Here is a 288,358-nt window from a genome sequence, read left to right as displayed (position 1 = left end):
AGACTTGGGGGCTGAATGGCTTACTCCTGCTCCTATTTCCTATGCTCCTAATTCAATGCGATCAATTGCCTATCTGCTTGCTGACATCACTGCTGCTGCATGCCAAGAGATGGACAGCTTTCTTTGAGCTCATTGGTGAGCACCCTTGCTTCAAGCAGGCAATCTAATTTGGACATGTTTTCATCGTTACTTTCTCCTAGGAGCCATCCTTTTACTCTTCCTACTGCATCTAATTATGTTCTGGAATCAATATTAGCTGGGACCTTCCAAGCAGGCAGTCATTCTACTGTCCCGTTCTGTGTTGGTGGTCACATATCAGTTGCAAATTATTACCAGTAGTTGAGGGATCTGGAATGAGGGGAGATAGTGACAAGATTAAATTCAAGAGATTTAACTCAGGAATCAGGAGCAACTTTATTATACAGAGGGCTCTGATGTTGTGGAATGCACTTGTGGAATAGTGATTGAAGTGTCGGGAGTATATTTGATAGGTGGTTGAAGGAAGGAGGGATAATAGATAGAGGAACGGGGGACACTTGAGGGTTAGGGTAGTGCTTGTGTGGAGGCGAAACATAAAACCAGATTCCTGTCTTTTAAACTCTGTGTAATTCTGCAATAAAATTAAAGCCTTTATAATAAATAAAGGGCGTTGCCTTGAGCAGACACCCTAATGTTCATATGTAATCAATGCCAGAAATACACTGTCCCAAAATGTTTGGTTGCTGATCAGTATTGAAAATAATGAAGTTATTATCCCTACTGAAAACATATCCTTAGCCTCCTTGACACGTCCATGTATAGCAATCTGTCTGACATTTCATCAGTCACTTTGTTTGCCTTGGAAGGACTCCTTTATATAGCATTCAGCTCTGTGGTAAATTGCAGAGCTACCAGCAGTGCCTTATGGATGCTTGAATACTTCATTAGGGAGATGGCAGAGCTAATTCACAGGCTCCCCGCATCTAGCCTCTCAGATATTTCTCGACAATTGGGCTGACAACAGCATTTCCGATGAAAGCAGAATACTGTGTATGCTGGAAATTGGAAATAAAAACAGAAAATACTGGAAAAACACGACAAGTCTGGCAGCATCTGTGGGGAGGGAAACCGAGTTAACGTTTCGAGTCCGTACCACTCTTCTTCGGAGCTCTGAAGCTCAAAATGGTGTGACTCCCATTTAAAGGCCAACTAAGCGAGCCATGAATCTAGTGAATCAACTCCTTTTACCTGTCATTTTGCAGCGGCGAGTTAAAATGGCTTAAATACGGACCACACGCTCCTCTTGAAATTGTTACCGCCTCATGCACGGCTAACACAGGAAGGCATTTTAGCATCAATGGTGAATGTCAGGCTTACATCCCTGCGAAAACACATTGGAATGAGTTGCTGCATTTTAGAAGTTTATTGGCAACTAGCGGATTTCCCATGACTTTGCTCTTAGTAAACCAACTAGGACCCAAGCAAATATCCCTCAGAGCATGAACGGTGCTGAGTGTAGGGCCGGGACAAGCTGCAGCTTCGGAAGGATTTGAAGCTCTATCTAGTGGTAGAAGTCTGCAGCTGCAGATGTGACTGTGTGTCACAGAATGGTAATGCCTAAATAAGGAGCGTGCACCAGGCACAGCAAAAGATGGAACAGGAGCTGGAAACTGGCAGGCTGCCTGTTCGGCCATTTTTGGATGGAAGTTTCAAATTTCCAACTTTAGAAGCAAGTTGATGATGCTGTCAGTTAACAGTAATAAAGCTCATCAGCAGGAGTCAATTAGTTGATCTGTGGCCCCCATTCCAATTTGCACTTCAAGTCCTTGTAGCCCAGCCACGTGTAGCATTAAAGAGAGAAGGGCTTCACCAGACAGAGCACAGCTAACTGTTGTGACGTCTGGGAAGCAGAAAGAAAACTGCTCAGGAAAATCTTACTCCTTTCAGTTAAGGAGATCTCTTGTGTACCGGGCAAGTAACTAGACATAAATGAAAGAGCCTGTGAACCCGAAACAAAGACAGGAGAGGCTGCTGCAGTTCTGACGAATGGTTATAACCAAGATGTGATTTCTTTCCCCCCATCATTTCAGATGCTGACTGACCTTTTGAGTTTTTCCAGCATCTTCTGTCCTGTTTCAAATAACTAAGCCATGGAGGGAGAGGTGCCATTGAAGTAATTTGAGTGAGCTATTGCATTGCATACCATAGATTGTGCATACTGCAGCACAAGTATTGCTGGTGTTGGAAGCCATGGATATTGAGTGCACAGGCAGGAGAATGCTGACCAAGCAGATAGCTGCCTCCTGGATGACATTGAACTTCTGGAGTTTGGTTGCTTCTGCACTCATCTGGTTAAGTGGTTTGTACTCCAACATACTCCTTGCTATGAATCACCGAGTGTTTGAGATTATGGTGCTCATCATTGGGATGCAGGCATTCATTGAAAACATGGACACGTTCACCTAAGGGATGAATATGATAAAGATGACCTCAACTCTGAGGTGAATGGTTCCTTTCTGCTCAGTCTTTGTTTCACCTCTGACTGTAAAATTGTCCATGTGAAGATGTTGATCCAATGTCTTCAATTTGAAGGTGACTCACTCGACCTACAACTCTTGTCAGTTTGGGCTGTGGGCTGAGAATATCATTGATCCATCATTGCCCTCTTCAATCCGTCTTCTCTCGTAGACTATAACTCTCTTTCAGCTCTGTGACTGCTCTGGCGCTGTGTGGAGATACCAATGGCTCTGTCCTAATGCCGGCAATGGGAACAATGGAGAAGGTTGGCAGCATTCTCCGGCACAATGTATGATGCAGTGATGCTCTGAAATCCTGGTTTCTCTGAAGAAAAGAGTGGATGAACATCGCTAAATTGCTACACATCTGGCATGTCTCAGTCAGAAGTTGTGTTCATGTATGAATTCAAAATTTACTGCACATTTCCTTCCCTAAAGGACATTAGTGAACCAGGTGGGTTTTTATGACAATCCAGGAGTTTTGTAGTCACCTTGACTGATGCTAACTGTGCTTTTAAGTTCTAGATTTATTTAACTAAATTAATTTAAGTTCCCAGGTGCTGTGGTGGGACTGGCCTCAAGATCATTAGTACAGGCCCCAGAATACTAGGCCAGGAACATCAGCACTGTATTACAGTCCTCCTAAGTATGGTACGTCCAATGCCACTTTGCTAGTCATGGCCAAAGTGAATTCAGTTTGAGGTCAATCTCCTCCCAGGCAATGGCAGCCGACTGGGTGAGGATCAGCCGGCTTGTAGATCACTGCCGCATTATCCAGATTGTGGATTCACTGCTATGACATGTTGGAAACCACATTAAATTCAGGAACAGCAGGAGAAAGATGCAGGAAAAGTTAGGCATTCCTTGGATGCAGGACACTGTTACATGTGAACATGCGAATTAGTAGCAGGAGTAGGCCACTCGGCCCCTTGAGCCTGCTCTGCCATTCAATGAGATCACGGCTGATCTGACTGCAACCTCAACTCCACATTCCTACCTCACATGTGGATATTCAAGCCTCGAGCAGAATATCTCCTTCTTTGGTCAATCTGTTGTCAGATTACACTCCTGTGAGACACCTTGGAAAGTTAAACACATTACATAAATTGAGGTTGTTGTGATAGACACTGGTCATTCAAGCTCCTGCCCTGCATTCCATGGCAACCATCAACAGAAAAAGGTAAACAGAAAGCTCATTGATGAGTGACCAGCAGCAATTTAATATGACTGCACACTGGGGCTCACAGTTTGATCTTAAAAGCGTTGCATTCACCCATTCACATTCACTCATGGCCTTGGGCTCAAACACAGTATTGTGGTCACCCCCGTTGTCACTGGCAGTGCCATCTATGTGGCCACCAAATTTCAGTAGGCAACACAACTAACCCCTTCCCTAGTGAAGGCTATAGTCCTCAAACATTCCCAGGTAAGTCTGCTGGGATCTGCACATCTGACTGCATAGATAATGGCCGCAGGCAATTCACAAACAAATCTGCATTACATCACTCTGTTCATCTTTTTCTTCCAATACCCATTTCCATGTTCAGAATTTAGTTCACAGCAGTCAAAAACACAGCTTTAAGAACTCAGTGCCTGAAATGCCACATTATGGAGCTATGTTGGTATATTATTTACGTGAGCTAAGTACATAGCGCCTTCCTGGCGAGATGCTCAGAAATTCCCACAAGTCTCATTATTTAAATGTCATATTTAATGTTAAACTCTTGCACATTCTGTTGTAAGAGCAGTTTAGACTGGTTTAAAAGATCAGCTGTAAACACCCAATTTCAGCAGGGATCAGGCAAATCACAACAGCGGGAATGATCCCAACACATAAAATACTTGCCTTAATCCCTCATCTGGAAGATGGCAAAGACAGTTAGATCTGAAGGCTCGGATTCCACAGAAGAACTGGCTTCCTAACTCTATAAATTCTTTTGTGATTTCTGTTTGTGGTTTCTGTAAGCTCAGAAGAGTGGGCGGGAAGAATAGAAAACACTACGTTGATTAATTCTGCTCAGCCTCCTTCTGTTAGCCTCAGAGAATTATCAATAACTGCATTAACAGATTTGCCATTCAACATTATTGCCTCTCTGATGATGGCTCTCCCTCTATTTTGCGTCAGCAGTCATGACAGTATACCCTCAACTTATACCCTCAACACCAGTTGTTCAATGGAGAAATTTCGCAGCCAATCAGAATTTAAAATAACAAGCTTTAATCAAGCTTACAGAAAACTTATTAAAACCCTGCTGTACTCTTGCTACCAGCGACACAAAGCAAGGGAGATGATTTACTCTGCACACTGGAAATATAATGATTAAAATTGTCAAACTGCTGGTACAAGCTCTACGATTCCATAACATGCAGAAAATAATTATATAATTATAATAATTAATAATGAATAACTATATAACATGTCAAAACCAGATCATGCCTAAAAGTACATTTATGATTTTAAAACAACTAGTGCAGAGAAAATCTCCCCCACTCCCCGCTAATTTTGTTAATCAGTGTTTGTGGTGTGGGCTTTGCTCTGTGTTGGGACTATAGTGACTATAAGGAGCAATGCTGACGCAAGATTCACAATTACATTATCACTCAGAGAAGAGTGACATAACACTCAGTGTGCCAAATCTAGAATGGATTTAAGATGCACAGCTGTTAAATGTGCTCACAGTTGTTAAATGTACTTCTTTCATTCCTTTGTTTAATATAAATTTAATAATATTTGTGGATATTGCTGCTAAGAAATGTCCAGTGCCAGATCTTCCTAGTTAAAGAAAGACTTGCATTTATACAGAATCTTTCATGACCTCAGGGCATTCCGAAGCACTTTGCAGAAAATTACATATTTTTTGAAGTGTAGACGATGCTGTCATATCGGATATCAGCAGCCAATTTGCTCACAGCAACACTGACAAACAACAATGTGAAAATGACCCAGATAATCTGTTAGTGATAAATATTGGCTAAACCACCAGGGATAACTCCCCTGTTGTTCTTCAAAATAGTGCCAAAGGATCTTTTACATCTACCTGAGAAAGCAGCCAGGGTCTCAGTTTAACATCTCAGTTGAGAGGTGGCAGCACTCCTCAATACTGCACTTGGGGGTACCAGCCTAGATTTTCCACATTGGAGTGGGACTTGAAAGCACATCATCTGACCCAGAGGCTGGAGTGCTACTGACTGAGCTAAGCTGACAATAGATAGGTGAACTATGTCAAACATTTGCGCCACACAAGTGCCAGGTTATGACCATCTCCAACAAGGGAGAGATCTAACCATCTCCCCTTGACATTCCACAGCATTACCACCGCTGAACCTCCCACCATCAATATCCTGGGGGTTACCTTTGGCTAGAAACTTAATTGGACTAGCCATATAAATACTGTAGCTACAAGAGCAGGTCAGAAACTGGGAATCCTCTGGCGAATAACTCACCCCTTGGCTCCCCAAAGCCTGTCCGCCATTTACAAGGCACAAGTCATGGAATATTCTCCACTTGCCTGAATGAGTGCATCTCCGACAACACTCAGAAGCTCGATACATCCAGGACAAAGCAATCCACTTGATTGTCAACCCATTCAGCATCTTAAACATTCAGCCCTCCACCACCAGCACACAATGGCAGCAGTGTGTACCATCTATAACTTGCCAAGGATCCTTCGACAGCACCTTCCAAACACACAACCTCCACCATCTAGAAGGACAAGCAGTGGACGTATGAGAACACCACCTGCAAATTCCCCTTCAAGCCACAAACGCCCTGGATTGGAAATATATCGCCATCCCTTCACTGTCACTGGGTCAAAATCCTGAAACTCCCTTCAGAACAGCACCATTTAGTGTGTACACACATTGGACTGCAGTGTGTCAAGAAGATATCTCACCACCACCTTCTCAAGGGCAATTAGGGATGGGCAATAAATGCTGGTCTAGCCAGTGACGCCCATATCCCAAGGACAAATAAAAAAAATGCAGAATAAAACTCCCTCAATCTGCCTCAATAATATCCTTTAACCACATACTTAGGAGGATCTCTGTGACTCAGGTCTTATGTTTCTAGAGACTTTACTCATTTCTTGCTCTATTTGTGCTGTGTCCACTAGGCTTTGATTACACCAGACTTCTTTTACACAAGATTCTTTGGAGGTAAATGAAACCTCCATTCCAGCAGTTTGAGTTGGCTTTGAGCTGGGGGACGGAACAGCTGTCTGCTAACCTATAGTGCTACACAAATCCCCTTGTATTCCCTTCTTAAATGTACCATGTCTCTTTAAAAATAATTCCCCCATTCCAACCTATGGAAATTTGCTTGAAGTGTAAATGATAAGGATACTAGAGAACAGAAAAATACTTGATTATTTTTGAAATAAAGGTAAAACTGGCACTACAGTATCGATTACCCAACCTCAGTTGCCCGGAGGGTATTGAAAGTCAACTACACAGTGTGGAACTGGAGTTACATGTAAGCCAGAGCAGGTCTGGGTAGTAATTACTCCCTGAAGGACATTATAGTGAATCACTTGAATCCAGCAATAATCCAACAGTTTTCATGGTCATTTTCCCAGTGATAGCTCACAAATCACCAGGTTTATTGCATTCACTTGCTCATGGTAGGTTTATGAACTCGAACACACTGAGTTGCTAGTCCAGCAACATAACCACCAAGCTACCATACCCTGTTTTTTCGGGTTGAATTTTTGACTTTGCTGCACCAAAGGAAATCTTTCCCCAATATTCCCTTGTGTTTTATGCACTCTTAAATCCTTTTTTTCAAATTAATTAATGTTTATGTTTCATACGGACTCTTCTTGAGCATAAATCACAGATATAAACATAAAAGAAGATTAAAATTCAGTAAATAAACATTATCTGTATTGCACTGTATCATTTTGCTCTGGGCTTTTATGGTTTGCATTATCAAGAAGGACATTGTATTCCTAAGTGACACTGCTATTGATAGCATGACTGGCAGCAGCCAAAATATTTGTGTAGGAGATAGAGCAGACAGGGACTCATCTCTATAATCCCAGGCATGCCGTCTGCCAGTGGGGCTTTATAATGAACTGCAACTATTTTGCTGGAAGCATCTATCAGTAATTTGTCTGTACCTGCATGCCTGGTGCCTTGGAGAGTCTGGGATTAGCATTTAGTTTATCAACGGGTACCTCAGACATTGGAGACTGCAGTCTTAGCTGCAGCTTTCCGAATGGCAGTTGGCCTTAGATCTATTATCACTTGGACAGCAGACTGGTAGGAGATTTCGCATTAAAAATTGCCAAAATACAATGACAGAGATTGAAATGTTCCAAAGTATTATATTTCACAGTTGCATACAGAATATATAATTTACAGGAGCCATCACAAAGTCGAATCATCTCCTAAAACAAACAAGTGCTTTTTCTCCCCAAACAGCTTTAAGCTCCAGCATATTGGAAGAAACAGTAGCGGCAAGCTCATAACATATTGACTTATGAGGCGCAGGAATTTTTTTATGAATAAAAACTTGGAAACTGCATAGATGATCAAATTTCTAATGGTAATTCTTGCTTATTTATGGAGGTTTATATTTATTCAAGTTGTATATATTGGCAAATTCATTAATGGTGCAGCAAATGTTCTGCCTGTCCACATACTGGGCATTGATATCAGGAAATTGCACCTTGCCAACACATGATTTTATGGCCTATCGTTCTGAAAGGTGGCGTATTTAAGTTTAAATGTTTCAGGGCAGGATTGTAAAGACATGAGCCAGCCAACAATGGGGAAAGTGGTGCTTCAGGGAGCAAAAAGGATTGAAGAGAAGTTGGGGGGAAGTTGATGAGCGGGAATTTAGAGCAGATTGCTCAGTGCCAATAACAGTATGGATCCCATTCTTCTCCCCTGCCCCTCTCCCCAACAGGCTGGAAGACTTTACCCTGTGCCAACATTGCCAGATTTCAACATTCCAACTATTGCCAGACCACTGGGGACCTCCAGTGCATTAAAATGCTCAGCTTTACTGGTTCCTATTAGACCCGCTCCCTGATTTCATCACACTTCCAAAAACCCAACAACTTCTCTCAAGGCTAATAATCCTCTGGATGAATTCCAAGTGCTCCCTGATCCCAGAGCCACCTCAACAGTCCCAGATCCCGAGACTTCCCTCTCTAATACTTCCCTGTTCGCATGGTTCCATTTCGAAAGATCTGTCCAGTTGTCCAAAAATCTTCTTTTCCAGCATTGCTGAGAACACTGAGAGCACCACCACCATCTCCCCCATCCAGGGTTGCCAACCCTCCAGGATTGGCCTGGGGTCTCCAGGAATTGAAGATCAATCTCCAGGACACTGCTGTGTGCAACCCTGGAGAAAAATCATCAGGACGTTAAAAAAAGGTTTATTTTTTGTCATTTTCTTTGAGCATTTCTCTTGACCAGTTATAAAAATATTGAAAATGGGGGGAAAAGGGCAGTTTAGCTGACAGTCAAACATCATCTAATTGGCTAATGAGTCTTTTTGCATTCCAATTGGCGTAGGCAGGCAGTGTGTCTCAAGGATGGATGTGTTGACTAATGGCTGGAGCGGGGTGGGGGGGGGGGCAAGTCATGTGATGAAATCTCCAAGAATACATTTAATCACAGTTGGCAACCCTACACTCACTGGCTGAGAAATGTAATCTCAATGCCGCCAGGCTCTGGACCCTACCTGAGTACCCAAGTTCCATGGCAGTATTCTGTGCAGATAAATCAATATCCTGATAATACTACTTGAAGAAGCACCTCATTGTTATAAAACCTCTGATTCACCAGGACTAATGCCAGGGGAATCTGCTATTATAAAAAATGGTTAAAATTCCTGACCTTATGCCCTGGGATCATATGTCATCAGATCAGAGTGAAATAGCAATTAATTGGAGCTGAGGGGATAGGAGATGTGTGGGTCAAAAGTGGGATCAACAGACAGTTAATTATCAAGAATGATCTGAAGAAGAGACATACGGATTCGAAGCATTATCTCTGTCTCTCTTTCCACAGATGCTGTCAGACCTGCTGAGTTTTTCCAGCATTTTTTGTTCTCGTTTCAGATTTCCAGCATCCACAGTATTTTGCCTTTATTAATTATTAATGGAATCTGCTATGTAGTGTGAAAGTGACGAATCTCAAATGGAGTGTCAGGAAAAACTAATGGCAAATAGGAGAAGATGAACAAAGGGAGTCACTCAAAACGTTGTTGAAAATATTTTCATCTGCCATTTTGTCCTTCAGCCTCCCAGCAACAGACTTAAAGAAAGGACATGCATTTATGTTGTGCCTCTGGGCATCCCCAAGTTCCTCACAGCCATTGAGGTAGTTTAGAAGTGTAGTCACTGTTGTAAAGCAGGCCAGTTTGCTCATTGAAAAGTTCAGCAAATGACAATTTGATAAATAACTAGTCAATCTGTTTTAGTATGTTGGTTGGAGGATAAATGGTAACCATGTCACTGGGATCCTGCTTTTTTATGAATAGTGTTATGGGTTCTATTCATTCTACCTTGAATAAACAGACAAGGCATTGGTTTAATGCCTCATCCAAAATATAATACCTTAGATTTTCTGAGGAACATAAACAAGGTCACAGTCCTGTTGGGCTGAATGACCTGTTTCTGTGCTGAAAATTCCATGAATATTTCCCAATTTTGGGCACAGCATTCCAGTGCATAGTACTGGTGAATGGGAAATTATCCATTACAGCAGATCCCTGTTCATTTTCACAATGATAATTTTAAAATGACAATGTGATAAATAACTAGTCAAAATAACTAAAACAAAAACAAAAATACCTGGAAAAACTCAGCAGGTCTGGCAGCATTTGCGGAGAGGAACACAGTTAACTTTTCGAGTCCACATGACTCTTCAACAGAACTAAGGAAAAATAGAAAAGAGGTAAAATATAAGCTAGTTTAAGTGGGGGTGGGACAGGTAGAGCTGGATAGAGGGCCAGTGATAGGTGGAGATAACCAAAAGAAGTCAAAATAACTAGTTGATCTGTTTTAGTATGTTGGCTGAGGTGTAAATGTTAACCATGTTACTGGGAACCTGCTTTTTTCTGGGTTACATTCTGCTCTCACTGGCAAAAGCGTGAAGGCAATTGCTGCCAAATGCTTTGAACCTGCCCCATTTCCTTGGATAGGGCTGATCTTTCACACAGTGTGAGCTCTTGGGGGATCATTGCCACAAAAAAGGAGCCCATTGATGACAAGTTGGAAGGTTCTAATGGTGCTTCACTGACATCGCCACTGCAGCATCTGAAGAGATGTTCAGACATTTCAAAGGAGTGGCAGCTCCTTCATGCACACTCAGGGACTCGACACCACCAAACATTACTCTTGAGGTGGCTGCTGTGGGGAAGATACAGTCACCCACCTCTTTCTGGAATGTACCTTTCCAAAGCAGGTCTGGAACAATAAGCAGTGGTTTTTGTCATGGTTCATCCTGAGCAGCTCCATTACGCAGGACTCTGTGCTCCATGGGCTGTTCCCAGGGACCGAGATAAACACCTACTGCTGCTGGAAGAACATCAACTCGATGAAAGACACTTTTCGGTATGCCCAAAACTTGTTGGTCTTCCAGAGCAAAGAACTGTCCGTCATGTTGCAGACTGGCACATTCCAAGGTCCAGGACAACGTACTGAGGGATGCACTAAAGCATGGGGCAGCCACCACAAAGGCTCAGTGGGGAAAGGCCACTGTCTAAGGCCTTCCCATCGCACTGTACTGAGGGGCTAGAAACCAAGTATAATCCCTCAGGCTGTACATTTGACATGGAATGTATATTGCAAACATAACCTGTAATTGGAAGCGTAGTGAGGCGCCTCAGAGTGCCACTTATTGAAAGAATTTGAATTGTATTGCATTTTATGTAATGTCAAATTTGAACTGTTATGTAATGCACATGTACAAATTTTATGAATAGAGTATATTTTTGGGGGAAAAAATTAAAAGGAATGGAAGACCCCAGAAGCGAAATAGGGGATTTTATGTTTAGGTCTTGACCACGGCCAAGGCTTAAATAGATTAGCCGTTGGGGCCATTACAGAGGGTGAGGAGCCCCCTACTAAACTCTCTCCTTGTCCACACAGAGACCTCGTTCTTGCTGCTACTACCCCAGGGACAACCTGCAGCTGCCGGTCCCTGAGCTTCACAGAGGCGGCAATGGTGAAAAGGGAAATTGAGCAGGTTGCTGGGCCCTGCATTGTGACCAAGGTTTAGATGTTGGAAGGTGAAACAGGGTTGGCTGATGGGGCCAAGGGGAGGGAAAGTGATGTTGGGTTGGTAATGTTTTCATTAGCCTCAACCTGTTTTCTGCCATTATCCTGCTCGTTAGAGCTGGGACAGCGATGGAGTATCCAGCTCTTTATATATATATATATTTTTATATTCATTTGTGGGGTGTGGGCATCGCTGGCTAGGTCAGCATTTATTCCCCATCCCTAATTGCTCTTGAGAAGGTGGTGGCGAGCTGCCTTCTTCAACGCTACAGTCCATGTGGTGTAGGTACACCCACAGTGCTGTTAGGGAGGCAGTTCCAGGATCTTGACCCAGCGACAGTGAAGGAACAGCGATATATTTCCAAGTCAGGATGATGTGTGGCTTGAAGGAGAACTTACAGGTGATGGTGTTCTCATCCATCTGCTGCCCTTGTCCGTCTAGATGGTAGTGGTCGTGAGTTTGGAAGGTGCTGTCTAAGGACCCTTGGTGAGGTTCTGCAGTGCATCTTGTAGATGGTACACACTGCTGCCACTGTGCATCAGTGGTGGAGGGAGTGAAGGTTTGTGGATGTGGTACCAATCAAGTGGGCGACTTTGTCCGGGATGGTCTCAAGCTTCTTGAGTGTTGTTGGAGCTGCACTCATCCGGGCAAGTGGGGAGTATTCCCTGTATAGCTTGTTAAATCAATTCCGCTATGGAATGGGAATCCAGCTTTGGTAAAGGCAATTGATTTAAAGGGCCCAGTTGCTATTTTAAGAAGATCTATATAAAGCTTATTTCTCAGCTAATCATGAACATTTTGCGATCTATGTTCGCTGCTGTTGACTGCTTTACTTTCTAACATTGTGCCTTGTGCAGTCAGTCTCCCACCTTCTCCCCCCACCCTGTCCAATTTCAAATGAGCCCTACACTGGAAACACTCATGTGTCTTTGAATTTTGGGAGGAGAGGTGGAGGAGCAGCAGGCTACAGAGGCTAGATTGGTTCACAGCCCCCCGCGAACCTGCCCACTGGTGCCTCCACAGCAGAATACAGGAACCAGGGCACCCCCACCTCCTGCTGAAGCAGCAACATTGCTCACAGACACTTCACATAGGAAGCCACCAAGCAGCTGTTTCCACCTGGCCTACAGCCACTTCCACCACAGGGGTCACAGCACATCACAAGCACCTGAACTTTTATGCTGTAGGGGGATTCCAGACTGCCAGCACTGAAGGCATCAATGATGCCAGTCAACTGTACATAAGTCACACGACAGATAGCTTGCTTGCATCGTCTCCTCTATCATCTACTCCATCATCTACTCCTTTGTGGGCAGCAGAAGACGGAACTGCAAAATGGTGGGGTTCCTAAAAGTCAAAAGAGCCATACAATTCTTTCACCCCGACTATCAAACAAACACTTTCCTAATCAACCCCACCATCTTCACCAACAGGAAACAGTTCTACTCTCTCCATGTCCAGCTCATTTACAAGCAATTGCCTCCTAAAGCAGAAGGCTTTCTCTCATAAGAATTGCCAAAGAGATTTCAGGCAAAGGAAGGTTTGGGCAGAGTGAGACAAAAACAAGGGAGTTACTGACTAATACATGACTGTGAGAATTGAGTTAGGATCAGGTATAAACAACAGTAACGTGCACTTATGTAGTAGCACTTTAATGTAGGAAAACATCCCAAGTTGCTTAACAGGAGCATTATCAAAAGAATTTGACACTGTGCTACATAAAGAGATATTAAGAGAGATAACCAAAAGCTTGATCAAAATCTTTCCAGGAGGCGTGAGAAAGGCAGAGAAATTTAGGGTGCGACTTCCAGAGCTTAAGAACCCAGACAGCTGAACGCACTGCCACCAAGGGTAGCATGATAGATATTGAAGAGCTCACAAGAGGTCAAAATTGGAGGAGCATAGTGACCTTGAAGGATTGTAGAGCTGAAGTAGGTAATAGAGATAAGGAAGGACAAGACTATGAGGGATTTGAGCATGAGAATTCCATATTCAAGGCATTTGTTGAACCGGGAGCCAGTGCATGTCAGTGTAGGTTGATGTAGCTTTTGTGTCAGGTGCCTACGGAACTCCCCCTTTTATCTTGCTTTATCATGATAGGTACCAGAGTTAGAATTTCAGAGGATGATTTTGGCTGCCAGCTCTCCCAAGAATCCAGTCCAGATTCACCTGCATTTCTGGTGCACGTGTACAGTTTAGGTGATTCTGGAAAGGGAGAGGATCCCAAGAATGCATTGCAAGGAGTTAATCAGTTACATGTGAGAGACTGGTTATACTGGAAGGTCAGTAAAGGAACTGAGTAATCTTGAGCTTTTCTTAAACAGATTATGAGGTCATTCTGTGGGGGGGTTGCTTCTTCTGCATTGTTCCCTCACAGGATGCCGAGATCAGTGTTCCCACTGCTAATCAATACCTGATGCTGGGCCAGACGGTAGCTTTCCCTAGTGCATTTGTTGAGGTTTCACCTCCACCAGGGAACATCAGTTAAAGAAGTAATCACATTTCTAGCACCAAGGAGGAAATGGAGAAAGTGCAGGGACTCAAAGAAACTGTCTCTGAACTCAAACATAAACACAATAAGAGTCAGATGCAGGCAAGAAGTTCTAGAAGCCAAAGGTATGTCAACCATCCATGTTGTTGGGGTCTTCAAGGATCATTCTTAAGAGACTGTGGGATGTAATGGTAATGTTACTGGGCCAGTAATCTAGAGGCCTAGGCTAATGCTCTGAGGATATGGGTTCAAATCCCACCATGGCAGCTGGTGAAATTTAAATTTAATTAATAAACCTGGAATATAAAACTAGTCTCATTCCTCTTCATGAGTTCTCTGCCCAAAGGAAGGTCTGACCCCATTGCCACAATCTCCTCTAGGGCAGGGCAAGCAGTCAGGCCTCAAATCCACTCCAGCTAGAACAGGGATCAAATCCTGTGCTTTTGGCACCAATCTGATCAACACCAGTCATCCAGCCAACTGAACCAACCTGGGCCTCGAGAGTCCGAGTTGCTGTGGTAACATACGCTTTTCCATGCATATTGTATCCTGGAGCTATGGATAGGGATGGTAGAAGCTCCAATTCTTCCCATCACATGGCTGACCAGGAATCTCTCCCAATCTTACCACCTGCCACTAGGTATGTTGAAAGGATTTACAAATTGGCTTCATTATGATAGCACCTTCCTTTGGCCTTCAAGTCCTGGAATGGGATTGAACTTGGAGCTTCTGGCTCAGAGGCAGGGACGTTACCCACTGCGCCACAAGACCTCCCCTAGTCTAATGAATAGTGATCAATTACAACCATCATCAGTTGGTGTAAAAACACAACTGGTTCGGGAAGGAAATCTGCCATCCTTACCTGGTCTGGACTACATGTGGCTCCAGGCCCACAGCAATGTGGAGGCCTCTTAACTGCCCTCTGAAAGGCCTAGCAAGCCTTTCAGTTGAAGGGATTAGGAATGGGCAATAAATGCTAGCCTCGCCATCCCATCCCACGAAAGAATAAAAGAAATATCTACCAGGAAACTTGACAGGAAGGAAGAGTTAAATGTGCTTTGTTTCTCCAGGATTAGGATAACTGATAGAAAGTGTGGGTAGAGAGAGAATCAAAACGGATACCTAAAGGAGCGATGGTTGCTTTTTATGTGTAATTAATGGAAAGAAGGTCTGAGATCATGAAATATAGGCATAAAAATGATCCATCTCTTTAAAGAGCATGGTTCTGATCAAAGCTCATTAACCTGAACGTTAACTCTGTTTCTCCCTCGACAGATGCTGTCAGACCTGCTGAGTATTTCCAGCATTTTTATTTGGTATTTACCTTAATTTTTCAGGTCTTTTACTGAAGGTGAAGGGTGAAGGATGCTGCTGACCAAGCAAGGAGAATTGTAGATTTCAATATATGTTGCAAAGCTAGACAAAGATAATAAAGGTACTGTCCAAGGACAACTGAAGCCAGATCTTTGGAGGAGCAGACTTTTCAATAACAATGGACTTCACCTGAGCAATGGGTTGATGTGAAACGGGTTTGCTGCAAATTTCTTTAAAACAATTGGAACAAGTGACAAAATTTGCATTCTAGAAAGTAAGTATGAGCGGGGTTTTACTTGTAGCGGAGGTTCCCACCCTGGCGCTGAAAAAGTTGCCATAAAACTCGCACCTGATGCCACTTAATGCTTCAGGGGGCGTTAATTAGCTGGAGGTGAGCTTTCCTCACCGACCCACCCCATCCCCACCCTCCAAGGTACTCTCGCCTCTGTGAGCTGCCGGCCAATCTGATTAGCCAGCAGTTCTCAGGTTCCAGCAGCGCCACTGGGAGTGGAGGCTATTGCTGGGACTGCACCCAGTCCCCAAAGGAGAGGAGCCAGGAGCTGGATGACAGATAAGTTGGAGGGGGGGTGGGGGTAGGATTTCTTGGTTGGGCCAGTTTAGGAGGCCCCCGGGGTTGGGGAGATGAATGTGATGGCTGGGGTGCACAGAGTAGCGGGGGAGGGAACACCGAGGTAGAGGGATGGAAGAGACCTTGATCAGAAAAGGGGACCTGTGCAGGAGGACCCCCTGCGCCCCACCCAGCTCGTCTTTGCCGCTCAAATCCTATGCAGGCACTGTTGGGCTTCCCACCCATTGCCAACTTTCTCCTGCTGGCCAAAAATTTGTGACTGGGTGGGAAGTGGCACATAAGTGGGGTGGGTGGGCTTCTTTAGGCCTCACCCGCCACCTGTTAAATTGTGGCTAGATTGGGGTAGACAGCAGGAAAGGCATCCATGGAACCTTACAGCCTTCCCCCTTCACCTGTAAACCTGCAGGAGACGGTAAAACTCTGCCCAAATGAGTCTGGCCACAAATATTGTCAGTTCAAGCTGCAGGGACTTACCTGTTCAACACAAAAACAGAATTACCTGGAAAAACTCAGCAGGTCTGGCAGCATCGGCGGAGAAGAAAAGAGTTGACGTTTCGAGTCCTCATGACCCTTCAACAGAACTTGAGTTCGAGTCCAAGAAAGAGTTGAAATATAAGCTGGTTTAAGGTGTGTGGGGGGTGCGGAGAGAGAGAGAGAAGTGGAGGGGGTTGGGCTGGATTCTTACCTGTTCACTTGGATCCACCGCAAAATTTTAGGACAAAAAGTCACATTGAATTATCTGGGGGTTTTGTTAAGTGCTTCTATAAAAAATGCTGAGAACATTAGGAATTAACTGACAGAAAATAAACGGCAGCTGAAAATCCTTGTGCAGATGGTCTTCATGGAAACATGCTCAGGCTGGGTAAGGTAAAGTGATAGAGGGTGGTTCTCTTCATTAGGAAAAAACTAAGAGCAGTGGAGCAAGAGGGCATTGGAAGCCCGAGAGTATTAAAAGGGAAACACTCCAGTACCAACCGGCATTGAGCAGAATTTTCAACATCCTTTCCGTCTGCATTATAGACCATCGAATCAAAAGAAGCAAATTCTGCAGCTGTTGAAGCAAGTCACTGAGGTAGCCAATGAAGGGAAGGCAATTTCAATTATCCAATTATATGGTAAATAATTGGGCAACAGGCACAAGAGAAGTGAAAGTGCCCCCGCCCAAGAAGCACTCGTTGCTGCACAGAATGATTGCTTCACAATTTAACATGTGTGTGGACTCGTACTGCAGAGGAGAACATCTTAGCCTTAATGAGTCATAATTAACAGGCGGCTGAGGGGCCATAGGGCTGGGTGCCTCACTGAGATGCACCAAGCTAATGTAAGTTTTGAAATGTGAGGCTGGAGAAAGTTCATTTTCATGAGGCTGGGTTTAGGGAAATGAAGAGCGATTCCCATTAATAGCTTGGTGAGGACTATTGTACCTTGCAAAATCGAGGGATGGTGTGGTGGTAATGTGGCTGGACTAGTAATCCAAATGCTCAGGCTAATGCTTTGGGGACATGAGTTCAAATTCCACCACGGCAGCTGGTGAAATTCAAATTCAATTAATAAATCTGGAATGAAAAGCTAGTCTCAGTAACTGTGACCATTATATCTGTCATCGATTGTTGTAAAAACTCATCTGGTTCACTAAGGCCATTTAGGGAGGGAAATCTGCCACCACGGCAGAACAGACCCAGCAGATGTGGTGGCACACTAGTGTGCAGCTGGGTGGGAGTTGACCTGGGAGTCCACAATATTAAGTCTAGATCCCATGAAATCTCATGGCATCAAGTCAAACATTGGCAAGGAAACCTCCTACTGATTACTGCCTACTGTGACCCTACACTGTCCCCCCCAACACCTCAGTTGATGAATCAGTGCTCCTCCAAGTTGAACACCACCGCAGAAGAAGCACTGAGGGTGGCAAGGAATGTACTCTGGGTGGGAGACAAGATGGCTCACTAAGTGCTAAAGGACATAAGCTGCTAGGCTGGGTCTGCGGCAGGCGGTGAGGTAACCAACAAGAGTTGACCTCATCCTCACCAACCTACCTGCCGCAGATGCATCTGTCCATGACAGCATCGGTAGGAGTTCTTGTGGAGACGAAGTCCTGTCTTCACATTGAAGTTGTGTGGAATTATCACCGAGCTAAATGGGATAGATTTCAAACAGGTCTAGCAACTCAAAACTGGGCACCTATGAAACACTGTGGGCCATCATAAGCAGCAGAATTGTATCTAACCATAATCTCCTGGCCCAGCAAAGCCCCTGCTCTACCATTAACATCAAGTCAGGAGATCAACCCTGGTTCAATGAAGAGTGCAGGAGGGCATGCCAGGAGCAGCACCAGACATACCTAAAAATGAGTGTCAACCTGGTGAAGCTGCAACACAGGACTATTTGCACACCAAACAGCAGCAGCAGCATGCAATAAACAGAGCTAAGCAACCCCACAACCAACAGATAAGATCTAAGCTCTGCAGTCCTGCCACATCCAGTCGTGAATGTTGGTGGACCACTGGGGAAGGAGTTTCCACAAATATTCCTATCCTCAATGAGCAGGTCAGTGTAAAGACATCAGCCAGAAGTGCTGAATGGATGATCCATCTTGGCCTCCTTCTGAGGACCCCAGCATCAGTTTTGCCAGTCTTCAGCCAATTCGATTCACTCCATGTTATATCAAGAAATGGCTGAAGGCACAGGAAACTGCAAAGGCTATGGGCCCTGACAATATTCTGGCAATAGTAATGAAGACTTGTGCTCCAGAACTAGCCACGTCCCTAGCCAAACTGTTCCAGTTCAGCTACAACACTGGTATCTACCCAGCAATGTGGAAAATCACCCAGGTATGTCCTGTACACAAAAAGCAGGACAAATCCAACCTGGCCAATTACAGCCCCATCAGACTACTCTCAATCATCAGCACAGTGATGGAAGGTGTCACCAACAGTGCTATCTAGCAGCACGTACTCAGCAATAACCTGCTCACTGACACTCAGTTTGGGTTCTGCCAGGGCCACTCAGCTTCTGACTTCAATACAGCCCTAGTCCAAACATGGACAAAAGAGCTGAACTCAAGAGATGAGATGAGAGTGACTGCCCTTGACATCAAGGCAGCATTTGACCAAATGTGGCTTCAAGGAGCCCTAGCAAAACTGGAGTCAATGGGAATCAGGGGGGAAACTCTCCATTGGTTGGAGGTTAATCATCTCAGTCCTAGGACTGGGTAGTGTCCTCGGTCCAACCATCTTCAGTTGCTTCATCAATGACCATCACCCCTTTGGAAGATCAGAAGTGGGGATGTTCGCTGATGATTGCACAATGTTTATCACCATTCACGACTCCTCAGATACTGAAGCAATCTGTGTCCAAATGCAGCAAGACCTGGACAATATCCAGGTTTGGGCTGCAAAGTGGCAAGTAACATTCATGCCACACAAGTACCAGGCAATGACCATCTCCAACAAGAGAGAATCCAACCATCTCTCCTTGATATTCAACAGCATTACCATTGCTGAATACCCCGCTATCAACATCTTGGGGGTTACCATTGACCAGAAGCTGAACTGGACCAACCATATAAATACTGTGGCAACAAGAGCAGGTCAGAGGCTAGGAATCCTGCTGAGAGTAACTCACCTCCTGACTCCTCAAAGCCTGTCCACCATCTGCAAGGCACATGTCAGGAGTGTGATGGAATACTTTCCACTTGCCTGGATGAGTGCAGCCCCAATGTGTTTCAAGAAGTTCGACAACATCCAGGACAAGGCAGCTTGTTTGATTGGCACCCCATTCACCATCTTAAACATTTACTCCCTCACCACCAATGCACAACGGCAGCAGTGTGTACAATCTGCAAGATACAGTGCAGAAACTCACCAAGGCTCCTTCGACAGCACCTTCCAAACCCGCGACCTCTACCAACTAGAAGAACAAGGGCAACAGACATATGGAAATACCACTAACTGCAAGTTCCCATTCTGACTTCCTGACTTGGAAATATATCGCCTTTCCTTCACTGTCGTTGGGTCAAAATCCTGGAACTCCCTCCTTGACAGCACTGTGCGTGTACCTACACCAACGTGGACTGCAGCGGTTCAAGAAGGCAGTTCACCACCACCTTCTCAAGGGCAATTAGAAATAGGCAATAAATGCTGGCCCAGCCAGCGATGTCCACTTCCCATGAAAGAATTTTTAAAAAATTTTGTGAAGCTTTATCTATCCCTAGGAGGAGGAGGAAGCTACAATGGCTTAATGGGGGCCAAGTCAATTTGCACTCAGATAGTTGACAAAATGACTAATAGGCCTGGAAATCCTCGATCTCCGGCGACCAATATTTTCTTGAAGTTATATCAGGAGGTAGAGAATGTCCTGCAGAATTTCCTGACCCACAATCTATTAGGAACTCCACATGACTTCAGAGAACATAGGTCATGATTAGCAAGCTTCGTCTAGTTTCTGAAGAGGTTATGGAACCACAGCTGTCATCTTCTTGGATTTGCTGCAAGCTTTCAATAAAGTGCCACATGAGGGCCCCCCACCTCAACATGGACATTATGACTCTATTGAAGGTGAGGTGTTACATATTTAAGGTCTGATGCCTCTGAGGCGTGACACTTCTGAAGGGTGCGATTGTGCGGATGAGCTAAATACAAGACTTTTAATTATATAGATTTAACTCATAAGTAATGTGCTAAGAGAAAATGTAACCCTGCAGAGTTGACTGCCATGGCAACCATAATGTGATAAAATGCCAAAGTGGCTTAATGATAAGCTTAAAAAGAGATTACTCTTACACGTACGGGATTAAAAAGATTTTAGAAGCATTTCCAGAGTGCAGACAGTGTGATACACCAGACTCTACTTAATAGTGCTTTTATCGAGATTTGTTCTTATTTCTTTATGCTTGGAGAGGAATTCTTAAGTATCAGTCTCCTGGTCGGATTGTATATGAATAGAGCTTCAAAGATTAGACAAAATGGAAAGACAGCTAGGGGAGGAAAAGGGAGAAACAGGAAAATAAAGGGAGGGAGGAAGAAATCAGGAAGGAAAGAATTGAACTTGATTTTACCAATCAGCTGGTTTTAATGTTAATGGAGGCCAAAGGGCTAAGTTCAAAGCACTATAATTAGTTATCCCTGATTAATTCTGATTGATTGTGCTTATTTCTCCATTCTTTGAGCACACAAGTTTCTGTTCTGTTCCTGAGTGAGTCATAGCAGAATATGGCGACAAAAGGAAGCTGTATAGTTGACATGGAAAAATGCAGCACAATTGAATCTTGATAAATGTGGTTCAAGTTTGTCCAAGAATGTTATGCTTGGATAGGACTGTGTAAAATTAAGGTAAAATTAGCCAATTATGGAATATTTGTACTATGGCCCATTGAATCTTTCATCCAGCAATTAAATGTAAAAACAAAAAAAATCCTGTGCAGAAATGAATATTTTGCACAAATGATGCTGTCTTCAGCTGTATTTTTACATTGGAACAGCTGCATTGAACAATGAAATGAAATATTGGCAACACAAGTGCCTGGAATAAAATATGTGTTATTCTTAGAATCAAAATTCTGTAATGTGGGAATGGAAAGATATTTGGAACCTGAAGAAACAAAACTGGATCAATGGTTTATTAATTTGAAGTGGACGATATACAACTACAATCTGTGAAAAGCTATGTCCTTGTATTCCTTTCTGTAGTATCTGGGGGTGATTCTTTTCCCAGGTGCTGCAGGAAGAAGAAAGGGACAGAGACCCAATAGGTCAGGTTTCCTTCAGGGTGCCTGGGGATTTCTGGGGGCATCCCTGGGCAGGGAAACCGGACTCTACACCTACTGTAGCTACCAGGTGAGGGCAGCCATTAGAATGCGGCAGGAAGGAGAATTCCTTGTTCCATTACACCTCATTTTCCTCTTCATGTGATCAAACTACTTGTAGAGATTTTTTTTCTTTCATGGGGCGTGGGCATCGCTGGCTAGGCCAGCATTTATTGCCCATCCCTTGAGAAGGTGGTGGGAAGCTGCCTTCTTGAACTGCTGCAGTCCATGGGTGGTGCACCCACAGCGCTGTTAGGGAGGGAGTTCCAGGATTCTGACCCAGCGACAGTGAAGGAACGGCAATATGATTCCAAGTCAGGATGGTGAGTGGCTTGAAGGGAAAATTACAGGTGGTGGTGTTCCCATCTATCTGCTACACAGGTGGTAGAGGTCGCAGGTTTAGAAGATGCTGTCGAAGGAGCCTTGGTGAGTTGCTGCAATACACTTTATAGATGGTACACACAGCTGCCACTATGCTTCAGTGGCGGAGGGAGTGGATGTTGAAGGTGGTGGATGGGGTGCCAAACAAATGGGCTGCTTTGTCCTGGATGGTTTCGAGCTTCTCGAGTACTTTTGCGGCTGCACTCATCCAGGCAAGTGGAGAATATTCCATCACACTGCTGACTTGTGACTTGTAGATGGCAGACAGGCTTTGGGGAATCAGGAGGTGAGTTACTGTTTGCAGTAACTCTGACCTTCTAATATTAACCTGTTAATCCTTTGTACCCTCAGTTACAAAGCATAGGATGTCCTGGGGGTTAGATTGACTAACCCTGACAATGGGTGATTCAGCCGCTCCAATGCACTGTGTTGCAAGCAGCACATTAAATCAATGCTCTCTGCTGCTCTGAATTGTGTTTTACGTACAGCCAGCACAGCCTGTGATGTGTACTGGCTGCATGCATCAGCAGGGGGTCCAATATGACGAGTGGCTATTGCCACTTAAAGACCTTATGAGGAAACAGACCGATCAGGCAAGAAGCTGAGGAGAAGGAGCTTGAGGAAGAGGGTGAGCAGGAGGAAATGGAAGTGCAACAGCAAGCGGATGAAAACCACAAGAAAAGGAAGCCACAATGTACACAGCCCCTTTCTGTCCGGCCTCAAATAATTCATGAGAAATATCAAGAACCTCAGCCACAGCTTCCCATTGATCAACAGCCCCACTACCCCACACCTTTCACGAACAAGCTCTTAGTCCTCATTCTGACAACACCAACATCAGTAAATTCACATTCCAATCTGATTTTATAAATTAATCATTAAATAACATATACAAAAATAAACTTATTAACCATGTGAATTCCTTTAGCTGCTCTCCCCAGTGCTCTTACAAGGTACTTCCCTAGTGATTCCAGTATGGCTGGTGGAAGGTTGCTGAAGGAGATTGTGGATGACCTTAGAGGCTGACTTTGAGCAGCTGTGAGCCTGGCTTCAGGTTGCACTATCTTGGCATGGGCAGCATGTATGGGTTGGCACTGGCAAGGCTTCAGGGATGGAAGCAGGAACGTTATCATCCTGAGCAAGGTCAGAAGGCTTCATTGAACTCCATGAAGCTACTGTCTGCCACTCTCTTGGGGCAGTGCCTGGCTGTCTTGCCTAGGAAACCCTTTTAAACAGCCACAATGGCAGGAATCTGAGCTTCCAAGTCATCCGTCTAAGCTTCCATTACAGCACCCAGACCATTGATGGGAGCTGTATGTGGTGTAGTGGAAGCTGTTTTAACTGGAATGCAAGCTGTGATATCAGGCATCAGGTCCTGCATCATGATGGGTTCTGCAGGTGTCCTGATGGAGGTGACTTCCATGTAGCATAACCCATCGAAATCCTCACCTTTTAAAGGGGAAATGCACTGGGATTGCAAGGTGATGGGAGTTTTTTTGAAAAATTACACTCAGGAATGGCTGAACATGCAAGATTGTGAGCACTGAGGTTTTTGACAATGCAGTTGAGGTCTTTATGCAAGAAAAGTAGTGGCAGATGACATGTGGCGAGGTTGTGCAGCATGCTCACACCATCAAAACGCTTCACATCCACTCAACTGAGTTCAAGAGGGTTTCTCCAGAGTGGTCCAGGCAGCAGAAGCATTACTTGAGGACAACAATGGTGTGCTCTATAATGTTCCTTGCAGCAGCATGGCTCTCACTGAAGGCCTGCTGTACATTTATGCATTGTTTCCAGACCGGAGTCAGCAGCCATGAGTTGAGTGGATAAACCTCATCACCCAGTAGCCAGCCTTTGATTAGCTATGATAGGTCAAACAGAGGGGGCACAGAGGACTGCCAAATATTGTCACTATCACCAGGTGAACTGGCATGTTCTGCTGTGGTGGTTTGAGATCACCTGGATGTTGATGCAATGGAATATTTTATAATTCAGATATGCCAAAATGTTAGTGGTGATTTGTGGCATTGATGAAGCCCTGTAGTTTTGAGAACCCAGCAAAGGTTATAAATACTGGTTCTTCTCTAGTTGCACATCCTTTCTCTAGGGGCAGTAACATACATGTTCCACTAGTAAATAAGGCATCATGACCTGTCCCTACCCAACCAACTTCATGGGCCTTCCATACCATCAGCTTCATCCCTACCTCCTTCAAGATAAGGTGTCACCTTATTCTCAAACATTGACATTTATTCTCTCCAACCTCTCCTTCTGTCCCCACCGCAAACTAATCATATTCAAAAATGACAACTTGTGTAATTGTTGCCATGGCTTTCTGTCTCTCTTCGTTGTCCCTGACACCTTGGCCTCTTTCAACTCTTTCAACAGCATTGAGCACTCTGTGTAGCTTCAGCCATTCACTGCTGCCGTCCAGCTCCATGGTACTTTTAAAAAATTCATTCACGGGATGTGGGCATCGCTGGCTGAGCCAGCATTTATTGCCCATCCCTAATTGCCCTTGAGAAGGTGATAGTGAGTTGCCTCCTTGAACCATTGCAGTCCATGTGGTGTGGGTACACCCACAGTGCTGTTAGGAAGGGAGTTCCAGGATTTTGACCCAGTGACAGTGAAGGAACTGCGATATATTTCCAAGTCAGGATGGTGAGTGACTTCAAGGGGAACTTCAAAGGGGTTGGTGTTCCCATCTATCTACTGCCCTTATCCTTCTAGATGGTACTGGTCGTGGGTTTGGAAGGTCCTGTCGAAGGAGTCTTGGTGAATTCCTGCAGTGCATCATGTAGATGGTACATACACACTGCTGCTACTGTGCATCAGTGGTGGAAGGAGTGAATGTTTGTGGATGTGGTTCCAATCAAGTGGGCTGCTTTGTCCTGGATGGTGTCAAGCTTCTTAAGCTACACTCATCCAGGCTAGTGGGGAGTATTCCATCACACTCCTGACTTGTGCCTTGTAGATGACGGACAGGCTTTGGGGAGTCAGGAGGTGGGTCATTTGTTGCACGATTCCTAGCCTCTGATCTGCTCTTGTAGACACAGTATTCATATGGCTAGTCCAGTTCAGTGTCTGCTTAATGGTAACCTCCCGGATGTTGATAGTGGGGGATTCAGTGATGGTAATGTCATTGAATATCAAGGGCTGATGATTGGATTCTCTCTTGTTGGAGGTGGTCATTGCCTGACACTTGTGTGGCATCAATGTTACTTACCACTTGTCGGCTCAAGCCTGGAGATTGTCCAGGTCTTACTGCATTTGGACATGGACTGCTTCAGTATCTGAGGAGTCGCGAATGATGCTGAACGTTGTGCAATCATCAGCGAATATCGCCACTTCTGATTTTAAATGGAAGGAAGGTCATTGATGAAGCAGCTGAAGATGCCCAGGGCCGAGGACACTACCCTGAGGAACTCCTGTGGTGATGTCCTGGAGCTGATATGACAGACCTCCAACAACCACAATCACCTTACTTTGTGCTGGGTATGACTACTTCCTCTGGGTTCTGTTTGACTCCACTGGTTTCTCCTCTGCCCATGTGGTCAGCTTCAGTGTAACTTGGGGTTCCATCATGACAATATCATGCAGAAGCAATCACCTTCCTCATGTCTTTTACTCTCTCTGCCTAGACTCATCCACTACGGATGGGATGCTAATGAATGTGCACAGTATGGACTTGTGCCAATTAACTTTGCTGAGAGGTTCCTGTCAGTTTACTGATTATGTTAATTGCAAATGTGTGACAGTGTTAATCTTTCACAAGTTCCCAGCCCCATTTCTAACTGTTGTGGAATGTTTGTGGAGATGCTGAAAAACATGCGTTAGTCTAATTGGAATGGTTACTGCCAGTTTAATTGCTCATTAAGAGAGCGCACCAAATTACAGGCTTCCTGTGTTACAAGTGTGATTCATTCCTATGATCCATATGCATTGTGATTTGTGATTGAATCATCACCCCTGTGCTCGGTGACATTCACTGGCTTCCAGGCTACCAACATCTCAATTTTAAAATTCTCACTTCATGTTCAAAGCTCTCCACCTCACCATTCTTTATCTCTGTAACCTTCTCGAGCGCTACAGCCCTCTGTGATGTCTGCATTCCTCTAACTCTTGCCTTTTCATCCCACTTCCTTCGCCCGTCATTGGTGACCATGCATTCAACATACCTAGGCCCTAAGCTCTGGAATTCGCTCCCTCAGCCTCTCTGCCTCTCTACATCCCTCTCCTACATTAAGATTCCCCCTTAAAACTTACCTCTTTGGCCAGGCTTTTGGCCTTCTGTCACCTTCTTCAGCTCAGTGGGTCAGGAGTTGGGGTGGGGGTGGGGGCAATGGGCAGGGGTTTGGCTGATTACACTTTGCAAATCACTATGGGACATTTTATTGGAATAAATCGCCACATAAATGCAAGTTGCAATTGTAGATGTTAGGCAACTACAAAACTGTGCCATCTCCTTCAGAAAAATCTGTCGACAGGCTTCTATATATGGAGAGCACTGCTAGTTGGCATCAAAGTAGTTAAGGCTATCTGTCTTTAAGGTTCCAGCTTCTTCCAGGCTAGCCTAGTGGGCACCTGCAGAATCAGCCAAAATGCTCGAAATAGATGTATTGCCATCATCTCTGAACCTACTGAGTAGCAACAGCAATGTGACATCTTCAAGTACAACAGATGTTACCCAGGCGGCTAGCTGTGGCCTTCCCAGCCCCAATACATAATGAAGTAGTATCGTGAGTAAAGGTTTGGTTAGAGATCTTGGCAAAGAATGATTTCCATTTATATAGCGCTTATCATGACCACTGGTCATGTCAAAGTTCTCTATAGCCAATGAAGTACTTTTGAAACATTGGCCAGAATTGTCCGGCCCTGCCATGGCAGGACCCACCACGGGGGATGCAGTAGGCCAGGCAAAAACCATTGAACCTTAGCAGGACTGTAAAATCCTGGCAGCAGGAAGGCTAGAAAATCCATAGTCATTGTTGTAATGCAAGAAACACAGAAGCCAATTTTGCACACAGCAAGCTCCCACAAACAGCATTGAGATAATGACTAGAAAATCTGTTTTTGTGATGTTGTTTGAAGGATAAGTATTGGCAAGGGCACTGGGGTTAGTCAGTAGGTGGCTTACTTGTTGCACAATTCCTAGCCTCTGATCTGCTCTTGTAGACACAGTATTCTTATGGCTAGTCCAGTTCAGTGTCTGCTTAATGGTAACCTCCAGGATGTTGATAGTGGGGGATTCAGTGATGGTGATGCCATTGAACATCAAGGGGTGATGATTGGATTCTCTCTTGTTGGATACGGTCATTGCCTGACACTTGTGTAGCACCAATGTTACTTGCCACTTGCTGGCCCAAGACTGGATGTTGTCCAGGTCTTGCTGCATTTGGACATGGACTGCTTCAGTATCTGAGGAGTCGCGAATGATGCTGAACATTGTGCAATCATCAGCGAATATCGCCACTTCTGATCTTATAATGGAAGGAAGGTCATTGATGAAGCAGCTGAAGATGGTTGGGCTGAGGACACTACCCTGAGGAACTCCTGCGGTGATGTCCTGGAGCTGATATGACTGACCTCCAACAACCACAATCACCTTACTTTGTGCTGGGTATGACTACTCCCTCTGGGTAGCTTGGCCTAAATAGCCAAGTGGTTATGGTACTGGGTTTGTAACCCTAAGATCAAGAGTTCAAATCTCACAATGGCAAACTATGAAACAATGTAACTTCATCTGAATAGGAACAGATGGAAATGTGTTTGTACTCGAAAGAGTTACTCCCTCTGGGTTCTGTTTGTCGCCACTGGTTTCTCCTCTGCCCATGTGGTCAGCTTCAATGTAACTTGGGGTTCCATCATGACAATATCATGCAGAAGCAATCACCTTCCTCATGTCTTTTACTCTCTCTGCCTGGACTCATCCACTATGGATGGGATGCTAATGAATGTGCACAGTATGGACTTGTGCCAATTAACTTTGCTGAGAGGTTCCTGTCAGTTTACTGATTATGTTAATTGCAAATGTGTGACAGTATTAATCTTTCACAAGTTCCCAGCCCCATTTCTAACTTGTGGAATATTTGTGGAGATGCTGAAAAACATGCGTTAGTCTAATTGGAATGGTTACTGCCAGTTTAATTGCTCATTAAGAGAGCGCACCAAATTACAGGCTTCCTGTGTTACAAGTGTGATTCATTCCTATGATCCATATGCATTGTGATTTGTGATTGAATCATCACCCCTGTGCTCGGTGACATTCACTGGCTTCCAGGCTACCAACATCTCAATTTTAAAATTCTCACTTCATGTTCAAAGCTCTCCACCTCACCTTTCTTTATCTTTGTAACCTTCTCGAACGCTACAGCCCTCTGTGATGTCTGCATTCCTCTAACTCTTGCCTTTTCATCCCACTTCCTTCGCCCGTCATTGGTGACCATGCATTCAACATACCTAGGCCCTAAGCTCTGGAATTCGCTCCCTCAGCCTCTCTGCCTCTCTACATCCCTCTCCTACATTAAGATTCCCCCTTAAAACTTACCTCTTTGGCCAGGCTTTTGGCCTTCTGTCACCTTCTTCAGCTCAGTGGGTCAGGAGTTGGGGTGGGGGTGGGGGCAATGGGCAGGGGTTTGGCTGATTACACTTTGCAAATCACCATGGGACATTTTATTGGAATAAATCGCCACATAAATGCAAGTTGCAATTGTAGATGTTAGGCAACTACAAAACTGTGCCATCTCCTTCAGAAAAATCTGTCGACAGGCTTCTATATATGGAGAGCACTGCTAGTTGGCATCAAAGTAGTTAAGGCTATCTGTCTTTAAGGTTCCAGCTTCTTCCAGGCTAGCCTAGTGGGCACCTGCAGAATCAGCCAAAATGCTCGAAATAGATGTATCGCCATCATCTCTGAACCTACTGAGTAGCAACAGCAATGTGACATCTTCAAGTACAACAGATGTTACCCAGGCGGCTAGCTGTGGCCTTCCCAGCCCCAATACATAATGAAGTAGTATCGTGAGTAAAGGTTTGGTTAGAGATCTTGGCAAAGAATGATTTCCATTTATATAGCGCTTATCATGACCACTGGTCATGTCAAAGTTCTCTATAGCCAATGAAGTACTTTTGAAACATTGGCCAGAATTGTCCGGCCCTGCCATGGCAGGACCCACCACGGGGGATGCAGTAGGCCAGGCAAAAACCATTGAACCTTAGCAGGACCGTAAAATCCTAGCAGCGGGAAGGCTAGAAAATCCATAGTCATTGTTGTAATGCAAGAAACACAGAAGCCAATTTTGCACACAGCAAGCTCCCACAAACAGCATTGAGATAATGACTAGAAAATCTGTTTTTGTGATGTTGTTTGAAGGATAAGTATTGGTGAGGGCACTGGGGATAACTCCTCTGCTCTTCTTCGGTATAGTGCCTTGTGATCCGTTACATCCAGCAGAGTAGACAGACTGTTGAGCATCCCATCTGAAAGACAGTGCCTCTAACAGTGCAGTGCTCCTACAAAACTACACTGGAGTGTCAGGCTTGATTTTTATGCTGGAATAGGACTTGAATCCAAAAGCCTGTGATTCAGAGGTGAAAGCATTACCATCTGAGTACCACTGACACCAATTAACAGGCCAGGAAAACATCATTTTAGGTTAACAAAACTGAGGGTCACAGATTGTGAGCTAGATCTGCCAACTGATAGCTTAACCGTCCAAGAACAGGTTTCTTTCAAAGGTTGGCTTCCTCGGAAATGAAGATATTTATAGGGTCATGGAAAAATAGGAGAACAGCATATTCAAAAATATATACAAGGGGTTATATGCTTGACTACACAAAAATATAAAATTCCCTCTCACTAAATTATTCTTTGAGCACAGCCTCTATGTGCATTCTCATGAGCTATCCAGCAGTTTCCTTGGTTACACAACAGAAGAGTCATTGACAGATATTTAGCCTATTCTATTAAGGAATACTGACAAAGTATTTGTTAAAAAAAAACAGTTAATCTCATTCAATCAGTTGGCATCACAATAAATTTATGAAACATTAGTCATCCAGTATGTGTCACAATTACTACAAGGTCCTGAGCCTGGATCTGTTATGTCTTCCTGGATGGACCAGCAGGCTGGTGTAATAATAATGTGTACATTGCGGAGTGAGTCATTCTGATTTTGCTTCCTGAAAAGTTCCAACCTGCTTAGAGGGAACAATGAAATTCCTGCTGGAGAATAGGGGCGATCTAAACTGATCATCGTCCAAATTGAAGTTTTTCCCTATTGAGAAAGTTGTTGCATGTTTGCAGTTTGAATGCTCTAATTTAATCAACCTTATCAAATTCTAGAAACCCTATCAGCTCACCAACCTCCCACAGTGGGACTTCTTAACAACACAATTTCTGGTGAATAAAATAGAGACTCCTACCAAGGTGAGTAAGGATGTATCACAACCAAGTGTTTACATGAGGATAAAGATCTGGGAGGCAAGATGTGAGGAAGTTATGAGTGTTTTCAGTACCTGCAAATGTCATTTACTCCTACAAAGCACAAACCAGCTGTAGCTGTTTCTCCTCAGCCACCTCAAACTGCCTCATATCAATAGAATTGTGAGGACACTACATGGTATTGGGCATCAATAAGTTTTACTAACCTTTATATTGACGTTTGGATGTGTTCATCACTAACCTTAAACAATGATCGTAAATAGATATCCTACCAGCTTTATGTGACTTCGCACTTCCCAAAAGAAATGTAGCTTTAGGATTTCTTTGATATGGGGGTAGAATATAGGTGATCAGGAAATGGATGGCCAGCCTAGGGAGTACACAGCAATGGGGAGTGGAGAAAGGCACAGGCACATGGGGCATGTGGGAGTATGAAGGAAGAGTAAAGGAAGGTGAAGGTGTAAGCCACTATTAATGTTCTTCCTTTCAGCAGTTTTAGAAAAGAGCTTCCCCAGCTTGCTACTCAATGATGCAACATAACCTGAGGAAGATACCTAAATTAATAATCCTCTAGCTTAGACAAAACATGCAGTGACCAATGAGAGATAGACTTGCACTTGGGGAAAATATTTTGAAATTCCAAATCTACAGCAAAATCCATCAGCATTTTCAGGTCTAGACGACTCAGATACTCAAACCTTTAAGACTTTATGTTGCTTGCTCTAGTACCCACCTTCATGACTCTGATGTGTTCTGCCAGTTCCCATCTGGTCTGGCAAACTACAAGGTGTGAGAAATGTAAAGAATGTCAGATGACTCACTCAGTTATAATTATCCCTCTTATAACAGTGGATCACTTAGTAGCACTCTTGCCTCTGAATCAGAAGGTTATGGGTTCAAGTCCTGCTCTAGGACTTTATCTCATCCAGCTCTCTCTTTTAGATGAGATGTTAAATTGAGGCACCATTGGCCCTCTCGGGCGGAGATGAAAGATTCTATGGCACTATTTTGCAAAGGAGTTCTTCCCATTGTCCTGACCAGTACTTATCCCTCAATCAAAATCACTAAACAACTCTGGTCATTATCATTTTGTTGATTGTGGGAACTTGCTGTGTGCAAATTGGCTATCGCTTGCCCACATTATAACAGTGACTACATTTCAGTAGTATTTCATTCAATTTAATGTGCTTTGGGACATCCTTGTGGAACCCGCTATATAAACGCGTCTTTACTTTCTTTTTTAACAGTCATAGAAATATGCATAAACTGGACCAGTTGAGGGAGACTGCTTTTATTAGAGAAAGAAGAAGGAAAACATTGTAGCCTAAGGATATCTGGTATACAGGTGTAACATAAAGAGACACATGACCTGAGTAGAGTCTGTTGTGGACTGGACAGAGACCTGTGTAAAAGCAAGCATGGAGTTAGCTCATAGCAAAGGCTATACCCTGTATATATGTATATAGTTATATGTTATCAGTAAACAGTTAATATTCAACTATACAAGCCTTAGAACCTCTTTGTGAGACCTACTGAACAGACATACATTAAAAATGTTTTAAAAAGAGATAAGAAATTTGTTTTTAGCACAAAGACAATAATGATAAGGAATAACAACTTGCTTTGATGTGGCATCTTATCACATTCTCAGGATATCTCTAACTGTTTCAAGACCAATAGACCGTTTTTTCTCTCTGCTGTTGTTATGACAACCAGTTTGCACAGAGTGAAATGGTTCAAACAGTAAATGAGGAAAATAAAAGGCTAACCTGCCCTATTGTGGTGATTAAATGGGAATGTTGGGACAAGATGCTGATCTTCTCGCTGTTCTTCAAGTAGTGCTGTAGGATATTGTGCACAGTTTTGGTTGCCATACTGCGACTAAGAGATGGCTTGGAAAAGGGAAAACAAACTCGTGTCTAAATCATCTGAAGTACAGGCAAAAATTGACAAACTAGATTGTTTACTCTGGAGAAGGAACGGTTCTGGGGTATTATTGACAAAGTCAAGATTCTTGATGAAATGATTGAATTGAAACCCCAAAATATTTCTAGATTGTCAGGGACTCTAGAATGAAGATGGTACAGGAGTTCAAGCTAAGAGGGGTAAAGTTTCACCGACAGCTTAGTGTTAGGTGCTTTACGCACAGGCTGGCACAAGTTTGGGTCAGATTACCTAGCAAAGCAGTAAAGCAGGCTTGAGGGAGAATCATACAGCAATTTTCAGGAATGAGCAATTGGTTGGTAAAAACAACCAGATGGGATCACGAGTCTATTCATCTTATCCATGAGCAACATATCCACAACTCTGAGCAAAACATTTTTTTTCCCTAGTCCTTGCTGTTGTTTGACAATTTCATAATTATTTTTCCCCATTTCTGTGATTGTTTTTTATGAGTGAAAAGATTATATAACAATCTGCCTGAAGAATCCAACACTAATCTTTGTTATTTAAGATCCATGCAGGATAGTTTCCGTGGAATGCTATGAATCATTCCCAATGCTATTTATAATGAACCCTGACAGCATCTAAAACCTCCACAGCAGATCTGACAAACTATACCTGAGGATAGAATTGAAACCTCCAGTCAAAATAATCAAAAAAAAGACCCAAGTTGTTTGAAAATAGCTGTGTGTTGATAGTATAACTGTCACCAGTGTCTAGGCAGCTGCACATTTGCCTCGATCTGAAAATATATTACCTGAAAGGGCACTGAAGCAGATTCAATAGTGACTTTCGAAAGGGAATTGGATATTTATTTGAAGTGGAGGAAATTGCAGGGCTATGGGGAAAGAGAAGGGGAGTTGGGCTAATGGATAGCTTTCAAAGAGCCAGCACAGACACAAGGGCCTGAATGGCCTCCTTCTGTGCTGTAAGACTCTATGTCCAGTGGAACTCAGACTCTGTGTATCTGGGTGTAGAACTTGAGCCAAATGAGTAAGGCATCTAGAAAGTGAAGCTTTGCTGAGAGAATGTAAGGTAGTAAGTTTAGCCTAAGTGAGAGTTGCATTGAAGTTAACTGGAGGCTGTTTTGAGAACTGTACTAATTGGTTTCTCTCTTAACATGAAGTTTAGGGGCTAGGCAGGAAAGTGGAGTTGAGGCCACAGTCAGACCAACCAAGATCTTATCAAGTGGTGGAGCAGGCTCAAGCAGTCAAATGGCCTACTCCTGCTCCTAATTCAATATACTGCAGACTTAATGTTTTTTTTCTACACGCTTTCATGGGTTGTGGGCATCATTGACAAGGTCAAAATTTGTTGCCCACCCCTAACTGCCCTCGAATTGAGTGGCTTGTTATGCCATGTCAGATGGCAGTTAAGAGTCAACCATATTTCTGTGAATCTGGAGTCACATGTAGGTCAGACCCAGTTATGATGGCAGATTTCCTTCCATAAAGGGCATTAATGAACCACTTAAGTATTTACAGCAATCGATTCATGGATTTGAACCTGTGAGCCCCACCAGCATTAGCCTGGGTCTCTGGATTACTTTTGGAAGAAGTGGAGGAGGAGGAACAGTCGATACTTATTGAAGCCAGCAAAATGAACCATGAGGTGCCATCCTCAAAGATCAACTTAGCAGCACGCCAAGGGCGGTGGAGCCACATTTCAAGCCACAGCTGACCACTGCTGTCAGTGCAAATCTCAGCCCTATGTTACTTAATGGCTGCCGGCCCTCTTGAGGCAGATGGCATCTGCCTTCCTGCTGGCCCAGAGCCTGAACAGACTGATCACTGTGGTTGCGGTTATCTAGATGCACCAGGGGCTGTAAAACAATGCAATGGCATCTGAACACACGCCACCAACCAGGGTACATTGGCTCCTTTTCATGCGGCATTTATTGCTCTTTCTGTATTATTCAATTTGAAACATTTTGCCCTCAGGCTATATGCCTGACATGGAATGTACGTTGCAAATATCACAAGTATTACAATTGTATTGAGGCACCTCAGAGCGGTACATGCTGTATGGAGACAAGCTGAATTTTATTACACTTTCTCTAATTTTCATGCTGAAATGTTTTGTATTGTACATTTATATATCTTTTGAATAAAGTATATTTTTGGGATGAAAAAAATTACACAAAGAGAGGGCATGTTGTGATTAGGGTGCAGGGAACTGATGTTATTGTCAGTCAGACATTCGCATCTCTTGGAGATGCCTGCTATCCCATCATTCTTTTGGGAAGTCAATACTCCATCTGTACCAACTGTCTGCTACTGAGAGCTATGTTCTCCTCTGCCCGTAAACACAAGTGTGCAACGCCAACAAGTGGGCACAGTGCATTTCTCACGTTGTCTGGCATGCCCCTAGCCCCTTTATGTGATCTTCTTGGTCCACTCACAGCGCTGATTCCTGTCGCTGTCTGTAATTGTGCCAGGTGGCAAAAGGAAACTCTTGGCAACTGGTACAAAGGAGAACTTAAGAGACAACTACTGAAAACAAAATGGCTAAAATATATCTAACTTTATATTGCTGTGACCTTTCCATGACCTCCTAGTGTTTCCCATTGCCATGGCAACCATCTAGATAGGCATTTCTAACAATGGGCACACCAGAATTGAAATGCAGGCCTAACATACCTAAATACAAATTAAAATAAATTGCAGCCAGTCTGATCTTACCCACTAGAAAGTACATTGGGAAAGCATATTCCCAATGTTCCCCTTCCCTCTACTGGTAACCGAGGGAGTGAGGGATGGAAATCCTAAATTCCTTACTTGTGTACAAAAAGATCCAATTCTATGGAGACCTAATTGCTCTGGCAGAAGGCCAGAAGTGTCAGTCAGTATCAGACAGATCCGCTGTCATCCTTCTCCTCAGTCTTGGCAGCATTGTCAGTGTTGGCGCCTCGACAAGAGCTCTCAGATCCTTCGGAGCCCCACTCTGTCTGGCTGCTAGACTGTTGGAGCATCATGTGCAGAGCCAGGTATCGAGACGGCGAGTGGAATTCGATTAAATTGGAGTCAGACACTTAACAGTGCCATCCATACTCTGCTGCTCCAGTTCCAATGCACATCTCGCTTCACATCAAAGCACATTTCAGCGAAGCCAGGTGACAGCAACATAACAGCAGCTGATATTTCATTGTACATTTGACTGTGAGTTCACCGGGAGGAGGAACCCCACACTCAACCCTGCTGCTTCACATCAACCACAACCTGTGCAGGATAAAATCCTTTTCAATTTTTAACCTAAAAAAAATACAATAGTACAGGCATGCTGCCAAACCAGGCATGGTCCAGAAATCCAGGCTCCATTTCACCAGATTCTCCCACTCAAGTTGCACTGCGCAAGAGTTTCCGGCCAGCCTTTTAGACTTGCTGGAGCTTCAATTTAAACGGCAACGTGAACGTCAAAGCGATGCAAATAGTTTCCTCTGGGATTTCAGGTTTTCTCAGGCTGAAATATGCAGCGCTTTCCGCTCATGCACGAACTATGGGTCAGTGAGGGCCAGTGGTGGGTCAATCTCAGTTGTGTTTCTCGCTGCTGCTGTGCAACATGGAAATTGTTCGTCCAGGGTTGAGTTCCTCGAAAGTCTAAGGAGGCGAAGAAGATACAAGGAGGGATGTGAGGCAGCTTCGCTTGTTCCAGAATCTTCTCCAGGGGCCCAGTGGCTGATGTGCAGTTTGCAGGTCTGACTCTGCCAACAATTGCAGGCACCAGGGGCAGCGTCGCTGGTGTCAACGGAAGTCGCCTTGGCACTCAGCTTTCATGCCCGTAGCTCTACATCACTGCACCGGGGCAGGCCATGTGGGAGTTGCCCACCGGCTGGTACCCAGGGACCCATTTCTGCAGACGGACGTGAAATGATCTCAGTTTGGCAAAAGGGCAACACCAGACCTGGCGGCAAAACTGTGTGAAAGCCCAGCTAACCATACTGTCAGACCGCCTCTCAGATGATCCCCAGATACCAGGCTGCCATGTTTTCGGTGGTGCTGTGTCAAAGTGTTGGATCGATGGCAGCATTGCCTTGTGAGCGGCACCTGCCAAGTTGCCACTAACCATTTTTTTCAGAGCTTCGTCCGATAGCTGGCAGTGACTGCGAGGAACTGTCATCTCAGGACGTGGGATCAGCAAAAAAGGCAGGTGCAGTGTTGTGCCATCTTGCTGAATAGCCCTTGTGGTTACCACATAGCATAGGGTCAGGCATGCATGGCATTCATGGTCACTCATGGCCTGAAGCTTTGCTGTAACAACTTGTGGACGTGCTGTAAGACTAATGGAGGGAGAAGGTAGTGGTGGAATGGTACAGGGGCAACCTTCCTTATGCAGAACTATCTCAATGGCAGCATCTCAATCAAAGAGAGGGTTAGGTTCTGGTCTGTTTCATCAGTTGTTTGTAGGTTCATCAGGGTTGATTTTTAAGCCCCCATCCATCTCCACTCCCCCCCCCAACCATCCCCAAGTGGGCAGATGCTATAAAGGCTCAATGACATAATTGGCAGTGCCACACAGTTTTACCAATTCCACTTGCCCACACCCCCATATATTTGGGTATTCCCCGCAGAAAGCACTGAGCTCATACTGGGGATCAGCCATTTCAGTCCAAGGTAATGTCGGACTCCCAGCCCTTCTCCTGCTCATTGCTGCTCCGCCCCATTCAATGCTTTGACATCATTCCTGTTAAACTTAAGTTGGGGAACAGATGTGAAAAATCATTCTGGCCTCCTATCCTTTTTAACTTCCAAGTGTGTCTCTGCTTGGAATGGTAAAGTGTCCTGGAGAAACAGTGGAGACTAAAACCCTGGAATCCTTTCAGAAAAATTGGTTGGCGAGGAGGGCAAACTGTAGATTATCTCTGGATGGATGAATTCAGGTGGGAACGATTGGCCTTCCTCATTGAGAATTGTGCTGTGACTTTGCATCTAGGGCCATTACTTTAAGATGGCTGAGCCTTTAGGAAGGTTGTCTTCACTGTTCTTTCGTAGTGAATCCTAGATACTTGTGTGTTTACGATTTCCGTACCAGTAGCAAAATGTGGGGCCAATTTTCCTGACACTTGCCCCCAAAGAAAATCCTTTCTCTTTTACATTGCCTTGGCTCTTTTGGGGCTTCTGCCAGAGGGCCAAACTGGGCCCAAGTACTTACTAAAATGAGTTGGCAGCGGGCATTCCCAATCCAACTGCTTCACATTCCTTTAGATTGACCAGCTAAGTGCCCAGGCACAGGAATCCTGACAATTATAGCAGTAGGCCTTCCTTCAATTAAGTCCTCTGATCAGAGGGTTGGTGGCGGTGCAGGGGGGCAGGGGGGCCACGAGCCTTTCTGCAAGGCCAGAAGAAAGATAGATGTGAGTGTTTTGAAAGGACATCTCCAACAACAGCTCCAACATCAGTGGCTGAGCCATGGCGGACTGGTTTCCTGCCCAATTTCCTGGCACAAGACCCTGCCACATTACAGGCTGGCCCACGAAATTCCAGCACAGTTCACCCCTTGCAGGAGAGCACACTTCAGTCATACTATCCAGCATACAGCCAGAGGAGAGCAAGGAAAATCAGTCATGAAATCTTCTCCTTATGAAAAAGTGTTAAGTAAACCCCTTATTTGTTCCAGTTTGGTTTGTAGTTTCTGTTAAACTGTTCCTGTAGCTAAGCACTTCCATTCATACATTTTGACATCCTAACACCAGACAAAGAAGTCCATATTTCTGTGATAATGTTTAAGAATGTAATGAATGCGGGCATCAGTTTATTCGGTTAGATGGAGAGAGATTAACTGTGATCATGTCGTAAAGTGAAAGACAGATGTGATTTGTTAAAAGGGTACAACTGCTGGTCTTTTGAACTTCTGCAAGAACAAAAAAAAGCCAAATCCTGTAACTTTCTCAGGAGGCACCAACTTGTCAATCAGCAAGAGGATTAGAAGGAAAATCCACTAAACTCACAAACATTTACAGGGATTATCCTTCAGCACCATTTTTCACTTTCCGTCATGGAATTTCCTCACGATCTCGCTAATCTAAGCTTTCTTTCAATCAAAAGGCGCTAAAATTGTTCAGGCGTGGAACCAAGAAAAACTGGGTAAATATTTGACTCAGAGGAAGATACAGGAGTATGGGGTGAGTGCATTGGCTTTAGATTACACAGGCAAAGAACCGAGGATCAGATGGTGCACATGTCCATAGATCCCTGAAGGCAGCAGCACAGGTAGATAAGGTGGTCAAGAAGGCATATGGGATACTTGCCTTTATTAGCTGAGGCACTGAGTATAAGAGCAGGGAGGTTATGCTCGAGCTGCATAAAATGCTTGTTAGGCCACAGCTGGAGTACTGTGTGCAGTTCTGGTCGCCACACTATAGGAAGGATGTGATTGCACTGGAGAGGGTGTAGAGGAGATTCACCAGGATGTTGCTTGGACTGGAGCATTTCAGCTATGAAGAGAGACTGGATAGGCTAAGGTTGTTTTACTTAGAGCAGAGAAGGCTGAGGGGGGACCTGATAGAGGTATACAAAATTATGAGGGACATAGATAGGGTAGAAAGTAAGGAACTTTTCCTCTTAGCGGAGGTGTCAATAACCAGGGGCATCGGTTTAAGGTAAGGGGCAAGAGGTTTAGAGGGGATTTGAGAAAAATTGTTTTCACCCAGAGGGTGGTTGGAATCTGAAACACACTGCCTGAAGGGGTGGTAGAGGCAGGAATCCTTACAACATTTAAGAAGTATTTAGATGAGCACTTGAAACGCCATAATATACAAGGCTATGGGCCAGGTGCTGGAAGATGGGATGAGAAAAGATAGGTGCTTGATGGCCAGCATGGACACAATGGGCCAAAGGACCTGTTTCTAGGCTGTATAACTCACTCAATAACAGACATAGACACAATGGGCTGAATGATCTGTTGTTTGAGTGTCAGTTTTTACAAGTCAGCCCTGAGTTTAATTCTGGGTCAGTTTGAGGAGAGTTTTGGTTTCAGTTTAAAATTCACACTGCAGCCAAAGTAAACAACACTCCCAGGATATTTAAACCCTCAGGCCTCATTATAATTTCATTGATGGGCTTCACGTCGCATTGGCTGACTCAATAGGAAACCGCTCCTTTCGAGGTGCAATTTTAGGACTCGGATACAGTGCAGGAAGTGCTTCAATGACCTGAGCGGAGTAGTAAGGTTAAGCACCGCTCTTCATCTATTGCCCTCTCACTCTCCAGATCAAATGTAAGGAGCTGATCAGCATCTTTCTTCAGCACACTCAACAATTCCCTACCCTTCCTCACTTGCTGCAGCACTCAAAAGAGGAAAGAATTGGGCCACCTCTCACTCTTATTCCTAATGCCTTTTAAGTGCTGCCTTCACATCATCATCCATCCAGCGTAAAGAAGCAAAGACGTATACCTAGGATGAGTTGAAAACGTCTAGCTGAGGTGTGTAAGGCAAACACTTCAAAGAGGAGCAATCTGTAAACTCTGAAATGCCTTGGTAAACCTCTAATCACAAATGCACAGAGGTATTAACGATCCAAATTCCTTTGGAGTGAAACTTTAAATAATTCTTATGCTCATGTCAATAAGTTGCTGAGGCCAATCCCGTGAGGTTTTACTTCCTTTCTGCTCAGTTAAAATAGCATCATGGTCCCCATGACATCATGGTTTGAATATGTACGTGAGGCACCCGTGGGTGTGTTTTTCTGATCTCAGTCAGCGGCACAGTTAAAATGCCGCTCAGAATGATTGCAGCAACAATGGCTTGATCTTAATGTTCTGCAAGTTAATCTCAGTAAATTGACTCCTGCAATTTTAATCCTAACCATCCTGTTACCACCTGGTGGAAGGAATAAAAATTGGAGTTACAATGTTGAAACCAAGAATGTAGGTGTACCCAGAGCAGGGTATGGAGCAATTAGAGATAATGTGGCAGGTGGTGGTAGGTGTGGTGGTGGCAGTGATATTAGCAAAGCTTTCTTTTTAACCTGGTGGCCAGGTTATATTTGGTGCCTATCTCTACTTACCTTGAGAAAGTGTGCGAGTAGCCTTCTTTGTGCTGATTGGCTCGTCATATCCATTTGAAGTTCAATTCACATAGTGTGAGCCACAGGAACACATCCAATAACCCGATGTGGCAGAGGTGAATTTAAAAAAGGATTTAATTTGATCAATTTACAGGCTATCTCAGGCCACCAGAGCTGGGTATTACAAGTGACTGCAAGATACTGCATGAATCTTGCATCTTATAATAGCTGATGCACTCAGGGATGGAACACTGCCCAGATCTTCCTGCCAACTGGCACTAGTTTGAACCATCCACAACAATACTGAAAGGATGAGTTTGTGTCTCCATCCAGATTTTTCGTAGAACGTGAAATCAGGATGTCTGAACAGATCAGGTTGCTCCTACCCTCCAACCCCAAGAGAATCCTTTGCATCTGTTGATCTGCACAACTTTACCATAAGACAAGGGGAAGTTAAGCAGCGGAAATACTCAGAAGATGAACCCCATCCCTGTATGCAGAGGAGGAAGAAGGGGGGTGATGAGGAAAGGAGAAGTGGCACTAGCTGATGCACTATCACGCTGACTGGAGCAGAAAGGATTTATCGGCCAGAGTTCTGAAAAATAACAACCTTATGTCTCACCGTGAACAATCTTATAGCCATTTACCTCATACTCATCACTAATGTCCCTGCATGTTGCCCTCAATACTAAAGGTTATAGGTTTTATTTGGGCAAAAAATTATCACCAAATGTTCCAAGGACGTTACAATAGTTTCTTTTTCTATAGCACTTTTGTGTCCCTGTATCATTGTTTAGGTGCTTGACCTTGAAGATTGTGGAGGGTGAGGTGGCCAGTTCCTAATCTCAAAGTGTCAGTTCAATGGAAAGACCTAGAGCAGTGTTGCTGCCCAATGGGGTCTCTGGGACTCACTCTCGGCGAATGCCCTGTTTTGTCATCATTGTCAGCAGTTCCACCTATGCACTGAGTGGCTGCTGCCAATCAAATAGATCACTTCTGCAGAACTCTGGGGCGAGGGACTAGCTGGAAGGGTCAAATGGGCCATCATCACCTTGTCAAAGCCAATGCCCTGACCAATCAATAATTTATATTTCTTTTTAAACTGGGGACTAATGAATAATGTATTTAATGGCTGGAGGTATGAGACTTTGTTATAAAGACAAATTGCTGTATTGCTGTTGCTCTATTGTGTTGCTGTAGGGGGTTTTTATGTCGAACCGTTGAGCTGCTTGTTATGCCAGGGATTACAAATTAGCGGTGGTTGAAAACATTGCCCCAGCCTCGCTTCTCAGAGTGTGGAATTACAACCAGCTTCTTGTTCGTGATCCCCTTCGAAATCTGAGAAGCGTTTCCTCTACCCTATAGCAATGACTTCCTTATCTTGTTACAGTGCTGGCCTGAAAATAGCTGGAAGAATACTGCTGACTTTATTGTACAGTCTGGCATTTGAAATATCAGGCAAAAAAGGAAAAACAGCTCTGAACATGGAAAGCATTCTGTGGGCAGGTGAATGGCCAGTACAGCACCAGACCCTAGCTATGCCTGTCTCTTTATGGGGTATGTGGAACATTCCTTGTTCCAGTCCTACTCCGGCACCCACCCACAACTCTTTCTCCAGTAATTGATGATTAGTTTGGTGCTGCTTCATGCTCTTGTTGGGACCTGGAAAAATTTATTAATTTTGCTTCCAATCTCCATGCCCTCCATCATTTTCACGTGGTCCATCTCTGACACTTCCCTTCCCTTCCTTGACCTCTCTGTCTCAATTTCTGGTGATAGACTGTCCACCAATATCCATTACAAGCCTACCAACTCCCACAGCTACCTTGACTACAGCTCCTCACACCCCGCTTCCTGTAAGGACTCCATCCCATTCTCTCGGTTCTTTCGCCTCCGTCGCATCTGTTCTGATGATGCTACCTTCAAAAACAGTTTCTCTGACATTTCCTCCTTCTTCCTTAACCGAGGTTTTCCACCCATGGTAGTTGACAGGGCCCTCAACTGTGTCCGGCCCATCTCCTGCGCATCCACCCTCATGCCTTCTCCTCCCTCCCAGAAACATGATAGGGTCCCCCTTGTCCTCACTTATCACCTCACCAGCCTCTGCATTCAAAGGATCATCCTTTGCCATTTCCGCCAACTCCAGCATGATGCCACCACCAAACACATCTTCCCTTCACCCCCCAGCGGCATTCCGTAGGGATCGTTCCTTCTGTGACACCCTGGTCCACTCCTCCATCACCCCCTAATCCTCAACCCCCACCTATGGCACCTCACCATGCAAACGCAAAATATGCAACACCTGCCCCTTCCCTTCCTCTCTCCTCACCATCCAAGGGCCCAAACACTCCCTTCAAGTGAAGCAGCATTTCACTTGCATTCCCTCAACAGTCTACTGCATTCGTTGCTCCCAATGTGGTTTCCTCTACATTGGAGAGACCAAATGCAGACTGGGCGACTGCTTTGCAGAACACCTTCGGTCTGTCCGCAAGAATAACCCAGATCTCCCTGTCACTTGCCATTTTAACACTCCACCCTGCTCTCTTGCCCACATTTCTGTCCTTGGCTTGCTGCATTGTTTCAGTGAAGCTCAACGCAAACTGGAGGAACAGCACCTCATCTTCCGACTAGGCACTTTACAGCCTTCCGGACTGAATATTGAGATCAACAACTTTAGGTCTTGAACTCCCTCCTCCATCCCCACCCCCTTTCCATTTCTTCCCCCTCCCTTTTGTTTTTTCCAATAATTTATATAGATTTTTCTTTTCCCACCTATTTTCATTATTTTTAAATGTATTCCATCCATGGTTTATTTCACCCCACCCCCACTAGAGCTACCTTGCTCGTCCTGCTCTCCAATCTTAATTAGCTTATTCTTTTAGATAATATCACCACCTTCAACACCTCTTTGTTCTTTTGTCTGTGACATCTGTTGATTAAAAACAAAAAACTGCGGATGCTGGAAATCCAAAACAAAAACAGAATTACCTGGAAAAACTCAGCAGGTCTGGCAGCATCGGCGGAGAAGAAAAGAGTTGACGTTTCGAGTCCTCATGACCCTTCCACAGACCCTTCTTTTGGTTTTCTGCTCCTATCACTGCTTGCTTGTCCCAACAAACCACCCCCCTCCCCCCCCGACTCCCCCTTAAACCAGCTTATATTTCACCCCTTTCCTATTTCTACTTAGTTCTGTTGAAGAGTCATGAGGACTTGAAACGTCAACTTTGTTCTTCTCTGCCGATGCTGCCAGACCTGCTGAGTTTTTCCAGGAATTTCTGTTTTTGTTTTGGATTTCCAGCATCCGCAGTTTTTTGTTTCTATCAGCACCAGACCTTCTGTTTGGTAAATGCTAAGTGGACATGAAGCTACATCTGATGGGTTCAAAGAGATAACATTGGAATAGCAGGGTAGGCTATTCACACCCTTCAATCTGTTCCGCCATTTGATTTGATCATGGCTGATCTTTATCTTAACTTCGCCTGCACGGAAGTGGTTCCATAATCTTTGCTGCCCTTTTATAACAAAAATCTATTGATCACAGTTTTGAAATTTTCAATTGACTCCCTGCCCCAACAGCGTTTTTTTGCAGAAGAGAGTTCCAGATTTCCACTATCCTCTGTGTGGGATGAAGTGATTCCTGATGTCACCCGGGAGAAGCCTAGCTTTAATTTTAAAGTTATGGCCCCTTTGTTCTGGACTCACAAGAGGAGATAGTTTCTCTCCATCTAAGTTTGTTCAGTTTGGCATTCCAGGGCACCAAATCCAAAGGACAACATTTATGGCAGGTAGTAAGCAGGTTGAACCACCATGAACATTACCTGTGGAGCATAAAACCAGATGGAGATGAAGATGGCAAACAAAGGAATCTAAAGAGGAAACAGTATCTAACTATAGCATCCATCTCATGGAAGGCCCATAAGTTGCTTGTATCCATGTTTACCTATTCCACCTCACCCATCCCAAACCCTCACGTGACCTTACATCCCATTCTTTGCATTTCATGAATATCCAATGTGCAGGATGCACACCATTCAAGAATCAAAAACTTTGTCACTTTCACATCTTTTAAGGCCATAAGACATTTTAGAGAAGCCTAAGTTGGATCGTGTCACAGTCACTTCACACACCTAGGTGAGCATGCAGGTTGACCACATTTCTATCAGACCTCTCCAGAGAACTTTACTGCTCTACAATCAGATGCTGCAGTGAGGGCCCAGTGACAACCTGGAGAGTGGCCACCCTCGTCCACTTCCAGGTGACATGCTCAAAGGCATTGTGGCATCTTCTTTGGAGCTGCTCCCATGTCATGATGGATCTAACCACTCCCCCTCCCCACCCCCACATCAGATCCAGCAAGAAATACCCCTGCCGAATCCTCTGGAAATCCTCAGGAGGACAAGAGAAATTCAGCTGGGTTTGTTACACATTACAGTGAAATTTTACTGGGTGCTGGTAAAAGGGGTTTAACAAAATCCTCTCAAAATCAGCAGGCCTTCACACAATCTCCTTTAGATACTTCTGGTGGAAGATTGGTGGAACCCAACAGAAAAACCAGTAGGATCCATACCCTGGATGCTGAATCTTCATCTCTGAAGCTATCTGTGATAAGTTATGGGCATATTTTTACTTCAGCCATTTTCTTCTCATCCTGCCTTAACTGACCAGAGCATTTTTTCCTGTTGTTTCCCTGCATTTAAAGACTTAAGCTATGAACTAACAATTGCGATACAATTTGTATTTCCAGTCTTGTTCAATCAAGCACTTAACTTTTCTTAACTTTCCATCTTTCACTCAATTAGTTTCTCAAGATGTGAGTCAAAGGCTCTTTATAACTTCCTTTAACCTTCTGACCCATCGGCGAACCTTTGGGTGGGTGGGATGGGAACTTAAATACCTTCCATATTACCCAGGAAATCCCACTTAAGGGGACATGACCATTAGTGACGAAGCATGATGATATTTTTAATCACATGCATCCTTTCCCAAGGTGTTATCCAACTGAATGTCCAGAGGTCAGCAATTTGAATTGCCAGATTGTAATTATTTTGACAAAATGCAGGTCCCCGATTCCACTTTATGCTCCTATTCAGTTTGTTAGTTTCCAAGAAAGACCGGTCTCTAAATTCAATGCATATCCTGGGTTTGCCTTATGTAATTAATCTTTTCTATCCAAGGACTGCGGTCCATTAGTAAGTCTGATGTTCTGAAGGTATGAGGAAAATCTTTTCAAGCTGGTAACAGTTATAAATGAAAAAATCAGACAATACTAAGCTGTATGAATCTTTCTCTATGTTTAGCATTTACCAACATGCAAACACCAAGGTTTTCTTTAGTTTCCCCTCTTGGTGAAGAAGGTAACTGATACCTATCCAAACATGTCAAGCAATGCTACTGAAAACAGTCTAAGCTATCCGTAAGTATATGATCAATTAGAGAGCTCCTCTGGACAACAGGCTAATGTCATGTCATTGATGAAACTCAGAAAGGGAACAGAAAGTAGGGCTACTAAGAAATAGATAAATGACGAAAAGTGCCAACGTGAGAAATGAGACTGAGCTTCAGTGAATCGCAGAATCATAGAACTGTTACGGTGCAGAAGGAGGCCATTCAGCTCATTGTGTAGCCAGCCATCGAATGTAACCAGCCATATACCTAGTCAGCCTAAAATAATACAGTTGCGACAGATTAAAGACTCATTTTAATTCTTCACTCCGACTGCTGCAGTCAGTCAGTTCTCAAACTCGTAAACTTTCTTCAGGCAAGATACAGAAATTGGCCATCTTCAAAAGAAGGCCCAAGAGTTCTGAAACATGGAGGTTACTCATCACAATGCCAAAACTCTCACCCTATTTGAAGAGTGTATTTCACCTGGCCCAATGCCTGTGAATGTGTAGCATACCCAAGAATTAGGCTGTTGATATTAAAATCAGTCGATTTTAGCTACTTTAATCAATCACTCCACATGATTCAGAAGGCAATAAAATAGTGCCACATTGAATTTTAACAGAGGCATTAACTGCAAAATGAAAATTGTTCATCAATAATAGGACAGCAAATTAAAGCACTAACCCAGCATATATTCTAACAGTGATGATTAAGCTTAGCTAGCTTCTCCATAATCATGGGCTGTTAAATAACTTCCAATACTTTTAAATAATTCATAATTCTGTTAAATTTAAAGGGAGGGGGCTAAACAAAACAGAAGCACAGGAGGGCCAATGTTCTTGTTCTCTCCCCCACACCTCCCCTGACAACTCCTCCATCCCTGAAGCCAGGGCATCCAGGCAAGCAATGCACATTTGAATGTGCTCCATTTGCAATAACCCAGACTTGTCTGTACTTCAGAGTTCAGGAAACCAGCCTATCTTGGCACGTCACTGCCACAGGCCGGATCCCAGGAAGAGTGTTGCGCCCGGAGAGGGTGGTGGTAGGGGCAGTGGGAATACAACAGTTGCCAAAGGAATGGCTGTCTGCCATCATGACCTTCTCACTTTTTGAATTGAATGCTTTGGTTCTGGCCCTGATGCATTTATTATCTGTCCAACTCCATTCCAGATAGTCTAAGCCTTTGGCTATTTCTTTAAAATTTGAAATCCTTTACTCAGCTATTTTTGCTGCCTCACCTTCTTAATGCCCCTTTTGTTTAAATTTTCCAGATGAAAAGTCTGCCAGATTAGACTAGGCCAATCTTGGACGGGAAAATTTAGCGCCAGTAACATCTGCTACTGGCACTTGGAATGTTAACACCTCATTAAGCACAAGGACCTTCCAAAAAAAGAACAGATTTAGTTCTGAAGAAGAGTCATACGGACTCAAAACGTTAATTCTGTCTTTCTCTCCACAGATGCTGTCAGATCTGTTGAGTTTTTCCAGTAATTTTTGATTTTGTTACAAATTTAGGTGAGTAGCTCAGTCATTGGCATTCAACATACCAAAGAGCAATTTTGGTATGATCTAACCTGGTCTGGTCACTATCTAATGAGGTCAGTACCCCCTTCCAAGGCCTAGTACTATCTAACCAGGTCTGATGCTATTTAGCCACGTCCAGTACTGCATAACAAGGTCCAGCACTGCCCACTGAGCTCTGGTAACATTGTAACCTGGTCTAGAGCTATCCAAAAAGGTCTTGTGAGACCTAAGGGTCTGATGCTACTTAGCTAGGTCTAGTATTACCTATGATAAAACCAACCTAACCAGCCTAACCTAACCTACTATCTAACCAGCTCTGGTGCTGTCCAGTGAGGTCTGGTGCTATCTAGTGAAATTGGATATTATGTACTCAGCTCTGATGCTATCTGACCACAATATGAGAAAAATTCTTGTCTCAATGTTACTTAATGCAATGCTTCAAATTAACTAAAGTAACAATGCCATGTCAAATCCAACATTTGGATTTAATTTCATGTTTCAACTTGATTCTGGGGAGTTAAGCCTCTGACGCTTCATTAATATTCAGCCAGCAATAAAAGATTGATGTCTTTGCATAGCTTTACACCTCCTAAAACAGGCTTAGTCCTGTCTGGTATCAACGTTGTGTGAAAGGCCTCGACTGTATCATGTTACTAAATGTTTTTATGTGACAGCACGAGTTCCATTCTGTCTCGTATCTGCTTATTATAAAAATATTATTTAGAGCCTGGAAGTTGTTCTCTATGGGCTTTTCAAAGCTTCTGGGGCAATTTATTCCCTCTGGTTTATCATGTTTTTGTTGTTTTCAGTCTGCAGGTAGAACTGTTAGAAAGTTCTTCAATACAATGGATCGGACAAGGACATTGGAATCCTAAGTGCACTATGGGCTGCAGATAGGAGCCAGTTAGGAAATGACAATAGCACCAGGAGGCAAAGCTTTTTCAACAAATTACAAACTGTGAAGAGCCAATGGATAAGAATTTCCATGGTGGGTCCTCCCAGTTGTCCACTGTCATTGCAGCCACAAATTGGCAAAATAGCCTGAAGAAACCTCTGAACCGCCAGCACTGGCATGATGGGCTGAATGGCCTCCTTCCATGACATTTGATCACCGTGAAATGGCAGTTTTTAGCCGCATTCACGCCAGTTCTCTGGAGGTTCCACTGATCCCTTGCTGGAGTGATGACAGAACATCAAGAAAACGCCCACAGAAATTCCTGCAGAGCTTTATTTTGTTTTGTGGGTGACTTTGGCAATGCTGTAGTTATAATCCATCCCTAGGCACACAAAGATCTGTTGGATCTTGGAGAAGGCGGGATTTGGCTATAACATGGATGGTGGTTCAAGGAGATGGTAAACAGGGTTGTGTTTGGAGTGGGAGAGTGATTAAAGTAAAAAGACTCACCTGGATTGGTCTTTCCTGGCCCCCGGATCCAATTCCCATGAGGTTAACCAGGAGGGGAAGCCACAATTGCTTCCCTGCTCAAGCCCTTGGGTTAAAATGGCAGTTGTGCCACGGGAGCCTGATCTGTGTATTGGGAGTCCCATTGGTTTCTGGTCGGTGTCCTTCCTGCCTGTCCTGAAGAACAGGTAAAAATAGATGCCAATGGGAGTTGCAGGGTTCATCGAAAGGTGAGATCCCAGGTGATTGTAACTGCCTGTCACATGGTTTCCAGCAGGAAGGTTAAATCTCTCCTCTAGTTTAAAAATTATTCTCATCTATGTAGAAGCTATTCTGCTTCTACAGAAGTGCTGTGTGTACTGATTGTTCTGATGTAACTGCGATGAGCTACTACGACGTGAGGTCTGGCAAGCCTCTCTGAGCGCCTATGTCAGTTGAAAGCAAATGCCACCTGATGCTTTCTGATCAAATCTCAGTTAGGATCCACCCGCTCCTTGAGGCTGAAACTGACAAGGTGCAAGCCAAAGTATTCATAGCATCGGGAGCTCAGCCAAGTGTGGAAAATAGAGATTCCAAATCCTACTCCTTCCAAAAGATCCACTTGCACCTGGTTAGTTGTCAGTGCATCTTAACGAAGATTGCAGGTTGACTGGGTCTTGAATCTTAACATGGCATTTGGTCTCCTCACTCACTAGGCTGAAGAGACATCCTACATGATTCAGAAGCCGTTAGGGGACACTATCCCTAAACCAATGCAACAGAAACAACAACTTGCATTTATTTGGTACCTTTAAGCATAGAAAAACCTTCCAATGTGCTTCACAGATTGAAGCATATTAATAGAAAATGGACGTCAAGCTAAAGAGGAAGATATAGGATGAATGCCCAGAAGCCTTGGGTAGGGAGATAAGTTTTAAAGAGGGTCTCAAAGGCCAAAATGGAGGTGGAGATTTGGAAAGGTGTAGGGTGGGAATCCCAGAGAATAGCGTCTCGATGGTTGGAGGTATGGCTGCCAATGCTGGGGAGATGGGAGGTGGGTATGCAAAGAGACCAGAGCTAAAGGAAGGGGTTGACAGGCTGGAGGATGTTACAGAGATATGAGGAGTGAGGACATGAAGGGATTTAAACACAGAGGGAGCTTCTTAAAGATTATAATGCATTTGACTAAAGACTTCAGTGATACGATTGACTCATATGTCATGCATTGTTTTACCCCCTAGAAAGAATTGCAACCAGAGCTCAGCCAAAGCCTTTCAATTATTTTTATTCATTCTTGGGATTAGTATTTATAGGCCGTTATAGGTTGCTCTGAGAAGATTGTTCAACTTTTAGAAATACTAGTGGTTTTATACAAACTGTGGTTTGCTCAGTCACTTCAGAGGGTAATCAAGAGTCAACTATACTGGTGTGGGCCTGGAGTCACATATAGGCCAGATGGGGTAAGGACACCGGTGTCAAATGAACATACAACATTGACAGATAGGAAAATACCAGCCAGATTGTACATCAAACCTGTCCCTCAGCTCATGGTGGCTGGAGCATCATGACTACACACTAACCCCCCCCAATACCATACCCTTCCTCCCTCACCCCCACCACAGCCATATAATCGCCTGACAGAGGAAAATAAACAGAGAAAAAAAATCCCAGGACCAATAAGAGAAAAAAGGAATTGGAAAATCTCCCTTCAGCCTTCTCAGGCAATTCCTCCCCAAAGGACATTAATGAATTACTGGGTTTTCATATTTCACCTTCCAATCTCCAGAAGAACATTTGGAACCTGCCCAGAGGTTCAAGTGGATGCAAATTTGACTGTTGTTGTCAACCATCAATCTCAAGACAGGCATGCTGGTTTCCCCCTTCACTTCTAGCTCCACCTCCCCATATTCTTGGAGACAAATTGCTGGCTTTTTGTTTCAAAATTGTGCTTTGTGGATTTGCTTTGTTGTGAAAGAAACAGATATCTCCCAAACCATACAAATATAATGCTGATATTAGAGGCATTTACATTGAGGGAAAATCCACTGTAACACCTTGACCTCTGCCTCCATGGTAAACACTCCCAGACCAGGAAGTACATCCTGACGAGCATGGATTTTGTAAGGTCTACCTTGAGCATTGCTGAGAAAAAGACATATGTTGTTGAAGCTTTTCGTCTGGTACTCATCAGGGCAATTCGCAAGAATACCATATGTAAAGGGAACAACAATTTATACTGCTTGAGAAGAGAGTGCTGATTGGTTGGCAAGTGCACTCTGATTGGTAGAGGTGTTGCCATGGAGGATGTACCAATTAACTGATGACTGACATCTACCTTCATCTTTTGTTGAAACACTGCTAAAAATACTGCCATTGAAGGCACAAGGCTTAATTTGCTGTGGGGGTTGAGGGGATTTGGTTCCTCAGAACATATTTATTTTTTGACCCTTTGTATATTTTTGGTTGTTTTGAAGCTTACAATTTACACAGATATTTCATTTAGATTGGAAAGATAATCAATTTCTCAATTTAATTTACCATTCCAAATTAATCATTTCCTGCATGTTTTAAATATTCTTTGTCCCAATTTCAGCAGATAATCAATTACTGTTGCGGAGATGGGGAGAGGAATTGGTTTTAAAATTGCTGATTGACAAATCAAGATTTTAACTCCAATCTCCTGGATCATACCAGTCAGGCAATTTCAAATTGTCCACATTCTCAACAAACATTATCATTGTCCCCTTCCTCATGTGGTGGCTGGACCTGGCAAGCAAGCTCCCCACAAATTTTGATATCAGAAGTAATGCATTCTGGTTCATCTGAAATATATATTTTACGGCTGACCTATTTATTAAGCCAAAACTATAGGAGACCTCACTGACATTGAACTTTTTGACAGATCAACCAGCTCAAAAGTCACCTCATCACTCACTTCTCCATCCAACTCCTCCAATCACCTACTCCACCGGTTCACAGAGATTTTAACTTTGCAGTACCCTACACAGAAAGGTTGAGATTGCCCTCTCAGCAGTGGTTCTCTGGCAGATTGCTCTACCATTATTGCTGAAACATGAATGGGGCTCACCCTGTGCACAAAGCATGTTCCTGGGAGTGTTCTGCACACCTAGGGGACCTGTCTGCAGACTCTTGGTGGCCTGACAAGGTGGGAATGCTGGACCCTCTAGACCCAGTGTCCAGAGATACTTTGCCTGTTCAATACCCCTCAGGTCTTTCCTCTTTCAGTTCAACCTAGCACTGATCTCCCGTATCCCCACTCAATATAAATTATACCATTTCTTCAGTTTGGAAAAGACCTAAGTAACAACTGCTGGAAGCCATAGAAAAATATTCCAGCAAATGAGCTACTGAATGGTAATGATACATCCTGTGACATTGGTACCCTCCACACACTCAAATTGCACAATTTTAATTCAGCTAACAGTGTCAGAGTTCTGGGCAATAATATGAAGTCGAAGCCCAGGCTTTTGATAGAGGTTGAGGCCTCAACTTTAATGAGACATTAAGCAACACAGAATACACTTAAATTGATACATTTAATCGCATTATTGTGAAATAGGTATTTTTGGAATTAAAGCCTTTTGTTATTTAACCTCTTATTTTGGACATTGGAAATTTCAGTTACAGAGAAAAAAAATTTTAGTCGACAATATTTTCAGGATAAATTTGAGTGATTTAAAGCAAGTGCCACCTAATGGCTTGAGCCTGCAACTATGTGCTAAAAAGCTTGACTGACTAGAAAGGTGTCAAAGATCGAGGGGGTGAAATTAATATATGCCAGTCACGCGAAACGGGCTCACATGAATCAGCCCCCATTTTACATCACCCGTAATTTCCTATTCCACTGGAGTGAATGAGCCTGTTCGGGTTGATCACAGAGGCTAATTTCACCCCAATGTGACCATTGGAATTCCAGCTATAGTGCCACCTATTGGAATCAAAGGGAATGGTTATATGAAAGTGTACCAGTTCAGTGTGGACATTTTATCATGACATTTGTGTAGGAATGTTTACATAGAATTTTTCAATGGAACCACGTTGACAATTTTATGGTGAAATAGAGAATTATTGTGGTGATATACTGTATTTAGGCTGTTGGACATAATTGAACTGTTTAAGAACTAATTGTGAGAAGTTATTCAGAACTATAAGTATGCAAGTAAAAAATAGGACAAACAGTGTAATTGGAAAGTTTTGTACAATTACAGAAGATCATGAATAAAGCAAATGGAAATTTAAAAATTGTGAAATATATAAAAGTATATTCAAATGAATTTATATATGTTTGTATAGTGCATATATATATATATGTGTGGAATAAATATATCTATTTATAATACATTACTAATCTTATGTCTGTATGCACGTCCATTATAAACTTCAATGTCAACAATTACAATGGAAAATGCTTATGTAAACTTGTCATGCAGTAATTATGCCCATTTGCTGTAGTGCCTGTCCCAGCTCATCAGCCTGTGCACAGAGAAATTCCTGCTCCCTAACCAATTCTGCTCCTCTCCATCATAAATTGTCATAGGTTTGCTAATTAACCATAAATAATTACTCAAAATTTCCTCCAGCAGGAACCCTATTATGCCAGTTTCTGGCTCCAGGAGTACTCCTTGTAAAAAATGAGCCTCAACCCAGACCTTAAATACCAATGATGTCAAGGGAATAAAACTGGGCGTTGAGGATTTGCTTTTCTGGGAGTTCCTACTTTGCTGGCTCAGAAGAGATGCGGCCTAACGCCTGACACTGCAGAGAGGTGAGTTGTACTGGCTGCCAGAACGGCTTTGGGTGGGGGGGGGGTTGCTCACCAGACGTGGGGTCTAGGTGAACATAAAGAACTTGCGTTTAAATAAAAAAGTGCATTTTTAGCACCTTTCATGATCTCAGAGTGTCCCAAGCAGTCAATTAAGAACTTTTAAAATGTAGAGTCATTGTAATGTCAGAAGCAGAGCAGCCAATTTGTGCACAACAAGCTCCCACAAACAGCAACCCAATAATAACCTGATAATCTGTCTTAGTGATGTTGGTTAAAGAATAAATATTGGCCAGGATGACAGGGAGAAAACTCAGGCTTTCCTTTGAAATCGTGTCATAGGATCCTTTACCTCCACCTGAGTGAACAGTCAGGGACTTGGTTTAACAGCTCATGAGAAGTGCTCTGAACTCTCAAGGACAGGTCCACTTTTGGGTCCCCTTACACAGAGGGTGAGGGGGAGCTGGACAAGGTCTGGCTGGGGTGGGGGGGGGGGGGGGGGGGTATTACCTTTGCGACCTTTGCACCCAAACATAGTGGGAAGGTGTTGGAAATCCAAAGCAGCATAAACCAGGCAGTGGCCAGGTACACCCTTAACAGCAGAGCCACTGCTGCAAAAGGTGCCCTGCTGCTGACACTCAGATTTAGCAGGGCCACTGTTAGATGCCACCCCAACAACTAGGAACACAGCCTGCAGGCCAATGATATAAATAAAATGTAAGTATTATATAATAGGATAGAATGCCTATCTTCAAAAAAGGGGCAGTATACTGTACATAGTCAACCTGTTCACAACCTAATCTTCTGTTCAATATGTAAACATGGATAACTGTGTCCCTCAGTGAGAACGGTTGCCCGTAACTCTCTCGGCGCAACATCACCCAAAATGCTTTTCTACGTTTTCACAAGTAACTGAGATTTATAATGTCCAAAATAAGGTTTTAAAGCAAGTTTTAAAAACCTGTATCCTATGATTAAAATTAACCACTGCATTGTCTTTTGTGTCTCATAATACTTTGATTAAAGTTTTGAGCTTCGAGGCCTCAGCCTGTCTCAAAACCCTGGGTTACAACAGTCTATTTTTACCTCACAAAAGTTAAGAGCTTTCTGTGTTGGTTGCAGAATTTCACAGTGTGCAATTAGTGGATCAACAGACACTGTTCCCTCATCCTGTAAGAATCTCGAGCGTGTCCTTTTTTTTCCAAAAACACTTTGAAAGAAACAGGATGTGGGAGTAGTGTGTGATTGTGTGGTAGTTGTGGGAGGTTGATGCTGCAATTGGAAGAAGTGGAGTGTGGTTACAGAATCTTTACATATTGGAGGTAGTTTTAGAAATGAGGGGGTTTTGGGAGAGGGGACTGCAGGGAGGGGGCATTAGAATACTATGCAGGGTGGGTAAATGGGGCTCCTTGATATGGACGCATTAGCAGGTAGGGAGGGGTGGAATTTGAGAGAGCTGAAAGCCAGAACAGAACACAAACAACCGAGGTGGGAATTAAGCACAAGCAGAGAGAGACTTAGGAACAAACAGAGAAGAGAACTTAAGAACAAAGAGAATTTAGAAGCAAACAGAAAGAGACTTAGAACTAACAGAGAAAGACTTAAAAACAATTAGAACAGGACCTAAAAATGCAAACAACAGAGATGGGCTTAAAAACTGAAGAGAAAGACTTAAAACACAAACAGGAGAACAAGATTTCCCTTTCCAGTCCCTGCCTCAATAACACCTCAGACAATGAATGCTTGTAATTCCGTTACAAATCCAGAAAAACAAAAAATGTGTTCAACGGCCTTCACACTCTGTACAGACGGAGACGTGGGGCAAGGCTGGCTCATAGCAGAACAAATTTTAAATGCTGTTCCCAGCTTGGCTCACTCGTGGTTGGGACCCTGGGCACAAGGCCAGCTCCTGTCCAGAGGAAAGAAAACGGAACCTCTGTTTCTAACTGGGAATTTGCAGGCAGGCTGTCTGGTGACTGAAGATAAAATTGGAGCCACTGTGCTTGGGGGCAAGGCCAGCACAAAGCTGACGATGAAATTTAAGTTGCATTTATAACTGTAACATCAGCACAAAGTCGTTCTACTCCCAATGTCACCGGAGCATTTGGGTGAAGCTGTTTTCCTTTCACATCAATGCTGTGCTACCACCTAAATGCAATTTGAATATGGCATCAGAGCCTAACCTGACACTGTGACAGAGTAGAGTGACATACACTGGAGGAATGAGTCTTAATCTGCATCACTTCAGATTCACTTCATGTCTAATCTACGCTCTGCAAGATCTCTGCTTTGGACCAATACTAAACTTGCTTATGGGATGTTAGTGCACCGTAACATACTACTCTTGGCCTATGCTGAAAACCTGATGGCAGAGCCATCTTGGAAAAAAATTGCTAATGTTGCTTCCAGTCTATTGCTGGAGGCCTAGGGGGGGGCAAGGCCAGCTCGGTTAAAGAAAATAAATTGAACCATTTACCCCAGCAGGCTGCTGGAAATCCTTATGGGCACGGATCAGCTCAACTGAGGAAAGATGTTTTAAACACAGTGCCTGATCCGGAACTTGCAGACAGGCCATTGAATGGATGAGGAAAGAATTTAAATGTTCAGAGCCAGACTTAATTAGTGCGCTAACGGGAGACAGAATGGAGCTGAGCGGTCACACGAGATAATGCAGCAAATCAAAGTGTGTAGAAGTACTGAGGTTGAATGTGAAGCCCCGATTTTGACATAATATAATCAAAGTAATGGGACAGATTTGGGTCAGATGCCCTTTCTACGCCCTGCCCGATTTTACTCTCCAGTCGCCATTCCCACTGGGCTCCCCGTGACAAGGTTGTGGCTCAGTAAGTGTGACAATAAGAGGCAGTGCACTCGACAAACTTCTAACATATTATTTAGTAAATGCTATGGGGCAATTCTCACACTGAGTCAGAGGACATGCTGCTTTATAGTTATGAGGTTTCTGTATGAGATTGAAACAATAGATTACTCTACGCCTCCCTCTAATTCATTGACTGGGCAGCTGACAGTCATTTCCAAAGCAAGAAACAGTTGCAGAGAAGCTAATGACAATTTACTGTAGAGGGAAGTGGCAGCAGTAACATTATTTCTAAATGAAACATCTGGGGCATACTACTTATAGCAATTGTTAATCCATTCACTGTTTCATTCCTTCACTGTCGCTGGGTCAAAATCCTGGAACTCCCTTCCTAACAGCACTGTGGGTGTACCTACACCACATAGACTGCAGCGGTTCAAGAAGGCAGCTTATCATCACCTTCACAAGGGCAATTAGGGATGGGCAATAAATGTTGGCTTAGCCAGCGACGCCCACATCCCATGAATCAACAAAAAAATTTATATAAAAATCATCACTTGCTTGAAATTAAAGCTTTGAGAATTCAATTGTTGCTTTCTAAGCACAGACACGCTTAAATATGGTGAGGGGACTATATCTTTTCTTTCTTTCAACTCCTGTTTATGTCCAGGAATACATGCTAGGAAACTGCAAGGTATACGTGTTCAGGATTAGAACTTACAGCACAGAAATAGGTTGTTCGACCTAACTGGTCTATATGCCAGTGGTTTATGTTCCACACAAACCTAAACACCTATCAAAATGTGAGGTAAAATTAACCAGCTGTTGAGGTCTTGAAGTAGCAAAAAGCTTGAATGAAGGTATTAAAAAGACAACTCAGTGGGGAATTATTATAGTGAATTATGCCATTTTCCAATTTTTCACAATTTTGTTTGATACCTTGTTGTGAACATTAATAATCTCAGCTAGAAAAACATGGTCGTTCTTTTCAGAAAACTTTCTGAGTGACTTGTGGGGCAAAGATAATATAGTGTCACCTAATAGTGTTATATGTAATAGAGTGGTAACTTTTAACAATGGAGCTCCCACTTGAGTACCATCGAGTGGCATTACAGGTAACAGTTCTAGGTTCATGTCACAATGGCGCTCCCATCGCAATTGTTTACATAGCGACATTTCAATGGGGTACACACAATGCACATGATTTCAAATCAGATATATATGGATAACTACATGTAATATATCGAAATCTTACTTCAAAAATGTTTGAAATTACACCAAAGTGTCACAAATCTAAATTTCGGAGGGAAATGTCAAGAATAAAATGTGTTTGCAACTCCACTTCCAAATCCAGGAATTTACCCCTTGTGTTCCCTCAGCTCTTTATGCATGGTTGCATGCCTCGCAGCTAATTTCAAATATCAATATCTCTCATTACTCAAGTCCTATTTAATCTAGACATTTGCTTTGCAAACCACAATTTGTTTCCAATGTGCAGTGGACTTTTTGTTCAAGTTCCTGTGTGTAATATCCGGTTTCTCTCCTCCATTCCCAGGTGCAGCTTTCCTTCTGTTTAGAGTTCTCATACCATTCTTAGCCGTGGTAATGAATCCAAAGGCTATACCAGCGACCTAGTGTCCACTGAAACATCTCAAAATTGCTCGGCAGTGATGAATTAAAATAAAGCCACAAGATACTATATCACTGAGCATTCAATAATGCAGAATCAACATTCCAATATTAAAATTGTATTTAATCAATAAAATTAATATTTTTGTTGTCATGAGGAGCTTTTTTAACACCGTTAGCAAGGCAATAAGAGCTTGAATGTGCATCTCTTGCTTAGCCCTTCTACTGTCATGTCTGAATGAAAGTTAGGTATGATCACTTTAGCATATTGCAGTCCAGTGTTGCAGATGAAAACTTGCCACTGAGGGTGGCATTTCGCATGTTTGTGAAGTAAAAGTTCTAACGAAATATGGGTTTCTTAAAGCTGATGGAAAGATTAGATGGGCAGGGTACAAAGGCAGCAGCTGTTGAAGGTAAAATCCCACCAGTTTTTCTTCACATCAACAGTTATACCAATAATTCCATCTCTGATTTGTTTTTTTTAAAAAAGGATTGAGATTCTAATAACGTTACAGTTGACATTAAAGTTAGTTTCTTCTTAACAGGATGCGACTTGCTATACACCAACAAGTATCCCCATAAAATCTGATCCACTCTGGATGGATATTGGTGCCCCAGCACTGTTGTCCACGAATATGGAGGTATATTGCCCAGCCTGAAAAACACAGAAAAATACATTAAGCTGAACTATGGTATAGTTTCTGTCAGCTGCAAGTAGAAGCAATCTCTATGAATAAATAAACCATTAATATTTGAATCACAAATTAAATAATGCAAACCTTAGTTAAGGGAAATTTTCAATCCAAATGAAGTTAACTGAGAGAAATTGAATGGTATTAGACCGCAGACGGCAGTGCAATCATGGCACATTTCCAACCATGGAGGCAATCCAGGTCCCGAGTTAATGCTTAAAAACCTCGACTGTACATTCAATAATTATCCTGGCAGTTGCATAACCTGCACACAACTTCTGTTGGTGATTGGCACAAAGGGGCAATGAGCCCTGGTTGAATATGGCACTTAGGGCGGAGCCTTCTGCTCTAAGGATATGGGTGTGAGTCAGAACCACTTCCAGGTCCTGATCCCACACTTGCTGTCAGAGTATACACTTGGGAGATCTCCCCGGAGGCTGCCAATTCAAAGGGGACCTCCGGTCTGCCATCCAATTAAGGATGGAGGGCAGGTCCTTCAGGCTGCATGCCCTCTTCCTTGGAAGGATGGCAGCACTATGGCAGAGGCACCACTGCTGTAGGATGGGGACCACGAGGGTGCCTCCATGTTGAAGTGCCCTGTGAAGAAGTATTAACTTTAATTAAATAAATGGTGGCCATAGCTGCCAGGTCACCGCTGTGGAGGGGAAACCTCTCCACAGAATGGCTGGCGGCCACAGCTCACTTATGGCTGCAGCTATGGTGGTCGAGTGGGGGCAGTGGGCTAGGTTAGGACCATGTGAGCCATGTGAGCCTTCCCAGCCAACTGCCAGCAAACCACCTTCAGAATTGCCCCTCAGTAGGGGGCCCATTTGCTGCTGGGAATATCCCAGTGACATCCCCAATCAATCCACAAATGGACATTTAATTAAGCAGATTGGGGACCCACCGTTGGGAGATGGGCAGCCTCTGCCAGTGCTGGCCCACCCCCAGGAAGATCACCTAGAAGTGGGAAGGCATCAGGGCCACTGATCCAATGACATATTTCTCAGAACTTCCTCCCTGTCCCACCTTTGAAGCCTCTCTGCCCCCCTGCCCCCCCACCACCCCCCTCCACCCCCCACCCACCCACCCAGGAGGATTCTGCCCTTGGCCTCAGAACAATCCATTTTCTTCCTCTTTAAGATAGTGATGGCACAAACAACTGCCTTGAAGACATTGGTCATAAAGTTCCCAGACGTTTTAGGTTCTATTTCTGTATCAATGTTCTCAAAGTTCCTGTACATTGACGTACTGAAAGCCCTCAACATTTCATATTGGGCATCAGAGATTGCCTGTCATCAGTGAATTCCTGAGCTCTTGTAAAGCCAGTAGACTTTTCTTAATGGTGCTTGGTGCATTGAAAAATAAATCACATTGCAGAATAAGGCATCAGTCACCAGCCTGCGTGGAAAATTGGCTCACACTGCAAATGTCTCTAGTGCTTGCCAGAAACAACTTGAAGGCATAGAAATTCAGGGTCATGGTGACTTGGACAGCCACTGGCACGCCAATAGTAAATTCGTTCTGGACGCCTTTATTTCCCAGATGGCATATCACTGGCGTGGACTTCCAGCCTAACCTCAGATTCTTAAGCACTGTTCCAGTAATTCCCGATTATACTCAATGTGGTAACACTAACATGCTCCTTATGGATTCAACACCATCACACTGACCAACCACTTGAGGCTAGCAATAGTTTTATAGTTGGATAAAAAATGCAACATAAAAAAGTACAGCACTCGCTAAATGACGTGCACCCTCCCCCAATACAGAACGCAAGAATGAGGAGCAACTGGAGGCCATTTGGCCCGTCCAGCCTGCTCCGCCGTTCGATAAGATCACGGCCGATCTGACTGTGGCCTTAGCTCCATTTGCCTGTCTGCCCCCCCCATAGCCCTCGACTGCCTCGTCGATCAAAAATCCTCCTAATTCAGCCTTGAATGTACTCAATGGCCCAGCCTCCACTACTCTCTTGGGAAGAGAATTCCACAGACTAACGACCCCCTTCTGATGAGAAAAAAAGATTTCTCTTCATCTCCCTCTTAAATGGGAGACTCCTAATTTATAAACTGAGGGCGTGATTTTCTGCGCACGCCTGACACCGGGAGTTTCCGGTCCCGCTGCAAGTCAATAGTCTTCTGGCTGGGGTCCCGCTAGCGACAGGGCCGGAAAATCCCGGTCCGAGGCTCCCAGTTCTAGACTCCCCCACAATGGGAAACATCCTCTCAGCATCCACCCTGTGTAGTCCCCTTAGGGCCTTATATATTTCAATATGACTCCTCTCATTCTTCGAAACTCCAATGGGTAGGCCCAACCTACTCAACCTCTCCTCATAAGATTACCCTTTCCATCCAGGAATCAGTGAACTTTCTCCAAACTGCTCCTAATGCAATAATATCCTTTATTAAGTAAGAAGGCCAAACTGTACCCAGTACCCCAAACTTTAACAACAGTATTCATCATTTCCAGGCTCATAGTTGAGTTTTACTCATGTATTTTCCATTTACCTACTGAGGAAAAGACTTGAAACTTCAACTGGACAGTTGTGTACATTAGCCAATGCTAGAACAAAGACATTTATGGGGGATCAAATTAAGGTTTTCAAAATTCTGACAGTTTTTGAGAGAGGGAGTAGTGAAAGATTGTTGAATTGGAAACACAAGAACATGGCAAAGACGGAAGATAAACAAAATGAGGTAGCTTTGCTCCTCAGTGCTGTTTTCAAGCAGGCAGCTGGCAGAATACCCAACAGTGGCAATGGGAGCTCAGTTACACTTGGAAACCAAGACCCCATTAACGCAGGGCTGTGAGTAGAACAAGTGTGCCAGGGCAGCTCATCAGCACCAGCCCACTGCAATATCAGGTAGTCTAACCAACCTCTAGGCCTGGACAAAGGTAGAATGTGACAGGTTGGGGGTAGGGGTGGGGGGGAGGGGGGATCCAGCTCAGCAGTGGCCCAAGTTATTTTTATGAAGTTTGGGGGGACGCTCCAGCTCCACACGGTCCCATCCAAAGTACTTAACTTTGGGCTCCTCTTTGGCTGGGCCACCAATGGAATCCTAAAATGGTTTTGGGATCACACTGCCCTCATAAGGCCTCAATTTTAATATCTAAATTAGCTGGGCCCTGGTTTCGGGTGCCTATTCAGAGAGCCTTGGCAACACAGCAATGGGGGGATTGGGGGTGGGGGGTGGGGGAGCGGTGGGTGTGGTGCTGGGTAGAGGAGCAAGGTGCTGAGTTCTTCCCTGTGATTTGCAGGGTGCTATCACCCCATTTCAGTTGGGCAGGGAGCCTCGAGACCTTCCCCACTGTTTTAACAGAGAAGGTGATCAAAGGGCTGGATGTTTTGCCACAAGTCACTACTGAAACAGAAACTAAAATGCGAACAAATACATATTTGAAAATGAACATAAACAGATAACAGCAATGAGCTAGGAAGCTGAATTCAAATGAAGGACTCCAGTTGGTGAGATAGCAACGATGCAGGCTCACTAGGCCGAATGGTCTCCTTGGTTGTTGTAATTTCTATCACTTGAGTCATCCATTCCTGACTCTCTCAAAGCTCGATTCTCTTCAGTAACATTGTAAGTGGTTGAAAATTTTTGCCGTGAAAATCTAACTCAAAAAAAGTCACCTGCCATCTTGTTTTCAAATTACTTGGGAAAATGAAGCATCTCAGTAAACCTGTCACATCATAAAGAAAGATGTGCTTGAAGTTGTACACTGAATCACACTGGTGCATGCAGGGTAATAGTGTGTACTGTCCATGCTCAAGCCGCTTTTTCCAAGATATTGCACACGGATGTATAACTCTCTTCAGCTCATGAGGACAGCTTTGGGGTCATATATCAACTTCAAGCCCAGGTGGTTGAAAAAGACCTTGAAGTAAAAAGGTGGACTCAAAGGTGGACTTAAATTACATTATTCTTGTCGATTATGTAAAAAAAGAGTTAAACTATAATCGCCAAAAATAAATCAGAACTGAAATTGCTGGAAATACACAACTTTGCCCATTAGCGTCTGCAAAGAGAAAAGACAAATTAATATTTCTGATATCAACTCTTCGCAAGATCTATTTTTTTTAATAAGCAAAGCTCATTTCTTTTTTTTTTTTACACGTGAGAAACCTTGGGCTGAATTTTTGTTCTGGGATGCGAAACAGGAGCCAGGACTGTTTTCAGAACTAGAACCCACTCCCGGGGCGGGGAAAACAGTGAGTCTGAGATTTCACCCCCCGCCCCCCCCTTCATTGGCCTGGAGGCGGGTTCCCAGTTAAGGTCGGCAGGTGGCCTCTCGGAGCTGGAGTGCCAATCAGAGGCCTTCCAGCTTCAGAGAAGCAGCCGGCTACAATGAATGGTAAGTAACTGAGAGGACACTTCAACAGGGTGGTGCCCTTTCAGCAACTTGTTAAAAATTGGGAGGGTGGAAGAGGTCAAAGTGAACCCCTCTACAAGACGGCCTTTAGCTGCACCTGCACCCAGACAAGCAGGCAGGGTGGGCCTGTAGGTCTGTCTGGAGCGCTGGGCCTCTGGCCTGCTGCTGGATGCCATGTGCAAGCAATTGTACTGCCTCCTGTCGCAAGAGGAAACTGGAGGCACACTGGAAAATCCTAGTTAACCTAAATTACCAACCATTAGACTCTTAATGCACCCAATAGGCTGCCTGCCTCACCTGGGTAGACGGCCTTGCTGGGCCTTGAACTTCGCTCCCTCAACATGGCTGGCGCCGAGAACTCTATCGGGAAACTGGCATGAAAACAAAATATTGTGGATGCTGGAAATCTGAAACAAAAACAGAAAATGCTGGAAAAACTCAGCAGGCCTAACAGCATCTGTGGAGAGAAAAACAGAATTAACGTTTCAAGTCATACAGACTTGAAACTTTCTCTGTTTTTCTCTCACACAGATGCTGTTAGACCTGCTGAGTTTTTCCAGCATTTACGGGAAACTGGCATGTTGCCTGGCACTGGTATTTTCAGGCACTGTTTGATTCCATTCTTCCATTCTCAATCTCAATGATGCCTAAAAATCCCACCCCTTATTTTGAGCATAAAATGGGGTGAGGGGGTTGGGGGGGAAATGCAGACAAAAGCAGATTCGTCCAAGGTAGTTTGCGCAATTTGATTGGCTAAGTATTTTTTGTACAAATGCGAACTTTTCTAGCACTGTCTGTTGTAGGTTTGTAATTAGTGATGGTAAAGTACAGCAGGGCAAAATAATAGCCAAAACATATAATGCAAATTATGACCTGACAGACATGGGGCAGGGGAGGGTGGGGGGGGCGGGGTGGCTGGTCACCACTTTATCCCTCATAACAATACACCAACCTCCCATGGGATTGTGCGTTTTGAGTGAAAGAATAATCATGGGGTCCCATGTTATATTGTGTGTTACGAGCATTCTGGATACACTTGAGTGAATAAGTCCAATTTATATTTTCATTACATGCTAATCTGTGATTTTTACTGGTGCTTTTGGAGATTTAAACACCTAGTCTAGAAAATCCATGGGGTGTTGGGAGGGGAGGGGCATGAGGTTCCCACCATAATCCTGGTGGGAGCCCAGTGGAAAGTGATGGAAATCTGGCAGCGCTGGTTCTCTCCTGTTTACAGGAATTTCTGACAGGCCAGGAACAGGGGCGGGGCCTCCACCCAGCTCTTGCACTGCAAATACAAATGAAGTAGAGTCGGGGGCAGGGATTCTCGTTGCTGGGATTCCGTAGTCTGTGGAAGGCCGTGATGTTGAGAGAGTTCAGGCTTACTGAGCCTCGGAAGAGGGAAACTGGGCCGCACTGTAAGTGACCCAGACTACTGAAGGAGACTGTACAGGCCCGTGGAGTGCAAGGGACATAGCTAGGCTCACCGTAATATAGGGATGGCGAGTGTTTCCCGATGAGAATCTATTTGCAAGTATGTTTTTTTTATGAAGGGGCATGGGGGAGAAAGAAGAGTTAAATAGTTTGGACTGCACCCATTTGCCAGTATCCTTGCTCACATAACTGCCAATGAATGGAACTGGAAACACAGAGTCTGGGTCACCAGACAGATTGAGGCAGGAGGTGTGGCATCTGCTGCAAAGACGCACAAACTGACATGCACCACAGCACCAGCACTGCCAGTGGCTGTTATAGTCTGCTTTTGTCTGAAATTTGTGCTCCCAAAACATCCTTTTGCAAAGGCCAAAATATATATACATTGAAAATAATAGCAGTCTTTGTAGTCTCTCCTAACACTTTCATCTCCATATAAAAACTACTCACCTTTAAGTGTTGGGGATCAAGATGTCGGAGAGTATGTGTTGAAATCGAGGGTTGCCTTAACCAAGTTGGCAAATCACAGGTAGCAAATTCTTGTGATTATGCAAAATTGCCAGGAAGTCTGGTGTGACTGCAATGCTATACTCTGGGAGTACTCGATAGATCTATTACAGGTGATGCAAAACAAACTACTGACTGACTGGAAAAACATGATGCTGTATGGATTATCCATACAGAATGGGAAACTAATCCCTATTCTATATGTGGCACAGAAGAGGTCCTTAGGAAACGATAAGGAATTCTAAGTAGATTCTAACTCTTTGGGCTGAATTTCGTGGGGTGGGAGGGTGCATATTGCTAGCCCCCGCATTGCAAAAAGCAGATGCCAGGTGACCGGCTTAAAAAAAAGCCTGCCCCAAATCGATAACACGCTCCCTAGAGTCGCCCGTAGGAGGGAGGAAGTCCTGCCTGTGACAGCTGCCGGCCAATCTGATTGGCCGTCAGCTCCAGTTGTCCTAGCAGTGCCAGAGTGGTGGGCACTGCTAGGACCTGCATCGAGATCCATGATTGAAGACAGCCATGGCGTCCGGACCCAGGCAAGTCTAGTATTTTGAAGGGGGAGGGGTCAGTGAGCCTGGGGCTGAGGGAGATGGGCGGGGTGGGCTTTGGGGGCCATGCGGGGATGAACAAAGGGAGGGGGTTAACATTGTTAGGGGGGGGTGCCCCAATGTGCACAGGGGACCCCCTAATGATGTGCCCCCCATTTCCTTCCTGCCTTTTGCACAAATTTAATAAAAGGCATTCTCACTCCTGCCCACCGGCTCATGCCAATTGTATTATGGGGTGGGCAGTGTAATATTCAGCTCAATTGCCCGTTAGTTATTTATTCAAAAATAGCAGGCAGGCTGTCAATCTCGATGCCTGCCCGCCTACTGACTGCTTCATGCAGACGGGAAGTCTTTAGGTTAGCCACTTGCCATATTTTACGTGCAGCTTCTCTGAAAACATAACAAAAACAAAAACAGAATTACCCGGAAAAACTCAGCAGGTCTGGCAGCATCGGCGGAGAAGAAAAGAGTTGATGTTTCGAGTCCTCATGACCCTTCGACAGAACTTGAGTTTGAGTCCAAGAAAGAGTTGAAATATAAGCTGGTTTAAGGTGTGTGTGTGGGGGGGGGAGAGAGACAGAGAGAGAGAGGTGGAGGGGGGGTGTGGTTGTAGGGACAAACAAGCAGTGATAGAAGCAGAAACATGCCTGGTGGGGGGGTGGGGGGAAGCATAAATCCAGCCCTTAATCTCACCCAAAGTAACTGGCAAATTTCATTAAGGACTGAAGCTCAATTACATTCACTCAAAGTTGTCCATATTTCAGGGCAAAACCCTTCAAGATGAAAATGGATCAGCCATTACATAGCAGCTAAGAGCTTCCAACTCAACAAAGGCTGGTTTACGGGGTTTAATTGTCAAGGTCAAAACCGCAACTATGATTTTGAATGTACCCTGATCATCTTATGAGTGACGGAATGTAGAAATCTGATCCAGACAATGTGCATTCACTTATTTACCAGCATTCTACGGGTCTTCAATTAATACAGACATGCTTCAAAATAATATTATGCCGACGTTTGATTTGTTGGTACTCGATTGGCAGATTCCTCAGGTATAACAAATCCATCACTGTGCATCTGCCAAAGAATCCACAGCTAAGCAGATGAAAGGTGAAATTTGATGTTGCAGCTGCAAATTCTTTGCTCTCCAGAGCTTCAAATCTTTTTAACCGATTTTTAAATTCAGACATATGAATGTACATCATTCGACCCCATATATCTGAGGCAGGTTAACCCTAGCACTGGTCTCATTTTGCAGCTTCCATTCCCTGCCCTCACAGTCTCCAAATACAAGATTCATCAGCATTCCAAACTCTTTTTCTTGATTGTTTTTGAGGCTTTTGTCACTTCCTAGTATGGGTCAGCCGAGATTGCTGTCTCCCTGGGCTAGCCATTCAAAAAAACAATTTTTAACCCAATCACACAATATTGAAATAAATCTGAACATAACAGCAATAGAGCCCTGCAAAATCCAGTTTCTGAAATTGCTTCATCGGTTTAATGTCGAGTCAGTGCAGCTAAAAAACAATCAATCATTGTGGATCTAAAAATGATGAGAGACCAGAAACAGTGAAGGAGCAAAGGGATATGGGTGTCCATATACACAAATCACTGAAAGCTAAAGATATAAAAAGTAATCAAATTCTAATGGAATATTGGCTTTTATTTCAAGAGGGCTGGAAATCAAAGAAGACAATTTATGCCTCAGTTGTAGAGCGTCTTGGTCAGATCCCATCTGGAATACTGTGCTTAGTTTTGGCCACCACACTTCAGGGAGGATTCTATTGGCCTTGGAGTGGTTGAAGTGCAGACTCCGAATTATAGCTGAGCTTAAGAGGGTTCAATGGTCGGGCTAGATTCCATAAGTTTGCTTTGTATTCCTTTGAGTTTCAAAGGGTGCTCTAATTGATGTGTTTGATCCTCTGGTGGGAGGATCCAGATCAAGAAAGCACCATCTTAAAGTGAGAGCTAGGGAATTAAGAGTGAAATTAGGAAGGACTTTTTCACACAAGGGTAGTGGAAGTGCGCCAGAATATTACCGTCGGAGTGTGGGGACGGGTCCGATATGCCGATGCGCAAAATGACAAGCGATGACATTGGGCGTGCGTCCCAGCATTATCTCACGTCATTTAGATATTTCGTTTGGCAGGCACACACCAGAGATGGCTGCGTGCCCACCAACTTGTCAATGGCCTACTGAGGCCATTAAAAACCAATGAAACTTATTAGCAACACTGCCCGAACAGCCTTAAGGAACGAGGTTTCCTGGAGGTTTAATTAAATAATTAAATAAATTTTGCAAGATGCACAAATGTGTCCCAGCTCAGGGGATATGGTTAAATAATTTTTTAGATCCTTTATTCAAGATTTTCACTAGCAACTTAATCTCCAAGGCAGCTCCAGGCCTCAGAGAGATTGCTGCGCTCTTTCACACGCATACGTGAAAGAGGGCAGGCCCTGGCTCTCCCCCCTCCCCCTGCCCACACGGGTAGCGCTGAGTGTTACCGGCGTGCGTCACGCTGGATGGGCCAATTAAGGCCCGCCCTCGTAAAATGGCAGCGCGATCACGGGCAGCAATCGGCTCTGCTCCCACCAGTGCACGTTCCTGCCCAGCCTACCCGAACATAGGTAAGATGCAGCTCCAGGAATTCTCTCCTCCGAAAGACTCTGGATAATGGGTCAATTTAAAATTTCAAAATCGAGATACCAAATTTTGATTAGGTGAAGGTATCACGGGATATGGATCAAAGGAGGGTAAATGGAGTTGAAGTACAGATTCAGCCATGATTTAAGTTCATGCTCAAGGGGCTGAATGGGATCTCATGTTCCTTTGCTTCATTTAAAAATAAACACGCAACAAAACATTTCTAATACTTCATTCTGCTTAATTATTCCACCAATCATTCAGCTTCTCCAATATATCTTTCTACCTTTGCTTTCTCATAACAATTTCATAAACATTGCTTTGTACAGGTTTTATTGAATTGTTGCCTTCCCTTTCCTAAGACTTCTAGGAACCATTCTTTACTCTGGAATTGGTAATCACATATATGCAACTATGTCAACAACAAGGTCGACTTTGGTCCCCACTAGGACATCCCTAATGAGCAGTAACACTAGCAGGGAATGGGGGTTTGAAAATCCTGGGCTGCAGTGCTTAATTTTTCACATCAAACTGGGTGTTATCATTGGTCTAGCCTAGTTGTCTGCAGTGTTTCATGGTTGAAGTAACTTGCCTGTTCTGCTTTAATAGTCAATAAACTCGTTTTTCTCCCCCTCAAGATTCACAGCTATCAAGAATATTTTGTTCCATTTGTCTGTTGTGAATTTGAACCTGGCTTCCAGGAGTGGAACCACAGGTTTGCAGCATCACCTCTTGCACGGATGATCTTATGTTACTGATGTGTACTGACCTGTAACTGAAGTAGCCCGTGCACATAGACTGTGAATATTTTGCTGTTGCTCTCCAGTCCAACTATGACTTCAAGGGAGCTGAAGGAAAGAACGTGAAAGATCACATCAATGTGCTATCAAAAGTAAGAAAATAGAATGATGCAATCTTTGGGCCCCCAATTATAACACCAATTGACTTAATAAATAAATAAATGCATTGTTATTGGAGTCTTGCTTGAGAATAACATATTTCCCATACGAGAGGGGATCTAAAGAAGGGGGAGAAATTTGGAAGGGAGGATAAATGGAAAGACTGTAAGAGAAAAAAAAGAGGGAACTCAACTGCGTAAAATATTATCTAATAGAAAATGCCAGTGTCTACAGACACAGTAAAGGTCAGATTCCTGTATAATTATATGTTCAGCAAAAGAAAAACAATAAAAGATCAATTCACATTTTTAATTAACTTTGCTTCAGGATTGTTCCTTACAAAATACAAAAACTAGGTCAGGCTCCTCTACCTGATTATCCTATAGGTAAGTGTGGAAAAAAACTAAGTGTTTTTGGATCCTTTTGCATTCTTTCTTGTTGGTCGCAGCAACCATTGGGCTAGAATGTTACTGTTAGCTATTTCTGAAGGCGGAAAAAAACAGACATCTTATGTTGGCTAACATGCGTAGGGTGACTGCTGCTTTTATAGCACTTGGATGGAGACCGATCTAACAGGTCATGTGCTTGGTACAGACCCATGAATTGAAACTATTCATTTCAAATAAAAGCATCTTGTCGGGCTGCCTACAGCTTCTCTCAGTTTGGCAGCTATACTTTTGTGGCAAAAGCCATTTTGAATCCTCTGAATAGTTGCCCAGCAAACTTAATTCAGGGAAGTACAGGCTTTTAATTCCTTTTGTTCTGAGATACCTTCAAAGGTGTCTATACTTTGACCAAATTGCAATCAAACAGCAAGCAGTCTGGCGTCATCATGGGTACATTAACAAGTCAGAGAGCTCTGTGCTAGCGATTTTTTTCTTCTTTCATGGGATGTGGGCGTTGCTGGCAAGGCCAGCATTTGTTGACCATCTCTAATTGCCTTTGAGCTGAGTGGCTTGCTAGACCATTTCCGAGTCAACCACATTGGCGTGGGTCTGGAGTCACACATAGGCCCAACCAGATAAGGACAGCGGATTTCCTTCCCTAAAGGACATTAGTGAACCAGATGGGTTTTTTTTACAACAATCGATGATAGCTGTTGTGGTCACCGTTACCGAGGCTAGTTTTATAATTCCAGATTTATTATCTGAATTTAAATTCCACCAGCTGCCAGGGTGGGGTTTGAACCGTGTTCCCAAAGCACTAGCTGGAGCCTCTGGATTACTAATCCAGTGACACTAACACTACGCCACCATCATCCGCCTCAGCCACCCCCCCCCCCCCCACCCCTCACCCCACCCCCAAGCCCCTCCCGAGGGGTCAGATTAATGATCACGGTTAATGGCAGAAAAATGGCTGACATTTTGAGAGCAGAGAAGTTGGGAATTATTATAAAGCTATCAGCAAGTATTCAGCACTGTTAATATCCTGATTAATGTTCAATAACTTATCCAGTATTCCATAGTGTGAGCAGCCCACTAGTAAAATGTTATTCTTTGGCCTACTGCAGAGGAAGAGAAGATCATGTGGCAGCACATGTTACATTTCAGACAGAGAGAGCAGTGTTAAACATGCAAAGAAAATGAAGGCAAGTAAAATAGTCTGTGGCAAGTGGCAAGGGAGAGATGAATTAAATAATTGCTTTTTGGGAAATTGTGGGTAAATTGGCTGTTGTGCTTCCCAACATCACAAGAGTGATAATACTTCAAAAGTACACCACATTGGCTGTGAAGTGCTTTGGGGTTTCCTGGGGGTCACGAAAGGTGCTTTATAAATATATAAACATAAGTTTCCCTTTCTTATTTCATTCTTTAAAAGCACAAGACAGAGCTAGCAGAATTTGAGGGATGAGTTAAAGAAGAGAGATAGCTCACACAAATTGTTAGTTTTTAAAAAAATTGAAAACAAGAGTGTGGGCATGGCACCAAGTCTGTCTTTCCTATAGGGAAGGGGAGGAGGAACAGAAGGAGACAGAGGGAACTTTGACATTCCATTACACTCTACATAATAATCTGAAAATATTTATATTTATTTATGAATTACTATGAATTTCTTATGAAGGCAAACTAGGTAGCCATTGTGTAGAAAATGAAATGCCACAGGAAGCAATTTTCCACTTCTGGTTCAACAAAGCAGCTAGGCTGAACATCGCAGCCAAAGAACAGCATCCTGAATTTTTGTGCAGGTGGAGAGATTCTCAGTTGTATCGAGAATGATCGAAAATGGCACTGAAGGCCCAATTTCAAAGGTCCTGCCCCCAAACCCCATCATTTTCACAAGTGTGGGAGAAGGGGGGAGCCTCGCACTTTGGAGGTGTGTGTTTCATGGAGGCAATTGCACATATAACACTACAGCTGCCTTCAGTCAGGTCTGATTTTAGCAAGGAGAGAGTGGACAATACAATTTATTCACATTAGGCCTGGTAGGTGAAAATATAAAGTTTGCAGTGTTATTTGGAGAGGAATGGTACCCTTTAGAGAGATTGGTAACCTTTTGGATATGTCCAGGACATCTTTAGGACAGGTAAGGAGCCCTTTGAGATTGTTAAGAGTAAACATGAATGTGCATAAAAAGTGGATAAACTCATTGGAATGGTCAAGCTGTCAAGGGAACTGTCAAAGGAGCTGTCAAGCTGTCAAGGTATTTAGATCTCCTGGCCTCTAAAGTAGTCTGCAGTTTTAAAAAAAATCAGTGCTTGCTATTTCACTCTGTTGACATGAACCTGAGGTTTATCATGATAGTTTGTGAAATCAGCTATGCAGTACTAATCCTATCATTATCACAGTGGGATGCCTGTCAGTTCACAGTTTGATTGACTGCTCCAAGTGCTTATAAAGTATTTGATGTGGGACTGTGAATACAATGCTTGCTGTCATAAGGGGTTAAGTAGTTGAAAGAATTTGAATATAGTTAATAGGTTATTATCAATGAGTGTTTTTTTAAATGGTGAATTTGTCAATAGACCCTTAGAACTTTATTTTATTTCCTCTCAGCATAGATCTTGAGGTCTGCCCATGGTGGATATTGAATGAGTAGGCATGGAGGATGTAAGGGCAAAGAGTGTTTTCTGGGGGCACATGGGTTGGCATGAGTTGGCACAGGAGCTATAAAAGGCCATGGGAGTGTGTGGAGAGGTTGGCATGGAGGGTATGAGGGGCCATAAGAATGGGTGGGGGGAGCATGAGGAGTATGTGGTGGGTAGGGATAAAGGGTTATTTTTGGGTGGGTTTTTTTTCAGCTGAGACAAAGTGCTGGATCAAAGAGGCCAGCCTTTTGCCCAGCCCACCTCCGAACCCAGCAATCCCTGTGCTGCCTCCGAAGAATTTCCCAGGGCGGTGGGCCCGACTCCCATTACACCCTGGGACCCCTCCCCCTGGGAATGAAACCAAAAATTCTGGGGCATCTTTTCAGAAGGTGGGTTTGCAAAACTGGAAATGCTCCTGATTCGGGAGCGAAAACTCAGACCAGCATGTTTAACATAATATAGCCTCACTACTCCAGGGGCATCAGCCATGGGGTAGAGCTCAAACTCACAGTCTCAAGGTTCAAAGGTGAGAAGGCTGAGCTAGCTGACGGGAAACCAGAGAAAGTAAGTTTGTTGCTTCCTATAACAAAATTGAAGGGCTTTTGGGTCTTATTTTGACTTGGCGGCTGTACTTTCAACTCCAGTCACAATGCCAAAGGATGTTGAAAAGCTAGCAGCAGTTGGCCTGTTGTACCAAGTTATACACAATACAAAGGTTTTGAATGTCTAAACAGCAGGGAGAAGACTATCTGCTTTAGAATAAAAGCAACCTGCGTGATTTGTTTGATTAGGTGTACAATAGCCCATTATTTTGGAATGTGTCAGTTGTTCAAGTCCAGGAAATCCCATTAACTGTTTTGGGAAATCTTAAAGAGTTGTAGCTGTTCAAATCTTGGAAGTTGGGTTCGGGGGCAGATTGGCCATATGACAAATCAACACATTTCCCATTTGGCCCTGGCAATAATCCAATAGCACTGTTTTTCCATCAGAGTCCCAAGCCCTTTCAGTGCAGCCATTTCGGCCCTGGTTAACAGCTTGGAATTTCTGAGGGAATAGCTTAAGCCAGAATGAGCTCCCATAATAGTAGAAAATATAAGGAAAGAAACAATGGGATAGTCATTCAACATTAGATGCCAATGTTGTATTGTTTTTCTGTTGAAACAGCCAAATAGAAGGACTCCATTGCACAATTTATAAATTTGCTTAACAATTTAAACTTAAAAAGAGGTCTGAAGTTGTGGCGTTTATCAAAAGTGGGCAAATTGATGGAACAATTCCTTATTTTGTGCCTATTAGCAATAATTTAATCTAGATATCAACAATAGTGAAGATGCTTTTAAAGGCAAGATTTTGGGCTCCGCTGGGAGAGTGATCCAAAGCTTGAAAGCTAAAGAAAATGTAGAGTAACAAGAGTAGAAAAGACCCAAAGTCAGAAGTTCTTACAAAGGAAGAAAATCTGTTTATTCAATGCATACGCTAACTCAATCTTTCAAAAGTTAAATTGGCACATCACCCACTGCGTTAAAAAGCGCACAAAGGAACTTGCTGTGGAAATATTAGCTAACAACTTGCCAGAGTAAATGAAACATTAGTGCCATAAAGGACATTGTATAAAGAGAGTTTTCCCACTTCAAATTCTATATTCCTTCTGTTAATTGTATATTAATTACATTTAATTGTATGTGGGCATTAATTGGGGATTCACTTGAGCCTTTATAAATAGACAGACTGAAACTGCATTTAGGTTTGGAGGTTTATGCTTGTAATCTGTAATTCTGTAAATGAACATAAGTGCGTAAAGATTGGACACTAGAACATAAGAAATAGGAGAAGTTAGGTCATACTGTCTCTTGAGTCTGCTCCGCCATTCAATATAATCAAAGCTGATCATTAGCCTTAACTCCACTTTCCACACAGCTCCCTATTTCCCTAGATTCTCTGAGAGATCAAAAATCTGTCTAACTCAGCCTTTAATATATTCAACAATAGAGCAAACTTCTGGGGTAGAGAATTCCAAAAGATTCACATCCCTTTTGAGTGAAGAAATTTCTCCTCATCTCAGTTCTAAATGGTCAGTCAGCCTCTTACCCTGAGACTGTGACCCCATGCTCTAAATTCCCTAGCCAAGGGCAACAACCTCTCAGTGTCTACCCTGTCAAGCCTCTTCAGAATCCTCAATGAGATCATCTTTTATTCTTCTCAACTCCAGAGATTATTTACACAGCCTCACATCATAGGATAATCCTCCAGTTTCTATCCTTCACTAACTGGCTTTCTGGAATAAAACAACTACAGCCTATTTTCTAACTTTCCATTAAAGTGATGGCTTTCAGGAGCTTCATTCATTTGTTCAGTCTGTACAGATATCTTGCCAAGAATTAAGAAGACATGTAAGCCAATAATCGGCAGAGTAAATTCAAGATTAATTTTGAGCGCTTACATATTCCGTTGGCAGAGGGACTCGATGCAAATGAGAACTCGCACGTTATCTCTTGGACGAAGTGGTCCTTTGCTCTTCATTTCACTGTGATCTGGGGTGGAGAGAATGAAAAGTCGGATGATAAAAGATCATTTTGAATTAGATACACTGTGCCATTGTTACTAGTAAGAAAATATAATGATTTCTGCTTCTTTTAACAAAATTGGAACAACCAGCTCAGTAGCTCAGTTTGAAGAAGATATTTCTTCCTCTTTTTCCATTTGTAAGCAAGCCATCACAATGTAAACAACATCCCTTGCTCGATCTAAACTCATGGTGGGAGACTATTATGGATCTACTGCAATTATCTTTCATTAACATTGTCTACCAGATTCTATGACACTGTCTCCATCTTGTAGACTTGCAGTCTGCTCCAAGATCTCTATCAGTGTTGCTCAATGTTAGGGGATAATGAAAGCAATGTGGGGGAGGGACTTGCGCTTTGATTTACTCTTTCCTTGAAGGAATTTGCCTTGTCTTTGCCGGATACCTGCTCTCAAGAGCCAGACAGCTGCAACTCTGAAGTAACTGGCTTGTGCATCATGCATTTATTCCTAATCCTGCTGAATTGCTCACTCTCTCTCAAATGTCAATCTAATTCATCCTTATCTTTTCCTACACTGTCTGCCTCCCTGGTTCTCCATTCCACATGCTCACCTCTGTGTCAGGTAATTAAATCTGCACTGTGTGTTGGGCAGGAAGATTTCTGACAGCCTCACGCTGTTCAGGGATACGATTGCCTATGTGCAGGACAGGGGTGTGGGCACCTGCCTCATCAGCCTGGATCAGGAGAAGGCCTTTGACAGAATATCGCACACCCACATGGTGGATGTGCTCTCCAAAATGGGGTTTGGGGAGGGAATTCGCAATTGGATCCAACTGCTCTACACTAACATCAGTAGTGCAGTCTCAATCAATGGGTGGGAATCAGATAGCTTTCCGATTAAATCTGGAGTCAGGCAGGGCTGCCCTCTCTCCCCTGCCCTGTTTGCGTGTTGCATAGATCCCTTTGCTGAGTCCATCAGGAAGGACTTGGGCATAAGAGGGGTGACATTCCCAGGCAACGGAGGCACTCAGGTCAAAGCCTCCCTGCACATGGACGATGTCACCACCTTCTGCTCGGATCCGCTGTCGGTGCGCAGACTGACCCATATCTGCGACCAGTTCGAACTGGCCTCGGGAGCCAAGGTAAATCGTGGGAAGAGCGAGGCCATGTTCTTTGGGAACTGGACTGACCGATCCTTTGTCCTCTTCACCGTCGGGGCTGACAGCCTGAAGGTGCTGGGGATATGGTTCGGAGGGACCGGGGTATGTGTTAGAAACTGGAAAGAGCAAGTGGCTATGGTGAAAAGAAAACTGGGCATGTGGAGGCGACGCTCCCTCTCCATTGCGGGTAAGAACCCGGTCATCAAGTGTGAGGCACTCTCGCTGTTGCTGGACGTGGCGCAGATCTGTCCCATTCCAGACTCCTGCGCGATGGCGATCACCTGAGCCATCTTTCACTTTATCTGGAGGTCGAAAATAGATCATGTCCGCAGGGACGCAATGTACAAGCCTCTAGATAGGGGGAAAATACGTGCCCAACATCACGCTCATACTGATGGCCACCTTTGTGTGCGGCTGCATCAAGCTGTGCGTAGACGCTCGGTTCGCAAACACCAAGTGTCACTACGTGCTGACGTTCTACCTGTCCCCAGTGTTGTGAAGGATGGGTCTGGCCACGATGCCGCGGAACGCTCCAAGTAGTTGGACCGTGCCGTACCACCTGTCCCTCGTGGGAAAATTTATGCAGAGAAACACCTTTGACCACAAGTCCATCAGGCAGTGGTCGGCACGTAACGTCTTAGAGGCCCTGCGGGGAAAGGAGAGGATCCTGTGGGATGGTTCCCCGAGCAGACTGTCAAAGTTATTTGGCAGAATGCCTCATTACCAGAACTTTCCAACAAGCACCAAGATGTAGCTTGGCTGGTGGTCAGAAAGGCCCTCCCCGTCAGATCCTTCCAACACGCCAGGAGTCTCAGCCCCTCTGCACGTTGCCCTCAAGGTGGCTGTGGTGGGGACGAGACCGTTGTTCACCTCTTTGTAGATTGTGCCTTTGCAAAGAAGGTCTGGAAAGAGATGCAATGGTTTCTGTCAAGGTTCATCCCGAGCAGTTCTGTGACACAGGACTCTGTGTTTTACGGGCTGTTCCCAGGGACACACACTGAGACAAACAACAACTGCAGCTGGAGGATCATCAACTCGGTGAAAGACGCTCTTTGGTTTGCCCAAAACTTGTTGGTCTTCCAGCGCAAAGAGTTGTCCCCGACCGAGTGTTGCAGACTGGCACATTCCAAGGTCCAGGACTACGTGCTGAGGGATGCACTAAAGCTTGGGGCAGCTGCCGCAAAGGCGCAATGGGGAAGGGTCGCTGTCTAAGACCTTTCTGCCACAGTGCACCGAGGGGCTGGGAACTGTTGAGAGTCCCTCGGGCTGTACAGCTCAAAATGAATGTATGCATTGAATACTAATTGTATTATAATTGTATTGAAGCACCTCAGAGTGCAACATGATGTATGTTGATAACTCCAAAACCATTGTCTGATTGTCTGCATTGACCGTATTGAAATGACTGTAATATTCATTGATTGTATTGATGCACCTTGTGATCCATGTGTAAAATTTGAATCTGATTGTACTTTTGTGATGGTGATTTTGAAATGTTTGGGAATGTTCTACAAGATATTTTATGAATAAAGTATATTTTTCAAAAAAAAAATCTAAACTGGTTTTGCACATTCCCTCTTCCGAGGTTTGAGCCAGTATTCGCTCATTCTAGAGTTTGAAGGTATCTGAAGCTTCAAGTTCTTTGTTCTTTTAAGAACCTGGAAAATTTCATCCGCTTTCCAGGGTCAAGACATTTGCATATGAACATACGAACAAAGAACAGGAGTAGGCCATTCGGCCCCTCGTGCCTTCTCCGTCATTAATAAGATCATGGCTGATCAGACAGTGACCCCAAATCTGCATCCCGCCTCCCCCGATAATCTATTACCCCCTTGCTTACCAAGAATCTATCCACCTCTGCCTTAAAAATATTCAAAGAATCTGCTTCCACCACCTTTTCAGGAAGAGAGTTCCAAAGACTCACGACCCTCAGGGAAAAAATTTAGCCTGATCTCTGTTTTCAATAGGCGACCCCTTATTTTTAAACAGTAAACCCTAGTTCTAGATTTTCCCACAAGAGGAAACGTCCTCTCCACATTCATCCCATCAAGACGCCTCAGGATCTTATGTGTTTTAATCAAATCACCTCTTATTCTTCTAAACTCCCACAGATACAAGCCTAGCCTGTCCAACCTTTCCTCATAAGACAACCCGTCCATTGCAATTATTAGTCTGATAAACCTTCTCTGAACTGCTTCCAACACATTTATATCCTTTCTTAAATAAGGTACACAGTACTCCAGATTTGTTCTCATTAGTCCTCTGTACAACTGAAGCATAACCTCCCTAACTTTTGTATTCAATTCTTCTTGCAATAAATGATAACATTCTATTAGCTTTTCTAATTACTTACTGTACCTGCATACTAGCCTTTTGTGATTCATGCACTAAGACACCCAGATTTCTCTGCATCTCAGAGCTCTGCAATCTCTTGCCATTTAGATAATATGCTACTCTTTTATTTTTCCTCCCAAAATGGACAATTTCACATTTTCCCATATTATACTCCATTTGCCAGATCTTTGCCCACTCACTTAACCTATCTGTTTCTTTTTGTAGATCGTCACAACTTACTTTCCTACCTATCTTTGTGTCATCAGTGGCAACCATCTCATCCATCCCTTCATCCAAGTCAATTATATAAACTGCAAACAGTTGAGGTCCCGGCACTGATCCCTGAGGCACACTACTCATTACATCTTGCCAACCTGAAAAAGTCCCATTTATGCCTATTCCCAGCTTCCTGTTAGCCGACCAATCTTCTATTCATGCCAATATGTTACCCCTTATACCATGAGCTTTTATTTTCCACAATAACCTTGATGTGGCACTTTATCAAAAGCCTTCTGGAAATCTAAGTACAGTACATCCACCAGTTCCCCTTTATCCACACCACATGTTACTTCCTCAAAAAAAACTCCAATAAGTTGGTTAAACATGATTTCCCTTTCACAAAATTATGCTGACTCTGCCTGATTACATTGAACTTATCCAAGTGCTTTGCTGTAGCTTCTTTAATAATAGCTTCTAACATTTTCCCTATGACAGATATGAAGCTAACTGATCTGTAGTTTTCCACTTTGTCTCCCTCCCTTTTTGAATAAGGAGTTGCATTTGCTATCATCCAATCTATTGGGACCTTCCCTGAATCTAGGAAGTTTCGGAAAATTAAAACCAATGTATCAACTATCTCACTAGCCACTTCTTTTAAGACCCTAGGATGAATTACATCAGGACCCAAGCACTTGTCAGTCCACAGTTCCAACAATTTGCTCAGTACCACTTCTCTGACGATTGTAATTTTCCTGAGTTCCTCCCTCCGTTCCATTTCCTGATTTATAACTACTTCTTGGATGTTACCTGTATCCTCTATAGTAAAGACTGATGCAAAATACCTGTTCAATTCATCTGCCATTTCCTTGTCTTCCATTATCAATTCTCCAGACTCTGGCTTTAACTGTGAGGAATTCACCATGAGGATCCCATTGCCAGTGGTCCCACCTCAAAGAACTTTAAAAAAAGCAATTGACAGAGCAATGCTTTGCACTTCAAACACTGACCCCTCAAAGACAAAGTAATAGGCGGTTGTTGTTTTATTTGAGTTCCCATAGCACAATGGTTCTGCCCCAAGTAGCCCATTCCATGTATTCATGGATAAACTTTAAACTGTCTGTGTATCTCCCTTCATATGATGCAATTCTAACATTTGCATGTTACTCCCAACCAAATGGGCTGGACAATCAGGCAGGCCCCTCGTCATATGGTTACAGCTCCTTTCACAACTATCTTTTTATTTTGTAGCGTATCCAATTTTTAATCCAATTTAGATGCTTACTACATCTTTTTCCCTTACGCACTAATTGTTTGTGTAATATGGCTTCAAAATCCTTCCTGAAATATTAGAAGCGCAGGATTAGTTTCCAGCAAGGCCCACAGTCCTCAGAGCATTCCAGTAAATTGTTAGGCAAGACCTCAATTTTTCTGGATGTTTCCTACCCTTTCTGTGCCAGGTTACTTCAACTCCTCATATTGTAAATCTCTCTCATTGATGAGTCCTAAATCTTAAAATTGTGAGTGTGTCTATGCTTGCCTCATGACCTAGCTAAGTTTTCAATAACACAGTCAGGTAAATGAACAGTAAGTGATGTTTAGTAATTATTTTAAGGGAATTAACTACCTTATTCTCCATCAGTTTTTGCAAGTGGTTGTGAAACATGTCAATGGATTTGAATTTGAAGATATTAAACAATTTTATTATTTCAAGAATTTCAAACTATTTGTCCTTTCAAACTGTCACTGAGTGGATTGCTTAACTTGGGAAAAACATGGAAAAATGGTTCAAAGGATTTTGAATCAGATAACTTGCTGATTTTCTCCCCATCAGTCAGCAGCCAGCAGAGATCCAGGGCTTTCTAAGAAGTTTATTGCAGTATTTCTCCATGTAGGCAATGAATAACAGTGTTCACGGGTTCAGATTATGTTAGGGCTGAGTGCAGAAGAAGCGTCTTTGACAAGACAGGAAAAGGTTCACGAGATGTCGACTTAAGGGCGATGAGGCCGACCCAAGCCGACTAGCTAGCAACAAAACTGAGAAAAGTAACATGTGGTCAATGTTTGTATCCATGCATAGAACTCACACTTGGCAGCTTGTCTTCCTTTAAAAATGGTTTTGATGCTTGTTGCATAAGGTTGTTAGTCTTTTACGTTTAGTGATTGAGGCATTTTAATGCTATACCAGCCCATGCCCTTTTCCAATGTGGCTTGGTTAAAGACAGGTGAGCAGGACAAAAAACAACAAATCTCCTGACAGCTGGGTGAGCTGATTCATGTGGCTCACTCATAATTGTTCCCAATCACAACGCTACCTGGATCATACAACCACTCCTTCCCAACTTAAATAGAAGAGAAACCTCACAGACGAACCAGCACCGTCCTTCTATTCCCACATCTTCACACCAAAACTTGCTTTCCCTGTGGCTCTACCTACTTACTTCACACCACGGTGTGGCCCAATTACGAACCTGCCATATATGGGGTGCCCTATAAGCTTGCTTCAGTTGCTATTCTCCCCCCACCCCAGTACGGCAGCATCATTCATTCTCTCCTTTGACTGAGTATTAATACTGCCAGCATCCAAATCACAACTTGCAGCAGGCATAATTGGATTTCAAGACTTATTACTGAGTCTTCAGAAGTTGTCCATGGGAAAATCCTGCTTGATTTTCCTTTCTGATTCAAAGACCTCCTGACTATCTTGTGGGGCATTCATTTAATATCCCTTTTAATATTACTGCTACCCTTTAGGTTCAGGCAACAATCCAACTCCCTCTCAGCTGCCTTCCTGTGGCCAGTAGAGTGCTCCCAATGTAATTTAGCCCCAACTAGATGATCAGGTGTGGAGAACACAGCCCACTTCAGGTACACAGGGTGCAGGTTTCTCCAACACAGCAGCTGAACAACATTCTTTTCCTCCTTTTTCAGTTCCCCTGCCTAAAGACAGGTCTGACCCACACTGCTGAAATCTCCACAATGGATAGAGCAAGGAGGCAGATCCCGAATCCACCCCAGCCAGAACGGAGATCGAGCCTCTTGCTGTTGGCCCCAATCTGATCCACATCTGTTGTCCAGCCGAGCGAGCTCCTTAGAAGTCCATAATGCTGGTCCCAGAGCTATGAGTAGTGATGGTAGAAGCTCCAATTTTCTTTCCATCACATGGTTGACCAGGAACCTCTCCCACTTTTTTATTGCCTGCCATTAGATTGGAAGGATTTGCAGGTTGATACTCGACCTGTTTAGCTACATTATGAATTCACCTTCCTTGGCTATCAAGTCCCGGTGTGGAACTTGAACCTGGAGCTTCTGGCTCAGAGATAGGGATGCTACCCACTGCCACAGGACCTCTGGTCTGGATAGCATTATCAGCGCTGGATATTCTGATCAAATCATACATTTCCTGGCCAAGTGTTCATCCCTTCATCCTCTCTTCTCTACACTAAATTAGCAGAATTTTGTCAGTCAGCAGCAATCTCAGGTTTTAATTCTTTTACCATACGGTCCAGCGTTGCATCAGTTTGTCTGAAGCTCTTCTTTGATAACACCATATGTACAATCAACAAAGAACCAGCTTGCTTATATAGAGCATCTTAGTGTCTTCAGAATTTCCCCAATCACTTCACAACCAAATAAATTACTCCTTGAAAAAGAGTCACTGCTGTTCTAATTTAAGGCATATATATTACTGTTTCCCTGTTAAACAAACACACATTATAAAATTGAGCTCAGAATGGGCACTAACCGATGTGTACATTGGCAGAAAACTGGTAGATGCCAGTTATTGGTGCTGTAAATCGCCCAGTTGACAGATTCATTCCAGATCCTCTCAAGAATGCACCTTTTGCAAGCGGCTGTAGGAAAACAAAACATCTTTTTGTAGGAATGATAAATGAAACCAATGCAAAAAAAAACCATTGCCCATAAATCACTGTAGATACTACTAAATAGCAACAAACACATTGGCACCTTCTAATGCCTGGTATTTTAACGAGACATCAACAGATTTATTTGAAAATAGTTCAGTGGCTCTATTGTGACAGGCTAAAGAATTTCATAAGAAATGAATAAGTGGTTTCTAATTTTGCAAACATTAATTTCTAGGCCGTGCCTTACTTTGGTATTTGCAGTTAAGCACAGACACATTTTTCTACCATCTGTTATCTCATCAAGATATAAAATTATTTTATTACGCCTGCAGATTTAATACTTACTTGATTTAAGATGAGCACAAAATAAATAATCTCAAAGTACACAACTGTGGTTGAAGAGCAGGACTAAAAGAATTCTAGCTGAGTCCTCTTTAGAAGTCTGCTGGGGCTGAACAACTTATAAATCATTCATGGCCTAAGTAATTTTAGGGACGATGGGGGCCAGAAGAGTGGGACACACATTGTCATTGTCACTTTTAAAACCTCTTGTCCCCTCCATCCTCCCCATTATCATTATCTTTACCAACCCACTTACAGAGCTTTCCGCAGGCTCCCTCCACCCAAGTATGAGCCTGTCCATACGTTCCCAACTTACAGTTAAAGATAAACTACCTTCTTCTTATAGTTAAACAAGGAGAGACAAGGGCTGGGGATACACAATTTCTGAACATATATTCCTGGTGTGTGCCAGGATCATAGAATGAACCATACGCTCTTCAGTGTAGTCGGATTGTCACCTTATACAGTGGGCGGAATCTTCTGGTCCTGCTAGCAGCGGGAAGCTTGGTGGACAGGGAGTGGGGGGTGGGGGGGGGGACTTAATTTGGAGTGAGGCAAAAAATCAGTTTCCTGACGGTGGGATGAACTTTGGCAATTACAATCTTGGGACTTTAAAGGCAGGCTCAAGGTGGGTCGCATTCCCCGATGAACAATGTTGGGAAACCCTTTTGCATGCATTAGCTAATCATGCATGCTCATCAAAAGGCCACCTTGCCAGAATTAAGCTCCCCCCCATCTCGCAGTCAGAAATTAGAAGTTTCACTTTTATCGCTGCACAAAAGCAGTGTGCACTTGGCAAAGTACATTTCTTCCATGAGTTGCTGCTGCATTGTCCTCTTACGGAAGTATCTGTAAATGCCAGCCTATGCTTGAGACCGGACAGTGGCAGTGAAAGTTACGTGGAGGATGAGCAAGGAAGGGAGAGAAGGTTAGCGGAAAAGGGTGGAGAAGAGGCCGGGCAAAGGGATAGGCAGGCTGTCCGGGTGCCCTTTAAAATATGGAGCCTGGACCTTTGACCCTCATGAGATAACGGCGAGGATGACAACTTCCTCCCTGCCCCCGCCATCAGAATCGGCAAGCTCCCCGTGGATGCATATTTAATGAGCTGAAAAGAGCAAGATTAGCACATGGTCAGCTGTTCTGCCCCACAGCGGAAATCATTCCCACAACCGAACTTAGACATCAGAACAGAAGATTCCAGCCAGTGTTTATTAGATAATACATTTCCAGTCAAAAAAAAATTACTTCATAAAATGCTCAGAAGTTAATCGCTTATGCAGTTTCAAATTTTTACCTAAGATATAATTGTCTTAAAACTCAAAAAAGCTTCTGAGGAAAGATTTTTCTTTAGCTTTTAATGGCAATAAAAAAATTATCACAGATGCTGCTGATCACCAATAATTCCAGTTTCTGAATAACTCATAATAGGAAAAAAGAACCTGTATTTGTTAATAAATACCAGACTTAGCTGGAAAAAAAAGGCTTCAAAAATGTAATCTCACAGCTTTTTGGATAAAGCAAAGGAATTCTCAATTCCTCACAGGATGAGGGAACAGACCCATCGAACTGTCCAATCAAAGGCGAGGGGATTCAGCAAACTGCACATGCTCAGAATGCATAGGCATGATCAAATGCTGTTGGTTGCTGAAAGTATCCAATTAGAGCCCAAGCTTTTGGAACAGGCTGAAGATTTCAAATCGGAATTTCATATTGGGTTAATAAAAGACACAAACGATGTTTCTCCCTGGAATGTTAAGGCTGTATTATCAGCACCTGTTGCCTTGAGAAGGTTGTGGTGAGCCGATGCCTTGACTCATTGCAGTCCCTGTGGGATTGCTGTTTTTACATTGATGTTCAGTAGGAAATCCAGCAACAATGAAGGTGCAACAGTGTGTCCCCATTCTGGGTAGTGTGTATATAATTCACCTTTGTAATTTCACAATTTTTTTGTTTCATTTAAAGTCTTCTTTTGCACAATAGAAATTTCTGTCACTGAGTCTAACATGGCAACAAAGTTTTTTTAAACCAAAAATCTTGAAAATGTAGTAAACAGTGGGAAGGATAGTGCTGTGGGGTATTGGATACTGTTTGGTAAGTTTTCATAATCTTAAATAGGTTAACTGTATGTATTTATTAATTCCAAGAACTATGTACATATACAGGGTAAAAGATTCAAACTAGGAGCTGTCTCCATGCTTGCTTGTGCACCTGGCTCTGTCCAATACACTGACCCCTAGGTGTGGGTCACGTGTTCTCTTACATCAGTGTGGACTCCGTCCCATGTTAACCCTATGTGTGCCAGGCCCTTATACTAGAGGTAGTAACAGACTTCAGGAGGACATGGACTGGTGAAGTGGGCAGACTTGGCAGATGAAGCTGAATGCAGAGAATTGTGAAGTGATACATTTTGGAAGAAATAAAAATAAGGGGCAGTATAAACTAAATTGTGTAATTTTAAAAGGGGTACAGGAACAGAGAGACCCAGGAGTTCACACACACAAATCTTTGACAATAGCAGATCAATAATAAGACTGTCAGAAAAGCATGCAGGATTCTTGGCTTTATAGGGGCATTGAGTACAAAAGTAAGGAAGCTATGATAAGCCATTACCAATCTGATGAGGCCTCATCTAGACTATTGTGTCCTCCTGTAGGCCCTTTAAGAAGGAAAACATGGCTTTGGAGAGAGAGTGCTGAAGAGATTTAGCAGAATGGTAGCTGGGATGAGGAACTTCAGTCATGTGGAGCAACTAGTGAAGCTGGGGTTGTTCTCCTTAGGGCAAAGAAGATTAAGGGGAGATTTGATAGAGGGGTTCAAAATTAGGAGGGGCTTTGATAGGATTGATAGGGAGAAATTAGTTCCACTGGCAGGTGAGTCATTAACCAAAGGGCACAGATTTCACATAATTGGCAAGAAAAAAATCCAGCAGGGAAATTAAATTCTTTTATGCAGCAATTTTTTTATGATCTGGAATGAACTGCCTGAAACGATGGTGGAAGCAGATTGAACACTAGCTTTAAAAAGGCAAAATGAAGAATTTGCAAACAATGAAATCATCCAGGTAGTGAAGGGGAGGAAAAGACTGCATTTTCTGGCTGCCTGTGAACTCCAATCAAATCAAAGGCATTTAGAGCACCTTCCAAAGAGGCCGTAAGAGAGAGGAAGGATGAACTACATAGACTGCAATTTCCTAGGAGTGGGAGCAATAGTTAACATTCACATCAAAATGGTGTTTGATGATACTTTTCCAGTGAAATAACAACCTTCAATAGTTTCTGAATTAAGTTTCAATTTGACGAAGTGGTTGCTCCAGTGAACTTTTACCTTGTTGCCTTCAGAATACCATCACTCCTTCTACTCCCACCCAATGGGGTCTCAATTTCAGCTTCATACTGAATTTAATTGAATTTTAACCCAATATCATTGAACTTTATTCCATTCCACTCTTTACTTTCATACTTTGTCCTATTTCTTAAGCCTAAGATTCCACCTTTAAAATCTGTGTACCTGAACTCCTAAGGCTCTGTTCACACAACTCCTTTTACCATTTCATGTATCTGTCCTCTCCTTACTCCTGCTCCCAAAATATACCATCTTATACTTTTATCCATTAAAATTTCTCTGGTATCTATTTGCTGCAATCAGTAACCAACCTATGACTTCCTGTAGGAGTTTACAATCCTTTGTACAATGAATCACTTATACAATCTTTTCGTATTTTGCAAATGTCATTAATATGTTCCCATACCCAAGTCCAGATCATTTATATATATATATCCTGAAGAGCAATGGCCCCATTACTGAATCTTGAAGTACACCACTGTTTACCCAAAAAATATCCATTTACAACTATTCTTTGTAACCAATTTCTTACCCACAGTCACATTCTATTTAATATTCTGTGCCTTAATTTTATTGAATAGCTCCTTATCAAATGCTTTTGAATATTCACATCCACGCCATCCTCTACACTTTCTTTAGCAATACTATTATATTATTATACTAATATTATGATCCAGAAGTAGCAATCTCTTGGGTTTCTGCCCTTACTAATCCTGCTTTACCAGTGCTCGTGGCATCTTTACTTTGCTCCAAGTTGGTCCAGAAGATGGAAATCTCGATACACCTCTCCTCAGTTCACTTTCAGTCTCCAACATGAGTTGCTACATTTATTTGCAATAATACTAACAAGTAAATCACACAGACAGCACAATTCTTTATATTAACTCAATTAAGGCACCAGGCCTTTTATGCTTGAGCTGTGAATGTAGAAAGTCGCTTTGCCCCACAATCCGCTACCCACGCCAGCGGTAGCCTTTGCTCCCGTTCCTAGGAGAATTTAATGTAGACTCGCCTCTATGTAATTAATCCTCCTCTCTTTTGTAACCTCTTTACGAGGTGCTTTAAATGCCTTTGATTTGCTTGTAGTTCACCGTGAATTCAATGCAGCTAGAAAATACTGCTTTCCCCTGCACTAGCAGGATAGTTTAATTGTCTTGGATAGTCTTGGTTCCAAAGTGAAGAATTCATGGAATGAATTGTTATTTATGTCTTCAAAATGAGGTCTTCCTGGCTCAGTTAACAATTGAACCAGCTTTGTAAACATCTGACAACCAGATGAACTGGGGTAGTCAGTCTGGTGGAGATTAACTCTACCTTAGCCTTGACTAGGTACAGAAAACAAGGGCATTTCCTGACCTTGTACCCATGGAAGAGAATCTCAACACCTTGGAGTGTACATGCTGTGGAATGTTTTCCAAATGCTTAAATTAGTGACTCAAAATTTTGTACACTTTAATTTTCAGCATGTGTTTTAATGAGCAAGGTAATCCACCAGGAGAGAAGGTACTTCAAGGACATTGTACGGGATTTTCTGACCCCACCCATCATCCAGTCCCGCTGAAAGTCAATGGACTTTTGGCTGGGCTGCCGAATCTCCCACAGTGGGTCCAGCCATGACCGGGCCGGAAAATCTCAGCCATTAGGTTCACAGAGAGGAGTGGCATCTCAGTGTTGTAAAGCTGCAGCCACCCACTGCTCAACTTTATGACAGTCAGGGAACACCAGCTGTGGCTCAATTGGTAGCACTCTCACCTTCAAGTCACAAGGTTCTGAATTCAAGTCCCACTGCCAGGCTTGAACACAAAAATTAAGGCCAATACTCTGATGCAGTACTGAGGGAATGCTGCACTGTTGGGTGTGTTGGCTTTTGGATGTGGTGGGTGCAAATGACCCCGTGGCACTATTTTGAAGAATGCAGAGGAGTTACCCCCACCGTCTTGGTCAATATTTATCCCTCAATTGACATCACAAAGAACAGATTAAGTGGTCATTATCACATTGCCGTTTGTGGGAGCTTGCTGTGCACCAAACTGGCTTCTGTATTTCCTACATTAAAACAGTGAATACACTTCAAAGGTACTCCATTGGCTCTAGCACTTTGAGACGTTTGGTGGTTGTGAAAGACACTATATAAATGCAAATCTTCCTTTTCTTTTTTAGCAGCAAGAGGAAGCAAGGTTTGAGGCACAAGAGGTAGAGACAATAGTAACTCAAAGTAGGCAAGCTCTGAAATTCTGATACCATCAAAATGGGACATAGCCCAGTGTCTGTGGTATTGTGTTTAGGAGTTTATGGATCTCTATTCTTCATCATATATTCTTTCAGGGAGAAGTTCAGCCATCACAGCTTTGGATACCAGCTCATTATCTACCAATCAAATGTGGGCTCATCCAAGGGGATAGAGATCATAGTGTACACAATGAATAAAATTTATTGAAAACAGTTGTTTGTTTGTTGGTATGTTTCTCAAGCTGCTGATAACACATTTTCCTGAATCAACTCATTTCTTCATGGCCAACGACTCCACAATTGGGTGCTCCAAGACCTGTTCCTCCTTCCCAAACAAGTCTTCAGAATTCTGATTATCTGCTCCATAACAATTCAAGATGGTCCAAGGGTCACATTAAATCTAGTCTACAAGGTTGACTTACATTCAAGAGAGGTGTCACTAACCTGGTCACCAATCCATTGTCACCTGTCAGCTAACCCTTTTGTTTTTTTTCATTAATTCAAGGGATGTGGGCTTCGTTGGCTAGGCCAGCATATATTGCCCATCCCTAAATGCCCTATAGTGCTTTGCTTACCAATGCGGCACTGGTTGATTGCTGAAGAACGAAGGAGTCATGCAGATTCTAGGTTGTAAGCACTCAAGTGAAAATCCTCTCCTGTTAATAAAACTGAGGGTTGACTGTTGCACCCTTAACAACACCTAGGGGAAATCCTGTTAACCTATAAATGGAGTGAAAATCCATTGACATTACCTGGAGAACAAATGTTTAAAAGGTTTTATCTTTATCTCTTTCCCTGACTGAAGCCTTGCAACACCCAGACTCTTCCAATATCTCCTTCTGCCTGCAAACACACACTCACCACCTGTACTACTTCTTCAGTTCTCTGCTTGAAGGCAGTCCAGCCTCAGTAATGCAATGCCTGCACAGGCAGGGCAAGGAGGCAACACTCCAATCCACCCCTTCTGAAACAGGGGTCAAACCCCATGCTGTTGGCACCAATTTGATCCACAACAGCCATCTAGCCAACTGCCACCCACCCCTTTGGTTCAGAGGCAGGGACACTACCCACTGCACCACAAGACCTCCTCAGCACCAGTTATTGCCTTCAGAAGTGGCACAAACTACACCCTGCTGTGACCCGGTTACAACTGGAATGTATTTCATGGCTCTGCTAACTGCTTTCACACGGAGGTTTTTATTTACAGCTACCACTCCCAGCGAGCACACGATCTAAAGCCGCTTAGCACATCTGCACAACTCTATTAAGGGCTACACACTAACTCATTCCCATTCTCTCTGCTGTTACTTTCAGCTTGCCCTGTAGGAAAGGAGCAGAGCCAATGGGAGTTGGGAATAACTTTCACTCGGCTGGGAAAAGCTGCCATGGGCATAATAAGCTGAGGGAAGACACAGAGGTGCAGGTGAAAGGCTACTTGTAGATAGGTGTTCGGTTATTTCTCTTATCCCTTCTCTCTTCTCAAACCATCACACACAGACAGCATGGAAACCTGCTGCTGCATTGTACCACCACCCATCTGCTACTGCTAACCCTCATGTTATTATGAGCTAACAATTGTCCATTAGCCCCTCATCAAGGTCCATTAGGCAACCCAGGCGAGAAAAATGCACAGGCTAAGGGGAGAGAAACCTCCCAAAAATGTACCATTACCCACACTGGCACTTGCAAATACCAGGACATAAATCTCACAGATAATGAGTTAGAGGAGTGCGCACTGAGTGACGTGCTGGTTATAAGTGAGCAGGATGCAGGTGTACAAGACAGCCCAGGAAACAGTTCATCAGAGGCCAAGCACACATCTCAGCTCTACTGAAGAGGACGTAGGTTTTAGATGTCCAGTTTTTAATAGAAAAATAATTTCTATGGGCCAGCAATTGGTAAATGCACAGCACAGGGAGCTTCTGCAACATGTTGGAGGTGATCTACTAGCAATTCACATGCAGTTCTATACATGATATCAATACCCTGCAGTCAACCTCCCTCAAAGGAAAACTATATTTGGGCCCTCCATGTAGTAACTCTGACACCAGTAGTGGTATCCCTAATGGATACTCTCATACTGGCACCATACAGGCTCTCGACTCCATTATCTCCGCGCCTGGGGACAGGCTGGGGGATTTATATGAAAAGGGGCTTCAGTACATCACAGGTCTCCTTGAGTCTGCTCTCTCACAGATCAATGGAAGTGCTGAGCCGCAGCCCTTTGGCAGTGGCAATAGTGTAACGGGAGTGCCACTCACTCAGGGCGACACATCTGCCCCTCAGCCAAGCCTGCCATGATGCCATAAAACCAACTATGGCAAGCTTCCCTGACAACAACCTTAAAGGAAGCATTGAATGTAAAGGAGGAAAAATCCTCTAACAAGTCTGGCCTATCAGCCTAATTCTAAAAATGTACAGTGCAAATGAGGTTTATCGAAATCATTATTGGCCAGTGAAGGTCATTGTAAATGTGTTTATTCTTGTTTGGTGAAGCTTGTAGTCTCCTTCTAAGCATCCAATTGGAGTGTTGGAAGAAAATTACACACTACTTTACAAGAATCATATTACATTACATGTGCATGGCATCAGAATGGTATAATTTTCTAGGCATTGTAATTGCTTTGACACATTTCTGTACTATTTACTAGCTGCTGGAGAGCAGCATGTCAACTCCTGGGGACAATAGAAGGCAGGTTTATACCAGACTTCCAGCAGATCTCATTACCTTGACCAACACAGTATAATTAACTTGAGTTGCCTTTCACAATGAAGTGCAATACGATCGAGTGAAACCCAGTTATTATCATACCATTTTATTTCATAATCCGCTCATTAACAACTTCAAGACATGAAAGCATTTAATACACATCACATCCTTAGAATGCACCTCGATTTAGATCACAAAAGTTCCTCTTTAATGTGACGATTTCACCAAGTGACAACAAGTTAGCCACAAGGCAAAGCTCATTACACCAAGAGCTAAATCCTTTCCCATGTAACAACGTGAAAGTCCTGTCATTAAATTCATTCATTGCCATGGGAATAGCTCAAACTATTGCCTTAATCCCTTAATTTCATCGCACCTCTATAAATTCAGCAAAAGTTCTACAAGCCTCTCTCAATTCCCTGTTATCTCTGCAGTAAATCTCTCCACTTCAAATTCTGTTTCAAATCTTTCCCCAATGTTTTCACAAAGCAAGCACAGCAAATTCAACTGGATAAAACTTTATGCAAATTTGTTGTACATTCAGTCCAATCCGTGGCAGATTTTTGAAAGCTTGCTGGGGTAGATCTTGACTTTTGCGATGGTGTAAATGGGGTGACAGCATCAAATGTTTAACATCTCTCTCCATTTTTATTTCTGTTGAGTGTAAAGCTGCACCTATGAGCCAGGCAGGTAATGATATTGTCTCTGTTGCCTAGTCACTCCAGGAGTGCTCCACTTTCAGCTGGGAATAAGTTTCAAAACAGAATCCAAATCTAATCTGCCTCAAACAACCAAAATTCAGTTGCTTGGCAAAGTTCAGTTCACCAATATAGCATTGCAGCTCGGTGTTGCTTAGTTTACAAGATTTCTGTATTTCCCCAATTTAAATACTCTTAACTCCTCATGTATATCTTCATATTTCTTGGTCCTTAGAATTTTATTTGCACTTTCTTGCTATGTAGCTCTTTGATTCCAGGTAGTATCTGAATAAAGGGCTTTAGATTTTCTTACCGTCTGGAAGTTCTGAAGCTCTAAGAGAGTCCTTTTGTCCACAATAACCATCCCCTTCAGTTTACAATGAAAAGCTTCTTCTACTCTTTTGTATGGATGGATGTCCTCAAATGGGAGAGAAGGTGGTGGACTCAAACTTGCATGGACCTCTGTCAACATGGTTGCCCGTCTCTCTGCTGCTTCTGAGAAAGGCAAGCAAAAATACTGAACAATGAATGTCCAACAAAATTACCTCAAAAAAACAGGATGGAGTTGTGGTTAAAGCATTGTTTGATCCTATTTGTTTGATCCATTATTGCACCTGGAAACATTTGGGCTGGAATTTTCACGCAAACGGAGAGGTTCTATGTCTTGCAAAGATGGTGGCCGATCCTCGAATCTGGAAGTCCTGCCCATAAACCTGGCACCTGCCATTTTTCCAGTTGGTGGGGCAGGGAGGGGGCGTTGGGGGGGGGGGTGGAGGTGCGGTGATCAGTGGGGATGGATTCTAAGTTGCACATCTGTGGTTCAGGGTGGGAAAGCTGTCAAAACAGCTGACAGGACATTCAAAACTCCTGCCCCTTAAATAGTTGAAAATACTGTCTGCAGCGCTTTTTAAGAAAAATCAGTGCTTGATATTTCACTTTGTCTCTTGGCATAAGCCTGAAGGTTACCATAAAAGGATTAGTACTGCATGACTGATTTCATAACCTATCATTATCATGTTGGGGTGCCTGTCAGTTCACAGTTGACTGATAGCTTCAAGTACTTGTAACATTTTTGAATTGGGACAAGAGGGCTTTTCTCTGTTTTATTCATTTTTTCAACAGTGCTGAAGCACTGAGGTCGGCCTCTTGTCCAGCCTGCCTTTGCACCTTGCAGCCTCCAAACTCTTTCTGGGGTTGCCATCCATGATTCCCATTTTCACCCAGTCCCCGCCTCCCCCAGACCTAAAATCCGGACTTTGGAGCAATTCTTCCTGGGTTGGGTTTGCTGAGCTGGGAATTGTCCTGACTCTCAGGCCATGGGATCCATCATAGGAACAGGAATAGGCCATTCAGCCCATCGAGCCTGCTCCGCCATTCAATTAGAACATGGTTGATCTTCTACCTCAATACCACTTTTCCATGTTATCTCCATATTCCTTAATGTCATTAGCCTCCAGAAATCTATCAACTTCTGTTTTGAACGTGCTCAATGATCGAGTTTCCACAGCCCTCTGGGAGTAGAGAATTCCAAAGATTCACCACCCTCTGAGTGAAGAAATTCCCTCTTATCTCAGTCTTAAGTGGCCCATCCCTTATCCTGAGATTATGTCCCCTGGGTTTAGACTCACCAGCCAGGGAAAACATCTTATCTATATCCACCCTGTCACACTCTGTAGGAATTTTCCAAGTTTCAATAAGGCCACCCTTCATTCTTCGAAACTCAAGGGAATACAGTCCTAGTCTCCCGAATGTCTCCTCATAAGACAATCCCGCCACCCCAGGGATTAGTCTGGTGAACCTCCGTTTCACTCCCTCTATGGCAAGTATATCCCTCCTTAGATTATGTAAATGTCTGTGTCATAAAGTGGCTTCTGGTGTTATCATATTATATATTGGGGTCACAAAGAACAGTAAGGGAAATTTAGCGATGCAATGAGCTAATTGCAAATGTACATGACCGGCACGGGCAGGTCATAAAATTGCTGAAGAGTCAAATGGACTCGAAACACTAACTCTGTCTTCCTTTCCACAGATGCTGTGGGAACTGCTGAGTTTTTCCAGCATTTTTTGTTTCTTTTGTTCCAGATTTCCAGCATCCGCAGTATTTTGTCTTTATCATAAAACGGCAGAACTGGATCTTGTTCCTGCACATCTCTGGAATCATGCTGGCTGGCATTTTACTATTGGGTTACATTGCCACCACTAGAATTCTCCAATTACAGCACAAATTCATTAGACACGCCAGAATTCTGATAAGGGTGAAATTCTTCTAACCTCTATCTCATATAGCCCAGGGAAATAACATCTTTGCTGTAACCAAGTAAAACCCTTACTTCCTGTTCTTCTGAAGTGAATTGTCTAAAAGGTGTGTTGACTTGTTTTGGGTGTGACAGACTAATTGATGTTTTTTTAAAAGAGGATTTGTGGGTTGCTTTTGATGCATTTCGTTCATTGATAAACAAAACAACTCAATCTTCCACCATTTCTTTTAATTGGGTGGAAAGCAGCTCCTGGCCTGTACAAAGTCGAATGGCCGACGCAATCAGTAATTATTGGGACTGGGGCTGCAGGGATGGTTGGGGAGAGGGCTGGTGGTGGGGGTGAAGCAGTGGGGAAAGCAATCCCGCAGGAGGGAGTGTATCTGGGGGAAGGGGACCTTAGCTTGCCTCGTGGGGTCCAAAGGAAAACGTAAGTGCATAAGAAATAGGAGCAGGAATAAACCATATGGCTTCTCGAGCTTGCTCCACCATTCAATACAATCATGGCTGCACCTCTCCCTCAATTCCACTTTCCCACACCCCCCACTCCCAATATCCCATTCACCCCCCCATATCCCATTCAACCCCCCCATATCCCACTCGCTACCCCCCTATATCCCACTCGCTACCCCCCCATATCCCACTCGCTACCCCCCCATATCCCACTCGCTACCCCCCCATATCCCACTCGCTACCCCCATATCCCACTGCCTACTCCCCCATATCCCACTCGCTCACCCCCATATCCCAATTGCAGCCCCCATATCCCACTCGCTCCCCCACCATTTCCAACTCACTCCCCCCCATATCCCACTTGCTCCCCCACATTTCCCACTCGCTCCCCCCACCATACCCCACTCCCCCCGCAATATCCCTTAATTCCCTGAGAGACAAAGCATCCGTTTAGCATTAAATATTTTCAACAATGGAGCATCCACAACCCTCTGAAGTAGATAATTCCAAAGATTCACAGCCATTTGAGTGAAGAAATTTGTTCTCATCTCAGCCCTAAGTGCTCTTATCCTGGAACTGTGTGCCCCTGTGTTCTAGATTCTGCATCCAGGGTGAACAACCTTTCAGTGTTTACTCTGTCAAACCCCTTTAGGATTATGTACGTTTCAATTAGGTTACCATTCACTCTAGAGAGCATAGGCTCAATTTACTCAGCCTCTCATCATCGGATAACCCCTTCAACCCAGGAACCAATCTAGTGAACCTTCACTCTACTGCCTCCAATACAAGTATGGAGCCCAAAACTGCGCACAGTACACCAAATGACATCTTAAAAAACCTCTGTAAAACTGTAGGAAGACATCCTTATTCTCATACTGCAATCCCTTGCAATAAAGGCCAACATGCCATTTGCCTTCCTAATTGCTTGCTGTATCTGCATGCTAACTTTCAGTGTTCCTTGTACGATACACCCAAGTCTCTCTGACCATCAATGTTTGGAAAAAACCAAGTACAACCCAGGCATTTGCATAACTAGTGAAAATATAGAATAACTAATGTGTGTGGAAATGTATAAAACGTAACTCAATATAGAATTTGTGAAACATTGTTTTATATTATATAAACAGGTCTGTTCATGGATTCCCCATCAAAAAATGGCTGGACCATAAATGTAAGGTTGAATCAAGGTGCAAACTAGTTACCCTCCATTTTCTAATCCCCCACTGGGACCAATCCACCCCAGATACCCCCAGGCCTAATTGAAATTTCAGGCTGAATGATTATCTTACATACACAAATCAAATGCCTCCTGAAGATCCATACACAAACATGCACATCCGTTACATTCCCTTTACCTTCAATTCAATTAGTTATTCACAAACTTCCTTTTACAAATCCATGCTGACTCTCTCCAATTATCTGATGCATTTAAAGCACTCGCTCTCTTCATCCAGTATGGACACAAGCTTAGCTCCAATCGAGGCATGGGTAACTCTCTTAGAATTGCCTTTGCTGAACTCAGTTTAATGTTTGCCACCCTCCTGAACTTTGGCACAATTCCTGCTTCCAGAGTTTTCTGAAAAGCTGGTGCCACGGGTCTCTTCTCCCAAACCTTCTTCCAAATCCCAGGATGCATACCATTCAGGTGCAGTGACTTTTCTACTTGTAGCCCCAGTAACCTCTCTACCTGCCCTTTCCTATTCAGGAAGGCAGGATCTTAGGAAGTTTTAAACAGCTGCCGCTTGGCTCCACTTAGTGACTTGTCTGAGAGGTGTTCTCACATTGTCAGCATCAAGAGCTTCATCAATATGAGGTTCTCATGGTCCAGCTGAGGAGCAGTATATGAACGCTGGCTGAGACTACGACTTGAATTTGGATGCTACCCTTCAGTATTAGGCGCACTAGGCCACTTTAAAAACCTTGCCGCATGTCACAGAGCAGCGGGACGTGGGTGCAAACCTATAATTCTTTGTGGCCAGGTTTTGTTTCTAGCTGCTGGGGTGCCAAGTATGAAACTTGTGGTTTCCTTTCGGATGGGAAGAATGAGTCACTCCAGCTGGGAGAACAATGTGCACACAGTAGAAAACAAAACAATATGCAGTAACTTGTTATTATGTATAGATTTCCTTCATAACATGAATGGAAAACAGAGTGAAGACTGTTCACCTAATATACTGATAATGCCACAATTACTAAAAGACACCAGCTTATTGTTCTGAAGAAGAGTAAGTCGACTCAAAATGTTAACTCTCTTTCTCCACAGATGCTACCAGGCCTGCTGAGTATTTCCTGCCCAGCCTGTCCCACGTGGGTTAAGGAAACAGTATAATGATTAAGGCTAGAGATTCCCTGACAAGCTATTGGATCAGTGTCCTGCAATGCTATATGCCACTGAACAACATAGGTCAGAAGGGGCCCGAGATTGACCCCTGACCCATGTTGTTAGTTAATTAGTAAGTTGCAGTGAGGCTGGAGGGATGGTCATTACAGTTGACTTGATGGATTTGGTATTGATAGAGGTATTCAAAATCCTGAAGGGTCTGTTCAGACAGCATAGGGAGAAACTTTTCCCATTGGTGTAAGGGTTGAGAACCTAGGGACAAAGATGTAAGCTGATTGGCAAAAGAAGCAATGGCAACATGAGGAAAAACAGTTTCACACAGCAAACAGTTAGGATCTGGAATGTACTGACTGAGACTGTGGCAGAGGCAGATTCAATCATGGTTTTCAAAGAGAATTGGATCATTATCAGAAAAGGCAATATTTGCAGAACTATGGGGAAAAGATGGGGGAGTGGCACTAGGTGAATTGCTCTTGCAGAGAGCCAGCACAGACATGATGGGCCAAACAGCCTCCTTCTGCACTGTAGTTACTCCATTCTATAAGAATGTGGATTTAAGAGCAGGAGTAGGCCACTCGGCCCTTCGAGCCTGCTCTGCTATTCGATAAGGTCATGGCTGATCTGGTTGTGGCCTCAACTCCACTTTCTTGTCTGACCACAACACCCCCCCGCCCCCCCCCCCCAACCACCACCAAAGCCCTTGACTCCCTTGTCTATCAAAAATCTATCTAACCCAGCCTTGACTTCTGTGTCCCTGAGGAGGAGAAACAAGCCAGGGTTTGCACTCCAGGTTATTGGCCTGTGACTCCTGTAGGGCGAAGGTAAGGGAAACTTCAAAAGTTTACCATTCAAATGAGCGGTTTTATGAGAATCTGAATTGGGACAATTCATCCTGTGCCATTCACAAAAATGATAAATTATGCAGCAGATATTCCAGAACTATTGATGTACCACATTATCAATGTGGACAATTGAAGCTGTCATTGATATCACATCAAAAGTATTTTTTATTCATACATGGGATGTAGACTGCGCTGAATAGGCCTACATTTATTGCCCATCCTTAATTGCCCTTGGTGGTGGTGAGTCCCCTTCTTGAACTGCAGCAGTCCATGTGTATTGGGTTTTCAAATCAGAGATCATGGTAACACTTTAAAACCGAGGCAAATGGAGTCAGTTTTAACCTGGTGGGTGGTGGGTGGCAGTTAAAAACAAGGTTACTTGCCCTCTCTGACCTCACCCCTTTCCTGCCATCTTAACCCGCTGCATTTGGCAAACTGATGAAGCACTCTCCTAAAATAGGCGGGAAGCCTCATGAATTTTGGCAACTTGAGGTCCAATTATTTCAATAGGGCCTCGATGGCATTTGAACGAGGGCCTGGGCAGGGAATTCACTGTGGCTTTCCAACATGGCTGAAGCAGGTCAGCAGCTGGTGGGAAGGATGAAGGGGCCAACCAACTAAGATCAAAAACTTTCCTTTGTGTGGCCAGGAAGATGTAGCCTCCTGCTTGCCCCTCACTCTGCCACTGCCATCCAGTTGGGCTCTTACCATCAATGCCCTCTCCTCACTACTGACCTGGAAGCTGGCAGGTGGCCAAGGGTCACTGGATCTCCTGCTGTTGATAGCCACTCTGCACTTCCAAGTGAAGTGGCCCAGTAGCAGATAAATGAGGCCCAGTGGTTAAAATCACAGTAGCCTCGTGCTGCTTCTGGCAGACAAGAAGCTAACATGCCAGTCCCGTATCTGACTGGAAAGATCAATAATGACAACGAGCAGCTCTAATTGGTTGTATCAAAAAAGAAGTGACAATTTAAGTCCCATTCCCTGACCCAGACTGCAATGGGGGCACAGAGATCGTAGAATCACCATGACTTTTAAATAAAGAGCAAGCTCTTGGCCCTCTACTCCTTTACAATACCACAATAGTTAAAGAAGGATCACAAACTAATGCAGATTCTTAAACCCCAACCCAGGCTTTAAATTTACATCCTGTATCTGTCATACAAGGGGGTAGAAATGAGCCATGGGGACAAACACATAGGTTGCATCCAATAGTCAGCTTCATTGACCCCACTAGAACTGGCCATTGGGCAGGAGGTTATAAAAGGAACTTCTGCCTCCACAGCTCTGTTGGCAATCCATGTTACAAGTACCCGTAATGGACATATTCACAACCTACCTCTTATCATATCTTTAAATTCACGTAGCAATATCTCTTGTGTGACCTCAGCTCCAGCAGGTCCAGGTGGTCCGGGGGGTCCTGGAGGTCCTGGCGGGCCAAAGAGGCTAGGCTTAGGAATAACGTAGAAAAACGTCATTGGACAATAATCCTGGCTTGGTGTGTATAGAACGTTCTTAATCAAGTCAAAAAACCAAAAGCAAAGTAACTGCTATGTTGGCTGTGGGGTAAGTTTAACCTAACTTGTTTTAGGGCTGGAAACTCACAGGATCAGGTAGAATGCTGGTTTTACAATATTACCCTCCAGCAACTTCAGTGGAGAGTAAAATAGGGCAGGGTATAAAAATCCAGCATGACAACCCAAACCACCAGTCTCCAGATGGGCAAATTAGGTTAAAATTGTTCCTGAACCAAATTAAAATTATCACTGAACATTCATCTTCATATTACGCAGTTTCTTTTTCACATCTTTACAATATTAGGAAGCTGTATGATGAATACATCTATAAAAGGAGCGAGTTCCTTTCCACAAATTCTGCAATTACTTTAAATCTATGTCTCCAGTTTTTTTTGACTCTTCTGTCAAAGTAAATAGGTCATCCCTATTTACTCTATCTAGACCCCTCATAATTTTACACACCCTTCAATTAAGTCACCCCTCAGCCTCCTTTGTTTCAAGGAAAACAACGCCAGCCAATCTAACCTTTCCTTATAGCTAAAATTTTCCAATCCTGGTAACATTCTTGCAAATCTCCTGTGCACCCTCTCCAGTATAATCACATCTTTCCTGTAATGTGGTGACCAGAACTCTACGCACTACTCAAGCTGTGATCTAACTAGTGTTGCATTGCTTCTCGTGAGGCATAAATTGCTGTTCCCTTTACATTTGGTATTCTTGTGAATTGTCCTGATGAGTGCAAGACAACAAGCTTCGACAACGTCTTTTTTCAGCAATACTCAAGTTCTGTACTACCCAACGATTAGTGTTGTGTACAGTTCTGGCAGTCCTTCCCTGCCCTTATAATCTATGCCTTGACTAATAAAGGAAAGCATGCCATTTGTCTTCTTAACCATCTTATCGACATACCCTGCTACCTTTAAGGATCTGTGGACGTACACTCCAAGGCCCTTCCTCCACACTACTCACAATCCTCCCAAATATTGTGTGTTCCTCTGTCTTGTTGGGCTTCTCAAAATTCATTACCTCACATTTTTCTGAATTCCATTTTCCACCAATCTGTCTAACTTATCAGACCTTCTGTATCTTCCTGTAGTCTAAAACTTTCCTCCTCACTGTCAACCACATGGCCAATTTTTGTACCATTGCAGACTTCTTTACCATGCCCCCTACATTTGAGTCTAAATCATTAATATAAACTACAAAAAGCCAGGGACCAAGTGAGCGCTGTAGAACCCCACAAGTGGTAGCGTGCAAGGCACAAAAACACCTGTCAACCATTACCTTTTGCTTCCTGCGATAGGTCAATTTTGCATCCAATTTGCTCTGCTCCATTGGACCCCAAGGGCTTTTACTTTTTTGACCAGCCTGCCAAGACAGACCTTGTCAAAAGCCTTACTAAAGTCCATGTAGAGCACATCCAGCCCACTGCCCTCACAGCACCCCTGGGTTACAGAGAGGGGGTTGGGGGGAAAGAAAGTCAGCCAGGGTTCTCACTCGTGTTGTCAAACCACCCCTGCTGAATCTTTGTGCATGCGGGCATGGGCATTTGTAGGATTGGGTTAAGCCATGATTCCCTGCCAACATTTACTGTCATAGCTCATACATATTGGGCAAGGTACCTGATGCCCATGGAACCATATCCCGGTATGGAGTCATGATCCGGGGAGGAGGAGAGTTGGAAGAAACAGGTGTAAAGACAAAAAAAAAATATGAAGATACCAATACTTTCTTCCGGTTGGCCTTGCATTTCTTGCTTTTCTTGACTCCATCTCGTTGTACAAATTTTATCCAGGATGAATGTGGATCCACTGGGCGATGCTCTCGACTTTCTGGGAGCTAGGAATAAACAAAAAAATTATCTCTCCAGACAGTAGAGTAGCCTGGATATGACAGTGCTCTGTCTGCCATTTCCTCAGCTGTTGCTGTATTGCTGTTTGATAAAAACAGCATCAAGTAATCACAACAGAAAGCTGGAAGCCACTGCTCCATATATTTTAACAATGTCACTCGATCATGGAAGATACTGTTCAGAAATTCCATGCATCTTTCAGTTTGCTACATTTTTATGCTTACTTGTCATTTCGTGTATTGTTCCCCTTTCATTCTCACCCCTCTCCCACAATGACGATTGTGGTCATCACCGAGGTATGGTTCTACAGGCGCTGACACACAATTGCTTCCTTAACCAACTGGTCATTCTTAATAATGAACTTAAACAGCAAGAGTCAACAAGCTACTTTTAAAAAATTCATTCATCGGATATTATCATCACTGTCCAGCCCACCCCTAATTGCCCTTGAGAAGGTGATGGTGAGCTGCTTTCTCGAACGCCAATGCATTCCATGTGGTGTAGGTACACCCACAGTGCTGTTAGGGAGGGTAGCTCTTCTGTAGTGGTTTGTTGCCACTGGTGGTTTACAAGGCCGTATCAGAAAGAAGTTAAAAGTCTACCACACTGCTGTGAGTCTTGAGGCCAGATGGCTAAGGACAGCAGATTGTCTTAGAAATCCATCTGGTTTACTAATGTACTTCAGGGAAGGCAATCAGCAGTTTCATGATCATCCAGCTTTTTAATTCCAGTTTTATTAATTCATTGAATTTAAATTCCCCCAGCTGCCATTGGAACTCAAGTCTCAAGAGCATTAGTCCAAGCCTCGGGATCACTAGTCCAGTAACATTACCACTGTGCTATCATCTGCTTTATTGGCCTCACCCCAATGTCCAATCAAAAACATTTCACAGCAGGGGTGACTGGATAGCAATCAGGACCAGATGCCCTCCCTTACAGGGGCCATGGCTAATTGCACTGCTCCTTAAGCAGCGGGATGTTCAAGGATGATTGCACAAGGCTCAGCACTGTTCCACACTCCTCAGATGCTGAAGCAGTCTGTGTCCAAATGCAGCATGACATGGACAATATTCAGATTTGGGCTGATAAGTGGCGAGTAACATTTGCGTCACACAGGTGCCAGACAATGACCATCTCCAACAAGAGAGAATCCAACCATCTCCCCTTGACAGTCAATGGCATTACCATTACTGAATCCCCTATTAACATCCTAGGGGTTACCATTGACCAGAAACTGAACTGGACCTGCCATATAAATTCTGTGGCTACAAGAGCAGGTCGGAGGCTGGGAATCTTGTGGAGTATAACTCACCTCCTGACTCCCCAAAGCTTGTCCATCATCGACAAGACACAAGTCAGGAGCGCGATGGAATACTCTCCACTTGCTACAACACTCAAGAAGCTTGACACCATCCAGGACAAAGCAGCCCACTTGAGTGGCACCCCATCCACAAATATTCACTCCCACCACCACCAACATACAGAGACAGCAGAGTGTACCATCTACAAGAAGCACGGCAGCAACTTACCGAGGTGCCTTAGTCAGCACCTTCCAAACCCACGACCTCTACCACCTAGAAGGACAAGGGAATCAGATGCATGGGAACAGCACCACCTGCAAGTTCTCCAAGCAACTCACCATCCTGACATGGAACTATATCAGCATTCCTTCATCGTCGGTGGGTCAAAATCCTGGAACTCCCTTCCTAACAGCACTGTGGGTGTTGCTACACCACATGGACTGCAGTGGTTAAAGAAGGCAGCTCACCACCACCTTCTCAAGTGCAATTAGGGATGGACAATAAATGCTGGCCTAGCCAGCGATGTCCACAGCCCATGAACAAATATAAAAAGGCCACACCTCAGCACAGGTTAATGACCTTCTTTTCTAACCCGGCATCATAGCTTCCAATCTATTTGTCTATTAAGCGTTCCTGGGACCGTAGTATCAAGAAATATTATGGAAGTTAAGGAAAGTTTATCACCTTTTACTTTGCCGCCTAAAGCAAACATTACTCTTATTTATTGTTGTTAAAGCTCTTGGGCTGGATTTTACGTTTCTCGCTGGGGTGAGGGAGGCAGAATGGGTGCTCCGCTTACTCCTGCCCCTGCCATTTCTGCTAGTTCAACAAAGCGTCCGATGGCCTATTCATGGTCGACTGGCAGGAAGGAGGTCAACTCGAGCCGCAAAGCGGGGTCTCTGCGCCCAATCGGCACGGTAGGCTGGGACATCATGTGGCAGAGGGGTAATGCTGGGAACAGGAAGTCAGTCACATCTAGGATTGTAAAGACCTCTTGTTCTCAGAATCAGTCTTCATTTTATATTGAAGGTTCAAAAAAAATTCTTAAAGTGTCATTGAAAACATACAGGCGCTGCCACCATCCCCAGCAGAATCAGCCGGTACAATCAATCATGGTCCCGGTGTCAGGCTTTTTCTACTGCCCTTGTGCCCCCTTGCTATAGCTGCAGTAAAAGACTCCCAAACTTTCCTTGTCAGACGCCCGAAAAATGCAGTGGGCAACAACAGATTGCGGACGATTGGACTGTTAATAGCTCGGTAGCTAATGATTTCAAAATGGCAGGCGGGCTGCCAATTTTGGCCCCTGCTCCCTTTACGCAATTTGGGAGTCTGATGTGATGACATAGTATTGCCAACATGGTGTCATCACGCCAAATTTTGCACAGGATGGGGTTTGGGGGTAAGTGCACCTGATTTGAGAACATAAAATCCAGCCCCTTGTGTGTGTTGCAAGTCAAGAGCACCAAAAAGCAGGTTTAACGATTAATAACACAGGTCTGGATTAGCAAATGCTGCAAGCACATTTGGGTCTCATTTTCCATCCATTAATGCTCTTTGTTAAAACATACTGTTAAAAATATTTTGCCAAGAGCAAAACATGTAATGCTTTAAAAGGATTACATGTTGTGGTTTCCTTCTCCAAAGGTCACAGGTTTTAAACTGCCATTTCATTTCTTGGTGGGGAGGGGGCGTGGAGGGTTGGGGGGTGAATATATTTATTGCTGAAGAGCTAAGCTTCTGTGCTCTTGTACACAGGGAGTCAAAATCAGGTGCACTCTTCAGGTGAATTGTGGTTGGGGATAATTATATCAGGTATTAATGTGTAAGTGGTCTGAAATAATAGATATTCACTCCTATCTTGAAACAGGACAATGTGTCCTTATTTTTATATATAAACTGAAGTGTGTTATTCATACTTATAAAACAAAGCTTGTGGCACTTTGGGGAGCAGAGTTGCTTTGGCCCCGAGGAGAATCACTACAGCACAAGCTAAGGAGCTGGGCGATGCAGAAGTGCCATGTCTGGCAGGATGCTGTAACTACAACATGACAAGTTTACATAAGTAGTTTCCTTTATAAATGGACCTTATGGCCAGGATTGTACAACCCCTCCACGGCGTGTTTCCCCACAGCGGATGTGGTGAGCCATTTAAATCTCCATTCAGTTTGGCAGGACCGTAATATCCCACCGGGTGGTCGAAGGACATAAAATCCTGGCCTATAAAGAAAAGCTGATAGGAAAGTGTGACAAAAACACAATGTGACAGCAAGAAGTAAGGCTTTCTGGAAAGCAAGTGCACATTGACATATGATTTTTAATATATTTTGAAACTTAAAGTTTAGTCACTGTGTATACGGATCAGGGCACTGGAATAATTTTTTTTTATTAATTCACAGGATGTGGGCTTCACTGGAGGGGCCAGCATTTATTTCCCATCCCTTGTTGCCCTTGAGATGGTGGTGGTAAGCTGCTTTCTTGAACTGCTCCAGTGCTGTTAGGAAGGGAGTTCCATGATTTTGACCCAGCGACAGTGAAGGAACGGCGATATATTTCCAAGTCAGGATGGTGAGTTAATTGGAGGGGATCGTCCAGATGGTGATGTTCCCATCTATCTGCTGCCCTTGTCCTTCTCGGTGGTAGCGGTTGTAGGTTTGGAAGGTGCTGTCTAAGGAGCCTGGGTGAATTCCTACAGTGCACCTTGTAGATGGTACTGCGGTACTGCTGCTACTGTGTGGAGGGAGTTAATGTTTGTGGATGTGGTGCCAATCAAGCGGGCTGCTTTGTCCTGGGTGGTGTCCAGCATCTTCAGTGTTGTGGGAGCTGCACTCATCCAAGCAATGGAGAGCATTCCATCACACTCCTGACTTGTGCCTTGTAGCTGGTGGACAGGCTTTGGGGAGTCAGGAGGTGAGTTACTCATTGCAAGATTCCTAGCCTCTGACCTACTCTTATAGCCACAGTATTTATATGGCTAGTCCAGTTCAGTTTCTGGTCAATGGTAACCCCCGGGATGTTGATAGTGGGGGATTCGGTGATGGTAATGCCATTGAACATCAAGGGGTGATGGTTGGATTCTCTCTTGTTAGAGATGGTCATTGCCTGACACTTGTGTGGCGCAAATGTTACTTGCCACTTGTCAGTCCAAGCCTGGATATTGTCCAGGTCTTACTGCATTTGGACATGGGACTGCTTCAGTATCTGAGGAATTCTGAATGGTGCTGAACATTGTGCAATCATCAGCGAACATCCCCACTTCTGACTTTATGTTGGAAGGAAGGTAATGTTGAAGCGCTGAAGATGGTTGAGCCTAGGATACTACCCTGAGGAACTCCTGCAGTGATGTCCTGGAGCTGATATGACTGACCTCCAACAACCACAACCATCTTCCTTTGTGCTGGGTATGACTCCAACCAGCAGGGAGCTTCCCCCCTGATTCCCACTGACTCCAGTTTTGCTAGGGCTCCTTGCTGCCATACTCAGTCAAATGCTGCCTTGAGGTCAAGGGCAGTCACTCTCACCTCACCTCGGGAGTTCAGCTCTTTTGTCCATGTTTGAACCAAGGCTGTAATGAGGTCAGGAGCTGAGTGGCCCTGGCGGAACCCAAACTGGGCATCAGGGAAAGGTTATTGCTAAGCAAGTCTGTCGCTTGATAGCACTGCTGATGACACTTTTCTTTACTTTACTGATGATTGAGAGTGAACTGATGGGACGGTAGTTGGCCGGGTTGGATTTGTCCTGCTTTTTGTGCATAGGACACACCTGAGCAATTTTCCACATAGCCGGGTAGATGTCACTGTTGTAGCTGTACTGGAACAGCTTGGCTAGGGCTGCGGCAAGTTCTGGAGCACAAGTCTTCAGTACTATTGCCTGAATATTGTCAGGGCCCATAGCCTTTGCAGTATCCAGTGCCTTCAGCTGTTTCTTGATATCACTTGGAGTGAATAGAATTGGCTGAAGACTAGCATCTGTGATGCTGGGGACCTCCGGAGGAGGCCGAGATGGATCATCCACTTGGCACTTCTGGCTGAAGATTGTTGCGAATGTTTCAGCCTTATCTTTTGCCATGCTGTGCTAGGCTCCTCCATTGTTGAGAATGGGGGTATTTGTGGAGCCTCCTTCTTCAGTGAGTTGTCCACCACCATTCATGACTGGATGTGGCAGGACTGCAGAGCTTAGATCTGATCTGTTGGTTGTGGGATTGCTTAGTCCTGTCTATCACTTGCTGTTTATGCTGTTTGGCACACAAGTAGTCCTGTGTTTTAGCTTCACCAGGTTGACACATCATTTTTAGGTATGCCTGGTGCTGCTCCTGGCATGCCTTCCTGCACTCTTCATTGAACCAGGGTTGATCCCCTGGTTTGATGGTAATGGTAGAGTGGGGGATATGCCGGGCCATGAGGAACAGATTGTTTGAGTGCAATTCTGCTGCTGCTGATGGCCCACAGCACCTCATGGATACCCAGTCTTGAGTTGTCAGATCTGTTCGAAATTGATCCCATATAGCACGGTGGTAGTGCCACACAACACAATGGAGGTTATCCTCAATGTGAAGGTGGGGACTTCATCTCCACAATGACTGTGCAGTGGTCACTCCTACCAATACTGTCATGGACAGATGCATCTGCAGGAGGCAGGTTGGTGAGGATGAGGTCAAGTATTTTTTTCCCTCTTGTTGGTTCCCTCATTGCCTGCCGCAGACCTAGTTTAGCAGCTATGTCATTTAGCACTCAGTAGTGGTGCTACCGAGCCACTCTTGGTGATGGACATTGAAGTCGCCCACCCTGAGTATATTCTGTGCCCTTGCCATCCTCAGTGCTTCCTCCAAGTGATGTGCAACATGGAGGAGCACTGATTCATCAGCTGAGGGAGGGCGGTACATGGTAATCAGCAGATTTCCTTGCCCGTGTTTGACCTGATGCCATAAGACTTCATGGGGTCCGGAGTCGATGCTGAGAACTCACAGGGCAACTCCCTCTCAATTTTACACCACTGTGCCTCTGCTGGATCTATCCTGCCTGTAGGAATAATGCTCTTCTTTGAATAGTGCCCTGGCATCTTTCACACTCACTGGGAGAGCAGTCTAATGTCTCACCCAATAGTATAGCACTCCCTTACTACCACACTGAAGTGTCAGCTTCAATCAGAATATCACTGTAACTAAATTAAACCTACATCTCAATTTAAGAGTCAAATTTAAACAGGCTTAATATTACCCTATTGTTGCCAGTTTAGTTCAATTTGGTACATACTATCTCATCTAGTTTCTAGACCCATTAGCCAAAAAACCTTAAACAACCAGTTTCCTTCATTCCTAAGGATGGTTTTTCTGTATGAGCAAAGAGTGGAAAATCAAATCTTGTTTTCAATGATCAGTTCCACCACACCAGGAGTGATCAGCTGGTTGAGATCGATAAGTTGACAGTGCACCAGTGTTTCACACATTCAGAAAAATCTTGGAACCCGGGGACTATTCATTAGATGCCACCCGATTATGTTTGCTGGCTGAACAATGAATCTGATGCGTAGCATCAGCGAACCTGAGTGTGGCTGTTTGAACTGCAATGACCCCTTGTAAATGTGGAGCTGGGAATTAATTGTTGAAAAATGTTCTCCAGGTAAGTGTGGGGAAAGAAGTGATAACAAGAAGGAAGACTTTTATAGACAGAACTGTATGCAGCTGCAAGATTTTAAGCAAGACATTGGCAAATGAGCCAATCCATCCTTGTTGGGAAACTACTATCCTCTAGATATTTTCCAGAGTATAATTTTTTTTTCATTTGCAGGGATAATGAATTAGGGAATACTTTTGCAAATAATATAACACAAATGGAATGAAAAGTGTTTTGATTAATTGATAGATATGCTATGGAATGTAGCCCGATAAGATTTTTAAAATTGTGACTAGAACAGTGTAGGTGGGAGAAGGGCAGAAAAGTCCAAATTCTGATTTTTGTACATAACCTGAGCCTATTCTCACTAGGAGCTTGAAGCTCAAGTCCACCAGCTATGTTGTTACCAGACCATCATGGGGTGGGTGATGGCACCTCAGGTGAAGAGGAAAAACTCACATGGGTCGTCTCACCCTGCAACAAGGGTGCCACCTGTTGGCTGACCATGGATTGACACTGGCGTCGGAAGTCATGAAGAAGTCTACGCCCCATTCTTCCACCCTCCGGGCTGGAGGAGGGGGTCTGGAGGGAAGAACCCTTGAGATGGAAAAAGGGAGAAAATAAATATAAAGAAAAATAAATTGAAAAATGAGAAAAAAAAATTGTCAGATGGCAGTACAAAGGGCCGATTTCATTTTCAAAACCAACATTCATTTCATATACATCTGCAATGCCCCAAAAGAATCACCATTCTGCTGCAAAGAAGACCTCATTTTAGGGTAGAGCAGCAAGGGTCCTGAAAATCTGCATGCAAGGCAGTGTAATGGCACATTATTTAGAATGGACAATGGGTGTGAAGGCTCAAAAAATTTGTGGAGTAGACCCATAATCTGCTGAGTCTCTGCTCTGTGTCCCTTGTGCCGAAAGTGGGGGCAGCGCTCCTTATACCCATCCCCTTCAGTCGCTACATTATGTATCAGAGTTCCCGCTAATTATGTGGCTGCTCCAAAGCCAATAGTATTTTGAAAGGCTTAGGTTATAAACTACCACACAACTTACCAAAAACAGTGTTTTGTAAAGTGGTCAAATGTAATGACACACTAGATTTACATTAGTTCCTGATTAAATTATCCTTCCTTGGACGAAAGAGTTGCAGCTGCTAAAGCACAATGTAAACTGCTCTGGAATTAAGGTCCTTGAATATTGGCTTTCAAATGGCAGTTTGTTGCTAACTGTCCGTCCTCTGACCCAGTGCCCTCTCGCTGGTGGCTTCAGATAAGCTGAATGTGACAGGCTCAGAAATGTTGTTCAACATTTAACAGAAACAAAGACAATACTAATACAACTCCAACTCAAAAGGAGCTGCAAACCCACAAGATGTTTGACATGAATTGAGTAGGAAGATCCCTTTCTCAAACTCCTGACAAAACAGCTAGAGTTTCCTTTCTAACCTTTCTGCATTCTTTGGAAATATCTGCCCTGCCGACATGGTTCCCTTTGGCAACAAAATCAACTCATTCACTTGTTGAAATGTCTATTTTTTAAAAATTTATTCCTGTGATGTGATTGCCAATCTTTAATTGCCCTTGAGTAGGTTGTGGTGAGCTGCCTTCTTGAACTGTTGCAATCCATGTGATGTAAGTGCACCCAGTTTCTGCAGCCATTTGGTACAACTGAGTGGCTTGCTGAGCCATCTTAGAGGGCAATTACGAGCCAACGAGATTGCTGTGGCTCTGAAGGTGGGGTATCCTCCCCCGCCATCTGAAGAGTCAGCGGGGAATGCATCCCCACCAATCAGAACAGCCCAAGAGCCATTTAACGCTCTTGAGGATCGTCAATTGGCTGGAGACAGGACTCCTGCTCCACACTCAGGCGGAGATCTCGCCTCAAGAGAGCTCTCAGCCAATCTGATTGGCTGGCAGCTCTATAGTCCCAGCAGTGTTAAGTGGTGGCAGCAGCCAGGACTGGGACTACAAACAGTCCCCAGATTCTAAGTCCCAGAGTCCAGGACGAGGGAAGTGCAGGAGGAGGGGGTGGGGGTCTCATGGTGAGGAAGGAAGGAAGGAAGGGCCTGTGGGAGGGCAGTGAGGAGAGAAGGTGGGGGGAGGGGGTAAGTACCTGCAGAGAGCAGACCTTTGGAGTTGGGGGGTGGGGCACCCAATGTGGACTCCCTCCTTCCTGCCTGTGGGCTGAGCAGGGTGACCTGCCGAAAATGCCCCCTGCCCTGAACTCCTCTCACCAGCCTCAAAATTGAAGCCAGGCAAGAAGCTGGTCTCCACTGGGGTGAGGGCGGGCAGGCTGCCCTACACCCCGCCTGCCCCATGTAAAATTGCAAATAGGTCAGGGACTGATAGGTTTGCGGTGGCAAGACCAACCGGGGAATTTTGCAGCCCTTTCCCCCACCCCGCCTGTAAACCCGCTGGTGAAGGACCCTAATGGAGGTCAGGCTAGATAAGGACAGCAGGATTCCTCTCCTGAGTGAGTGAGCCAGATGGCTTTTAAAAAAAAAACACAACCTGGTAGTTTCATGATCACTATTAATGAGACTAGCATTTTATTCTGAATTATTTGAATCTAAATTGCCCCAGCTGCCATGGTGGGATTTGAACCCAAGTCTCCACAGCATTAACCAGGCCTTTGGATTACAAGCTCAGTAGCATTACACTATGGTGCTGTCCCCACAACTACCAAGGCTGCCATGTGGAAAATATTGCTAAACATTTCCACAGGCAATCCAACACCTAGTCACACATTTTCCATCAGTGCTAGGTTCACTCAAGACATACCAAAAGTGTGTGCCTTCATAATATGCTATTTTTTTTATTAAAATCACTGTAACCCCCCTAATTGCCTACAAACTGTGGCTCTTTTTTGATCATAATCTCCTGATTCTCCTCCATTCCAGGTGGTTCTGAGGTGACTGGCAGGAACAGCCAAGGTCAGAGGTAGCATCACCTTTTCTTCGCCCATGGACAACTCTCCTTGCAAAAAGATGGGCCACCATATGTGTGAGGTGTGAGGCAGCTTTCCTTAATCGGGTGGATCATTAGAAGTGAATAAGGAAACAAGATATTACATGTCATACATGTTTTCCATTGCTTCCCTTTACATGCTCACCTGCGATTGAAGGAATAATGCAGAGGAAGGACGGGGAGGGGGCGTGAGTATTGTGGTACTGTACCCTCTGCAAATTATTGGTAAGTTGTCGATGGTTAACAATGCAGTGAGGGCAAAGTGGCTAGAAATGGGAAACAAGCTTATCACAGTGTGGGATTGCAAAGTATGACCGCTATCCATAACCTTGGCTGCCTTGGAAAGGACAGCAATCTTCTTCTGGCATTGAGTAAGCATGCGAGTTAGCCACTCAGTGCCAAAACCATATCCTCTCACTGGGACTGGGACTTCTATATAGGCTTCCCTCCCTCAGGTCAAGAAGCAGAGTCTTCCTTTGCCAGATTTCAAACGATAACCTCTCAACTGAAGGGTGATTATTTTTGGGGCTCAGTACCCTGAAGGAACCACCAGTCAGAGATAATGCAGCAAGTCAAATTGGTTGAGACACAAAATGGAGAAACAAACGAGGGAAAGAACCAAATACAGCACAGATTTGAAGGCCCAAGTGCCCTCCTTCTGTACTGTGCTGTTCTCTGATTCTACAACACCACAATATATTCTAGACAAAAATGCTCCATCTTTTCACCAAGAAAATAGATGTCAGACTTCTTCTGTTGCGTTAAAAGCAAAATCATGCGGATGCTGGAAATCTGAAATAAAAACAGAAAATGCCGGAAAAACTCAGCAGGTCTGGCAAGGTCTGTGGAGAGAGAAACAGAGTTAATGTTTCGAGTCCGTGTGACTCTTCTTCATGAAGGATGGATTAAAAATTGAATTTGTGGATTAAAAATTGAATATCAACATGGAAGAAAACTTGTCTTGGTCAAGAAAGAAAGATTGTCCAAAATAATGCTATTTTGGATCCAACATTAATGCGTCTGGTTTCCGGTCTCCAGCCTTAGTGAAAGTTTTTAAAAGGTAGCTCAGTTTCATTCGTGAGTATATGAATTCTAAGACTTTGGAAGCTGTAATAATATTCTGAATACTTATTCACAATATGGCATAATTTTTAAATTTGCATTAATTTGCAGGTTATACAATAGTATTGCTTTTATTAGTTTCCTTTGTGAATTTGCATAAACTGAATAAAAGACTCTAGTAATAAAAATAAACTGGAAGGAATATTCAAAAGAAGCAAAATCCTTTCCAGCCTGTTCATGTATGCTTGGCCCTCGCCAATTATACGGTTTTAAGGATGAAACTAAATGATCACAGTCCACAAGCTAGGATTATCCTCCACACGCTCTCACACTCTTATTTATGAACTCAGACAGCATGTGGGCCATTCGCTCTTGGATGATTCTAGTCTCCCGGCTATATGGAAAACACATGCCATGTGAACAATTTTGCATAATCCCCTTCATTACAGTGTTTTAATGTAAGCAATCCATGTCACATGGTAAGCAGGAAAACAACATGGCTTGAAACTAACAGCACATGTTCCCTCCTGTACAGAGAAGATGCAACATGCATTCCAATCGTGTTGGCGTTGTGGGTTAGACTCTGTCACCACAGAAACAGAATTCTCGTGCTCGAGGCAGTCTGCATATTGCTGAAAGACGTATTACAATATTATCTGGTGTAAACCATATGAAGGTTTTTATCTCCTGGGACTAGCATTAAATGAGCTGCTAATAAATCATATCACTGGCACAACGCTCAACTGAAAGGGGCTGTCAGCAAGTTCTGTACAGTATGTGCCAATGAGACATCACACTGAAAATAAAGACACAACAATGGAACTGCAAAGGTCAAAAAAAGAAATGCCATTTGTGACCATAATTCTGTTGCTTTTTGAAGTAATAAATACTATTCAAGAAAATAATTTGGCTGGTGCTCATTTTTATGAATACAGTGGAAAGTCAGGTCGCCCATTCGCTTATGCTTTAAGTAAGCAGCAGACAGGTTGCAGCTACGTGAAGATAATTACAGGGATCTCTACCCATTGTACTTGGATTTCTAAATGACTGAGGCAATAGCCTTTCCTAGAATCAATGGTCTGCCACAAGCCATTTAGATCACATACATAGACAGCGCTGCCCTTGATAAACCAAAATCATAGGTAAGATGTTCAAGATGGTATGATCTGCTTGGACATGAAAGGCAAAAGGCATCTACCAATTTTTACAAGACACGAATTGATGACTTGGTCTCTCTTTTGCTGAATGTTTTATACCAGATACCATCTCACTTATTCATAGAGGGGAATAGAATGCTGTAACACCCTATTGCGTTTTAAATTGCGATAAAAGGCTCTTTTCCAAGATCTTCCTGATGAATGGATTAGAGTTCGGTACTTGTTTGACTGGCGCAGGCTCGATGGGCCGAAGCGCCCTTTTCTGTACTGTAGACCTCTATGACTGTATGACTTCCATATTAACCCTTACTTTGATCAGGTAGAGTTCACTGGTTGAGGGGCTTTGTATGATAGTGTATAAAGGATGAGTGCTAGGACCACTGTTTTTTATAATGTGCATTAATGACTTGGGCTTAGGAACAAGAATTTCAAGATCAAACTTTGTGGATGACACCAAACTAGGGGGTGTAGCTAACACTGTGGAAGAATGCAACATAATGCAAGATGAGATTAGAAAACTTGCAGACTGGACAGATAAGTGGCAAATGAGTTTTAATAAAAATGTGTAGTGATGCACTTTGGTAGGAGACTGAGAAACATCAGTTATTCAGTTTCTTATTTTCTGAGGTATGGTGAAAAACCAAAGGGATCCAGGTGACAAATCATGAAAAGTAACATCGCAGGTCAGCAAAGCAATTAAAAATACTAACAAAAAACTTCTGCTTATTTCCAGGCGTATAGAATTCAAAAGTGATGAAGTGAAGTTAAACTTGTATAGGGTCTTGGTCAGGCCTCATCTAGAGAACTGTGCGCAGTTCTGGCCTCCACACAATAAAAGCAACATAGAAGAACGAAGAAAGTGCAAATATCAGCACTATCACCCCCATTTATTTTGCAAATTTCTATGTTCTTATTCCCCAAAAGACTCATGATAAAGTTTAGCAACTTTTTCTTCATTTGTTTTTGGAAACTAGCCAGATTGTTATCCATGCTTTCCTCATGGAGGCTTTCTTCTGTTTCACTAATCAATTAGCTTCTCCTTCAATTGGAACTGTCATGTCCCCTTTGCTTTTCATCTTGGCTATAGTGCTCTTGTCCACACTTGTCCATTTATAGATATCAGAAGGATTATAATTGCTAGCATCTTAACAGTTTTTATAAAGATCTGTGTATCCCTTTGCTCCTATTAAGTTTAACCATGTAGTCTATATGTCCTTTCCTTAGTTTTCCTCGAAATATGCATCAGCTCATATTTCCCCACATTAAATTTCATCTGTATTTATTTCACCAAGCTACCAGCTTGTTTATCGACTTCTAGGGTCAACTGCGTTCTCATCATGGTGATGCCTACTTTTTACTGTCTGCAAATTTTGACATTTTATCCCATTGCCCAAATCCAGACAATATATGTTTACACACACACAGACACACAGGCAGAAAAACACACAGGTGCACAGACACACACACACAGACAGGCACATACAGAGACAGGCAAGCACAGAGACAGGCACAGCAGGTATAGCAAATAGTGATGACAGTTGTAAAAAATGAAGTGGACAGCAAATGAAGAAGAAATGGACACTGCTATCACCATAAAATAAAGAGCTCAAAACACTTCATTTTACAGCCCTTTAGGGTGGTGTAAAAGATTGCCTGAAAAATAAAGCACTGTGCTGAAGCGTTTATTACCACCTTCAGCCAGAAGTAGATGATCCTTCTCAGTCTCATCCCCACCATCACAGATGCCATTCTTCAGTCAACTCAGTTCACTTCACATAATTTCAAGAAGGTAAGAACATAACAAATAGGGGGAGTAGAGCTCAGAGGTTTTCGAGCATGTTCCACCATTCAATAAATCATGGCTGAACCACATCCCCACTTTGCTGCCCTATCGCCATATCCCTTGATTCTCTCAACCCAAAGAATCTCTTGATCTCGAATAGGCTCAATGACTGAACAGACCTGGTCCTCTGGGGAAGAGGATTCCAAAGATTCACAACCCCCTGAGTGACAAAATTTCTCCTCACCTCAGTCCTAAATTGTCGACCCCTTATTCTGAGCCCTAGTCCTGGATACCCCAGCCAGGAGAAATATTCTCTATTCTGTCAAGCCTCCTAAGAGCTTTGCGTGTTTCAATGAGATCACTTCTCATTCTTTTAAATTCTAGAGACTATAGACCCATTCTAGTCTGAAGCTGAGTGCACTGGACACAGTAAAGGCTGTGGATCCCAACAAAATACCAGCTGTTGTGCTGAAGACATGCTCCATAACTAGCCATGCCTCTAGCCGAGTCCAGTTACCTGCCAATGTGGAAAATAGGCCAGGTCCACTTGGTAGATAAAAATAGGACAAACCCAGCAGGGCAATCACCCTTCTACCAATCATCAGAAAAGTGATAGGAGTTGTCAACAGTGCTTTCAAGCAGCACTTGCTCACTAATAGCCTACTCACTGATGTTTAGTTGGAGTTTGAATTCCACCAGGACGACATGGCTCCAGACCTCATTGCATTTATCCAGTAGTTTCAACAGATGGAAAATCACAAGCTTTGTATATCCAGAATTTTCTGAGGTGATTTCCCTAAGTGCACCATTCTCCACTTGAGGTGCTGGATCACAGAATCACACTTCAGAATTTCCTATGTTACTGAATTACTTTCCATTGCTTTGATGTATTCACTTGTACCATAGGTTCACTTCATAATATGATTGTGCAGTCAATATGCTAAGATGCTGACGATGTTCTTCAATTTAGTTTTTGTTATCCCTGATCATCTGCACTTCCTAACTGTTTGGTTCCAAAGAAATGCGAGAGAACAGGAAATGCAATTCTCAACTGGTCCAGCACTTCTTTACCAGATGGATGCCCCTTGGCGAGTCCAAATGTATAACATGTGCCTGCTGGTATTCCTGGGGCCAAACCAGGCAGTCTGTGGCCTCTTCCTGCGCATGTACAGCTCTAATGGCCTCTGGACAAGAGCTTAGACACACAACTACAGGACACGTGTCACCTAAATCACTCTTACCAAAGTCAAACACAGCTTAGCATCCAAGCCAACATAGTCACCAACGGTGCAGGCAAAATCATCACAGCCTCCAGCTCACCTGAACCCCAGGGGACACTGACTTAATTATCAAGCATTCATTTATCCCATCGCAAAAACCAGTGCCAATGAAAGTAAAGTTCCATGCATCATCCTGTTACTGTCATGAAAATTTCAGACTATCCTCACAATTCGGAAACGTTTTCATATAACTTCACCCTATTTACAGAATAATTTAACCTTACTTAACTTTAATTAAAAACCTGAAAGCTAATTCAAAAAGAAATGTTACTTTAAAAGGTCCAGGCTTCAAGAGAGTACAGAGAGATTTGAAAAAATGTTCTGATCCTAGATACTTTTTCACCTGAACAAATAATTTATTTTGCATTCACGTCTATTTTCATTTTTTTTTTGCTGAAAGAATTTGGGAGGTAGAGGAAATAGGAAAACTCATCCCACATTGGCACACCCACCCTGCACCGGCACACCCACCCAGCGCTGGCACACCCACCCCGCGCCGGCACACCCACCCTGCGCCGGCACACCTATCGCACATCGACTCGCATATCCCGTACTGACAACTGCTGTAATTCACGCTGACACCGTAATCTCACGCTGACACCATTATCTCATGCTGACACCATTATCTCACGCTGACACCATTATCTCACGCTGTCAGGCCCATTTATTAAGTAAAATTACAGAAGCAGCAGGAAACAGAGGTTTCACCAGATTACAATAAATGAATACTTGATATCTCACTAGTTCTTGAAACCAAATTTAAAAGCAATAAATATCACAAAACATTGATGAATGTTCTAAGTGAAAGTAATTATCAATGTGAAAAAGCTAGCTACAGCTCAAGAGCTGCCTGGTGGAGCAGCCAGTCACTGAAGCAATCTTGATAAAGAAGCCACCTTCCCCCCTCCCCATTCCTCAAATGTTTTGAGGAGCAAATGGGACAAAGATTGAAAAGAGATACACAAGGTTGTCAATTAAAATAGGGTTTCCTGGAACAATGTTCACACCCATGAGACAAAGCAACTTCCATACAGAACAAGGTTAGATTTGCCCTCGATGGCTTGGTAGCCAAAACCTTTGTCTTGTTTTCACACCCATATCTTTAAGTGTGGACTTGACAATGAACACAAATTAGGTGACTAACCTCAACTTATTTACTTTCATTTAAAGTGATGTCAACACATGAAACAAAAAGTGTATTTCGGAGAATCTTATTAAAACCATATGAATTCTTGCTTCCAAATTATGACATCTTTATTACAGGACAGTTCATAGTGCCATGATTATTCAAGTCAGAAAGAAGAGTAAAAGGTTGGCACCTAGGAGACCAAGGCCACACTTTTGAGCCTTGCTTCATGACATCCCCAAGTAACAGCCAACGATAGAGGCAACTACAATGAGGTGCACACAGCCATCAGGACAATCCTTGAATTCATAACAGGCATCTTGAAGCAGCACTGCAAATACCTAGGCCAATCGGAGAGCATTCTACAATATATGTTCACAACAAAGTCTCCAAAAGCAGCACAGTGTACTTCACAGGTGTGACATCCAAGGTGACAGAAGCCTAGATTAGATGGAAAAGGAAGCGTCCACGCACAAGTATTAAACCCGACAAAAAAAACAGGCAAATAACCTTATTGAATCACATCTGTAAACAGCTAGAAACATATGGGAAGCTCTCCTAGAGAGATGCTTGTCAAAGTGCCTCATCCACCCAATGGGTGACCTAGGTCAAGCCACAAATAGCATAACATGCCAAACCAAAAGATGGTCAACCACTTGGCACCAGCTCAGTCACAGAACTACACAAGCAAGTTACTGAGCCAGCAGAGCAGGATCATTCACCCAACAGAGGAGGTGGAGAAGGTCCACTGGCCGAAGGGGGTTTCACAAAGATTCAATGAGTAATAGTCAGGTACCTTAGACCCAAAAGCAAAAACAGATGGAGCAATAGTGTGTTCATTCCTGGGGAACCAGTTATCCTAAGTCCTAGATATAAATGCCAGGTTCCTGTATTTTCAGGTGTTCATGTATTTTAATTATGGCTGTAGTTAATATTGAACCAGCAATTGTTTATATGAAATATCAACATGCAATGCCGTACTCGAATATGGTTTAATTGTGGTTACATTTTGAAAATGGTTAGCGTGCACGAATGTTGCTCTGGATGGTTCTAAAGTTACAAGCTTAATCTAATTGCATTTATGTTTGGCAAAACATCTATAAAATGTCAGCTTCCCTTTGTCAAAAAAGTAGATAAAAATAGGATCTATTTCCAGATTCTTCTGCTCTTACTAGGCTGCGAAGGTCATTTAGACAAAAGAGCTCCCTGAACATGTGATTCACATTTCATGTGAACTCCTTACTTAATGATATGGTTTGAAACAATATGCTGTTACCGAAGGACATGTGAAGACTAGACTATTAACATTCACAGTACCAGCTGACAGTACTTTGTCATCCCAACCCACTACCCCATGCGAAGCAATTATTCTGATTCCAAGATAACCAGTCTAACTGTGGAGAAGGGTGGGGGGTGATCAAAATGAACTGTATGTTATAAAGTCCAGTTTTCTTCTGTGCCAGTATTAGTTTGATTCACTTTACTTCACGGGACAAGTTCTTTGGCAACTTTTTGCCCTGACACTGGATAAGAAGCACACCATACCTAAATTGTGCTGCACCCGTTCTAGGCAAAGCTCCAAACATATTTTGGTGGACAACACGGTCCATGTAAGCCCAATGTAAGCAGAGAGAGGAGACCTACTGACAGCTGTTGGAGAATGAAACTAGACAACCCCCCCCGACCCAAGAATTGACTAGTAAATTCAAAAAAGGTCAAATTACTTTAGATTCTGTCTTCAGTTTTCTACCACGGTCCATTAGACTGTCTGATCAGAGGAGGTATACCCAACACAAGCCCCCAGTGTGGCTGGATGACCCTGGATCACCAAAAGCGGGTTTTGAAGACGATGCCCCCTTCCAGCCTTGTTTTCATGAACACGTTGGGTCCACACCATGGTGGGGGTGAACTCCCTAGATTCCCAGGGCAAGAAATCAGTGGAATTAGTTCATACCCCAAATTTTTCCCCCGAGTTTAGCATTCAGGCAATGAATGCTCCTCAGGGGCATGATTGGAAGCATTAGCCCCTGTAACTTTATCTGATTTTGAAAATGAATTTGCTTAACTGGATTCATAAATAAAATTCTGTGGATGCTGGAAATGCATTGCCCTAAAATTACATTAGATTATTACTGCCTCTGTATCTGTTGTTCTGAACCTGTGGAAATGCCAAGGCCCCCAGAAATGAACCTGATCCAGTAACTGATAAAATACTCTATCCCGTTGTTCCTCACTATGGGAGGTTGTCTTCTTCCGAGAGTCACGAATTTGTGTGCTCTGTCCGTTCACCTTGCTCCTCGATGGACAAGTGAAACACAGATAGGGGAGGAGAAAGGCCATGTTCTTCTGTTTTCCACTGGGTTTGAAGAAGATTTTGTCCTGTCACTGCTGTCTCTGAGCTGGATTTATGGGTGACACCTCTACAGGCCCCTCAAGTGTCACCCTCAATTCAATGCCAATCAAAACCTTAACTGGCGCTTCTCCAACAGCTTTGGCAAGTGATTTCCACTGTCAGAACCTTGTATCTTTTGGGGCAGAGCTTCTGCTTTGGGTTCCATGGGGAAATTTTACCCAAGAGGCAGAATTTAATGTCCTTCCCTGTGGCGAGTTTGGGGTAGGGGCATCTTAATTGTACGGGAGGGCGGTGGGTGGGGATCCACCCCGATTAAGTCCAGACGGGAAGGCCGGAGGAGGTCCTTTCTGTCCTGCCGCGAACTAAGGCCTTAAATGGGCAACTTCAGCCAGCATGGGGCCTGAATGCAAAAGGCTTGAAGAAAATACGAGGGTAAATGGTTTGGAGTATAACCCACTTAGGTTTGACATTCCCTGATCGCCTGTGCTAGTCTGGCTGATTATGCCTGGATTATGCTGATGCACTGTAACCTCTAACATAAGAAATAGGCACAAAGGTAGGCCATTCGGCCCCTCGAGCCTGCTCCACCATTCAATAAGATCATGGCTGATCTGCTTGTGTTCCAAATTCCCATCTACCCGCGATAACCTTAGATTCTTGTTTGGCAAGGGAATCAATCCACCTCTGCCTTAAAAATATTCAGTGATCCCGCCTCCACTGCCTTCGGAGGCAGAAAGTTCGAAAGTTGCACAGCCCTCTGAGAGAAATAATTTCTCCTCATCTCTGTCCTAAAAGGGCAACCCCTAATTTTAAAACAATGCTCTCCAGGTCAGAAATCTATTGTTCGGAAACACAAGTTGTCGGGAAAGTTTTTGAACACATCAAGCAACCCGTAGCATCATTTTGGTACAGTATTTAGGGAGCGGACAATGGAAGTTACAGTATTTGGACAAGTAAAACAATTTTTATTACTGATTTATAATGTTTTATCACTGTTTCAAGTAAATATTTATATCTACAGCTTTTTCTGGTTTGCACACTTGTGGTTAGGCATTCTAACATCATTCTATAATCTGGAAAATTCCAAAATCAAGAAATAACTTGGTCCCATGCATTCCAGAATGGACCTAGTGGAAGGAAAAACAGAAACTCAACCCCTTATCCCCATGACCAAAGGTGATCCTGCAGCACAGCTATGGTTGGGTACCATTCTGCTATCACAAAGCTGTTTTCTTTATTCTTTGATCGGATGTGGCCATCACTGGCAAGGCCAACATTTGTTGCCCATTCCTAACCGATGAACCTTTAGGCCATTTCAGAGGGCAGTTAAGAGTCAGTCATATTGCTGTGGTTCTGGAGTCACGTGTAGGCCAGACTGGGTAAGGACAGCAGATTTCCTTTCCTAAAGAACAAGATGGGTTTTTACGACAATCAATAACAGTTTCATGGTCACCATTACTGAGGCTAGTGTCATATTCTAGATTTATTAGCTGCCATGGTGGGATTTGAACCTGTGTCCCCAGAGCATTCGCCCGGGCTTTGGTATTACCAGTCCAGAGACATTGCCATCACACCACTTTCTCCCTATGGATTGAGGCTTCTTTTCTAAAATAAAATCTTAAATGTGCAAAATTACAAATCTTTTAGTGAGATTAACACAATTTAGAATTCTTCAACAATAATGTAATTCTAAAGACGTTAAAATACTTGAGGCCTGCAAATCAGGACAGGCGCATTCTCTTGAGTAACATAGGGACACTTACACAGGAGAAAGTCATTCCTGCCTTTACCGAATTCTGAAGCAAAAACAGAAAATGCTGGAAAAACTCAGCACCTCTGGGAGCATCTGTGGGGAGAGATACAAAGTTAACATTTTGAGAAAATATCTCTTCTTCGGAACTGAAGAGTTTTGAAGAAGAATCATATTCGAATCAAAACATTAACTCCCTCTCCACAGATGCTGCCAGGCCAACTGAGCTTTTCCAGCACTTTCTGTTTGTATTTCAGATCTCCGGCATCTGCAGTACTTTGCTTTTATTTTACTGAATTCAGACCGATCTCAGAGGTTGATTTTTCACTTTCCAATTTTCCTACTTCCTCTCCATACCCTATTATAAAATTATTGTCCAGTACCTTTTGGAATGCTGCAAATCAATTTACCATCCCTCACCTCGTGGAAAATCATCCACATTCCAAGGACGGCACAAAAAAGTTACAGGCAGAATTCGGACGGTGAGATAAAATGGGCAGTATCAGATCGATTGCCCGTCATACTGATATTCGGCCCATTGCAGTCAATTTCTACTCCTTATGCATCTAGTCCTTATAAAAACATAAGGAATAGGGGCAGGAGTAGACCATATGGCCCATCGAGCCTGCTCCACCATTCAACATGGCTGAGTCCTAAATGATCGGCTCCTTATCCTCATCTCAGTCTGAAATGATCAGCTGCTTACCCTAAAACTGTGCCCAGCTTTTCTAAATTTCTCAGCCAGTTGGAAAAGACCTCTGAGTATCGACCCTGTCAAGCCCTGTCAAAATCTTGCATGTTTCAAAGAGATCACCTTTCATTCTTCTACAATCCAGAGAATAAATACCCAATTTACTCAGCTTCTCATCAAAGGGCAACCCTCTCATCCCATGGACCATTCTAGTGAACCTTTGCTGCACTGCCTCCAATGCAAGCATGTCCTCCTTTAAATACAGAGCCCAAAACTATGCACAGTATGCCAAATGTGGTCTCACCAAAGCCCTGTACGATTGTAGTTAGGTGTCTTTATTCCTGTACTCCAATCCCCTTGCAATAAAGGCCAGGATACAATTTGCTTTCCTGATTGCTTTCTGTACCTGCATGCTTTCTGTGTTCCTTGTACAAATACTTCCAAGTCTTTCTGAATATCAACATTTACAAGTTTTGTGTCTGATAAAAAATATTTTGCTCTTCTATTCTTACAACCAAAGTGAATAACCTCACACTTCCCCACATTATACTTCATCTGCCACCTTGTGGCCCACTCACTTAACCTGTCTATATCACTATGCAACCTCTGTGTGTACTCCCTACAGCTTGCATTCCCACCTAGCTTTGTATCATCAGCAAACTTAGGTACATTACTCTCAGTCTCTTCACCTAAGCCATTAATACAGATTGCAAATTGTGAGAACACTGATCCTTCCCGCAGGCCAATACTCATAACCTGCCAACTTGAAAATGCCCCATTTATCCTACTGATTGCAACCCATTAACCAACCCTCTATCTATGCTAATATATCACCCACAACTCCGTGAGTCCTCATCTGGTGTATTAACCTTTTGTGTGGCACCTTATTGAATTTCTTTTGGAAATCGAAGTACCCGACATCTACTGGTTCCACTTTATCCTATTAGTCATATCCTCAAAAAAGTAATAAATTTGTCAAACCAGATTTCCCTTTGTAAAGCCATGTTGATTTGTTCTAATCATGCTGTACTTTTCTAAGTATCTCGTTAAGACTTCTTTAATGATAGATCTCAGCACTTTCCCGATGACTGATGTCAGGCTGACTGGCCTGCAGTTCGTTGTTTTCTCCGAGACCAGTTTACCTACAAATTGAAACAATCTGGATCCACCTTGCTGATGAGTATCTGAGCTGCTCGATCAAATCGGCTGCGAGTTGTCCCTCACCATCCAGACCACCGCCCCCCCCCCCAGACCCGGGCACTATCCTGGTGCATCCCACTTTCTCCAAGTCGTTTAGATATATATCCCTCCAACACTTTGCTGACACAGGGGCGATGTGTTGGCAGCTGAGCCGATCTTAATAGTTGACATATACAGACAGCTCATTTTTTTAAAAAAACTTGGTTGGTCTCCATTCACAGATTTGAGAGTCCGGAATACCGCGTTAGAACATAACATAGAAGGAAATGACACCCCCTGAAATCAGCAGTGCCGGTAAAAGTGAATCCAACCCCCCCCCCCCCCCCCCCCCCCGCCCCTTCTCCCCAAAAGCAGCCCCCAGTTAGCAGCAGCACATTGAACTCACCTCATCGCTGTTGGTCAGTGTGGTGTTGTAGGGCTCCGTGTGCTGGTTTATCCTCAGGGGTCTCTTGGCCAGCGCCTGCCTGTAGAGGGCTAGCTGGTGCCACAGGATGATGGTCACGATGGCCACTCTCCAGGCGCTCATCCTCAACGCAAATCCGGCTTTCAAAACAAACACTGAGAGTCTGATATGGGGTGGGGGGTGGGGGGAGGGGGCGGAGGGGGTTGAAGAGAGAAAACTTCAGCGGCGAGCCGTCCTTACACGTGGGTGAAGAAGCGACATCAGGTGGTTCGCTCGCACAAAACAGCAGCTCAAGGCGGCTCGACCTTTTAACACGAACTGAGAGGTTGTTTTTTCATGGTATATATATTTTAAAAGCGTCTTGTTGCGTTTGAGGAAAACTTGGCGGAAAATGTTGGGAAGTTTCAGAAATCTCTAGAAGTGAAGGCTCGGGCGGATTTATCGTCAGCCCTGGTTATGGGTGTTCACATGCTGAGCTGCAGCCCTGCAGTGGAGCTGGTCAGTCCTCCCGCCAGTAACAGTGTCGCTGGTTAATGTGGAGATGTCCTCGCTTCTGCTGACTGTCGGCATCCAGTTAACCCATTGGGAGCATTCCCCTCCACTGCTTCCACCATCAGTGAATCTCCCGCACGATTGCAAAGCACCGAGCCCAATGGCTGGAAGTCTTGTAATCCCCCCGCCCCCCTTTATACCTTTCAGTCCTGCCTCACGACCCTTTCAAAGGGGGAAAGAAAGGAGAGGAAAGGGAGGTTGCAAGGGATGATGTTTAAAATAATAATCTGCCTCCGAGCATTAATCTCCCTTGCAGAGGGAAGTGACCATTAAATGTCCAGGTTCCGCGATGGGGAAATGACAGCAGCTCCAAAAAGCGCTTTAACACGTCAACACCTCAAGAGGCGGGAGAGCTTTTCCCTCACATGTCTTCATCATCTCTCCCTACTGTGTGTGTGTGGAAGGGGGGGGGGGGGGGGGGGGGTATGCAGGAGGCAAATCTGGCACCGAGTCTGCAGCCTTGTTTAATCCATTAACAGCAGCAGACTGACTTCCAGACCCTTTCCAGGCTGACTCCCTGTTTGACTGGGATGCTTCAGGAAAAAGAGATGAAAGCGTTTCGCCTCCAAACGCCGAGCCTCTGAGCTGGTGACAGTTCCTCAGCTTTTCACCACCTCCCTCCCTCCCCCCAGGGGGGTGGGGGGTGGGGGGGTTGGGGCTGTTTGGAATGGAGTGCGATTTTTCCATCTCACTTTAACAGCAGCGAATTCGCCAATCTCTCGCCCCATTCCCGCACTGTGCCGGATAAATATTAAATATTTCTCTAACTTTTAAAACATGCGCGGGGACACACACACAGCAAAAAAAAAACACGCCAACTAGCGAAGTACTTTCTCCAAAGGCTCTGCAAAGCTTTCTGTTTTCCCTCATGTTGACCATGACACCTATTTTCTGAGCGGATTCACCCTCTTACAACATCAACTAGAGATTTTCCAATGACAAATTATTTTTATATGCAAGATTTCGGTTACATAAAATATAACAGGTTTAATATTTTCCGATGTTTTAATAAGTGCTTTGAAAAGTGACAATTCCGTGTTTCGGTGCTTATGTAAAATTATATTGATTTTTAAAAGGGCTAATTTTCCTGATCATTTCTGCAAGTGTAGATTATGCGTCTATAAATAGATTCGTTTTGTGAGGCAGAGTCCACATTTAATCCGTGATTCCTTTACTGTTCTTGGTGGAGTGTGAAGATATAGTAAACTGCATAGCCTGTTCAAAAAAAAGCCAAATATTTTAAATGCATCTATATTTATCTAAAAATAAAAAAATGCATGATTGACGAGTATTAACTGTTGGCCATTGGGCGCTATCTTTCAACAAAGACTCAAAGTCCGCTGGAACTCTGTGACTGCATTACGAAAGCTTGACATCTTGAGATGTAATTCCACAAGCACCAGGAACTAATCTCCAAGATTTGAGGAAACACAGCCAAGAGTTTTGGTTACAGGAAATCGAACGTGTGGGCAAACGAAACTACGTGTACAACATGCATATACCAAACGTGTTGGCTTCATGAAATCTAGTCTCTCCAATTATGTAGGGTACATACCGCTAAGTGTATATGGTACATACCACTAAGTGTATATGGTACATACCGCTAAGTGTATATGGTACATACCACTAAGTGTACATGGTACATACAGCTGTGCATGTGGCACATAAGCTAAGTGTATATGGTATATTCAATTAAGAGTATATGGCACATACAGCTATGTGTATATGGCACATCCAGCAAAGTGTCTAGGCCAGTGCTTCCCAAACTTCTTCCTCATGCAATCCGTTTCAATGTTGAGTCTGGAGGTTGTAAAGTGCCTAATAGAAAGTTGAGGTGCTGTTCCTCGAATTGAGCGTCATTGGAGCAGTGCAGGATGCCAAGGACAGAGAGGTCGGAGTGGGAGTGAGTTGGAGAATTAAAACGGCAGGTGCCCTGAAACTGAGGATCACACTTGCCGATTGAATGGAGGCCTCTGCAACACCGTTACCCCATCTACGTTGCCCTCCCACCCCCCTCCCACCCCCAGTGTAGAGGAGAGGGCTTTGCTGCTAGTATACGAAATAGAAAATATGACTTTGTATGACCCCAGATTGAAGATTGTGGGGGTGAGAGGGTTGTTCAGTGGGGTGTGGGAATATTTTTTGACAGGGTGGGTGGGATGGGGGTGAGTTTAATACTGCTGGGTTTGCCCTGAAACAAGCAAAGTTTTGGCATCACATGGGCCTCAGAACAGTCACCTACCCACAGGAAAAAAAAAAATAATATTTAAAGGAGCCTCTGAGTCTGAGATCCACAGCTGCCATTGCTGCCTCTGAGTTTGTGACCCCAAAGTCTTGACCCATGCCCCTGCTGGGGGTCGCGGCCCACAATTTGGGAACCCTTTTTTTAGGAAAGTGGTTCAACAAAGAATTAGGCAATTGAGTAGGGAATAAGTATGAACAATATTTTCATAACACGATAATTCCACTCAATTGCCCCCAGAACTCCACCCTTTCCCAAGGCACCCTCCCGTCCAAGAGGAGATGCTACGCCTGCCCTTTTACCTCCATCCCTTCCTGCCATTCAACTACTCCTTCCAACTGAAACAGCGATTTACTTGTATTTCTTTCTATTTAGTATACTAGCAGCAAAGCCCTCTCCTCTACACTGGGGGTCGGGGGCAACGCAGATGGGGTAACCGTGTTGCAGAGGCCTCCATTCAATCGGCAAATGTGATCCTCAGTTTCAGGGCACCTGCCATTTTAATTCTCCAACTCACTCCCACTCCGACCTCTCTGTCCTTGGCATCCTGCACTGCTCCAATGACGCTCAATTCGAGGAACAGCACCTCATCTTTCAATTAGGCACCTCAACCTCCAGACTCAACATTCAGTTCAACAATTCCAGATCAGCTACCGCCCCCTTTTATCTTGGATGACAGCTGATGTTGAGGACTCTGTTTTTCCCCATCTCCACCTCTTCTAGTCCCATCTTTTGTTCCGTTTACCATCTCCTTTTGTCTTGCACCATTAAGCCTTTAGCCATTTAATCTCTCCTGCCTTCCACCCTATCAAACAGCTTCCATTTTGCTCTTGCCCCACTTCCCTGCCTCTGTGCTCTCTTAGAACCTGGTCCACCCCCAACTTTTTTCTTCCAGTTCTGACCAAAGGTCATGGACCTGAAACCTTAACTGCTCCCTCTCTCCACAGATGCTGCTTGACCAGCTGAGTAATTGGGCATTTTCCGTTTTGATTTCAGATTTCCAATACCTGCAGTATTTTGCTTTTGTGGTAACGATCTGCATTGGATTCACATTGATCAAATCTGAAAACATTAGACAGTATGATAGTCTAAGAAGAGTCCAACACCAAACCCGCAGCCCATGCGTCCTAACTCTAAGGTACAATTGGGTCAAGAATGATGGCGTTAGGTTGCGACTGTGTCTGTTTCTTTGGTTGATGATTTGCACTCAAAGATGGAAAAGATTAGTTTTTCCTAGTTTTAGTCACGAGAAATGAACGAAAGTTATCCGAGAGCCGCCAGTCGCCCTCATCAAACCAGGCAATGGCCCAACTGGAATAGTTTTCCACATCAAAGGCGCTATGTGAATGCAACTTGGCGTTGTGTTGTCAAATTATAAAAAACAAAACTGTCCGCCCAAGTAATACCTAACTGTGTAATGGTGGGCATATTAAGCTGCCTGAATCTGTGAGAATCTTTGTGGTGAGCACATTTTACAAGATTCAAACAGCAGGTTAACATGTAGAACATTACATGTGAGGATGGGAATCTGACATCCCTCCAGTATTCCCACAGGAGCTGACACTCCCGCCATTGAAATCGAAAGTCAGTGCCAGTGTACCAGGAGGTACAGCTTTGGAACATATTCCTCTTCCCTTTAGCTCCTAGAAGATTTTTTACGAGCCATTTTATGAATCGCTCTGTGTTACAGACAATGATATTTGGGTATTTAATATGGATGGCGATTCTCCAGGGACTGAGTCACTGCAGCTTGTTTATAAGACAGGTGATGAAAACCATTCTCTCATGAACGACGTTAAATTGATCGCCACCGTCCCCTGTTCGCTGCAGTCGGCGCGTTTCCCATTATTGGTAGTCGTCAATTTATTCAGATAGTCTCACAAGATCGGGAAAAGAACGTGGCTCCTGCATTTTTCGTTGCTTGGGCACTGAACATTCCGTACATTTATCGATTTAAATCTTAGTTTTATCGCTGCGATGGAAAGTGACTGCGCCTTCTGTGTGGAAAAGTGCAGACATTCCTTAAATAGAAAAACAACAGCCAGCCACGAGGTGGGAAGAGAGAATTTTGTATCAAACACTACCACCTACAGGCTGAAATGTAAATATATTAAAGTGTACAGGGCACATACCATCTAAGTGATTACATATTAAAGTCGTCAATTAAAGGGAAATGTATGAAAATCTGTCCTGAAGCTATGTTAGTCATGTCTTGAAATGCACGAAAGTAGGAAGAAGCTGTTTCCACTAGCAGGAGTTTCGGTAATCGGACAGAAATTTTAAATAATTGACAGAAGAACCGGGGAAGAGGAGGAGACTTTCTCTTACTAAATTGCCATATTCTGGAAGACACTACCTGAAAGGGTGGTGAAAGCAGATTTGGGGAATTGGATGCCTGCCTGAAAAGGAGATTAAAAAAAAACCTATTCAAAGATCCTGTAGAGACACGATGGGCCGAATAGCCTCCTGCGCTATCTGAATCTCTGCATAATTACCCATGCAACAGATCAACATTTTTCAAAATCCATCTTTAACCACCGGATTAATCTGTTGCCCATTGCCTGGGACCTGATCCTCTGTGAAATCAGTCACTGTTAATGTATTAGCAGAGATGGATTACAACTCTGAATCCAACACCAGTGCACTACTGGATTCCAGATGCCAGTGCTCTCCTGCCCCCAGGTTCTAGTGCTCTGGGCATTGATGTACTGCTGCCCCTGGGTTCCAGTACTCCAGGTTGCTGATGCGACACAGGTGATGGTAACCCATGCAGTGCTGAGAAAACCTTAACTTGCCACATAGATTATTGTTGGCCAGGGCAGCAGCCAAGCCAGAGGGAGTCTGTTTTTTTATTCATTTATGGGATATGGATGTCACTGGCTAGGCCAGCATTTATTAGGAATGAGCAATAAATGCTGGTCTAGCCAGGGAAGCCCACATCCCATAAATGAATTTAAAAAAGACTCCCCCAGGCTTGGCTGCTGCCCTGGCCAATAATGACCTATGTGACTGCTTAAGGTTCGAACAGCATGGGACCCAGGGCGTTTCCAGCAATGGGAGTAGCAGCATCACCTCTGCCCAGGCTTCACCGACCCATTCCAACAAGCCACCTCTTGGTCATCACCCTCTGTAAAACCAGCCCAGCTGTCCCAGAGTCACAGCTTGCCTTCCAACACAGGCCTGCCTCCTTCCACCCTGACATCAGGCTTCAAGCTCTGATTGAGGGCACAGCTTTGACCTCTCTCTGCTCACAAGATCATAACACTGTTACAGATGTGGAAAGTCATTCAGATACCCATTGTGGTATACAGTTGTTTCTTAAATACCTCCAGACTCGTTGCTTCCATAACTCTAACTGGAATACTTAAACTCTATCTGGAATACTATTCCACATGTTGATCCCTCTTTTTGTGAAGCATTCACCAGGAATTCACCAAGGCTCCTTCGATAGCACCTTCCAAACCCATAACCACTACCATCTGGAAGGACAAGGGCAGTTGATAAATGGGAACCCCACCAACTGGAAGTTCCCTTCCAAGTCACTCAGCATCCTGACTTGGAAACATATCACCGCTTCTTTACTGTCGCTGGTCAAAATCCTGGAACTCCCTTCCTAACAGCACCATGGGTGTACCTATGCCACATGGACTGCAACGGTTCAAGAAGACAGCTCACCATCACCTTCTCAAGGGCAACTAACGATGGGCAATAAATGCTGGCCCAGCCAGCAAAGTCCACATCCCATGAATGAATAAAAAAAACCCAACATTATTTCTAAAATTACTATTTACTAGTTTGGACTTGCATCTACATCCTCTTTTTTTACTCTTGAAATGTAATCCAACCATCTTAATTCCTCAATAAGATCTCTCCTTTCCAATCTGAAAAGGTCACGTTTCTCCTACCACGTTACCATTAATTCCATCGGCCTTAATCATTTTTGCAATTTATCCTGAGCCCCTTTATCCAACATGTTTTGAAAAAACAAAAATGCCACATCCACTGCCTTCCCTTTACCTCTACGCCTGATTTCCTCAAAGTATTTAATTAAATTAGTCAAGCACAACCAACTCTTTATATAAACTAATGTTGATTGATACCCATTGGTGAAGGTCTTTATAAGTATTTGCTAATATTTTCATTATCTGGGTTCCTGCAGGTTTCTTATTAACTTGAGACTAACTTGCCTAAGTGACTTACCCCTCTCTCCATTTATAAATAGCTCTTTAACTTTCAGTACATTCCAGTATTTTGGTACAATTACTATTTCTTAAAAATATAAAACTGTTAGTAGCTCCCCTATTACTAATCTCTCTCAGTATTTGGGATGTAGTCAATCCCAGACTTCTAACTTATTGGCACTGGGAGGGCCAGTAATCAGGCTGGGACAGAGGAAGCTGGTTACCAGCCTGATTTCAGAGTTTCCACAGGGAGAAGCCTCTGCTCACCCTGTACAAGATGATGCCAAAGCAGGTTGGGCTCAGTGCAGAGATTTCCTGCGCTGGGAGTTCCTATGACCCTGGCCTAGGGCAGATTTGGCAGCCAGTACTCCCAGTTGAGAAAGGCCTGCAGAATGGCCTTTCTTTGGCCCACCTTGGAGGTCCAGGCAGAGGACAATGGTCTGGCCCCTCAGGAAAAAAATATCTCAACAATTTATCTATCAGTCCCCTTACAATGGACTATGTATCTCAGCTTCCAGTCTCAGTGGGGGTGCAGCCACCCATAATGACCTGGGTGCCTGCTGGGAACATTTCAGTTAGGTGACTATCTCCCCGAGGGTCCAGCTCCCAGTCAAGGCCCTGGGGCCAGATATAGGTAGCAGCTAACATAATGGAGGGTAGAATTTTTACAGACTTCATGGCCCCTGCTGGATGTGGCAATAATTGTGAAGTTGTAAATTTTGAAAAGTATGAAGTCTGGTTGGGTCAACAGTGGAGTTCATTACTGGGCACAATTTCAATATAATTGGCAAAATCGCAAGGCCTTTAGGTTTTTTGGGCCATCATCTTTAACGCCCTCAGCAGGATCATTACATCCACAAGTTTTAATCAATTTTATTTATTGACATAAATTAGTACAGTCCTACAAACACTAAAGATGGCATAACCACATTGGAGAATGAAATAACAGTGTTAAGAACAATGTGTCTGAAGTGGCATTGTGTGTCCAGCATAGTATTGTAAAATCACCATCTAGTCTTCACCGTTGAGTCCTGGTTCTGGTTGGTCAGACAAACATTCGTAATTTTAGACCTTGTTGATTAGCAGGGTTGGAAAATGTGGACTGTGGAGTTTTGAAATGTTTCACCAAATCTCTGACTACTTTCAGCACCATTTCAATATCCTGCAAAATCTCCACTTTTGCTTAGCAAAAGCAACACAGAGGGGGTCCATTAATCATTTTGTAGCAGCAAACAACACTGCAAAATGTGTTCAGGTGAAAAGGCTGACACACCACGCAATTATGTATTGCTACAGAAGGTGAATGCCGTTCTAATTCACATTCCCACCAGCTGTTAATTCTTTACCTGCAACTATTGGACAGCATTTTACATAGCAGACAATGTCCAAAGTCATGGGTTAATTATTAGGCTGGATTGGTGCATGGTTGGAGAGTGGACAGTAGAGTAGTGGCGTGTAGGGAGTTGTTTGTAACTTTTATATAAGCGACTGAGAAAAGCGGGCATTTCCAAGTTATCCATGGTTGCAAACAACACTGAACTGTGCACAATGGTCAATGATGAAAACCTCTGTTTGATATTAAAAGGGAGCTGGACAAGTTGGATCAATGGACAGAAGAGATGGAAAATGGAGCTTAATAGAGAAAAATGTAAAGTTATGACTAAGCAGAAAAACAGTGTAGAACTACATATTTAACACTAATATATTTGAGGTAATGGAGTAGGAAACCAGTATAGGTTTTGTGGATTGTGATTACATTATAACAGTGGCTACATATCTGATTACTTAATCGGCTGTAATATTCTGAGGATGTGAAAGGCGCTATATAAATACAAGTTCATTTTTAAAATTTAGGCTGTTAAAATCCTCAATTCAGTATGCGCAGGCAGTAAAGATATCAAGTAAAATGTTTGGATAGTGCAGACTGTTTTATATATGCTTGGTGGGATTTCATCTGAAGTACTTTATTCAGTTTTGGTCTCCATATCGTGCAAAAGATATAGAGTTATTAGAGGAAATCCAGAGGGAGGATTGATTTCTGAACTTAGAGAGCCAGTCCTGTGAGGAAAATTGGCTATTTGATGTTTTTACTCTCCTGCAGAGAGGAGAATGTGTGAGGACTTGATAAAGTCCTTAAAATTTCCAAGGATACAAAGAAATTAGAACTGTAAAACTTCTGCTGTCAAGCACAGAAATTAGGGATTAGGGAACACAATTTAATGTTAAAGGTATCAAAAGAAGTTAGGCCACGTTACTTTTAGTAGGAGAGTGGTAGAAATTTAGGCAGGCTTACTAGCAGAGCTGAACAGTAAACCATGTCGGGCTTAAAGAATAATTGGATGAATTCCTGTTGACATTGATGATGGATTTTCCTGTCCCTTCCACTGTGTATTCATCAAGGAGACCAGTTGTTCACCACCTGGTTCGATGTTAAACCAAACCTTGATTTGCAAATGTGAATTCTAGTTAGCAATCAGGATGCAGGATAATTAGTTATAGAATCACAGTAACTAAGTCTGACTGGAGGTTTGGAAGGGGAGGCTAGATCAGCAGACAATGATCTCTTGCTCAAACCATTTCTATATTAGTGTGTTGCTAAGATATATACAGCAAAGTTGCTTGCTGCTTGTGAAGTACTGAAGGAAATTACTGTTAGTCTGATGATTAGAATGAAAATGTGCTGACCGTTACAAGAAGGAGCAGCAGCACAACTGGATTCTCATTTATTCAAAGATACACAAAGGACCGGTATTTAAAATCAAGCTTCACTATTTTACCATGTATCCTGAACTATCTCGCAGAACAAAATAACATTAAGAGAAAAGCACAAAAAGAAAGGGTATGCTTATTGGGAGTGTTCATTCGCTGTCTGCTTCCAACAGACTCCCAGAGATGGTAGTTGATTCTGCACCAAGTGACTCATTGAAAAGCAAACCAGATTGATGGCTGTTTGAGAAGGATGCTTGAAGGTTATTGAAACTTTAACAGCATTTTTTGAGGAGGAAACTAAGGAAATTCCCAACCCGTGTTTCTTCAGAGTTGCTGCTGTTCCATCCCCAAGTCGTAACCAGGGATCACGCCAGGGGAGTGGGAGCATCTCCAAGGAAATTCCCAGCCATAGTGTTCCATTAAGTAGGGATCAACTTTTGGTGGTAGCTCATGAGAGTGTAATCATAGATGGTCTCTGCAAGGAGAAGATTTGATTGACCAATTGGCCTTTTCCTTGTTCCAGAACTTCTAAGGTTCTTAACTCTATAAAAAGTAGCTTTTTAAATGTTCCTAAAATAGCTCCACAATCTGAAGGAGAGTCATACGGACTCGAAACGTTAACCCCGTTTCTCTCTCTCTACAGATGCTGCCAGACCTGCTGAGTGTTACTAGCACTTTTTGTTTTTATTTCAGATTTACAGCATCTGCAGCATTTTGCTTTCAGCTCCAACAATCTGTTTGTCAATTCTCAAAATTTCGGTTTTTGGTTTATGCGGAGGATATTGTATGTATTAAGACCCGGAGCATCAAAACCAGTAGATAGGCCTTTCCTATTGAACTGAAAGAAATTAAACAGTTGTCCATCTTGAGCTTCAAGTGACACTGAAGCTGTGCTGAATTTCAAGACACATGGGTATTCTTTTTCAAATACAATTTGAAACACCCTCTCTTCTAAATAACATAGCTTGATAGTCCTGTATCTCTCGGGTATCAACTTTTCAATATGAGGGCCAAATTGCTGCATCACTAATACTCCATTCTTGTCCTTCTTTATCTCGTAAAAGGTCAAGTTTGCAAACGTGTAGTAACCGACATAAGGCTTAGAGCGGGGAGGTGGAGAAAGAACCCTGTTGCTTTGTCGAAATGCAGACTCCATTGCAGGTATTAGATAATTATAAACACCTGTAGTCAAGTCCTTCTCTTGGGGTCGGGCACCTGACATCAAAATAATGAATCCCAGTTTAAGTTTAGGGACCAAGGAGAACGTAGCTGAGTAACCATCCAAGTCACCTTCTTTTTTAATGATGTCATATCCAAACAGTTCATCAATTTCCCATGGCGTTCCTGTTTTGCTAGCAAAGTAATCCTCGGAGCACCTGAATACTGGAGTGAGCATCATTTTAATGGTGTCAGGCTGCAGAAGATGTCTGTGAACAGCTCCCAAAAGCACCATAGCCAATTTAGCCAGGTCCGCAGTGGTTGAATACATTTGGCCAGAGGGTCGGTACCAACCAAGGTCATATAGCTGCGCTGGTTGACCATTGCTGTAAACACCGACAGCTAGCTGGGAACGGACTGAGTGTGTAAACTCAAATCCAGTGTGCTCCATTCCTATTTTCGTTAAAATATTCTCAGTAATCCAGTGCTGATACTCTGACCCAGCAACTTTTTTGGCTAGAACGTGAGCCAGGAGGGAAAATGCCAAATTACTGTAATGGCATCTAAGAAAGACAGAATAGTAATTGTCATTCAGTTATTACAACACTTCTTGTGATTGATTTTACATATTTGTTTCTTTACATAAACACATCAAATAAAATCAAAGTAATGCAGCATCTGCTTACTAACAATATAACATATGTCTACATGCCTTTTCTGTTGTGATTTTCATGTGCCTTTTTTTGATATTCTGAAATCCTAAATCTACATTTAAAATGGGAGTTGTTTATTTATACATTTGTTACTGATTATATAATATGATCACCAGGTCTCCCCAATTTTCTTAAATTGTTCCTGAAAGCCAAACAATTTTTATTCCTCAGTAACAAATTCATGGGTTATGGCAGAAACAGGCCCTACCCCATCATGTCCATGCTGGCCATCAAGCCCCTAACTATTCTAATCCCATTTTCTAGCACTTGGCCCATTGCCATGTATGCTATGGCGTTTCAAGTGCTCATCTAAATACTTCTTAAATGTTGTGATCCACTGCTCAAAGTACCACAGAATGCAGCTTGTAACCACCAACTGGCTCATGGCAGGACCCATCAGAAACACCAAAATCAACTAATTTAAATATTGCTGGGCAGAACAGAGAGGTAACCACCATCAGCCACGACACCAAGAACAGGAGCGGGGGCAGAGACTCTAAAGGGATTAGTGGCAGTAGAAGCAGCACCACCAGGATCAGAACCTAGGGCAGCTAGGTTTACAGAGGGTGATATGAGGATACATCACTCCTTGTCCTCAAGGTGATGATGGCAGATTCTTCATAGGCAAAGATCTTGTAGTTTGCAGAGAAGAGGCAATGCAGCTGATTGTAAGCTGTTTCTCTGAGGCAGCAAATGCCTTTGGTCTACAATTAGCCTAAAGAAAGCAGGAGAGCTGTACCAGCTGTGGCCCCCAAGAAATTACAATCCACTGCAAATCAGCATTGACACCAGCAACCTCAATGTAGCAGAACAGTTTACCTATCTAGGTGGCATTATCGCAAATGATACCGCTGTCAACAGGGATAATCAACCGTCCAAAGCCAACATCTCCTTTGGCTGCCTCTTGAAGCAAGTCTGGTGAAATCATTCACTATATGTCTCTATCAAAATTCAAGTATACAGAGCAGTTGTCACCGCCACTCTCTTGTATGGGTCAGAATTGTAGGTACAGAAAACAAATGCATCTTGCTGGAGTGCTTCCATTATGAATCAGACCATCAGAACTACATCACAAACAATGAAGTCCTCAACAGTCCCAATCTGCCCTGCCCTGAATGCATTTTCTTACAACACTAATTGTCCTCATGGGGTTCGCCCATTATCTTACAGGGCTGATTAACACACCATTCGTACTTCACCCAGGTGACCTGTGTAGGTAACTTCACTCACAGACATCCCTTTGTTCTTAGTTCCTTCCAAATCCTATCCTTCAATTTGAATGCTGGCTGCATGCACTGAATCGGATTTTGTCTCACCCACATTGTTTACACTCTTCTCTCAGGAGAAGATTGCTCATATTTCCAGAGTCAGACTGGGGCATGGGGCAGAGACAGGGAGGTGAGGGTTGGGGGCATCCAGGTCTCTCAAGAGCAAGAGGGCCAATAGCTCGTGTTGGGGGAGGGGGGTTGGAGGGGGGGGAGGTCACTCAACCCATACTCTGGCTGTTGGAGAAGTGTGGGGCCTTGTGTCCTACACCTTCTGCCTCATTTCTCTGCTCAATAGTGGAAGCACAGCCAAGCCTCTTGCAAGGAGACTCTTCTTGTTCATTTCGCTATGAAAAGCACTTTTTGACATCGTCCAGCACACTTTCTAAGCTATCGCCTTGTATTCGCATTCAAGATGCAAGGCAGCAAAGTGGAGAAAGAGGAGGGGAACAAGAAAGAAGAAGCAGTAGCACAGTGTTCAACTTCTGGATATATCACTACATCATCATCCAGTTCATCATTCACCTTCTCACTGTCATCACTAGCCCTGAGGAACCTACCCAGAGATGGAGACTCTTTAGATGGAGGTTTTGCTCTGATGGTGCACAGGGCATCGGACAGTCTGAGAAGGCAACAGTGGTAACGTAGTCCGATGGTACTGAGCCTGCAGATTATGTTTCGGGTGGGAGGGTCCTCTCATGAAAACAAGAATATTGGCAGTGCGTTACACATATGTAGAGTGACTGCACAGGCTCTTTCAGGATTCACAGCTGATAGCTGGGGTCATGATGGAATGTAAAGTCTATCAGCCAATCTCTGCGATCAGGGAAGAAAGAACACACACAGAAAAAAATCATCCATACAGAACAAGTGACAGCTCCAGGAACATCTTCATCTGCTGCCAACCACCTGCACCAGGTACTGCCCCCTCCCCACCGCCAGACCCCTACACGTCCCGCACAAAGACTGGTTTGTGCTCCAACACGGATGCAATGACAACTGGATGTTTGGTCTTGGGGAATTGTTTGGAGACAATAATAGTGAGTGGCTTCCAAGATGTCCCAAGTACGTTCACTCAGGCTGTATAAATCTCACTGGAGCCATAAGGTTAAGTCGTCTTTACACCTGCAGATAATGTCTGCTTATGAAGTGATCTTCCTTGTCCAAGTTATGGAACAATATGAATTGATACAGCCAGTTTTGTGCTCTCAACTGCCTTAGGCAAGACTCGTATTGCAGTGGGTTTGTGGCACTGTACATGTGAATGTAACCCAGCCAAAGTAAAGCTTGAAGAAAAAGGCAGAACTATGTGCAGAAATACCAAAGTGTTCTCAGCCGAAAAAGTGAAACTTTAAATGCAAAACCACAGCCTAGCTTTATGAAGCTTGACTAAACTGGTCTTACTTAGCAGTCATATACCCAGCGAAGTGACACTGATTATGAAGCTCACACATGCTCAGGCCCCCAAAATCACATTGTAAAATTGGACCTACTAAGTAAACTGATGCACAAAATTCTGTCACCGGTTCCCCCAAGTGCATGGGTTAATGTTGTGGCCGCGAGCTGCAAGTGTGATCTCACAACATTGCTCAGGTGTTGCTCTGTTACTGTAAGATGAGTCATTGCACATAATGCTGAATGGTGCACAGTAACTGGCAGTCGAGCGTAGAAAATTTCTTCAGACAAAGAGCACTAATAACACCGATTATTGTAATGTACCCTCTGCTTTGACTCAGATTGTCTCGGATGTGGGTTTGTTGCAATATCAATCCATAAGTGCACCAGGACTCCTGTCTGAGATGCAACTCCCACTGTAAAAACATAACACACGTTCCACCTCACACTCGCTGGATATTTGTCTGTCAGTATAATCACACTGGAGCCTTGCAGATTAGTTATAGTAGCAGTAAAATCCCAGTCAGATATATTTTGAAGCAATTTTTGTACGGTTGCCTGTGATGAAAACCAGATTAAAAGTGCCCTTACTTGTCATTGCAGCAAGATGAGAGATTCATCCGGCTGTTTTATTTAAGGTGGGTTGAAGCCAGAGCTGTTGTGCTACTCTCATTAACGGCTACATCAACTATTTACATAGATTCAAGAAATATTGGAATACTTAACCAGATAAGGATGGTTCATTAGGTGTAATTTTATTTTTAAAAATCTAGGAACACCCATAAATTCTAATTGGTCATCAATTCTTTGCAAAGTTGAAAATTTCAGACTACTTTTTTTTGTCAGTGCTGGAGGATGGCATAAAAGTGGAACTCAAACCTTGTGCCAGGATCCGCAACAAGTAAATCGTCCTGCAGAAGATTCAGTGCCATTTCGGTATCCCCATCCCAGAGCAGACTTGTTGACCTGAGTCGCCTGGGTAGCCCTGAAAATTATTTCATATGGGATTTAAATATCTCTGTATCCAAAGCCAACAAGTTCTTAGGAGTAATCACAAATGGAACGCCATCAAAAATCTTTAGGTACATTAATCCTGATCACGAAACTGGAGGATTTAAAAAGGTGACAAGTAAAGAAACCAATTTTATTTAAGAACAAACTTGATATTTTTCATTCATTCTTGGGATGTGGGCGTGGCTGGCATTTATCGCCCATACCTAATTGCCCTTGAAAAGATGGTGGTGAGCTGCCTTCTTGAACCGCTGCAGTTGGATGATATAGGTACACCCAGTATTTTTTTCTGTATCAGCATGATGCAGCTGAATGGCCATTTCGGAGGGCAATTAAGAGTCAACCATATTTCTTTACATAATTAAGTATTACGGGGCCAAATTTATTTGGCTGTTTCACAGTCTTCCACTGGATGCATCAGATGCCTTGGAACAGTAGGTAGGGTCATAGACCTTTACTGAAGTCTGTTTTTCATGTGCCAGTTTTTTGGTGTTGTGCCAGCTCTTTTGAAACTATTTACGAGCTTAATCGACGTTTATGTCTTGGCATGTTTGCAGAGGATGGTTCAATAATTTTTTGTTTTGCGGTACTGTCTAAATTCTTTAAGGTATGTAGTTCACCAAGAGAGAGCACGCGGCAAAGTTGGGCCCATAGGTTAGCATACTTCACAGGATGGGACTCTCTGAAATTCATGCCAAATTTCCAATATATTCTCTGACTCGTAAAACTCTTTACAGGTGTAAATATATGACATCTGCTTATAAGTAGCTAAGGTGTGCACTGGGCTTGTTTTTTGACGTACTCCATGTTAACTCTATTTCTTGATTTAACACTTACGTTTGAAGATTAACTAGGCAATATTTACTGTATCAGTTAAAGCAGCATTTTGTTCAAGGGTATATTTTGTGAAATGCTTTCCTTACCCGACAGCTGGCTGGCCATCCGTTTCAATGTCACAGATGATACTCTTGTAGCGGCTTCCCCTCTCTCACGAAATACCAGGCCTTTTGCCTCATGTATATGTTCTCGTTCTTTTGTGTTTCCCAGTGGGTTTTTAACTGTAAAGTTTTTGACGTATTTTGTCAGTGGGTCATCCAGAGATGTAATTTTTCCTTCCTGCCAGAGTTTGTACAGCATTATCGCAGGGAATATCTTGGAAATGCTCGCAATCCTGAAATAAGAGAATTTTATTTACTGAGATTTTCATTGAATTTGATATCACAGTGCTTTACACATTTACTAGTATTAAGGAGGAATCTAATGAGTACATCTTTTAACAATGAAAGTAGTTGAATTAACCGTTGCTGCTCCACATTTTTCTTTGAATGAGGAGGAAAAAGGTTTGCTTCTAATTTGGACATGAGCTAAGCAAACATCTCTAATAATATATTGGCTATGGTATCTGCATCTATGAGCACAAGAACTACTGCATCTGGATATCCAGATGTGCCGTCCATCATGGTTAACATGTACCATTCTCAGTGACCTCTGACTGTTCAAGGAACCCACAGTATTTAGATTACCACTCTTTTCCACACTGTATTGACACCACAGCCTATGCCTGGCCCTCGGTCTCTCTTTTATAACCAAATTAGCCACAACATGCCCATTGTTCATATGATTTCTCAGCAGAAATGGTACAGGTCTAGCTGCTCCTACTTTCATTCCCAATCACAAGTGGTATCCTGATTAGTCCTTCACCAACTAACCCAGTGAAACCATGAGCCTAGGATGGCTTACTCTCCAGTTGTCTTGGCTCACTTGTGCTTTTACCAGTAGAAGGGTGTACACACTATCACATGTACCTTTGGTGGATCATTTATTAACACCAATCTTAGGATTGTTATCATATACCTTTGCATGTTCCACAGTTTCATGTCTCCTCAGTTGGACTTGGCCTACGAAAGTGACATCTGGCCCAATGCCTAGACCAGCAGTTGCTTATTTTTTATTCATACTGCGCCATTCTGCACTATAGTGGAGTACACCAGGTCTCACCCTCTGGGGGGTTAATCTGATGTCCTTCCTGGAACTTGGAGTTGTGGACACATATTCAATGTCTCTGATGCAGTTGCTGAGACCCCAACAGTTGTAATGTGGGAGAGTGAACTGTTCATTCACCTAACTGCTTCAGAATCTTATGCTCCTGGTCAAGCAACCATCTCCAGGTCTTGTAGTGTCATAGGGCTTACAACACAAAAAGAGGCCCTTCAGCCCATTGTATCTGCGCCAGTCATCAAGCGCCTATCTACTCTAATCCCATTTTCCAGCACTTGACCCATAGCCTTGTATGCTATGGCATTTTAAATGTTCATCTAAATGCTTCTTAAATGTTGTGAGGGTTCCTGCTTCTACCACCCTTTCAGGCAGTGAGTTCCTGATATCCCCCCACTCTGGGTGAAAACATTTTTCCTCAAATCCCCTCTAAACCGCCTGCCCCTTACCTTGTTATTGACCCCTCCACTAAAGGGAAAAGTTTCTTCCTACCTATGCCCCTCATAATTTTGTATACCACAATTAGGTTCCCCCTCAGCCTTCGCTGCTCCAAGGATAACAACCCCAACCTATCCAATCTCTGTTCATTTGAATCATTTCCAGAATTCAAACCCGTAAAAATACTTGACAGAGGCTGTTATGATCAGTTACAAATTCTCATTCCAGTCACATTTTCAAATATCTTCCAGCCTAAAAAGTCCCTTGCACTAAAGATGCTGCTGATTTTGTTTTAAAAAATTGTTCTATTGAAATGAAATCCATTTACAGTTCAGGACAGTCTGATATCAAAGGATACCACTTTCTGCAAGCACTCCACAGAGAATATAAAAACTTGCTTCTCAGTAATAGTCAACTTCTACCATTGGCTTGCTCCATCAGATATTCTGTCAAACACTTTTGAGTATTACATTTGAAGGAGAAAAGGAAAGAACTTGCATTTATACAGCACCTTTCGTGGCCTTTAGGATGTCCTAAAGTGTCTTATAGTCGAATAATTATTCTTGAAGTGTAGTGACTGCTGTAATGGAAGGAAGTGCGGCAGCCAGTTTGCACATGGCAGTTTCCATAAACAGCAATGACATGATAATCTGTTCTGGTCAGTTGTGGAGTAAATGTTGGCCAGGAGAACTCCCCTACTCTCCTTCAAATAATGCCATGGGGTCATTTACCTCCGTCTGAGAGGGCTTCAGCTTAATGTCTAATACAAAACATAGCACTTCAGTACTGAAATCTCGTCGATTATGCACTCAGGTTTCTGGTGTGAGGCTTAATTTCCCATCTGTCCTCTCAGATAGACGTAAAAAATCTCATGGCACTATTCAAAGGTGACCAGGGGAGTTCTCCTGGTGTCTTGACCAGCACTAACTACACTTCAAAAGATTTTGGGACATTCTGAGGTGGTGAAAGATGTGAGTGAATATTACATAAGTGATTGGAAAATATAAATAAATAGAAATGTTTGCTTTTGTAAAGTCACAGCATTTCAAAGTAATTGGCTGCATATGAAATGCTTCAAGATAACTTTGATAAATGTGTGTTTTACAGATGCAAGTCCTTAAATCAATGCAAAATTCAGCAGTTACACCATGGCTTCAGTTAGCCCTTTTGTCTGCAGCTGTGACATCCAAGTATCATCCTAGAGTAACTCATCAGAATTATCATTGTGATTGCTGCAAACATTTTCAGATTTTTCACCTTCATTTACCAGTAGTAAATGCTCATGCAGGAAACAGAAGACTACTGTACTTAGTGTAATAAATATTATTCAGTAACATTGTGAATGCAATTAGAGCACCTCGGGGAATAATATTGCTCATCACTGCATGAGTCAGAGTGCGTAATAGTCTGAAAAAGCACCTTATGATGAAAACAGGTCCTGGTCATAGAGGGAGCAGGAAAGAAAGGAGGATAATGAAAAGAAGGAAAAAGAAAAACTTTGCCACATCACAGAGTCATTATGGCACAGAAGGAGGCCATTCAGCCCATCAAGTTTATGTCAACTCTCTGTACAGTAATCCAGTCTGTCCCATTCCCTTGCTCTATCCCCATATCCCTACAATTTTATTTCCCTCAAGTGCCCATCCAATTTCATTTTGAAATCATTGATTATTTCTGCTTCCACCACCTTCAGAGGCAACAAGTTCCAGGTCAATACCACTTGCTGTGAAAAATCGTTTTTCTGCAAATCCGCTCAAATCTCTTGCCCAAAATCTTAAAGCTGTGTCCCTTTGTCTTTGTACCATCAACTAATGGGAACAGCTTTTCTTTATCCACCTTATCTAAACCTGTCATAGTTTTGTACACCTCCGTCAAATCACTCCTCAATCTCCTTTGTTCCAAAGAGAACATTTCTTTATAAATTATGCACAGTGGAAATCGTACAGTAAATATAGATAAGTACTGCCGAAAGAGAATGAAGTGGGGGGTGGGGTTGGGGGGGAACTGCAAGGCAAAGTGGATCAAAATGGAAGGAGATACTGTACAGTAATCCAGTCTGTCCCATTCCCTTGCTCTATCCCCATATCCCTACAATTTTATTTCCCTCAAGTGCCCATCCAATTTCATTTTGAAATCATTGATTATTTCTGCTTCCACCACCTTCAGAGGCAACAAGTTCCAGGTCAATACCACTTGCCAGGTCAATACCCTGTGGTTCCCCAGGGAATTTTGTTGCGATTTCCTCTTTGGTATACCAAAATGACCAGGATGTGATGTGTCAATTCAAGTGAGCTAAACTCACAGATAATGCCAGGCTAGGGTGCAGTTTCAGCTCAGGAGCTCAACAGAGTACAAGCTTCAAATGATCAATGGCAAATGAAGTTCAATACATTTAGACAGAGAAACAGAAAGAATGTGGACCACTTGGGTAGAAACAAACCAGCAGAATCAAAGCTGAAACAAGTACTGTATATCAGATAATTAAAACAGAGACAGTAAATCCAGACAATAGGACATAAATAAGGATATAGGATAAGAGAGCACAGGTTCAGAATTCTGAAGGGCAAGTTTTGGATTAATGTCTGGAAGCATGACTTTTACAAAGGAAGTAATCAACATCTGCACAGCATTGTCAAGAAGGATGGTTTAAACTTTGTCACTCTCATTTAAGATGTAGCTTGTACTGTAATATGATAACTGTAAAATCAATGGGCTGAAGGGCCTCCATCTAAATCTTCCTACGAAATAAAATCTTTTGTAAATAAACGTCACATGGCGTAGCCACAGGAAAAAGTGCCTTACATAAGCAATATGGAATTATTCACTGAATCATTTAATCTGGAAAGTAGGACTGGTCTAAGGCGTCCAATAAGATTTGTAAAGTTACCTGTAAATAGTATATTCATTTGGCGGGGGTGAAAACTCGTCAGATGCATTTCTTTTCCCAAAATTTCCAGTCCACAGCACAGTATCATTATATATTACAATGGCTGAAATGGATGGCAGACTCATTGTGTGTATTTGATGGCGTAACAGAAAGTCAACCTGTAAAAGACAATTAGTTGTCTAACTATTATTTCTGAATACTCAAAGACAAAAAGAGTATTTAGGATGGCGGGGTTTCCCTTCCTGTCATCGGAGAAGTCAGCAGTGAGCACATTCCTGCCAATACTGCCTGCCCCACGGCCATTTAACTCTCCAACAAGTGTTAACTGGCTGCAGGTGAGACTTCTACCCCTCATTCAGAGGAAGCCCCACCTCTGAGAGCTACCAGCCAATCTGTTTGGCTGGTAGATCCCTAGTCCCAGCAGCACCAGAATATGCAGTGGACAGGACTAGAGCTACAACCAGTCCCCAGAATCTAAATCCTAGGAGTCTGGGGTCAGGTAAGTGTGGGGTCTCAGGGCTGGGTGGAGAGGTGAGGCCCTGTGGGGTGGGAGGGGGTGTTAGTGGAGAGGCCAAGGTCGGGCGGGGGGAAGCACCTTCAGGGGCCATTGGGGCGCCCAACATTAAAAGGAGGCTGCGGATGGAGGCGATCCCCCACACACCCCTTCATGCCTGAGGACTGAGCAGGTTTAGTTTTCGAGTTTCCCCCCCTGCCTCTGAACTCCTCCCGAAAACCTAAAAATTTAGTTTGGGTGTGAAACAAATGGCCCGTAAGTGGTAAATAATTGGCCATTTAAGGGCCTAAATTGGGGCATAGATGAACAGGCTGGCCTAGCATAAAACTGCAGAGAGGTTGAGGCTTGTGGAAAGCTGGTGGGTTGGGCCATCCAAAAAGTTTTAAGGCCACCCTTTCCCTACCTACAAACCTATTGGCGGGGGTGCGGGGGGGGGGCAATGTAAGATTATACCCATAATTTTGGTGTGAACGTGTAATGAGAAATATGATAACTCCTGAGTGGATGGGGTAGATCTTGACTTTGTCCAAAAGTGTCATATGTGTTATAGTGAGTTGGCAGCCTGTTTTATGCTTCATCCATTTTTATTTCCATTGAAGTCAAAGCATAGTATAAGCAAGATGTCTGCTAAATGTTTACTGTTCATTATTTCAAAGACTTATATCATATTTCCCCTCAGTATTCTTTCCTCCTGGTTGCCTTTCACTGAATCCTTTCTAACCAGATTCTTTCATGATTTCCACTGACTAAATGCTTTCAAGCAATGATTTATGAATATTCCCCAATCCTTTTATTTATCAGCCTTTGCCAGTAGAGACTTTTTAACTCAATCGCGAAGTTCCATTAACCTAACTGAAATCAGAATCCTTTCACATTACACTTACATTTGCTTTTATCTGCATTATCCAGATTAATGTCAACCTGCCATATATCAACCCTAATACTTAATAAATCTTGTATTTTATTTGTAATTACTTCACATAGCTTCATGTCATTGGCAATATAACAGCAATATTACAGTTCTATACCATTCACAAATAGCCCCAATCTTGTGCTCCCAAAAACATCTGAGCCAAGGAAAAACACACTGTGCTGACTGTAGGCAATTCTGTGGGTCTGAGTCATATGAATAATTGGTACAAGTTCTTTGCAGCAGCAACGAACCTCATGAACACCTCAAATTTAAAGGGACATGCCTATGTAGAGACTGAATAGACAGCCAAATATTGTTCCAGTCTTTATAAAGTTTCAAAATAGATCTGAAAACTTTCTGACCCCTTACCAAAGGCTGTATGGCAAGGGATGGGGGCTAGATGACAACAAACTTCAGGCAAAAATGAAGGGAAAGTAAACCCAATATGTTGGCATGATATTAAGTCAATGGGAAGGTTTGGCAAGCAGCACATACTCAGCAATAACCTGCTCACTGTCGCTCATTTGGGTTCCAACATGGACATTCAGCTCCTGATCTCATTACAGCCTTGGTTAAAACAGCTGAACTCAGGAGATGAGGTGAGAGTGACTGCCCTTGACACCAAGGCAGTATTTGACTGAGTGTGGCATCAAGGAGCCCTAGCAAAACAGGAGTCAATGGGAATCAGGGGGAAAACTCTCCACTCATCAGAGTCATACCTAGCACAAAAAAAAATGGTTGTGACTGTTGGAGGTCAATCTCCTCAGTCCCAGTACATCACTGGAGGAGTTCCTCGGGGTAATGTCCTAGGCCCAACCAACTTCAGCTGGTTCAACAACGACCTTCCCTCCATCTTAAAGTCAGAAGTCACTGATGATTGCACAAAGTTCAGCACCATTTGCACTGATGATAATAAAGCAGTACGTGTCCATATGCAACAATATCTGGCTTGGGCTAATAAGTGGCAAGTAACATTCGTGCCACACAAGTGCCAGGCAATGACCATCTCCAACAATAGAGAATCTAATCATTGTCCCTTGACGGTCAATGGCATTAACATCGCTGAATCTCCCACCATCAACATCCTGGGGGTTACCATTGACCAGAAACTGAACTGAACCAACCATATAAATAGTATGGCTATGAGGGCAGGTCAGAATCTGGGAATTCTGTGGTGACTAACTCACCTCCTGAATCCCCAAAAGCTATCCACCACATGCAAGGCACAAGTCAGGAGTTTGACGGAATACTCTCTACTTGCCCGGATGAGTACAACTCCAAAAGCACTCAAGAAGCTTGATGCCATCCAAGACAAAGGAACCTGCTTGATTAGCCCCCCAGCCACCACCTTAAACATTCACCCCCTCCACCACCGACTTACAGTGGCAGCAGTGTTTACCATCTACAAGATGCACTGCAGCAGCTCACCAAGCATCCTTCAACAGCACCTTCCAAACCAGTGACCTCTACCACCTAGAAGGACAGGGCAGCTGATGCATGGGGAACACCACCTCCTGCAAGTTCCTGTCCAAGCCATATACCAAAACAAAAACAGATTTACCTGGAAAAACTCAGCAGGTCTGGCAGCATCGGCGGAGAAGAAAAGAGTTGACGTTTCAAGTCCTCATGACCCTTCAACAGAACAGAGCAGTTGTGTTGAAGGGTCATGAGGACTCGAAACGTCAACTCTTTTCTTCTCCGCCGATGCTGCCAGACCTGCTGAGTTTTTCCAGGTAACTCTGTTTTTGTTTTGGATTTCCAGCATCCGCAGTTTTTTTGTTTTTATCAAGCCATACACCATGTTGACTTGGAACTGGGTCAAAATCCTGAAATTCCCAACAGCACTCTGGGTGTACTGCTCTACATTGGACTACAGCTGTTCAAGAAGACAGTTCACCATCACCTTCACCACCACCTTCTCAAGGGCAATTAGGGATAGGTAATAAATGCTAGCCTGGCTAGTGACACCCACACCTCATGGCTTGAGCATGGGATATTAAAATTTGCAGAAGACAAAAATAGTATGGTTGATTTTTGGAAGACTGAAACAGGTTAGTTCACTGGGCATATAAATATTGGATTAAATTTGATGTGGAAAGATGTGAGTTAATATATTTTGGGAGGAATATTAAGAAGAAACGCACACTTAACAGTAAAATTTTGCAGGAGTAAAGGAGTAGATAGACCAAGGCATTTTATATATGATTCTGATTGTCCCTGTAGAAAATGCTGTTCACTGGACTAGTGGTCATGATACTGGACTAGCGATCCCATAGTAACAAGTCATGAAACTGTGTTCATACATTTTGTAATGTGTGGGTTGGCACCAGAATAAACATGATTATGAAAGCTGCTGGATTGTGAAAGCCCAAATGATTCATTTCCTTCAGGCTTAAGTTAAATCTTGATGCCCTCAAGGAACAAGGGATGGGCCAGAACTTCTGCCCTGCTGGTGCTGCCCATGTCCTAGGAGCAGATATATTTTGAAGAAAAAAAACCTACTCGCCCACCAGCTCCACCTGAAGAAAAAAGAATGTGCTGATTCACATCAGTAGCATTCATTGCAGTGCCCTAATTCTAACCTATGCCGCATCCAAGTAATTGACAGAAGGACAATTCTCAAGGCAACAATTTCTAATGTTTTTTTTTTACAATTCTGAGGTTTTTCTCTTGCCACATTGAAGAAATCTCCATCTAATTCAAACAATTTTTCATTGGAAAATGTCATTTTGGGTTCCATTATTGTACAAACATTTTCCACTATTTTTGCTTCTTTCCAACAATCCCTTCAACCTAAACAAAAACAGAATTACCTGGAAAAACTCAGCAGGTCTGGCAGCATCGGCGGAGAAGAAAAGAGTTGACGTTTCGAGTCCTCATGACCCTTCAACAGAACTAGGAATCCCTTCAACCTGCCTGGAAATGAGTACCTTCCCAAAGATGAGCAGTTAGTGTAAAATTCTAATTTGACAAGAACGTTACCCTGAATTCTAGATTTTCCAATTGCTTTTAATAACAGGCACATTAATATTTTAAAATAAAAGCAAAGAACTGCGGATGCTGGAAATCCAAAACTAAAACAAAAGTACCTGGAAAAACTCAGCAGGTCTGGCAGCATCTGCGGAGAGGAACACAGTTAACGTTTCAGGTCCGAATGCCCACAGTTCTGTCGAAGGGTCATTCGGACTCGAAACGTTAACATTAATATTTCAGTTACTAACCTTTTCAAGAGCTTCTTTTAGAATCGGCACAGGGTGCACCAATGTCACAGGCTTGGGATGCCTGGGGCATATCTGAACTGGTTTAGGCTCATTGGACAAGCTAAATTCATCTGAAATAAACAGAAACATAACCCAGCAAGGAAATTCATTTGAAGAATTCAAATTCATAGGAAATAACATGGTCAACTGAGCAGCAAACGTAATACTTGATTCAGTTTAGTAATGAGCTTCAGCATGGAGCAGTGGTGAAGGACAGCTCACAAGTGAAGAAGAGCAAATGGAGGTAGCAGCAGGAAAAATAGCCAGAGGTTACCTAGGCTTTCTATCTGAGACAACTGGGAGCAGGAAATTGGTAACTAATGATGCTCATCAGCCGTGGCCCCGTTGATGGAATTCTCACTTCTGGGTCAGAAAGTGATGGGGTCACAGTCGCACTCATGTGACTTGAGCACAAAAACCCAGGCTGACACTCCAGTGCAGTACTGAGGGAGCACTGCCCTGCACGATTGGATGAGATGTTAAACCAAGACCCGGTCAGCCCTCAGGTGAGTGTAGAAGATCCCACTCCGAAGAAGAGCAGTTCTCCCAAGTGTCCTGGTTAATATTTATCCCTCAATCAGCATCACTGAAACAGGTTAACTGGTTATTGCTCTCTGCAGGAGCTAGGTTGCCACATCTCCTACATTGCAACAGTGATTACACTTTGAAAGCAGTTCACATAGGCTGCAAAGACATCCTGAGGTTGTGAAAGGCACTACATAAATGCAAGTCTTTTTTCTTTGTAGCAGCACTAATGACAATAGCAACCCTCAGTTCCACGTAATGACAAACATTCTTGCACTTACCGCTGTCTTTCTTTGGAAGTTTGTACTGCCACACAAAACAGCAAGTCATGGTGATGGAGACAATTATAAAGAAAGCCATTCCAAGATGTGGCCATTTCAAATCCATAATGAGGCCTTTCTTCACACCTTGCCCAACAGCGCACTGCTGCAAATCAAGAACACATTATAAGCTGATGGCCTGTGTCCTCGATCACTGGCTACTACATTCCTACTATTTCTGAATCCTAAAGGAAACTGCTATAATCTGAAAGGGTACTTGCTTTGCAGAACTAGTTGCTACTGACAGGTTAAAAAGTTCACAGCAGTCTTTAGCCTCATTGCACAAACAGAACAAACTCTAGAGGCTGCCCAAGATTGCCCTGTGGCAGAAAAACAGAATCATGAGGGTCAACATGTTATATGCCCTTGACACACCATGGACCAGTGTATGACTACAAAAGGTCAAATCAGCCTGTCTTTAGTTTGGATGTGCATACACATATATTGCAGTATGCTAATTCTAATCTATGCCACATCAAAATAATTGACAGAATGATAATTCTCAAAGTACCAATTTTTAATGTTATTTTTGCAACATACATTGCATAGCTTCATATGATTCTTAGGCAAATGAAATGAAAGGAATGCTTCCCAAAAAATGAATGAATGAGAGACTGCAGCTCAGGCTTGTCTAATGATAACATTGATTCGTATATCTCTACCCCAGGGTGCTGTGGAAGCTCAATCACTGAGCATGTTCAGTGCAGTGCTCCCTCAGTGTCAATAGATTTCTAGATACTAATGACATCAAGGAAAATGGGGACAGTGGGGGAAAATGGCGTAGAGGTAGATGATTAGCCATGATCTTTTTGAATGGTGGGGCAGGCTTGACGGGCCAAATGGCCTACTCCTCCTATGTTCCTATATGTCAACCTGCAAACTTGGAAAAGTTGACAACCTAATAAACAATATACAGGTTTAAAACATTAGTGAATAAAGGGCAATCACTGAGGCCATCCATTCAAGGTGACTGAAAAAGTTAAAAACCCTTTTTATTATATTGGATTTCATGGTTTTCATTCATGCTTTCATATTCCAGAATTCAAATTTTTGTTTTTGTGAAAACTGAAATCCAATAACCTCATGCATGACTCACAAAAAGAAGTAGTTACAATGGGAGTGTAGTGGGACAGGTCATGATTCGAAGTATACAAAAGTGAAATTTTTGCAGGAGTGGATTTAGAAACAAGAAAATGAGCTCTTTAGGTACAGAATTTATTTCCTAGGGGTTCTGAAAGCATGTCCTACTTCCTGGAAGTGTTGGTTTTTGACACCCTTTTAACGTTTTTGCAGCATTTAGAAATGTAGTGTGAATCCAGGCCCATTGTATTGAATCACAAGCATTTTTTCCATTGTCAAAGGTTGCTTATTTTCAGTATTAAATAGCTGTTTGATCGAATGTAACAAGAGATCTACTCTTTAGCTTGAGGATAGCTTGGGATAGAGATGATTCTAAGCGACCTTGTCAGAGATTGAAGAAAAAGCTCTGAACTGTCTTTCAGACCTGTCAGAAAGGCACATGAACATGATTAGCTGGTAAAAAACAAAAAACTGCAGATGCTGGAAATCCAAAACAAAATTACCTGGAAAAACTCAGCAGGTCTGGCAGCATCTGTTGAAGGGTCATGAGGACTCGAAACGTCAACTCTTTTCTTCTCCGCCGATGCTGCCAGACCTGCTGAGTTTTTCCAGGTAATTCTGTTATTGATTAGCTGGTGATCTCCTTAATAGATAGCTTAGTGATCACAGAGCAGCCATTACAGAATTTTTTCAGCCAGTTTACAGCTTGTTTGGAGCTTGCAGCCAATTGCAATGTTATATGTTCTAAAATTTCTTTGCCATTTAAGAGAGAATTGCTAGATTACAGTGATGTTAAACAAATTTCAATTTTAGGTCTATGTTTAGTGAGAAAGCAAATGGTGTCTGTGTTATTTCTTTTACTGAGGAGTAGAGAAATATCTATTTCATTGTATGATATGGTTGAATGTTCTTTCATCTGCCTTACAAAAATAATACCGCTTACTCAAAGACGCAGTTTGGTAGTAGCATATATCCAATAGGAAAAAAATTACGAATTTATATTCCACTTTTCATGACCACTGGACATTCCAAAGTGTTTTGCAACCAGTGTAGTTATGATTATAATGTAGGAAACAGAGCAGCCAGCAAGCTCCCACAAACGGCACTGTGATAATGACAAGATAACCTGTTTTTGTGATGTTGATTGAGGGATAAATATTGGTCAGAACACTGGAGATAAATTCTGTGCTCCTCTTCGAAATGGTGCCACAGGACTGCTTGCATCCACGGGAGGGGGCAGATGGGAGTTTGGTTTAACGTCTCATCTAGAAGACAGCATCTGGATACATTCCAATAGCTAGTGTGCAATGTAAGGAATCTTTGTTATGACCTCAGGGTCTCACTATTGTCTACATAGATATTGGCAGGAAAGTGAAGGGATCTGGTGTACTTCAAAGCTCTGTAATTAACTCTTTTGGTTAATTTGACTCAAACTCATAAATGATTGTTATGTGGACATTACCGCATCATTGCGTGATTGTTCAAAAATAAGGGGTCGCCCATTTAAAACAGAGATGAGGCAATTTTTTTTTTCACTCAGAGGGTCGTGAGTCTTTGGAAGTCTCTTCCTGAAAAGGTGGAGGAAGCAGAGTCTTTGAATGTTTTTAAGGCTAAGGTGGATAGATTCTTGATAAGCAAGGGGGCGATAGGTTATCAGGGGCAGGTAGAATGTAGATTTCAGGTTACCATCAGATCAGCCATGATCTCATTAAATGGCAGAGCAGGCTCAAGGGGCTGAATGGTCTACACCTGTTCCTTGGTCGTATGTTTGTATTGCACCAGGTGTGTAAAAGGACCCCCGCTTCTGAGTCACACTGATGATACCTAGCTTTCAGCAGGTAGCCATGCTAAGCAGCGTGTAACGGAATATGTGAACATACAGACAACGATGGACAGAAAAAGACTCTCTGGTCCATCCAGCCTATCCCACACAACTGCAATGCCTTGTGCATCACAATATGTACATTCTTTAACCCATCCAAAACCATCCAAATTCTTGGAAGATGCACAATACTCTCGTAGGAAATAGAAGCTGGTCCAGAAAATCACTCTCGCCCTGATTAATATCATGCAACACCTTTCTTGGTACAAGACAATCTCTGTCCCAGCCAGGAACAGGCCCAGCTCTTGCTTAAAGGAATTCCATGAGATTGCATCCACCACATAAGCTGGGAACCTGTTCCAGAGATCCACTGTTCTCTAAGAAAAGAGCCACCTTTTGGCATCTAGCCCAGTTCTGGTCTCACATGGCATGACATCAGATTGTGACCCCTGATCCTCCATATTTAATTGGAACAAACCGTCTCCTCAAAAACAATCTGTTCCCTTCATCATTTTATAAACCTTGACTGAATAACCCCCACATTTTAGAGAAACATAAATATAGACTCCCAGTTCTTTTAAACCATCTGGCTAAGATGATTCAAACTGGGAATTAATGTTGTTTCTGCTTCAATATCACTGACCATCCTCCATTCAATTAACATCAGCTGAACAGAGCTAGCCCAATGCAATGAAAAGATTTCACCAAATCTTGTTCCATACTAGACCAAGCTTCAGCATTAAATTTCCAACTATTTTTTAAAAGCAAATGCAACATCAATTAACGGTAATACTATTCTTCTCACCTAGTATTAATATTATTAAGAAGCTAAGATGAAGGACAAAGGTACATAATGCAGGTCACTGAATAAAAGCAAGATGAGGTAAATCAGGAAGTGTTTTAAAAAAAGTATTACAAATATTAGCACTGTAAATAAACCTATTGTAAGTACTGGATATAAAACTAAGCATCCACTCACATCTGCCACCATATGGCTCATGTAGAAGTCAGTGGTTTACACGTGTTGTAAAATGTGTAAGCTTTATTTCTCTCTTCCACTCCAACGACAGAGGAGCTGATACTGGAGAGCTGGACAAGCCATGCTTTAAATTCAGGAATCGTGAATATGTGCATAGCTCTAAAAAAAACAATTGCTTAAAAGCATGAACATTCATCAACTGTTCACCAACCTATTACCTTCTGTTATTTTGTAGTTCCATAACTCATTGTGTAATCACACTTAACTACATTTCTTATCAAAGCTTACCATATCTTTAATGCTCAGGTCCAAATGACTGGAGTTTCCAATATGTCAATCTGCTGCATTTTTAAAAAGTATTAACTTGTTAAAGGAAAATAACGTTTATTTTCACATTTTCCCCTGTCACTATCAACAGGAACTCACCCAATGTTGTGACTTACTTGTGACAAGACGAAGGTATCTTCAATAAAATGTCGTAGAATTTAGGTTTATATCACAGATATTTGTAATGAAAGGCTGTAAATGCATTGACTCTGGCAGTTTCAGATCATGGCGAATTACCAACGCACTCTGCTCTCTCAACTCAATTTCTCCTCTCCTGACGTCATAATCCCTGGGTTTATGTCTTAAACCTACAAGTGGGAAGCAAAGTCTTTAATCCTCCCATTTAATTCACTGTTGGCCTGCCTAGATATCTCTCGAGAAAAAAAAATGTAAAATATTGTTTTACTGTTATTACACGTTTTAACTGAAATCATGCATTTTGTCTGTGGCACTCAATTACTATAAGAAACAAACAGCAAATTCTGATGTCTTCCTAACCAAAAATGTTACAGCAATCTATCAGCACAGTGTAAGAATATTTTGAATATCATGATTCTGGCATTTTTCAATTTAATTTAAAAGTTATCGCTTGCAAGTTTTGATTTGTTTAAGATGGCAGGGGCAGTTAGAGTTCTAAAAAGAGAAGGGGCCAGGGACCTGATTGAAAAATAGTCACAATGGGACAAGCACCAGAACAGGAGTTAAAACACATACACCAGAGCCGTGCTTTTAAAAAGGAAATCCAAGATTGGGGTTTAAAAAAAAATCAACAACAGCGCACAACGTAACATAAAAGCAAAGCCAGTTTCGAAAATAAAACACCAATTGGGTTTAAAACCAAACAAAAGAGTGGGATTTAAAAAGTAATGGGACTGAAAGACCAAATAACAGAGTGGGATTTAAAGGTGATGTTAGAAAAAAAACAAGCACCAGAGTGGGTTTTAGTGCAAGGGTTCATCTTTCTGTTCCTTCCTTGTTCAAGCCACATAACCTTAGGAACCTGCTACATAAAGTGGAAATGGAGATGTGTTAGCATGGTATACGTAAAATGGTCTAGAATGCCACTCAGTTTAGGGAGGGGCAATGAATGGTGGCCTTGCCAGTAATGCCTAAATCCACAAAGGAATAGAAATTGTGTGAAGAAGTGTTTCCTGACATCACCCCCAAACAGGGTTAGCTCTATTTTTCAGGTTATGCTTCTCATTATGGATTCCCTCATCAGAGGAAATAGTTTCTCTCTATCTACCCCACCAACTACTGTGTTTTGGATTACCAAAGGTTTTTCTTTCATTAACTCATGTTGCATCTGCATTATGTTTTACAGGCTGAGGATACAGTTTGTTAATTTGAGGATTCGCTCATCCATATTTCAATGGGATTTCCCTGGCATTTTCAGGAGGCTTTCTGGTTAGGTTACTCAACTGCCCATTGATGCCATCTACTGCCCTTGCATAGCAGCTTTAACACCCGACCTGACACCAGTAACTATGGCACGGGTATTTGTTAGGCAACTGACAACAAAGACATTTTTATTAAACGTTAAGTATGAATTAATGATTGCAATAATCCCAGCAATAAATTTTTTGTAATTAAGTTACAAAACACATTGTTAGTAGCAATACTAAGATGCTTTGTGATATGCTGTAGTTCTTGTGCCTTGTGCAATCCAAATGTGAATTCCAACATGACTTGTACAGTTGAGATGACAAAATCTAATCTAACTATGTCTCTGGTTCAAGTACTTTCTCCATTGGTAACTTGCATTTTTAGCGACATAACTAGATCTGGGTTGCAGTTGGTGAGAGAATTGGCTTGGGAGATTGGCACAAGACTGAGGGATTCTTACTTCAGATTGTATGCGGTCTATTCAAAGAGGTTACAGTTCTGTTATTTAGGACCAATTAGTAATCTGTTAATTGAGTTCTGGAATTACTGTCTAGGATCCCAATTTTCCCCAAGAGTCCAACAGCATTAATTAGTTAGGCACAGGAGATGATTAGCTCATCTGATGTAAACATTGGGCAGAACTTAGAAATCATGATGTTTGCCATTAAAGGAAAATTAACTCAATTATGAAAATAATTTTGAAATTACAAAACCAGTTTACCAACAAGCCCAAAATTTGCCTTGTCTACATAACTAATATTGATAACTTTTTGTTGCTGATTTACTAATCGTGGTAACAGCAACGTCCTGCTCTAAGCAAATCTGCCTGTGCGAAGTGCAGAAGTGGAAATATTCTCTTACAGGTATGCAAAAAAACAGGTGACATAAGGTCATGGATCTTTTGAGTATCATTGTGCCTCAGTAGTAGCACTCTCACCTCAAAGGCAGAGGTTGTGGGTTCAACTCCCAATCCTGGGACATAACCTAGGATGACACTGCAGTGAAATGTCAGGAAACTTCCTCATTGCTGTCCTTTGGATGAGATATTTAATTAACCTGCTCAGGTGAAGAGATCCAGTGGCATTACTTGAAATTCTTCCAGGGTCCTTTCCCATTCATAGACACACAGCTACTGAAAACATAACGCACATCAGCATGCAGCCTCAAAAAGAACATTACAACCTCACAAAGCTATGATAAATAACAGATTTAGCACTGCATGTTACAGTGACACTTACAGGTACAAGGCAGGGAGAAAGTTAGAACTATTCAGCAAATATTTTTGCCGTATCACTCCTATCAAGTAGCACGTATGAGGGACATCAAGCTGGGTGAAGATTTTCAATACCTGTAACATTGACTTCTATTACAGTGCCATCTACAGGTACAATAGTTACTGTGATGGAAGAAGTTCAATTGGAGCAAACAGCACATAAAAAATTGATGCATCAGGTTACTTTGTATTTGAAGGAGCTATATTATGGTGAAAAAAGCTTATAAAAGGAGGGTAAATTCTTGATGCAACAATGTGTGCTGACATCTATTACACAAAGAACAGATGACATGTTCAGCATTCCTTTTGATGCATCCTCTCCCATGCCCAAACCATGGCCCATTGGCAACACAGGCTAGGAAGGTCTCCATTGTAATTCGCAGTTTACGCTGTCAAACGATTTCAGCCAGGGTGACATTCAGGTGGCTACAAGTGGCCAGTGCCTCTGGGTTAAGGCAAAGGCAGAATCAGCAAGAACACAAGTTCCTGATCAGGTTCGTGATTCTGCTGAAAATTGAACATGAAAGTCAAATAAGGACCGAACTGGGCTCAGCCTCCCACAAGCCTGCGCCCACGTACAATGCCCCAATGGGGCATTGCTGCCTTTACTGCATTCAGTAATTAGAAGCAAAGGAAAAAGAACTTTCAATTACCAAATAATCTCTCTTAATAATGTTGGTAAAGGATTAATTTTGACTAAGACATAGGAGAACTCTTCTGCTCTTTAAATAGTAACATGGGATCTTGTGCATCCAGGGTTTTGATTTAACATCGCATCCAAAAGAATTGAGGATAAAGCAGTTACAATGCAAAAGTATGAAATTACTTGGGAAAAAATGGCAGAGGAATGGGCTAATGGCAGCTGAGCATGTGAATGTGACAAACAGGCATTTGTGAGAGAAGCAATGAAAAGCACGTGCGTGTCATCAGCAAAGCGAGAGAATGTGGGTGCAGCAAACAAAAGCATGTGAGAAGGCAGAGATTGAAGCATGACTAAAAGGGCAGCAAAGTTGAAGTTTATTCTGTCTAATGCATGTTGCAGCAGACCTGAAGCTTTGTATTTAAATAGCACCTTTCTCAAAATCAGTTTCAAAGCTCTTTACAGCCAACTCAGTACAGTACTTTTGAAGTATGGGTATTGTAATGCACAAGACGCAGCAGCCAATTTGCACATAGTAAAGTCCCACAAACAGCAATGTGATAATGACCAGATGTTTTTTTTTAAATCAATGTTGGTTGAGGGATAGATATTGGGCAGGATACCAGGGAGAGCTGCCCTGCTCAAAGAAATGGTGCCATGGACACTTTCACATCCATCTGACTGGGCCATGGTTTACCATCTCATTTAAAGGAAAGTACTTCCATTAGCACAGCATTCCCTCAGCACTGTATTGGACTGTCAGTCTAGATTTTGTGCTTAGATTTCTGTAGTGGGATTTGAAGCAAGCAACCTTTGGACTCGGGTGTGCTTAAACCAAGCCATGGCTAAAGGGCAAGCTCGGTTTGGTGGAAGTTTACAATAACCTGTAGTGCTTGATCTGTGACAGTATAGAAGCAGGTAAGAATTACCACTGACATTTCTCTACTCCCATGACTACAATCTCAAGATACAGGAAACCAAATTCAAGGCGATGGCAGCAAAGGAAATGGCTCATTTATAGTCACTCCAAAAACATGCCATTTCCTACAAGATCAAACAGGTGAGCACCTGGAACAAACAGAATCAGCAACAAGCTTGATGGGACCATGCAGATCAATCTTTACTCAGTATCTAACCTGTGCTCTCTGACCTGGGACAATATAAGAGTAGCGAAAATTACTTATGAATTAGTACCTGGCATACTGACCTGCACAAGAGACTGAAGCACAGCCAGTGTAGAGAAATCTGCCTGAGAGATGGACTGGGAAAACTGCAGAGATATAGCTTAGAAACAAAGTTCACTGAACAGCAAAAAACAAGTTTTAATTATTTTGATTACATATTAAGTCCTCTGCTCATTGGTGTTCCAGTTAAAATTTCCCATTTTTTCCTGATGTAATTATAACCATAATTTGTAATTTTAAAGTACTGAACTGTTACAGTACTTTTCCCATGGTTCAAAAATTCTTGCCTAAGATGCCCATATTTTTCCAAATTTAACACAAAAACTACTAAATCCCATTAAGCTTATGACTTTTTAAAATCTGGAGCATAAGTTTTAAAAAAAAGTCCCTATTCCTCCATTCTTTTAAAGATCTTTTACTTTTTCCCTCTAAAACACACAACTATACATTTCTCAGCACTGAATTACTGTTGTTGTCCATTAATTTGTCCATGTCCTCCTGCATTCTCTTTCACAATTTGCCACGTCACTAATTTGGTTTCATCAGCAAACTTGAAACTAGTCTCTTTTGCTGCCCCATGAACAAATTATTTCATGTCTCTAGTAAAAAAAGATAGTTCTCAGCACAGATCATGGAAAACATCACTACCCATATTCCATTAATCTAAAAATTATCCAACTTTCACTGCTCCCCATCACCTCCTGAGCAAACTCAAAAGGATAACGACGATAATGAAGAGGAGGAAGATTGGAGAAAAAGCTGGTACAAAAGGGATCAGGTGCATTTCTAGTTTCATTTGTGATAAAGAATTTATTGATTTTAAAACAAACAGACCAGAACATAAACCTACCGTATACTGAAGTCAACTTTTTTAAAATTTCAAAATAGGTCTTTCAGGGCAAAGTTCATCACTGGTTTCCAGATTATATAATTTACATTGAGGTCTGCAGTTTCACTCATACTTTAAGAATTAGGGCCGGGGGAGGGGGGGAAACACAATTTTTTAATAATTTTGTGGATGATGCGGAGAAGTCTTGCAACCATTAATGTTTGTCAGTTTAATGAATTTGCATTGTTTTTCCATTGTTCAGTTTTCAATAATTCCAAAATACAAAGTCACCAACACATTCTCAATTCCAATACAGCTTTCAAGAAACACACTTTCCAAAGGCTTGACAAATATTTTGTACATTATAAAGTAGAACGGTAGAAACTTAATGGATGACAAACATTTCCCTACTCAATACTTTCAGAATAAAATTGTGGACTTTACACTTATGTTAATATCAGTCTCTTTATGGAAAATAAGTAACTAATTCTGGAAGATTTTTAGTTTATTTCAATGACATTAAAGCAAGTACTAATGTATCCTCAATTTTGCTGATAGTCAATTTTCAAGGCAGTCATTGCTATTATGCACAAAATGCTCATTTCAGATTAATAGTTGAGTGGGACATGTATAATTATATTCAGGAAGTTATTTTAACAAAATGACTGTGTTCAGTCAAGTGAAAATCTAATTTAACTTCTATCGCTTGTTAGAAATGACATTTAACAGTATTCCAAATACCCTATTTTAATGTTTAATGCCACCCATAAAACCAGGATGAGGCATTGCAAAGACTTTGTTTAAGTCCCCCGGCAACTGTGTCTAACTGCCAAGTCTATCAAAATTTTACACAGGTTTTTTTTGGGGAAAAAGTATGGAAAATTCTAAAGATATTAAGGCAAACTTAACATCTTCCAGAAATAACTGATTAAGCAGCAAATTATCGTCCATTAAAGTATTGTTTCCAGCGACGGAAGTGGTGCATTTTGAGCATCTTTTCTTAATGGAGGTCAATTACAAAAAAAGCCCATAAATGATGGTTGCAGTAAGTGTTTTGCCAAAGGGTTACCCATAAAACTTAATGAGAAAAAGCCTGTAATCAGTTTGTCGGAATGTGCACACGGTCTCGATTTTTCAGGCGGTCACTTATTTTACACTGGACGACCAACATCGCATTCTCACCTTCCCAATTTTGCTGAAACAAAAATCACTTTTCAAAAAGTGCTTTTAAGTCCACACTCAGTTTTATCCCACTTAGCATTTAATTTTTGCATTTTGTTTTCATTCCAGAAATGCTTCCAATATACTCAAAATACAACAGTAATATAAATACATTAAAAAGTCATTTATGTTGGGCTATAGATTTTTAATCATTGTGAAGTAAACAATTAAAATCTGAAAATGCTGCTGCAAAAGATGCCTCTTTTAGAAATAGCACGAGTCTCAGATTCACCATAATTAAGAGGCATAATATTGGTCATCCACTGTAAAATATGCATGACCAGCACAGTAAATCTGAACCCTTGCAAATTCTTGAACTATTTGTTAGGTCCGTTGATCCATACATCTGTGAAAGAAAACCATAGGCTCTAATTGGTCACTTTTTGTACATATACAAATGTAATTTTAATTACATCACTCCAGCGCACAGTCTTACTCTTCCCCTTCTGCAACGTTTCCCCCAAAAGGAGTCCGATTTGTTTGCAAGGTTGCAACAATTTGGTCTCTTCAGCAGCTTTATTCTTGTGCTATGCTTCGTAACACATACTTCACTGTGTAGGCAAAAGCTGCAAAACCAACAATGACGAACAAGTTTGCTAAAGCTCCCCCTAGGAGTCCGTGGTTTCGGTTGGCCTGTTGAAGGCCTTGGTGGTTGGCAGCCGGTAGCACTGCATGCCCATTAAGAAGCGGCATACCATTTTGGTGCACTTCACCATCAGGGATAACATCTGGTAGAGGCAGGGCCTGAGCCCTGTTACTTAGTTCCTCTTGTGCTCGTTGCTTTTCCTTTATTTCCTAGAGATATAAGAGAATAAAGCTAATGTCATTAAATCTAGTTTGCTTGGAACCTCCTGGTTTCTTCTCCTTTTCCCTGCACTGTATCTTTTCAATCCTAACTTCACCTCATGAACGTTTGACTCAAAAATATTAACCCAGAACTCCTTACAAGCTTACTTAAGGCGACTGATGGCACTGTAGAGTGACAAAGGTGTGAAGACCCATCAGAAACTGTTTAGTTTACCAAATAGTAAGGTAGCAAGAGCCAACAGGAAGCAACTGCAAACTTGCTAACGAGATATGCTAAAACAAATGCAATTACACAACCCTAGCTTAAGAGTATTTGAGATTTCAACGTTGTTGCCTGTCTTTAACCCTCAAGCACATATTAAGTTCTTAAAAACTGGAATCATCCTCAACCACTTTTCTACTATCACCTATGTAGACTAGATTCCAAAAGAGAAGCATTCATGAGCTATCTGCTGGATTTTACTTTACTGCCATTGGGGCAGAATCAGACTGACAGAGAAAGCTGTCAAAGACTCTGCTGCTGAAGTCAGGATGACAAATTTAGGAGTGTAGACATCAGGAGCTGCTCACCAATGCTAGACTCCAGCATTATTCAGAAGTTGTCTATGATCAATGAAAGCTTTCCTATAATTAGGTGGCCAGAGTTCCCCATAGGAGTAACCTGTATCATATGCAGCAACATTATCTATGGCGTGAATTCTATTCTTCAATTATAGCGATCACGTAGTTTAATCACCTTTTATTTACTGAAGTTAAACATGGTGGTCAGTTTCATAGGTTGATCTGCAATGACCTCCAAATCTTCTTCCCGATCAACATGTACCATTCCTGTTCTATTTAATACCCAACTCCTCTTCTGATTTTTGTTTGCATTCTAAGGATGCTTTTGTATCCAGTTATACTAAATGAAACCTGCTACGACTTGCCCAGTCAACTAAAGCATCCCAATGGTTCTGAATCTGGTCTCATTGTTTTTCATTATTTCCACTACCTATGATATCACCAGATGGCAGATTTTGCATACAATACGACTGGTCAGTTTGGATGATACATTCAATATGTTGTTTATCCTGAAAGCTCATGAACACTTACCTCCACTAAATCTGGGAAGAGCTCACAAAACACTTTATCCTTTAGATTAAAAGCACTGCTTTGGGCAGCAAGTTGCCTTTTCTGTCAAGAGGTAGAGATTCAAAATATTTACATTACTTTGGATTTAGTCAAGGGTCTGTATAAACTATCACAAGACAATATGAATTGTCAATTAAAATAAAACACTTTAGAATTTACAAAGACAATTCATAAATAACCTTTCAAAGAGTGTAGTAAAATCCTTTGCATCAAAAGTTCACTTTTAATGCCTTATTCAGTGCAAGTTATCCATTAATTATTAAAAATGATGGGTGCTCTCAAGATTCTACCCAGCGTGTAGCAATGTTTAGCAAAAATAAACCATGACCATTTGATCACAACAGGGGTGAACCTAATGTGCCATGGTCACTCACCCAAATGAGCAGCTACAGCAATAATTTATAAAGACAGATACCTCCTATACACAAATCTAAATTTTTCAGTCCTCAACACTCCCTTCCCAGTGAGTAAGTTTGCTCCACACCAACTACCTTTACATCGTGCTCATTTTCAGGCCACAATGCAACCTGAGCAAATCTTTTGGTCTCATTTCCACCACCCAACCCCCACAACACTGAGCAAGACTTTAACATCAGCACCACCACAAACCACCCCCCCGACATAATTTCAGCTCCAATACACCACTAACCCCACACTCACAAACCCCCACCAAGTTTACAACCCTTTCTTACACCAGCAAACTGTTTTCTTTCCGCACTGCAACCCCACACAGTGTTACACTGTGGCCCTCAATCCTGTTGCTCCCACTCAGCAGGATTTTTATCCGTGATTCTCTTTCCAACTCTCCGGAACTAGGGGGCACTGTTTTAAAATTAGGGGTTGCCCCTTTAGGACAGAGCTGAGGAGAAATTTTTTCTCAGAGGGTTGTGCAACTTTGGAATTCTCTGCCTCAAAGGTGGAGGGGGCAGGGTCATTGAATATTTTTAAGGCAGAGGTGGATAGATTTTTGTCAGGCAAGGGAATCAAAGGTTATCGGGGTTAGATAGGAATGTGGAAGTCGAAACACAAGATCAGCCATGATCTTGTTGAATGGCAGAGCAGGCTCAAGGGGTCGAATGGTCCACTCCTGTTCCTATTTCTTATGTTATGTTCAATGCCTCCTCCCCACTCATCATCCCCCTTCCCCATCCTACATGTCACCTTCCCCCTCCCCTTTCCACCATCCTATTACTAAAAAGTTCAAAATAGTCCACTACATGTGTTGAACTAGTGTTTTTTAGTATTCAGCATTGTGTTTTGGGGGCATTTTAGAACATGCAGTGGAAACCAGTTTCTTAAATAACCAAAGCACCAAGGACTTCAAGGTTAAAAATACTCGCAATAGGATGTGTTAATGATCAGAACATTTGTAACATTGACTACTGACTTGATCAGTACTAACAACAGCAAAAAAATCTCGCAAATCTGTGGAAATGGACGTCAAAGCTTTATAGTTCAGGAGCTTCAAAAGAATACGTTGGCATCACTGGCATTCATGGGAATAGCATTCTGAAAACTCAGATTCGGAAACTAAGAGAAATATATTCAAACTCCACCAATGGTTAAGTACAAACTAGCACCAGAGTGCAGCTAGTGAACTGATAGTTAGTTAACATTGCTCAAACAAGTTTGCATTAATTTCAACCGTTGCCATCGTAATCATTTTTCTAATGTCCCAGTGCCAGAAGACATGAGCAAACTTAGGTTGCAAAGTCAGAATTTGAACTGGAACAGGCTATCCAACTCCCAGAGAACATACATCTCTGGTTTTGAGTTGATACAGAACACAACTCAACTGATGATGATGCTTTGCAGAATTCTTGGAATCAGCTTCTCTGTACGAGCCACAGGTCTATTCTTTGACAAGCTAGCAACGGAAGCATCTCTGAACCTAGTAAATGAAATCATACAATCTAGCAAGATCTCTTTCTAGTACATTCAATGGTCATATTAAGTCCTGCTTTAAAACTCACACTGCCTTGGCAGTTGCTCACTGCCAAGCGTTGTGATCCCAGTAGCCAAAAACTTTGGAAAGGCTATGTGGCAAGATGAACAGATTTTAAAAGTAAGCACCATCACCAACTGAAATCACAACAATGAACTTAAATCACAACATAAAAGTCTAAAACCAGAAGCTTCAAAAATGTTAACGTTTGCAAATAAATAGGAAAAAATGTAATAGCTACTAAAATGATTAAATATGTTAATATACGAGCACTGAAGGTTAGCTTGTTTTCACTGATAATGGAGCAAACTGCTCCCAGTGACAGAAAGATCCACTATTTTCAGAATGCGGCCCTAAATAGAAGTAAAAGCTGGAAATGTGGTTGATATAACTGCTGTATGGTACAAAACTCAAGGAGCACTTTGAGGCCCTCTTTCCATTTGTATTTGAGCCCAATACATTTGTAAATTAAGACTGATTAATAAAGAATCAAAATGAACACAAAATTTTACTTGTGATTTTAGAAACAACAGCACACATTTTAACAAAGTTCCTTGAGCTTAACAATTTGGATTTATATAATGCCTTTAATGTAATAAAGATACAAAGGCTCTTTAGTGGACCATTATGGAACAAAAGCTGACACACAGCCATGTTAGGAGACGCTATTCCAGATGACCAAAAGCTTGGTCAAAGTGGCAGATTTCAAGGAGCAGTTTAGAGGAGGAAAGACTGGTGAAGAGGCAGAGAAAAAGAAATAGCGGGAAGGAAATCCAGATCTTAGGGCCTAGGTAGCTGCGCACACACAGCTATCAATGGTGGAGTGAATAGATTCAGGGATGCTTACGAGACTAGAATTGGCAGCAGAGATCTGGAGTGGTTGGGGTCGGTGTTGTAGGGCCGAAAGATTAGTGCTAGGGAGGGCAGAAGAACTTGAATGCAAGGATGAGAATTTTAAAATGGAGGCATTGTTTGACCAGAGCCAAATATATAACAGAGAACACAGGCAGAGTTTTGAACAATTTCAAATTGCAGAGGGCAGAATGCGGGTTGAACATAAAAAAATACAAAGTTTACACAGACCTGGAAAACAAGGACCTGAAGTGGAGTACTTATTCTTCTGTGCTCCATTCAAAAAAAGGGTCATGGGGCGCTAGCTTCAGTAGTTGAGCAGTTGATTTCAAAATGAAAATAGCTCAATAAACTTCCATAAGTCTCGGTGATCTAAACCCACTTGTTTTAAGTCGGTGAGTTTTCAGTTTTTGCCCAGTTCACCAAAAACAAGGCACTTCAATTGAATTATGCCTTGCTCTGGCTTGGGAGAGTTATGATCAACACAAAGAAAGAAATTAGAGACAGACCATCCTTACCTCCTGACGTAGGAGAATGGGAGACTATAAGAAAAGGAAGGTGGAGTGGAAGAGGATAAAAATATAATTTGAAAGGCACGCGCTCAGTTCAAATATTAATTCAGTTCAAATCTCAAAAAATCTACAGCATGATAATGAAAAACCTTCTCTTTAGTAATGAATGGAAGGAACTCACTGTATATTCTGAAGTTTCAATACTACCCAATGTAGGCCCTTTTTCTACCATGAAGCTAAGGAGACCTGTCAGGATTGTAGAGACAGACCAGGCTGGGTTCCAGGTATCTGGATGGAAATCAGTGATTGAAAGACATAACCTGCAAAGTAAAGGTCTTTACTAAAAATTATGGTTATTTTTTCCAACAAGGTTTATACAACTCAAATCTCTTTGCCCACAGATGCCCCATATGAACGAACTAGTAAATCACATTCTCACTGTGCATTTTAGGCAACTCATCAAAAGTGTATTTCCCTTTGGGACTCGCAATCTATACAATTTAAGGGTATCATTTTTAAGGCAATGCTTAACAACACAGTTGGATGCCAGCCTATGATCTCTCACACAGCGAGATCCTGAACTCAGATAGAGCTCCAGAGAGCCAATGATGTGACTCTAGACAGGGAGGCAAAGGAGCAACACTTCAGCACCTTCCAGGGATCAGCTACAGAGCGTGAACAAGGTTATGGAAGATCAGCTCCAAAGCTCTTTGGTTAAGCAAAGGTGTACTGGATTTTAAGGGAGGAATAGAATGGAAAATGTGGGAACTAAAAACGTGGAAAATAAATAACACAATATTTTAATGGGTGTAACTTTTAGAGATTCCTTGTGCCACAATAGAGCTTCTTCATTTATGACTTTCAATAGGTCAGCTAAAGGTAAATGCATAAAAGGCACAGACACTTCAATAGGAGGCTTAATTAAAAAAATTTTAAACAACTTGAGAATTATGGTAACTTCAAGTTATGTTGTTTCTGGGAGGTCAGGCAAAAATATTTAAGTTCATATAGCTTTGGCAAAATATCTAAATCTCCCGATTATAAATCTATGGTGCATGCATCACATACAACCATTACAACAATTACACAGATGACTGCTGAAAGACTGTTTTGCGCCATCTCAGGTTATTAGTTGTTGTTTTACAAATTGCAAAAGTCTGGTGGCTGGGAATGAATGATCAAATTGCTGACTAAAAACATCGACAATCACGTTATAAAACTATAGAAATGTCAATATTGTTACAAGCTATTTACAAGGGATGTTCCAAAAATAGCAAGAGAAACTGTGTCTGAATGGATTTGGATACAAGAGGAAAATAGGAAACAGTGGAATCTCAATAAATCAAAGTCTATGACTTGTGTTGTAGTGTCTTAATATTTCCCATGCAAGCGTGGATCAAGAAATTATATGCTTTATCAGTGGATCTGCAAAATTAAATGCCTACAATGAGTCTTTTTTTGGGAAAAGAGTAAGCTTGACTTCTAACTTTGCAATAAATGTAGATTATACCATTCAGAATTTACAGCCTACCATTTGTTTTTTTAAAAAACGATCAGCAGCACATGACAGGCTAATCGCAATAGGTAACATTTTTACATTAATAGTAATTTCTGTTTACACTGATAAAAAGTGAAAGCAACTTCTGACCTTGATTAAAGCTATTACAAGGTGTGTAAATATTTGCCCGTTAAATAGTGTTCTAATCTACTGACTATTTTTAAGAAAACGTAGTTAAGTTGAAAACGTTAAACTGGTACAACATAAATACAAAAACCTATCCTTTCAAATCCATTTCAAAATGACAAATGTTTCAAAACTTTGATATTGCTCAGAAGTTGGACCCATACTTGTAAGGAAAAGCTCATATCAACTTTTTTTAAAAATAGGTATACCCACAGTGCTGCTAGGGAGGGAATTCCAGAAATTTGACTTGGTAGCAGTGAAGGACATTCAGTATACTCCGCTGGTCTCTACTCATCAATTGTGGAGAAAAAAAAGATTTCTACAGCTTGCTCCATTTTTCTATTCTTTCTTCTTCCCTCTTACAATTTCCCTACCATTAACTGCCTCTCCCCCATTCCACACACCAAACACAAATGAAACAATGAACCAAAGTCCTAAGAATCTCTGTGGTGGCACAAGGGATTTCTAAAAAGTTATGTCCATTAAAATGTTGCATTATTTTCCAAATTTTTAGCTCCTCCATTCTATTCGTCCCTTAAAAGACAGTACATTTTCATTCAGAACTTCATGGTTGATCCTCGAGAACTTTGCTATTGCCACATAACCAATCACTGGGAGATGCTGAAAAGCTACCCTTTTGCCTCCGTGGTGATCATTGCTACCCTTCAGTGAGCCACCGGAAGGTGATCTGCACAATAGCATCTTTGAATAACTTTAGGTCTCCATTTCCTCTCTTTCCGTTAGGAAAGTGATTCTTCTACTTCTGCATCTCTCAGTAGCTTCAGTGAGATTTGGAATGGTGTTAGGAATCAACTGGGGTTCAATGACTGAGTTGAAATCAGTCTGGTTTCAAATAATAATAGTTTTTAAAAAAAAAATAGGACTTTGGTAGCGAGCCAGCCAACGAAGACTTTAAATTGGTTACTTCCTGCTGAAATCAGCTTGGCTGCAATTATAATGAACTCAACATTGCTGTCTACTACATCACTTCAGAGACAGAAAGTTACCTCAGTTAGGTAGACTGATTAATGAATGGCAGACAGAGAGATTAGAAACAATTAATATTGTTTACCAGGCTACGAGGAGAAGGCCATTAATCATTCACGAGACTGCAGGCTGACAGGGGGAAAAAAACTATCACTCCCTGTAGGGAGCTTACACTGTTTCGCAGGGTTAATAATGGGAAAACCCTACATCGGGCAGACTGTGTGGCTTTAAAACCTATTTGTGATTTGATATGTGTTTGAGTGTGTGAAAGACACTTTATCTTACTTCAACTTAATTCACAATTCCAAATCAATAAAAGAGATGGCTTATTTTGAGTCCCAAATCATAATTTAATGAATTTCTGTTTTGCCAAACATTGACAAGCTGGGATAAAAACAGAAAATGCCAGAAAACCTCAACAGGTCTGGCAGCATCTGTGGAGAGAGAAACACAGTTAACGTTTCGAGTCCATATGACACTTCTTAAGAGCTGGGGTTCATCAGACAATCTGATTGTTTAAGTTAACGCGCAAGCTTTTCCTCACCAGTGTGTTGCAGCTTATCAGCATTAAAGTTTTGAAACATTGTCACTTTGAAATAGATTTGCATTACTGGAGAGAAATTACTTAACATGATCTCGTAAAATCTGCAGTTTGTTGTTGCTCCAGCTTTTTCATAAACCTAATTTATAGCTCAGGAAATATGATCTGTCAGTGATTTGTCAGTCAGAAAGCTCAGGAGAATAGGAGGCTTCTTTCAACATTTCCAGTCAGCCTATCGGTAGAAAAAGGAGTTTATCATCAGCAGGAACATACTAGATTATCAGGTATTTTCCAAGGAAGGAAACTATTTGGTTCATTGGAAGTGAGGGCTTGGTTATGGAGCAGATCATGCTGACAGTGGGGAAAGTGTGTCTGGAGAATGCCTGAATTATAACAGTGACATCCCTCTATGGCTGATGATGCGAAAAAATGTTTTGAAAGACACCTTCATTGTATTATATACTCTTCTAATCATTCAAAAGAACATTTTAAAAAATTGTACATCTAGCATCATTGGTTAAATAGTTTAGCCTTTGAACTTGTACCGATTTTGAAACTATTGTTTGAATTGTTTATCTACGCCTCTGCAAGATTGGCCTGTACCATTTGTAGGGGTTAAGGACTGGTGTATGCCAGAAACTGGAGATGTGAATTCATTTTTGCATAAACACAACAAATGTAAATGTCATATCAGTGAGAGTAACAGAAAGTGAAACCTAGAGGGAGTGAAAAACTGATAACAGCAGAATCTTTGATGCTTCTGTGTTGTATTCTCTAAGTTCTTTTTGACATGACTAATGAAAGCTTTAAATCATTTACAAAATCTCTTACCGCGTATTGCATTTGAATCTTCCATTTGGTGTAATCATATAAATACTAGGGGGTTTAAAGGGAAATTCTCTGGGGAAAACTAACTTCCCATGATAAAGACCACCTAGATTTAAACAGAAAACAACAGCACTATTAGAATCTGCATATACTTCACTTTCACACATTCCACAGTCAAAAGTTTAAACATTCCTTTCTTTATTGCATAATGACTTTGATCATGTCAAAAATATAGCACAAAGAATTTTGGTACCAAAGCAAAACGCTGCAGATAATTGAAATTGGAATTAAAAACAGAAATGCTGGAAACACTCAGCAGGTCTGGCAGAGAGAGAAAAACAAGAGTTAACAGAGAAACAGGTTGTTGACCTGAAACGCTAACTCTTGTTTCCCCCTCTCTAGATGTTGCCAGATCTGTTGAGTATTTCTAGCATTTTGTTTTCATATTAGAATGAATTCTAACTTCAGCAATAGTAAATTGCACATGGTTGAATGCACTTCTGTTAGAGTCAACACTATAATACTTTCACACTTTAAATTAGGTTCTTTAATGCTGTTCATTGTAGAATTAGTACTGTAAGTTAAGAAAACACCTAAAAATGTAAATCTTTGTATTGTGGCAGCTTTTGAAAACACCTCGTAAAATAGCAAAGCAAATTTCTGTTTTCTTCTATCTCTCGAAATAACCCACGTGGTTATTAGGGAGCATTCCTCTCCCATCAACCCCATTCTTCTCCCCACCCAGCATATTCAAAGGAGGCACTAAATTATATTTTAAAAATTATTTCCCATCGAACATTCACTCAGATCAATATCCTTAATCTATATTAGTAGCAAAATAATTATCACTCGTTCGGTCTTTAAATTTGTCCACAAGCATCGGTTTCACTGGTGTCTACTTGCAACCAGGCACATACATCCATACAATTCTTTCATTTAAGACTTTTTTCCCCCTCACAGCTAAAACGTTTTATAAAAAGAATTCATTACGAAGACTTGAGATAAAAATTTATCTCTCATTCATAGCCTAGACCACAATCAGAACAAACTCTCTTTTTGAGTCAGTCCACCCATGACATATAAAATCTTATCCCACTGGTGCATCTAGCCTTCAGTCATACCTATTTCTACAGTGAGAGTGAAGGCATCCCTGTAGCTTGTCTACAAGTAAATCCCAAGAAAGGTTTCATTTCAAATCCAATACTCAAAATGTAAGTTCTAGGTAGTATGTCTATATAATATTTATTGTGGTGAAGCCTCATGTCTCAGTTTCCTGATTGCTTAACTACTCATACTAAAAATAACAAATGTTAACCAAAAAGAAGTTGACAATCTTAGCTGACAGGTCCTGACTCGCAGCCCAGATAAGATTTTATTTAAATCAAAATAAGGTGATTAAAGCTGTAACTTATTTCCACAGCAGCCCAACCTGCTCTTTCATTGGCTATCCCTCTATCTTCCCAACCTGTGACTCCCTCCTCAGGGCACCAGCCCTCCCCATATTCTCCAGGTTTCACATTTTGTGACAGGCCTCTTCCATTGCCCACTTGCTTCCTGTTCAAACCCGTTCTACAGGCCCACTCACTGCCTAACCTCTGGTGTTTAACTTGGGAGATACACTAGTCTTCAAATACAAATAGATGTCCCAATTTCTACAAGTTCCAAAAATGTTATGGGCACAAACTTTATAGAATTTACACTAAACTTACAGCTTTGAAGCCAATCAGCTTGCATTACTCCACCTTTAGCTAATAGGGTGGCAATATTAGATTAAAAGTTGAATGGTAAAGTCAGGATTTTGAGGTTACAAAACTCTTAACAGTGAGTCAATTCACTCAAAAAGCACCGTTACCTTAACAATGTTCTTTGTCCATACCTTAAATGTTCAGTCAAATTTTGTTGATGGAAAATTGCCTATCACACGTTACATTTGATACTTGGAGGACAAAATATTAAATGACTATACTTAAAATTTTCAGTCAGAACCATTAAGAAATGCAAATTTAAATGCTGTCATTACTGCCCAACTGTAGAATATCAAAACTGCACATCTGTCAGAAAGGAATATATATAGCAAGTTGTACAGCAACCAATTTATTATAAAATGACAAACAGAGCTAAAGAATGTGATAAATCAAATAGAATGACATTAATATACCAGCCAATTATCAAATCAGAAAATACAGCAATGTCAATACATACCCTCATAAGGTGTTTTCTCAGGGCCTCGTACCACGTAATGCCTAGCAAGAGATGGTAAATGTTAAGGAAGCCATAATTTTCTACACACTACATCCTGCATAAGGCTATTCTGTAATTAAATTTAGACTCGGTTATTTTGCATCTAATAATACAATAATTTTGCTGTACTCTGGTACAATCGCACAATGTTTCAGAAGTTTACAAGTTATAACTTGTAAAAGGTGTTTTTAAACCTTTGACTACCATTTTTATACCTGAACATAAAAGGAGAAGAGATTGTTGATGATGGTGGGGAATCAAAGCACAGAGTGAAACTTCTCAAAGAACACTGTTACAGTAATTTTACCCCAGTAGATCAGGGGGTACAACAAGCCATTTATCATCCTTTAGACCTATGCAGACACTGCAATATTAGCACCCTGGTAAGCTTATGGAAAATTGAAGGACTTGGCTGTGAGTAAGTGTAGAAATTTGACATGGGATGCTGCAGATTGTTTTATATAGAAGACCAAGGGTCACGAAATACAGATGGTTGCGACTTTTCTTCCCCCCCCAGTATTTTTTCTTTTGCAAATGGCTTGACAACAGTTTCTAGAAACAAACCTTTACAAACTGAAAGGTACAGCTTTTACTTTCCGCCGCAGTGAAGTGGTGCAGCCTCGGCCATTGCTGCCAACACATTAGCGACTAGTCACGTAGTCAATTGGGAACACAAACATGGCTACTTTTGACCAGTAAACAAAAGATGAGTAACGGATTCTAACATTGGGCATGTGAGCTCAATAATAATACTTGCAATGTACACGTGTGCGTTTTAAAGTTTAGTAAATATGCACATGGAGTACATTTATCGATACCACAAGGCCTTTTCCACTAAAATTAGTGCATTGGCTAAAATAATTTTGAAAAATTGCACATTGCATTTGATTTTCAGAGGATAACTATTAGGATCCCACCATAGCAGATGACAGAATTTGAATTCAATAAAAATTTGGGAATTAAAAGTCTAACGATGGCCATGAAACCAATGTCGTAAAAACCCATCTGATTCACTAATGCCCTTTTAGGGAAGGAAATCTGCTATCTTTTATCTAGTCTGGCCTACAGCAATGTGGTGGACTCTAGCAAACCAGTTGTAGCAAGCTGTTAAAAACAAGTCAATAAAGAATGAAACCAGGCAGACCACCCAGCGCTGACCTAGGTATTGGAAACGACAATGGCAAACTCAGCCCTGTTGACCCTGCAAAGTCCTCCTTGCTAACATCTGGGAGCTAGTGCCAAAATTTGGAGAGTTGTCTCATAGACTGGTCAAGCAATAGCCTGACATAGGCACCCTCACAGAATCATATCTTACAGATAATATCCCAGACACCACCATCAGCACAGACCTAGCAGAGGTGGCAGCACAATGGTATACAGTTGGGAGGGAGTTACCCTCAATGTAGGCTCTGGACCCCATGAAAACTCATGGCATCAGGTTGAGCTTGGGCAAGGAAACCTCCTGCTGATTACCACGTACCACCCCACCCCTTGAGCTGATGAATCAGTGCTCCTCCATGTTGAGCACCACTTGCACGAAGCACAGAGGTGGCAAGAGTGCAATATGTACTCTGGGTGGCTCAGTAGCATGCCATAGACCAAGCTGGACATAGCTGGTAGGTTGCGTCTGAGGCAGGTGGTGGGGAACCAACAAGAGGGAAAAACATACTTCACTTCACCCTCACCAACCTGTCTGCCACAGATGCATCTGTCCATGACAGTATCGGTAGGAGTGATCACCGCACAGTCCGTGTGGAGACAAAGTCTCATCTTCACACTGAGAATACCCTCCCATTGTAACATGTGGCACTACCACAGTACTAAATGGGATAGGTTTTGAACAAACTCAAGGCTGGATAACGACGAAGCACTGTGGGTCATCAGTAGCAGCAGATTTGTACTCAACCACAATCTGTAACCACATGGCTCAGCATATTCCCCCACTCTACCAAGCAATATACAGAGCTAGTGATCCCACAATCAACAAATCAGATCCAATCTCTGCAGTGCTGCCACATCCAGTCACGAATGGTGGTAGACAATTAAACTCACTAAAGGTGGCGGCTCCACAAATATCTCCATCTTCAATGAACCTTTGAGGTTCTGCTTTCTAATTTATTGCCCAGCTCTTCATACTACCTATGCAGAATCTCTTTCCTTGTTCTACCTATGTTGTTGGTACCTACATGGGCCATGACAACTGGATTCTCCCCTCCCACTGCAAGTCTCTGGTAATAAATACTGATCATGGAGTTCCAAAGATAACAAGACATATAACTAGATGTCATAAATGAGCACTTTTTCACTGGATCTCCTTGAACGTAGAAGCAGCCTCACTGAGAACAGCAAAGCAAACAGAACATTAACACCCTTTGCATCTTGGTAAACATTGGGATGGCAGCTTGGGAGTTGTCTCTCATCACTGGAATTTCCCTAGTTCCATTAGCTCATCATAACACACATCAACTCTATCCCTCACACCTGCACAAATTCACAAAAGATGCCTGCAGAAAATTCCATGGAAATCCCTCAAGAGGCAAGCACATTGTCTGATTCCAAGCATGGCGATACCAGTGGCATTCTAGCCTCACAATAATTAGCAGTATGCAATCCACCCTCATTTCAGACAAAAGATCTCAAAGGAAGCTTGTTAGCTGTCACTCCGATAAATGAGTGTGAATTGTGGGAAGGAAGAGTGTGCAAGGTTATGGATAGAAGGCAAGGGAATGGCACAAGGTGAGTTGCTCATTTGGAGAGTTGGTGCAGAGACAATGGGCCAAATGGCCACCTTAAGTGCCGTAACAATTCTATGATTTAGCAGCCCAAAAACTGGGCATTCACAGAACGGTCACCATTAACAGCAAGAGAACTTTATAAAGCCACAACTTCTAACCTCATGACTCACCACATCCCATACTCTTCCATCATCAATCCCAGCCAAACCTCATTAGATGAAGAGAATTTAGATGAACTCAGGAACAGCACCAGGCAAAACAAAAACATATTCAAATACAGGGTAAAAGCTTTATTGTGAACCTCTCAGTTAATGGAGAAAGTAAAATGGTAGGTAAAGGATGTTTGAAAAAGCATTTTGTTCAGGTTGATTGGTTTAGGTTCTATCTTTGATAGAATTTCAGCACTTCCCAGTAACAGTTCTAATCTGCTGCAGTCAAAAGGATTTAGATTTTATTTTAGGAATGAGATTGGTTCAGTTTAGTGCTTTATTTTGCTCAGTGCCTATAGTTACAGGACCAATTTTTTTTCACCACTGTATAAAATTGGAGCAAAGCAATTAAAGTGTGTCACAGAAATCCATATTTAGACAATGTTGACATCAGCATGGCAGAAACAGCAGACTGGCTGCACTGCTTTCACAAGGAACATTTAAGTATCACAAGGGAATAATTGAAAATTAAGCACAAATTTTAAAGAACCAATGAAAGGAATTAAAATTAGCTATGGATGAAGTTGGAATAAAAAACTCCAGAAGGCTGATCAGATTGGACATTCAGGATACGAAGCAATCAACAATTCTTAACAATAAGAGCTAAAATAGTAGAGTCTAAATACGAGGAGCAAGCAGCAAACTGTGTAGTGCTTTAGACAGCCTGCATCTCATGTGCTGTGCCCTATTTGGTGTCCTTAAAGCACTGGAGTTAAGAGGACAGCCACATAACTTTTAACACCATGGGACAGCCCATAAGTTATGAGAAAAAACTGGAAAAAATTCCACTTTCCAGCTTTGAAAGGAGGTTATCTTAGAGAAGTCTATGATAGTAAACATTATGGAAAGGTAAAGTTGGAAAAATGTTTCAAATTAAATTGTGTCAGTGGATACGGGACCACCTGTTCAATGTAGTAAAAAGGCAAATTTAGTTTTAGAAGTTCCTCACGAGTGATCAATACACAGGACAGACTCTCAGATAAGTATGAGGCCATGAATGAATTAAGAACCAGTTGGATGCTGCAATGGGGAGTGGACTTCAGGGTCATTCTGCAATTATTGTGAACCAAGATTGGTTGAATGAGCAACCTTACCAAGGGATCCTTGGTTTTAACCACTGTGATGCTGAGATATGTTACACACAGAATTAGTTAAGCAAATTTCTTAATGCAACACGTACTTACCATTCAAGAATATTAGATGGGAGAGGTTCAGCACAGATATAAGGCACTGGGTCTTTCTTTATTCGAAGATAGTCTTGTTTCAGTCTCTGGGTTGCCGTTGTTGGAGCTCGCTTGTTACTGTTGTTGCTCATCTAAGTTTAAAAAAAAACAAATCTCACTAAGCAGTTTAAATGTTTTTAAGCTTATATTTTGTATTATTAGATTCAGCACGGGAGGAATTAAAACAGGATTGCCAAGCTATTTCTCCAAGGAATATACATAAGGTCAATTCCAGACAAGGTGACTGTGCTGGTCTTCATTAAGAACTGATAAGATGGAACACAATGGTAATTCCATCTGTCAATGGGCTACAGTTCAAAAATTCATTGGATGTGAAGCACTCTGAAATGTCTTGGAAGCATGATAAAATACTATTATAAATGAAGTTACATAAATGCATGTTCCTTCCTTCTAATACATGGAGGAGGAATAATCTGGATATTACTACCCTTGAGATCCTGCTCAGTTCTCGAAACTGCCTTGTGCAGGACCACTACTTTATTTCTTGCATATCGGTAATGCAATAAATCATGCGAAGGATAGCAACAAACGTCAGGACATAGATTGGTGAAATGGGCAGACATGGGGCAGATGAAATTTAACGTGGAAGTATGAAGTGATACATTTTGGTAGGAAGAGTGAGGTGAGGAAATATAAGCTAAATGGTACAATGTTAAAGAGGACGCAAGAATAGAAACTGGGGGGTGTTGGGCAGGTGTGTGTATGTACACAAATCTCTGAAGGTGTAAGGACAAGTTGAGAAGGCTGTTAGAAGAGTACACGGATCTTTGGTTTTATTATTAATAGGGGCAGAGAGTACAAAAACAAGGAACTTATTCTAAATATTGATAAAATACTGGTTAGGCCTCAGCTAGAGCACTGTGTTCAATTCTTGACACTGCACTTTGAGAAGGACGTTAGGGCCTTGTAGAGAGCACTGAAGAGATTTATTAGACTATTACCAGGGGTGGGGGACTTCAATTACATGGACAGAATGGAGAAGCTGGGCTTGTTCTCTGCAGAGTAGAGGCTAAGAGGAGAATTCATAGATTTCCAAAAGCGTTTTAATACAGTAAATAAGGAGAGACTGTTGCCAGTGGTAGAAGGCTCAATAACTAGAGGAGATGATTTAGGATAACAGGCAAAACAGCCAGACAGGAGAGGAGGAAAACCTTTGTTTAAATACTGCATGTTGTTGTAATCAGAAATGCATGGCCTTAAAAGGTGGCTGGAAACAGATTCAATAATAATTTTAAATACTTCAAATTTTATTTAAATGTTCAAATACTTGAAAGGAATTTTTAATATAAAAGGTGGCTTTGGGTAAAGAGCAGGGATTAACTGGATAACTCCAAACGACCAGCACAAGCACAATGGGCCGAAAGGCCTCCTACTGTGCTATATAATTCTTTGAACTCTCCACTCTCGACTCAAATGCAAGTAGTCCCAGTATCTGAAGCTGCCCCCCACCGCCCCATCTTATAAAAGCAGGCCAGAGGTGACCAAACCACTGTACAACTTTCCTACTTCCTCACATTCATCTGCATTAAAATGATATCTTCCACAAGTCTGTGTATTCTGCTAACCTATGCCTCCTTCCTTGAGAATTGTCCTCACTGTTTGCAACCCTTTTACTTTGGGTTACCACCAAATTCCAATATTTTTCCCATGCACAAGTCCAAATCATCTAAATATTCAGGAAACAAAATGGTACCGAGGAGTGACCCCGGGGTACACCATTTTCAACTCATTTCCAATCTAGGTGATACCCATTAAAACTAATGCTGTCTTTCTTGTCTGTCATCTTCTCTTGTACCATACTCCTGTATCCTGTGATGCCTCATCAAATGCCTTCTGAAAATCTATCGACAGTATATCTACTACATTCACTTTACCAATCCAATCATGCACGTTTTCCAAAAAATATTAAATCTGTCAAACATGACTTGCTTTAACAAACCTGTGCTGGCTGCTCTTAATTAATTCATACATTTCTAAACACTAACTAATTTTATCTGGAAGTATGGATTCTAATTGTGTGCCCACAGCTGACGTTAGACTACCTGCTCTATAATCACCTGGTTTATTCTCCTCTCCCTTTTGAGCAGAGGTGTTACTTTGGTTACCCTTCAGTCCTTGACACAATTGGCATATCTAAGGAAGATTGTAAAATGATGGTCAGAACCTCTGCTATTACCTCACTAACCCCCTTCTACAGCCTTGGGTGTGTGCTATCAAAGCCTAGTGATGACTCATGCACCTTGCAGTCTACTAACCTCATCAGAAGCAGTTCTCTCTTCAGGTTGTTCCTCTGACACCTCCACATTCTGCCATCTCCCTCAGCCTTTTAAACTGGATTTTCTCTTCCTCAATGAGAGGTCTTACCCTCTAATTATTCTTTCAACTTTAACATGCTTATAGCGGCCTCATTAATTTGTTTTGTTACCTGCTAGCCTTGTTCATATTTCTTCTTACTCCTCCTAATCTCCTCCCTTTTGCTCTATTCCCAAATGGTTTTCTTTAGTAGGTCAGCCCCGATTCTATGTATTTACCTAGTTTGTTTATTTCTCATTTACTTTTTCATTGAACTGTATTCTTTGTGTTTTCCTCAAATTTGTCCCTTATTTGAAGATTTCCCACTGTTGATCAGACATCTAGCTTGCTAACTTTCCTATTGGCTTAATTTGAGCCAGATCAGATTTAACCTCACTGAATTTTGCCTTATTTTTGGCTTCATTGTCTTTTCTGTGTTTTTATTCAGAATCCAACGATGTCGTAATTAATTCTCAATTGCTCTCAACTCTCCGATGAGTTACTTACCCAGCCTCATTTCCTGAAATTAAAATAGCAATGCTTCATTCCTTTTTGGCCTTTAAACATACTGATTTAGAAAGTGTTTTTGGACGCACTCTATAAAGTATTCTCCACTTAGGCTGGTCAATCTGGAACACTAAAACCACGCGCCAGCATTAACAGGGATGCAGCTTAAGCAAAGGCAGAGCTGGGAGCTAAATGTTCCTGCTTAGGAAACATCCAAGAGGGAAATATTCAAGACAGTCAGAAAAGAGACGAGACAACAATATTAACTAAAGACTTTGTTACAGCACTGCAGCATAAAAGGTAATGAAAAACCTGAACCTAACTGGTTAGTCAAGGGAACTCTTACTCTATTGCAAACTTTTACACTGCCTAAAGGATGGAGCAGATATTCAGACAAATTAGAGAAAACAAACACAGAATTAACAGGGCCATAATAAGAAGTGACTTTAATTATTCAAAGATAAACAGAGGTAAGAGTAATGGAAGGGGCAATGATGAAAAGGGGTTTCTACAATGTGTCCAGGAGTGCTTTCGAGATCAGTTAATTTTTAGTTTCAACAGCGCTGAAGTAAGTTCTAGGAAATAATATGGAGCCAGTCAGTAACTCAAAGGTGGAAGTCATCTGTCAACTGCCACCAGAATTTAATATGTCAAAAGAAGCACTCAAAGGTAATAGTATTTCACTGGAAAAAATGAAAATTTCAATGAGGTAAAAACCCCGAAGGGTAGAAAACTTTCAAATTGGAGACATGAAGGCGGTGCAACAGAAGCAGGAGCTCCTTGGATGGGGAAATTCAAATTAAAATGAGAATTAAAAATGTATATTTGGCTAGATCTGAGGCAAGTAATACAAAAAAATCTGGAGAATAGAAAACATAGAAAGAAAAATTAGAAAGGCGAGCAGAAAATACGGAAGAAACTGGCAGGGAAGAAACATTAAAGGAAATGGCAATTTTGGTAAAAAAAGACAGTAATTAAAGAAAGCAACTTTTTGAGAAGTACTTTGATTTGCACAGAACTGTGTGATAGTGAGAATGAAAGGATCCAAGAGGTGGTGTTGGGACAATCAGATAGGATAATAGATAAGGAATGACTGAAATAGAAGTTGGTAGAATTCAAACAAGGAGCAAGCAACACTTGTCCCAACAGCATGGATCAAAGAATGCTGAGCTATGTTAGAAATGGACCACAAGCTCAAACACTGTCCAATATGGAAGTTTTGCCACAGGTCTGTAAGATTGCACATGTATCACTTTCGTCAAAGAGAAATAAACTGGGTAACTAGACCAGTCAGCTTAATGTTGTCACTGGGTAAGCTTTAGGTGCCAAAATACAGCAAATAATTAACATTCAAGATAGTCACAACTTGGTTAAAGATAGTAGTGTAGATTTGCCAACAGGAAGTCATGTCTGACAGATTTTCTGTTTCAGAATAATAGTGTATTGATAAAGAAAACGCACAATTTGGTGAATGCACTTTCTGTGCCCTCATGTTCTAGATTCCCCAGCCAGGGGGAACTACCTCTCAATATCCATCCTGTCAAACCCTTTCAGAAACTTGTATGTTTCAATGAGATCACCTCTCATTCTTTTAAACTATAGCGAGTAGAGATCCAATTTACTCAGCCTCTCATCATGGGACAACCCTGTTATCCAGAGACTAATCTAGTGAACCTTCGCTGTGCACCGTTTCCAGCGCAAGTATATCCTTCCTTAAATATGGAAACCAAAACTGTACACGGTATTCCAGGTGTGGTCTTGCCAAAGTCCTGTACAATTGTAGCAAGACTTCTTTATTCCTGTACTCCAATTCCCTTGCAATAAAGGCTAGGATACCATTTGCTTTCATAATTGCTTTCTGTACCTGCATGCTAATTTTATGTTTGTATTGGAGTACACCCAAGTCCTTTTGAGGAACATTTACAAGTTTCACACCTTTTAAAAAAATTCTGTTTTTCTATTCTTACAGCCAAAGTGAATAACCTCGCATTCCCCCACATTATAATCCATCTGTCATTCTGTTGCCCAATCACTTAACCTGTCTATACCTCTTGGCAGCCTCTGTGTCCTTTGTGAGCAGACTGGATGCTAGGTTTTATGAAGCAATGTCATATACAAAAGTTTTCAGCCAATATTCAACGTGATGCAAAATCATTCGGCTGAAGGCCAAACAAAAGCTGTACAAGGCCAGCCGAAACAGCAGTGACACTGGCAACGTAGTGTGCAAAACTACGACAGGCATGAGGTGGTGGTGGGTACAGGAAAAGCTTGTTTTTCAAGGAAGTTTCCAGATCATTTCAGTGCACTGAAATCTCAATAACTATTCCAAGCAGTCTTCCCGAGTAGGACAGCAGAAAGCAGTTCTCAACAATCCTGCTGGTACGTGATCTCTCAACAATCCTGCTGGTACGTGATCTCTCCCAGCCATGAGATGTGAACCATAAGTTAATGTAAAGTCTTAGCTAGATCTAAGTGGTCTAACTCGAAGTGCTTTTCTGTGATTGCTTGCCGGGGTTTTGGGGGGTGGGGGGGAGCCACTTTCCTGTTTGCCTTACAAAGTGTGAGTGGAATGAACACTCAAACATGAGAAAGCTGCATAACTGGAGATGAGCAACACTAGCTGCAAGTATCTCAACTGATGATTTACAAGATAATGCTGGAGACAGCAAGTCAGGTTGTTTAATCTGGTGATCATTCAGATGAAGCCAAAACTGCAATCACTAAGCTCCAGCAAGCTGTGCTACCTCCAATGAATATGAAGTTACCCCATGCACCAATATTTACAAATTTCCTTTAAGATCTTAAATACCTCAAGATCAGCCCCAAGACACCTTCTTTTCAATAAACACAGCACCTTGCCTTTTCTCATATCTCAAGCACTACTTTGGGAACTTAGTTACCCTTCCTCTAAGTTTATCTTATAGTGTCCAGAACTGCACACTGTTTAAGATGGATTAGAACTAGTGATTGGCACATATGGACACTCTCCTTTTAATGCTGCTTGCTCTCAACACAACTGCATTACTTTGCACCAATGTTTAACATTGTTTCCCCTAAAATCCTCAGCTTTATCTCTTGATCATTTCCTGCAGAGTGCATCAGATTCTGCTGCCTGCCCAGCCCTTCCTACCAACACTCTCAAGTTTGATATTTACATACTGGTCCAAAATACACTATTTCCAAATCCACAGTACATCCACCAAAAACAGTACAAGTTCCAGCACCGAACCCCAAAGTACTCCAGTCAGCGTTGCAACCCAATACCATTCCCTTGACAAGTACTTGCCAGCTTCCCCTCTCAGCCAATACCTTGCCTACAACCATGATAACCTTGGAATCCAACGTCTTAAGCATGTGCAGCAATCTTTAATGTGAGACTTTACCACAGGCGCTCAAAGTCTAGGTAAACTATTGAGTTGTGGATTCAAGTCCCATTTCTTGAGACTTGAGTACAAAAATCCAGGCCGACACTTAGTGCAGCACTGAGGAAATGCTGTACTGTCGGCGGTGCTGCGGAGCTAAGGGCGATCCCATGGCACTATTTCAAAGAACAGGGGACTTCTCCCCAGTGTCCCGGCCAATATTTACCCATCATTTAACATCACAAAAACTGATCATCACATGGCTGTTGTGGGATCTTGCTGCGCGCAAATTGGCTGCCAGATTTCCTACAATAGCGACAATGCTTGAAAGGTAATTCAGTGGCCGTAAAGTCCTGTGGTACAAAGGGCGCTAAAATGCAAGTCTTTGTTTTTAAATCAAGAGCTTTCCAAATACCTATCAAGGGCATCAACAGGCTCAAGGGGGCTGGGATGTCAGGCTTTGCCCTTTCCAAAAGCCTCTGCTCACAGCTTATAAACGGTGGGAGTTTATTCCCAAAGACCAGTTACTGGAAAAAGCTCCAGGAAACAGATTTGTTTTCAATCCACAGGGAGCTCCGGATGTCACTGGTTCCTCTCAGTGATCACATTCGCAGGCTCTCGGCAGCTTCAGGAGCCGGGGGATGCGCCAGGGGACAGCCCGGGGCCGATGCTCCTCCCACAGGCCCGAGCCGGAACCCCCGGCCGCTGTTCCAGGGCGCTAGGCCTACCCACCCCCCCCGCCCCCCTCAGACCCCGGCATTTACCTCGACATGAAACCAGTTCCAGCGCCTTCCGAACGGGACCCCGGACCCTGGCCGAGCAGCTGCACCGAGGTTCCTCCAGCAGGAATCGGCCACCACTCCTTCCCGAGTAAATGAAGCCAGTCCCCGGACAGCAGCGAAGCGACAGCGGCGCTAATATGGCGGCCACGGGCCGAACTGGTGCAGCAGAAAAACACGTCCGGGCTCCCGGCTCAGTGGCACCCCCTGGCGGCGCCTCCCAGCTTCACAAGCGCAGCTCACTCGCTCCCCCTGTCGGCGCCTCCCAGCTTCACACGCGCAGCTCACTCACTCCCCCTGGCGGTGCCTCCCAGCTTCACACCAGCAGCTCACACTCCCCCTGGCGGTGTCTCCCAGCTTCAGACGCGCGGCTCACTCACTCCCCCTGGCGGTGCCTCCCAGCTTCAGACGCGCGGCTCACTCATTCCCCCTGGCGGTGCCTCCCAGCTTCACACCAACAGCTCACTCACTCCCCCTGGCGGTGCCTCCCAGCTTCACACCAACAGCTCACTCACTCTCCCTGGCGGCGCTTCCCAGCTTCACATCAGCAGCTCACTCACTCCCCCTGGCGGCGCTTCCCAGCTTCACATCAGCAGCTCACTCACTCCCCCTGGCGGCCCCTCCCAGCTTCAACCAGCAGCTCACTCCCTTCCCTTGGTGCCAAGTTCCAGCTTTACTGCTGCCTAGATGGGAAACTCTCTAACCTCAGTTGCCTCCATTCCAAAACTAAACTGACCACCATAGACATACATGATCTACAGTAAGTGGATGACTGCAGTGTCATTGCCCACTCTGCACCAGATTTACAAGCCTCCCTCAATCTCTTGCATTCTGTATACAGGAGACCGGTCTGTCCTTAAACGTTGCTAAAACAAAGCTCACATATCAACCAACACCCGTCAGCCAAATATTCCACCTCCCATAAATATTGAAGTAGAGACTCTGGAATATGTTCAGCACTTCCCATAGCTGGGCAGCCACCTCTCTCAAAGGGCCACCACTGCTGCGGAGATCCAACACTGTCCCAGTTCAGCCCTCTACTAACTATGGTAGCGAGGGTTTGACAAAAAAGACCTCCATGAGTCAACAAATGTCTTAGCTTACGGAGCAGTGTTGTCACCACACTCCTGTACTGCACTGAGACATGGTCTGTGTACCAGTGACACATAAGAGTGCTGGAGAAATTCCATCAGCCTATGCCCCATCCTCTGGATTCAATAGGAGGACCATCGAACAAACACTGGCCCCCTTCTTGAAGCCAGGTCCACAAGCATTCAGGCAAAGCTCTTGCAAAAGCAACTTTGATGGACTGAACACCGTGTCCGCATGACTAAAAATCTTCTGTCCCTCCAGGTTCTGTCTTCTCTACATTCAAATGGCCAACGTTTCAGGGAAGGGCAACGAAATCAGATCCAAGACACTCTGCAGCTCTTCAAAGCATAGCAGCATTGATATTAATGACTGGGAGCTTTCGACTGATCGTTCAAAATGGTGACAATGTGTCCATGAAGCTGCCTCACGCTTTGAGTCACAATGTCTTAACGATGAGGCAGGGCAGCGGCAGAGAAGGAAAGGAAAGGAAGCCAATCCTGCACTCCAGATCCCACTACCTAGTGGGACATCCTGCCCCTTGTGCCCAAAGATCTGCAGGTTGGGAATCAGCCTGTTCAATCACATGAAGCCCCCTGGCAGAAACCCGTGACCCTGTGGAGACATCATCCTCGAATCGAGGGACCGCCAACGATTCTGCTGATGCATTGGTTAAACAAATTGAGCACCGCACCTCGGGACTAAATTGGGCAGCGAGTCTAAGAGCTTCAGAGTGTGTGCACACAAACATTGGCAAATGTCACACTCTGTACGCGGCAGCTCAATAAATTCCTGCCAAAACACTCTGCAAAAAAGCAGATAAGAGAAATACTGTGGAGGGGAATTTAGTGCAGACAACAGAGAGCGAAGTGAGAGGAACGGGGGAGACAATACCAGCCCCTACATCACCTCAGATATGAGGATGACTTAGAAGATGAATTAAATCAAGGTGAGATATTTTGTGCTGTTTTTTCCAGTCTGTAAATGCATTCACTGCCCTGAAATTTGCAGCTCAGCTCTTTGGAATAATTATGTATAGTTACCAATGTAACTTTGCTCATGTACAGGGAACCAGTCCAATGCCATCATGCTCACATCACTGGGACTTTAAGTGCCTGCATATGCTGCTAAATATTTATTTCAAGTTTCAAAATCCCCACCATATATTGGTGGGTTTTGACTGAGGCGAGGGCACAAAAGGGGACGAGGTGACTGACATAGATAAAATGAAAAGAAATCCACTGTAGAGGTGCAAACTGATATTGTGGGCAAACAATGAACAGGACAGCATCCTCCCCTTTTTCAGGGAAAGATCAGTGAACACACTGCCTCATGAGGCCAGTTAGGGAATAGGGTGGGGAGTGGGGCTAGCAGAACTGCTCTTGCAGAGAGCAGGCACTGAAACAATGGGCAGAATGGCCTCCTTCTGTGTTCTATTATTACAACATTTGGCACCAGGGCAGAATTCAAAGTAGCAGGCAAGTCTCTTTATTCTTTCATGGGATGAGGGCATCACTGGCAAGGCTAGCATTTGTTGCCCATCCCTAATTGCACTTGAACTGAGTGGCTTGCTAGGCTTAGGCAGTTAAGAGTCAACCACATTGCTGTGGGGTCTGGGGTCAAGGTCAGACCAGGTAAGGATGGCAGATTTCCTTCTCTAAAGGACATTAGTGAAAGATGGGTCTTTAACATAATTGACAATGGTTTCGTAACTCCAGATTTATTAATTGAATTAAATTCCATGATGGTGGGATTTGAACCCATGTTCCACAGGACATCAGCCTGGGCCCCTGGATTACTAGTCCAGTGATATTACCACTATGTCACCACCTCCCCTGTCAAATCCTCAGCGAACCCTACACTTATTTCGTGCACCTCGTGCCTGTGAGTTGGGTGGCACTCGTTCAATAGGCAAAGTGGAAAGAGATCTTTCACAGACACAGCTGTGTGATGTAGTCACTTATCGACATGCAGCTCCTCCATGTCCGTCAGCATACACGCGCTCCTTCAACTCCCAAGCCTGAGCTGACTTTCCAGCTCAGATAACCAGGTGCCACCTTCACCTCTGAACTCCAGGCTCCAGTGACCCAGTCCCAGGAACATAAGAACTAGGAGCCGGGGTAGGTCACCCAGCCCTCGAGACTGCTCTACTATTCAATGAGACGATGGCCTAGCTGATTGTAGGCTCCACTGCACATTCCCTCCTACCTCTGAGCTCCTGCGAGGCCTGGGGCCCAGTCTTTCTGAGCAAATGATATTCTGTGCACCCACCTCATCCACAAGCAAATGTTTTACTGGTGAATCCTTTGGAATTCCAGATGGGTAGACAGCCTTTTAGTGGGAGGGAGGAGGAAGAGAGATAAAGAGCAAGAACGAGAGTGTAGAGAGGAGTGCATGACAAAGGGAGGAACATTTAGTAGACAAAGAGGGGGAGAAACAAAAGAGGGCAATGGAATAATAAGTGCCGGGGGGAGGGGGGGGGGGGGGGGGGGTTGGTGGTGGGGGGGTGGAGAGAGACAGAGGTAACAAGAGGACAGACACATATATATAATAAAGGCAAAATATTGCAGGGGTTGGAGATCTGAAATAAAGACAAAGTGCTGGATAAAACTCAACAGCATCTGTGGAGGGGGAAACAGAGTTAATGTTTCGGGTCCAATATAACTGTCCTTTGGAACTGGAGAGAGGTAGAAATGTTTTAGAAGATGAGTTTTATGCTGCTGAAAAGGGGGAGGGTCAGGTGGGACAAAAGGGAAGGTCAGGGATGGGTTAGAGGGCGGGGGGAGATTAAATACCAAAGATGTCATGGAACAAAAGGCAAAGGGATTGGTGATGGTTGCAGTAAAGAAACAAAGCATAGGTCCAGAGTAGGTGTTAATAGCAGAATAAAGTCAGCTCAGTCTGAAAGCAAGAACAAGATACAGACTGGCACTTGGCAAAAACAAAATTCAAAATGGAGACTGAACGTTGCATCCAGAAGGCTGTAAAGTGCCTAGTTGGAAGATGAGGTGCTGTTCCTCCAGTTTGTGTTGGGCTTCACTGTAGCAGGCCGAGGGCAGAAATTCGAGCATGAGAGCAGGATGGTGAATTAAATGGTAAACGACAGGAAGATCTGGGTCATGACTGATGACTGAGCGGAGGTATTCTGCAAAGCGTTCATCCGGTCTGCATTTGGTCTCCCCAATGTAGAGATCATCACATTGTGAGCAGTGAATGCAGTAGACCAAATTGAAAGGAGTACCAAGAAATCGCTGCTTCACCTGGAAGGAGTGTTTGGGGCCTTTAACAATGTGGAGAAAAGAGGTAAAGGGGCAGGTGTTACATCTCCTGTGTTTGTATGGGAAGGGTTGAGATGTTGGGGGGGATAGGAGACTGGATCAGGGTATCACGCAAGAAACAGTGCCTTCTGAATGCTGATAGGGGAGGGGAGGGGAAGCTGTGTTTACTGGTGGTATCATGCTGGAGGTGGTGGAAATGGCAGAGGATGATCCTTTGAATATGGAGGCTAGTGGGGTGGAAAGCGAGGGTGAGGGGAACACTATCATGGTTCTGGGAGGAAGGGAAAGGGGTGGGGAAAAAGGAGACGGGAAATGGGTCGGACATGGTTGAGTGCCCAGTCAACCGGCAGCTGGGGGGTGGAATCTTTGGTTGGGAAAAGAGGAAGACATGTTGGGAGCACCGTTGTGGAGGGTAGCATCATCAGAGCAGATGCAATGGAGAAACTGGGAGAATGGAATGGAATCCTTCCAGGAAGCAGACACGGATGGAGGAGTAGATACACACAAGTGCAAGAGGTGGGATGCTGGAGGGCCAGAAACACACATTCACATGGACCAGTGATTGAAAAGGAAAGAGTCTCTGATATTTTAGAACATGCAACAGTTTTAGCCTGTTGATAGGATTCCTGATTTCAGTCTCTGCAAATTCCAGTAATTAAGTGAGAACCTTACAGCACAGTTAGCTGTGTGTGTGTGCCGACTCTGCGAAAGAGATGTCCAATTAACTCCCACATCCCAGCTTTATTCCCCATAACTCAAATTTTACCCCAACTACTTGTCAAATTGCCTTTAGAAAATTCCCATTGAATTCGCTTCCACAGGTAGTATATCCCAGAGATAACAACCCTCCCACTAAAAAAAATTCTAATTTCCTCTCTTATTTCCTTCATCAATCAATGTTAATTTGCGACCTCTGCTCTTGCCAGAGCATCGAGAGTAATTGTTGGAACCAGTCTGAGTTATCCCCACTGAACAAAAAGTGACCCACTCAAAACTGCAAGGGTCACGGCTCCCTTACTGAAACTATGGCCTGGCTACTTGAACAGCAGTTTGAAGAGCCTCAATTATAATGGTGCCCCCTTCCCACGCTGCTGAAGTAACATTTACATGGTGTGACAGCTATCATAGAAAAACGATACTGGGTTTCATAGACTAAGTGCATGTTACACACAATAAAAAGGCAGCAAGTGATATTTTAAAAATTCTTTCACGGGTTGTGTCGTTGGCAAGGGCAGACTTTGTCACCGATCCCTAATTGCCCATGAAATGAGTGGCTTGCTCGGCCATCTCAGAGTTAAGAGTCATCCACGTTGCTGTGGGTCTGGAGTCATGCGTAGGCCAGACCAGGCAAGTAAGGCAGACTCCCTTCCCTACAGAGCATTAGTGAACCAGATGGGTTCTTACGACAATCGATGGTCATTTCATTACCGAGGCTAGCTTTCAAATCCTGATTTATTCATGGAATTTAAATTCCACCAGCTGCCACCAGTGGGATTCGAACGCTTGTCCCCAGAGCATTAGCCTGGGTAGAGACTCAGGATTACTAGTTCAGTGACATTACCACTATGACACCATCTTCCACCCAACTAATTGGAGCAGAACAAATTATAGTTTGAGTTAAAAGTGGAAACAGTAATACAAGGGAGCAATGAAAAGGACTTAGGCAAGGATACATGTGATTTTATAAGCAGACTTCTCCCGAAATCCCTTACTCGACTGTACAGTGGTCGCTAGGCTTCCTCTTGCAGGGAACAATAACTCTCATTTGTTCTACTTTCGTTAAGAGTGGAACTGATTATCTTTCATTTGAAATGTGATCAAATATATTCATTCATACAAAAGCACAAGGAAAGCACATCCTCAACCCCAGTGACTATGAATGGACCAAGTTCCTCAGGAGGATAGCAAATCCACACACTCTCCAGCCAGTGTCGCTTTTATCCCCCCAAAGCCTCCTTGCCCCTGCCCAAAAACTATACTTTGCAAATAATTGCACTTCACTATAAAAACTTTATTAGAAGAACTTTGCACACAATTATCAGAATCAAGCCCACGCAGTGGTCAGAAAGTCTTGTCAAAGCATCTACACAGAGGGCTGCCAAAATCTTTTGACTTGGGACAAAAAAAAAGTCTGTTGTAAACATTTTGTTAACATGGCAGCAAATTCAGTTGGTATTCGCATCAACTGTTCATCTTCATCCCGAATGCACAATGCGTGAAAACACACCAGCTGGCTCTCTACCATCACCCAGAGCATCGCTGAAGCCCTCTTCTCTCCTTCGCTTAGCTAGTGCCGCCAGGGACTTGAACGTCTTCGGTTCATATATGGCCAAATCTGCAAGAACTTTCCTGTTCAGCTCCACCTGACACTATTGAATAGAAAGAAGCATTTTAATTATCGGAAAAGCACCTCATCCAATTTTCAGAAGCTCCTTTACCTTCCAGTCTCAGAATGGAGATTCACAAGTAGTCCAGAGAATTTGAACCTATTTGTTGATAACACACACACTAGTTATGCGTGCTAGATTCAAAAATCCACTGAAAACTTCTAAGTCAAGCTTGGCCAAACTCCAACTCAACCCTGCTGATAATTTTGAAAAGCTCCACTGGTGCTTGGCGTCCGAAAGCAGATTGCTTCGGATCCATTAGCTGGAGGTGGCTCGCTGTGCTTTGGACCTCCACAGTAATTTCTGTCGACCAATGCTTCAGCAACTTAAGAATATTGATGCTTGCCTGTATTCATTCATCAGCAGTAGCCCCACCAAGCCACACAGCTTATTCCACCCCCAAAGGAGGTCATAGCCCAGCTGTGCCACATGTCGCTCTTGAGCTGACAGCAGAAGCTCAAGAGGGAACTGAATGAATTCATCCGCAGGTCAGATCTTCACTGTCATTTCAAAACAGCAACTGCAAATCGCTCCTCTGCTTGTACTCCAGGTTTTAACAAATCAGTTATGTCGATGGCACCCAGTGTGATGTGGATTTTGTTTTTAAAGTAAATACACATGCCACAAAGAAATAAGCAATGGTTCCCCGATTTGTAGCTTAACTTCAATTTTCCTGCACTCTTGTTGACATTACGTGACAGAAGGATGAACCTACCGTGCATAGATGTACATACGATGCTTCCTGCAGCCCTTCAAAGCAAGTTAATGGTTTTATTTGGAAGTCCACTCCCTTTTGCTGTGTCAGCCATCATTGCCAGCAATTTGCACATGGTAAGGTCCCAAAACAGCAAAGTGGATAAAACTAATGAACCTGTTTTGGCAGGGCTGTTTGAAGGGTGAATGTTGGCCAGGACGCTGGGGGAACTCCCAAGTTGTTCTCCACATAATATCACGGAACTTTTATGTCCGCTAGCACCGTCAGATGAGGCTGCTTAACACCTCAGGCAAAAAGACAGTGCCTCGGACACGACCTCCGCTGCAGTGGCAGCCTAGATTGTGCTTTCAAGTCCTGAAGTGGGACTAGAATCCACCATCTTCCGACTCTGAGGCCTCTGCTCAGAGGCAAACTTAATGTCCAGCTCCGGAGAATCCTTCACAGCACAGTGAAATTTAAATAGTGTGCCACAGTCAAGCCCTTTGGATTATCTATACACTGCACCCTTACCTTGATCAGGTTACTGATCAACACAGGATATTTCAGTCCATGCTCACGGGAGGCAGCTGCAATCCTGCTTATCCAAAGCTGAAACAGAACAAAACATTCTTTATTACTTTCCTTTCAACCATGACCTTTATTATAAGCTCAGGATGCTTAGAGCAAGTGAACTTTCTATGGAAGTAGATGTGTTGAATCGTCTCCCTTGCTTGTGCCTGGGTTTATGATTTGAGATGCAGTGTATCCTTAGTGTGGGTTCAGGTTCAGTTAGAGCCTGTGTGTTCATGGAGTTCAGGTCCACAAATACATCAGAACAGGGACTGATGGGATACAGAATGCACATTCTGAAAAGCTGTTGAGTAGATTAGACAGACACCAGGAGTAAGGCAGGCAAATGAATGGCTGGGTCAATGCTGGATTCTTTCAACACCTAACAGCAAATGCTGAAAGGCTTTCAGGAACTCATCTATTTGGCCATTAAGTACTTGGCACAGCTGACTGCCACCACCAGGGCACAGAATGACCAGGAACACACTTTAACTGCTACCAGCTTAGGACCACTGACAGCTGAGGATGGTGATATTGTCAGTGCATTGACTGCCCTTTGTACCAGCTGTCTGATGAAGCAGGGAAATTTGTTCAGCGGTGGGAACAGTTCCTGCCCCCTCGCTATTTTGGGAAACATCATCAGCCTGAAACTGAAGGTCTACCTGCTCAGGGCAGCGGCCTCTGTGTGGAGCCAACTCTTTATCATGGCCACATTCCATCCCAAGAAAATACAGGTGACAGAGGCTGTTTGACTGGCCCAGCTCATTCTGCACAGAAGCCTCACAAATCACCATTCAACTACCTCTTGACAGAGGTCACATTCCAATCCTACAGATGCAAAACCCACATTGTTGGTTAAATCAAGCCCCCACACCACTTTCACTGTTTAAACATTATGTTTTCTGTAGTTACTCGGCAATTCCCCGGATATCCTGACTGACTATCCCTCTCTACAGCCACCCTTCATGCTAGATTACAATGGCAGGCCCAAGTCATATTCTACAGCCCGCTGTTCACACACCACTGAAGGAATTGCCCTGTCGCACCACTCCACAATCCTGCAGCCTCCACAAGCAGTCAGTGTGCCACTGGCTCTGCCTCTCTCAGGCCACGACTTTGACAGTAGTTAGCCCAGCCTTACTGCTCGATATTCACCGACCCACACCGGTTAAGAAAGCCCTGTTGTCGCTCAGTAGTATCCTGCCGGCTATTGTGCCACTCTCCGCCCTCCAGCTACTGCTGGGATGTGTCCCGCCTGGGATTTACCATTCTCATGTTCCGCTTCTTGAGTTTCTTAGCCTTGGTGGAGTAGAGGAAGGCTCTCCGCACGGCCCGCACAGCCAGGCTGTAGCATCGGTTCTTCCTGCCTCGGAAGTGCTGCGAACACAGAAAGACTCCAATGAGAATCAGCCTGTTGACGGGGAGCGGCCCAGCCCCAGCCCGAGGATCCGGAGAGTGCGTCCAGGCCTGGCCTGGGATGTATCCGCTCCCACATTCCGCAGTCTCCCCACCCCAGCCCGCAAGCCCTCTCCAGCCTCTCTCACCCGTGCGTGTTGCAGCACCTCCCGGACCCGCCAGTAACGGTCGGGTCCTCGGCTCCGGATCCAGCGGGACAGCGACAGGAAAACCATCAGCGCTCCGATCCCCCGCCGCGTGTTACAGGCTCGGCCTCCTGGGGTTGCTTTCCCCGAGGGTATCACTGGGCCAGTCCGGGACACACAGCTTTGCCGCTTCCCGTACGATTCGCTCTGTCCTTGATCTAACACTGGAGGTCCGAGTGCTGGAGCCGCCTGGACCTCAAGGGGCGGGGCCTAGACTAATGTATCAAATTATTTTAGAACGTGCTGGATTTATTTAGAATGTGGCAATTTCCTTTAGAACTGGTGGATTTATTTAGGACATGATGGATTTATTTTAGAATATGGTGGATTTCTTCTAGAATGTGGTGATTTCTTTTAGAACATGGATTTATTTCAGAATGTGGTGGATTTCTTGTAAAATGTGGATTTCTTTCAGAATGTGCTGTATTTCTTTTAGAATGTGCTGGATGTCTTCTAGAATGTGCTGGATTCTTTTAGAATGTGGCAATTTATTTTAGAACATTGTGGATTTCTTTTGGAATGTGGTGATTTCTTGTAGAATGTGGTGGCTTTCTCAGAACGTGGTGGATTTCTTTTAGAATGTGGCGATTTCCTTTAGAACTGGTGGATTTCTTTAGGACATGATGGATTTCTTTTAGAATGTGGTGGATTTCTTCTAGAATGTGGCAATTTCTTGTAGAATGTGGTGGATTTCTTTCAGGATGTGCTGTACTTCTTTTAGAATGTAATGTATTTCTTCTAGAATGTGCTGTGCTTCTTTTAGAATGTGATGTATTTCTTCTAGAATGTGCTGGATTTCTTTTAGAATGTGAATTTCTTTCGGAATGTGGTGATTTCCTTTAGAATGTGGTGGATTTCTTTCGGAATGTGGTGAATTTCTTTTAGAATGTGCTGGATTTTTTTTTTAATGTGGTGATTTCTTTTAGAACTGGTGGATTTCTTTAGGACATGATGGGTTTCTTTTATAATGTGGTGGATGTCTTTTAGAATGTGGTGGATGTCTTTTAGAATGTGGTGGATTTTGTTTAGAATGTGGTGGATTTTGTTTAGAATGTAGTGGATTTCTTTTAGGATGTGATGGATTTCTTTTGGAACATGGTGAGATTTCTTTAGAATGTGATGGATTTCTTTTGGAATGGGGAGATTTCCTTTCTAACTGGTGGATTTCTTCAGAATGTGATGGATTTATTTTAGAATGGGCTATATTTCTTCTAGAATGTGCTGGATTTTTTTTTTAGCATGTGATGGATTTCTTTTAGAATGTGGTGGATTTCTTGTAGAATGTGTCAATTTCTTGTCAAATGTGGTGGATTTCTTTCAGAATGTGCTGTATTTCTTTTAGATTGTGATGTATTTCTTCTAGAACATGCTGGATTTATTTTAGAATGTGGCGGTTTCTTATAGAACATGGTGGATTTCTTTTGGAATGTGGTGATTTATTTCAGAATGTGGTGAATTTCTTTTAGAATGTGCTGGATTTCTTTTACAATGAGTTGATTTCCCTTAGAACTGGCGGATTTCTTTAGGATATGATGGATTTCTTAGAATGTGGTGGATTTCCTTTAGAATGTGGTGGATTTCCTTTAGAATGTGGTGGATTTCCTTTAGAATGTGGTGGATTTCTTTTAGAATGTGATGGATTTCTTTTGGAACATGGTGGGATTTCTTTAGAATGTGATGGATTTCTTTTGGAGTGGTGATTTCCTTTCTTTTGGAACATGGTGGGATTTCTTTAGAATGTGATGGATTTCTTTTGGAGTGGTGGTTTCCTTTCGAACTGGTGGATTTCTTTAGAATGTGATGGATTTCTTTTAGAACATGGTGGATTTCTTTTAGAACATGGTGGATTTCTTTTAGAACATGGTGGATTTCTTTTAGAATGTGGTGGATTTCTTTTAGAATGTGGGATTTCCTTTAGAACTGGTGGATTTCTTTAGAATGTGATGGATTTCTTTTTTAATGAGGTGGATTTCTGTTAGAACATGGTATATTTCTTTAGAATGTGATGGATTTCTTTTGGAATGTGGTGATTTCCTTTAGAACTGATGGATTTCTTTAGAATGTGATGGATTTCTTTTGGAATGTGGTGATTTCCTTTGGAACTGGTGGATTTATTTTAGAATGTGATGGATTTCTTTAGAACATGGTAGATTTCTTTTAGAATGTGCCTTTCTTTGAATGTGGTGGATTTCTTTTAAAATGTATTGGATTTCTTTAGAATGTATGGGTTTATTTTTGAATGTGGTGGATTTCTTTTAGAATGTGGTGGATTTCTTTTAGAACATGGTGGATTTCTGTAGAACATGGTGGATTTCTTTATTATCCTGTTTGGAATCCTGTTTTTGCTATACTTTAAGGGATGAATTCAAGGCATCTTTACATTTTAGCACACTGCCAGCTGCTTCAAAACAGTACAGCTATCCCTCATATGAAAATTACATCCCATAAGAAAACATATGTTAAGGGTGGGTTACGTTCCTGACCTGTCATTTTTACATTAAAACCTATTGGCTGGCTCTCCAAAACGGACCCAAAAATCTTCTTACTAACTCATACTTCCCCGCTTGCTGCCTCTCCTGCTCACTACCTCCCTTGCTTGCCAGCTCTTGCCGGTGGTGAGCGGGAGGGAGGGGGTGAGCAGGAGGGAGGTGAGCGGGAGGGAGGGGCTGCGTGGGAGGGAGGTGTAAGGGCAGTTTTTTTTAAATCAACATCACAAAAACAGGTTATCTGATCATTGTCACGTTGCTGTTTCTGGGAGCTTGGTGTGTGCAACTTGGCTGCTGTGCATTACAACATTGAGTACACTTCAAATGTAGTTTATATTCTGTAAAGCACTTTGAGACACTCTTTGGTCATGAAAGGTGCTATATAAATGCAATTTCTTTACTTTTCTCTATACAGGCACGTGTTTGACTTCTCTTAAAAGTGCATAGGCATGTGTACCTTTCTCTTGTACTCTAATAATTAAGTGGAGAGTCAGCCAGCTACAGTTACAAAGGCTCTCATCATGCTTTTCAAATCCCTCTGTGGCCCCTCCTCTTTCTATCGCTGTCATCTCCTCCAGCCCCTACAAGCCTCTGACATATCTGTGCTCATCTAATTCTGGCATCTTGAGCATCCCCAATTTTAATCATTTAGCATTGGTGGCTTCATTGATGCCTTCAGCTGCCAAGGCCTTAGGCTCTGGAATTCCATCCCTAAACCTCTCCACCTCTCTTGCCTGCTTAAGCAAATTTTTTGTCATCTACCCTAACATCTCCTTATGTGGCTCAGTGTCAGATTTTGTTTGATGACACTCCTGTGAAGCTCCTTGGGATGTTTTATTAGGTTGAAGGCATTGTTGACGCCAAACCAACACTGGCAGCTATAACTATCAAGAGAGAACTCTGATTAGAAAATACTGTTACCGAAAGCCTAAAGTCACAGATATATATAACATTTACATTTACTGGACCCTTTGTACCATCTAAAGCACATGAGCTTGGCTTTGTTTTCCTATGCTAACTGTTTCTCCTGCAACTTTGAGCAATATTCTGCCTTAGTCTTTCTACCGTGATTTCTCTATGATTAGCTATTTAAGTGCTTTATTTTTGAATTGTAGTTCAACTTCAAGTATACAATCAAGGTGAGAAAGCTTTATATCAACTTATTTTTACTGTCATAAAAGTAAAACACCGCAGATGCTGGAAATCTGAAACAAAAACAGAAATGCTGGACAAACTCAGCAGGTCTGGCAGCGCCTGTGGAGAGAGAAACAGATTTAACGTTTCGAGACTGTATGACCCTTCTTCAGAGCTGAGCTCTGAGCTCATATGGACTTGAAACGTTGACTCTATTTCTCTCTCCACAGATACTATCAGACCTGCTGAGTTTTTCCAGCATTTTCTGTTTTTGTTTCAGTTTTACTTCTAGTTCATCTACTGCTGAAACCCTCATCCATATCTTCATTAGCTTTAGACTTGACCATTCCAACTCATTCCTGGCTGGTCTCCCACATTCTGCCCTCCATAAACTCGAGGTCATCTAAATCTTTGCTGCATGTCTCTTAACTTGCAGCAAATCCCAATCCCCTGTGCTAGCTAACTCTCATTGGCTTGTGGTCAAACAACATTTTGGTTTTAAAATTCTTTTTCTTGTTTTCAAATCCTTCCGTGGTCTTGCCCAAGAGTGTCTTGCCCTCCTTGGTTTGACTTGTAGCCCTTTACTGGCTCAATGATGTTTCACTTACGCTATGAGTGACTTGGAGATAGCCAGCATTTAGTTTTTCTTACACTATTTATTTATTCAATTTACATCCAAGACTTCATAGTAAGGACATTGTTCTCTGGACACGGAGTGCTCTGTCTTGCTCCCGTGGAGCCTCTTGGTCCTTTGACCCTCATGTCATGCTTACATCATCGTTAACATCATTGTCTAATTAACCTAACCACTAACCCTTTACTCTACACCCCCTATAACTGTAATCTCCTCCAATTCCACAACCCTCTGAGATACCTGTACTCCTCTAATTCTGGTTTCTTGTGAATTCCCCATTATAATTGTTCCACCATTAGTGACCGTGCCTTCAGTTGCCTAGCCCCGAGGAGCTGGAATTCCCTCCCTAAACTTCTCCACCTCGCTTTCCTCCTTTAAGACACTCCTTAAAACCTACCTTTTTGACCAAGCTTTTGATCATCTGACCTAATGATCATCTCCCTCTATGGCTCAGTGTCATACTTTGTTTTGTAATGGCCCTGTGAAATGCCTTGGGTTATTTCACTATGTGATGCTATATAAATATAAGATAGTGTTGTAGGTAGTGCAGGAACCAACAGTGAAAATCGACTCAAATTCTAGAGGCCCTTGGTAGGGTGCAACTGGCAAGGCCAACAACACAAATAACTCTTATCGCTAATATATTCACACAGACTGTCCCAAGAAAGAGTTTTATGCTTCATTTAGTAGGTCATTAACCAATGTAATTAATATTAAGGGCCTGATGCTTCATATGCTGGAGAAGTTCTGGTTATAAACCCTGAACAGAAACTGACCTGGAAAATAATTAGATGTTTGAATTTTCCATCTCACTTCACATTTAAGAAATAAACAACCTGCTGCAAAAAAATTGTCTTTCCAACCAAAGGCACATGAGTGCTAACTGCAATATTATCTACATGTTATTATATCACTTCTGATTACTGGGTGTAGTATAAATTGTCTGGTCCCTAATGTTGTGACTCCAGAGTGTGTTGGGTTTATGCTCTCCACTTCATTCACAAGTGAATTTTACATGATCTCTGTTGGTAAGCTGATTTTGCTTATACTAATTTATGCGGGTAAATTCTGGGCTTAATTTGTTACTGGGAGCTGGGGTTGGGGATGGTGGGAGAGGAAGAATACTGTAGGAGCAGCCCTTTAAATATGATCTTAGCCTTCAAAAGGCTGCAACTATTTTAGCCAGATATTTCAGCCTTTCCAAAGGCTGTGTGGTGCAAAATGTAGCTGGCAAAACTCGATCTGGCACTATAAATGTGGAGTAGGAAATGGAATCTGAAAGCAAGTGACGAAGTAACATGACATTTGAGCTGGTGGCCGGTGAAGTGGAGCTGGATGCAACTCCAGAGGTTACCACGGCAGTATGACTGACAGGAAATGGCTCCAAGCTCAATGCTGTTTCGACTAATAAAAGACGTGAAAGAAGATGGCTTACCTTAACAAAGTGGCCAAGAGTAACACGCCCACAGTCTTAATTTACTAGGTTTATGGTCCAACTAGGTATGCTACAGAGTGTTGCCTGGCAGTGTGTTAAATACTTACCACTGGCCTCTGCTACACAAGCTTGTAGCTCTTTCACTGCTGACCATGCATCTCCATAGGGCATGCATTACAGACTAACTAATTTAAAAGCAGAAACCTTGGCACATTAAACACCTTAAGAGGGTTTGACCTGTCAAAGTGCTGTAAAATGACCTAGTTTCGTGATGCATGATTGCTTAACGGCTCTCATGGACAGCAGCTTCAGTGCAGCTCTGTCACTGTTGTGGGTAGATTTGGGTGGTTAGATTTAGCTTAATTATATGGTACTAACGCATTGGTGAAATAGTCAGATTTTTAAATCACTGTTTTAGGAGATATCAATCAGTTACAATTAATCTTAAAACCTTGATTGAGTTATGCATGTATTGATTAAGTTACAGTATTGATTAGTCAGCTTCATTAATGTATAAGTTTAAATACTCAGTGTTTGTAATGTACTATAATGCAGGGCATGGCTGCCTATGTTAGACAAAGGCATTGCGAACTCCAGTAACCCCTGCGAGCCTAAAGTCAGAGACCTTGATACAGCCTACATTAATCAAGTTGTAGCAGTGGAAATGAATAGAGTTTTGTGAAAAATGAATATAAACAGTTGCTTCGTAGTCCAGAACATGGATATTGCTGAAAAGTTGCGAAAGCTTTTCATTTTGAACTAATCAGGACAAACATAAGAATGCTAAATTTCAATTAATCACAACAATTTATACTATAGGAGAGAAGGAGCGCTGATTGGTTGGCGAGTCAACCCTCATTGGCTGAGGCATTGCCATGGAGAAATCAACGGGGAGCTATAGGCTCTCCAAGCTCCTGAGTAATTGAAAAAAGGTGCATGGCTTGAACATATTCCTTTTGTTTGCAGAGAACAGGTCCCTGCAATGAATGTATGTCGCTTCTAGCAAGCGTAAATGAGTCACGTTACTAGCTCGACTGATGATCTTAAATTGGTCATTAATGTAGCTATTAGTGCACTCAGGATTGTTCAGCAAGTGCTGTCCAATTGCAAGTTCACATCTAACAGTAGACGTTTTGCAAGCATGGGCTGTTTCAGTACTGTCTGTACTCTGGCTATTACAAGCAACTGTGGGAAAATACTGATAAAAACAAAAAACAAAAAACTGCAGATGCTGGAAATCCAAAACAAAAACAGAATTACCTGAAAAAACTCAGCAGGTCCGGCAGCATTGGCAGAGACGAAAAGAGTTGATGTTTCGAGTCCTCATGACCGTTCTGTCGAAGGGTCGTGAGGACTCGAAACGTCAACTCTTTTCTTCTCCGCCGATGCTGCCGGACCTGCTGAGTTTTTTCAGGTAATTCTGTTTTTGTGTGGGAAAATATTGTTTGATTCAATCAGCCAATCGTTTCGTTGGGACATAATGGCTACGTGAGTGGTATTTTCCATGAACAGAATGCTGCCGTCTGTCCAGAACGATATTCTGCCTGCCACACAATTGAGCAGTATCATGTATGAATTTCAGTGCCAGTGTAATGACATGAACATAGGTCGCTTTGAATCTATGTCACGATGATCTCTCTGCTGGCACCAAGAACACCTAACACAAAGGGGACAGACCCAATCATAGGAAGAACATACCTCAGAGAACGCTGCTAATGAGTTTGAGGAAGAAGCACTGGGTAAGTTGAAGGACACAGGTGAGAAACAGCAGGTGGTGAGGGCAGGAGAATTAAATAAACTTGCATACTGCCATCAAGGAAGTTAGGAGACACAGCAGAACAATACGAGGAATGCACTTTAGTGAGAAAGGATCATTGAGCTACGGAAGCTTAAAGCACAGAAGGAAGCTTTTTAACCATCATGACTGTGCCAAGCCTCCCCTCCTTCAACCCAAGAATCATCCCACCGCCCTGCTCGCTTGCAATGGAGCCAGGATGAACTGGAGTGGGATTTCCACCATCTCCTTTTCTTTTTTACTCCACTCCATTGTGAGGTTGGAATATTAAAAGGATGTACGTTAATGTGATACAGTGGTGTAGAAGGTATGTTGCTATATATGGTAGTGTATTATACAAGATATATTGGTGTGCAAGCTATGCTACTTTTCATTGCATGGCATTGTGAACAGTATGATGCTGTGCAAGGTGTAGTATTGTACAAAGTACAGTGGTATGTGATTTATGATGCTATACAAGGTATAGTACTGTTTTCAGTTTAAAGCCAGAAAACAGTTATTTCTGTATTTCATTTGTTTTTCCCCAATAAGCTAAAAGATTTTTGAAAGGCTTGTGTTGATGCTATGTTGAGAGGAGTTTCATCCCATTAGCTTGTGGCATACACATCTGCACCTTTCCTCACCAGTAAGTGGATGGTCTGCTCATGACCCTTTTCCATGGCTAGGTGGAGTGGGGTTTTCTTCAGCCAGCCTCTAGCCTCTATGTCAGCTCCATGGTTTATTAGGTATTCTGCAACTGCTGTGTCTCCCCGCTCTGCTGCTCGATGAAGTGCAGTCATGTTCAAGTTATCTCTGATGTCCACACTGGTCCCTCATTGTGTCAGGAGTTCCACTATTCTCATGTGACCTATTGTAGCTGCAGCTTGAAGAGCAGAGGCTCTGTCACTGTCCGCAGCCCCATGTACAAGTAAATCTCTTACTACCTATAGAAAACAAAAAAGAAAACATTAGCCCTGCGCAGTGCTTTATTGAGAAATGTTATATAGTATCATAGAATGATTATAGCACAGAATGAGGCCATTCAGCCTATCGTGTGTGCTGGCTCTGTGCGAGAGCAACTCAACCCCATCCTTTCCCTGTAGGGCAAATGTTTATTCTTCAGCTGCTTAGCCAGTACCCTTTTGAAAGTCCTAATTGTACCTGCTGCCACCACACTCTCAGGGAGTGTGTTCCAGCTCCTTTTACCAATATTCTTTATTTGTGTTTACAGGAACAAAGCATTTGCCTTGGGAATCCTCCAAAATTCTGAAACTTAGAACATCTGTTATAATGAACGAATGAGTTAATATGCCAGAGGACTAACAAATACTATTTTCTTAAGTGACATATTGCAAAGATATATGGGATGTCCACCATTTACTCCATTTACTCTTTATCTCTCCAATGGTAAAAGTTTTTTTTACTCTTTCACAGGGTATGGACATTGCTGGCCAGGCCAGCATTTATTATCCATCCCTAATTGCCCTTGAGAAGGTGGTGGTAAGCTGCCTTCTTGAATCACAGCAGTCCATGTGGTATAGGAACACCCACAGTGCTGTTAGGAAGGGAGTTCCAGGATTTTGATCCAGTGACAGTGAAGGAACGGCGATATATTTCCAAGTCAGAGTTGTGTGTGGCTTGGAGGGGAACTTGCAGGTAGTGATGTTCCCATGTGTCTGCTGCCCTTGTCCTTCTAGGTGGTAGAGGTTGTGGGTTTGAAGGGTGCTGTTGAAGGAGCCTTTGTGAGTTGCTGCAGTGCATCTTGTAGATGGTACACACTGCTGCCACTGTACGTCACTGGTGGAGGGAGTGACTTTTTGAGGATGGGGTGCCAATCAAGCGGGCTGCTTTGTCCTGGATGGTGTTAAGCTTCTCAAGTGTTTTTGGAGCTGCTCTCATCCAGGCAAGTGGAGAGTATTCCATCACACTCCTGACTTGTGCCTTGCAGATGATGGACAGGCTTTGGGGAGTCAGGAGGTGAGTTACTCTCCACAGAATTCCCAGCCTCTGACCTGCTCTTGTAGCCACAGTATTTATATGGCTGGTAGAGTTCAGTTTCTGGTCAATGGTAACCCCCAGGATATTGATAGTGGGGGATTCAGTGATGATAATGCCATTGAATACCAAGGAGAGATGGTTGAATTCTCTTTTGTTGGAGATGGTCATTGCCTGGCACTTGTGTGGTGGAATATTACTTGCCACTTTTCAGCCCAAGCCTGAATGTTGTCAATGCAGGTCATGCTGCATTTGGACATGGACTGTTTCAGTCTCTGGGGAGTCCTGAATGGTGCTGAACATTGTGCAATCATCAGCAAACATCCCCACTTCTGACCTTGTGATGGAGGGAAATTCATTGATCAAGAAGCTTAAGGTGGTTGGACTAGGGCACTACCCTGAGGAAGTCCTGCAGTGATGCCCTGGAACTGAGATGATTGACCTCCAACAACCATGACCTATCTCTCTTTGTGCTAGGTATGAGTCCAACCAGTGGAGAGTTTTCCCCCAATTCCCATTGATTCCAGTTTTGCTAGGGCTCCTTGATGCCACACTCCGTCAAATGCTGCCTTGATGTCAAGGGCAGTCACTCTCACCTCACCTCTTGAGTATACAGTTGAAGTATACAGAATCAAGATAAATTTGCTGATTTAAAAGTAACATTAGTTTTGACTATAAGCTGTTACTGGATCCAGGCTTTTAAACAGTGAAATGCAGACATCAAAAAGATAATCCAGCTTTTGGAATAGCAGGGTTAGGGCTGTCAGTCATTTGTTAAGTCAGATGCTCCCAAAACCTTCACTGAGGTGAAGAAGTCAGAAATGTTGGAAGAATGACTGGAAGTGTTAATGAACTAAAGGGCTCTGATCATATGTCTCTATATGTTTCAAGATCGTGAAGCAAAGAAGTTCACCATTTGAACCAAACTTCCTCTCTTCCAATGTTAACTCAATCTGCCATTGGAAACATTGACAAAACACCCATTAAAACTACATGAGTGTCTAGTCCGCACAGCAAGGAGATATTATCATTATCTCTCTGGGCTATGTTCTCGTAAGGGTAGTGTGACTAAGTCCCTATAAATGCAAGATGCAGATCGTTCTTGGATTTGAATGACATCACTGAAACCTTGAAGGTATCTCCGACACAACTATATTTACAACACATTCCCAGTCCCAACTTTACAGAGAAATCTTTGCCCATGTGATTTAGGGGGGATAGAATTTAGCACCTTTTAGCCTTTACTGATGTATAGATTATAGATATGGAAGTCTTGTGGCGCAGTGGGTAGTGTCCCTGCCTCTGAGCCAGAAGTTCCAGGTTCAAGTCCAACTCTAGAACTTGATGGCCAAGGAAGGGGTGTTCATAACGTAGCCAAACAGGTTGTGCATTAACTTGAAAATCCTTCCAACACACAGCAATGGCAGGTGGTAAAAGCAGGAGGGTTTCCTGGTCAGACATGTGATGGAAAGAAAATCAGAGCCTCTAACATCACTATTCATAGCTCCAGGACTACAGTATGCATCTAAGAGTGCATGTTGCCACAGTATCTCTGACTCTGTGGGGGCGTCGGATGGCAGATGTGGATCAGATTGGTGCTAACAGTGTGGGGTTTGACCCCTGTTCTGGCTGGGGTGGATTTGGGACCTACCTCCTTGTTCTACCCGTGGGGGAGGTTGTGGCGCTGAGGATCGGAGCTGCCTTTGGGCAGAGAACTGAAGAAGAAATTGTAGGTGAGCTAAGCTGTAGTATTTTAAAGAAACTCTGTTTAAAGTGCTCAGTCATGATACAAAACAGGATAAGTGTATGTGCGGCCTGTCTCTTTCAGTGTATCATCAACATGGCCTTCATGTATTGTTTGTAATGTTAGCACTGGAATTCATTGTCTAGACATACCTCTTCATAGCCATTAGCAGCAGCTATTGATAATGCAGTCCTTCCATAACATCTTCAGCATTGATCCAGGCTCCGTTTTCCAATAGCAATTGAATCACCTCTCTGTTTCCAACTTCCACTGCCAAATGCAAGGATGTCATGTTGCCACATGTCGTGCAATTCATTGATGCTCCTTTTGAGAGTAAGAATTCTATTATATGTGGTTGGCCACTCACAACTGCCCAGTGCAATGGAGTCCAGCATCTTGCATCGGACAAATCTGCACTTGCACCAAAGCTCAGGAGGTGCTGCACAGTCAGTGTGTGCCCACATGCAGCCGCACAGTGCAATGCTGTCATCCCACATCTGCTACATGCAGCAGTCGAAGCTCCACGACGCAGTAAGAACTCAGCAATCTGTGTGTGCCCATTCCATGCAGCTCGATGAAGAGCAGTACACCCATGTTTGTCTATGGCATCGATTGTTGCCCCACGATGAACAAGAAGCTTAACAAGCGCTAGACGGCCATTAAGTGCTGCATGATGCAGAGGAGTCCAACCATATTCATCCCAGCAAATAACAGGATAGCAATGTAAGAATGACTCCTCTGATACACTGTGTGCAATCTGCCCTGTCAAGGATTGTACCACACATATTTAATTTTCTGAGGAAAGGTTTGGCAAAATTTACCTCCAGCATTACCAAAATTAATCATGTAAAATTGTACAATCTTTCTCGAACGTACAAAAGGGGACAGGGAAAAATGATCTGGTTATTGTGCCAGGTCATACACCATTGATCCACACCCACAATTTCCTGAGACAAAACAAAAATGATGCAAATGTAGGAAAGAAATGTCCTCCTCTCTCAGGAACTTAGCCTCCCTTTGCTGTTGACTGCATTATATTTAATGCAAATCCCCAATTCCCATCAACATTTTTCTCTAATCTGTAAACTTGTGAATGTTCTATTAATGCCCTCATCCAAAGTCATTCATGAAGATAGTTCCAACATAGATCCCTGTGGGATTTTCACTCTTGAAAATGGGTCTATTCTCATTGATAACAACCCATTGCCCATGAGATGACAACCAAATCCCTATCCAGCATAAAATCGGAACGTTAGCCCTATACAATGAAATCCTTACCCAACAGCTTTCTGGAAGTTGAAGTACATAACATTACCAAGAGTGACATTGTCCAATTCTTCAAAGAATCTGATCAGGTTGAGGACCTCCATTGCTTAAAATCACGCTGGGATTCTCTAATAACTGCTGACCTCTCAAGGTCAGAAGTGAGCCCATTACCTTTAATGCCTCTCTGCATCTTTCCTACAACCAATGTCAAACTAACTGGAACATAACCCTGTCATGAAAAATGGATGTAAAGGATCCATTTAGAACTTCAGCCACATTGGTTTTCAACTCAAACCCGTTACATTATCCATCCCTGACTCGTGCCATCATTGGTCTGAAATTTTCATTGTCTGGGTAGCCATGGACTCTCTCATTCTATCTAGAATTCAATCTATCAGTATGTATCCTCAGAACTCCCAGTCTCCATTCTAACCAGATATTTGTCTGATTCTGTTTGTTGTTTTCTTTCTGTGCAACCAACAACTACAAAAGTTTAGCTGGTCAACACAGGAGGTCTTGTGGTGCAGTGGTAATGTCTATACCTCTGGGTTCACGTCCCACTTCAGGACTTGATGGCCATGCATTTATAATGTGGCCAAACAGGTGATTATCAGCTTTAAATCCTTCCAATATGCCTTATGGCAGGTGCTGAGAGTGGGAGTTTCCTGGTCAGCCATTCTGCAGAAGGCAACAGCAAACCACTGCAGTACTTTACCAAGCGTAATCATGGGCTAATACAATGCCACTAATGCCCTCTTAGGAAATGGAGCCTGAAGGAGGAGGAGCTGGTCAACACAACTTGTGTGATGTCTGTTCAGGTGATTTTATTTCTTAAATTGGCTCATGTAAGCACCCAAAAGTTATGGCTAGTGATGCCAACAGTGGAATGTACTGCTACAGGACATACCTGGGCACAACCAGAAGAGGTAACTTGACCCTTACCGTGGCACTTCCCTGCACACACCCCCCCCCCACCCCCCAGCCACCACACACACACACACACACACCACAACAAACATTTGACCAGAGTAACTGATATAGCACCCTCTACTGCCCAGGTGTGAGATTTTTCATCTGACACATCGACAATCCTGTTACATCCATGACTAATAATTACCAGTTTAGAAATAAGGTGCACTCGGTGTACAATTTTGTGACACACATTTTTGACAGGTGCAGGGACCACAGAAGCAGAATCTTTTCTTCTAGATTGTATCCAATGCAAGACTGAGCAGTTTCCTCCTCTGGGCCCACACACAATAATAAATGGGTTGACACGTCCCAAACTCATTTATGTCAGATGTATTATAGCTAAGAGTTGGCACTCATCCCATTAGATTGCTCTTGAATGGGGCTCAAAGCTCAATGTGTGGAGCATTGCATCACTAAATCCCTCCCATTGTTTATTAAGTGGTTTAATTGAATGAATTTTGCTTATATGGTGGAATCTCTTGAGCTCAGAAGATGGGGAGCCAAATGGACAGGCTAAGTTTTAGAGACGAGGAAATTTCCAAACTCCTCACATCCTCCATCAGCAAAGAAGATGAAGGAGAAGGTGGAAGAAGGTTGATGATGACAGTTAGTTGTGCAGAAGAGTGGCTTGGGGTTATGATTGTGATCCAGGAAGATCTTGAAGAAATAAGAGGATTTGAAATAGACACATTGTTAGTTGCCTTGTGTCCAGACAGCAGGCTGCATCTGTACATAATCCCATTCTATTGATTTCTATGGTTTGCCGTTTCATGTTGCCTCTCCAGCTGAATGCTTTTCGCTACCCATAACAGCTCCTTACCTGGTATCTATTGGAGCACCATGCTGTAACAGTGTCTTTATGAGGCCAGCGTTACCATTACAAGCAGCCTGATGGAGATCAGTCCATTTGCCTTGTTTTATGCTTCTTGCTACTTCATGTTCCACCTCACTGACCTCGTCACTGTTATCCACCAACCTCCGAAACAATTCTGCTGACATCCTGGGGAATTCCTCATGTGTCTAGAGTCAGTGAGCTTAACAAACCATTGAAAACTGGAAAGGTCCAAAGAGAAAATTGAGTGATTTGTATGGTAATATTTGTAAAATTATGATTTTTTCTTAAATACAAGACTGTACGGAACCACATTTCCACAGATCTGGGGCTATAAAAGGAGCAGCATTTGGATGGGCAGAAACAGAAATTGGGGTAAGACCTGGTCTCTGTGGGCCCTTGTCCCTATTTTGCACCTCTTAAAATACTTGGAAGAATTGGGGACATGCACAGAATACAACATGATTACTGCCATTGGTGCCCCATAACACTAGGCTCAAGGATGCCTGTATGTCCCTGACCTCCCGCATTGCAAAAGCTGCTGGAGAATATGCAAATTAAAAGACCAAGCCTGATAAATGTAGCAAATCTTTAAAAGTTTCACAAATCTTTTGGTTGCACACCCAGTGTTGAGGCCAGTCTGTCAGGAAAACGTTAACATTGGTTAAGGAATAGTTGAACCTACAATTAGGCAGCAAGAATTCTCTAAAATCTGACCATTTCACTGACACTTGCGAAAAGCAGGGGCTCCATTACAGGGAGATTACCATGTGCACACTTACAAACATATGATCAAGGAGCAGGAGTAGGCCATTCAGCCCCTTGAGCTTGTTCCGCCATATAATAAAATCATGGTTGATCTAATAGTAACCTGAAATCTGCATCCCACCTACTGTTAATAACCTATCACCCCCTTGCTTACCAAGAATCTATCCACTTCTGCCTTAAAAATATTCAAAGACTCTGCTTGCACCACCTTTTCAGGAAGATAGTTCCAAAGACTCATGGCCCTCTGAGTGAAAAAATTTCTCCTCATCTCTATCTTCAATGGGCGACCCCTTATTTTTAAACAGTGACCTCTTGTTCTAGATTCTCCCACAAGAGGAAACATCCTCTCCACATCCATCCTGTCAAGACCCCTCAGGATCTTATATGTTTCAATCAGGTAGCCTCTTCCTCTTCTAAACTCCAGCCAATACAAGCCTAGTCTGTCCAACCTTTCCTCATAAGACAACCCACCCAATCCAGGTATTAGTCTGATAAACCTTTTCTGAACTGTTTCCAATGCATTTACATCCTTCCTTAAATAAGGTGACCAATACTGTACATAGTATTCCAAATGTGATCTCACCAATGCCCTGTACAACCGGAGCAAAACCTCCCTACTTTTGTATTCAACCCTCCTTGAAATAAAGGATAACATTCTATTAGCTTTCCTAATTACTTGCTGTACTTGCATACTAGCTTTTTCTGATTCATGCACTAGGACACCCAGATCCCTCTGCACCGCAGAGCTCTGCAATCTCTTATCATTTAGATAATATGCTTCTCGCCCATCCTTCCTGCCAAAATGGACAATTTCACATTTTCCCACATTAAACTCCATCTGCCAGATCTTTGCCCATTCACTTACCCTATCTATATCTGTTTGGAGCCTCCTTATGAAAGCTTCACAACTTACTTTCCTACATATCTTCATGTCATCAGCAAATTTGGCAACTGTCCCTTCAATCCCTTCATCCAAGTCATTTATATAAATTGTAAACAGTTGAGGTCCCAGCACTGTTCATTGTTAAGGGTTGAAAACACTGGGAGCTAGCAACTCTAGAGCAGAAAATCCCAGCTGCGAGTTTTAGAGAAGAAGTTTTGAAGACGGGAAAGTTGGCAGGTTCAACCATTGGAGGAAAAATGGAGAATATGTTAAGAGAGGGAGAGAGTGGCATACCCTAATTTGCATCATTTTGGACCCTTCAGTGAGGTAGATACAACTCGACAAAATACCAGGCATTTGCCTGCACACCTGCAGTGCGCTGCTAGTGGAAAATCACCCCTATATCTAACTTGTCATTGCTGTTGCTTTTTGCATTGTCTCATATATATCACCCAGTCCTGAACATTGGACTGAAATAAAGTGGCTGGAAGGATTTTTTTTAATAAGGAAAGACACAACAAATAATGAATTATTTATTAAAACATGTACCTTACTATTCATCATTAGCTCCACTATAAAGCGAGTGAAGTAAATCCGATAATTGCTAAAACAAAGTCTCTTTACAAATGACTTCCATTCTGGTCAAGCAGGGAAGCAAATTTTTAAAATTCCTCTTTGTCAAACGGTGAAGCAATTAAAAAAAAAGCCATATAAGTTAAAACAGTACTGTTTTAGAATAAGATCATTAAATGTGTTTAAAACGTAAGAACAATACCTGGCAAAGAAAAAAAAAGTCAACAATTCATTCCGTCTTCATTGGCTTCAATGCTGAGGTGTAAAGATCAGCCATCACTGATGTGTGTGCTGCACTATTCTATCAGTATGTAAGCAGTTGTTCACTATTTGTTTGAAGTGGGCTGGTGGAGTTTGGGGAACATTACAAGTGATGCACAAAGGGGCTATTGTGTAGTTCCTTTGTCACTTAATCCCAACAAGCAGAAACATGTCGGGCGTTTCTGTTAAACAATACCCTTCAATTACTACATGGGTTTGTGATGGACTCACTATGAGTTTACTGGACTTTGCTAATCCTTTCAGCATCTATTTAACTTTCAAATTATGCACCTCAACTCATTCTCATGGTATCTGTGAAACCACTAAAGAGGGAACTTATAAAGTTTAACTGATTGTGATAAAGAAAATGTAATTTATAATTAGTTGATCTCCCATGGTGTTGCATGAACATGGAGAGTGAAGGCTCCACTGTATAGTCTTTAATTAATGTGGGGATTGAGGGCACTATGGATAATTATGCGCAGACATAATTCAGTTCTCATTATAAAATTAGGGAGGTGATATTGGCCGCTCTTTTCTGGCTACATGAAAAGGGCAGCGCCAGCAGCAACGCATGAGGAAGCTTCAGGAAGTTGCACATGGCCCAAGGAATCCAGGGCAGAGGAGGGCTACAGACATACAAACATACGGGATTTGGAGTGGGCCATTCAGCCCCTCAAGCCTGCTCAGCCATTTGTTAAGATCACAGCTGATCTGATTATGGCCTCAATTCCACTTTCCCGTCAACCCCTAAACCCTTTGGCTCCCTTGTCTATCAAGAATCTACCTAACTCAGCCTTAAAAATATTCAAGGATCCTGCCTCCACTGTTCTCTGGAGAAGAGAATTCTACAAACTAACAGGCCTCTGAGAGAAAAAAATTCTCCTATCTTAAATGGGGAACACCGTATTTTTAAACTATGCCCCCTTGTAGTCTCTCCAATAAGGGGAAACACCCTCTCAGCATCCGCCCTAAAAGTCCGCTCAGTGTCTTGTATGTTTCAAAAGATCACCTCTCATTCTTCTAAACTCCAATGGATACAGGCCCAACCTGTCCAACCTTTCCTCATAAGATAACCCCTTCATCCCAGGAATCTGTTGAATGAACATTCTTTTTACTACTTCTAATGTAATTATATCCCTTCTTAAGTAAGGAGATGAAAACTGTACACTCCAGATGTGGTCTCATCAATGCCCTGGACAACTGTAGCAAAACTCCCCTACTTCCCGCAGAACTGGACACAATACTCCAGCTGAAACCAAACCAGTATTTTATAAATGTTCAGGTTAATGTTTTGGTCTTGTACTTGTCTCTATTAATCAAGCCAAGGAACTCATATGCCTTTTTAACAGGCTCCTCAACTTGTCCTACCACCTTGTCATCAGTCAGTGGATCAGGGTTTGGGTTAGTGACCTGTTCTCAGGACTCTGCAGGAGCTGGCAGAACCCTTAAGGGCATTGACGGGCAGAGGGATCTGGGTGTACAGGTCCACAGGTCACTGAAAGTGGCAATGCAGGTGGATAAGGTAGTCAGGAAGGCATATGGCATGTTTGCCTTCATTGGCAGGGGTATTGAGTATAAAAGCTGGGAAGTCATGCTGCAGCTGTATAGAATCTTGGTTGGGCCACACTAGGAATATTGCGTGCAATTTTGGTTGCCACATTGCCGGAGGGATGTGGAGACATTGGAGAGGGTGCAGAGGAGGTTTACCAGGATGCTGCCTGGTCTGGAGGTTATTAGCTATGAGGAGAGGTTGGAGAAACTGGGATTGTTCTCACTAGAGCAACGGAGATTGAGGGGTGACTTGATAGAGGTTTACAAAATTATGAGTGGCATTGACAGAGTAGATAGAAACTTTTTCCCAAGGTGGAAGAGTCAATTACTAGAGGGCATAGATTTAAGGTGAGAGGAGAAAACTATAGAGGAGATGTGCAGGGCAAGTTTTTACGTAGAGGGTAGTGAGTGTCTGGAATTCACTGCCAGAGGAGGTAGTGGAAGCAGGTATGATAGTGATGTTTAAGAGGCAGTTTGACAAATACATGAATATGATGGGAATAGAGGGATACTGACCCTGGAAGTGCAAAATGTTTTAGTTGACGGGCAATATGATTGGCGCAGGCTTGGAGGGCCGAAGGGCCTGTTCCTGTGCTGTACTTTTCTTTGTTCTTTGTTCTTCCATTCCCCTTGCAATAAACACCAATATTCTATGTGCCTTCCTAATTATTTACTGTACCTGCATACTAACTTTTTCTGATTCATATACCAGGACATCCAGATCCCTCCATACCACAGAGTTCTGCAATCTCTCTCCATTTAAATAATTTGCTGCTTTTCTGCCCTTCCTGCCAAAATGGACAAGTTCACATTTTCCCACATGATACCCCATCTGCCAATTTTTTCCCCGCTCACTTAACCTGTCTATATGCCTTTGCAGACTCCTAATAGCCTCTTCACAACTTACTCTCCTACTTACCTTTGTGCCATCAGAAAAATTAGCAACTATACATTCGGGTCCTTCATCCAAATCATTGATAAATATTGTAAATAATTGAGGGCCCAGCACTGATCCCTGTGGCACTCCACTTGTTACATCTTGCCAACCTGATAATGTCCCATTTATCCTTACTCTCTGATTTCTGTTAGCTAACCAATCCTCAGGGACTGCAGCGGTTCAAGAAGGCAGCTCACCACCACCTTCTCAAGTGCAATTAGGAATGGGCAACAAATGCTGACCTAGGCAGCGATGCCTACATCCCACATAAATGAATAAAAACAAACCATGCTAATATCATGCCCCCTAAATGATGAGCTCTTATCTTGTGCAGTAATCTTTGATGTGGTACCTTTTCAAATGCTTCTTGGAAACCCAAGTACATTAACATCTACAGGTTCCCCTTTATCCACAATGCCTGTTATTTCATCAAAGAACTCTAATAAGTTAGTCAAACATGATTTCCCTTTCACAAAACCATTTTGACTATGCCTGACTTTTAAGGCTCTCCTTAATAATAGATCCTACCATTTTCTTTATGCCAGCTGTTAGGCTAACTGGCCTATAGTTTCCTGATTTGTGTATCCTTCCTTTTTTGAATGGAGGAGTTATATTCACTATTTTCCAATCTGATGGGACCTTTCCAGAGTCTAGGGAATTTTGAAAAATTAAAACCAATGCATCTACTATCTCAGCAGCCACTTCTTTTAAGAACCAGGGACAAAGTCCATTAAGCCCTGGAGACTTGTCAGCCTTTAGTTCTAATAGTTTTCTCTGTGCCCTTTCCCTGGTGATCATTATTGTTTTAAGTTCCTCCCTCCCTTTCACCTCTTGATTTACAAGTATTTCTGGAATGTTATTTGTGTCCTCCAAAGTGAATATAGACACAAAATATCAGTTCAATGCTTCCGCCATTTCCTTATTTCCTATTTTTAATTCCCAACTCACTCTCTAGAGGACCAACACTCGCTTTAGCTACTCTTTTCTGTTTTAAATACTTGTAGAAACTCTTACTATATGTTTTTATATTTCTAGCCAGCTTTCTCTCATACTCTAACATCTCTCTCATTGTTTTTTAGTCATCTTTTGCTGTTTTTATATTCTGTCCAATTTTCTGACCTTCCACTAATCTTTGCGGAATTGTATTCTTTTTGTTTCAATTTGATATTATCTTTAATTTCCTTAATTTGCCATGGATGATAGATACATCCTTCTCCTAGAGTCTTTCTCATTGGAGTTCTATCTTTGCTGAGTGTTATGAAATATTTCCTCAATTATCTGCCACTGCATCTCTACAAACCTACCCCTTAACCTAATTTCCCAGTTCACTTTAGCCAGCTCTGTATTCATACCCTTGCAATTGCCCTGATTAAGTTATTTGAGTCATGGTAAGGAGCATTGTAGACAGAAATTGGTCTTCATACTATAGTCCATTGGAGATAAGAGTGCTGCAGCCCACTACTGTAGATGACATTGCATTGCCTTTGCCAGTTCAAGTTTCTGCAGCCTGAATTTCCATTGATCAGGGTCATTGCAAGCTGCAGCCGGAGAAGGAGCTAACCTTAGTCATACTGAAGCGCATTCCTCCATGAAACAGATTACAGATTTGCTGTTTGTCAGGGCTAACCGTTTCATCGGATTCACCATCCTAGGCAGCTCATGTGATGTCTACATCCTGCAGTAGTCCAAAATTGCCCCTCTCTTGGATAAGGAGCAACACATTCCAGGTTGGCTGCTAGGAGACAGAGCTGCTCATAAAACTCACTCCAAAACTCAAGGATGACAGTGGAGGCCAGGTAAGACCACTGGCACAGCTGAATAAGACGGTCATCGAGCAGTCCATGAGGGTGCAAAACAAAATGATTCTGCTGCCAGGACTGATCTCAGAGTTTCCAACTATAAAACTCTTGACTTACAATCTAAGCAGTCAGTTCAAAAGAGATATAAATGAAACAAGTGTAAAACTGCAAATATTCTGAGCTTTATTCTTAAAAAACCTTCTGAATCATGAGACAAAGATCTCACACTGCTCAACTGAGATGAATTAAGGAGAGCAGGGAGTGGAAGAGGCTTGTTTGGAGCATAAACACTGGGCAGAATGGCCTGTAATGGGGCATTAAGTAGTCCAGATAGTCGAACTATCCCAGCAGTAAGGTAGTGCTGGCCAGCAGCCAGAAACTGCAGCCTTTCCCACAGCAATTGATTCAATCTAATCCCAGAAGGGGCCTTTTTGCCTTTAAATATGTTAATACTTCAATAATAAGCATGTGTTCCTGCCTTTGACAAAAATAGCATTTCCCACGGGTACTTAACCTTGAACATCCTGTTTTTATTATGATTTAATCAAACAAATAAAATGGGATAAGTGGTGGCCTCTCGTTTGGCTTAAGATTCCTATAATTGTCTCTCTGGCATAGTTATAAATGGTCTTCTGTTCATCTCTCTGCACAGGGAGTAAAGGAACTTTCCTCACTCAGGATATGTATGCATCATCCAGTGGCCAGTTTTATCAATCAATAGGAAACATACCTCCCCCAACTGGCCACACTCTCCTCTGCCCAAAGTTGATACCCTGTGCACCATTTTTGTTGTGCCACAAGCCACTCACTGAACTGAATCCCCACACAGCAACCCCCCCCCCCAACCCCCACCCCCAGTGATCCCTTCCTTGTATTGAAAGAGGCATCTATAGGTAGACACCTATAGACCCAAACTATGGCGAACACAGATTCAGTAATTCCGGAGGATATTCAGTGCATCACCTCTTGTATTAGCCAGAGGTTGTGTTTGGGGGAGGTCTTAGCAGAATGGTTCCAGTAAACCTGCTGCACTCTTCATTTTCTTGACTAGGATCAAAAACTTCATTATACTGTACAACTAGCACAATTCTGCAGTGACCTCACTCTCATCCTGATCAAAAGTGAAGCCATTTGAGCACTCCATAGCTGAGGAGCTATTTGGCAAGAATCCAACTTTCAACGTGAATAAAACTGTTTAAGAATTGTGGGGGGGGTGGGGGGGGGAGATGGCGGGGGTGGGGGAGGTGGGGGGGGGTGCGTAGGGCGTGGGGTGCGAATTTGGGGTGTCACATTTATCTGCAGTACTGATACACAGCAGCAGGTGGCAGTACTGGTTGTTTAGTGGCTTGTACTCAGCTGTGTAAATACTATTATGGTGAAACATCACTGTGCTGACATGTTGGTTCTATGTTGTATCTGCTACTTTTACTTTCACTGCAGAGGTAGTGAATTCTTTGGAGTTCCTCTCCAAAGCCCCTGTCAACGTCTGCGCCTACCTTTCCCAGAACTCCATGTTTGAACACCCCAATCGATTTCCTACCCCATTTGTTGGACTACTTTTCCGACATCCAGTGCTCGATGAGCAATCGTTTCTTCCAACTAAATATGGGGAAGGCTAACACCATCGTCTTGGTCCCCTGTCACAAACTCCATTCCCTTGCTACTGAATTTGGCAGTTCCTGGAGTGGCTGGGACACTCCTGAGGAAGACGAGGCAGAAATTGGCTTCCCAATTCCTGGCGCCAGTGCCTTCAAAGTTCCACTTCCTCCTTTTCCTGAAATCCCACTCTCTGTAACTTCTAAACGTTCGCTCCCTTTTTCTGCAGGTGTGAAAGCTCTGCTCCTGCCTCTCATTTCAATGTCTCCCTCCCCCTTCTTACTGCTTTATAAAAATCTGCACGCTCTTTGCTTTTTTCCTCCAAAATTGGCCCTATCTTATTTTTAAAATCCTGTCCTCCTGCTCTTTTTTTGAACCACTCCTCGACAGACCCACCAGGTTCCCTCAGCTCCCCTGAGCTGCTGCTCACACAGGAGCTCCAGGAGTTAGTGTGGAAAGAAAGCTGAATGAAGAAGCAAAAAAAAAGAGAAAGAAAGAAGGGGTTAATAAGAAATAAAGTGAAGAGGGAAGAAAGGAAGGAAATTGAGGGAGAGAAAATGAGACAAGTGTGAGGGAGGAGACAGATGAAAATGAGAGGTGATTCTCTCAGACCTGGTGTTCACAGTTTCCTTGTTTGGAGGGATATGAAATCTGAGAGTTATTCACTGGGACCTAACCCCAAAATCTATTCAATGAGGTGATGGTTTAATCAATGAGCAGAAAGGTCTATATTGTCTGGGTCCTGTGCCTCGGGGCAACACTGTGGGATTATGGGGTTGGAACAAGTTCTTGGACAACGTATTGTGTGGTCCTTCCTCTGGGCTGCATCAATCATCATCTTATCAATGCTAGGGCCTGTGCCTCAAAGCCTGATATCCATCCATAAGAATATTCCTGGTAGATGCTGTTCTTGTACTTTAACCATGTGTAACTACGTCTCCCCTGCAGATGGTGCCAGTCATTCAGTGGCAGCTGGTAAAGAAGCCAACTTGCTGGGGCTCAAGTGATCACCTCTATGGTACAATCCTGAACTCCTTAAATCTCGCACAGAAGCAAGAAACTGGTTCAGTTTCCCTGATGACTGGGATAACCTTTGCTTCATGGGTTGAGGGCTGAATTGGAAGAGCAATTCAGAACAGCCCAAGGCCAGACTTAACCCCACCCAGCAGGAAGCTGAACCTCTGCTGGTTTCTCATGTATGAACAGAGAATCGCCCTGTGTGGCCTCCGTAAGAACATCAATCACTGTCAAAACATGTCTGTTTCTAGGCTAAACTTCAAGTAGCATGGGCAATGCACTGAGCGACAGTGCCAATTGCCCTCCTGATGACTCGTGGCGACTTCTTGCTCTTCTGTAGTTAACTCTATGCATTTTTAACACATTTTTTTTAAACAGTTACAAGCTCAAAGACTACATTCTTTCTGGTGTGGTATCTTTATTGAACTGCATGTAAAAAAGTTGCCTGCAGAGAGTCACTCATGGCAGAGGTCACATGACTATAGCAAACCAGATAGGACATGTAGTAATGATTGCATTTCGAAATCCAAACACCCCACTTTTCACAATAAACTAAAGACATAAACGTCCCTATTTTGCTAATTAACAAAAGATAAATTTGCATGCACTAACATGTGTAACTGTGAGTTACACAAGTCACCCACTATATAAGAACTGTTCTCATGCATTAACAAATCTCGAAATTCTCATCAGTCGCTGCACATGCATTGCATAGATAGTCATTAAATTGTGCAGGTCTCTTAATGGTACCCCACGCGTTGTCTTTGGCTGTTCGTCTGGATGATGTTCCCTATCCGGGGAGTGCCATTCCCATGGCACTTGTCATTGCCATGGTAACTACTGTTGTTGTTCCATTTCTGTTGTTGGGGACTGGTGAACCTTTGGGAGTGATGGTTGTTCTGCCCTCTGTGCAGCTGGTGAGATCCTATCTTCCTGACTGGCCACCTGAAGTGAAGGAGCAACTTCTCTGGTTGTTTGTAAATGCTGGCAGTTATGCTGGTGTCTTTGCTTGTTCACTTCCACCATTTATGATCAAGGTGACAACTGTTGTACCCATATCCCAAGTTGCCACGTGGGCTGACTCCTATTGAGAGCATTGAAGGTTTGTACCTGACTGGTTCTCCAATGCTCAGCTCTGGCAATGGTTTGACAGTCTTGTCAAAATGAAATTTGACTTTCTGCCATTTCACTTTGATTTTTTCACTTATGCCTGTTACTACTTATGGTTTCAGTAGCTGTTTTGCTATTGGAACAATAGTTTGGATGCGGCGTGACATTAGTCTTTGGACTGGACTACTTTCCAAGCCTTCAGTCAGTGTGCATCTCCACTCTAGGATTGCCTTGTATACATCTGTGCTTGATTTGCTTGATTTCTTGATGATTCCTTTGGCGATTTTCACTGTTGTCTTAGCATTTCCATTTGACTGAGGATAGTGCAGAGATGGCATATAGTGTTGATTTTCCCAATCCTTTGTGAAGCGGTTGAATTCTTCACTTGCGAACAGAGGGCCATTGTCACTGATCACAATGCCTGGAATGCCATAACAACTGAAGGGTGCTTTCAGGCATTTTACTATCTCACTGGTCATCATTGAAGTCAGCTGGTCTAACCCCCAGTTGTCAGAATAGTAGCCGACAGTGATAAGATAATCAGTTCCTGCCAGAGTGAAGAGGTCTACTCCCAGCTTCATCCATGATCTGTCTGGAATGCCATGTGTCATCAGCGGCTCTCCAGCTTGTTTGGTTTGATACTTGTTACAAGCATCGCACTGGCTGATGTGGCCTTTAATTTCATTGCTCATGTTGGCCAGTAGAGCACTTCTCCGGCCTTTCTCAGGCTCAATTCAATTCCTTGATGGCTTGCATGGATGCGCTTTAGCATCCCTCCTCTCATCTCCTTAGGGATAATGACTCTGTTCCCTTTGTACAAGATGCCATCTTAGGCTCTCAGTCCATCACCATTACTTCTTGCAGCACTTGCAGAACTGCATCGTGTTGTGTTTGCTTGATTTGAGCAAGGCGCTTGTCTGTCAGATTCATTGACTCTGCTGGGTTAATGACTTCCAAAGCGTGTTGAGCTTCTAATCCACGTTCAATCTGGAAGATTTCACATTCTGTTGCAGCATCCTCGACTTTCTTCATGGGGAGTACTGCTGTCAACAGCATGTCAGTGATGTACATCTGTATCCCTTGCTTATATGTCATGTCCAGTTGATATCTCTGTAAATGAAGTGACATACTTTGCAGACACTTTGCAGCAGATAGTAGCAGTTTGAAAAAAATGCTTTGAAGTGGCTGTTACTTTATCACTCCCAAGAGCAGGCATTAAATAAAATGTTCACAAGCAAAAACAATAGCCAGGCACTCTTTCTCAATCCGAGTGTAGTGTTGTTAAGTTTGCGTTAATGCCCTGGTTGCAAATGTGACTGTTTGTGCTTGTTGAGTTTGAGTTGCTCTAAGACCTGTCTCACTTGTGTCATACCACAAGGTGACTTTATCATTGATGTCATAGTACTTCAGCACTGGCATTGTTGTCACTAGTTATTTGATTTTATTTTACATTTTTAAATTTGTTTATGGGATGTGGGCGTCGCTGGCTGTAGGTACAGCCATAGTGCTGTTAGGGAGGGAGTTCCAGAATTTTGACCCAATGACAGTGAAGGAACGGTGATATATTTCCAAATCAGGATGGTGAGTGGCTTGAAGGGGAACTTCCATGTGGTCATGTTCCCATGTGTCTATTGGTTTGGAAGGAGCCTTGGGTAAGTTCCTGCAGTCCATCTTGTAGATGGTACACACTGCTGCCACTGTGCATCGGTGGTGGAGGGAATGAGTGTTTGTGGATGGGGTGCCAATCAAGTGGGCTGCTTTGTCCTGGATGGTGTCAAGCTTCTTGACTGTTGCTGGAGCTGCACTCATCCAGGCAAGTGGAGAGTATTCCATCACACTCCTGACTTGTGCCTTGTAGATGGTGGACAGGCTTTGGGGAGTCAGGAGGTGAGTTACTCAACGCAGTTTTCCTAGTCTCTGACCTGCTCTTGTAGCCACAATATTTATATGGCTACCCTAGTTCAGTTCCTGGTCAATGGTAACCTCCAGGATGTTTTCAGTGGGGGTTTCAGCGATGTTAGTTCCATTGAATGTCAAGGAGCAATGGTCAAATTTTCTGTTGTTGGAGATGGTCATTGCCTGGCACATGTGTGGCGCAAATGTTACTTGCCACTTGTCAGCCCGAGCCTGGATATTGTCCAGGTCTTGCTGCATTTGGACATTGTTCTCTAGGTGCGATTGAATACTGGGCTTACTCCTGGCTTAGTTAATAAATTACATTAAAATATTTGCACTTGTGCAAATAAATAAAAAATATTTATGGAAGGAAATTGGGTGGAAGAAAAACAGATTGGATCCTAAAGTACCATCAGTCCCCATGAGGATTAAACTGTTGCTTATTTACAAAATATCATAATTAAATAAACTTTTACAATTTACAAACTACTGCTTTAGTATCTGAGGAGTTGCGAAAGATGCTGAACATTGTGCAATCATCAACGAACATCCCCACTGCTGACCTTATGCTGGAAGGAAGGTCATTGCTGAAGCAGCTGAAGATGGCTGGGCCGACGACACTACCCTGAGGAACTCCTGCAGTGATGTCCTGGAACTGAGATGATTGGCCTCCAACAACCACAACCATCTTCCTTTGTGCTAGGCATGACTCAAACCAGCAAATAGTTTTCCCTCTGATTCCCATTGACTCCAGTTTTGCTAGGGCTCGTTGATGCCACACTTAGTCAAATGCTGCCTTGATGTCAAGGGCAGTTGCTCTCACCTCACATCTGGAATTCAGCTCTTCTGTCCATGTTTGAACCAAGGCTGTAATGAGATCAGAAGCTGAGTGGCCCTGGCAGAACCCAAACTGTGCATCAGTGAGCAAGTTATTGCTAAGCAAGTGCCGCTTGATAGCACTGTTGATGACCCATTCCATCACTTTATTGATGATTGAGTGTAGTCTGATGGGGCGGTAATTGGCTGGGTTGGATTTGTCCTGCTTTTTGTGTACAGGGAGTACCTGGGCAATTTTCCGCATAGCCTGGTTGATGCCAGTGTTGTAGCTGTACTGAAACAGCTTGGCTAGGGGTGCAGCAAGTTCTGGAGCACAGGTCTTCAGTACTATTGCCAGAATACATTGCCTTTGCAGTATCTTCAGCTGTTTCTTGATATCATGTGGAGTGGCATCAGCGATACTGGTTCCTCCACAGGAGGCTGAGATGGATCATCCACTCAGCACTGCTGGCTGAAGATTTTTGCGAATGCTTCAGCCTTACCTTTTGCACAGCTGTGCTGGGATCCTCCATCACTGAGGATGGGGATAATGTGTAGCCTCCTCCTCCAGTGAGTTGTTTAATTGACCATCACTATTCACAAATGGATGTGGCACAACTGCAGAGCTTAGATCTGATCCATTGGTTGTGGAATCGCTTAGCTGTCTCTCACTTCTGGTATTTTGCATGCAAGTTGTCCTATGTTGTAGCTTCACTCATTTTTAAGTATACCTGGTGCTGCACCTGGCATGCCCTCCTGCACTCTTCATTGAACCCCTGGCTTGATGGTAATGGTACAGTGGGGGATATGCCAGGCCACCAAGCTACAGATTGTGTTCGAGTACAATTCTGCTGCTGCCGATGGCCCATAGTGCCTTGTCTTGAGTTGCTATATCTGTTCGAAATCTATCCCCTTTAGTACAGTGGTAGGCCACACAACATGAAGGACTGTGCGGTGATCACTCCTACTGTTAGGATTGGTGAGGATGAGGCCCAGTATGTTTTTTCCTCTTGTTGGTTCCCTCAACCACTTGCCACGGACCAAGTCTAGCATCTATGTCCTTTAGGACTTGACTAGCTTGATGATGCTACCAAATCACTCTTGGCAGTGGACATTGAAGTCTGGTTCTGTGAGGGTGTCTATGTCAGGCTATTGCTTGAGTCTGTGAGACAGCTCTCCCAATTTTGGCACTAGCCCCCAGATGTTAGTAAGGACTGTGCAAGGTAGACAGGGCTGGTTTTGCCGTTGTCATTTCTGGTGCCTAGGTTGATGCTAGGTGATGCATCTGGTTTCATTCCTTTTTATTTACTTCTTAGTAGTTTGATAAGATGGCAGTTTCATTTAAGAGCCAACATTTCCAGAAGGGGTTTTTACAACAATTGACAATGATTTTATGGTCATCATTAATTCCAAATTTTTGTTATTGAATTTAAATCCTACCACCTGCTGTGGTGGGATTCGAACCAGGTCCCCAGAGTATTACCTGGGTCTCTGCATTACCAGTCCAATGGCGATATCACTCACCACAGCCTCCTCAGTGAACCCTGCTTTTTGTTCTGTGCTCCACTACCACTGCACCTCCTTGGCAGTGAGTTTGCCTAATGGTTCACACTCTGATAACAAATTAGGCTAAAATTTTGCTAAATAGTTCACCAATCCAACAGATTGTTGCACTGCCTTCATATCCCTTGGTCGCTGCATCACTGCTACTGCTTGCACCTTGTCAGATTCTGGGCAAAGACCTTTGCTGTCAATACATGAGCTACGTACTCGACTTCAGGCTTCTTCAGTTTCAATCTTTTCATGTTCAGCTTCAGGTTCATTTGACAAGCTCTCTCTAGCAGCCTTATTAAATCCTGATCATGGTCAGCTATGGCTTCTTCTATTGTGTGTCCACATGCATAGACTAGAAAATCATCCACTATGATTTCCACTCCTGGAAGATCACTGACTACCTCATGCTGTCTGCACTCATTAACCTCTGGAGCCATGGAAATGCCTAATGGCATGCGCAGCTATCTGTATCTCCCGAGTGCCATCCAGAGTCTCGTTGGAAAGCTGATGCTTTCATCCAGCTTCACTTGCCAGTAATGCATCTAGGGTAATAAAGATCCTTGCCTTGGCAAGTTGTAGCAAAATTCTTTTGACGATTGGCACGGGGTAGCGAGATCTCTTCAATACTTTTTTGGATCTGTTGAGTCTAAACATACTCGCAGCTTTCCCATTTGTTTCACTGCTCCCACGCTGCTAATCCAGTCTGTAGGAGTTGTCACTTTCTTGATTACTCCCTTCTTTTCCAGCTCTTCTATCTTGTTTTTTAGGCTCGACTTGAGGGCAGCTGGAACTCTTCTCGGCGGACACTGGATTGCTTACATTCTCATCTATTTCAAGACGAGATTCTCCAGATAGACATTCAAACCCTGTAAGCACATCTTTGTACTCCTCTAGGATCTGTTTGGTGGTCAATTGTTCTGTGCGCTGCCTCTTTGTAAACCTCTGTTGGCATGTTCAGTGTTACCAGTGCAAGCCTTAGACCTGCTCCAGCTGAGATGAGTGGCTCTTGCATCTCATCTGTGATCTGAAACTCTAGATCTTCCTTCTTGCCATTGCATTGAGCTCTCGGACTAATTTGTCCTCTATTTGAGTATCGTGCCTTCACATTGCCTTAACCTTTCTTTTGAAGCCTTCATTTTTGGATTGCCACATTGAGCCATTTCACACAGGTCTGTGAAGGTCATGATGTTACATGACGCACCACTGTCTATCCGACACTTCAGGTTCACTTGATGCTCTCCTTCTGCGGTCATCATTCTAACAGTCACAAACCATTTATCACCTATAGACGTGACAGAACCAACCTGTTGTCTGGTGTATAGTACTTCATCAAAGGCTTCGGCAGATATCTCTCCAGTGGCCATCTGTATGGGCTTCTTTTGCTTCTTTCTAGCCTAACACTTGAGTGCAAAACAATTTAGGTTCTTTCAGTTAAAACACGGCTTTCCCCACACTAGACAATCCTTCTTTGAATGATGTTCTAAGTTGTATTTGCATCCTGTCCTTTGTCGGCAATTATTCTGCTCTATCAGCCTGGAATGTCTCTCAGCAGAATGTATCTGCTGGTCCGTTCTGCCGTACATGTGCTCTAGCTGATGTTTTACAACCTCCACATTTCTGCACACGTCTATCACTTTCTTGACAGTAAGTTTCTCCTCTCTCAGTAGACTTGGTCTCACTGTCAGATCTCTTATTCCTAAGACAATTCTATCTTTAATGAGACCATCTTTTAGTTGCCTGAATTCACATGGCTCAGTGAACTGTGCTATGGCAGTCACATACTGATCAATGGACTCTTTTTCATCTTGAGCCTCAATGTTGAACACATGCCATTCATAAGTTATGTCTGCTTGCGTTTCAAAGCATGCCTTCAAGGCTTTCAAAATTTCTGCAGTCTGTTTTTTCTGTTCTTCGGATAGATTTAGGGTGGAATACAATTTGTAGCAGTCTCTGCCCAGCAGTGTTAAAATTGCTACTTGTATCGGCTCTGGCTTATTAATTAAATCTGCTGCAATCCCATGGTTCTACCATTGCAGGTAGAAAAATTGCCAGTTCTGTCACATATCTCTTTTCATTTTGATTGGAGCCAGCAGAGGAAAATTTACCGTCATTCTTTGTCTCACCCAGTATTTTACTTGCAGCCATCAACTTGTGTTAGCTTTTCTTTGTCTGTTTTTTTTCAGCAGCTTTTAGCAGGTTGGAATAGTTCAGTGTTCTTCTTTCAGTGGCCATGGCTTTCAGCTCTTCCACCTTTTCAAAATCAATCTCAGTTGCACTCCTGACACCATATTACGAGCTCAAAGACTACAGTCTTTCTAATGCAGTGTCTTTATTGAATTGCATGTAAGATGGCTGCCTGCAGGGAGCCCCCCTCCCCATGGTAGAGGTCACATGACTATAGGCAAGCTAGATAGGACATGTACTAATGATTGCTTTTCAAAACACGAACAATAGTACTCCAGGTAATGTCATAACATCCCAGTTGGCCTATAATTATAGTCAGAGGATGCACACAATGGAGCTTTATCAGTCTCCAACTGCCAGCTAGTGCCCAGTAAGATTTTGCACTGGAGGGTGCTCAGCCCATTTTAACTTATTCAGCCAATCCCAGAAATTACAGCCATCTTCTCCCCCACCGTCAACCCCCCTCCCACCTCACCCTCCATGACCCCATTCCCGGTTCGACAGCCCTGACCAGACCTTCAGGTTTCACTTGCACTGTCCATTCCAAGAAACCAATCCAAGTGTTCTTAGCTTGAAGAAGTTCATCCCAACATCACCCTTAGATTGTTTTTTTCCATTTGGTGTCATGATTGCACTCTGCGTTTATGTTTCCCATTTAAAATCTTGTATCTCGCTCTCTCTAGGGCATTGGTAAGATTCCCCCTGCTTGCCCAGATAGGACACCCTGGCTATTAAGGCATGGACCTGTATGGTTACCATTAGTAAGCCAGTTTGGCTAATTGATTGCCAACAAAGTCCTGGAAAATTGCCAAGCTGCCTGACTGAGATGGAGGGATTGCCAATGCCTTTTAATACAAAATAAAAGATCCGGAAATCTTACAAAGGGAAATGAGTTACTCCAGTTTCACCTTTTATTACTTCTACACCATCCATACCACATGTCTTACACCCACTTCTCCTTCCAATGTGCAGTATCTTGATCTTGCCTGTAATTAATTTTATCTGATGCAGTTCTGCCAATTTACAAATTCCACCTAGTTCCCTGGCTGCCCACAATTCATTATCATCTGAAAATGTAATTAATTTACATCGGGTTTCTGCATCCACCTAATCCAAAATATTAGATTAAAATAGCAAAGATCCTTTCATTATTTCCTTAACACTGCCCCCCTTACTGATGAGCATTGTTTTTTCCCTTCAACTAATCTTCTGTCGACAATCAAATGCTACTTTAAAGTTATTGTAAGCTAATCTTATTGCTTTCCAGTGTTTGGAATGGCTCAAGTGAGAATCATTAACACAATTAATGCAAGTAATGAACATAGAACAAACCCTGAGTGTTAAGGTCTACTCAAACCCAAGCCATTTAACGTGTCTGTTGCCTGAATCTCTAGATGGTGACATGCACATTAGGAGGGAGGAGTTTCATATTTCACAAATCCCAGCAGTTGATACTAAGAGTCATCTGTTCAATGCTACCCGTTTCTGCGAAGAAGCAGAAATGGTAGAGAGAAAAGTCATGGCCATCCCATTGTATATACAGCTGGAAATCAGGAATTATGCAGTGACAGCTACACCACATTGTATATACAGCTGGGACCAGGGATTCGTGCAGTAATGGCTACATCACATTGTGTATACGGGTGGAATAAAGAGTTATACCGTGTCAGCTACCACATACTGTAAATGCAGTTCTACAGGGAACTGAGCTAAGTTGCCCTCTTTATTTGTAATTACCATTTGGATTATATAGTGAACCATCTCGCCAGTTACAAATTAACTCCTTGCAGATAGTCATCAGCAACCTATCCTGCACCAAGCCCTCCCTGTCCATCATCCCTATCCCCACTGGCTTTCATTGGCTTCCCATCATCCAGGGCTACTTGAGAGTTTATTTCAGATAACCTGGTACCTCAATTTAAATAGCATAATGATAAACTAGTACAAAACAAAAATCAGACCATGGTTAGAGTGGTATATGTTGTTTTGAGCAGCATATAGATAGCATATTAAAGCCATAGAGAGCTAAAGTGTTGGAATAGTGTTGCTGTCAAGGGCAGTCACTCACCTCACCTCAGGAGTTCAGTTCTTTTGTCCATGTTTGAACCAAAGCTGAAATGAGGTCAGGAGCTGAGTGGCCCTGGTGGAACCCAAACTTGGCATTAGTGACCAGGTTATTGCTAAGCAAGTGCAGCTTGATAGCACTATTGATGACCCTTTCCATTACTTTACTGATGATTGAGAGTAGACAGATGGGGCGGTAATTGGCCAAATTGGATTTGTCCTGCTTTTTGTGTACAGAACATACCTGGGCAATTTTTCACATAGCTGGGTAGATGCCAGTGTTGTAGCTGTACAGAATTGGTACGGAATTCCAGAATTATGGCCCAGCAACAATGTAAGAATGGTTTTATATGCCCAAGTAAGTAAGGTGGTGTGTGACTTCAAGGGGAACTTGGAGGCGATGGTGTTTGCGAACATTATGCTGCCCTTATTATCCATTGGTGATAGAGATTGCAGGGGAGGGAGACGTTGTCAAAGTAACCTTGGTACATCGTTGTACTGTGTCTGAACATTTCTTTGCTACTGTATCAAGTGCTGAATTCCAAGGTGATGGTAACAGTTGGTAATAATTATAATAGCAGTTTTGATACTTTGTGATAAATGTTGTTATTTACCTCAACAAACAATAATTGTTAATATTACTGTCCCCCATTAAAATGATGCATAAAGAAATTTTGAAGGACCTTGTTCATTATTGTGCGAGAACATTGTCAGTTATAATTTCTTTGTGGTAACAGGTGATAATGGTTAAGGTATGTTAGTTTTGATAAAGAGTTGACTTTGCAATTTCCCCTGATGTGGACCAGCAAGCCCAACATTTATTGGGATCACACCCACCCAAAAATGTTGCCATTAACCAACAATAACTTATATTTATGTAACACAAATTTTCCAGGATCAGGTGTAAATTCTCTAATTTGCCCTCAAGTGGCAGCAACACAAACTACAAGAAACAAACATCTAAAGCATCTCCCAGGTTAATCAAGCCAGAAATCCCAGGGATAGTATCAACTTAATGACCCCAACTGGCCATAGAATGCACAGGGTAGTCACTGAGAGTTCAGGTAAACCTGTTGCTGGGAGATCAGGACTGACATGAACAAAGCTGAGGAGGTTCTGGAAAAGTGCGCCATTTTGGTGAAGATCATACTTGTGGAACTCAGGTTGGTTGGGAACTGTGGTCGGATGAGGATCAATGGCTAAATCCTCGAAGAAAAGGAGCTGGAGTTCTACCTGAGGAAGTTCAGAGCTTTGAAGGACTTTTGTGGCTGAAATTAATGCCATAAATGCTAAGTGGATTGCCCAGTTAATGTGTGAGATCTATCTTTGTTTTATCCGCTATTTAATGTGTTTATATAGCTTATATTGACTGAAATTTGCCTGTTAATTCCTGTTTAATTTATGTTGATTTTGGTTTGATTGTTAAAGTAAAAGTTATAAGAAGTGAAATCTTGTCCATTGGTTTTCATGTTGGGGGTCATTCGGTAAATTGGTTCTTTTGGTTTGTTGGTCTCCTCGGGGATCCTAACTGTTGCGATCCAGTATTTATGGTTCCCAGCAGGTTTCTGCTACTTCCAACGTACTTACATCATAACCGTTCTTCCATTGGCGTTACTGAGAGAATGCGTTAGAACAGCCAAAGGTTTTTCAGCATAAGTATTTAAAAGATCAACAAGCTTTTAAAGTCAAGTCGTGAAGCCCAGGGATAAATGTATTATTTCTTTCTTTGGAGATAGTAACCATAGGAACAGCTGGACTCACTCTATGGTTGTTTCAAATGGTACTCAACAAAAAGATAGATAAGAGTAAAAATAGAACATCAACTTTTCAACCTGTTTTTATGAGCACTCAGCCAAATTTCCTTCATAAATTCAATTCATTACCTCAAATGTCAACCCAAATTGAAATGTGAGTTGGTATTTTACCAGTTTAATGCAAAACCTTGCAGAAAAATAAAGTAAAACCAAAAACACGGTGCTGTACCTGGAACTGCGGCGGTGTCACTGGCTGGTTTTCCTTATGTTTGAGGCACTGTTGTTGTAGACCCCTACAGACTCCTGGGTTTAACTGAAATAATAAACTGACCAGCTTTTCTGCCTTATCTTCTTCAATAATTTAGAGCAGGCTGAAATATTCACCTTACTGCAGCAGCAATCTCTGATATCATGGATAGAGAGTTGACTGGATACTGAAAGCAGAGAGTAGAGGTAGCAGGATGACATTCAGATTGGCAGGGCATGTGTGGGTATGGTGTGCCTTAGGGATGTGAGCTGGTTTCCTTTTCATTTCAGTAAAAGGTTTGGACATGCGTTAAAAAGAGGGTGATCTCAATGTTGGCTGATGGTACCAAATTAGGGGATGTGCATAGATGCCAATCAAAAGCAAAAGAAAGACTTGCATTTATATAGCGCTTTTCACAACCACTGGACATTGTTACAGCCAATTATGTATTTTTACTCTGTTGTAATAGAGGAAATGCAACAGCTAATTTTGCGCTCAGCAAACTCCCACAAACAGTAATGTGATAATGAGCAGATAATTTGTTTGTATGACATTGATTGAGGGATAAATATTGGCCAGTACTCCAGAGGTAACTCCCCTGCTTTCCTTCAAAATAGTGTCATGGGATCTTTTATATCCACCAGATCAGGCACAAAATTTAATGTCCCATCCAAAAGATGGCATCTCTGGCAGTGCATCACTGCCTCTCAACTGCACTGGTGTGTCAGCCAAGGCTGGAGTGGGACTTGGCTCACAGGCGAGAGTGCTACCAGCTGAACTACAGCTGACAGACAAATGTGACTGAGCCAGCTACATTTTGTGTGGACAGTAAGACTTTCCAGACTGTTTGTGCTGGAGGTTGAAAAACAGTTGATCTCAAATTCCTTGAAGTCACTGTATGAGCCACCATACTGTTCTCTCATACATGTGCACGCACAGCAAAAATGAGACTCACTGACTTATGGGATGACTTCAAACAGCCTGAAGTCAGCAGCTCTCAGAGCTTCAAGTGCCAAGTAAGCAAGAAGGGACAATTTGCTAACACAGAGAATGAAAGACTGGTGTGGATTCATTGAGGCAATCAACATTTTAGCGACAGTTTTGAAATTGTTGCCATGCGGTTTCTGGATCTTATTCATCAGGATGGGATACTAAAATACTAAATATACTTTATCTTAAGTTCTGGAACTAAAATCAGTAGCAATTGGGATAATTCCAATTTATTTCTGAAATGGTCAAACTTAGTGCTTATCAGCAAGGTTAGAATTAACAGCATTAGTCATGAGTGTTGGCTAGGAGCAGGCAAGGGTTGGGGGCGGAAATAGATACCAAGGGCAGTGAAAATATATGGCAGGAGGAGGAATGGCATGAAAGGAGGAGTGGGAACAAAATGTGTAGCAATGGGGAATGGATGGGGAAAGGAGAGAGAGGAGAAAGGATGATAATGAAGAAAAGAAAGAAAATGAAGGGGTGAAGGTGAGGCAAAATCACTGGCAATGAAAGGGAAGGTAAATGGATGGCAAAACAGTTAAGGGACACCTGGATAGTAATGAAGGGGAGAGGAAAGGTAATAACTTGTACTTATATAGCAGCTTTCACATCCTCAGTATGTTCAGAAGCAGGTAACACTAAGAAAGTACTGTTGAAGTGCAGTCGCTGTTATAATGTGGGAAAATACAGCAGTTTACCTGCACACAGCAAAATTCCACGAATAGCGATGAGATAATTGTCAAAAACATAATGTGGATCAACCAGATTTATAATCAAAATAGCGTCTCACCTTTCTTTCCGTTATATTCACCTTGGTGCCAGTGTTTGATGGTGTGCTGTGCTTCAGTGTTACTTGAGTGACAGGAATATCAGATGTGGTTGGCTGCTGTGTTCCTCTGGCAACACTTTGAGATAGCCCTGGTCTCACAGCAGCTGCTGGAAGATGCACCTATTGTATGAATACAAAGACGACCTGGCCCTGCCACCATTCTGCCTCAAGTCCAGGCATCCGAATGGTCTGGTGGGAAGACATACATATGTGTTCTGCTATCCTTAGAGACAGCAGCATCATCTGACTGCATTCCTGCCATGTGACGTACGCCAGGCACTTGCTGAATATGGAGCGAGCGGTGCCAAGCGGACCATTAGGACTTTGAAGGATAATTTCCGTAACTTGTCAAACCCTATCCATTCTGGCAGCCAAGGCCTCCATGCCAGCCTGAGCATCCAGAGCAGAAGCCATCAATATCCTTTTGTGGTAAGTTTCTCCACTGCAGATAACCCTGGAGGTGTTGCACACTCCAGGGTGAACCGGAGTGTTGCAAAGCCATCCTTCAAGCTGACGAGATTCAGGCTGTGCCCTCTTAGTGCCAGTTGAGGGTAATTTTCTATTGTGCTGACTAGAAACTGGGTAAAAGCAAAATACTGTGGATGCTGGAAATCCCACTGTTCAAACTCATTTATCATAGAGTTGATGGCAGAATATGTAAAAGAGAAAGGGAGCAGATTTGAGAACTCATGAATCTTTTGTACAAATAAGGATAGAATTGGTACAGCCCTTGACTGATTAAAATACTAAGTATACTTTATCTTAAGTTCTGGAATTAAAATGTGATCACAAAGTTAGTTGTATTAAAATAAATTGTTAGTCAAGGGATAGAGTCACCAGAGTTATGTTTAAATTTTATTCCGGCTACCCGCGGTTAATGCATTTTCAGCTGTGGTTAGCTACAAAATATTGTGTAATGAAGTATCGCTTTGAGCTACTCTTAGAATCATGATTTACACGTCTGCAATTATATTTATTTCAGGATCTTTAGATGACGCAGCACAAGAGTCAACGTGAAATTTAAAAACTGTGTGCTCCTGTATTGTAAAACATTATTAATGTAACATTGTTAAGAATAACTATTAATGTTACATGCAAAAACGATTTATTTACTAATTTACTAAATGCCACAGTTTAGCTGCTGCCAGTTCATAAGAACAGAATGCATGGGCTGTTTTAAGGTTTTGTGCCTTGTGTGTGTGAGAGCAACTGTTACCTGTTAGTTGCTGCTTCAGTTTATGCTGATTATCTGATACCCAGGTGCTGATCTGGGTAATGCATGCTCAGTGGCTGGGATACAGCACAAGGGGATTGGTTCGTGGCGGGAAGGACTGCATCCTCAGGCAGCTTGTTAATCTCGACTAACTGGCTTAGTATCAAAGGCTGATAGAATCAGCTGCCGTTTGTGGATGCTGCTCGTGCAAGGCTGCACTCCTCAGCCGTCCTCAACGCTGAAAGTGATTCATATCTATTGCAGGACAGGGCAACATTAACGAGGGAATAGCAGGATAACTGACAAGGAAACTATCTGTGTGGATCAGAGCCTAACCCAGTTAGTCGTCGGATCCTGAACACTGAAGCCAGGAACTGCAGCAAAAATCAATTAACTGTGGAAGACAAATAAAAAAAGAAATATCTGCAGTGGCAAAATGGCAGAGCAAGAAATTGAGGACTTTGAGGTGGACAGTGTGTCAGACACTGCCTGCATGCTCAATCATGTCCACCCTCCACCGTACAACATTGATGACCAGCCATGGCCACTGGAGGCCCGCAGCATGTGCGAGTTCTGGGGATGGGCTCTCCTGGTCACTGCCTTTAACTTTGTGCTGTTCCTCCTGAACTTTGTCCTGATGAGCACTGTGTTTTGCATTGTGCTGCTGCCCACTATTGTGGTGGTGTATTTTGGGTTTCAGTGTCACTCCAGGGTAAGTAACCTATGGCTAGGAATGCTAATTCTCTATTTGCTTTGGCTTGGCTGTGAAATTGTAACAGTGGATACGAGGTGGCCTGCTGGACCACAGATACTGCTGACTAAAGTTAAAAAGCTGTAAAGACTGCCTGAGTCTTTTGATAATTGATTGTGCTTTCCGTTAAAATAATTGCAGTTTGAGTGCTCTGTTTGTCTGACCGATGCTAAAAGGCAAGAAATACAGCATTCCTGATTATTACGGAGGAGATGGTGCTCTCATCACATTGATCCAAATTTAGCCCGTCGTCTGAGTGGTAGAGGATTACTATTAATGATGACCTGCCCAGTGAGGAAACAGCATTTTTTTAATGCTTGTCTGATATTAATGAAAACTTTCAAAGGTTTTGAATGTGAACGGATGGTGCAACTATAAAAATATTAAAATGGTCCAGTTCTGTCAGAGAGTGAGCTTTAGCTATTGCTCTGCAGCTGCCTGGAGTGTGAATCATGCTGAAACGATATTACCAGAAACTTTAGTCCAATGGGTATAGTAAATTATTTTCTGCACTCATTTTGCGTTAAAACTAACTTCTGCTAAAGGTACATTTTCAAGGCAAGAAAAGGTTTTAATCATCTTCACTCAGAAGAGCTTGCAAGGGTTTATTTTGTTAAGAAAAATCCCAGAGTTATTGTGAATTTTCCCAACAATACTTTCTTTGAAAAATGCTCCAAGTCTGAATATGAAAACAAGGAAACCAAAGGAGCACCCTGACCCATCTTTATAATCCACAAATGGAGGCTGTTGTTCTAGTTTAAAAAATGGGATCGTGGAGGCACAGGTTCAGTGGCTGTCATGTTTGCATCTTTAATAAGGATGTTGCCAAAATCCCACTCTCAAACACTTTAGGGGCATCTGGTGACTGGTGGGCACATACTCCCGATTATCAAAGGGTGGGAAACAGGCTGGGAACGCTGAGCCATGCTGTTCCGTATATCTCGGGAAGTGATGTCGGTGGAGATCTGGGAACACTTGCTTCCATGTCTGCATTCCCAGACGTTGATGTATCAGGGCTTAAAATGGGAGGGAATAAACTGGAATTATTAGCAATTCTTAAACTGCTGCATAGCCAAGGGACTTAAAAGTCTAGCATGTCGGTCAGTCGCTCAGTATTTTCCATTAACTGGTCTGCTGGAAAAATTCCTCTTTCTTTAGAATAAGTTCCCCTCCATTTCTGAAAATTCAATACAGTTTATAGTTTTCAAAGATATTTTCGTCATTCGATTGAAGATGAGATATAAAATTAACTGGAAAATTGACGTGGTTTGAAAACCATAAGTGAAAATGAACAAGCTGTTGTGCCTTGCTAAACCTAAAATAGTCTCAGCCCAAATTCTACCACTAGAGGAGAAGGACAAGACATGACATGAAACTGAGATTGCACCTCACCACAGCACCAAAGAAATGGGCCACTCTGAGGACCAGGGTTTTGTTTCACTTCTCTGGTTGTCACAGATTAAACCTGATTTTGGTGATCTGGCACGACTGGGGCATTTGGTGGAGGTGGCGACTTGGTCTGGTTTAAGCCCTACAGTGTAAACTTTCGGTTGCATCCCAGGCAGTTGGCCGCTCCCCAGTCGTACCCACTTATGGCACTTGCACATCAAACTGTAATGCAGGGCGGGGGGAGTGGTAGGGATTAGAAGGAAGAAGAGCCCACCTCCCCCCCCCCCCCCCCCCCCCCAAAACACCCCCCCCCCCCCCCCCCACCCCCCAACCCGGGCAAAATTTCCTACTGAGGCCGAAGAATGGAAATCTGGGAGAAATGAGTTCTGCCGCAAATTAAATCCCTGCCTGTTTAATGCTATCTTGTTTATTCACATTATTCCTGAGGGCAGCAGTGCTCCTTAATGTCTGTATGAAATATTTATGACTGGGATTTTCCAGTTCCACCCATTGTGGGAATCGTCACGGGTGGGATAGAAAATTTGACTGACCAGCTAAAGGTCTGTTGACTTCGGGTGGGAATTTCCAGACATTAACACTCCTTGTCCACAGGCCTTTATCTCGTGTTATGTACATAGACTCGTATCTTCAGGTCCCAGGGGTGCTTACACTAAGGAGTGCTACCGATGGATAGTGAATCACCATGTCTAGCCACAACACTCCTGTTATACTGAAGGAGCTGTTAAAGCTACCATTTCTATAAGGAGTTTAGCTGTAGCCTGCAAAATGCTGGGCTGTTAAATGTTGTCAGCACCATTATTTATAACATAACATGCTTTAATTAAAATGTGAGTTGAGAATCCTCCCATTGTGTTTAACATTCATATGTTAAGTTATGGTTGAGCTATTTAGACTAAATTCAATAACAACAAACAATGGGGGGCAGGTTTTAGAACTGTAATCCTGCTTCATCACCACAACAATGAAGGAGCAGGGGACCACTTCTATGCTGGGAACTCAATTCCTGTCTGTATTCCCAGAGCCAGGCTATTTAAATAATCTGGGCCGGAGACCCACACCTGAAACCCTACAGCGCCAACTAGTTTGGTGGAGGGAAATAGCATTTTTGACCATCTGCAGAGGACCAAGTTCTCCTCAATGGAAAAAATGGACCCATCTCTGGGATGCACTTGCTATAAGGAAACTGGCTTTTCAGAAGTTGCTGTGTCCCGCTTTCCACATTCCTGAAAATACCACAAATCTGCTTCATGAAGGCAAGTTGGGGGGCATCAGGGGCGGGATTGGCAGGACTTACTGTAGGTGATAACATCTTGCCAATTCCACCTCCTTTCAATTCAGAACATCCCTCCCACTCAGTATTCCCAGCACTACACAAACAGTGCGCCCTGAGCAATGTTTATTGCTGCAAGCCTCATCAGCCCTAAAATGCCCCCAGCGCTCCCTGAGTTCTGAGTAAGTCCTGGGCCAGCATGTTTAAGGGTAAACTACTCACCACAGTTTATTTTCAAAATATGGTAGAATTACTTTGTTTTCAATACTTAGGGTGGAATTTTACTGTCCCCTCACAGCAGGGCTGGGGCTGTAAAATGTGGCCAGCCGTTCAAAGGTGCATTGACTTCGACAGGACCGTAAAATCCCGCTGCCGTAAAATTCTGCCCTTAACATTGACAAAGAAAAATCTCGTTTGGCTGAAACGGCTCAATTTGTTTCATTCCTGGGAATCTCGCCACCACTCCCAGTGTCACTGCTTAGTTTGAAAACCCGAGGTGTCGGGATGAAACACAGGGTTACTTTCATCCAGGCATTAACTCACCCCGTGTCAGGTCAGAAGCCATATCAAAGAATGTACTCCAACTATTAAAATTTCTATATCAAATCCTCCCTGATCATCCAAGCTCCAGAATATTCAGCCGTACTCCCAATCTCCAGTATTCAGTCTTGGACGACCGACCTGTACAATGTCCATTATTGGATGAGAATTAGACTTTTTTCTGCACAATTCTGCTCCACATATTCAGAATTTATAAGTCTTGATATGACATGGAGAATTTATTGATCACATCTGCTCCTTCCTAATACTACTTCCAGCCTTGTGCCACTATGAGCCATAAGATCTCAAATAATCTATTTCCTTTGTCCTACTACACTCTGCTGCACCATTTACCTCTCTGCTATCCTCTTATCCCTGGCTGCAATGTATGTGACTCCTGTTCCTTACTATTTTTGTGCCTTTATTTGAACGTCTCGTTCTGCCTCTGTGCCCATGCTCACGCTAAACCTCTCTCGGTATCCTTTCCGCAGCCTTTAAACTTTACGAACTGCAAATGCAATAAATTGAAATCCTTAAGTGAGACATCCACACAGCCATTCCACACACTGCTGGATCACAGCTTGGCCTTTGGAGTCAGCATCACAATATAAATGAGGCAGTAATTTCCTTCTAGAGGCAAGAAATACCACCTCATTTCAAAGTAATAAATATGAATAGTTTCTGCTGCTGCTGCCACTTGCCCTCAGGGCTGCTATTTTCTGCAAGGTTGTAGACCAAGGGGACGGTTGTAAAATGATCAAAAAGGCTAATGGAAAGCTGACCTTTATATCTAGAGGATACAAGAGGGTAGGACTCACACTCCAGCTCTGTAAAGCCCTGCTTCAACCACACCAGTTCTGAGCACTGCACCTTAGGAAGGACATACTGGACTTGGAGGGAGTGTAGCGAGGGTTTACCAGAATGATACCTGAAATCCAAGGATTAAATTGCGAGGAGAAATTGTACACATGAGGGTTGTATTCCCTGGAATTCAGGGGTGACTTGATCAAAGTTTTTTGAGACACCATGTAGCATCGCAAACTCAAAAGCTTGGTAACAGTTGCATGTGCGCAGACTCCGCATGCTCAAGTGCTCTGGGTTTCACACTGGGTCTCTGGAGCCAATCCAGAATGTGGTCAAAATTGCCAAAGCAGCATCTGAGTGGTATTACAGGATGTGGTATGCAGCATAGACCAAGCCAAAAGTGTCAAACATCCCAAATCTATCCACATCATTCTTACTAGATGGAAAGGCAAAGACTTTAAAATCAATTGTAAGGAAGTTATTTGATATTGGGAAAAGGAAAATATATTAAAAAAATAATGTTGGGAAAGTGTGGGGAAATGGGATGAAGCTAGGCTACTCCAGTTCAAGATCCAGCCCTATCCAGCTGGATGTGCCAAATGGCTTTCTGTAACTATTATGACACGGCTGACGATGTGTGCCGGGGGATCAAATCCACGAGGGAAACTTAATCACGTGGTCGCAACAATTTTGTAATTTGTATTTTATTTCAAGATGCGTGCCCTGAATTCAGAAGTAGAAGTTCACCAAGACTTAGAGATTTTTTAGAAAACTAAATTAAACCTTTATTAACAAAAGAAAGATTTCAAGCACATACATAGGTCTACAAATTACTACTATAATAACTTCTAAAACCTCTAATTAACCTGGCTTCCAGTTACACCCCCATTAAGGCAACAGTGAAAAAAAGATTTAAACAGATCCAGGCAAATCAACACAATACCCTGGACAGTAGAATTCAAAATGGCTTTTCCCAGTTTCAGTTTCTGTAGACAGCAGCTTAATACACAACTACTGGAGGATTTTCACACTTCTGGTAGGTCTCACAATGCATTCTCTAACATGTAACCTCAACCTCTTTTGTACATTTTTCTCCCTTTTAATGCAAATTCCATTGTTCCCATATGTCTTTGGAACTTTAATTTGCTCATAATATAAATTTTTTCACGATGCTAATATTATTAGTAACCTTTAGGAAAAACAAACACACTGCTTGGCATAGCTTCTTTGGCTAGGTGTAACATGCTATTGTCTCTTTGAAATTCAAACTACCCTGATTTATCTAAAAATGCAAATTCTCCTCACCTCACATTCTAAAACTTCAGCCATGTTTACCTATTTAGCATTTCAAACCTAGCTTCCTTTTGATGAGTCAAAGCCTCCAAACCAGCTGTCTACAACTCAATTAATCCCCCCCAACACACACACATAGAAACTATCCAAACCCCACTATTAACCTACTTTTATAATAACTCCCAATAATATTATGAGAATTATTATACTTTAGTGACAGTACTATGAATGCTATGATGCATCAGGAAATTTCACTCCGCAAAATAATTAGATTTGAAATTTTATTGTTGAATATTGATGCATGATTTCAAAATAGTGGCTTCCATAATTTCAGTTCCATCACACTTTTAGTAACTGTTTCCTAGTCACATTAAGTAATGTCCGTCTTCCAAGTCCTACAAGAGAACTGCAGCAGAATTTGCAATTAGACTGCCAGCAAATAGATTTAATTTTAGAAAATACAGAAATATTATTAAAAAAAAACAAGGCGCCATATGGCCCATCAAAGCCCGCCTGATATCTCAACTCTGTCATCAAAATTCATTATCATCGCCCTGTCTCTTCCTTCCCGTCTTCCAAATGATTAAACTTTTCCCAACTACTCAGCTATTTGGGGAGGAGGTGGAGAAGATACCAAAATGAAAGCCACTGTGGTCCATAATATTGAAGCATAGTAAGGGAACATTATAAATTACCTGCCTCACTGCCAGTCAGACTATATTCAGTCTGAGTGGATTTTTCAAAGAGTACATTTCTCTTAACAGCAGGATGAAGCACTTACTAGCTGAGTGAGTGACACTGAATGCTTCTAAATGATGGACAGAAGAGTGGTTCCCATAGATCAGCAGCATCAATCAGCCCATAAGATAACTCCCATCACAACCAATTTTCACAGAACCACTTTTGTTCCTGAAATGGGCATCGACAACTCTGTAGATTTATTTCACTGGAAGCAGCTGTTTCTCTTCAACCAGGGCTTGGAGAATCAGGGTTAATAAGTGTTCCCCTGGCAACCTCGTTTCCACCAAGCAACTTGCGAAAGGCAGGGGACTCAAGAAAGTGTTGAAAGCAAATCTTTTGTGCAGTCATGATGAGGACAGCACAAGCTACATGTCACCCTGCACCTTCAGTAGGTCTAGTCCACTTCCTCCACTGTCCTCTTAGTTTTTCCAACAGATAAAGATATTTGTTCTGTCTGCGATGATTGTACTGGGCTATGCTGGATGGACTATTCATCCAAGGACTGTACTCAATGCTGATTAACATACACTATGCTTACCAGGTCCTATGATGTATCTGCTGATGATTTGCTAAAGATTCAAACATCAATCAAGGTCTCGTGTTCAGGGTGCAAGTCATTGGAAATCCTTTTGCACTGAAACCAAATAATTGGGAGAATATAGCAATTAAATTGGAATATAAACACTCCAAGGTGAAGGGGAGATGTACAGGGTCATCCCTACCCCATCAAAGGAATCAATCCCCTACCCAAAGAAATCAGTCCTCAGATCCAAATGATCAACTTTCTCCCAACACAGATCAACTCCACACAAAGTGCTAATCATGTGGTCATAAATGATCAACTCTACCATTCACAGGATAGAACTCTAGAGAAACGTGACATCAATTCCCTCCTTCTCCACATTTTTTAAAATGTGTCCTTAGGATGCAGATATTGCTGATAAGCCTAGCATTTATTGGCCATCATTAATCGCCCTTGCAAAGGTGGTGGTGAGGCCTCGTCTTGAACCACTGCAGTCCACATGGTTTAGATACATCCACAGTGCTTTTTTCTGTAGTGGTTTTGAAACAAGTAAGTGGCTTGCTGGACCAGTTCAGAGGGCAGTTTAAGAGTCAACCACATTGCTGTGGGTCTGAAGTCACAAGTAAGTCAGACTGGGTAAGGATGGCAGATCTTCTTCCCTGTAGGACAGGAGTGAACCAGATGATTTTTCACAAATTGTTTCATGATCATTATCAATGAGACTAGTATTTTATACCAAATTAATTAATTGAATTTAAATTCCCTCAGCTGCTGTGATGGAATTTGAATTGACATCTCTGGATACATTAGTCCAGGCCTCTGAACTGCTAATCCAGTAACACTACCACTCTGCTACCATCCCCTCATCCTAGCTGGTCCACTCCCTGAACTCAGTAACATTGTTTCACAGAGGCAATAAAGAAAGGCTGTATGCTAGCCAGCCAGACTTCCAGGTTCACAGACATGATAGGTAATTTTAACTAGTCTGCTGGGTGGGGAACCAGTGAAATTGAGTTGGTTCCCGTGTAACACCCTGTCTGATTTGCCTCTCTGTGAAAGTCCCTGGAGAGTAAGATTAGATGGCAGGTAAAATCAGATCAGGAGTGAAACAGACAGCAGACCTAATCCCGTTAAATTCAAACTAACCCACTCGTATGATTTCTTGGTGTAACTTCACTCTCTGACTGCTTATATTTATAGCTCTGAGTCTGTTACTTGCATGCTGTTATAATATAAAGAATTCTCAGTTGTTATTTTGTTGACTTATAACATTGTGTTTTTACTCAGTGAAAGGTGAGAAAGAATTATAGCTATTAGTGGTTTAGGAGATGGATTTTTGTTAGCAGCATTGATTATTGTAGCTTAGCCCTGGCTGCCCCTGACTGAATGAGACTTTGAAAGCAAATCCATGTTGATTCCCACAGAAATAATGTATAGACCTCAGCTGGAAACTGACACTGTTTAACACTTGGTGAAATCTGAACTTTGTTGGTTAGGCTTGAGTATTCCAATGCTCTCTTTGCTGGCCTCCTGCCTTTGCCCTCCTATGTAAACTTGAGGTTTCCCAAAACTCTGCTGCTTATGCCCTTACTCACATCACGTCCTGCTCACCTATCACCACCACAACACACCCTCGCCCCCGCTCGCCACAACGCTCGCTGATCTACATTGGGAGGAATCGTGCAAAGGGACATTTTACCCGTCGCCCGCAACGGTGGCTTTTTGCTTCATCTTGTCCCAATCCCAGCGCGTCCCTCCTCGTTAATGATGCGTTCATGGGAAATGTGCCAGATCGCTGGCGGGAGGGCTCAGATTCGCCCATCACACTGTGACCTCAGCATTTCCTCGCTCCAGGTGCCATATTTAAAGTGCACCAGAGCGCAGCCTACTTCATGTCTTCAGACCAGGACTGCTCCAGGCAACAGATGCCCCGAAAGCAAAGAAGACGGCAGCTCCAAAATTTAGTGATGCCTCTCTGGGGCACCCACTGGGTGCAGTGAAAGGCCGCCGTGATGTCCTCTATCCCCCGCTCTGGCTATAGGAGTTCCATCAGAGTCACCAATCCAGCCTGGGAGGCGGTGGCAGTGGTGGTCAGTGCCACCGGAGCACAGAGGAGGTCAGGCATCCAGTGCAGGAAGAGAATGAATCCTCTCCGCTCTCATCCGTTCAACCACCTCATCACTCTCGACTCACACACTCACAAACCCATCACACATCCAGAGGGATCTCACACCTCAAGGGACAACCCACACACTGACACATACAGCTTCATATCTCCGTCAGGCTCATATCCTCTGGAGCTTGTGTCCTCATCCCTTCCACGGCTCTGCTCACCACACAAACATTCCACGCAGTGCCATGGGTCTTGCTCAGACTCATGTTTTCATGCAGGAGAAGCTGGCTGGCAACAGCAGAGAGAAGTCCCAGACCGGGGGGTGGAGTGGCCCACATTAGGCCCCTCACTCGCTTGGAGGAGCATGCCATCACACTGACTGGTGAGGACATGAACTGTGCCTGTGGCGAACACCCACCCATCATCCCTCTCTCAACACAACTGTGAGTGCTCTCTCTCGCTCCTGCTTTTGACTCTGCTGCCATACACTAATTATCTCTACTTTGATTCACAGGGAGCTGTGCCAAGCGACTGACGCCCTCAGCTAGCCAGTCCCTCAGCTCCATCCACGTCCTCACCTCCGGCCAAGAGGACACATCCTCCATTGAAGAGCTGGAAATAAGCAGCCTGGAAGACCCATCACCAGCACAGACATATACCTCAGTGGGACCTAGACCTAGAGCAGGCTCAGGTTCACTATCTGGTGATCACCACACCAAACATGTGTCCACAGCAAGAGGAGGGGGGCTCAGCTGAGCTCTCCAGCACTCGGAGGACTGCTGGGGAAGAGGCACCTGTGAGGCCCAAGTCAAATGACGAGCCTCTGGATTTGGCCTTCCAACTCATCTTGGAGGGTCAGCAGAAGGTGGGAGAACATCACACAGAGCTGTTGGAAACCCTCAACAGAGTGGCACGCGAGTCGGAGGAGCGCGACCGCCTACTCTCTGATGAAGCGCTGTTCCCATGTGTGCATGTGGAGGTCTCCATGGGAAGGATGGCGGATGCCTAGAGACCCTGGTCCAGCAGAATGCGGAGACTTGCACTCCATTGGGTAGCCATGGACGAGTTCCTGCAGTGGCAACGCAAGAGGGAAACGGTGCACCTTAAACAACCTTCCAGGTGCTCCTTCCCCTCAAAGAGTCAGTTTGGGGCCCCTGGGCACCCAACAGGAGGAGGAGCAGCAGCTGGACATCCCTGGGTCATCCACTCAGGAGCCTCAGACGCTGTCCTCTCCCTCCGAGTCTCCTTTGACTGTGACCCCCTCAAACTCATCCTCTGTCACCGCAGAGGGAGCAGCCAGCCCACAGGCGGATAGCCAAAGCAAGCTGGGGTCCTCAAGGCCTTGGCTCTCCAGAGGACACACACCAAAGTCATCAGAGGCAACAAGATCAACCACTGCACAGGCAGTTTCCATGCCTGCTGTGGATGTCAGGGCAGCGCCTAGAGGAAGTGGTAGCCTGGAAAGTTAAGGAATCCTGATCACAAGGGGTTGCACGGGTGAACACATTTTGTCACTTTATGATCTGAAAATATGTTCACTTTCACTGATAATGTGTAATGTTATCTTTCAGCTTCATTTACAGGCTTTGTGAGTCCTCCCCCTGCATTCCCCCCACAAGCAGTTCAGCTGCACACAGCCGGACCACTTGTGATTATGGAGGAAGAAGTGTGTGTGAGGCAGGGCCTTTTGGAGTCTCATGCAAGTGTTCTCCCACACATGCAAAGCCTTCCTCAACCTCAATGTCCTGAGCATTTTCAGCACTGCCAGCCGGGGTTCTCTTTCAATTGTCCATCTGAGCTGACCTGCATCTCCACCTACCCTCCGACTGCACTCCCATACAGCAACTGTGCCTGTATAACACAAGGCTCTGCTCACTTTCAATTTGAAAACCATGGTTGTAGTTAAGTTTCATGCAAACTCCCCTGTCCTTTCCCTTCCACCAGTCACCCATGTTCTTTCCCCATCACTTGGACCCCACACCAGCATCACCTTCCACCTCCCCCCCAGTCACCTACCAACCTGAACCCTTTTCTTTCCAGGGTGTCCAGGTAAATGTGTGTGTTTCCCTACCTTCCCGAGAATCTCACCCCCATCCATATTCACCTTCCCCACCTCCTCCTTCCCACCCCCAGGGTCCCGAGTCCCCACCAACCACCCCTGCCGTCCCTTCTACCTCTACCATCACACCCTCACCCTCCCACTCTTCCAGCTCAATCTGCCCCTTCTCATACTCACCATTCCCTCCTTCCACACCCACCCATAATTCGCACCCCAAGAGGCAGTCATTGACTCCACAGATCCTCCCTTGCACATTCACCTGGATCCCCCATCTTTACACCCTCCTCCCCCTTACTCCTTTCTCCCCCCAGACTCCTTCCTCCCCTGCTAAATTCCTTCCCCCCTCCGAACTCCTACCCCCCCCCGAACACCTTCCCTTACACCTTCCTCCTCCCTTACACCTACCTCCCCACTTGACACATTATCCCCCGTTACACTCTCCTCCCAACCATTCTCCCTCTTCCGCCTTCCCAACCTCACCAACCCCCCGACACCATTGCTCCCCCCACTCCCAACCTCACCCCCCGATCCCCCCGACACACCTTCCTCTCCCAGTCAAACTTAGACCTACCTCTCCCACCCCCCACCCCCAGTACACTTTCCTCTCCCGCTCATAGCCAGACCTTCCTCTCCCTCCCCTCGCCGATCATCCATAGCAGTCCATGGCCAAGACTGTGATGTTCCGAAGCAGACCCAGGACATCAATGGAGACCCCCTCAACCTTCCCTGAGCTACTTTGCGGCAGAGCCATATCCATGGGAATCCACCCAGCCTGCGATGCACATGTTCCCCTAGGGTCTGGTAGCTGTAGGGCTCCAGCATCTTCTGCTCCTCGGATGTCCACGATCTGAGCAAGGCCCTAATGGTAAGTCCTGACTTCTGCACGTCACACATCCAGATGCGATCTGGGCCGGCATGTTTACCCGCCGGCGCAAAAGTAAATTTGGCATGGGCGGGTGATTCCGGTCGGGCCTTACTTTGCACCCCAATAGCAGGATACGAAATGGGTTCACGCTGGTCCCCAGCGGGATTGGTGTTCCGCCATGGCAGGCACCATCGAATGATCCCACTGTGCTTCCAATTTTTGGCCTTTTCGCCATATCGACCCCTCCCCCTCTCCCCGTCTGCCATGACGCTCGACGCCAATGGGGCCGGAAAATTCCAGCCATTGGCTTATTGGCTCCTGGTCCAGCAATGCCTCAATTTTAAAATTCTCATTCTTGTTTTCCAATCCCTCCAAGGCTTCACTTCTTCCTGTCTCTGTAACTTGCTCCAGGCCTACAAACCTCTGAGACATCTGCACTTCTCTGATTCGGGCCTCCTGCGCACATCTGAGTTTAATTGCTTGACTTTCTTTTCTTCAGCTGTCTGGGCCCTAGGCCCAAGGGTGGGAATATGTAAAATCCCCTCTCTAAACCTCTCCACTCCTCCACTTCCATCTTAAAGACATTCCTTTTTTTGAAACAATCTGCCAAATAACAATTTCACTTTCCTGCCCGCTCCCCGCTATCCCCCCCACCCCCCGGTTCGTCCTCAGGAAAACCATCAGAGTTGGAACAGAGGTGGAAGACCCGCATGCAGGCTGCCCTCACCATTTATTTGCCAATCCTGTCTCCAATCCATCCTGATCTGGGATGGGAAAATTCCGGCCCAGTTGCTTACATTATTTCGAATTTGAGCTTGAGGTTACTGAGGCAGACAGGCTTCTATGGAATGGGGACTAGGATGTTGGAATGATCGTGGAGGAACTATAAACAGCACATCAGTGCTTCAGTTTTTGCCAAGTAAAAAGCACCGAAGATTGTTTGTGTTCTCAACAAGTTTCCTACCATCCCTTCACTGGTGTACAACGTGACGAATTTCAGACAGGGATCAAGATCGAGATTTATGTTTAATTATTTGTCTCCAGATCATATAAACAATGTAACTGACAGAATAAAAACACAAAGTACAATGGAAGAGCAAATTGAAGTTGATGACTGATGTAGTTTAGGTTCAGTCCCAGTGAAAGAGATTCCACAGAATGAACCTGTTGAATTATTTGTCAGGGTGCAAAGGTGGGTCAACCAGTCTCATTATTCACTTTGTGCCCATTACCTTCAATATAACTGTGAAGGGATTATTGACAGAAACTTCCAGAGATACATGATCAATCGATAATCAGGCAGCATTGGTGGGATAACACAATTTGATAGACAGTTAACTGTAATTTGACTGTCATTTACTGCAAGTCTATTTCATGTTTCATAGACTCTAATTCAGCCTTTGAGCCACATCAATAAATTCAGATACACAATGCAGAGTTTCATAAAACATTAAGAACTGAAAATCTTGTCCTGTGATAATAATGCAAAAGGACAGTCATTGACATGTAATGAAACGAGTGAAAGGGGAGGTGAGTAAGCAGCACGGGTTGGATGATGGATCAGTTTCATTTTGTGCCATTCCCCTGCAGCATATTAGCTACAAAATCTATTAGTTCTCAAGTGTAACAAATCTCAATAGAACTGTCAGCGTGAAGGCATACAGTGAGCGTTATCAGTAATGCGTGTTGCCTACTGGATGATTTTGGTGAGTTATCCAGAATTGGGATTAAATAGTTACTGGGCAGTACAGAACTTGAGAGTATTGTTGAAAAAAGAGAGATGCTGTCAAAGCTTTTTGCCTTCACTCATCCAGACAGATGCATGAATACCAAATCTCAAAGGGAGCAACAAGCATCCCCTTTTCTCATGCAATATAAATTGTTCTGAAGAAGTATCATACAGGCTCGAGACGTTAATTCTGTTTCTCTGCACAGATGCTGTAAGACCTGCTGAGCTTTTCCAGTATTTTTTGTTTTTGTTTCAGATTTCCAGCATCCGTAGTATTTTGCCTTTAATATAAATTGTTGTTCCCTTTGAAATTTGGCCTTCTTGCATCTGTCCTGGTGAGTGTAAGGCGAAAAGTTATTACAGCCTTATTAATCCAGATCAATAATTCCTTGTTACAACCACAGGCTTCCAAATCACTGATTCCCTATTAATATCTGGAGCTTCTGGATTAATGATTCCCCATGAACAAGGCCATAAAACAGGTTAATAAGGCCAGGAAAATGCAAACAAATTATTGGGGCTGAATTTTCCCCCATTGGGGGGTGGGGGGGGACGTTGAATGGCAGAAGCGCACAGGCGCGCTTCCAATCGGCGCCCCTGATTGGGGGCGTGGTGCCATTTTACATGGGCGGGCCAATTAAGGCCCACCCAGCGTGATGTCCACACAGAAGCACTATGCACTCCCTGTGCGGGTGTCCCTGGAGAGGGAGCATGCAGTGTTCACTGGCATGCTTGAAGCCTTCCATGACTGGTGGGCACCACAGGGGCTGGAGTGCATCATCAGCCCCGGAAACAACATACAAATTTGATTTATTAAGTTTCCTTTTAAAGTTTTGTCTTTTGTTATGCTGCCCTTTTAAGGGGCTGTCAAATTGTTAATTCGTTTATTTGTTTGCTCAAAAGAGATACAGCACAAGGGAAAGGATCATTGCCCCAGTTACACTGGGCTGAATTTTCTCAGATGCATCGTGATCCAGACTTTGGCACCAATTCTGGGTCAGGCTGTGGCGGGATGCTGATCAGCGTCTTCCCAGAGACGGCCAATTAAGGAGTTTCCTCGGACTCCTGAGGAAGACAACAAGCAGACCAGGGAACTGGCAGGCCCAACATGAGGGCCTGGCAGCGATGTCCAGCTGGCCACCCCAGCAGGAGAGGCGGGCACTGCTGAGGCAGGCAGGAGACCCCGAGGGCGCCTCAAGATGAAGACACTCTGAAGGATCATGAAAATAGGTCCGTCCATGGCTGTCTTGGCCACTGTTGTGGAGGGGCCCCCTTCCACAGGATGGCCTGCAGCTGTGGCCATCCATCCCTACAAATCGGGGAGGGGAGTTTTTAAAGGAGGCATCCATGGCCTGTGAGGTCGCCTCTAAGCAACAGCTGGGATTCAGCCTGAGCTGGGGCTTGTCCGTCATTGGAAAGATCCCAGTAGCATCATCACTGTAATGTCAAGTGGGGTCTTAATTGAGCCTAATTAGCTATCCACTGCTGGCTGGGTGGCCAATGTCAGTCAGATCCTGCCTCCTGCAAAAGCTCTCAAAGAAGGGAACGTATAAAGGCACTGTGCCCTCGTCAGAATAGTCATCCCAAACACGTCTCTGAAAGACCAGGAAAATTCAGCCCATTGAGTCACCTCTTGTGGTTTAATTGGTATTAAAGAAACAAAACTTACTTTGTGCAATGACTTTTAAAATACATTGCATTCTTACCACAATTTATAAAGGTCTTTTTAAACCTGCAGGTCTGGACCTGTTTCAAAGACCTACTGCATGCCTGATGATAAGGTGTTGATGAGCACTCACCTGAAAGAGACAAAATCAATGTTATCAGATGATGTACAATTGACAAAAGCCTCAGGCTACTTGAGGAGGAGCAATTGGCAGCATTTTCCTCTTAGACTATGTCAATTTTCCATAATAACTCTGGTCACAGGGGCTCAGAACCTATGCTACTGGCTACTGTGGATGTGCCTACACGACACGGACTGCAGAGGTTCAAGAAGGCAGCTGGTGGGCAATAAATGCTGGCCCAGCCAGTGAAGCCCACACCCCATGAATGAACAAAAAAAACATGCAGAGCCTTAAACAGAAAATATGAATTAGAATATTTAATTCACTGTAAAAATCATGTACAGAAAGCAAAATAAAGAGAGTGGAAGATGGAAGGGAAAGAGATAAAAGATATAGAAAGGATTTTTTAAAAATTCAATAATTAAATTCTAAAGGGATGAGTCTCTAGATTTGTAAAGTGCAATTTTTAGTGCAGTGATGTTGTTTGGCAGTGATTAAGACTTAGCACATGGTTAAAAATTCACTTACACCTGAATACACCAGCTCTAACTTTTTCTGGTGTGTTTGGTTGGTAAGTACAGCAACTTTACACCCTTCCATGAATTTCAATGTCATGTTGACAAGGTACCCAGTGGAGCACAACTTGTAGACCAGCAGGGCAAATTGGACAGCACTGTGGATGTGTGGATGCAGGAAGTTGCTGTCTGTTTACTCCATATTAACTGTGAGCACTGATAGCCTCAACCACATTCTTCATATAAAATCCAGGCCTACATGCTGTACTTCCTATATAGCAATGCTGGGCATGCGACTTACACCTGGATACTGGAACCGGGATCTCTGAGAGTGGGCTGGAAACTTACTTCTGGCCTCAAAGAGGACAGCCCCTTTAAGTTAACGCTTTGATTGGGTCATATGGACTTGAAACGTTAACTCTGGTTCTGACTCCACAGATGCTGTCAGACCTGCTGTGGCTTTCCAGCATTTTCTGTTTTTGTTTCAGATTTCCAGCATCCGCAGTAGTTTGCTTTTAGCCCGTTTAAGTTGTTGTAGGCAACTAAGCCTTGAAGTACAAAACACCCATCCCCGATCCCCACCCCCACATCCTTCCCTACAATATGTGACCCGTGTCAGAGGCAGAAATTCTGCCAGGAACTCAACAAGGCAATGCAAGTCAGGCTGAAAAGATAAACAGTTCATCAGGCTGCAGCACACTCCCAGTGATATAATCAGTACAGGGGAAAATTGAGGCACCCTGTCATAACTTAATCAGAAAGCAGAAAAAATAACGGTGAGGAAAAAAGCGAACATAGCAGAGGAGGAAAACCAGAAACAGCAACATAGACACAAGAGGAATTAGCTTATAGCACTCGACTAGGGGTGGTGGGTGCAGGGGCACAAGGTCAAAAAAGATCCTTCTGTCAACTTGTGATGGTGCTAATGATTCTGGATTTATTACTTTAATGGGAAACACAGTTTTTCATTTTGTGCTTTCTCACCTTCTAGCCAATGTTCATTAACACCATGCAATAGGTCAAGAGAAAATGCCCCATGGGGAATTTGCAATATGAAAGCTCTTGAACAGCTAATTGCACCCAGAGCTATCGTACAGAGTGTTTTAGGAGATTACCTGAGGAGTTTACCAAACCTCTCAACTTTACAGCGATGGGGAAATTGGAGAAATACAGTCACTAAATCAAATGTCATGAGATGTGCAGTAATCATCCATCATGTGTTCAATTTGCATCTCTTTTTAATTGGTGGCAACTGCAAATAAGTTTGATTTACATTACATGGTTACATAATTATTCATTATTATCTCTGCTTTCTTGTACGTTGTAACTCCACAACACAATCAATGACTAACATCCTTGCATCATAATAAAGCAGCAATTTTCCACTTCAAAGCTGATTGTTTCTATGCCAAATAAAATCTACATTTCTGCACCCGTTGTCTTCCAAAAGCACATGTAGTGTCTAGCATCTTAAGGAGGCGTCGATGGTTATCATACTAAGAGTAAACATAACATAAGAACATAAGAACTAGGAGCAGGAGTAGGCAATTCAGCCCCTCGAGCCTGCCCCGCTATTCATTCCGATCATGGCTGATCTCATTTCGGCCTCAACTCCAATTTCCCGCCCTCTCCCCATAACCTTTCAACCCGTTACTAGTTAAAAATCTGTCTATCTCCTCCTTAAATTTATTCAGCGTCCCGGCATCCACTGCACTCTGAGGTAGTGAATTCCACAGATTCACGATCCTTTGAGAAAAGTAATTCCTCCTCATCTCTGATTTAAATTTACCACCCCTTAGCCTAAAACTATGGCCTCTCATTCTAGAATGCCCCAGGAGGGGAAACATCTGCTCCATGTCTACTTTGTCTATCCCCTTTAGTATCTTATATACCTCAATTAGATCTCCTCTCATCCTTCTAAACTCTAGCGAAAATAGGCCTAAATTGCTCAATCTCTCCTCATAAGACAAGCCCGCACCTCTGGAATCAATCTAGTGAACGTCCCCTGAACTGCCTCCAGTGCAACTACATCCTTCCTCAAGTAAGGGGACTAAAACTCATACTCTAGGTGCGGTCTCACCAATGCCTTGTACAGTTGCAACATCACTTCCCTATTTTTATACTATTTTCCTTTAGCAATAAATGCCAAAATTCCATTTGCCTTCCTTATTACCTGCTGTACCTGCATACTAGCTTTCAGCGATTCATGCACGAGATCACCCAGATCCCTCTGCACTGAAGCATTCTGAAGTTTCTCTCCATTTAAATAATAGGTCGCCTTTTTATTCTTCTGACCTAAATGGATAACCTCACATCCATGTTAAACTCGATCTGCCAAATTTTGGCCCATTCACCTAACCTGTCCGTATCCATTTGTAAATTTCTTATTTCTTTATTGCAACTTACTTTGTCATCTGCAAATTTTGCTATAGTACCTTCTATCCCTGAATCCAAGTCATTAATATAGATTATAAATAGTTGGGGCCCAAGGACCGAACCCTGTGGCACCCCACTAGTTACAGCTTGCCATCCAGAAAAAGACCCATTTCACCTGACTCTCTGCTTTCTGTAAGGCAGTAAGGCTTCTGTTATACCAAAGTGAGCACTCTTCATGTCTGAACGTTCACAGCTACACCTGATCCCATTCTCATAACCACATATGTGCACTGCTCACCATGAACCTTTGGATAGTGATCACAAATCTAATTGATTTTCTCCTCTCCAGACCAGGCTCCAAGGGTGAGGTTTTGGATCAGGACCCTAATGTCGTGATCAAATGTGGATCACAACCCCACACTATGTCAGGAACAGTCACACAGCAGTGATTTACCCTGAATTGGTTAACCAGGGTCTGGCCATCCAATTAAGGCATGTGAGATCTCGAAGCTGGAGGGCCAATAGGAGACCCTCCAGCATGGAAGGAGCAGCAGCCTGCCATTGCAGGTATGGGAGACAGAGGGCATCTTGAGAACCCCCCTCAGCACTTTTGAAAATTTTGAATTTAAAACTGGGCATACCTGCCAGGAGACCATTGTGGAGGGGAGCCTTCCACAAGGTAGTCCGTGGCCACACAGCTGCGGACAGGTAGGCGAGGGGGGCAGGCCTCAAACCTGCCTTGTGTGTTGGTCCCCCAGTGTGCCACCAGGAGTCCCTCTCCAGGCATGCGTGCAGGGCCACAAGGCCAAAAAAGATCCTGCTGACCTCTTCGTAATACTGTGAGGGGCCTGCAGGCCAACTGCAAAATTCCAGGTTGGCATCTGATAATTGGCCTTTTACTTACCTTAATTTGCTACCTGCCCATGCATTGCCAATCCCACTTTGGGGAAAATGGCCCAAGGGTGGGATGGTGCTGTTAAATCAGCATGTCAACCAGCATTGTGAAATTATGTGCCTGCCTGCCTCCATTCTTGCCCCCATAATGGGGAAAAATAGTCTTACCCAATTGTCAGATCCCTAATACTACACCAACAAGATCAACCAACTCAACACTGATTCCTCATGATTGATTCCTGGAATGACAGGATTGTTGTATGAGGAAAGATTGGGCTGACTAGCCCTGTGTTCACTGGAGTTTAGAAGAATGAGAGGGGACCTCATTGAAAAGTATAAAATTGTGACAGGGCTGAACAGACTGGATGCAGGGATGATGTTTCCTCTGGCTGGGGGATCTAGAACAAGGGGTCAGAGTCTCAGGATACGGGGTAGGCCATTTAGGACAAAGATGAGGAGAAATATCATCACTCAGAGGGTGGTGAACCTGTGGAATTCTTTACCACTGAAGGCTGTGGAGGGCAAGTCACTGAATATATTTAAGAAGGAAATAGTTGGTTTCTGGACTCTAAAGGCATCAGGGGTATAGGGAGAGCGTGGGAATTTGTCATTGATATAGGGGGTCAGCCATGGTCATATTGAATGGCGGAGCAGGGTGGAACAGCTAAATGATCTATTCCTGCTCCTATTTTCTATGTTTCTATGTTTCTAACACAATCCATGAATTTGTACAGCTCAATATGACACAACACAACCTTCACCAACTGATACAGGAGGGAGAAATCTCAGATAGTGTATCTGGACACTAACATCATGTTTTTGGGATTGCTGCCAATCTTCCATTGAAATTACAGCAGGAGATAAGGAGAATTCTCACAGGGATTCAAGATGAAGGGTTGGGGGAACTATTACAGGAGTCACCAGCACTGTTGTGCTCGAGGGAATATCTAATGCAGCTCCAAAACTTACCATAGTTTTCTAACCCCACTACTTTGTGTTCAATCTAATTAAAATGTATTATTAATCAAAGCACAATTGCCCCTGGGAGCAGCCTCATATTGTGCCAACGCACAGTGAATGTAAGGTAGCATAAGTGTCCTGGATAGGCTTGTACAGCATGGCTGCTGCTGCCAAGCTGTTCCAGTACAGCTACAACACTGGCATCTACCCGACAATGTGGAAAATTGCCCAGGTATGTCCTATCCACAAAAAGCAGGACAAATCCAACCTGGCCAATTACCGCCCTATCAGTCCACTCTAAATCATCAGCAAAGTAATGGAAGGTGTCATCAACAGTGCTATCAAGTAACACTTACTCAGCAATAACCAGCTCACTGATGCCCAGTTTGGGTTCCATCAGGGTCATTCAGCTCCTGACCTCATTACAGCCTTGGTTCAAACATGGACAAAATAGCTGAACTCCAGAGGAGGGTGACTGCCCTTGACATCAAGGCAGCATTTGACTAAGTGTGACACCACAGAGCCTTAGCAAAACTGGAGTCAATGGGGATCAGGGGGGGAAAATGGAGCTGGCTGGAGTCATACCTAGCACAAAGGAAGATGGTTGTGGTTGTTGGCTGTCAATCTTCTCAGTTCCAGGACATCACTGCAGGAGTTCCTTGGGGTAGTGTCCTAGGCCCAACCATCTGCAGCGGCTTCATTAATGACCTTCCCTCCATCGTAAGGTCAGAAGGGGGAATGTTCACTCCCTTTCATTCGCTCCCTCGACCACTAACAAACAGTGACTGCAGTGTGTGTCATCTACAAGATGCACTGCAGCAACTCACCAAGGCTCCTTCAGCAGCACCTTCCAAATCTGCGCCTCTACCACCTAGAAGGACAAAGGCAGCAGATCGATGGGAAGACCACCACCTGCAAGTTCCCCTCCAAGCCACTCACCATCCTGACTTGGAAATATATCGCTGTTCCTTCACTATCATTGGGTTAGAATCCTGGAACTCCCTTCCTAACAGCACTGTGGGTGTACTTACGACACATTGACTGCAGCGGTTCAAGAAGGTAGCTCACCACCACCTTCTCAAGGGCAATTAGGGTTGGGCAATAAATGCTGGTCCAGCCAGCGATGCCCCCATCTCGTGAAAGAATAAAAGAAAATTACTCCCTGTGATGTGATTTTAAGCAACTTTTACTGGTGTAAAACTTATTCCAGAAGCCCAAAAAAAACCCAATTAGATCAACTGGTAATAGAGCAGTTTATGGAGAAGCTGGCTCAAGTTATTATATCCTCTGTGTGTAATGAGAACAGGGAAAAGAGGGAAGCAAAAGCAAATATTAAAATAAGAAGGGAAAACATATCAGGGAGTCTGTTTGTGGAAAAAAAAAACCAGCCAGGTGCTGCTTCCAGGTGAATCACAAGTTGAGCAAGTGAGATGGCGGGTGCCACATTCCCCAACTAAGCCATATAAATTTTACATGAATAGATTCAGAATTCCACTTGCTGTCCATTCCCACTGTCGCTGTGGCTGCCGTAATCTTCTTTTGGACCTACTGCTAGGCGGCTGGTGCACCTACCTGAGTCAGGCACTCAGCAATTTAATAAGCAAATCATGGTCCTATGATGAACGTGGAATCCTGTTTGCAATTTGAGGACAGAAGGATTTGGTAGTCCGACCAAAGATGAGTGGACAGCTAAGTGTGTGCTCATTTCTGTGAAGCCTGGAGTAACAGGAGAGCTGCTCCAGGCTCCACAATTTCAGCTGGGCCACTGCTGCTTAGGACCTTCCTTTATTGACCCCTCCTACGGGCCTTTCCTTTTCTGGCTCGGGGACCTGAAAGACTACATCTTGCAATGGCTCAGAACAGGCGGGCGCTACCCTAGAGTTCCACCCATAGTTGAATGCCAATGAGACCTGGCCTCCCAAATCAAGCTTCTCTCCAACCCCACCCCCTCCCAGCAGCACAATTGGCTGGAGGTTGAGGGGGTTGGTGTGAGGGAAGGGGGAAATCTACAGCATTGTGTCCAGTTTTAGATGCCTGCTTTAGGAATTATGTCAAGGCCTTTTAGAGGGTATTGAAGAGATTCATGGGATGGTATCAGGATTGAGAGGCTTTAGTTATGACAGAAGATATGGGGCTCTTTCCATTAGAACAATTACGGTTAAAAGAAGTGATGCTTAAAATTACGAAAGGTTTTGACAATATAAATTGGGAAAACTTATTTCCACTTGTTAATAGTCAGGAAGCCGTGGACATAATTTTAAAGTTATTGGCTATCAGAGCAAAAGGTTTAGGAGGGTTTAGGAGATTATATTTAAAGCAAAATTCTGATAGAGCAGAATCCAATATCATTGCCTTTAAAAAAGAAATGAACAAAATATTGAAAAGTAAACATGTCAAAAGGTATAGAGGGCAGAGGAATGGAATGAAGTAGATGGCTTTCTTAGAGAACTAGCACAAACGCAAAGGGGCCAAACAGCCTTCTTCTGCACAGTAAAATTCTGAATGTACAAGTATGATTTCCAATGACTACCTTTCCTCAAGGGACCTTTCCCATCCATCAGAGAGGGTAGGTAGGGCATAAGTTAAACAGCTCATCTAAAAAGTGGAACCTGCAACAGTGCAGCACCCTCTCAATACTGGTACAGGGAATGACAAAATATTTAACATTTTAATTGTTACAGGAATTTACTTAACTTTTGGCCTGAATATCTTAGGGAGTTGTAAACTAAGTAAAGCTGTTGGTCAGGTGCCTTCAGCCAAATCACTCATGATAGACAATAATTGGACACATGAGAGGCTAAACCACTGACTAACAAGGAAAGTGAGAGCTTGTTATGTTATGTACTTGGGAGCAGCTGGCAAACTCCTCTCCTGTACTAATATCGTGACCAGCTTTGGGGGCGGAGTGGAATACTCCGGAAAATGGATTTCAAACAAATAACCTGAAAACAAAATTGGATGTCAGTATTTGAATGGTTTCTAATTTGCTGCCTGAATGGTTCCAAGAAAACAGGGTGCTCTGAGCAGCCTTGTGAAGCTGGCTGCTGAGAAAATAACAGCAACAATCAACCAACACTGCCGCCCTCCTTATCAGTAATTATAATGAAAAGAACTCTGTGCAGCTAGTCCGCAGGAGCTCAGATTAACATCCAATCATCATCTTTCATTCAGCAATGAATAATTGGGAAAATAACAGGGTGTTATTAGAAATCTAACTCCACATAACCGTCAATTTGAAGTTTGTTCTTCATCTTCCATTGGTAAAAACTCCATTATATAAAATCTGCAATATACAAAGTTATCAATGCATATGAAAGTATCAGGCACAGATTAGTTGCAAATACCCTTCCATAGGATGACAATGAAGGTGGAAAGTACCAACCAGTTAATAGAAAGTATATTAGATTAAGCCACTATCTAATCAGCTTTTTAATAGTTTCAGAAATTTGTTCTTTTAAACCTTTACGTGTTAACTTGCTGTGATATACACAGGTCATTTCTGGCACTATCCAGTACTATCTACCTCACCAAACCAGGACATTCTGTTGATTGAGCCAGGAAGTATCCTGCTATTTTATTCATTCTTGGAATATGGACATCATTAGCAAGGCCAGCATTTATGAACCCTCTCCACTTGGTCCCCAGAAGGTGTTTGGGAGTTGTCTTCTTCGACTGCTGTCACTCATGTGGTGAAGGTGGTAGGTTGGGACTTCTGGAATCTTGACCCAATCAATGACAAAGGAACCACAATATACGTCAAAATCAGGATGGTCTGTGATTTGGAGATGAAGGTGGCAGTGATGGTGTTCAAATGCACTTGCTGACCTTCTCCTTTGAGGTGACAAGAGGTCACAGATTTGGAAGGCACTATTGAAAAAGCCTTGGCAAGTTGCTGCAGGGCATCTTATACATAGGACAGCCACATTGCACCAGTTGTGGAATGAGTTGTTATTTTAGGTGATGGACTGGCTGCCAATCAAGTGATAGCTTTGTCCTGGATGATATTGAGCCTTTATAGTGTTGTTGCCTTGCATCCATCTGGCTATGTGCAGAGTATTCCACTACACTCCTGACGTATGCCTTGTAGGAGAGGCTTTGGGAAGTTAAGAGGTAAGCCACTCGCTGCAGCATACCAAGCCACTGACCTACTTTGAGTTACGGTATTTATGCCACTGATCCAGTACGAGTTTCTGGCAAATGGCGACTCCCACGACACTTAAGGTTGGGGATTCGATGGTGGTGATGCCATTGAATATCAAGGAGTGACATTAGACTGTGTCACATTGGAGATGGTCATTGCCTGGCCCTTGTGTGACATGAAGGTTACTTGTCACTTATCATCCCAAGGCTGAATGTTTTACAGGTCTTTTGCATGCAGATATGGACTGCTTCAATATCTATGACATTGAATATTGACCTGAAAAGTGGGATCATCAATGAACAGCCTCCTTCTGACCTTATGCTGCAGGGTAGGTAATTGATGATGCAGTTGAAGATGATTGGGCTCAGGGCACTGCCCTGAGGAACTGCTGCAGCGATGCCCTTGGACTGCGATAAATGGCTTCCAAACCTGCAACCATATTGGTAGTAGCTATGACTCCAATCAATGAGAGTTTCCGTTCACTCCCTCCCACCGCGCTCCCCTCTGACTTCAGCATTACTAGGGCTCCTTGATGCCACATTCAGTCGAATTCTGCTTTGATGTCAATGGCAGTCACTCTCACCTCACCCCTGGAATTCAGCTCTTTTATCCATTTGCACAAAGGCAGTGCTGAAACCTAGTGCTGAGTGGTCCATGGGCAACTTGAACTGAACGTCAGTGAGCAGGTTATTGTGGCTTAATAACATTACGAGCTACTAAATCTAATTCACCAAGCTATGCATTCAGAGAGTTGCTTGTTTTGCTTTACCTTCTGCATTACTTTTCTGGTCACATACTACTTTAGTGTAAGACTCTTAGAAGCTATAAAAAAGAATAGAAAACTTCAGTAACCCCCAAAGCCCTTTGCCTTTAGCAGTCTGGCTCTGAATTCTGATTAAGGGTAGAATTTTCAGTTTGCGAGAGGGCACGTAACTTTGTGCTGCCGGCCAGCATGCTGGTTTGATGCAGCAGCCAGTCCCTGAGCTATTTTGCTGGAGGCTGGAGTGGGGGTTGGGTAGTTTATTGAGCCAATTAAAAGGCCAATTAAGGACATGGATTAGAGGCTGACTGGAGGGGTCCACTGCTCCAGGCAGACTCTGAGGTCTACCACCCTCCCCCACAACTGGCTCTACCTGTGGCCACAGGCCACCTTGAAGAGGAGTTTCCCCTCCACAGTGGCAGCCTAGAACCTATGGCCCTTTTTTAAATTCAAATATTTTAAAAATTGCTGAAAGGGGGCCTCAAGATGGAGGCCTCCTGTCACTCCCTCATCTACAACGGCAGCTCCTTCTGTGCTGGAGGGGCTCCTATCGGTCCTCTGGCTTCAAAAACCTGCCCACCATCCTTAATTGGACAGTGAAAGTGGCCCCTGGTCACTAGCTGACCAAAGGCAAAGTCACTGTCAGGTCACAGTGCAGAATGTGGGGTCCCCAACGCTAAAAATAAAATCCTGTTCTAAGTATCACTTATGTCAATGAGGACAAAGGTTTCACAGCTTTTGCATCATTACTGATTAATTTCAATGCAGTATGCTTTGTAACAATCAGAATTCAAAAACAAGGGAAAACTCATATTTGAATTATTTAGTTAGGAGCTCATGGGCCATTGAAGAACCTTTTATTTCAGCGAAAACATGATTAGTTAGGGTATTGGTTGGAACATGTCCTTACTGCCCAGGAATACAGAGGAGCTGTGTCCATGGCAGCAGACCATTGGCGCGTGCTCTTGGCACTTGGAGCAAAGAAACTCCTACAGGCACAAAGCAACCAGGAGCAGCTTTAAAACTGTTCTTCTGTTGAAGGGTCATGAGGACTCAAAACGTCAACTCTTTTCTTCTCCGCTAATGCTGCCAGACCTGCTGAGTTTTTCTAGGTAATTCTGTTTTTGTTTTGCAGCTTTAAAACTGTCTGAAATGACATTTTACTGAGATTTGTCCAGTGCTGGGAATTTCCTTAGAGCTGCACCTTCTCCACTGTAGCTAGAAGAGGGACAGAGAGAGAGTATGAGAATAGATTCATGATTAACATAAAAGGGAACACAACAGTGAAAGGGGGGGTGTCAAAGGAAGGGTGAAACTATTTAGGGGCCAAATTCTATTGGGGGAACGGGGCATGGCTGAGAGATTAAATGAGTACTTTGTACCTATCTTTGCTACAGAGAAGAATGCTGCCAACGTAGCACTAACGGAGGAGGCAATAGCAATTTTGGACAGGATAAAAATAGATAAAGAGGTTGTACTTAAAAGGTTGGCGGTGCTCAAAGTAGAAGAGTCACCATTCCAGCCAGGATGCATCCTAGGGAAGTAAGGATGGAAATTGCAGAGGCGCTGACCACAATCCTACAATCCTCTTTGGATAGTGCCAGAGAACTGGAGGATTGCAAATGTTACACAATAGTTCAAAAGATGGATAAACCCAGCAAATGCAGTCCAGTCAGCCCTAACATCAGTGATGTGGAAACTTTCAGAAACAATAATCCAGGCCAAAATGAAATGACATTTAGAAAACTACGAGCTAAGAAATGAAAGTCAGCATGGATTTATTAAAGCAAACATTTGACTAACTTAATCAAGTTCTTGGATGAAGTAATGGAAATTGGTTTTGAGGAAAGTGCAGTTGATGTTGTGCATATAAGCCTTCAAAAGTTGTTGGACAAAGTTTCACATTATAGACTTTTTAAAGTCCATGGGATTGAAGAGACAGTGGCAGCATTGATACAACATTGACTATGGTATGGAAAGCTGAAAAGCACATCATACAAAATGAGAGTTACTGCCCTTGACTTTAAGGCAGCATTAGGCTGAATGAGGCATCAAGGAGCCCTAGTAAGATTTGAAGTCCATGGGGATCAGAGAAATTTCTCTACTGCTGGAGACATATGTAGCACAAAGGAAGGTGGTTGTGGTTGTGGTTGTTAGAGGCCAATCATCACAGCCTCAGGGGTTATTGCTGCAGGAGTTCCTCAAGGTAGTGTGCTAGGCCCAACCATCTTCAGCTGCTTCATTAATCAGGTCAGAAGTGGGGAATGTTTGCTGGTGATTGCACAGCGTTCAATACTATATGTAATTCCTCAGATACTGAAGCAGTCTGTGCCCATATGCAGCAAGACCTGGACAACATTCAGGCTTGGGCTGATGAGTGGCGAGTAACATTCGTGCCACACAATTGGCAAGCAACGATCATCTCCAACAATAGAGAATCTAACAATTTCCCCTTGGTATTCAACAGTGTTAATGGTATTACCACTGCTAAATCCCCCACTATCAACATCCTAGAGGGGGTGGGCGGTGGGGCGGTGGTGGTCTCCATTGAACTGAAACCTAACTGGACCAGCCATATAGATACAGTGGCTTCAAGAGCAGGTCAGAGGCTAGGAATCGTGTGGTGAGTAACTCACTTCCTGTCTCCCCAAAGCCTGTCCACCATCTACAAGGCACAAGTCAGGAGTGCGATGGAATACCCTCCACTTGCCTGGATGAGTGCAGCTCCAACAGCGATCAATAACCTTGACACCATCCAGGGCAATGCAGCCCACTTGATCAGAATCCCATCCACCACCCTTAAACATTCACTCCCTCCATCACTGACGCACAGTGGCAGCAAGGTGCATTGCAGCAACTCACCAAGGTCACAGCATCTTCCCAACACACAACATCTACCAGCTAGAAGGACAAGGGCAGCAGATGTATGGGAACACCACCACCTGCAAGTTACACTCCAAGCCCCACCTCATCCTGTTTTGGAACTATATCATGGTTAATTCACTGTCACTGGATCAAAAACCTGGAACTCCCTTCCTAACAGCACTTTGGGTGTACCTACACTACATGGGCTATAGCAGTTCAAGAAGGCTGCTCACCTACACCTTCCCAAAGCATTAGGAATGGCAATAAATGCTGGCCCAGCCAGTGACATCAAGAATAATAATGCCTACTCAGGGTCTGTGAAAAAGCTATCCCATTACATTGAATCCCATTACACTGATGATTTATCACATCCTTGTCCCTCTTTCAAATAGTTATCCACTTCTCTTTTAAGCAATTATGGATCCTGCTTCTATCATTGTTTCTGATGGAAGATTCCATGTCCTAACAATGCTCTTAGTAACAAAACATTTTTTCCTGACTTTTCTCTTCAACAGGGCTGGTCGCAAACCTTCAGCCTTGTGAGCCACCCACCCCATCCCACCCCAAATATTAACTTTCGAAAATGAATATTGTGCATTAGTATGAATAAAAACTGCACTTATAATTACAATTTATTTTAAATGAAAAAGGAGAATATTATGATACTGATTGTACATTCTCATTGTTCTATACTTTTCACAGGATACATACTCAGAGAGAAATGCACATTGTAATGTGTAATATGGCTCATATAATGTAATACTATGTGTTCCTGTAACAGTTACTAGATGATTTTATTGCAATGTACACAATCAATAATCATTACGATAGAGTGGGTGAGATTAAATTACGCTCTTTAATATTATTTACTGGTTCGCAGTTTTTGAATAGTCATGTAGATGTTCCAAGTTATAAAACCTTCGTATAAACAGAGTGAGGGATATAATATGAAATTTTGGGAAAGACTGCAATGTAAATACACATACTATAAGATTGGTCTCATCGGCAACCTTGTAAATAGGGTCCGAGCCATTTGCTCATCATGCAAACTTGATGCTGAAAAAGGGCGCATCAAAAGCATCCTGCAGGAATGGCTACCCTGATCAGATCATTTCATGCTGTATATCACGCAAACTCATGAACGGGCCTAAGGCAATCATTTTGGCCCTGAAAAGTGCCCAGTCTACATCAGATTACCCTGGAAGGGCAAGGTATCTCAAAAATTTAAGCAACAGGTGAAGCTAGCTGTTTCACGCTGCTACTATGCAGTAGCAGCACGAGTGGGTATTCGCCACTAACAGGATGCTGCCGTCAAGCCAAAATGATGTACTGCCTATCACACAAATGAGTAATGCGGTATATGAATTTCAGTGCCAGTGTGATGCTAGGTATGTAGGCCATACGTCTCAAAGACTGGCGAATCATATCAAACTGCATGTCCCATTCACTGTTCACAATGGGCATGGTACAGACAGTTGCTTGCAAAACTCAAAACACAGCATCCAAAATTAGATGTGATTCCACAATTGGACAACATTTGCTAAATAATCCTCACTTTGCTAAGAATTATGCTGACAACCAATATAAGATTGTCAGTTGGGCTTGCAGTGTGGCACATTTGTGTGTCCTGGAAGCTACGTATATTAATACACAGGGCCCTGTTCTTTGCAGACAGAAAGAGCATGCACACACGTTGCCTCTGTTTCAGCTAAACAAAATAAGTGACTGCCATTCGCTGACTCATTTCTCAGGGCAATGCCTTGACATATCAAGGTCAAGTTGCCTGGTATAAATTTCAAACAATTCTTGGCAGTTAACTGTCAGTAACCATCACTGGTGCATCTCCATGGTAACGCGACTTGCCAACCAATCAGCACTCTCGTCACATACAGTATAAATTTCTGTTTTCCTCTTAAATTGGTATTTTTGCGAGTGTCCTGATGAGTGCAAGACAAGAAGCTTAAAAATGTCTCTTTTTTCAACATGGACATTTAGACAAGGGGCAGAATTTTCTGTTTGATGTGTGAGGGGTGGGCCCCGCACATCCCCGCGTAGAATGATGCGCGGTGACATTGGGCGAGCGTCCCGACCTCACCGTGCACTATCGCGATATTTTGCTGGGTGGTCGCGCAATGAAGTCCAACACGCGCCCGCCCTTAATTAACAAGCCACTTAAGGCCCTTTAGTCTTCAATTGACACTGGTTTTTCGGTGCCTGTGCGATCTTCGGGTCGGCGCACGGGCGCAACAGGCAGGCAGGTAAGAGACATTTCTATTAACCTCATCCATGGATGGGTTAAGAGAGCTCAGTGGGGTCATGAATCTGGTCTGTGAAGTAGTTATTGGAGGAATTTTTTTAAACTTGCCTGTGTGATCTGCAGTACTTCAGAACGCATCCCAGCAGCTTTTTCTGGAATCTTAACCTTCAGCTCAGCACTCTGCAGTGAGGAATCTCTTCCGGGCCTGCAGGTTTCAGGAAGCCTTCCTTTAGCCTGGGTATGGGACCTGATCTGTCCACTGGAGGCAGCTCCTCTGAGGAGGAAGGGAGGGCTAGAAGGGGGAGGAGGCCAGGACTGCACATTCAGCCTCCAGGGGAGCCAGCTTTGGGAGTACAGGCACAGGCACAAGGGGCACAGGGCCAAGAGGTAGTCCAAGGTGGAAGGTCCCACAGAAGATGCCACTATCCTGCTGCCAGGGTATACAAGCGACGAAGCAGTTACTTCAATGTGACTGAGGTGCAGTGCCGAAGGAGGCTTCGACTGTCAATGGAGACAGTCAACTACATCTGTCAGATGATTGGGCCTGAGATCTCCCCTAACTGTGAGGGTGGTCACCCCATGCCAGTGGCTCTGAAGGTCACAGCTGCCCTCAACTTCTATGCCCCTGGCTCCTTCCAGGGCTCAGTGGGTGATCTTTGCGGTGTCTCCCAATCAGCTGTCCACACGTGTTAAGCAGGGCACAGACACTCTGTTCAGGCATGCATTGACCTTCCTCCACTTCCGTTGGTATCAGGCAAGCTAGACACAGTGAGCCAGAGGCTTCATGGCCATTGCTGGCTTCCCTCATGTACAGAGTGCAATAGACTGTACACATGTGGCCATCAAGGCGCAAGCAGGTGAGCCCGGTACCTTCGTCAACAGGAAGGGCTTCCACTCCATGAACATGCAGATAGTGTGTGATCACAGGATGCTGATTCTACGAGTCTGCACCAGGTACCCTGGCAGCTCCCATGATGCCTACATCCTCAGACACTCCCAGGTTCCAGGTCTCTTCAGTGCTCCAGCCCAGCTTGATGGATGGCTACTGGGTGACAAGGGCTATCCCCTCAGAAGGTGGCTCATGACGCCTCTCTACCATCCAAGAACAGAAGCTGAGCAGTGGTACAATAGGAGCCACACCTCCACAAGGGCTGTGGTGGAGAGAACCATCAGTCTTCTCAAGATGCACTTCCGATGCCTGGACTGTTCGGGGGGGGCACTCCAGTACCCCCCCGATCGTGCCTCAGTGATAGTGGTTGCACTACTCCACAATCCTGCGCTGGAAAGGGGGGATGGAGTGGATGATGAAGACATCGACGCAGTGTCTGTGGCTGCACACGATGAGTCCAGCAGTGAGTCCAAGGATAAGTATGCGCAGGGAAATGCTGAGGGGTTAGACGCTGACCCAGGACTACTCCAGGGGGGCTGTGACACCTGGGATGCTTTAATCCAATGACCCTTCAGCTAGCACAACACAGATGGATCACCAGGACAAGCCTGGGCTGCCGCCTTGATACTCAACACCTAAGTGCAAAATCTGCCAGGTCAGCAGCACTAACTAAAGGCCTTGTACTTAAAGATGAATGTCCAACAAATCACTCATTACACTTTTCTCAAACATACACATGCAGAAGAAATGAGGCACCCTCAGCCATGGTCACACATCTGACATTTAATGTGTGAATCAGAAGTTCTCACAATTATTAAACAATAGTGTAAACAATCCAAAATAAATCATAAGGGCCTAATCTTGGGCCAACACAAAAGCACCAGTGATAAACCCATAGTGTGCCTAAGGTGCCTTATGTTTTCGTTCCATGTGCTATGTTTTGGTGCTGCCCCATCGCTCGGAGTGGCATCTGAGACAGCCTGCTGACTCTGCTGTCCTGTTGACCTTGGTGACTTTGGCGGCCGTCCTCTGGCCTGTGGAGCCTGTGCTGCCCCCGCCTGGGAGGGAGCGGCCAGTTCCACAGCTGGCATCTCCCCAGTCATCGCAGCCTTACCGGATGATACGGTCACTGGGAGAGGGACTGACGAGCTGCCGCCCTCATCTGGAGTGCCCTGAGAGGGGCCCACAGAGACGACAGGCAGCTGCTGCACTGGACCTCCCTGCTCATGCTGGATGGATGTGCAATGAGCTGGGAAGCTTGATGCCCATACCATCTCCCACACTGGCGCTGACCAGCTGAGGTCAATGCTGATGTGAGGGCTTGCTGGTCAGAGCGCATCCCCAGGAAACCCTGGCGGGTCTCCTGGAGTAGGATCTCCACAAGAGTCGCCACTCTCTCCATGGAGGATGCTTGGCGCTCGGACATTGCTTCAGTGATCGTCCGTGTAGACTCCTCCACCATGGAGACCAAGCCAAGCACAGCCCCATGTATCACCCCCAGATGATCCCGCACACCCAGCCGCATTTCCTGCTGCTGCTGCCTCGTGGACGACTCCAGAGGCACATCATCAGGCACCGACTGAGCATGTGCCTGGTCCCCTGCAGTCCTCCGACTGCTGGCACCATGGGCACTCTCTGTCTCTGCCAGCTCCTCCAGCGAGTGTGAAGTGCCCTCACCGCTGTGCCCTGGGACACTAGCCGATGTTTGAATTCCTACCAAGTAGCTGGTATCTGCATTCTGTGCCTGCCTGGCAGAAATGGTGTGATGCTCGTGAGACTTCAGGGCCCTCAGGTGTGAGAGGGGGCATCTGGTCCTCCTCCTCCCAGCCCTGCTCTGATGATACTGAAAGGAAGAACAAGGACAGTGGATCAGTTAGCGTGCTCACACTGACAAACTTCATGCCTGTCCCCCTGGCTCATTATGCGCTCAACCTTCCAGAACCAATGGCCCAGCAATGTTGCAACAATAACTAATTTAACAACCATCAGTGCTATGGATGTTGGGAGGACAATGCGGACCTCACTGTTGGTTTTAAATACCTGGCCATGCCACCTCAGCCTCACCGACACCTGTAGACCTGGGTACATGGTGCCTCTCCAGTTCAAGGTCTTCCTGCTCAGAATGGCTTAATATGGAGAGCTGTGCCTGGCCGCCTCCAGTCCTCACATGCTCGGCAGCGTTATGGGCATTCTTCTCCTGAAAAAGAGAGAAGACCATTCATTAGGGCAAATTGCACATGGACTCTGTTCACGCACGGCACACGCCAACCAGAGTGGCATATCGGACCTCCAGTGGCTCCACACCCCACTGCTGCTGATCACTCAGACCAAGATGCTAGGCCTGCTCCCCACCCCCCCAACAAATGGATACATGCTGCATACATCACATTAGGAACCATATGGTACTTCCTCCCATAGCAAGGAGGTGCAAGCACGTGCAGCATAGAGGGCAGCAGATGGTTCTTTGCCACGACACCTTGAGGCTCCCCTTCCACCATTTCATCACCCTGAGTAGGACATGTCCTGGAGTTCTGAGTATGTGCCTAGGTGCAGTTCCTCCAGGTTGCCCCCAAACTTGTCATGTACGACTAAGAATAACACACGGTGCAGGGGAGAACTCATCTCCTCATGACCCACTCAGGCTGACCTCAGCATGGGCACTATCTGCTTGACCACCCAGCAAAGGAAAAATGCTCTAAATGATTCAATGCAGTCATGACAGTAAGACTTGGGGGTGGGTGGGAACCTCAGAAGGTAAGGCTACCTGCTGGGTTAAATGCCCAATGCCAAGATCGTCCTCATCCTGCCAGAGCACAACAAATCATTGAAGCGCTTATAGCACTGAATTCAGGTGTACCGCACCACGTCGCGGGAGCTCACCACCTCCGCCACCTCCTCCCAGGCACATTTCGTCATGCGGTGGTTGGGGGGGGGGGCCCTCCCCCTCCCATCTTGGGAGATCATCACCTCCTGCCGTGCTGCCACCTCCTCGAGGGGGGCAGCAAGGCAGTCATCAGAAAAATGAGGGGCGCTTTGGCCCCCTGCTGGCCTAACCTCCAGCCTGGCCTGCACACTCAAACCCCTCTGGTGCGGCCTAGCACTGGCCATTGTGAGCAGCCTACACAAGGCTGCCAGGACGTCTTTTAAACAGACTGCTGGGTCGATATTGGACCCGGCGCTCTGGGCACGCCTGCCGCTGCCCGCAACACTCCCGCTATCCATGGGAGTCGGTAAATACGGTGGGCGGGCCTTAATTGGCCCGCCCGCGTAAAATGGCGCCAGCGATCAGGTCCACATCTGCCTGCACCCGCTCCCGCTCCCCCACCCCAAACAGAAAATCCTGGCCAAGGAAATCTATCTGTATGTCAGTATATGTGGATGTATATCAATAGATCTAGGAGATCTATCGCTCCACTGCTGAAGCCTGTTTATTTATGCAGTTTCATGAATAGGTAATTCAGTTTTTTACCTCCCTCCCAAACTTTGCTGCTCCTGGTGACCGCACATTTTGCCGAGTGGTTACACCGGCCCTGCTCTTCATACTTTTATTGGTTATTTTAGATTTATTCTTTCCCATGATTGGCTCACTGGCGTTGGGTTGGATTGAAGCCTGCCACCCATCGTTGCATAACCTATTTCAACCTCAATCGCAAAAGATTTAAAAAATATACAGATCCTTGAAAGGAATAGCCTTTCAGGGCCTAAATCTGGGCTGGAATTACAATGGCCACTCTGTACCAACAAAGCAAGTGAGTCATGAAGATTTCCTGCAAGTCCTCCGGTCAATATTTCTTCTGAAATGACAAGATGCATTGCAACCACTTTCCGGACTGTGTAAGTTTGTTTTAGTAGTCCTTTACTGATGTGCCAGATTTGGGAGGAATCATATTTTACAACTCGTATGGCTTGAATTGCTGTATCCCTGTTGATTTTGACTATTTATTGAGCCATTTTTGACAGTTAGCCCCATTGCCTTGAGGGAATTTGTTACACTCCTGGGTTTTAAATGCAAACTTACTGGTTGGATTGTTTCTCAGCACTTCAGTGCTTCATTCAGGGCACCCAACAGTTCAGCAACTGCCAGCTCTGGTTGAGTTTGCATGTGTGGAAATGTGATCTGGTGAACAGTTCCTGTTCTCAACAAGACTTTTTTTTGGAAGGTTCAACATGTTAAGAGGATCTCACTGTAAAGGGAATGAATGTGAGTGACACAGGTACAAATAATGGCTTTGTTTATCCAAACTCTATTCTGCCTGCTTTTAAATGCCTTTCAATTCTGTGTGGGAAACACAGCAGTATGATTCAACAAAAAGCCAGAGGATAATTTTTTCCTCTGAGTGATGTGAAGTAATGTTCCTGGATGCTGAGTACTGAGGCTGTTGCCAGTTTAATGAGTGCAAGGCATCTTTTCAGTACCAAGACCATGCTGCAGTTAGCAGCATAATAAAAGTTCCACTGTCACTATGACTCTTACTGGATCGCCAGTATAATAACTCTATTCTGTCAGCAGAGTTTAACTACCTCTAAAGCACCATATCACACAAATGAAAACAGGCAGTAAGCTGAACAAAGAAATTCTGTTACTTCATCTACAAAAAATGCATTGCCTCATGTGGATGGAAATGTAACCTTTCATTTGATAAAGTAGAGCCCTGCCAGTTCGTTTCTTTGTAATGGTGTATTTTTCATTGTTAGAATATTAGGAAAATGTTTGGCATCATTTAGAGGGGATATCACTGCAGGCACAACATACACTCTGAATACAAATGCTTTGCATTGCCAGGCACAGCCAACAAGCAAAGAAAATTCAAGTGGAGAACAAACAAAATGTAAGCCATGCATACGTTAACTCTTAAATGGACCCGCTATTTAGTCTGTGCAAGTTTTATATCAGGAATGGGATCAAGAATCAAAACATCAAGAAAGCATCAATGTTATACAGCTCCAACGGATCCACAATAACATCATTATGAGTTATTGCGCAGAATGGGAGGCTAATTTGGCAGTAATCCCATTTTTGGTGCGATTACTGCAATTTGCAGGTTTTTTTCCAGTGAATTAAGCAAGCCATTAATAAATTAATACAAAATGAATAACACACCAGTTAAACCAATTATTATGCATCACAGGCAATTAAACTAAGCCAACCACTCACTTACAGTATTTAATACTAGTACATTGTCTTTGATTCCTGCCACAAACTCCGTTCCCTAGCCATTGACACCATCCCACCCTCTAACAACTACCAGACTATTAGCAACCTTTGTATCATATTTGATGGTGAGCTGAGCACATACCCATGCCATCACTAAGACTGCCTTTTGCTACCTCTGTAACATTCTCCAATTCCACCCCTGCCTAAGCTCATCTGCTGCTGAAACACTCATCCATCCCTTTGCTATTTCTAAGTTCGACTATTCCAATGTACTCCTGGCCGGCCTCCCACCATCCCTTCTTCAGAAACTTAGGCTCATCAAAAACTCTGCCACCTGCATCTTAACTCGCACCAGATCCTGTTCACCCACCACCCCTGTGCTTGTTGACCTACATTGACTCCTGGTTAAACAATGCCTTGATTTGAAAATTCTCATAATTGTTTTCAAACCCGTCCATGGCCTTGCCCCTCCTTATTTCTGTCATTTTCTCCAGCGCTACAACTCTCCGAGGTACTTACAATCGTCCAATTCTTGTACCTTATGCATCCTGAATTTAACCGCTCCAGCACTGGTGGCTGTGCTTTCAACTGCCTGGGACCTAAGCTCTGGAATTTGCTATCTAAATCACTCTGCTTGTCTACCCCACTTTACTCTTTTAAGAAGCTTCTCAAAACCCTACCTCTTTGACCAAGTTTTTGGTCACCAGTTCTAGGGTGGAATTTTATGCTGGCGGGATTTTACAGTCCTGTCGAAGTCAATGGACTTTTGCGGCTTGCCTCATTTTAAAGTCCCCCTCCTGCACCACCACCACCACACCAACCCCCTCCACCACCCACCCCCCCCGCCCCCCCCCACACCCAACACCCCCCACCCCCACCCCACCCTCCCCTGGTGACAGGGCCGTAAAATTCTGCCCCTGACATCTCCCTAAGTGTCTCAGTATCAGATTGTATTTGCTAATGCTCCTGTGAAGTGTCTTGGAGCGTTTTGCTACATTAAAGGCACTATATAAATGCATGTTGTTGTAATCTTATGCTTAGAGATATGTCCAATCATGAAGAAAATATTACAGAAAAGTTAAAAAGGCATAACAATCAATACTAATGCAATTTTTTTTTTCAAAAAGTTTGTATGTGAATTGGTAGAAATAGAAGTTGCTGGCTCCGAGTTTATGGAGATGGAGTGAGTTCATTCCCAATGAGAAGGTGTTACTGTACCTGCTGCAAACGTCTTGGATATACATTTGAAATGCCATAAACTACAGGGTTAAGGACCAAGAGCTGGAAGGCAGGATTAGGCAGGATAGCTCCTTTTCAGCCGGCACAGACATGATGGGTCGAATGGCCTCCTTCTATGCCATAAGTTTTTCTATACTTTTCTCTGTAAGAACAGAAACTAGACGATAACATTATGAAAAGAGGGCTGGGGAGTGAAAGGACAGAGCTTTGAAGGGCATTATGAATAAAGTGGGGTAAGGACATTGGGAACGAGCCCATTGGCTCTTTCCTCTGTTTCTAGAGATATCGGGGCATTTGGAAGTAGAGGGAGAGGGAAGAAATTTCCTGAAATCTGGATGCAGGTTTTTTTCTCTGCTTTGTTCTTGCTTTCCCCACCCCGATCCCCAGGAATTAGCGCTACCGGAGGTGAGGAGAGATGGGAGATGCGATGGTGCTTGAGATCACAGCGTCTGAAGGAGAGGGCGAGCATTGATAGGCCAGATAGCCTTTTTTACCTCACCTGTTGTATGGTCCTGACAAGAACCCGGGGATCGTTTAAGAAATAGCTCAATGCTTTACGGGAAAGATTGTTCATTCTGGAAATCTGGAAGATTGAGATAAAACGGGCCAAAGGGCTTTCTTCATCCCAACCCACCCTATGAGCTTGCAGCAGATCATCTGCAGTTTATCTTCATTCCCAGTCTATGAAGTAACACAGAAGACATCCAAAAAAAATTAAACTATTATTCCAATCTACTGTATCAATTCAGTAGTTCATATAGACTAATATATGGTAATAAATGAAAATGAACACTAACAAATAATGTATGATAGAGTGAAGGTGGAATACAGAGTCACGGAGACAGATGGTCATGTCCTTGCTCTATTTGTTTGTGGAGATAGAGCTATCCTGAGATTGATGTTTGACTGCCAGTCCGGCCTCTGAGTCAGAATGTCATGAGTTCAAACTGCACTGCAGCAAATAATCTAGGCTGGCTCGATCCTCAGCAAAGCTTCCTGTACTCCGCCCAACAAAATAGCTTTAATCTGCCCTCAAGGGCGGATATTTAATTCATAAACGCAAACATTCATACAGCCTCTCTGAATGATTGAGCAAATATATGTCCTTTTTCCTCCCTCAACATTTTCTCTTTAGTCCTCCCTGCTGGTATTTGCTTGTCTTTGGTTTCCCGATCACTTGGCTAATCTTTAGGTGTGAGTGTAAGACTGTGGGTGTTAACAATAGGGGGCATCACAGTCATGCCTGACCCTATTCCCATTGAATGTCCACACATGTTCATTTTCAGCAAGAATAATTGGATTATGATTGAAAGCAGAAATCCTGGAGCTTTAAATCATAATTTTATTGTTTTCAAACTCAGAGCTGATAAATGTGCTTCACACTCATTATTAACTTGTGAACTTTTTGCTTGTTTGTGCTATTTTGAAGAAGCTTTATTTGTTGTCAGTATGGCATCCCCCAGCCCAAATATATTGCCAGCCCACAATCCTTTTTCAGCCTCTGCTGAAACATTGGAACTTGACATCCTGAGGTCACAGGATTTTCATTGTCCCGTGTACATTTATTGAGATAGATCTATCCTTCCTTTTGTGTATCTGATCCAAATGTTGATGCTACAAGTTGAAGTCATTCTGAGAATGATGAATGCCATTTTGCATCTGTCCATTAAACTGTGCAGAACGTGTCAATCCCAAATACAGCAAGACGAGGGAAAGTAAACAAAAACAGAAAATGCTGGAAAAACTCAGCAGGTCTGACAGTATCTATGGAGAGAGAAAAGCAAAGTATCGTTTTGAGTCTGTATGACCCTTCTTCAGAGCTCTGAAGAAGGGTCGTACAGACTCGAAACGTTAACTTTGTTTTTCTCTCTCCACAGATGCTGCTGTCAGGCCTGCTGAGTTTTTCCAGTGTTTTCTGTTTTTGTTTCAGATTTCCAGCATCAGTATTTTGCTTTTATCGTGGGAAAATAAATGCAGGACCTATTCAGATTAGTGGTCATATTCTGTGAAACATTTCTTGATTGTTAAGCATGAAAGAAATCTGCAATCATCAAAGGGATGGAACAAGAGTCAACCTCGAGACTGGTCTGAGAATCACATGACCACCCATTGAACCATTACCAATCTATGGAACTACCACCAATCTGTAAAAAAATATATATTTGGGGGACTTGGAAGATTGCCAAAGTTACAAACTTGTTCAAAATCAAGGGAAAGGACAAATCAATTAACTACTGGCCACTAAACCTGCTGTCAGAATCGAGAAAATTGTTAAACTCTGAGACAGTGGGCGAGATTTTATCTATTTCAAAACCCACTCACTTAGTTAAAATCGGGCCTAGATATTAACAAGATAAAATTGCCATAATTAACGAAAAGAAAGCTGGCAGAGCAGGCACTATGGGCTGACTGGTGGTTCATGCTCCAATGTTCCTATGTCTCATTTTGATGAACACAAAATTTGTTAAGATATTTAACAAAATCTTAGCGATTGGTGAAATTAATTGAGGTCTGACAATATCCATGATCTCTGTTTTAATAAAATGCATAGAAATCTTATTTGTAGAATTTTCAATTAACAGATAACATGCAATAACCATTGTCCCTGTGAGTTCAAAGTAACTTTCGTTTTTACTATTTGGTCTGCAGGTTATTCATTCCGATGCGTATTACTGTAAAACTATCCTCGATGATAACAGTTCCTCCGCCCTCATCATTCTCGGCTTTGTCTTAATGTCCCCCCTTATTGTGATTGCCATGGTGACCTACTGCAGTGTGGCACGCCGTCTGCGCCTCTTCCTTTGCTTCGTACCCTACTCCCGAGCTGTCTACAAAGGGATGAAGTGGACTGGGCACGACTACCCCAGCTGCTGTTGCTGTGGAAAAGAATGGGACAGCAATTTGAAGGCTTGGGTTTGATCATGCTTTCAATGATCTGAGTACACTGCAGGCTGTTACTGTATTTGTATAATAACCTTGCTCTCCATCTTCTGTTGCCTACATTGTGAAATTATTGACAGTGACAATTTGATATTGAAATCGAAACAGTGATTGCTGGAAATACACATCAGGTCCCCTCAGCAATTAGAGTCATTGAGTTATAGAGCACAGAAACAGGCCCTTCGGCCCATTGTGTGTGTGCCAGCCATCAAGCACCTATCTCTTCTAATCCCATTTTCTAGCACTTGGCCCATAGCCTATAAAGGGAAAAGGCAGGTCAATGTCTTAGATTGAGATGTGAATCAGAGTTAAATCATCATTTTGGAATGTTGTGTATTTCCAGCAATTACAGCCTCCACCCCCCACCCCCACACCCCCCCAACCCCCCACCACCCATCCCACCCCACCCCCTTAATCCTATCATTTTAGGTAGAAAATATTTATTGTAGTCTCTTCAGAAGAGACCAGTAGCCTCATGCATCTTCAAGTATATTTCATTGCTTTGCTGAAACTGACAAGATTCTGCCACTCCACATCTATATTATAGGCATTCATCTGCAATGATATGTTAATAATCTCACATCTTAATCTGCAAATTTGTCACACAGTATTTTCTTTGCTTCATTGGGATGTGTGCATCACTGGCAAGGCCAGCATTTGTTGTCTATGCCTAATTGCCCTTGAATTGAGTGGCTTGCTCAGCCATTTCAGAGGGCAGTTAAGAGTCAACCACATGTAGGCCAGACCAGGTAAGGATGAGCAGATTTCCTTAAAGGACCAGATGGGGTTTTTGCAACTATTGATGATAGCTGTCTTGGTCACTACTACTGAGAATATCTATATATTGAGTTTAAATTCCACCACTTGCTGTGGTGGGATTTGAACCCATGACCCAGGACATTAGCCTGGAGCCTGTGGATTCTAGTCAAGTGACATTACCACTGCACTGCCATCTTGAGGAACACCCTCCCTCTAGCAGAAATACTAGCAGAACTAGCTCTGGGAAAGTTTTATTGTAGTATCTAGAGCATGGGTGTAAGTGATCACAACAAGGGGTCCAATCACTGGGAGGGAAGCAGGTTAGGTTGGTGGGAGCAGCTGAAAGGAAGCATACCTGCTTCTCCTGGGCCACAGGCCTTGCTGGACAGCGACTTAATCTCTTCCATGCAGCAGGTCTTGCCTCCCTGCCAGGTTAAATTTAAAATGGAAATAAAAATCTAAGTTACACCGCCTCATTAACAAATACAAGTGAGAAACCCACAAGCTGGGAGCAGATTGATTGTCCATCTCTGTTATAACCAACAGGGGGCATGTTCAAGGATGGTTGGCTTCAGGTTTAAGGCTTTTTAAAATAAATTATTCCATCCCATCCGACCCAAAAACTCCCATTTCTTGGGGGTTAAAATCCCCCTCATCAGGAGCAACATGACTGACCTCAAAGAATGAACTTGCAAATCAGGAGTTGACCTCTGGGAGGATCTCACAGTTGTCATGCATTCAGTGGTTTCCTGAGCTCTGCTGCCACCTTTGCATGGACGTGTACCGAAAACCACTCCTTTTCCATCTGAAAGCAGCAGTCCCAGTTTCCCATTAAATTCCATCATCACCACCTTCTCATGCGCAACTAGGGATGGGCAACAAATGCTAGCCCAGCCAGCGAAGCCCACATCATCCTATGAATGAATAAAAAAAAAACAATCTGAATATCTGTTGCTGACAGTGCTGTCAATGGGTCATTACAGCACAGTCTTTCGTTCATAATCTGGCAGAACAGCCACATTCAGTGTTTGCGAAATAGCCTGAAGGAAAAATCCAAAGGATCCAAAGTTCTTGTAAGTATTTAATGCAATTCCTTTAAATTAAGTAATTGGATTTGAAGAAAATAAATTCACCCATCACAACGCACCATAACCTGGACTGATTATCCCAGAACTAGCATTGCATAATTCAGTCACCTGGTCATCCTTTTAAACAGTCTTAGAAACAAAAACAGGCACTTGTTGTGTAGATTAATACACTTCAATTTGCAGGATGGCTGCCAAAGGGAGAAAGATAGGTATTTTTTTGTCAAATTAATAAACATGGGAAGGTTTTCTGATGCCAAGTTAACAACTTGCTGCATCTTTTGTTACAGGCTGTTTTGAGAAATATTCTTCTATGAATCCAAACAGTACCAGCCTGTAAGTTTTGACCTGTATTCATGACCCTTATGTATCTGTGTGAAATCCCATCTGTGGAGAAGCACTACAGGAGGAGAGGAATATCTAAAATTTAGAGATTCTGTTTAGCTTTATGTCCCAATTGATACAGGAATAGAAAGGCATGGAGCATGTTTTTCATTCTCTGTGCTGTTGAAATCATGGTGACGCTAGTGTCCTTGAATATTAGTTACTGGCTTATATGTTTGCTGATGCTCTGACAGAATTGTGAGAACCACTGTACCAATCTTCAGCTAACTCTGAAGCATAAACCACAGTTAATATATCCTGCTTGTTGTTAAAATATCTTTTGAAATACTAGATGTAATGTTCAGCCAGAATAATTTTGCTATCAATGTCTGGCATATCTAACCACATAATTGTTTTAACCCTTTGCTCACACCAAGATGGTCTGCTTCCAGTCTGGCAACATGTTAGGCTAAACTTAACAAAATGCAAACTGTTAAAAATAACCAAATTGTGAAAAATGCAAAAGGAATAAATATGGCTGTATGCAGAAACATGAAGAATGACGTATCCTTACTTGAAATTTCAGAAAGATCAAAGTGGAATATTTTCAGTGACATGCACAAGTGCAGTGAACAGCTCTGAACCAACCTTTTCCATATGACGTCCTATTCAACAACTGTATGTCTATTGCTGAAAAAAAAATTGTCAGTGATTTTCACCTTGCACTCATAAGGACAATTTGCAAGAATACCAATGTAAGGGAAACAAGTTATACTGTATGAGAAGAGAGTGCTGATTGGTTTCCAACAGCCAATCAGCATTCTCTTCTCATACGGTATAAATTTGTTATTTCCCTCACATTGGTATTCTTGCAAATTGTCCTGATGAGTGCAAGATGAAAATATTTGACAAAAAATATCTCTTTTTGCAGAGACACTCAAGTTCTGTACGACCAAATGACTAATTCTACGACTACTCTCTTTAAAGAAGTTTTTGAATCTGTTCCATCTGCCAGTGCTGACAGAATATAATTACAACTGGCTGTTTTCATTGTTAATATTATATCAATAGATTTCGATGCTGGAGATATAGCTTTACAACACCAACATCTATCATTGCAGGTGCAATAATATTACAATGCTGAGTTATTAATGCTGGAATGATATCACAATATTGACAGCTATAAATGCTGGCACCATATCATCACAAAACTGACCATTTTACAGAGCTGTTGCTTTATCATTACAATCTGAGCATTTATTAGTTCTGGTATTAAGGGTAGATTTTGATCTGGGCCTGTTTCCGTTGCTGCACAGAACCAGCGCAAGTCCAAACAAGGAGGCCTGAAGATCAGTGGGAATTGGTACTTGGGCCTTACTATATTCAGCGGGCCCAGCACTGGTTGCGCCTCCTAAGGCAGCTCATCTGAGTGAAGAGATCAATGTTAGGCTGCCTGTCTCATTGGCAACAGCCCTCAAGTGAATCTCAGGCAAGCATAGATTTGGAAACATTTGTTCCTTGGTCTTTTTCAGTTCCAGTTACCGTTTAGTTTTTATTTAGCTCCTATTACGACTGATCAAACATAGATGCTTCATTGTAATCTAAAACTACTCTTGCTGGTAGGAGGGACATTCTTTGAAAATTCACCTTGCCCTCCCGTGGGCAAGGATGATTTCCAGGGGACTGTACCTGCCGTAGGTAGCACAGACCCACCATTATCTAGGTATGGTGGTCCACACATCTTTCTTAACCATGTCATAGGAAATTTGACAAAGATCTCCAGGTTGGGATTCAGTCCTCAAAATTAATATCAGTTCTCTCAACTAAATCATCTTCTCAAGCAGTTGGAAATTGTAGAAGCACATGGACAATTTATATTCCAAATTAGGTGTCATGAGTGCATCCTGCAGCTAAAGTTGTTGCAAAATGACTTGAAAATTTAGGATCTTGGAAGATGTGAATGTGAAAAAACTTATGACCTAAATTGCATCTTGTGCCCTCCTGCAGCATGGATATTCATTATTTGCAAAATATGCTCTCTAAGGTTGCACAAGTACTTGGTGCCGGCAGGATTTGATACAAGCAACCTCACAGCCATCCAGAAACATTATGGTTGGATACTGTTTCCTTTGGGTATGTAAATCTTTCTCATCTAATCTAATTTCCTGCCAGCAATATGTGCACAGCATTGAGCATGCTCCTGCCGTTAATGGTGCCCGAGTGTCCTGAGGACCCTCATACAACAGCATGCCCATCTATCCGTCCCTAAGACAGCAGAGTAAATGCTGTACTGCTCATTTACTCACCCACAGAATCAGGTCTGTGCTTTCACACTGGGTTTCCTTTCACTCTATTTATGCCTGATACTCTCTCCTTCCCCTGATCCCAGCCTTCACCAAGGATCACACACATGTAAAACTGATTTCAAAGCTTGGTTAAGTTGAAGTAAATATTGCTTTTCAGGTTCAAGCACTCATCTTTAGATGAACACATCTCTTTAGTATGGACTTGATAGCCAAAAATTCTACTTGCTCCATCAAGTTGGCTCCCTGTGGAGATGCAAACCTGCAGCGTTATTCTAATGAGCTGAACCACAAATTACAGAACAGTCTGTGCACTTCTGATTTGGGGCCGTTTATACTGGCAAAATTATCACAAAATCCTCATCAGGACAATACAGTACTGGTATGTATCAATGCTGATGATATGGAATTACAAAACTGATGTCTCCATTTGGTACTGGCTGGTACTGACATCTATCCATGCTGACTACAACCAGATCTCCTGTATGGCAACACTGGATACAGACAGTTGTGCAACCAGATGCAGTATTCTATCAATACTTGGAAAAAGAAATACAAGGCTGCAGTATTCCAGTACTGAGTAGTTACTGGACTGCAGTATTCCAGTACTGAATAGTTACTGGACTACAGTATTCCAGTACTGAATAGTTACTGGACTGCAGTATTCCAGTACTGAATAGTTATTGGACTGCAGTATTCCAGTGCTGGATAGTTACTAGACTGCAGTATTCCAGTACTGAATAGTTACTAGACTGCAATATTCCAGTACTGAATAGTTACTGGACTGCAGTATTCCAGTACTGAATAGTTGACTGCAGTATTCCAGTGCTGGATAGTTACTAGACTGCAGTATTCCAGTACTGAATAGTTGACTGCAGTATTCCAGTGCTGGATAGTTACTAGACTGCAGTATTCCAGTACTGAGTAGTTACTGGACTGCAGTATTCCAGTACTGAATAGTTATTGGACTGCAGTATTCCAGTACTGAATAATTACTGGACTGCAGTATTTTAGTGCTGGATAGTTATACTGGACTGCAGTATTCCAGTACTGAATAGTTACTGGACTGCAGTATTCCAGTACTGAATAGTTATTGGACTGCAGTATTCCAGTACTGAATAGTTACTGGACTGCAGTATTCCAGTACTGAATAGTTGACTACAGTATTCCAGTGCTGGATAGTTACTAGACTGCAGTATTCCAGTACTGAATAATTACTGGATTGCAGTATTCCAGTGCTGGATAGTTACTGGACTACAGTATTCCAGTACTGAATAGTTACTGGACTGCAGTATTCCAGTACTGAATAGTTATTGGACTGCAGTATTCCAGTGCTGGATAGTTGACTGCAGTATTCCAGTGCTGTATAATTACTAGACTGTAGTATTCCAGTACTGAATAGTTACTAGACTGCAGTATTCCAGTACTGAATAGTTGACTGCAGTATTCTAGTGCTGTATAATTACTAGACTGCAGTATTCCAGTACTGAATAGTTACTAGACTGCAGTATTCCAGTATTGAATAATTACTAGACTGCAGTATTCCAGTACTGAATAGTTACTAGACTGCGTTATTCCAGTACTGATATTGGGTACTGTTTCCTTTGGGTATGGAAATCTTTCTCATGTAATCTAATTTCCTGCCAGCAATATGTGCACAGCATTGAGCATGCTCCTGCCATTAATGGTGCCCAAGTGTCCTGAGGTCCCTCATACAACTGCATGCCCATCTATCCGTCCCTAAGATAGCAGAGTAAATGCTGTACTGCTCATTTACTCACCCACAGAATCAGGTCTGTGCTTTCACACTGGGTTTCCTTTCACTCTATTTATGCCTGATACTCTCTCCTTCCCCTGATCCCAGCCTTCACCAAGGATCACACGCATGTAAAACTGATTTCAAAGCTTGGTTAAGTTGAAGTAAATATTGTTTTTCAGGTTCAAGCACTCATCTTTAGGTGAACACATCTCTTAAGTGTGGACTTGATAGCCAGAAACTCTACTTGCTCCATCAAGTTTGCTCCCTGTGGAGATGCAAACCTGCAGCATTATTCTAATGAGCTGGACCACAAATTACAGAACAGTCTGTGCACTTCCGATTTGGGGCCGTTTATACTGGCAAAATTATCACAAAATCCTCATCAGGACAATACAGTACTGGTATGTATCAATGCTGATGATATGGAATTACAAAACTGATGTCTCCATTTGGTACTGGCTGGTACTGACATCTATCCATGCTGACTACAACCAGATCTCCTGTATGGCAACACTGGATACAGACAGTTGTGCAACCAGATGCAGTATTCTATCACTGCTTTGAAAAAGAAATACAAGGCTGCAGTATTCCAGTATTGAGTAGTTACTGGACTGCAGTATTCCAGTACTGAATAGTTATTGGACTGCAGTATTCCAGTACTGAATAATTACTGGACTGCAGTCTTCCAGTGCTGGATAGTTACTGGACTGCAGTATTCCAGTACTGGATAGTTACTGGACAGCAGTATTCCAGTACTGAATAGTTATTGGACTGCAGTATTCCACTACTGAATAGTTACTGGACTGCAGTATTCCAGTACTGAATAGTTACTGGACTGCAGTATTCCAGTACTGAATAGTTGACTGCAGTATTCCAGTGCTGGATAGTTACTAGACTGCAGTGTTCCAGTACCGAATAGTTACTAGACTGCAGTATTCCATCACACTGGATTCAAAGCTGTAGCATCAGAATCAAATGGGCCAATACCAGGCTTAGCATTCCATCACTAAGTAGATATAGGGCTATAGTATTCTGCCACTGGGTAAATACAGAATTAAATTATCCCACCTGAGGGTAGATAGAGGACTATGTTTATTCATCACAGGTAGATAGAAGATGACTGTATCCATTAGATACAGGATTATAACCTTCTATCTCAGGCTAGATTCTGTCATTGGACAGAAGCTAGGGCTACAGTTCTTGCCACTGGGAAGTGGTGGTGTAGTGGTAATGTCACTAGACTAGTACTCCAAAGGCATGGGTTCAAATGCCAACAGGGCAGCTGATGGAATTCAAATTGATGAAGGTCTGGAATTAAAAGTTAGTCTTAGTAATGGCAACCTCAGAGCCATTGTTGATGTTAGGGAAAGAAATCTGCTATCCTTACCTGGTCTGGCCTATATAACTGCAGATCCACAGCAATGTGGTTGACTCCTAAATGGCCTAGCAAGTAACTCAGTTCAAGGACAATTAGGGCTGGGCAACAAATATTGGCCTTACTAGTGACACTCATATCCCTTGATATGAGTGTCTGTATGCAAAATAGATACTGTATTGACCTTGCTAGTATTTCATTGAGTTGAATCATAACTACAAAAATCCATATTAAGATAATTAGAAAGCTACACTATTCCACCTCTGGATAGATGCACTGTTAACAGTTTTCCACCAGAGATACCACACCAAAGTGTTTGATCATACAATGTAACTGATCAGATTCCGCTAAATAAATAAGATAAACATTGTTGGGCAAAACATTAAAGTATCTTTCACAAAATATCTATAAAACTGAATTTAGAGACCACTTAATTTGTTCACTAGCAGCCTATTACCATCCCTTTCCATCAGATGGATAATGTTTGGATGCAAACAGCTTCCTTCTCAACCACCACATGAATATTAAAGTGAATCAAAAGCAGGTTTGCTGAGATAAATTCACTGATTTCACATTGCAAGAAGCCACATTGGAAAGTAATAGATGTTGGATATGAAGTTCTGCAGTGTTCCAGCTCTTCCAGTGCAGCTCCTGGTTAGGAGTGTATTTATTCTATGAAGTTCCCGGGTGGCTCAATGGTTATTTCAGTGTTTCACCATCCTAAATATTAACTAGATATCACCATGGCAATTGGGCAGGTGACTGTTACAATAATACAGAAATGAAAATCATAAGATGTAAGAGCAGAAGTAGACCATTCGGCCCATCTAGTCTGCTCTGTCATTCAATGAGATTGTGGCTGATCTGATAATCCTCAACTCCAAATTCCTGCAATTGTCCCATAACCCTTGATTTCCTTACTGATTAAAAATCCGTCTGTCTCAGCCTTGAATATACTTAATGACTCAGCTTCTATAGCCTTTTGGGTTAAAGAATTCCACACATTCATTACCCTCTGAGAGAAGAAATTCCTCCTCATCTCTGCCTTAAACGGACGACCCCTTACTCTGAGATTATGCCCCCTGGTCCTAGACTCTCCCTCAAGAGGAAACAACCTCTCAGCATCTACCTTGTCAAGCCCCCTAAGAATCTTATATGTTTCAATAGGGTCGCCTCTCGTTCTTCTAAACTCCGGGCCCAACCTTCTCAACCTCTCCTCATAAGAAAAGCCCTCCATACCTGGGATCAACCTAGTGAACCTTGTCTGGACTGCCTCCACTGCATGTATATCTTTCCTTCGATAAGGGGACCAAAACTGCTCACAGTATTCTAGGTGTGGTCTAACTAGTGCCTTGTATAGTTTTAGCAAGGTGTCACTATTTTTATAAAAGCAAAAAACTGTGGATGCTGGAAATCCAAAACAAAAACAAAAATACCTGGAAAATCTCAGCAGGCCTGACAGTATCTGCAGAGAGGAACACAGTTAACATTTCGAGTCTGTATGACTCTTCATCAGAACTAAGGAAAAATAGAAAAGAGGTTAAATATAAGCTGGTTTAAGGTGGGGGGGGGGAGGTGGGACAGTTACAGCTGGATAGAGGCCAGTGATAGGTGGAGATTGCCAAAAGATTTCATAGACAAAAGGACAAAGAGGTGTTGACGGTGGTGATATTATCTAAGAAATGTGCTAGTGGTGACATTAAGGGTAGAAAGCAGGATGAGCAAGGTACAGATAGCCCTAGTGGGGGTGGGGTGAGGGGGGAAGGGATCAAAATAGGCTAAAAGGTAGAGATAAAACAATGGATAGAAATACATTTAAAAATAATGGAAATAGGTGGGAAAAGAAAAATATATATAAATTATTGGAAAAAGGGAGATCGGAAAGGGGGTGGGGATGGAGGAGAGAGTTCATGATCTAAAGTTGTTGAACTCAATATTCAGTCCGGAAGGCTGTAAAGTGCCTAGTCGGAAGATGAGGTGCTGTTCTTCCAGTTTGCGCTGAGCTGGAACATTGCAGCAAGCCAAGGACGGACATGTGGGCATGAGACCAGGGTGGTGGGTGTGTTGAAATGGCAAACGACAGGGAGGTCTGGGTAATGCTTGTGGACAGGCCGAAGATGTTCTGCAAAGTGGTCACCCAGTCCGCACTTGGTCTCTCCAATGTAGAGGAAACCGCATTGGGAGCAACGAATGCAGTAGACTAAATTAGTTTCAACACACCACCCTGCTCTCATGCCCACATGTCCGTCCTTGGCCTGCTGCAATGTTGAAATTAACTTAGTCTACCGCATCCGCCCCCAAATTGCCGCGGGGAAAATCCTGGCCTATATTCCATCTGCCAAGTTTTTGCCCACTCACTTAATCTGGCCCTATCCCTCTGTAGACTCTTTGTGTCATCCTCACCACTTGCCTTCCCACCTATTTTTGTATCATCCGCAAAATTGGGGATAGTATATTCATTTCCCTCATCTAAGTCACTAATATATATTGTAAATAATTAAGGCCCCAGCACTGATCCCTGTGGCACTGTGTTACAGGTTGCCATCCTGAAAATGCTCTACTTATCCCAATTCTCTGTCTTCTATTAGTTAGCCCATCCTCTATCCATACTAATATACCCCAATACTATGGGCTTTTATCTCATTAAGTAGCCTTATGTGTGGTACCTTATCGAACACCTTTTGGAAATCCAAATATATTACATCTACTGGTTCCACTTTATCTATCCTGCTTGTTACACCCTCAAAGAATTCTAATTAATTTGTCAGGCATGACTTCCACTTCATGAAGCCATGCTGACTCTGCTTGATTATATTATGTATTTCTAAGTGCTCTGCTATTACATCCTTTATAATAGATTCTAACATTTTCCCAGTGACGGATGTTAAGCTAACTACCTGTTTTTTTGTCTCCCTCCTTTTTTGAATAAGGATGCTACATTGGCAGTTCTCCAATCTCCTGGGACTTTTCCAGAATCTAAGGATACTTGGAAGTACCAGTACAATCACTGTTTGTTTAGCTACTTCCTTTAATATCCTAAGATGCAGCCCATCAGATCCAGGGGACTTTCTGGCCTTTAGTCCCATTAATTTCCCTAGTATTTTTTTACTAGTGATAGTTATTGTATTTATTTCCTCCCCCGCTTTGTCCCTTGATTATTTAGTATTTTTGGAAAGCTATTAGTGTCTTCTACCGTGAAGACTGATGCAAAGTATTTATTCAACTCCTCTGTCACTTCCTGGCTCCCCATAATTATTTCCCCACCCTCATTCTCTAAGGGGCCTATGTTCACTTTGGCCTCTCTCTTCCTTTTCATATCTTTAAAGAAGCTCTTACTGTCCGTTTTTATATTACTTGCTAGTTTACCCTCAAAGTTTATTTTCTCCCTCTTTTTATTATTTTTTGGTGATGATGAGGCCATGGGCAGAGCCTCGACTTCTGAGGAGGAAGAAGATGAGGAAGAGGAGGAGGAGGAGAAAATCCAGGTATATTCAGGCCATTTCAAAACAGATGAGGATGATGAGCCCGCCAGTGGCAGAGCAGCAGGAGGCAAGGACATTGACTCAGGGCTGACATTGTGCAGGAGGGGGGCCTTGTCAGATTGGTCCTTATTCACAATAGATTTTCATGAAGTCCTCTAAAATAACAACTGCCATCAGACAATCCCTGGTGACATACCACCACATAAAGATCCTTGTACCTTGACATCACATCACAGTCTCTCAGGGGGCTGCCCATCCCTCACAAAGAAATAAAGCAACATCAATGATTTAGATTCAGTCACATTCAAACTGCTGCTGCCTTCTCCATCATAAACGTAGTCATTAGCATCTTTGAAGCACACATGGTAATAAGTCCCTTTCATCCTGGCCCCCTCACATGAATGCCATTGGCCGTGAATGATGCACCCATGTTGCCAAATGGACCATCATCGAGCCATACCCACAATGCAGATAATGACACGAATGAAGCCGCTAAACCCTATACATGCTGACACGAGTGTATGTTGCATCGTATATGCAGGAATGACAACTCACGCGCGATGCTTAGTCAACTGTGCCATGACAGATCATTAAAATAATTTCTGCTGCATCCATTCTGACCAATGGTCCTGGTTAAGAACTGGGCACCACATGCATTAGTCCTGGCTTAAATCTACCCCTGCACACCACACAGACCACATCCTGTGACACCAGAAATGACAATGCAGCCACTGTAGTGGCGTAGCACACGACCTATATTAACTGGACAATACATGGCCTACTGAGCTGTGCTGCCCACACCAAAGCCAAAGTGCAACACTACAGTGGGGATGAATGCCCAGCACCCAGCACTCATGCTTCAGATATATTTGCTGACTAGCATCTGTTCATGGAGTGGGACCATTAAACCTTCCTTAAAGGCACGCTTGGGTGGAAACTAAAAGCTACATGGAGCATCTTAGTGGCTCAGCCTTTGACCTCTGGAATCTTATGCGATACAACAGAGAAGGAAAAATATGCCTCACCAATCAAGCCACATCATTGCTCCCGGAGAAGCCACATTGAGATGCAACTCACTATGACACCCTCAATAGTACTGGTAAGAAGCGACCTCACATCTTTATCATTCCTTTCATGCTCTCTGTTGTACACCGCAGGCAGACATGGTGAAAAGAAATATATTGAACAAATGCTCAAATGTGCTATGTATAATGTGAAATCAGTAACCACAGTGAACCCATTGGTGCTCTAGGTGAGATGGTTCCCTGTGCCTACATAACTCCTACAAGTGCCCACCCCTGTGTTGCCTTGGAGGAGGTGGAGGCAGGGGTGCTCACATCTGCCTAAAGGCCAATGAGGAGCATGGTGGCCTGCTTCATTATGCAGGCACCCATTGGGGATCTCCTTCAGCTTGTGGCCTCTGCATCTCTGCATGGGCAGCTGTGGTCATTGGCACATGTGGAGCAGGCGAGGGCTCAGGTGAAGGTGCTGGGGAGGTAGCGGAAGATGAGGGAGCTGAGATGCTCTAGGCACCTTCACCCACTGAGACCTCCACAGCCCTGGGTTGGTCTTTAGGTAGGGTTGATGGAGCTGGTGCTGCTGTGCCGTGGATGTCAGCACTCATAATCTAAGTGGACTGTTCCAGGCTACTGAGGGAGGCTTACACTCTTTCCTGACCAAGATGCTGCTCTTGCATCCACTCCAAGTGCTGCTGCATGTGTCTATCCAAGAGACTGGTCAATTTCTCATGGTCACAGCTCATGTGGATGAGACCCCCGGAGACATGACAGCGATGGACTCCTCAATTTGCAGTCCTAGATCTCCCACTGCCTCAGGGAACTCCACCAGATGTCCACACATCTGCTCCAGATTGAACAAATACTTGTACACCAAAAGCTGACTCCCAAGGCTCCATGTTCCTGACCACAGGGGCATCATTGTGACTTTCCACCCTCCTCCAAGAGTGACTGTGCACCGATGTCTCTGACTCTAACACTTCCTCCTGTGCTCTGGTGCAGTGACTTCTACCCTCTGCCACTGACTCTAAACGTGTGCTACATCTATCCAAAGTGCCTGTAACTGAATTGGTGGGGTGAGGGCTAGTATGATGACATCTCTTCCTCCTCCTGAGACCCATGGGATGATATGGAGCCAGAGGAGCTGGAACCTGTGCGAGACACAAAATGAGGTATTTAGGTATAGTCCTTATAATGAAAGCACTCTCTGATGCACACCACTGCCTTGACCATGATTGCACTGACCCCATGATTCAGCCCCATCATTGCACTCCCTATCATGCCAGCGTCCCATTGTGCTCATTAAAGTGACACAATGACCTCCGCCATTACCACTATGTGCCAAGGCAATCTCAACACCTTCTTTATCATCTGTTACTGGAGATTCAATATCCAGCAGCTCCAGCACCCTGGCTATCCCCATGACCATCAGCTCCATGCGGCGCATGGGCCTCAGGCAGGATACAGGCCATATCTGCCATGCTCTCTGCCCTTTTGTTCTGCAAGCAACATGAATTGATGCCACCTTCATATATAGCGCATGCAGAGATAATGCTCTTCAATGCATCTGCGCATCACACTGCCTATTTACGTCTATTTCATATGCAGCTAAATGAGCTGCTTACATGATCCTCTGCATCGGCATTAAGGAATGTATGTGTCAGATCTTGAACCTTATCTGCAGCGTACAGATGTGACCCTTCCTTTAGCCTATGTGTGTCTTCCTGTGTCTATGAGCCAAGCTACTCACCTTGCCAGAACACAACAGCACACTGGATCCATGATTTACTCTGGTTGCTGGTGGCGCTCACCACTGGCACAATCTGAACCCATGTCTTCTTGGCTGTGGCAAGCACCTTGACACGGCTATCTGGATATTTGATGTTCCTTCACCTTTACACCTAGTCCACCAGGACATCCAGGTGCCAGTTGGATAAGAGTGGGGCAGCTGGTCCGATCCCTTCCAATGTGGCTTACCTGTGTGACATTCTAAGAATTAATGAATTAATTAATGAAAATGCAAGGAGAGGAGGGTCATGAGCAACTCAGAATACATTGCTATAACTTACCTTTGTGTGCTTACACACACTAACCATATCCATGACCTCATCTATGAACACTCTTAACGGTGTGATTGAGAGGAGGGCTCCGCACATACGCTTAGTGCTGTGTATGTCGCCGCTGCCATTTCAAATGACATGCTGTACTCAACAACAGCTGACAGCTCTACTGACTTACTCCGATGGGGGACCTGGTCAAGGGTCCACAGTGGGCTGCAACTAGAGAGTTGAGTGCCAAGTGGATGGGATAATGAGCATGGCAATGTTATTCATTATTCCACTGAGCTTAGCCAGATTGCTAAGATCACTGCATCAAATTGTGGTGGCAAGACAATGGCACTTTCATGGCTGTGTCTTGAGAATCCACACAGTGGTCTAATTCAGCACACTTTTCATTAGGAAGCATCAATGACAGTTCTGCCATTGGGAAAGCCCATCTGTTCTAGGATAATCTAACAGTTGGACAATAGTTACAGCTTTGGCACTCACCTGACCGCTCAACAATGTCTCCTCCAAGGCTCTGGATGTGCTGCATTCATCAGGTGACACTTGAACTGACTACTCAGATGGGGCGCTTTTTATATGCACTCACGTCAGCCGACCTGCACCAGGCCCATCTCTGACCCCTCATCACTTCTCGGATAGGCCACTCCAATTCCAATTTCAGCCTCCTCTCCGACTGCAAATCTGACCTGGGGGCAGACGTTTTTAAAGGTCATGTTCACAGAGCTGGGAAATCACCTGTCTCTGCACCCCCAACCCGAGGGCAAAAGTCTGGGCCCGAGTGCAGGTAAATAATGATGTCAAAAAAAGTCAATAACATTTTGGGTTTTATAAATAATGGAATGGCGTACAAGAACAAGGTGGTGATGATAAATTTGTGCAAAGCAATAATTGGACAAGAATTAGATTACATTGTGCAGTTCTGTGCAATAACAACAGCTTCTGTTTACATAGTGCCTTTACCATAAATAAAAATGTCCCAAGGCACTTTACAGGAGTATTATAAAGCAGAGCAAGCAGTTCTGGAATTAATAATTGTATTCCAGTGACAAGGGAATATTTCCTGGCTGCCTAAGTTCCCACTATATTATAGAAAGGACTTAAAGCCATGGAGGGCATACAGCAAAGGTTCACCAGAATGAATTGGGAAACTCTATTTATCAGGAGAGATTTTGGATGGTTTCTGCTGGAGAAATGGAGAGAAGATTTAATCATAATTTTCAAACTGATGGAGCATTGTGCTCGGGTAAATAGGGAAAAACTATTTTTCCTGACTAGGGAATCGATGAAGATCATCAATTTAATTTATGATTAAGAGGGCGAGGAGAGAGGTTAGGGGAAAGTTCTTTGTGTAGAGGGTCTTTGTAGCATGGAAATAGCCAAGACAGAGGCCATTGCATCCTTAAAGAAATAAATGGGGTAAAAATCACTCTAATTAAATGAATAACATTAATGGGTCCATTGGAAGGAACCAATTCAATGTCCTTTAAATATCTAATGGAATATATAGGTTTAGTAGCCCAATAGGTAAAGCCTAAATGGGACCACTGCAAAGCTCAGGTTTTTTTAATCTAATGGAATTAAACATGTTGGTTTATTCAATATAAGAACTAGAGTCAATGCACATGCACCTAAACCAAGAGACTACTTAATGGAGGCAACAGGGATGTTGCCTGCTAGCTGGAGAGCCGGCAAGAGACCCATGTCATCTTTTTTGGGAAAGTTTGCCAAATTAAGTTCCATCAAGGCATTTAACTGGACAACAGCAGGCTTTTCCTGGGATCAGGGACCCAAATGAGCAGAAGTCCTGCCTGATAAGAGCTGCCAGCCAATCAGGAGCCACCAGGGATGCAGTGGCTGCTGCTTGTATGCACCCGCCTGAGAGTTAGAATTGCCCATGGGCCCAGGCACAGGCGAGTGATAGGAGGAGGGTGATGCCTTTCAGCAGGCTCCCCCTTCCCAATGCTGGGTCCACCAACCAGGGACAGAGTGCCTCTGAATGAGGACACCATTGCCCCAAACTCCCCAGGAGTCCATGAGCAACCTAACAGCATTTCTTTCTGGGCTTCCCCCATGGCAAATCCTCCACTCGCCAATGCGTGAATACCAGTGGTGGCAGGATGTGGCCCTTAAGGGGCATTAATTGCCCACTCAGGGGCCTCAGTTGGTGGTGGAGCAGGAAGGTCGTCCA

General features: G+C 43.2%; 6 protein-coding genes and 1 long non-coding RNA gene across 12 annotated transcripts; 2 read left to right on the top strand and 5 right to left on the bottom strand.

The window, feature by feature from the left end:
- Window positions 1-58,319: 58,319 nt before the first annotated feature.
- On the bottom strand, window positions 58,320-124,637 carry c1qtnf12 (C1q and TNF related 12). Of its 5 annotated transcripts, none has more exons than XM_041206583.1 (10): window positions 123,697-124,637; window positions 108,397-108,534; window positions 100,904-101,014; window positions 98,998-99,109; window positions 92,078-92,259; window positions 82,320-82,428; window positions 74,780-74,870; window positions 69,185-69,263; window positions 63,580-63,689; window positions 62,907-62,928 (listed from the first exon to the last, which is right to left on the bottom strand). In XM_041206583.1, the coding sequence occupies exons 1-10, from the start codon at window positions 123,835-123,837 to the stop codon at window positions 62,922-62,924; spliced, it is 1,080 nt and encodes a 359-aa protein (XP_041062517.1). In that variant the 5' UTR covers window positions 123,838-124,637; the 3' UTR covers window positions 62,907-62,921. The 5 variants fall into 5 exon arrangements, with proteins under 5 accessions (XP_041062518.1, XP_041062517.1, XP_041062516.1 ...); XM_041206582.1 differs by having other exon boundaries at window positions 100,898-101,014; window positions 123,697-124,632; XM_041206584.1 differs by lacking the exons at window positions 62,907-62,928; window positions 63,580-63,689 and adding an exon at window positions 58,320-58,871 and having other exon boundaries at window positions 100,898-101,014; window positions 123,697-124,627.
- LOC121288176 lies at window positions 123,956-155,721 on the top strand. The gene is made up of 3 exons (XR_005945325.1): window positions 123,956-124,039; window positions 127,505-127,646; window positions 155,325-155,721. It is a non-coding gene; the product is annotated as an uncharacterized LOC121288176 (long non-coding RNA).
- LOC121288173 (putative beta-lactamase-like 1) lies at window positions 131,597-149,868 on the bottom strand. Its single transcript, XM_041206581.1, has 6 exons — window positions 149,754-149,868; window positions 148,909-149,018; window positions 144,261-144,418; window positions 139,864-140,111; window positions 138,809-138,914; window positions 131,597-135,119 (listed from the first exon to the last, which is right to left on the bottom strand). The coding sequence occupies exons 1-6, from the start codon at window positions 149,857-149,859 to the stop codon at window positions 134,147-134,149; spliced, it is 1,701 nt and encodes a 566-aa protein (XP_041062515.1). The 5' UTR covers window positions 149,860-149,868; the 3' UTR covers window positions 131,597-134,146.
- A 3,800-nt stretch (window positions 155,722-159,521) lies between the features above and the next one.
- Window positions 159,522-183,375, bottom strand: ube2j2 (ubiquitin-conjugating enzyme E2, J2 (UBC6 homolog, yeast)). 2 transcript variants are annotated; one of them, XM_041207031.1, is made up of 7 exons: window positions 183,175-183,371; window positions 176,190-176,320; window positions 172,023-172,063; window positions 169,824-169,926; window positions 165,962-166,100; window positions 162,433-162,513; window positions 159,522-161,328 (listed from the first exon to the last, which is right to left on the bottom strand). In XM_041207031.1, exons 2-7 carry the CDS (start codon window positions 176,318-176,320, stop codon window positions 161,050-161,052), a joined length of 774 nt encoding a protein of 257 aa, XP_041062965.1. In that variant the 5' UTR covers window positions 183,175-183,371; the 3' UTR covers window positions 159,522-161,049. The 2 variants fall into 2 exon arrangements, with proteins under 2 accessions (XP_041062965.1, XP_041062966.1); XM_041207032.1 differs by lacking the exon at window positions 162,433-162,513 and having other exon boundaries at window positions 183,175-183,375.
- A 6,171-nt stretch (window positions 183,376-189,546) lies between these two features.
- Window positions 189,547-193,013, bottom strand: mrpl20 (mitochondrial ribosomal protein L20). Its single transcript, XM_041206661.1, has 4 exons — window positions 192,752-193,013; window positions 192,474-192,584; window positions 191,169-191,246; window positions 189,547-189,925 (listed from the first exon to the last, which is right to left on the bottom strand). The coding sequence occupies exons 1-4, from the start codon at window positions 192,836-192,838 to the stop codon at window positions 189,752-189,754; spliced, it is 450 nt and encodes a 149-aa protein (XP_041062595.1). The 5' UTR covers window positions 192,839-193,013; the 3' UTR covers window positions 189,547-189,751.
- A 7,866-nt stretch (window positions 193,014-200,879) lies between these two features.
- LOC121288445 (ankyrin repeat domain-containing protein 65-like) lies at window positions 200,880-205,380 on the bottom strand. The gene is given in 5 exon segments (XM_041206976.1): window positions 200,880-201,103; window positions 203,918-203,981; window positions 204,163-204,212; window positions 204,215-204,772; window positions 205,326-205,380. Coding segments are annotated over 5 exon segments (951 nt in total).
- A 26,181-nt stretch (window positions 205,381-231,561) lies between these two features.
- LOC121287793 (transmembrane protein 88) lies at window positions 231,562-272,005 on the top strand. Its single transcript, XM_041205714.1, has 2 exons — window positions 231,562-231,837; window positions 271,711-272,005. Exons 1-2 carry the CDS (start codon window positions 231,562-231,564, stop codon window positions 271,978-271,980), a joined length of 546 nt encoding a protein of 181 aa, XP_041061648.1. The 3' UTR covers window positions 271,981-272,005.
- Window positions 272,006-288,358: the final 16,353 nt, after the last annotated feature.

The sequence above is a fragment of the Carcharodon carcharias genome, chromosome 15 (genome assembly GCF_017639515.1).
Source record: "Carcharodon carcharias isolate sCarCar2 chromosome 15, sCarCar2.pri, whole genome shotgun sequence".
Taxonomy (NCBI): Eukaryota; Metazoa; Chordata; class Chondrichthyes; order Lamniformes; family Lamnidae; genus Carcharodon; species Carcharodon carcharias.
The sequence above is the reverse complement of the archived record's forward strand: the minus strand, read 5'-3'. Positions and strand labels throughout refer to the sequence as shown.

What these genes read in the sequence shown, in the direction of transcription:
- c1qtnf12 (XM_041206582.1), bottom strand. Translation starts at nt 123,837, where the DNA reads ATGAGCGCCTGGAGAGTGGCCATCGTGACCATCATCCTGTGGCACCAG. An exon ending in CACTGACCAACAGCGATGAG is followed by an intron (nt 108,535 to 123,696) that starts GTGAGTTCAATG and finishes TTCCATCTCAAG; the next exon opens with GGTTCTTCCCTCCAGACCCC. An exon ending in ATTTAAAGATATGATAAGAG is followed by an intron (nt 92,260 to 98,997) that starts GTAGGTTGTGAA and finishes TGCCTTTCTCAG; the next exon opens with AAGCAGCAGAGAGACGGGCA.
- LOC121288173 (XM_041206581.1), bottom strand. Translation starts at nt 149,859, where the DNA reads ATGGATTTGAAATGGCCACATCTTGGAATGGCTTTCTTTATAATTGTC. An exon ending in ACTTCCAAAGAAAGACAGCG is followed by an intron (nt 149,019 to 149,753) that starts GTAAGTGCAAGA and finishes TGTTTATTTCAG; the next exon opens with ATGAATTTAGCTTGTCCAAT. An exon ending in GATGGCCAGCCAGCTGTCGG is followed by an intron (nt 138,915 to 139,863) that starts GTAAGGAAAGCA and finishes AATAATTTTCAG; the next exon opens with GGCTACCCAGGCGACTCAGG.
- ube2j2 (XM_041207031.1), bottom strand. Translation starts at nt 176,320, where the DNA reads ATGAGCAACAACAGTAACAAGCGAGCTCCAACAACGGCAACCCAGAGA. An exon ending in CCATCTAATATTCTTGAATG is followed by an intron (nt 172,064 to 176,189) that starts GTAAGTACGTGT and finishes ATCTCTTGCTAG; the next exon opens with GCATTACGTGGTACGAGGCC. An exon ending in TGAGAAAACACCTTATGAGG is followed by an intron (nt 169,927 to 172,022) that starts GTATGTATTGAC and finishes GTTTAAATCTAG; the next exon opens with GTGGTCTTTATCATGGGAAG.
- mrpl20 (XM_041206661.1), bottom strand. Translation starts at nt 192,838, where the DNA reads ATGGTTTTCCTGTCGCTGTCCCGCTGGATCCGGAGCCGAGGACCCGAC. An exon ending in AGGTGCTGCAACACGCACGG is followed by an intron (nt 192,585 to 192,751) that starts GTGAGAGAGGCT and finishes CTGTGTTCGCAG; the next exon opens with CACTTCCGAGGCAGGAAGAA. An exon ending in AGAAGCGGAACATGAGAATG is followed by an intron (nt 191,247 to 192,473) that starts GTAAATCCCAGG and finishes GTTCTGTTTCAG; the next exon opens with CTTTGGATAAGCAGGATTGC.
- LOC121287793 (XM_041205714.1), top strand. Translation starts at nt 231,562, where the DNA reads ATGGCAGAGCAAGAAATTGAGGACTTTGAGGTGGACAGTGTGTCAGAC. An exon ending in GGTTTCAGTGTCACTCCAGG is followed by an intron (nt 231,838 to 271,710) that starts GTAAGTAACCTA and finishes TTTGGTCTGCAG; the next exon opens with GTTATTCATTCCGATGCGTA.